This window comes from Xenopus laevis, chromosome 5S (genome assembly GCF_017654675.1).
Source record: "Xenopus laevis strain J_2021 chromosome 5S, Xenopus_laevis_v10.1, whole genome shotgun sequence".
In the NCBI taxonomy this organism is placed as follows: domain Eukaryota; kingdom Metazoa; phylum Chordata; class Amphibia; order Anura; family Pipidae; genus Xenopus; species Xenopus laevis.
Window position 1 is genome coordinate 28,469,237 of NC_054380.1, and position 240,443 is coordinate 28,709,679.

A 240,443-nucleotide genomic window follows, 5' to 3' on the forward strand; every position below is an offset into this window, starting at 1 on the left:
TTTCAATGACAGTGATTTCTAAATGCAAGAGAAAGCGGTGTGTCTGGTGGTTTACATTCACTGTGCTTCTGGTTCTTGCTCCTTAAAGGAGAACTCAACAAAAACATAACTTGAGCTTTTTGAAAAGTAAACATAATTTCAAACAACTTTGCAATATACATCATTTAAAAATGTGCAGACTTTTTATGATTTTTAATGGTTTCTGAGAGTTCCCTAAGCCTAGCCCCTGCTCTCCTGCTGATTTGTCTGACTACTTTGCTGAGCTGACTGACTACTTTTATTTTGTTTTAGCAGCCATCTGTAATCAGTCTGCATCCTCCAAACCCCACAATTCCCTGCACACATGATTTCAATAAGGAACAGAGCATCATAGTAAATGCATTGTGGGTTATGTAGTTCCTGCATGTTGTCTGTAAGCTGTGGAGAAGTTGTTACATTTGTAACATCAGTGTTTAGTCCCTCCTTCCCTGCCAGGATTTCAAATGATGCAGATAGAGAAGAACTGCTGGATTTCAGCATAGAAAATGGCATTTATTCATACTTTTTGAAAAAAAGCAGGTAAAATATAAATCAACTGAGGGAGTGCGTCCTCTCCATGGGGCACAGGGCACCCCATGTAATAGAAAAATGTTAACTATTTCACAAGAAATAGCACAAGAAAATACACAAGAAATAGAAAAATAGACAGTTGTGTTAAAGTCTTAGTAGATACCTCCCAATGGTCTTGTTTTTGCTGGAAAGTCCCATCTTGTATACCAGAAAAAAGGCTGGGGTTCATGGGAAAATGCTGGGGTTCAGCAGATCAGGTTGTGTCCAGGTCTAACTGGGTGTGGTTATGGATGAATAGGGGGGTGTGGTCTAGTTTGAATTTTAGACTTTGGTCTATTAGCCTTGTTTACAACATGTGTGCTTTTTGAAAAAAAGCAGGTAATTGTGATGGATATATTATGTTGGTTTGGAAGCTGGAGTTTCCCTTTAAACAATATAGCAGAGCCAACTGATTGCAAGACCTGGACGAAATCTGTCCTGCTACATTGTGTCAAGAGTCAGTGCCAAAGCTCAGTCAGGGGTTAGCAAATTATATTGTAAATTAAAGTTACAAATATATTTTTTTAAAAAATTTTATATATTTTATATATATATATATTTTTTTTTTTTTTTTTTTTAATATGAGATATAAGACTTCATTTTGCAACATGAGGTCTTACGACCTAGCAGGGTATATGAGTGGCATTCTGATTGTGGTTAAATGTTCCCTTATGGGTTAAAGCAATGGCAGCCCTCTCTGGCACTTCATGGAGAAGCTGTAAGTGTCCATGAGAGTCTACTGAGCACCCTTAGGCCTCTCACTACTGCACCCCCAGCACTGCCACTCCTCACAGACCAGCCTGATACTGGCACCTTCCACTATTCCTCAATAGAGACATCATCTTCCCCATGTCATTCTTTTAGCTGCCTATTAGTGATCTCAGGTCTCACACATGCAGGAGAATATCTTACATAGCCATAGTCTATAATTAAATACCTAACTGCACATTAATACACAGTAATAACCCACTGCAAGTTCTTCTCTACGCTGGTCGCTTAATTGCGTTATTGCGCTTCTCTGTCGCACGAATATTTACATAATTATACTACAGCTTTTATACATATATATATATATCATTACTGATTACTAACACAACCCCATTGATCCCCCAGAATAATGTTTCCTGCCAAAATAATGACTGTTGTATCCCCAAGAATAAACAGAATTAATAAAAAAAGTTCTCTCATGATCCCCAGACAATGATTGGTGCAGATAAAATAAAAAGTAGTATCGGTGGTACAACTGAGAGAAGCAGTTGAGGAGCTGATCATTGTTTATCGATCAGAGGGATTTATTCTCTCTGCTGCCATTATTACCTACAAGGCTGGATAGGCAATAAAAGAAAATACGATATGTTTGCCATAAATTGTCCGGTTCTTTACAATCTGTACTATATTGTCTTCATTTTATACACGTGTCTTTGTACCTGGGGTTATAGGGAAACCTTACAAATACAGACAAAGGTGCTGCAATGTTAATTGGAGCAGGAATATGTGAGGCGCTAGTCTTCTGTTCTTTTGCGCCAGTGAAATCGCAAGTATCGCAGTCCGGGGAGGCTCTTCTTTATGTGCAATGTGCCCTATGGAGAGAGAACTACACAGTCATGTCGGGCAGTGCAACAGAAAGACACACGGCTGAGCTCTACTTGCACTCAGAGCACAAACTGCACCGCAGAATTGCCTCTTGGATTTAATTTTTAAACATGAAAATAAGCCTTTCTTACATATTTTGTATTTGCTTACACTGTGTCTAACTCTCCCATAAGATAAACATGCGCAAAAGTTCCTTAAAAACCAACATATTAAAACTAATTCCAACCCTTGTGCCAGCCATATAATAACCACAAATATAATCACCAGAAACTCAACGTGTCCTTGTAATATATTTATTATAATGTCCCCTTGTGTGCATTTTATACAATTCTATGCTCTCAGATTCCTCAGCTGGGATATTCATTGTATAAAGCCTAACTGTAATAGTCTTTAAAAAGGTGTCAGGTCAGATTTCACATATAAATTGTATAATACATTAGTGGAACATTCCCTGCTGGAAAGAAAACGTTTCAGTCTTTATAAATTGAAATGTTTTACCATATAAAACATTTGTTTTTGGTGTTTGTTTTTTGCATCTATATATATATATATATATATATATATATATATATATATATATATATATATATATATATATATATATATATATATGTATATATATGTATATATATGTGTATATATGTATATATATGTGTATATGTATATATATGTATATATATGTGTATATATATATATATATATATATATATATATATATAGATATATAGATATAGATATATATATAAAACAAGTTGTATTTGTGGGAAAGTTGTATTTGTCTCTCTCTCTCTCTCTCTCTCTCTCTCTATATATGTAAACATTCTTATTCAACGTGAGATACACTGATTCTGAGCAATTTCTGGTGCACTTATATTTAGTATATATACATATATGTAGTAGGTATTCTTTATAAATGAATGTAAGCTTATATCTGATCTATATCTGTTACTAATATATATGTTATCCACTATAATCTTTACATCTTTATATGTGAGTTTCATGAATATATGAATTCTTGATTGCATGGGTTATTAATTAAAAAAAAGTGTCTATATATTAAAAAAAAGTTCTTAGACATTATCTATGTCTTGGAACAGTTTGATTTTATTTAATTAATTACAGATCATATTAATCATAATTATATAGATCATATTAATCAAATTAATGAATGTACTTACAGATCATATGGGATATAAATTAGAAATAGCCGGACGTTTAAATGAGAGAGCTGCACTGATTGTACTTTACTGTATAATGAGCCATGCTATTAGGTGTAAGTGCACTGTTTCTTATTATACAGGAGAGAGGTGCGTTATAACTAAACGGTAACGTAATTACATGTATATAGGCGATGCCCGCTAGAAATAAATGGTGTAGTTACAGATTACAGGGGAGAGAGAGAATTTACAGATTATTCAGGACATACAGTTTAATACACAGATTATTTAGACGAGACATAGGGTATAAATAAATATTATTATACGTACAAATGATATGAGAGAGAGATATAAACTATAAATACCAATATACTTGCAAAAAAAAATAACTCCGTATAAATAAAGGTCATTTTACTTACAGATTGTATTGGAGGAGACATGTACATCATAAAGAACTGTTAGAAAATTTACAGATTATATAGGAGAGAGGCCAGTTTACTTACACATTATATAGGACAGAGATACAGCACAAAGTCCCATGTTCTTACAAATTCTACCTGAGCGATGCATAAACTTTTTAAAAGCTGAATTGAAATGGATTTACGGATTTACATGAAATAGATCCTGTATAAAGCAATGCCAGTGTTCATAATGATTACACTTTAAGACAATGCAAGTCTGTTTAGAGTTGATATACCGCACAAGAGAGCTGATTCATATACATGCATACAGATGATTTAAGCATTAACAGATATGAAGTGTAGGTGTAGTGGCAGTAGCAGAGGTGCAGATGGAATGGCAGGAGAGAGAACAGAGAGGGAGCAGAGTATGTGAGTATGTGAGTGTATATCAGTAATTGAGTATGTGAGTGTATATCAGTATGTGAGTGTATAGCAGTATGTGAGTGTATATCAGTATGTGAGTGTATAGCAGTATGTGAGTATGTGAATATTTGAGTGTATAGCAGTATGTGAGTATGTGAGTGTATAGCAGTATGAGAGTGTATAGCAGTATGTGAGTATGTGAGTGTATAGCAGTATGTGAGTATGTGAGTGTATAGCAGTATGTGAGTGTATAGCAGTATGAGAGTGTATAGCAGTATGAGAGTGTATAGCAGTATGTGAGTATGTGAGTGTATAGCAGTATGTGAGTGTATAGCAGTATGTGAGTATGAGAGTGTATAGTAGTATGAGAGTGTATAGCAGTATGTGAGTGTATAGCAGTATGTGAGTATGTGAGTGTATAGCAGTATGTGAGTGTATAGCAGTATGTGAGTGTATAGCAGTATGTGAGTGTATAGCAGTATGTGAGTATGTGAGTGTATAGCAGTATGTGAGTATGCAGGTCCGGACTGAGAATTAAAATAGGCCCTGGCATTTCAGGTACACAGAGGCCCAATCAGCCCACATAGAGGCCCAAATAGCCCCCACCAGCCCACTAAATACTGACTTTCTATGGGAGCTTATAGCAGCCCCTCTGGCATTTGCCAGAACCCACAGATTGCCAGTCCGGGCCTGCGTATGTGAGTGTATAGCAGTATGAGAGTGTATAGCAGTATGTGAGTGTATAGCAGTATGTGAGTGTATAGCAGTATGAGAGTGTATAGCAGTATGAGAGTGTATAGCAGTATGTGAGTGTATAGCAGTATGTGAGTGTATAGCAGTATGTGAGTGTATAGCAGTATGTGAGTGTATAGCAGTATGTGAGTATGTGAGTGTATAGCAGTATGTGAGTATGTGAGTGTATAGCAGTATGTGAGTATGTGAGTGTATAGCAGTATGTGAGTATATGAATGTATTGCAGTGACAGTGGCAGACAAATAGAGACATACTTACTTCTGCTGCAGGGCCACTTTCCTCCTGAGGGGGACAAGCTGGGGCCCATTCCAGCCTACAGTGCAGATGACTCTTTGGGTGCAACCTATACCCAGCCTATCTATGTTCTATGCAATACTGGTCAATAATCAATTATCTAGTGCTTGCATTGATCTTTCTACTGTCTCCTTCCATGGATTCCAATGGGAAATTTCCACCTCATCTAGAAATGCCTCTGCTGATAGAAGTCGCAGGGGTTGCTGTTGGTAAAAGTCTGACCTTGCAGGAGTTGCACAAAGTGGTGCGTTTGGAAGGATTGTGGTTGCCATCAGGACACGGGGAATCTTGACTCAATTACCTTTGAAACAAGTGAATGGCCATTGTTTGCTGGATTCCTGTTGCTCCTCCCAGGTCTCCCCACTCCCTCCCACTTTGGGTGCCTGTTGTAAACCTGGCGACAGGCTAAATGAACCCGAGATAAGAGAGCTGAGGGCTCGCCTACTTCTCCAAGGCGATCAATCGCATCTCAGGCGTCCTCCAAGCGCTCTCTTACGTCTCCCTCCAGCAGGAGAGAGAACTGACACTACACTGGGGCTGATCAGTTCATCAGCTTTTTTTACCTGCCTTGGTCGCTGAACCATGTCGTTGAGCCCAAAGCATACTACACCCTTCTCAGTGACTGACATCTTGAGTCCCATTGAAGAGACCTACAAAAAATTTGGTGCCATGGAAAGCGCTGGAAACCTGAGCAGCCCCTTGGGAGGCTACAGACAGACACACGTCTCCCAGACTGGCATGCAACAGCACAGCATGGGCCACAATGTCACCACCACCACCTACCACATGCCACACACTGTCACCCAGTTCTCACATGGCACAATGAGTGGCTACTGCAATGGGGGCATTGGCAACATGGGAGACATCCCTTCCTATCAAGACTCCATGAGAAATAGCGCAGCAACAGGCTGGTATGGAGCCAACACAGATCCCAGATACTCAACAAGTAAGTTGACTTTGTGTTTTTATTTATATCATTGATTTGTCATATGAATAAACAAGTAGAGTTCATCTTGCCTCCCCTGCACTTGGTATGGCTCATGGGTCCATGTCCAGCAGTAATGTAGCTTCAATGAAATATTGAGGTTGAGTCTTCATGTGCCAACATGCTAATTGCATTTGTGTCAGTTTCTAGATTCATGGGACCGTCTACAGGGATGAACATGGCAGGCATGGGCACTTTGCAGGGCATAGCAGAAGCTGCCAAGTCTATGACTCCTCTCCATGCTGCTCCCAGAAGGAAAAGGAGAGTGCTCTTCTCTCAAGCGCAAGTTTATGAGTTGGAGAGGAGGTTCAAGCAGCAGAAGTATCTGTCAGCCCCCGAGAGAGAACACCTGGCCAGCATGATCCACCTCACTCCTACCCAGGTCAAGATCTGGTTCCAGAATCACAGGTACAAGATGAAGAGACAAGCCAAGGACAAGGTCACTCAACAGCTACAACAGGACAACAATTTGTGTCAACAGCAATCCCCCCGTAGAGTTGCTGTGCCAGTCTTGGTGAAAGATGGCAAGCCTTGTCAGAACAGTTCCAACACCTCAACAACCAACCAGCAACAGAGTGGAGCCACTGGTGGGTTGTCTTCTTCTAATGCCGTCCATCAGCACCAGAACCAACAGGTTAGCTCCTTAAGTCAAGCTTCAGAATTAGAAGAAATGTCACCTAGTCCACAGTCACTTCACAGTCAGGTTGCCAGTATGGCACAGATAGACACCTCAGCTGTAGACTACAGCAATGGGATGGTCAACCCTGGCATGCTTTACGGCAGAACGTGGTAAGGGGAGAATAAAACTCCATGTACAGGTGAGGGACAGCAGATATATACCCTATGGTCTTTTGTTTTCAGGCATTATTAGTAAGGGGATGGTGCACCCCCACTGGTTTACAAGACTGCCTATAATGACAGTGATGGATGGCTTGAAGCACCTACAATACACCTACAGAGAACTAATGGTGGAACTGCTGGTGAATGTTGGTGTTTTTGGGTGCCCACCTGCACTTGCCAGATTTTACTGTTTCGGCGGAGGACCCTCCTATCAAAGACACGTTTTTAGCGAAATCTGGGCAAGGAAATCCGTTTTCTATATTTTTGTTTGTTTGGGGATATGCCTAAAAATAACCTGGCAAAGTCCGGTTTAAGTGGATTGACCCCAATTTACCTTGTTGTCTGTGTTAAATGATTATTGGGTTTTTTTTAATGAAAAAATGAATTGTGTTTTCCATGCAGTTTTTTTTGTAGAATTTATTTTCTTCAGAATTCGATTTGGGTGAAGTGTAATAAAAAATATTCACAAAGAAAAAGCTTTAAATCAGCTCCTACAATCTGTGTTTCTCGATCATTTATAGAAATCAAAGAGACTATATTACCTGGATATCAAACTTCATTTTTTATATTTTTTATTAATTTTATTTTTTAGCTTGATTTTCTTTTCTTTATATTATTGTAACTAAATATAAAATATATTCCATAACTATTCGGGTTTGTGAGAGAAAGCCAGATGGATATTAGACCCTAATAAGGGCGTTTAGAAAATCATATTTTTAGTTTTTGCAAAAACAGACCCATGAGCAAACAACAAAAACAGATTTGGAAAACGACAGTTTTTTTTAAAGTATTTATTTCATTTTTTAATTTTTTCAATCAAATGTAAAGCTCAGTTTTGCGTGTTTCTGTATTAGAATGCTGCTGATAGCAAGTGTTTCAGGGCACAGGTTTTATTTGCCCTGGAAGATCATTTATTTATTTTAGATTTTCAAATATTAGATAAAGAGCCGGAAATAACGTGACAAACAGACTGATTGGGTGTTTACCTACAAACATACATTTTGCATTATATTTAAAAAAAAACTACCCTAATAGTTTATTTTGTTTTAACTTTTTATGCAAAGTTACTTTTATGTATTCTACAGCAAGATTTACAAGTCAACAGAAACGATTTTACATGAGAATTGAGTCGTTTTAGAATTATATGAAATATTTAGTGATGCCTTGGAGCGAGCCTCTGTTGTATTACATTAGAACTTGGATTCGATCAGTCATTTTATTAAGCGCAAATACAGGTCAATGTCGTTCATTAGATGCCCTGCTGTGTTTTCCCAGTGCAACATATCTTGAAATCCTATTTAAGCACCAGAAAAATGTATGTATGTATATATATATATATATATATATATATATATATATATATATATATATATTATAATTAAATATAAATTATAATTAAATATATATATATATAAATAAAAAAAATTATATATATATATATATATATATATATATATATATATATATATATATATATATATATATATATATATATATATATATATATATATAAAATAAAAAAACAACTCACTCTGGTGCACTCCAAACCAAGAGTGGCAACTACCTGGGTGCTGGTCCAAAATCAATGCATAGTACTACAAAAAAAACCGTACTCCTAGGATTTAATCAATGAAAAAATCAAAAAAAGTTTCGGCACCGATACTGGGGCCGTCATCAGGGACAGGAAGGTCCCAGTACCGGTGCCGAGTTAAGTCCCAGGAGTGCGGTTTTTTTTGTAGTACTATATATATATATATATATATATATATATCTCTATCTCTATCTCTATCTATATATATATATATATATATATATATATATATATATATATATATATATATATATATATATATATATATATAGTCACTTGTAGCTAGTGTTGTTAGGGAATACTTGCATTGGGCACAAGAAATATTGACCCCTTCCATGCCAGTGAGCAATAGAAAGGGATAATGAGTGGAAGAGCAGCTGACACAGTTGGGCTGTATGGGGTGCATATAGAACTATGGGATGTCTGTTGCTATAGAGCAAGGGACAGTGGAAATGTGCAATAAGCATACGAATGTGCAGACTGGGTGAAACTCATTAACTGAAGAGGCGGATAAGCGCTCCCAGAGAGCCAGGCACAAAATACTTGGCCTAAGAGGGACAAAGCCATCCCAGAGTTCACCAGGGTCCCAGAGACCCCGTTAATTCAGCCTAAAGACTAAAACAAAATATCACAGTGTCCAGGCGGCCACTTGTCACTTGTTTATCTCCCAATTCCAGCAAAATAGGGGAGGAATGGGGCCACAACTGGTGCTACTTCTTTAAAGGGGAACTATCAAAAAACTGAAAATTTGATATAAGCTTCAGCAATACTGAAATAAACTTTCTAAATACAATTAATTAAATATTCTGTACTTTTTCTTAAATACTCAAGTTTATCTTCACTATTCCTCATTCAGCATCTGTTTCGCTTCATTTTGTCTTCATTCAGCAGTTGGGTGTCAGATAGTCATTGACAGTTAGAGCCAATATCTCTTATAGGGGGGGGCTCCTTTTGGCTAGAAGATGTATTAGAGCTCACTCTATTAAAATCACCAGACATCATGTCTCTCTACATGCAGAATTTGTGCAAAAAGTAGTTATTTTGTTGGATTTTGTTTGTACGGTTATCAGTTGTTTGAGTGACCTACATCTGCTAGGAAAGGAAGCCCCCCCCCCCCCCATAAGATATATTGGATTTAACTGTCAATGAATATCTGACAGATGCTGAGAGAGGAATAGTGAATATTTCAGAAACAATGCAGAATATTTAATTAATTGTATTAGAAAGTTTCTCAATTTAGTATGCGAAGTCTTATATTAAATTTTCATTTTCGCAATAGTTCCTCTATGTTTTTTCTACTCCCCCCCCCCCCCTTTTAATGTCAATTTACACGTTTAACAGATACATTTTCTCTCGGTAGTTTTTGCTCCATGGCAGCTGTGTGCAAGTAGCAGGGATTCCCTCCCAATGGGTTTACTTGATACAAAAATAAGAAGCAGCTCCTCCAGTACAAGTCACTAATAGCTTTCAGTTACATTGGGATATACCTGTAGCTCTAGAGCGCTATATTAACGCTATAATAGAACACGGCGCTTTGCCTCCGCCTGTTCTAAGGTACTTACTGCAAAAGGGCAAGTAACAGAAGTGACTTGAGATATTTCTTTGAACTAGCGCAAATCTAATAAAATGTGTCCTGTCCAGACATTGAGTAAATGGGCCTGGTGCTGTGATAGATAGACAGACAGATGATAGACAGACAAATAGATAGATAGATAGATAGATAGATAGATAGATAGATAGATAGATAGATAGATAGATAGATAGATAGATAGATAGATAGATAGATAGATTAGATAGATAGATAGATACAGACAGACAGACAAATGATAGACAGATAGATGATAGACAGACATATAGATAGATAGATAGATAGATAGATAGATAGATAGATAGATAGATAGATGATAGACAGACAGATGATGACAGATAGACAGATTGAGAGACAGATAGAGAGACAGACAGACAGATAGATAGAGAGAAAGATAGATGGTAGATAGATATTGTAGAACATGGCAGAAACGTTGGCTTGGGTCCATTATTTATGGAGAAACAGCCTATATTGAGAAAGCATAATGTTTTAACGTATTTCTAATTTCATTAGATAATTTCCCCAGGAGCAGTAAAACGTGGGCTCAGAAGTGCTGCTCACCCTGAAAGTTTGAAAGAATGAGTAACTACAGATAAAGCACAGGGCAGCAGCGATATTGCGCGTTTAGCAAAAGAAGTGAATGAAAATAACGCCGCGCTTTTAAGTCAGCTGTGAATGTCCCGAAGATCGCGCGATTCCTACAAAGTGGATCCGTAGTCTAGGCGTCTGATCGTTTTTTAGGGGCTGTCATTACCTTGACCTCACTAAGCAACCATTGTTTCGAGCCCGCCTGCAACTCGGTTTTCCCCACTGAGACTGGCGCAACATCTTATTATCCCGCGCCGCGTGTCGATAGCGCTTAGATATCAACACAGAAATCATGCTCAGAGTTGCTTTAAAGCGGACACACTACAAAATATTGTTTTTCTATACCAAAATCCCATGAGTAAAATCGCCATCTATAATAATTTAAATAGGAATGCTAAAATCCAATGCAATTCCTAAAGTCCCAGACGAGCTGTTCTATTGGAACTGACAGTGGAGCTCTATAGACTTTTGGGGCCAATTTGCTGCTCACAATCTCAGCCACTTTCTCTGAAATAACTCAAAATGCACTAAAAAAAAAAAAATACTATTGTCCTTCTATTCACTACACCTAAACATATTAACACTAAAACAACAATGCAGGTTCAGAGTTTTCATTATAAAGGTGTAATGTATTATAATTAGGGATGTAGCGAACGTCGGAAAAAAAGTTCGCGAACATATTCGCGAACTTGCGCAAAAACGCGATTGGTTTTTTTTGACTCAACGTATATGGCAAAAAATGACTATTTTCAGCATTTATATGGCATATTTTTTCTGGCCTCTGTGCTTCAGTTGCTGCGGCCAAAAAAACTGGGCAAACAATGCCTACAAGGTCAACGTCGTTGACCTTGTAGGCATTGTTTGCCCAGTTTTTTTGGCCGCAGCCACTGAAGCACAGAGGCCAGAAAAAATATGCCATATAAATGCTGAAAATAGTCATTTTTTTGGTCGCAGCCACTGAAGCACAGTTGCCAGAAAAATTATGCCATATAAATGCTGAAAATATGCATTTTTTTGGTTGCAGCCACTGAAGCACAGAGGCCAGAAAAATTATGCCATATAAATGCTGAAAATATGCATTTTTTTTGGTTGCAGCCACTGAAGCACAGAGGCCAGAAAAATTATGCCATATAAATGCTGAAAATATGCATTTTTTTGGTTGCAGCCACTGAAGCACAGAGGCCAGAAAAATTATGCCATATAAATGCTGAAAATATAAATTTTTTTGGTTGCAGCCACTGAAGCACAGAGGCCAGAAAAATTATGCCATATAAATGCTGAAAATATGCATTTTTTTGGTTGCAGCCACTGAAGCACAGAGGCCAGAAAAATTATGCCATATAAATGCAGAAAATATGCATTTTTTTGGACGCAGCCACTGAAGCACAGTTGCCAGAAAAAAATATGCCATATAAATGCTGAAAATAGTCATTTTTTGCCATACGTTGACCTTGTAGACATTGTTTGCCCAGTTTTTTTGGTTGCAGCCACTGAAGCACAGAGGCCAGAAAAAATTAAACCAGTAGGGTTTGCACCCTAGTTTGTAACGGTGGCGGAGGGAGGAGGAGGACGCTAAAGGACAGCTGTGTGTGGAGTCATGAGGCTTGAAGAGAAGGACAGCTGCATAGAAGTCAGAACAAGTCTTCCGGCGTGCAGTAACCCTCCGAGATCCACCCCTCATTCATTTTAATAAAGGTCAGGTAATCGACACTTTTGTGACCTAGGCGAGTTCTCTTCTCAGTTACAATCCCTCCTGCTGCACTGAAGGTCCTTTCTGAGAGCACACTTGAGGCTGGGCAAGACAAGAGGTTCATGGCAAATTGTGACAGCTCTGGCCACAGATCAAGCCTGCGCACCCAGTAGTCCAGGGGTTCATCGCTCCTCAGAGTGTCGATATCTGCAGTTAATGCCAGGTAGTCCGCTACCTGCCGGTCGAGGCGTTCTTTGAGGGTGGATCCAGAAGGGTTGTGGCGCTGCCTTGGACAGAAAAACATTTGCATGTCTGACGTTACAGACTGGCCAAAGGGCTTTGTCCTTGCAGGTGTGCTCGTGGCAGGATTACTGGCACCTCTGCCCCTGGAATGTTGATGAGTTCCTGAAGTGACATCACCCTTAAAAGCATTGTACAACATGTTTTGCAGGCTGGTTTGTAAATGCCGCATCTTTTCGGACTTGTGGTATGTTGGTAACATTTCTGACACTTTATGCTTGTACCGAGGGTCTAGTAGCGTTGCGACCCAGTACAGGTCCTTCTCCTTAAGCCTCTTGATACGGGGGTCCTTCAACAGGCATGACAGCATGAAAGACCCCATTCTCACAAGGTTGGATGCAGAGCTATCCATCTCCGCTTCCTCATTATCAAGGACTGCATCATCCACGGTCTCCTCCCCCCAGCCACGTACAAGACCAGGGGTCCCCAAAAGGTCACCACTAGCCCCCTGGGAAGCCTGCTCCTGTTGGTCCTCCTCCTCCACAAAGCCACCTTCCTCCTCTGACTCCACTTCTGGAACCTCACCCTGCGTTGCAGCAGGTGCCTGGGTTCGTTCTGGTGATTCCGACCAGAAATCGTGCGCTTCCAGCTCCTCGTCACGCTGGTCTACAGCCTCATCTGTCACTCGTCGCACGGCACGCTCCAGGAATAAAGCGAAGGGTATTAGGTCGCTGATGGTGCCTTCGGTGCGACTGACCATATTTGTCACCTCTTCAAAAGGTCGCATGAGCCTGCAGGCATCGCGCATAAGCACCCAGTAACGGGGGAAAAAAATCCCCAGCTGTGCAGATCCAGTCCTACCACCCAGTTCAAAAAGGTACTCGTTGACGGCCCTTTGTTGTTGCAGCAGACGTTCCAACATAAGGAGCGTTGAATTCCAGCGAGTCTGGCTGTCAGAAATCAAACGCCTGACTGGCATGTTGTAGCGCTGCTGAATGTCAGCAAGGCGTGCCATGGCTGTGTAGGAACGTCTGAAATGGGCCGACACCTTTCTGGACTGGGTGAGAACGTCCTGGAATCCTGGGTACTTGGAGACAAAACGTTGGACTATTAAATTTAACACATGTGCCATGCAGGGCACATGTGTTAAATTGCCTAGTCTCAACGCTGCCAACAGATTGCTTCCATTGTCACACACCACTTTTCCGATCTGCAGTTGGTGTGGGGTCAGCCACCGATCGGCCTGTGACTGCAGAGATGACAGGAGTACAGATCCGGTATGGTTTTTGCTTTCCAGGCACGTCATCCCCAAGACAGCGTGACAACGGCGTACCTGGCACGTCGAATAGCCTAGGGGGAGCTGGGGGTGCACAGGTGTGGAGGAGGAGAAGGAGGACCCAGCAGCAGAGTAAGAAGAAGAAGAAGACGAGGTAGAGAGCGATGGAGGAGTAGAGGTGGTGGCAGAACCGCGTGCAATCCGTGGCGGTGACACCAACTCCACTGTTGTTGTTGAGCTACCCATTCCCTGCTTCCCAGCCATTACCAAGTTCACCCAGTGGGCAGTGTAGGTGACATACCTGCCCTGACCATGCTTGGAGGACCATGCGTCAGTAGTCATATGGACCTTTGGCCCAACACTAAGTGACAGAGATGCGGTAACTTGGCTCTGCACATGTTGGTACAGGTGTGGTATTCCCTTTTTAGAAAAAAAATTGCGGCTGGGTACCTTCCACTGCGGTGTCCCAATTGCTACAAATTTGCGGAAGGCCTCAGAGTCCACCAGCTGGTATGGTAAAAGCTGGCGGGCTAAGAGTGCAGACAAGCCAGCTGTCAGACGCCGGGCAAGGGGGTGACAGTCAGACATTGGCTTCTTACGCTCAAACATGGCCTTCACAGAAACTTGGCTGGTGGCAGATGACTGGGAATGGGAACAGGTGGTCAAGGTGGAAGGCGGAGTGGAGGGTGGTTCAGACGGGTCAAGGAGAGCAGAGGTAGAGCAGTAAGATGCTGGACCAGAAGGAGTGTGGCTTTTAGTTTGCCTGTTGCCTTTGAGGTGTTGCTCCCAAAGTGCTTTGTGCTTGCCGCTCATGTGCCTTCGCATAGAAGTTGTACCTATGTGGCTGTTGGGCTTACCAAGGCTCAGTTTCTGACTGCACTCATTGCAAATTACAATGCTTTTGTCAGAGGCACACACATTAAAAAAATCCCACACTGCTGACTTTTTGGAAGTGTGCGATCTGGCGGTAACAGTAGAAGTTGGCGGCATTGGCGGCAATGGCGGGTGCGTTGGCCGGCTGAACACAGGTGCCGATACATGTTGTTGCCCTACTGATCCCTGCGGGCTGTCCTCCCTGCTTCTTCTAAGTCTTATTCTCCTACTGCCTCTCTGACTCTCCGTCTCTCCATCTGAACTACCCTCCTCTTGCTCTCTTCTACTAGGCACCCACAAAACATCAATCTCCTCATCATCATTCTCCTCAGATGCATCAATTTCTTCTGACACATCACAGAAGGAAGCAGCAGCGGGGACCTCCTCCTCATCACTCATTATGTCCATCTCTGTCGTGTTCTCTGCCAGAATTAAATCTGGTGTAAGGTCCTCATCTCCTTCATCTTCTTCTGGCAATAATGGTTGCGCATTACTCAGTTCAAGAAACTCATGGGAAAATAACTCCTCTGACCCCAGTGAAGAAGGGGCACCGGTGGTGGAGGAAGTGTTACGTGGGGTGGCCATAGCAGTGGAGGATGAGGAGGATGTTGTGGTAAAGTTAGAAACGGTAGAGGATGGGGTGTGCTGTGTAAGCCAGTCAACTACCTCTTCAGCATTTTGGGAGTTCAGGGTCATTGGCTTTTTAAAACTGGGCAATTTGCTAGGGCCACAGGATTGCATAGCAGCACGGCCCCTAGCACGGCCTCTGCGTGGCGGCCTGCCTTTGCCTGGCATTATTTTTTAAAAAACAACAACAACAACAAAAACTCAGTTGGTTTTTCTGGAAACGATAATACACACAGCTAGATGGCGGGTTGAAGAAAACAGTGTGCAAATAATGCCTACAAGGTCAACGTATACACTACTACAGCGGTGGATACGGATTACGTAAAATATATTATGGCTGCTTGAAAAAAGTCACTCCGGTGTTTTTTCTGGAGACGGTAATATTATGGATATTTAGACAGAATGTGAACAAGGTCACACAGCTAGATGGCAGGTTGAAGAAAACAGTGTGCAAATAATGCCTACAAGGTCAACGTATACACTACTACAGCGGTGGATACGGATTACGTAAAATATATTATGGCTGCTTGAAAAAAGTCACTCCGGTGTTTTTTCTGGAGACGGTAATATTATGGATATTTAGACAGAATGTGAACAAGGTCACACAGCTAGATGGCGGGTTGAAGAAAACAGTGTGCAAATAATGCCTACAAGGTCAACGTATACACTACTACAGCGGTGGATACGGATTACGTAAAATATATTATGGCTGCTTGAAAAAAGTCACTCCGGTGTTTTTTCTGGAGACGGTAATATTATGGATATTTAGACAGAATGTGAACAAGGTCACACAGCTAGATGGCGGGTTGAAGAAAACACTGTGCAAATAATGCCTACAAGGTCAACGTATACACTACTACAGCGGTGGATACGGATTACGTAAAATATATTATGGCTGCTTGAAAAAAGTCACTCCGGTGTTTTTTCTGGAGACGGTAATATTATGGATATTTAGACAGAATGTGAACAAGGTCACACAGCTAGATGGCAGGTTGAAGAAAACAGTGTGCAAATAATGCCTACAAGGTCAACGTATACACTACTACAGCGGTGGATACGGATTACGTAAAATATATTATGGCTGCTTGAAAAAAGTCACTCCGGTGTTTTTTCTGGAGACGGTAATATTATGGATATTTAGACAGAATGTGAACAAGGTCACACAGCTAGATGGCGGGTTGAAGAAAACACTGTGCAAATAATGCCTACAAGGTCAACGTATACACTACTACAGCGGTGGATACGGATTACGTAAAATATATTATGGCTGCTTGAAAAAAGTCACTCCGGTGTTTTTTCTGGAGACGGTAATATTATGGATATTTAGACAGAATGTGAACAAGGTCACACAGCTAGATGGCGGGTTGAAGAAAACACTGTGCAAATAATGCCTACAAGGTCAACGTATACACTACTACAGCGGTGGATACGGATTACGTAAAATATATTATGGCTGCTTGAAAAAAGTCACTCCGGTGTTTTTTCTGGAGACGGTAATATTATGGATATTTAGACAGAATGTGAACAAGGTCACACAGCTAGATGGCGGGTTGAAGAAAACAGTGTGCAAATAATGCCTACAAGGTCAACGTATACACTACTACAGCGGTGGATACGGATTACGTAAAATATATTATGGCTGCTTGAAAAAAGTCACTCCGGTGTTTTTTCTGGAGACGGTAATATTATGGATATTTAGACAGAATGTGAACAAGGTCACACAGCTAGATGGCGGGTTGAAGAAAACACTGTGCAAATAATGCCTACAAGGTCAACGTATACACTACTACAGCGGTGGATACGGATTACGTAAAATATATTATGGCTGCTTGAAAAAAGTCACTCCGGTGTTTTTTCTGGAGACGGTAATATTATGGATATTTAGACAGAATGTGAACAAGGTCACACAGCTAGATGGCGGGTTGAAGAAAACACTGTGCAAATAATGCCTACAAGGTCAACGTATACACTACTACAGCGGTGGATACGGATTACGTAAAATATATTATGGCTGCTTGAAAAAAGTCACTCCGGTGTTTTTTCTGGAGACGGTAATATTATGGATATTTAGACAGAATGTGAACAAGGTCACACAGCTAGATGGCGGGTTGAAGAAAACACTGTGCAAATAATGCCTACAAGGTCAACGTATACACTACTACAGCGGTGGATACGGATTACGTAAAATATATTATGGCTGCTTGAAAAAAGTCACTCCGGTGTTTTTTCTGGAGACGGTAATATTATGGATATTTAGACAGAATGTGAACAAGGTCACACAGCTAGATGGCAGGTTGAAGAAAACAGTGTGCAAATAATACCTACAAGGTCAACGTATACACTACTACAGTGGTGGATACGGATTACGTAAAATATATTATGGCTGCTTGAAAAAAGTCACTCCGGTGTTTTTTCTGGAAACGGTAATATTATGGATATTTAGACAGAATGTGAACAAGGTCACACAGCTAGATGGCGGGTTGAAGAAAACAGTGTGCAAATAATGCCTACAGGGCAAATAATGCCTAAAAGGTCAACTTATACACTACTACAGCGGTAGTAAAATAAAAAAAAGTAAAATAAAAAAAAATGAATATTAAAAAAAAAAATTAAAGTTGGTGCTGCTGAACTACTAGGAGCAGCAGATTAGCACACCAGTCCCACTCCCCAACACTGCTAGACTAATAGCACTGGGCTCTTATAGTAGTAGTAGTAGTAGTAGTAAAACAACAAAAAAATAAATAAAAGCAGTCCTTACAAGGACTACTGTTATTGCAGCAGTCAGCAGATGAGATCAGAAGCAGGACAGCTGCCCACTGCAGCTACATACAGAGCACTGCAGTAGAAGGTAGATTACTAGCCAGCAAAGCTACCTAAGCTAAAATGTCCCTCAAACCCCTGCAGACTTCTGTCCCTCCAATAACAGAGCAGTATCAAAACGATTACTAGCCAGCAAACTTTCAACTGTCCCTGAAATCACTAACAGGCAGCAGCTCTCTCCCTACACTATCTCTTCAGCACACACAGGCAGAGTGAAAAAACGCTGCAGGGCTTCGGTTTTTATAGGGAAGGGGAGTGGTCCAGGGGAGAGCTTCCTGATTGGCTGCCATGTACCTGCTGGTCTGGGGTGAGAGGGCAAAAAAAAGCGCCAACAATGGCGAACCCAAAATGGCGAACGTCGCGCGACGTTCGCGAACTTCCGGCGAGCGCGAACACCCGATGTTCGCGCGAACAAGTTCGCCGGCGAACAGTTCGCGACATCTCTAATTATAATAAAGTGGCAGAGATCGGACTTCCCACTCACTTCTGTTTCCTCTGTCAGTGGTTAAGAGGAGAGATCAAGACTGTTACTGACCTCTAATAAAATAAGATTTTATATGTTTTATATATTTTATACAATACAATAGATTTAGGGAGTTGTCATTACAAATACTGGAGGAAAACATTAAAAAAGCTCATGATACCATAGTGAATTCATTTATATTTCTTCACTTGTAAGAGACATTAAAGAAGTAAGAAGTGTGGATTTATAGTGACTAGCTTTAAAGGGTGGTTCACCTTCAAACAACTAGTTGTTTTCTTATAGATCACCAGAAATAACAACTTTTTCCAATGACTTTCTATTTTCTATGTCTGACCGATTTTCTAATATTGAAGTGTAAAGTGTCATTTTCCACCTTCTGAAGCAGCTCTGGGAGGGGGTCACCGACCCTGTAAACTGTTCTAAATGGATACATTTAGTTGATACATTTCTTATCGTTGTCCCTGCTGAGCAGAATCTCTGGGTTTCATTAGAGGCAGCTGTTAGAATTGATACAATTGTTGCTAATACTCCAGAGATGCTGCTGAGAAATGTATCAACTCAATGTTGCAAAATTGTAACAGTTTAGAGTCTGCGCCTGAATTACTGAGCTTCCAGACAAACACCAGAGACAGGGAAATTAAACTTTAATCTTAGATTTTGAATATATGTTAAAAAATGGAAAGTAATTGAAAAAAGTCTATTTCTGGGGAACAATCTAAAAACATCTGAACTGAAAAAAAGTGTTTGGAAGGTGAACAACTCCTTTAAGGTACAAATCTGCTTATTAATAGGAGATGCAGGGTTTGACCATTATTTTCTGATAGTAATCCCATGTCTATAAAGGGATTGTGAGAGTTGGGGTAGAGTGCTAGCCCTTGCTGCCAGTGTCCCATGGCATGGAGCTTTTAGGTAGTGGGAGCTTTTAGGTAGTGAGAGCTTTTAGGTAGTGAGAGCTTGTATACCTTTACATTTCAAGAAAACACTGAGCCAAAAGTAAAAGACAAACTCTGATCCTGATTGTTGCAACAAGGTTGAGGACCACCAAGACTTGCATCCTATAACATACTAACAGTTAATGTAAAGGTGCATTTTAGCATCTCCCCAATATGATAAACAAGTGGTTCCCCATTGTATTAACTTTTACTGTGTTATAGAATGATCAGTGCTAAGCAATGTTTCAACTGTCTTCATTGTTTATTTTTTTTTTAGTTTTAGAATTATTTTCCTTCTTCTTTCCAGTTTTCAAATGTGGGTCACTGACCCCAATAAAATAAAAATGCTCTGTAAGGCTACAAGTGTCTACGGTCTCTTTAAAAATTCGACTTCGACCATTCGCCATCTAAAACCTGCCGAATTGCTGTTTTAGCCTATGGGGGACCTCCTAGAACCTATTTGGAGTCAAAGTTATTGCTGGTTTTATTACTCATCTTTCTATTCAGGCCTCTCCAATTCATATTCCAGTCTCTTATTCAAATCAATGTATGGTTGCTATGTTAATTTGGACCCTAGCAACCAGATTGCTGAAATGGCAAACTGGAGAGCTGCTGAATAAAAAGATAAATAACAAAAAACACAAATAAAACACAAATAATAAAAAAATGAAAACCAACTGCAAATTGTCACAGAATATCACTCTTTACATCATACTAAAAGTTAATTTGAAGGTGAACAACACCTGTAAGGGATTATTTAGAAAATGTTATAAATTTGATGCCCCCCAAAAAGTGCCAAAAAATAGCGAAAAAAAATAACTTTTCACTTCATGTTTATTCCATATGTGCACAGTGACCCCCATTTGAAAGCTGGAAAGTGTCGTATGAAGACAAATAATAAAAAAAAAAGCGAAAGATCAATTGAAAAGTTGCTTAGAATTAGCTATGCTGACTTACTAAAAGTTAATGTAAAAAGGAACCTTTAACTACAGATCTCAGCAGACCTCATTGAGCCCTGCAAAGGTCCCCTAATGTATGGTTTCCCTGCACTGGTAAACCTGCATTAGAAACACTACTATAGTTTATATAAACAAGCTGATGTGTAGCCATGGGGACAGCCATTCAAGCACAGGATACACAGGAGATAACAGATAAGTACTACTATAGTTTATATAAACAAGCTGCTGTGTAGCCATGGGGACAGTCACTCAAGGCTCAGGTTACATAGCTGATCTGTTATCTATCTGTAACTGCACATTTCTACTTTTTAAGATTTTCAGCTTAAATGGCCACCCCCATGGCTACAAAGCATATATACTATAGTATTCGTTCTAAAGCAAACACATATATTTTACTAATACAGGGCAACAGTGCATTCTATTTTAATTGTTTAAAAATGCTTTTATATTTTGGCATTACCTTTAAGTTTCTGTATAGAGAGCTTGTATGGGGCACTTGCATCACAAATAGAGCTGCAACTGTTCCTGTCCCAGCTGATCCTCACGTGTAGCAAATAGTGAATTCTGCATCCCAGCAAAAAAAACAACCTTAAAGGTCTCTACTTCTTACACAGAAAAGTGATGGCTTGAACGACCAACGGCTTATCCAAATGGATTGGAATAAGTGTCAAATTATTTTAAATAAGTCACTGTCTAAATGTTCCCCTGCACAAGCGCATTTTTATTTTCACAAAAAGAGCACTGATTTGGGGATTTTTTTTTTTTACTCAGATTTGGTGCAATGCAAGTCTCTCAAATTAAAATATGGATACAGGTCAGGATCTGGTCAAATTCATTTGTGGAGAATTTGGTACTTGGCCATCTGCACTAGTCCCTCCCTCTTCAGTGTTGCCCATAGGGAAGATCTTGATATTTAACTTGAGAGACCATGGGGCTAATTCACTAAAGGGCAATTTTTCACCAGCGAACGATCTACCACACTTTGTGCCCCTTCGCCAGATGAAAATTTGCTATCGCTACCAAGTTGCGTCTGTGTAGCCACACACTGATGAAGTTTTGCTAATGTTAATTCGTCAGTGGGAGCATTTCATCATGATCTTTCGCTAGCGTTCATTTCTGCCTAGCAAAAATTTGTTAGTAATCTTATGTTTAGGTCAATTTGAATAGGGCGGGTACATATAGGTCATGTATATGTCTTTATTAGTGATGTTGGTGCAAATGCTTGAAGTGGCCACTTCTGTCCAAATGTCGAAGGAAGCAAAATATAGACAAAAGAGATCATCTAATTCCCTAGACATGAGCCCACCCTAAAACAAATGTGGCATGGCATGGTTGGGGAAAAAAATGTTAACACAAAAATCTTTAATAGATAGGACTTTTGTAGGCAATCACGCTTTAAAAAATGAAAAAACGCCGGCGTTTAGAACTTTTATGACTTTCCGGCATCGGCGTAAGAACTCCAGGCCGGGCCCCCCCGCCAAAAATCTAGAAGGGGCCCGGCCCGACTGGAGGAACCAGTTTCCCGGCTGTCCCCTCCCGCACGCAACTACGGACCGCCCCTCCATCAACAAAAAAGCTTTGAAGGGGCCTGGCCCCAATGCAGGAAGCCAACATTTTTGAAGGGGCCCAGCACCTACTGCAGGAAGCAGTATCCTCGGCTCTGCTGTCTGCAACAACTCCGGGCTGCTCCTACCCTGGCGAAAAACCTTTTAAGGGGCCCACAACAACTGCAGAGAGCAGCTTCCTGGCTCTCCCCTCCCACCCGCTAACAACTCCGGGCAGCCCCAACCGTGAAAAATCTTTGCAGGGGCTGGCACCCACTGCAGACAACAGCTTCCCGACTACCCCCTCCCGCTCAAGTGCATGTGCACCTTCCATCACAGATAGAAGCTGACCCCAAAGTCTGGGCCCCCCTGCGATTGCGGGGTCTGTTTCCTCCATAGTTACGCCATTGCTTTCCGGCATACAGGATATGATGTCACTGACATAAGATTGAGGAGGATGTTGCTTCATCTTATCAGTTTGTCAGGTCTAAGGTGGCGAAGAAAACTTCTGTAAAATTCGCAATTTAGAGAATTTGCTGATTAACAACCGTTCGCCTGGGCGAAAATTCACCTGGCTATAGGGAGAGAAACTACGCTAGTGATGGTCTCTTTCTCTAGCGAATTGTCAATGCCTGCTATTAAATTGGCGATGTCCCTGCTGATGGGATTTCTGGAGAAATTTTCCCTAGCGACGGCCACTTCACCCTTTAGTAAATCTGCCCCATGTGTCTCTTGCTAGTGAGATAAAGCACAAGTGAACACCATGCCTTTCATACATGGCATATCTGCAGATACTTGTATATTAAAAGTGCCCATCTATAACACTTCAGTTGTTTTTCTTCATTTTCTTTGGAGCAAATATATACACAAGAATTACTGTATGTTGGCAATCCCCTAAAGCTGGCTATACACATTGAGATCTGCTGATCCAACAAAGTTTCCAAAGTAGTAAATAATTGCACCACATCATGACCATGGATCACACAGTGGGCTTAGAGAGATTGCAGGATAAACCAGCCAGATATTTGTCAGGCAGACACAATAAGCCGCTGACTAGTTCTGGAGGGACCAAGCAGAGAGCTTTTATAGTCCCATGTATAGTTGCTTTAATGCTGAGAGACAGAGTCCCAAATACATGAGGTCCAGTATTCATAGTGTGGCAGTAGAACCAGAACCAGCAACAGGATAAACTGACTTATGCTTGAGATCAGTTTAAAGGAATTGTTCAGTGTAAAAATAAAACCTGGGTAAATAAGATAGGCTGTACAAAATAAAAAATGTTTCTGCTATAGTTAGTGGCCCCCACTTAAGTCACTTATTGGTTTCTGCCTGATAACTAGTGATGGGCGAATAAATACGAATTTGCGGTGAATACACTTGTCGGAAAAGTCACTCACATCAAAACCGTTGTGCTTCAACATTATTCGGACGCCCATTGACTTTAATGCCGGCGTCAGAATTGAGGCGGTGGAGTCAAAATTCCCGTTTCGAGAATTTTTCACCGGAAATTCACAATTTTTTGGCAAAACGGGACAAATTCGCCCATCTCTACTGCTAACCAATCAGTGGAAACCAAGAGAGCTGCAAAGCAGGAAGTAGTGTTCTGGCTATTATGTTACACATCCAGTCACTCCAGCATTTATACATTACATTTTTGGCTAACTAACTCTATTGAAAACATTTTTTTTTTTTTTTATTTTGCACAGCCTATCCATTTACCTCATTTTTATTTTTACACTGAGTAATTCCTTTTAGGGAAAACTAAAGTTTAAAAATGCCATATTTTTTATGTACTGAACTTTAGGCATCAACCTAAAGTTTCAGCATCTCTAACTGTAATACTTCAGGCATACAAGCTTGCACATAGGAGCTAACCATCTTGGATTTTGTCAGAAGTCAGTGCAGTGCCATTGCACATGCTCAGTGGGTTCTGGGCAGGTGTTGAGAAGATATGTGTAGGGGTCGTTGCAATTAAAGTAGAAAAATAAGTTAGCCTAGTGATCGCCAACCAGTGGCTCGTGCTCAACATGTTGCTCAGCCAACTCATTTTATTTGAATGTGGCTTATAGGTGTAAAAAAATGAAAAATAATAAAAAAAAGATTGGACCCGTCATACAGCAAGGATGATTAAATTCTGATATGCGCTTAAGTAACTGAGAGCAGCACATAAAGATGACCGCAAAACATCTTCAGGGTCACTGCTAAAGGGATATGGTTTGCTTTGACCAGTAAAGAAGACCAAAACATATTTACAGTATTTCTTTCCTACTTCTTTTATGATCTTTGTTCTGTCTGGGTTGGACTTTATGGGAGATCTAGCATTAGTGACAGGACATTAGTTATTTCTTGTACAGTGCCAAATATAGGGCAAACATTTCCGTGGCTAAGGCAAAAGAACTAAATAATTTAGGAGTAAAATGCAAAAAATATTACACAGATCAATAAGCTAAAATATACTCAACTGTGAACCTAATCAGTTGTGTAGTTCCTGCAGTAAGGGGAATTAGTGTGAGCACAGCAGCCTGTTTATCATGGAATACACTCGTTTCTTTGCTTACTGAACTGTGCAAGAGATGCTGCAGCTGCTAAAAGGGGCAAAGTAATAGTTTATATCCTAAACGCAAGTCTATTTTTTTCTGTAAAGCAAGCAAACCATTAAAGGGATACGGTCATGAGAAAACATGTTTTTTTCCCAAAACACATCAGTTAATAGTGCTGCTCCAGCAGACTTCTGCACTGAAATCCATTTCTCAAAAGAGCAAACAGATTTTTTTTATATTCAATTTTGAAATCTGACATGGGGCTAGACATATTGTCAGTTTCCCAGCTGCCCCCAGTCATGTGACTTGTGCTCTGATAAACTTCTGATAAACTTCAGTCACTCTTTACTGCTGTGCTGTAAGTTGGAGTGATATCACACCCTTCCCCTCCCTTTCTCACTCAGCAGCCTAACAGAACAATGGGAAGGCAACCAGATAGCAGCTCCCTAACACAAGAACACAGTTCCCTGGTAGATCTAAGAACAACACTCAATAGTAAAAGCCAGAGAGACTGATTCAGTTAGATTAAGTAGGAGAAATAACAGCCTGCCAGAAAGTAGTTCCATCCTAAAGTGCTGGCACAAGTCACATGACTTGGGGCAGCTGTGAAAATGACTATGTCTAGCCCCATGTCAGATTTCAAAATTGAATATAAAAAAAAATCAGTTTGCTCTTTTGAGAAATGGATTTCAGTACAGAAGTCTACTGGAGCAGCACTATTAACTGATGTGTTTTGAAAAATACATGTTTTCCCATGACAGTATCCCTTTAACAATACATACTAATGTTATTTACCTTAAGACTAACCTCTGTGTAACTATAGAAGACGACGGGTACATTTTGCTCAGCAGTGACAACTCCACATTCTTTTCTAAATCATTACAATGGTTGCAATTTTTAAAAGCAGTTACTGCATAAAAGGCAACACAAATAATAAACACGCTGTGTATGCGGCTGGATTCTGCAAAACAGACAACAGAGCATGGTGGAATTTTAAGACCAATTTATAAAATGATTCCTAAAAATATTAAAAATCATAAAGATGCATTGTTTAAAAATATATACTGTCACATTATTTAGATCTTAAAAAGGCAAATCTTCTGTCCAAGTTGCCAGTCGCCAAACAGATTAAAAAAAATACAAATACAATGCTTGTATCACAAGATAAAATCCAGTTTCTAAAAAAGTCAAAATACTGTAGCCTATCACAATGACATCAGGAATGCAAAATAAGCACATACTGATATACAGAAGTATTATGGAGGGGAATTCTAAAAAAAAAAAAAAAAAGTCTCTATTCACAGGTCTTTTTGATTTTCCACGGAAAAAGGGAGCAAGGGCCCTGTTAAAAATCATTTAATTGCGGTGGTATCTTCCAGAAGGAGGTGGTGCCTGATAATTCCTTCCCTGGTTATATCCCTGAAAAAAAAAAAAAAGCACACAATTAGAAGTTTGTTTACGGAATTAAGTATGAACAACACACATGATGACATTCAGAGAAGCTGAAATGCTAACAATGCCCCTTATAACAAAGGATACCTAAATAATGTAGATTGGGAACATTGGTAAACACAACCCCGAAGAACAGCAGTAGTTTGTATGACATGCTTTAAATGCGTTCCTTCATTAACACACTGGCACTTAATATAGTGAATAGCTCTCCAAAACAGGTGCCGGAATGTACTTTAACTATTAGAGTTTTGTTACACAGATCCCAACGTCTTGATTACACAAAGCAACTACAGACGAACTACATGTTTGTGTCTGTTATTGGAATGAAGTTGTAATATTACACTATATTAAAGGGGTTGTTCACCTTAAAGTTAACTTTTAGAATGTTCTAAGCAACATTTCAATTGGCCTTCATTTTTTATAGTTTTTAAATTATTTGCATTTTTCTTCTCACTCAAGACCCCATCTAAAAAACAATTGCTCTGTAAGGCTACAAATTTGTTATTGCTACTTTTTTTTTTTTTATTACTCCCCTTTCTATTCAGGCCTCTCCTATTCATATTCCGGTCTCTTATTCTAATCAGTGTATGTTTGCTAGGGGAATTTGAACTTTAGCAACCAAAGTGCTGAAACTGGAGAGCTGCTGAATAAAAGGCTGAATAACTCAAAAACCACAAATAAAAAAAATGAAAACCAATTCATCACTCTCTACATCATACTAAAAGTTCATTTAATGGTGAACCACCCCTTTAGAGGGGTGGTTCACCTTTAAGGTAATGTTAGAACAGCCAATTCTAAGCAACTTTTCAATTGGTTTTCATTATTTTTTATAGTTTTATAGTGGTTTGCCTTTTTTTTCTGACTCTTTGCAGCTTTTAAATGGTAGTCGCGGACTCCCTTCTAAAATACAAATGCTCTATAAGGCTACAAATATATTGTTATTGTTACTTTTTATTACTAATCTTCTATTCAGGCCCCCTCCTATTCATATTCCAGTCTCGTATTCAAATTAATGCATGGTTGCTAGGGTAATTTGGACCCTAGTTACCAGATTGCTTAAGATGCAAATTGAAGAGCTGCTGAATAAAAAGCTAAATAACTGAAAAACCTTCAATAACAAAAAATGAAAACAATTGCAAATTGTCTCAGAATATCACTGTACATCATACTAAAAGTTCTCAAAGATGAACAACCCTTTAAGAAGCCATATTACAGTTACATAAAATGTATAATATACACTCCTGACCTCCTCCGAAGGCTATTCCTCACACATTAGAAACATTTTTTTTAACTTTTACAGAGTGGAAAATTGTTATTATTTACCTGCCGATTAGAGTCCCCACCATATCTCTGATAATAGTTACTTGGTCCTCTTTGCTGGTTCATAAAATCCGGATTTGGGTTCTGCATGGATCCAAAATTCCTGTTAAAAGTAGGATGAGACAATGAAGGCTTCTTTGGAATGTTGAGGTGCTTTAGAACATAATAAGGCAAGATGAAAGTGTGAAGGGGGCAAGAACATTACAAAGGACAGCTGTATGTGCACCAGATCTGAATTTGTTATATACAAAAACCAAGGGGAAGCAAAATTAAAAATCAAGCCACTAATTCTGCAGACAAAGTAACAATCGGCAGAGAAAAATAGATTGCAAATCTGCTGCAGCACACAGTAGGGTTTTCAGGAGAAAATACGTTATCCTAAGTGTAAACATATGCAACGGGGGAGAATGCTTTATTTTCTGTAAGTCCAGACTCTTTAGGCTCGCCATTCTTTCTAGTTAATTGCAGATTGCAAATGAATTCTTACAGCAAAGAATTTTGAATCTAGGGTAGGGGCCTTGTCTTGTTTTTTTTCCCATCCATTATTGTGTGCAATATGTAAGGGGGTCTGATCGGGAAGAAACCTTTTCAAGTTCTATTGATGCAGTTTTCAATTGACCGCGGTGACCTAGCAACATCAGCACTAATTGGCGTAGAGCGACATTGGATATACAGTTTATATGGGAACACAAATTCAACGACTATTATAATCTAGATTGCTGGCCCACATTACTAGCAGCAACAATTGTTTTAATTGACACAAAGCAGCAAATCAGTTTAAAGATCTAACCAAATACAGGCTTGCGGTAAATTACTTTCTAATTCAGGTGCAAGGATGTATGAAATGTGGATTTCTATGGTCAACCCACTTCTACATAATACAATGTGAGTATACAAGTGAATATATAACAATGCATTAGCCTAATAGATAGAACTAAACTATTATAAAATATTTCTACCTAAATGATACTAAATATAATAACCCTATAATTGTATTTTGTCTTAATGTGTGTGCATTGTGGAGATATATATTAATATAAAGATAGAGATTTTGATTGCAAGCCCTTGTGAGCATGGGCCTCTAATGCTACAGTTTAATTCTGTAAACCTTGGTTGTTAATTTAACATATTGTTAGGTACAGGTATAGGATCTGTTATCTGGAAACCCGTTATCCAGAAAGCTTCAATTAAGGAAAGGCCGTCTCCAATACACCCTATTTTATCTAAATAATGCAAATTCTAAAAAAAGATTTTCTTTTTCTGTGTAATCATAAAACAGTAGCTTGTATTTGATCCCAACTAAATAATATTTATTGGAAGCAGAACCAGCCTATTGGGTTTATTTAATGTTTACATGATTTTCTAGTAGACTTAGGGTAAGGGCAGATGCGAAGATTCGGGGGGAGATTAGTCGCCCGGTGACAAATCTCCTCTTCTTCGGGGCGACTAATCTCCCCGTACTGCCTTCCCGCCGGCTAGAATGTAAAAACTCGGAGCGCTTCGTTTTCTGAAGTCGTCTGAAGTTCGGGCGATTTTGGAACAAATCGCTCGGAGTTTACATGATTTTCTAGCAGACTTAGGGTAAGGGCAGACGTGAAGATTTGGGGAGATTAGTTGCCCAACGACTTCGGAAAAGGAAGCGCTCTGAGTTTAAACGATTTTCTAGTAGACTTAGGGAAAGGCCAGACGTGAAGATTCAGGGATATTAGTCGCCCGGCGACTTCGGAAAAAGAAGCTCTCCGTGTTTACATGATTTTCTACTCGGAGCGCTAAATTTTCCGAAGTCACCCGAACTTCAGGTGACTTCGGAAAATTTAGCGCTCCGAGTGCCATCCCGCAAGCGATGCCTTAAGGTATGAAGATCCAAATTACAGAAAGATTCGCTATGCAGAAAGAACTAGGTCCCGAGCATTTTGGAGAACAGGTCCTATACCTGTACTCTGTAATTTGCCAGGGCTACATAAATAATAATGGAAGTCCAGTAATGAAAACGATACCGAGATGCTGTCATAAGGTGCAGCTGATATTTTGTGGCAGTGTCTGTGCATTCCTTTTAATAAACAAGCTTAATTTATCAAACGAATGTCGAGTAACAATTCCACTTTAAATGAATAAAAAAAATACTATGGCAAAGGTAAAAGCCCTGAATGTTTTGCAGGATACACTTGCAATGTCACAGTTTGAATAAAAATATTAATTATAAACTTATTTATTTCTTAAAGGTTACATGTGAGCTAGGCAAACGGCTTGTGTTTTAGCCATGAACATATGTGTAGAACATCCCTCATTATCAAACCATGTCACATGCTTTCTATTGCATGGTACTTGCTGGTCTATGGATCCCATAATCCTACTCAAAGTCCCTTCTGCTTTTAATTCAGTCCAGTCTTAAGTAGTTAAAGAAACTGTTTTCAGTGGCAACTAATAACTACTGACCTACAGTGACACGGCCCTACAATAGCCTTGTCAGTCCTGAAAAACTTCTACCAAAGAAGCTGATTAGGACTTCAAGAGGTTTGTAGCAAGAATCAATGGCGTGTCTGTGCTATCGTGGCACAGAGCTGGTAGAAGTGAAACACAATTAGTGATGCCTCATTAAACCCTATAACACAACCAAAGAGACATTTGTCTAAAACAATCATAAAATGAATTTAATTGGCAGTACATATGTTGATGATATAGCCAGTACACGAGAAGGACTTTGCTACATCAGTTTACATTTGCACAACGTCCTAAGGGAATGTATGAAAAAGTAGAAAGTACACAAGCCTTAAAACGGACAGTGCCACTGAATAATTATCATTTAGAGATAGAGGTATACGATCAGTTATCAGGAAAAGCGTTATCCAGAAAGCTGGAGGAAAGGCTGTCTCCCGTACACTCCATTATAATCAAATAATTACATTTTTTTTAATTATTGTTTTTCTCTGTAATAATAATAATAATAATAATAATAATAATAATAATAATAATAATAATAATAATAATAAATGATTACTTTATACTTGATCCAAACTAAGATATAATTAATCCTTATTGGAAGCAAAACCAGCCTATTGGGTTTATTTCAGGGTTTACATAATTTTCTAGTAGAGCTAAAGAGATACTGATACCAGAAATTAAACTCTTTTTTACATCTATCATAATATTGCCTTTGAAAGCAACTTATTACTTTGCCATAAAGTATTTGCCCAATGCTTTTAACATTACCTGTCTGATGCCCCATGTTCCTGTATGAGGAGGCTGCCATATTTGTGCAGCAGGAGTCTGTTAGCATTAGAAACTAGCTAACTGACAGGCTGAGATGGAACAGTCAGGTTGGCAAAACAGTCAGGTTCAGTAACTTAAACTAACAATAACTTACAAAAACAAACATTGCAGCAAAAAATGATCAACGTCACCTATAGGTAACTTTTAGGGGGTTATTTATCAAAGCCCAAATTTATCTCAATATTTTCTGCTACAAACTCCAATCAAATCCGCTTGGGTTTTTTTATGCTTTATTATTGCATTTTTCTGAAAATTTGCTTTGCGGAAACAAATCTGATTTTATCGGATAATCATTGGGACTTTTCCCATTGACTAATATGCAACCTCGACAGGTCTGAGATGCCGGATTCTCAGATTCAGACTTTCCATCCTCTGGATTTAAAAAAATCAGAAAAATTCTTGATTTGTGCATTTGGAGTTGAATAAATAACCCCCTTAATGTACATTCATATTTTAAAGTAGTTTTTTTTGTGTCAGTATCACTTTAAGGTATGAAGATTCAAATTACGAAAAGATCCCATATCTGGAAACCTCCAGGTCCCGAGCCTTCTGGATAATAGGTCCCATACCTGTATCTGGTGTATACAAGCCTACATATTAGAACTGTATATTTTAAAATAGGTATGTGTCATTTGTGAATTTCTCATTTCAAAATGTCCCAACAGCATCGGGAAGATGAAGAATGTCAGGAGATGTCGTTTAGCAACAAATCGTGAACTAAAGATTGTCTATTTCTGATCAAAAGTGTAAGCCCTTACCAGTAGGGTCCTATGAATATTTGATTTGAACTCCTAATATTTGTAGTAATTGTAGATTAACTATACAGGGAGTCCTCGAGTTACATACAACTCACACTTACAGATGGGGGCTATTACAGTAACATACTATGGTTTACTTAGCCTTTATTAGCATTTAGCTTTATTAAACCACCTGCCCCAATCCCTTCTGGTGTGTGTTGTCTACTGCAGAGCACAGAAAGGTAAACATTTGTTAATAAGTAAATGTATAGGATTCAACTTGTGTAACCTGGGGACTGCCTGTAGTTTAATTATACTCTGGTTCCCACAATTATGGGTATAGTGACTTGAACTTGTCTGTATTATGTGATCTGCACCACATAAGCCCGTTGGGAATGAATACATTCAGCATCATGAGTTTACCAAGAAGTTCCACCATTCATCAAGAGCCAAATATGCCATTACAGTACTGTTCTTGTGACATCCCACCATGTGACACCATGTAAGAATATTGTTTTTTGAAAGGATACAATAGAATTTCAAATACCATAAATAATGCTACTTATAAGGTTCCCATAAGAGGTTCCCATAAGATTTGCAATCAAGTTAACACTGAAGCATATCTTACCTTTGTTGAGGGCGATTTGACCATGAATCTTGGGGTCTGTGATCTACAGGGGGATTAGAAAAAATTTATATATATATATATATATATATATATATATATATATATATATATATATATATATATATATATATATATATATATATATATATATATATATATATATATATATATATATATCTATATCTATATATCTCTCTCTATATTAGCTATCTCTATCTTATTTTATCTATCGCTATCTTACCTATTGCTAGTTTATCTGTCTCTCTCTATCGCTATCTCTATCATATCTATCACTATCTTATCCATCGCTATCTCTATCTTATATATTGCTATTACTATCTTATACATTGCTATCTCTATCTTATCTATCGCTATCTGTATCTTATCTATCGCTATCTGTATCTTATCTATCGATATCTGTATCTTATCTATCGCTATCTGTATCGCTATCTCTGTCTCGATCATATCAACCACTATCACTATCTCTATCCATCTATCACTATCTCTGTCTCTATCATATCAACCACTATCGCTATCTCTATCCATCTATCACTAACTCCTTATCTATTAATCTATCGCTATTAATCTATCGCTATCTCTATCTATCAATATCTATCTTATCTAACAATATCTCTATCTTATCTATCGCTATCTTTCTCGCAACTGTCTATCACAATCATATCTACCACTATCTCTCTTATCTATTGCCATCTCTATTCCATCTCTATCATATCTATCACTATCTTATCCATCGCTATCTCTATCTTATCTATTGCTATCTCTATCCATCTGTCGCTATCTCTATCTTATCTATCTCGATCTTATCTATACACACAGACTACTAAATCTGAATATGTTAATTTTATTAGAAGGCTAGGAAGCAATCATTTCCGTAAATTCATCAATACATTCTTAACTGGTTTAGCCTTTTCAATGCTGAAATAGCAGCCTCTGGGATCCATTAAACAAAAAAAAACAAACTGCAGATCTACACATTATTGGTTATGGAAATAAAATATGCCATTGGCTAATTTGTGGAGCACAGGAAGTAGTAATATCCATTACAGGAGCAGCCTCCCCCCAATGATAGAGATAAAGTGTATGCTGAAGGACCACCCACTCGCTCCTTTGTTTTCTACAATGCTACATTAGTGACACAGCCATAACAAAACAGGCAATTAGATGGATTCTCTTCTTCTAAACAAGACTGGCCAGTACCCAGCATGAAAGGCCTCTAATCAATAGATGCTCATTCAGTACACAACATAGACCCAACTGCATAGCGTGCAAATCCTTGGGCTTTTCAGGATCGTCATTGTTTAAGTTAAAACCTAATAGAAAAGCAAACCCATTTCTTTTCTTTAACGGATACTGTCGGTTGGACCGAGATCACAAAAACACCCGAAGGGACTTGGAGCAGCTGCGTCTCCAGAATAAGGGTGTTTTTTTCTGTAAAATGACAAAATATATGTTCGAGCAAGGCAACCTCTACTTGTAATCATTCAAAAACAACCCTGGACCCAACAGCACACACTTCCATTTAACCAGATATCTGAAACAGATGTCAACAGCCACTTTTGCAACATAGGGTTCCTGTGTAATTGAATGACTAATATGGGCAATGCTTTGAGATATTTCCCCCCCAAAAGAAATGTATAGTCATATTTTAAAACAGTGGCGTAAGTAGATGTTAATGGCCCCCATAGTATTTAGAGCTTCTTTCCTGCGTTTGGTCTGGAGAAAAATGCCCCCCCCCAGGGAAAAACATGAAACTATTTTCTCTCCGAAGTCCATATTTCTATTGCTAAAAAACCAAAACCGTTTCAATCAAAATATTTCTATAATTTTATATTTCTTACACTTTTACCGTAGCATATATCCTTAACACCAACACAGAGCCGATCATCAGTACGTTACAATAAATTCATTTTGAAACCTGTTTCAGTAAATAGTGAGACCCCATGTACACAAAAACTCATAGTATGGGATCGGTTATCCGGAAACCGGTTATCCATAAACGGCCGTCTCCCATAGACTCCATTTTACCCAAATAATCCAAAGTTCCGTAAAGTATTTCTTTTTTCTCTGTAATAATAAACAGCACATTGTACTTGATCCAAACTAAGATACAATTAATCCTTATTGGAAGCAAAACCAGCCAATTGGGTTTATTTAATGTTCACATGATTTTCTAGCAGACTTAAAGATATGAAGATCCAAGTTACGGAAAGATCCATTATCAGGAAAACCCAAGGCCCTGAGCATTCTGGTTAACAGGTCCCATACCAAAAAAAAGTTTTTTTATTTATTTTTTTTTAAAAAAAAGTTAAAAATATTCAGCCAACATTTAACTTGACTTTGGACTTGAACAGAAAAAATATCCAAACTTTCGGAAAGACAGTCGTTAATCAAAATGACTGCAAGAATGTTTCTTTTTAATAAATCTGGCCCATAGTGTAAGTTACTTCCATGCAATAAATGGCCTATCAAGTCGAGCAATTTAACATGGCGCTATTATCTGAACATTTAATTGGGCATGCCTAAACAGTCCCGCGTAGGAGCCTCTTACGCATTATAAAATCAGCAATATATTTCAAAAGTACCTTCTAGAGATGCACTTAAATAGTTTTCAAGGTTGATTTTGATATATAAATGCGCCCGCCAACATATACTGCTGGGGGCTAGTTTGATTTTAAAGCAGATAATGTAGTGTGCCATAAACCAAATGCTCAGACAGCTACTTCAGTGACTATTTACCTAATCAGCAAGGCAATCAAAGACAAGAACTTGTGTTTACTGATTGGCTTAAATCAAAATCACTTTCAGATTCAGCTAATTGACAAGTTTACAGACAGCGGCGAGAGAAAGTCAGAAATCAGATACTTGGCTTAGCATAAAGCACATCGGCTGTTCCCAGAGTGCCGGCACACTGTACTTGACGCCTTCAAGTTATCAGCATATCGCCCATTATTCATCAGCTGGAAATTGGTACACCAATGTCAAATCAAGGAAAAGCAGAAGGAAACGCCCACAGCAGACACTTGAAAGAGGTGGCAGTTTGATTGACCGTGCTGCCCTTCTCCATAGTAATGCTACTTTGTGCCTTTATTAGACAGTGCTCCCATAAATATACAAAATCCATTTTGTGTGCCTTCCGTTCAAGGCTCAGCTATTCTGCAATCCAACTGTCATCATCCTGGGCAGCAGCCACAACAATGTAATTTCCATTAATAGGTTTTAAAGAATATGCTGCCCTGTGAGATTAAAGCACTGTAGCTCCATAGTAGGCATAGGAGATAATGTACTATACTATATCACTTGCAAAAATACAGCTGCTCCATTGCTACGGTAACCAGTCATTAGCTTTACAATAAGAAGCAATCAGAATAAAAGATATGTACTTTAAGTGACAACACATACTGCTTAGATTCCGGACACAATTAGTGGTTTATCAAATGCTCACTCAATAGGACAGACAGGCAAACAGCAGAAACAAGTAATATATCCTTTTCGTAAACAGGGCAAATAGAGATAAACAAAAGTAGGAAAGGGAGAGGTGGTATTACATAGAATACACCAGAGGCAGAGGAATACTATGTTGGTATTAAGGATAAACTTTTTTTTTTTTTTTTTTTAAAAATCCATTGGAAATCCATTGTGTTAAGGATAGGCTCAACCGTCATTTATCCCTCAGCAGGGATTCTCAAACAATCTCTGCAGACCTTTAAATGGACAATTAAATGTTTTAAGAATGTATCTCCTTGCAGTTGATAAATCTGCCCCCTTAATATGAGACACATGACCAAGGGTCATGACCACATTAGCAAGGTTTTCGAATTTTCAAATTTTTTTATGGTCAAAACTGCCAAATTCGACTAGGGAGTTAATTAAATTCGATTCGAGTTTCTCAAAAAATCTAATTAGATTTTTGAGATTTATCATACTCTGGCCCTTTAAGAACTCAAATTCGACTATTCGCCACCGACAACCTGCCAATTGCTGTTCAAAGCGCACTTGTTGGGTAAAAAAATTGTATCCTCAACCAAAGGTGCGGGTTAATAGAGCCCGCATTCCGGTTTGGGATAACAGTAGTTAAAAAAAAAAAAAAAAAAAAAAAAAAAGCCCCTCGCCAGCGCTAGGCTACCCGCACCAGGAGGGAGCTCCCGGTGCGAGCAGCCATGTCCGGTCACTCGCATAATGAAAAGCTGACCAGCCGTGGCTGCTAACCCCGAGAACTCCCTCTGCGGGTAGCCTAGCGCTGGCAAGGGGCATTTAAAAAACAAAACTACTGTTATCCACAACTGGAATGCGGGCTCTATTAGCCTGCACCTTTGATGGGGGAGAACATTTTTACCCAAAAGGTACCCTTTAAGACAATGGGAGAGGTCCAGGGATCGAGAAAAAAAAAATAACTCGAATCAAGTTTTTTAAAGTGGACCCGTCACCCAGACACAAAAATCTGTATAATAAAAGTGCTTTACAAATGAAACATGAAATCAAACTTCTATTTTTTATTAAACCATTCATGGCTGTTGTAAGCTCATTTAAAAATCTTAGCTGTCAACCAAATATTGTCTGCCCCTCCTCTATGCCTTAGGCATAGATGCGGGACAGACAATTACTTTCACTTTCCATTCAGCACTTCCTAGATAACAGTGTCTACAAAATGGCTCCTGCCTGCTTGCAATAATTATGAATTCCCAAACTGAGGAAAACAAGATTCAAATAATTGATATAGTGTTATTAAGGTTCACTTTGCTTGACTGTGATAAAATAGGATTTTGAATAATTTTTTGGGTGACTGGTACCCTTTAAATTCGAATAGAATTCAATTCAGGTCAATTAAATTCACCCAAGTTTGAAAATTTAGATTTTTTAATAAATTTCGAATTTCAAATTTATGGGCGTTTATGGGAGTTTTTAAAAACTAACATAACTTATAAATCCGACCTTTGATAAATGTGCCTCTAAGAGTATAGGTAGCCATACACAGGTAGATTTAAACTGCTGACTCTTGCCCTAGAGCATGCCATCTGATCTCCAACAAGCCTACCCGACATTGGGCAGGTTTGATTTTCCTGTCAGATTGATGACGGCATTGCTTCATGGATACCGTTATCACTCACTCTGTCATTGTAATGTGACCATTTGGCCCTGGGGGTCCAATGCTGCCAAGTTTAGGTGCACGTATCGTGGGGGGGTGACCTTGTCAAATGGATGGATCCTATAGCGTATGACCAGCTTTAGACTGGATGTTTCATATACTATTTTCAGGATCTTTAGGCTCAACAGAATTTAAAGTAGGGAATCAAGGATTCCGGCTTTTTCAGCAGGATTCGGATTCGGCCGAATCCTTCTGCCCGGCCAAACCAAATCCTAATTTGCATATGCAAATCAGGGGCAGGGAGGGAAAAAACAAAAGTAAAAATGTTTTTCCCATCCCTAATTTGCATATGCAAATTAGGATTCGGCCCGTTATTCGACCGAATCTTTCCCGAAGGATTCAGGGGTTCGGCCTAATCCAAAAAAAAAAAAAAAAAAAAAAAAAAAAAAAAAAAAGAAAGTGGATTCGGTGCATCCCTAATTTAAAGTAGTGTGTGTGTACTCCTGGCAGGTGTATTAAATGCTTCTTAGCATTTATTAGATTTGGAATAATTAATTACAAAAGCTCACTGCACATGCAGCTTATTTTCTGCTTCAGTTTTTTAGCTGGTGAAGTGCTAAAGTGCTTGTGCTGCCTGTCATTTACCTGCCTGGAATTTGTGTACTTTCAAGTAAAGGACAGGCTGCAATGCACTACAATGCCATGCCTGGGGGCTTTTCTGTCCTTCTAAGAAAACTTGGCAAGAAATATACCTCTTATACCATGAGTCATACAAGGAAAAAGGATAGTGGGATGGGGAAGAAATAGTAACCCTATAACATACATAGGGAACCAGTGGATAAAATAGAATAGAACTGCAATTCACAGAGACTGCAAGGCAGCCACATGGGCCGGCAACATGTCTGAAATAAGTCAAATTACACAACCAAATCTATGTAAACAACTTTTCAATGCACAAATAAAGCTGTAGGTTTTCAGAATGTCAGGTAGATAATCGCTTATTATGCATGTGATCTACTTTATGAAAATCTGAACACTATTATATTATATTTTTTTGATACTAGATAAGGCAAGTGCGGAAAAGTTGGTTTGCAGACTTACTTGGAACAGGTGCGGATCTATTAGGCGTTCTGTAGGCATTTCCGGGATTGTAAGATCCAGGAGGAGGAGCACTGCTGTAGTGACCGCCACTTCTATAGGAACCTCTGCTCTGTGGCAAGGTATGGCTGGTAACAGAAATGAGACAACAATGAACGAGCATTATAATATTGCCCGGCCCACTTCCCTATAGGAAAGAACGTATACCAAACAGGAAATAAACAGAGCAAAGTAAAACTACATCCACATGGGCTTTATATTGCACTACTACAAAGGGTTCAAGGTGTGCTATGTTTGTACTTTAAATGGACATTTAAAGGAACAGTAACACTAAAAAAGTTTATATGACAAATCCACTCCAAACTGCTTCAATAACAGTGCTGTTGTGCATAAAGTTTATTATATTCAATGCTTTGCCCAAAAAACATATTCAATCTCTGCTTCCGGATGTACTGTAGAATGGCGATTCTGCAAAATCCAAAGGTGCGGCGCTCCACATCTCTGCCTAGACTGCTGAACCGGAAGCTAGTTCTTGCTGCTGTACTGAGGATTTTACAGACCACTGCAGGACTTACTCCTGTGCTGCAAGCAGGGAAGGAATGTCTGAAGCGTAATTTACTTCTGTGAGTGGAGAAGGAATTTCCGCAGTGGTTATTCCTAAGCTTGCTTTAGCTCGTTCAGTGCTGCGAACGGTAAAGGTAGCACGCAGATCTGCCAAAAATCACAGGACCCAGTAAATTGCTGCTGCGGACATTCCTTCTCCACTTGCAGCACTCACACAAGTAAATTACGCTGCGGACATTCCTTCCCTGCTTGAAGCACAGAAGTAAGTTAAACACAAGAATCTGAGTGCAGGTCCCTCTAGAAGAATTATACGATTACCATTGACCCAGCACCAACAAACAGATATTGGAGTGCGGGTATGTACTGGACTTCATTTCACATATAATGGGTGCTTGATCTAAATTGTATACAAACTTGTCAAGGAGATCCGCACACCAAAGGGCAGATTTACTAAAGGTAGAAGTGAATTTTTGAAGTTAAAAACTTCGAATTTCAAACTATTTTTTGGGTACTTCGACCATCGAATAGGCCCAAATTTGACTTTGATTCGAAGTAAAAAAAAAGTTTGACTTCGAAAATGGAAGTACTGTATCTTTAAAAAACTTCGACACTTCGCCACCTTAAACCTGCCGAATTGCTATGTTAGCCTATGGGGACCTCCTAGAACCTATAGCCAACATTTGGCTAAGTTTTTAGAAGTCGAAGTAAAATCGATCGATCGCTAAAATCGTTAGAATAGTTAGATTCAAAGGATTTAATCAAACGATTTTACTTCGACCGAATATGGCCAAATTCAATATTAAAAAAACGTTGACTTTGAATATCTAAGTATGCAATTCGATGGTCAAATTTCGAAGTTTTTTCCACTTCGAAACTCGACCCTTGATAAATCTGGCCCCAATTTTTCTTTAGTGAATATTTATTTCAATGTGCATTCCATTCCACAACTGCCTTCCCGCCAGCTAGAATTAGTTTTCCGAAGCCACCCAAAGTGAAAGCCGAAGCGATCAGACTGCCATCCTGCCAGCGATTTACATTCTATCCGGTGGGAAGGCAGTTCGGGAAGATTAGTCGCCCGAAGAAGCGATTTGTCGCTGGGCGACATATCTCCCAAAATAGTAACGTGTCCTGGCCCACTTTGTAAAGTCAGAAATCTCAGAGGAGCATGCGCAGTAAAAAATCTATGTCCAGAATCAGCTTCTACTGTCCATACTCCCACATTTATAGCAGGTCCACAGAAGGGAGACTTCTAAGAAGAATAAGTCTTACAGGCAAGGAGATTGGGGTAAGGGCAGTGAAGGGACCAGTGGAAGGGTCAAGGGTTTAGTTCTCATTTAACGCACAAGCCCAACTGCATGCACTTAATTCAACTCTCACATTTAAAAGAAAAGTTCAAGATAGAACTGATCATACTCCGTAGACTGGTCAGATACCCTGCCCAATGGTTATATGGCTAAGTAGAACTGATCTGTTCCTTTGAGGCAGTTGTAGAAAGGACTTGCATCAGCTATTCAATCTGGAAACTTCCTGAATGCAGCTGATTAACAAGCCTAAAAGAGACCTGGCTCCTGTTACAGTGTTTTAAGGGTCAGACCCAGCTGTAATAATAGAAATACAGGTATGGGATCAGTTATCCGGGAACCCATTATACAGAAAACTCTGAATTACAGGATGGCTCCCATAACCTCCATTTTAATAAAAAAAAATTTTTTAAATTATCTTTCTCTGTATTAATAAAACAGTAGCTAGTAATTGATCTAAACTAAGATAAAATTCATCTAATATTTAAATTAATTCTAAGTAGACAATATATGGAGAGCTAAATAACAGAAAGACCCCTTACCCGGAAAACTCCAGGTCCCTAGGAATCTGGATAATAGATCCCATAACTTTATTATAAAAAAAAAAAAAAGCCTTCACTTTACTAAACTAACCACAGCAGGCCAGTCATTAAGGACCATTTCCAAATATCAATAACAATACAGAAGAAATACAGCATACCCTAAAGTTCGGAAGGCTGAAGAATCTAGGTGAACTTGTTTTCTGTTCTGATTGAAGCCGAGCTGTGGTTTCCACGGCCTGCCATGATTTGACTTTTCCCAGTCACCTGGCTTTAATGTGGGAGCTGGCTTTCTATGGAAAGAAACAGTCAGTTGAGATATATTTTGCTTATCAAACCAGTTATCGAGTGAAAACAATCCATCCATGGCCTGTAGACACAAAGGGGTATACTTATCAAAGAGTGAAGTTAGAGCTCACCACAGTCCTCTAGAGTGAAATTCCACCACTCCATTTCTATGGGATTTTTGAAAGGCATATTTATCGAAGGATCAACTTTCACCCATTGATAAATATTTTTAAAAATCCCATAGATCTCTAACTTCACTCTTTGATAAATATACCCCATAGCCTTAAGGTAGCTACTTACTTTGCACCTTGTAAAACGACTGCCTTAAATATGTAACCGTCTTCAAACTGTGGATCTTTAAACTTGATGCTAGAAAAAAAAAAAAGAAAGAAAATGAACAGTCAGTAAAACTTGAAAGATCAGACTCTTATCCACCACCTGCCACAGGTTTTGAAAGAATGCACGGTCTAAAGCAGAAGCACATTTCCCACAGAACAATACTGAAGTGGTGACATTAAGGAAATTTTGGAAAACTCCAGTCAAAAGGCAGCATTAGCTGAAAAGTAGTATTTAAAGGGATCCTGTCATCAGAAAACATGTTTATTTCAAAACGCATCAGTTAATAGTGGTACTACAGCAGAATTCTGCACGGAAATCCATTTCTCAAAAGAGCAAACAGATTTTTTTATATTCAATTTTAAAATCTGACATGGGGCTAAACATTTTGTCAATTTCCCAGCTGCCCCAGGTCATGTGACTTGTGCCTGCACTTTCGGAGAGAGAGGAGTCGGTGAAAATGAATGGATCACTAATGAACTAAAGGTTGTGTCACATTGTATGTATATTATTGTTGAATGCACAGAATCCTGGATTCACTAATCGGAGCCTTTTCCAGCAGTATTTGGCCAAATCCAAAAAACTTGTCGAACGATCTGAATTATGTGACTTAAAGGAACAGTAACAACAAACAATTTAAGAGTTTTAAAGTAATAAAAACATCATGTAGGATTTCTTCAAAGAGTTTAAAAATGACAGACTAAGGGAACATTTATAGAACAGCATATGGGAAATATTAATTTTCTGGTGTTTGTGTATATTTAAATACTGATATGTGTCTATGTCTGTAGCTAAATAGAACATTCAGTCTTACCTGGGGTGCATACATATAAATCTATAATTGCATAAAGTCTGTTGTGAGGAGGTCTCTTATGTGTCATACATTTGTGTCCCAAGGATACATGCACGGCTAAAAATATTAATGGAGCTTAGTGCTTATTTAAAATTGTTAAAAACATCAGCAATATAAGCAAGGCAGAAAACAAAAATACACTTACCTTATCGCAAAATTCTGAGTCAGATCCCTTAACAAAGGGACCGGAGACTTAATAATCCTACAAAATGGCAGGAAAAAGGAAACATTTAGAATGTAGGATAGTAAAATAAGACATTACCAACTGCAGGGTTGAAGCTCCCAGCATTGTAATTTATGTTTGTATACAGTGGTGCTTGAAAGTTTGTGGACCCTTTAAAATGTTATATTTTATATGAATGCGACTTAAAACATCATCTGATTTTCAGAGCTATGATACATATCCACAAATGTGTTGTATGTATGATCAGGCGTTGCTGGATCCCCGTTCTTTAAATAAAAATGGGTCCCTTATTCACTCCTGATTGTCACCCCATTGACAGAAACTACGAGATTCCGATTTGACATTATTTGAAATTATTTGATAATCCTAATGATTCCCTTACTTTTGCCACATGCCAATGTTACTGGATCATGTTAATTCAATAAATAAAAATATTTTTCTTTCAACTTTGTTTAGCTAGTTTTTCTTTATCTACTTTTAGGACATTGATGTTTTAGGCGACAGTCATATAAAAAGATAGACACACAAACTTTACAAGTAAAATTATTCTAAACAAATGTGTTGGAAAGTAAAGACCCAGAGAGTGGTTGAGAGTGGTTCTTGCTCTCTGTACAGGGCAGTTGCATCACAGAGAAATAAAAAAAAAGACGACTTGGCTATCGGGCCAGAAAGAAGCAAAAATTAATATTTCAATTTGGTTGTTTAACTAGGCAAACAATACAATTGCCAAGCACCATGTGTTTCTGGATTGGTAGTGATTTTTGAGTTCAATTCTAATTTGAATCATCAACTGCATCTTAAGCCACTAGACTTCAGCTAATCTTTAATAAGACAGCAATGCTCAAGCCTCTTAGACAAGTATGAATAACCACAGCTTTGATGGCAATTATTTGTGAACAATTGTATCATTTTCTATACTCTATTACACAGCATATACTGATACTCAGTTTAACTTTTCCCTATAAAATCAGTATCTGCCATGCAAAGACACCAACTCCATTTCCTCATCTATATTTGAAGAGTTAATTTACTGAACATAGCTAATCTATTACTGGTTATGGGTTAACACCTAAAGGTAAATCTACCCATTGTTCTTAAATAAGCCCTAACCTTTTAAAGTCTTGTCACTTACTTGTTAGGGAGAATAGGGTCTTCATCTAATGAAATATTTCCTTGGATCCCATGGCACAATTTAGGTGGTACTTCAGTAGGCTGTAATAGCAGATTTGCGGTTAGCGAAACAAGGCTTCCTAAACTGAGAATTAAATCTACATGCAGCAAGCCAGAGCAAGTTTTAAAGCAAAATAGTGTTTTTGGGCAAAATGGAGTTAAAAATGCTCTGTAAATAAAATGACTTGTCTGTGGATGCTGGATGAGTGGCAAACATAATAGTATGTGGCTGCTGCACACTGGCAAAAAGAAATAAGGATTTGGTTTGAGATTGGCCTTTTTCAGCAGGATTCAGATTTGGCTGAATCCTTCTGCCCGGCCGAACTAGAATAGAATGAAAACTATTGTTTATATCAGAAAAAAACATGAATAGCTTTATAATGTAGGATGCAGAAGCCAACCTGCAGTTCCATCATCATATAACTGAGCATATACATATTTAAATGTTACATAGGGACAAGTGTGGGCACAGCCAAAAAACAGGCAAGATAGGTCTCATCAGTGAAATGTACAGAGATGAAAATAAATATGTTGGGTATATGAGTGCCAATGCAACTAAAAGTGAAAAAAAAAAAAAAAAAACAGTGTGACAGTCCCCTACGTTTTCATTAATGGTGTCAGAAACTAGTTTATTATGGACAGCTTTAGAGGAGAAATGACAGATGCTATAGGCCAATGGCTAACAAGGTACCATACCTCTGTAACATTTGTCTTGTAAAGTTCATGTATGAAGTCATTTAAGGGATGGTTTTCTCCGACAAATATATGATCCTCACCAAGGCTATTTCTTCTTACTAATAAAGAGGGCAGAAAAACATTTACATAGGCAGCTGAAAAGTGCTGCTTAACACAAGCTCATTAATGTATTGAACGCAACCAAGATCACCCAGGCATATATTATCTGCTTTTATAAAGCAATTTAACAACTTACACTACTAACATTCCCATTATTTGTAATTGTTTTGTCTTCCTGTTTTAATAAACTAGTAAAAAGGCTTTCCTGTGAAAACAAATCGTTCAAGTCACACAAGAAAACTGCAAATGAGAGTTTAACAAGTTTTTATGCAAGGTTGTTCTATTCTACTTTGCAGTTGCCAAAGCTCTATTTTGCATCAAGGATCATTCAGTTTACTTCAATTAAATCATCTCTGAAGCAAAAGGTTACAAAATTGTTTAAAGGCAATCAATAGCAGCCATCCATTATATGGTGTTCATTTGCAGCCAAGCAGAGCATGAACGACAAGTACACTAATGCTGAAAACCTAAGTGATTACAGAGACAACAAGGACAAATATCATCATTTTACTTTCATCAGGAGTGAGGTCAGGGTAAACCTCTTGCAAAGCAGATCTCAGACGGCGCTCATCAACAAATGGCAACAGAGCAACACCTGAAGGGGAAAGGAAACAATCAATTAACCAGACAAACGAAAAAAGAAAATGAGAGCAGAGCTTGGGAAACAAAAAAAACCCCAGCAAATTCAGAAGCTATGGTGAAATGATCCAATTGCAAAAATAGGAAAGACAAGTAATAAAAAGTAGCACTAACATTATATTTGCAGCCTTACAAAAGCATTTATTAGATGGGGTCAGTGACCCCCATTTATAAGATGGAAAGAGTCAGAAGAAAGACAATTAAAAAACGATAAAAAACAAGCAATGACAACCAATTGAAAAGTTGCTTAGAATGAGCCATTCTATAACATACTAAAAGTATGGCTTTCATATGGAAGTCACTAACCAACCAAACAACCAAAAAAAAGCAAGTGCTTTGTGAAGGTACAATTGTATTGTTATTTTATGCTACTTATCTGTCGGAAAGAGTAGAAGAGCACAGAAAAGAAAAGAAGGCAGAACCTCATACTAGGAAAGAGCGCAAAGAGCTGCAGCTGAAGGATTTGTGAAACTGAATGCAGGGAGAATGGTTATTCTGGGGGCTGTTCAGATTAATTTTAGGGGGATTTTAAAATAAAACGTTTACTTATCCCTTAAAGGTTAAAGTACTCTTACTAATGATATTGATCCTGTAGAATCCCAGCCATATATACTGGAAGTAGCACTCACTTAGCAATAATTTAAACAAAAATGTTTAAAGAAAATCACATTACTCTGAAACGAACCTAATTTACACAATAGCATATACTGTATGTTATAGTATATATTTAGAATATAGAACAGATTTTCTAGTATAGATTTTATAGAAGAATTATTATTGCTTATTTACCACATTAGAGTATTTATTTCCAATTTACTGTAAAGAAATTATAGCAATTATGCAGCTGGTGCTTTCTAAAGGCCAGTACCTGGAAGACCAAATTACACATACAACACATATAATGTAAATATACAGACATTTATTTAAGGCATTTTAGCTAGGCTGACATTCTATAAAGAGTGACCAAGAAATGTAAAATTATATTTTAATTACCTTGCCAAGCAAACTTCTTTCCATTTAAGTCAATAGCAAAATCATCTGGATAGAAATCAATTATTCTGGAAACCTGCATTCATAAATTAAATGGAAAGCAAATCAAAAAAATCTCCTTAAAGGGACGTACAAAATTTGATAAGCTTATTAGATATTTAAAAACATTTTTTTTAACATTAAAAGGTGCTGTATACTCCCCTTTTCAATACAGCATGTTCAGGACAAACCCTGTTCATTGAACTACACACACACACACACTTTTTTTTTTTTTTTTTTTTTAAACAAGAAATGTGTTTTTTGTTATTTCTTGCCCTAAACAATGCAACACCTGCAACTGAAAGACACATTTTACTTTCTTTTTTATAAAAGGTAAAAAGTTAGTACGGAGAAACCCTGTGTAACAATTAGCTCATTTTCTAAAAGTCTACCATAGGCTACAGCTGGGGGGAGAGGTTGTTTATACAGAGGGCTTCTCAGTGGACCATTTTAACAAGCTTGTAAAGGACAGGGACGTAGAATGTGCAAGAAATAAACATGTATATCCTAAATAATGGGGTAGAATGCAGATATTTTTTATCCTATACGTATGTAGAGATCCATGAATGTTATCTGATCCATACACCAACACTTAAAACATTGTACAGAGCTTATCTGCATGCTTCTAGAAAAAGTAGGTTACATTCCAACTGAAGCTCGGCTGGTAGCCCCCATGGCTTTACATAAGCCATCTGCAGTAAACGGATTTTAAGATTATTCTTTGATGAACGACTAATTTTAGTGCAATCCAACCAATCCGTCAAATTATCGTGAGGTTAGTGGGAAACTAAAAATCGCATTTAACGATATTTCGGTCAAGTTAGAAAATTTTCATCCGTCACAGTGAAATCTATCTTTTGTCCAATAGTTTGCAGGGCCAAGCAGGCAGCTATACTCAGTTTTCCTGGCTTCAACTAGACATCGCTTGAAATGGTCTTTTTAGTGGATGGACAAATCGTACATTTTAACTATAGTTTCAAGATAAGCTTGATCTAATGATGACGAAAAGACCTTTTAAAAATCTTTACATCTATGGCCAGCTTTAATTATGCAAGTGCAGGACACAGGAACGTTCTATTTCAACACATCAAATGCATACCACAGTTACTTCCATGAATTAATGTCCCTCCAAGCTTTATTGCCACTATCAAGCTCCAGTTTAGTATAAAGAATTATTGTGAACTATCCATCAATAGTAATGTGGTAAAAACATATTCTAACAATTGACACAAGAAAACAAAAGTTAACAGATGCCATGAGTACCAAATAAATGATCTAGTCGATAGCATATGATTGGAAACACAAGCCTAATGGGGTGATCCAGGCACAAGAAAGAGAAAATGCTCTGGCAGTTTGGATTGTGTTGATAGAACTCAATGTAACCTTAAAAGAAAATCTCTAACCATTTTTTTTTGTATATTGAAAACAATACAGATGTGGCATTTTTTATGAATGTATCTTGGGAAGTTTCCTACATTAATTTTAATTATGCAAAAGATTTTTGGTGGAGCTTTATTTTAAAGAGCAACACATGAAACATTTAGAGAGTCAAATTCTTACAGGTTCACTCATAAGTCTTCTCCATGACTCTGGTAGAAAGTTTCCACTCGCTGCTGGAAACACTCCCATGAGTTGCTCAAGTGGTTTAAACTGAAACGAATAAAAGTACATTTCGTGAATGCAGCAACATTTGAAACGTATTCATCACTTCTACAGAACTCAACACAATGTTAGCAGTGGAAACAATGATCTGAGGCCAATAAAAGCTTTATGACATGGTGCACTTAACAGTTTCAACCAGTATGGCTGCTATGAGGCAAATTTGATTCTTATTTGTCGTCTAACTGCTTTCAGTGTGTCATGTCCCCAGGGATACAAGGGCCAGTGAAATGATATTCCCCCTATAAAATGTTAAGATATCACTGGGGTATAGTTGTAAATGATTATTTATGTAAATCTTTAATTATATAGAGCAACTGAATGGGGAAAATTATGATTTATTGAAGTCAAAATTAGCAATTTAAGATTATAAGGGAGAATGGAGTACTTCACTTACCGGTTTTGTGCCCTTTTCAAACTCTGAGAAAAGGCATGAAATGTTTTCAAAGTCAGAGGCAAAAGGAGCATAATGGAATGGGAAGAACCACTTCCATGAAGCACAGCCCTGTTAACGAAAGATTAAAAATGGAAAAGGGACAAAAGAATTTATAAAAAAAAAGATTGAGACGTTTTGTCCAGCACAAAATGTATTACTTCATGTATTACTTCATGAGATAGTAAAAACAGCAGTTGTTTTCTACTCACTGAAGAGAATCACGGTTAAACAGGCCCATCATCACACTTAACATGAAATACATCCAAAGAAAACTGTAGCACACCGATCAAACTTGTCTTGTGAAGAAAAGTGTTTTTATTGGCTCACGGCAGACATAAAGTTTGGCAACGTTTCGGGCCACGCAGGGCCCTTTATCAAGCCTAAACTTACATTCAAAGTACTGTGTTAAATACCAAAGAAAAAGAGGGAGGAGTGGAGAAACAATGGTAGTGATCCTTCACGGATTGGTTAAGATTCAATGCTAATATACATAATTAATTGATAAATTTGAATAATGGAGTGACACATGTGAATAATTTAGTGAATCCTCAGAGATAGGTTAAAATTCAAACCCTGCATACATAATTAGTGCAATAATCACAGACCATTATGTTTGATTGGAAATTTTTTGTGCACCCATATAATAAAATATCCATAAATTCTTAACCAATCCGTGAAGGATCACTACCATTGTTTCTCCACTCCTCCCTCTTTTTCTTTGGTATTTAACACAGTACTTTGAATGTAAGTTTAGGCTTGATAAAGGGCCCTGCGTGGCCCGAAACGTTGCCAAACTTTATGTCTGCCGTGAGCCAATAAAAACACTTTTCTTCACAAGACAAGTTTGATCGGTGTGCTACAGTTTTCTTTGGATGTTCGAGTTATTTGGACCTTGAGCAGGAGGTCCTGTGGACTGTTTAGCACCCGGCACCCGAGAGGGTAATTACGTTCAGGTGAGCACTCTAATTCTGTGTGACTTAACATGAAATAGACCTGCCCATATGATCTTTTAAGGTCTACATAGATGTTTATGGTAATACAGCAATTGCAGAATCATATAGTAATTTTGCATAATATTTGATCTGCAGCATATATAACCTTTGTAAAAGCCTAAATTCTCCAAAAGCTGCATCAGTTAAATTATTTTCACCATCGAAATGAAAAAAAAAAAAAAGTCATGTGACTTGTGCTCTTATAAACTTCAATCACTCTTTACTGCAAGTTGGAGTGATATCACCCCCTCCCCAGCAGACTAACAACAGAACAATGGGAAGGTAACCAGATAGCAGCTCCCTAACACAAGAGAACAGCTCCCTGGTAGATCTAAGAACAGCACTCAATAGTAAAAACCCATGTCCCACTGAGACTTCAGTTACATTGAGAAGGAAAAACAGCAGCCTGCCAGAAAGCATTTCTCTCGTAAAGTGCAGGCACAAGTCACATGACCAGGGGCAGCTGGGAAATTGACAAAATGTCTAGCCCCATGTCAGATTTCAAAATTGAATATAAAAAAATCAGTTTGCTCTTTTGAGAAATGGCTATCAGTGCGGAAGTCTGCTGGAGAAGTACTATTAACTGGTGCATTTTGAAAAAAATAATATGTTTTCCGATGACAGTATCCCTTTAACTTTCCTTGTCCTTTAAGGAATGGTTTTTGCACTAGTGCTGTTTTACAATCAGTGAGGAAAAAGCAGGAGAACAACAACAACAACGAAGTACCTGGTAATAATATCTCAGAACCCAGCAAAGGCCTTCAACATACGACTGCACTACTTTGCGGCGAAACTTCTCATCATTTACATCAACATCAAACTTGTTTTTGTAGTAGCGCTGTTTCCAGCCTTCTTCCCATAATCTGAGAAAAAAACAAAAAACAAGCATTAATATCAGTTAAAATGACTGTATGAAATTATTGTAAGAATGACAAAACATTTGCAAAACAGTTAACCTACGTAGAAAGATTTGACATTGCAGCATATAATTAAAACATTTTACATATAATGCACTAAATGTTTTTAAAATAATTGGGAAAACACTAAACATACATCAAATATTTAAAATAATGAATGGTACCTTCAAGGAAAAGGAAAGTCTCTTAACAACATTCCCTAAAAATCTCGGCCTTAATATTAGTCTCTAACATATTCCCCCAGCTCAATGTCCTATTGCTTAGTTTGCCTTTGTAATGGCAAAGTCAGGTCCTGCTATTAAGTACTGGTTTCAATCCGGAGCCGCTTCCTTTCTCCTCCAACAGAGATTTCCCCAGGCAAATACATGCGCACCTCACTGCTGAGTTGCTGCAGCCATTTTTTTTCTTTCTGCATTAGCCTGTACGTGCTGAAATTCTTGCCCTTGTTAGCCCCGCCCATTTAATCCCATTGTCCAATCGGAACTCTCCTCTATTTTTTTTACAAGACAGTCCTGCACAGCCCCTCTCCCTAAAGCTGCAGTTTACAGTGTAGGAGACACGGGCGGAAGTGATGTCAGCAGCTTGAAAATGGCAACTGCAATCTATTTAGAGAAGGCTCACTTTCAAGACAGCAAGCTGGATAAATAATGCTCATCCAGAAGAACTGCTATAGCGGTTTGGGAGGCAGTATGGTAATTATTTTAAAGGGATCCATTCATTTAAATCCTTTCCTTCTCCTTTAAAAAAGGCCTTTGAATTAAAGAGATTAGAATAAAAGACAAGAAACAAATTTTAGTAATTTTAAATACCCCAGGGTTTATTATTGTAACCAATAAGGATTCATCAAATCTAAGATTTTCAGCCAAATGCCACAAATTTTTACAGCATTCAAGCCCTTAGGGCTTTGTCAAACTAAATCCACCCTATAACATTTCTTTGACAACTGAAGGTGAAGATTTTTCAGATTTTTTTTTATACGCAAGTTAGGATTTGGGAGGGTATTCAGCCAAATCTTTGGTGCAGGCTTAAAGGGGAAGGAAACCTCCTCGGCGCTAACCCCCCACCCCCCCTCCCGTGTATTGCCCCCCCTCCCGCTGGGCAAATGCCCCTAACTTGTTACTTACCCTTCTGCGCAGGTCCAGTCCAGGGAGTTCACAGGCGACATCTTCTTCCACGCGATCTTCTTCCTCCTTTGACTGGCGTTTTGGCGCATGCGCAGTAGGAGCATTTCGCCGGTACGGATCTACTGCGCATGCGCCAAAAGTCACGCGCATGCGCAGTAGATCGTACCGGCGAAACGATCCTACTGCGCATGCGCCGGTCAAAGCAGGAAGAAGATGTCGCCTGTGAACTCCCTGGACTGGACCTGCGCAGAAGGGTAAGTAACAAGTTAGGGGCATTTGCCCAGCGGGAGGGGTAGGCCAGGGGGGAGGAGGGCGGGGGGCAATACACGGGAGGGGGGGGGAGGGGGGTTAGCGCCGACGAGGTTTCCTTCCCCTTTAAGTATTTAGCCAATTCCAGAAATGGTGGAGCATTTAACTATGCTCATACAAGACAGCATAGAAGATCCTTACTACCCCATGCATCCAAGGCCTCCCTCATTTTACAACTTATTCCCAACTTGATAGTGGCTTTTGCGGTTACCACCAGCCATAATAAGTCAGATAGATGCCTCTTGCAAAGAGACCATCCACCCTCAGTAACCAATCCATTCCAGATGAAGCATGTTGGCAGAAACACAGCACAGCAAACAGCAGAGTGATATAATTACCACAAAAACAGAACAGTGGGAATTTAGTTTGGCTGAATAAAAGGTAATATATCCAATAAAGACAGTCCTATCTTGCTGCCTCACTTAGAGAAAGCCCAGGGTAACAACACAAACAAAGATAACAATAAACCCTTGCTCAAAAATGTTGCCATCAGTTAGTTCTCCATCATATCGTTGGGATCTGTGATCCAAAAAGACATGAAAGGATGAAATGAAATATCTTCTCATACCAACACCTCAAAATGCTGTCATGGGAAAACATGTTTTTTTTCAAAACACATTAGTTAATAGTGCTACTCCAGCAGAATTCTGCACTGAAATTCATTTCTCAAAAGAGCAAACAGGTTTTTTTATATTCAATTTTGAAATCTGACATATTGCCAATTTCCCAGCTGCCCCTGGTCATGTGACTTGTGCCTGCACTTTAGAAGAGAAATGCTTTCTGGCAGGCTGCTGTTTTGACTTCTCAATGTAACTGAACGTGTCTCAGTGGGACATGGGTTTTTACTATTGAGTGCTGCTCTTAGATCTACCGGGCAGCTGTTATCTGGTTATCTTCCCATTGTTCTTTTGTTTGGCTGCTGGGGGGGAAAAGGGAGGGGGGTTATATCACTCCAACTTGCAGTACAGCAGTAAAGAGTGACTGAAGTTTATAAGAGCACAAGTCACTTGACTTGGGCAGCTGGGAAACTGACAATATGTCTAGCCCCATGTCAGATTTCAAAATTGAATATAAAAAAAATCTGTTTGCTCTTTTGACAAATGGATTTCAGTGCAGAATTCTGCTGGAGCAGCACTATTAACTGATTAATTTTGAAAAAAAATTTTTTTTTCCCATGACAGTATCCCTTTAAGGTGGCAGCATTGGTGTAGTAAAAAAAATTGGAAGGAAGATTCCCATTTTTGTTGCCAGTCAAGTAATTACTAATGTTGTGGACATGGACATTTTATTATTGCCCAAATAATTAATTTGGAAATGGACAAAGCAAGCATCAAGCAGTTAAATGATAATGTGCTAATGCAGGCATATATTTCCTTTACTGTTTGTTTAAAATAAATCTAAAAAAAAAAAAAAAAAAAAACAGCAAACACAATTATTTCACAATTCCCATCTAAATAGGACACCTGCACATATTTATTTTTGAAGTATGATTCTGCAGCATCCAGATCAAAGAAGCAAAAATGCTAAACAGATGCCCCATTTAGATCAGATAATGTGGCACACTTACAGCAACTCGGGTTTGAGGGTTAAATATTCAGCACTAAAAAAACTGGCATTCACATCACATAATCAAATCAAAAACACAGAATGTCTAGCCAATGCAGCTCTTGGTCTCAAAGGGAAAAGTGGCTTGAAGAAAGAAAGCCGGCATGCATACTAATCTAGATACTTGGATTTAACAGCTTTAGCTTACTCATCTCACTGGAATTTACTGAATATTGTAACCTTCCACATTAATTACAGACGGATAAAAAGATCACAGAAAATTATCCAAAGGCACTGCCATCATAAGCTAAATGGCATTAATTAGACTCAACCTATCTCAGCAATTTGCTAACAAAATGTTGCAAAAAACGGATTCACCTGATATTATCTTCCGGCTCGGGTTCACTGTCGCTGCCTTCTGCTTTGCGTTTCGGTCCTGTATTAGGGGAGGCATTGTCTTCTGATTGCTACAAAATGGAAGAAAATTAATGCAACAGAAACAGTGTAGTAGTTTACAAACAATGTGAAAAACAAAAAACACACATGTAACATAAGCATTCATTTCATGTATTATAAAACAACACCTAGTAAACAGAAATAGTACTTCTCTTTTACTATAAATTGGTGTATGATTTAAACCAACAGGGAGATTCCTGCTTCAAGTGGTTATAGAACTACAACAGGCAAGTTGTGCCTGTAAACTTCAAATTTTTTTCCCACATTGCAAAGAAAAAAAAAAAAATGACATGATCCTTAAAGTAGACTTACAGCATTCTGCATTCTCATTCTGTAGGCTTCCTGCCGTGGATTGCTGATGGAATCGGCCACAGACCGACTTCCATGACCAAGGGCACGAGGGGCAAACTGGCCCGATGTAACGAAAGAAGGTCTTTGATGTTGTGCCTGGATAAGTAAGAGAGGGGAAATGTACTAATGGCTGAAAGATATCAGTCTCCTGGAGAAATTTGCATTTCCCTCATTACCGAGCCATGTGGATGTTTGATAACATTTTAATACCTTCATTCTTTTTTTCCTTTCTTTCTGTCGCCTTTTGAAGTGTTCCTGCAACACAGAAATAACTTAAAAATGTCTACATTTTATCGTAGACGGGCGACAGACATAAGAATTCATCTAGTACATACGTCATCTTCTTTCCTCTTTTTGAAAATGTTGTCTTCAACTTCCCCAACAGCCAACATGATCATTTGCACTCTTTCTAGGTTAACAAATCCACTCTCTGTAAGATAACCCTAAAACAAAAACAAGAATACAATTTCAAAAAAACATTGGTCAGTTTCATGTTATGTTAGTAAATTAACTTAACTTATATTCTCCCTTACTAAAGGTGGCCATTTTTAAACCCATCTCGATCGGATGGGTTTAAAAATCCCGTCGGATCGCGGCCGCATCTGTTCGTTGATGCGGTCCCGCGATCCGACCGCCCATTTGCCGAATGCTAGGATCCGATCGTTGGGCCCTAGGGCCCACGATTGGATCTGCCCGATATTGCCCACCTCAAGGTGGGCATATCGGAGGGAGATCCGCTCGTTTGGCGACATCGCCAAATGAGCGGATCTATCCATGTATGGCCACCTTTAAGAACTGCAAGCTCTTCACCCCTGTAAAGGGACAGAGCATGCAAAAATACCCACTTCCTCAGTCATTAAAACTTCATAAAAGTACTTTCACCTTCAACATGAGCCATTTCGATTTGTCATTAATAATTTCACCTCAATGGAGATATTAGTGAGCAAGCATATAAAGCCTACGTGTATTCATATAAAGTTGTAACATAAGAAAGATTCTTATTTGGCACATACAAATCTACTGTGACCATTTTCCATTGATTTTAATGGAAACCATCCGACAGAGTGAAGGTGGTATTTGGCCTGCAATAGTCAAAAAAAAAAAAAAAACAGCAAAAAAAATCCTACCTGCCCCTGCAGGGTTGATATAAAAATAAATGCAAACTTTCACCCAATGACTGCACCTAAAGGTAATAGCAAAAAGTTTGCTACAATGCACTGCTAAAAAGTGTAGTGGTTCCCCTCATATATAATAATGATCCTACATCATATATTCAGCCTTATCACAAGTGCAGAGCATTTTTAACGTATGTGAATAATGAAAAAGTGACTACCAAATAGAAGTGTATAATCAAAAGATCTCTTATAAAAATCAGTCAATACATAACCTACCCAAATAAAGAGCCCCCCCCCCAGTTCTTCAAGTTGGAATTTATGAACAGAAAAAAAATATAAACAGGAAACCAACGTCTTACCCCAGTTTTATGCACCACATTTTTGTAGATGTTCACAAGACGATCAATTGCACCTTCCCTGGGAAAACAAAGTAGAAAACATTTCATGACTTGCCTGCTAAAGATTCCACAGAGTAAATAACAACAATTACCTTTAGCCATACCTGATTTCTAAAGATGGCAGATGTGGTAAAAAATCATTACCCACAAAGAAACACATGAAGACCCAATCATCAACGCTTCTCTCAAAGTCAAACTCGAAGGGCAAGCTGGCCATGGTGAGCTCTTTCTCCAAATACTGAAACAAAACCCATACACGTTTTACTACTTAGATAGTCTTATTCATCCGGGGATCAAGAACTGTGACTGTGCATACCTCTCTTAATATATTGAGACGAATGAAAATGAACTCTTGTTCGCATCCTGGTGGAGCACCAGCAAATTCGTCATGCTACACAAAGAAAACACAAATGTATTCATCACTAACAATCAGAATGTTCAACTGACTTTTAACTTATAAAACAACATGATGGAAATCACATTTAGTAGGGATGCACCGAATACAGGATTTAGTTCGGGATTCGGGCTTTTTCAGCAGGATTCGACCGAATCCTTCTGCCCGGCCGAACTGAAACCTAATTTGCATATGCAAATTAGGGACGGAGAGGGAAATCACGTAACTTTTTGTCACAAAACAAGGAAGTAAAAAAATTTTTCCTTCCCACCCCTAATTTGTATATGCAAATTAGGATTCAGTTCGGTATTCGCCCGAATTTTTCGAGAAGGATTCGGGGGTTAGGCCGAATCCAAAATAGTGGATTCGGTGCATCCCTAACATCTAGTGAATTGGATCAGGCATCAAAATATACTGCACACTAAAGGACTTATCCTTAACCTATTCATATATATTCTACACTCCTTGATTTGACTCTTAAAAACAAAAACAAACAAGAGCCAGAAAATTAACATGACCTGGTGGGAAACTGACCTTTGCTACAGTGTTACACACATCAGAACAGTGAAAACAACAAAAAGACAAAATCATACTGGAAATTAAATATACGTTATTACATTTTTAAATGAAAAAAAAAAAAAAAACATGAAATTATAATCATTTTGGATGTTCACAAGACGATCAATTTCACCTTCCCTGGGAAAACAAAGTATTGGCCTGGTTATAAATTAGGTTTATGTAGCAACTAGGGATGCAGTGAATCCAGGATTTGGTTTGGGATTCGGCCTTTTTCAGCAGGATTCGGAATCCTTCTGCCCAGCCGAACCAAATCCTAATTGGCATATGCAATTAGGGACAGGGAGGGAAATTGCGTGACCTTTTGTCATAAAACAAGGAAGTAAAAATGTTTTCCCCTTCCCACTGCTAATTTGCATAAACAAATTAGGATTAGGTAGAATCTTTCGCAAAGGATTCGGGGGGGGGGGGGGGGGGGTCGGCAGAATCCAAAATAGTGGATTCGGTGCATCCCTAGTAGCAACATATATTTCTTTCAGTGCTGATGCATATAAACCTAACTGATGATTCTTATTGCCATATTATGGGGTATCAAATAATCCAGTTTTCCTCACAATTGAATTATAGTAGTCACTATATGTTTGGCCTAAAAGTCAGTCATTATAACATGGACATACAATGATGCCTGAACACAATAAGGTGACTTTTTATCATGCTGTGTAAAACAGTAGAGAAAACATCAGGGGATGTTGCCCATAGCAACCAATGAGATCTGTGCTTTTGTTTCCTAACTAGTAGGTGACTATTCAAATCATTGATGATTGTTTGTTATGGGCACCAGCACCATTGAGGTTTTTCTCCAATGTTTTACACAGCATGATAAATAGGCCCCTAAGCTTGAATAAAGATCCAATATTGTAATGTTACATAAAGCTCACCTCTCCTTTTTTCTCCCTTGGCATTCCCTGACACTCCTTAATCTCATGGCCAAACTGGCCACACAGACCACAAGGTTTAGGTTGGTTTGGTTTGAATTCTTCACGGATGATTGTAAAATAAGGTTCATGAGTTGCAAGTCCTAACATAATAAGATCAGCTGGGAACAAAACACATAATGATTGTAACAGAAGTTAAAAGAGAGACAGCTCAAGAAGTTAAAGGGATACTGGCATGGGTGAGACATCAGTTAATAACGCTGCTCCAACAGAATTCTGCACTGAAATCCATTTTTCAAAAGAGCAAACTTTTTTTAATTTTATTTATTTAATTTTGAAATCTGACATGGGGCTAGACAGTCAGTTTCCCTGGAGCCCCCAGTCATGTGACCTGTGCTCTGTTAAACTCCAGCCACTCTTTACTGCTGTACTAGGGCCTACGATCGGATCAGCCGATATTGCCCACTTCAATGTGGGCATATCTGGGAGAGATTCAGTTACACCGAGTAGAAGAAACAACAGCCTGTCAGAAAGCAGTTCCATAGTGCAGCACTGATTTTTACTGAAAGCACATGACCAGGCAAAATGACCTGAGATGGCTGCCTACACACCAATATTACAACTAAAAAAAACACACGGATTATAAATGAAATTTTACACGGAAGAGTGAATTATTTGCAGTGTAATTTAGAAATAAAAACCACCATAAAAATTGACAGATCCCTTTAAATTATTTCCCACATAAAGCTTTTAAAATCACACGGAGAAAACCATGCCACTAAATATAGAACACTCATTTCAGAGCTGCGTACTGTATATAAGCCAGAGGGCTAATGCAATTTATTCCAGGGCGTATATAAACCAGAGGGCTAATGCAATTTATTCCAGTGGGAAAGAATCTGTGTGTTTAAACAGATATTCAAAACTGCAGCAGTGCATGTTATTTATAATAGATTTTGTGCTTTCCCTTTTATGCTTTTTCCAGGGTAATGATGTGTCAGCATTGGGTCAACGTCAGACCACTGACAAAACATTCAAGCAAATTGGGAACCTATGACGTTGGCCTGCACAGAACATGATATCTGGTTTTAAGACATATTGGACTAAGCACTCATCTATAACAAAATAGTTTCATTCAAAGAAAGCAATCAAACTATTGGTTTCACAATAATAAAACTGAAAAACAATTATAAAAATAATCTCCAATTACAAGGATTTATGTTAATCTCTAAATGAAACAAAAAGTTACAATCCAGTGCTTACCATCTGCACCACATAAGCAATGATGAGTGTTTGGGTCATGATGGGGCTGAGCTGTTGAAGAAAAGAAACATGTCAACTTTCAAAATCTTTATTTAAGATTTTAAATTTACAACAATTGGGAGAATCTATATACAAGGTTCTTAACCCACACCCACCACTGATCTACTTTTTGGCTCTTTATACTGCACAAAAATCAAGATTGCCCATATAAATTCTCTTACCAATTTGTCATTAAAGTGCTAAAATGAAGTAATCCTGGTGGAGGACTATTTGGGCCTGTGTGTAGTTGGAATGGCAGGGCCTATTTTGACTTTTTGTGACCTTGATTAACAGTAATTATGTACTGAACAAAATATGATATAATGCTCACAATGCATAAATCTTTGATAAAGAATTTAAAATTTCAGTACCACCTGCCTATTTTGTGCTTTGTTAGTGTGCAAGATCTTTCTATGCTTATCTATAGTACACACTATAGGACATACAGGATATACAGAATTTTTACATCAAAACACATCTAAATTACCGAAACGCCTAAATGTTTATGTAACTGGTTGGCTTGCTTTACTGTGACAAATCATAGAATAATAAGTTTATACCTCTTTGCCTTCTGATGTAATCCATAATTTTATGTTCACCTTCCCCAGGAACACTAGCGTCTGATAAAATTACCTTAAAAAAAATACGAAGCATTAAAGAGAACCTGTACAAACATGTACGTTGTATGCAGAATAGCACAGAACTAAAAACAAGAAGAGCATTTGACACCATTCTACAGTAGACTCGTACTTAAATGTTTATAACCTTTAATTTTGATCATGGCTGCAGTAAGGGTAACGTTGCTTATAATAAAAGTAGCTGACGCAGTTTGCCTTTTCTGCTAACAGGTTTAATCCTGTTGCCACAGCTCCTGTATTATATTAAAAAAAAAAAAAAAAAAAAAAAAAGTTACACCACCATACTATTTATGGCTCGACAAATGCATTTTTCCAATACATGATTTGGGCTTGTTCAGAAATCAGCCAAGTGAAAAAATATATAGAGGGCTGTGGAAAACCACCAAAGTTAACTGAGGTGATAATGTTGGTGTGCAAGATGAAAATCTTGAACAGCATCTGGTCCACCATTGGACGGCCAAATCAACCAAAGAGCTAGTTCTCCTTCTCTGCCTTTTTCTAGTGATGCAATTTTTAACAAGTCTTCAAAAAAAGTCACTTAGCTGATGGAAATTGGATGAGGGGGTCACACATGGTATCACTTCTCTATTGTTTTGGTCTTTCATGCAAAGTGCAGAAATCTGGCTGGCCAATCAAATTTCAACTCAGATATGAAAATTGTACTCGGCAGTTATGAATTATACCAAGACTGGCTATTCTGTTGAATACAATAGGACTCTTACGACTGCCTTTGTTTAAAACTCGCTGCTCAATGAATAATGAAATGACTGTGGTGATTGTTAAATAAAAGTCAGAATTCAGCCCCATAACTGCAGTCTAATAGGACTTGATTACTTTATGTATAGTTAGCCTGTGACTGTCTGAATTTAAAGTGAAAGGGAGGTAGAACAGAAAACACTGTTCTAACAGGTTCTGCACACATTGTATCCAAAGCAAACTTCACAGAGTGTTAACCGGTTAATATCCACGATCCCTAGTATAAAGGTTTAACATGTTTTATAAGAAAGTTTTCCATTTTTCTTAAAGCCTTGCTTGGCTTTACTTCACTACGAGGCACCTACCAATCAAATGTTTGTTTTCTTGCCAAGAACAGTTATATAAATTAGAATTTTTCTTCTCAAAATTCGCACTTCTTCAGTCAGTAAAGCCATTATAAAACAATCAAAAAATGCTTGGCTTGCTTAGCATCCATCCTTTTAGTACAGGTTAATGGTACTAAATAAGCCACCAACACAGGGCTGAAACTTCTTGTCGGCCCAGGTGGCAGATTTTGGTGGCAAAATGCAAAAGTCTGCTTTTTGGTGCCGAGATCTGCCTGCACCCGGGTCGACTCACTGGGTCTGAATGCAGGCAAGGGGCCGATTCCACTACCAGGGCAGAAAAACGCACGCTGAGTTTAAGTGTTTTGTGAGCTTAGCCTTACTAATGCCCATCCCTGTCGAGAAAAAAATCAAATAAGCACTCCCTGATGGGTAGGGCACCTTTAATAAAATACATGTATGAAAAAGTTGTAGGAACTTACTGTGAGGTTTTTCCAACCAGGATCATTATTTAAACGGTCAGCAATATAATATCGAAGACATTTTGCCAAGTTGTCCATAAACTCTGTTCCCTACAAATAAACTTGTGTTAAAATAATTTGGCCAACTTTGGGTTATACAGAGCACAAAGTAGGAATGTATCTTTTACTACTTACAGGAGTAATGCAGTTACTATCAAATCGTTCCTTCATTTCTTCTTTGGGGAGATACCCACCTAAAATAAAAGCAATATTTAAGACGAATACATTAAAACATACATAGGTGGTTATTGATTTAATTTAAAATTTGGGGGCTTTAATATTGTATACTGGAGTTTGACGCAAGCAAATGCTGGAGATTCAACAATACATATGTTTGCCTACTTAAGAATGTATTCTATTACTATTATATTTATTAAATTATATTTCTATATATTATGAAAGTGTCTAAAAAGCCACCCCAGTAAATACCCCCTAAGTGGAAAATTCAAAAAATGTTTACAGCAAATTCGTTAAACTAAAGCAAATGTAGTTTTCCAATGTTGCCCTTTCCCCCTTAAAAGAACCTGTAAATGTAGTTGTCCTCTGTAGTGGTAAACACGGTGTATTTGCTTTCAGGCAGGCTATTGTTTCTCCAAATCAATGTAATTGAAGAAGTCGCAGTGGGACATGGATTTTTGAGTGCTATTCTCATATGTACCAAGGAGCTTTTATATGGTGTCAGGGAGCAGTTACCTGGTTACTTTCTCATTGTTCTATTATTAGGCTGCTGTGGGGTGGGGGGAGATCACTCCAACTTGCAGTGCAGCAGTAAAGAGTGACTGAAGTTTATCAGAGCAAAAGTCACAACTAAAAGGTCGAACTTCATGGACGTGTGTCTTTTTTCAACCTTACTAACTTATGTCACTATGACTGGGGGCACCTGGGAAACGGATATATCTTGCCCCATGTCAAGTTTCAAAATTAAATATATATACATATAAAAAAAAAAAAAAATCTGTTTGCTCTTTTGAAAAAACGTATTTCAGTGCAGAAGTCTGCTGGAGCAGCACTATCAACTGATGTGTTTTGGAGAAGAAAAAAAAATCATGTTTTCCTGTGACAGTAATGTGAAAATTTTTTAGTATACTTATGGTTGTAATCCAAATTACACAAAGATCCCTTAACATTCTGTATAATAGGTCCCATACCTGTACAAGACCAAAGACATCTATATATATGTACAATGTATTTTTATACCTTTGGATAGGACCTCTTCCCGTATACGATTTTTCTCTTCTACAGATTCAACACCTTCTTTGGATGCTCTAAATCTACGAGAACGTTGCTGATTCATTTTAGCACGTGGAGCCTAAAAAAAAAAAAAATTATTTCGATCTTGAATCAATGAATTTAACATATAGGGTCAGCAAACTATATATTGTGAACGAATGCTCACAATATACTTGAAAAAGGGCCCCAAGTGGGACCAAAACGTCGGATAAGATACTGTGTTTATAAAAAGAGCGTTCGTTCACAGTAAACAGAGTGTGCAGATCCTTCATTCATATATAATACAACCATTGATTGTGCACATTTAAAGTTTGAGTGTGGGCACCTTCAGATATTTCTATATAGACTTTTACTTTCATGGGTTGCCTTTGATGTATGCAAGAGTAAAAGTACTGGCAATCAAGTGGAACTTGCTATATTGTTAGCATATACAAGACACTGCAATTCAACCGTTAACCTTGTTTTTCCATTACATGGGCAAAAAGAAATGGTTTTGTAACCCCCTCTTTAACTACAGAACTAGACGCCAGCAACATATGGCCTTAACCACAGTCTATCAGATGGAGGTGGTGTGGTCTATAGTGGTGAGTGAGTCGTGAGATCCTCGACCCCCACCAGACCCCAACTCCCGGCCCACCGTTCCCCCTTTATTTAAAGACCCGCCCTGCAGTGACGTCACAAAAGGGGTGGACAAGAGTCTATAAATGTAGGCGCCGGAAGCTGGTAGGGCAAGCAGGAGAAGAAGCGCTCAAAGCGGACTCGCCCCGGATTTTATGTGCAGGAGCCGTAGCAAACCCGCAGACCCACGTGTTGCAGGCCGGTGCGCACATCACTAGTGGCCCAGCCTGTAAAACTGAAGTCTCTTGTTATCTCCTGAATATTAGCCATGTACTAAACCCTTCACATTGCAAGGGTATTTATTAATATATTCACTAACAAAATTTGGTGTGTGCAGTTTTCAAGAGGAAGAATGAGCAAACCCACTTGTATAGTACTTCAGTATGTTATAGATGGATCTAGCCTAAGCTTTCCAATAGTTTTTGGTGGTCACAAACATTTGCAAATAACTGTGGCAGTTATATCGTCATACTGATTATTAATGTTTATTTATCTTTTCAGGCCCTCTACTATACATCTTTTTTTTTCTTTTAGACTTACCACTCCATCAATGGCCATGTAAAGAAGTCTCCTGGGCCTCACAATGTTAAAGAGCCTATCAATGTATTCAAAAATAGCAACCATCATTTCATCTTCATTTTTTGGAGCTGGCCTGGAATTTAAGCAGAAGTTTTGTTAATTGAATGCATTAAAAGCTATACCTTGAAAAACATGAACAACTAACAGGTACTGACTTGTCCTCTGGGTGGGTACATGGATGGATAATGCCATTCATATCCAAATAAAGGTTATCGAACTCCACTTCATTTGGATTTGGTTTTGTGGTGTCCACGGGAATTTTAATGTTATTGTATTCTTTGGGCTGGTAAAAGCAAAAAAAACAAAAACAAATGTTATTACACATACACATTATATTTTTGGAGCTACTGAGCTAGTCATATTATTCAGTTTTCTATAAACCAGGTTTAAAGGAGAAGTAAAGGCTAAATAAAGAAGTATGCTATGCTTGGGCTTCTGTACCAGCCACAGGCAACCACAGCCCTTTAGCAGGGAAGATGTGCCTCCAAAGATTCCCCAGTAGGTCCCCCATGATATTTTCTGCTGATTCACTGCACATGCTCTGTGCTGCTGTCACTTACTGAGTTTAGGGACCCACTCTCAATATACAGTACACATAGAATATAAAAGTTTAGCTTCTCAACAGCTGCTCAGAGTCCACTGAGCATGTTAGTGTCACATACCCTTTCCAAGATGGTGACCCCCTGTGACAAGTTTGAAGTCCTGGATCATTGCTGCTATTGACAAGCTGAAACTTTAGGTTGGTGCAATAAGTACTGTATATAAAATATGGCATTTTTATCCATTCATTTTTAAGGTTTAGTTCTCCTTTAAAGTGAGGAAAACAAAGTACAGGTATGGGATCAGTTATCCAGAAACCAGTTATTCAGAAATCTTAATTATGGGAAGGCCATCTCCAAAAGACTATTCTCATAAAAAAAAGAAAATTCAACAATTTAAAAATGATTTCCCTTTTCTCTGTAAAAATAGAACATTTCCTTGTACTTGATCCTAACCAAGATATGATTAATCCTTACTGGAGGTAAAACACTATAGGGGTTATTTAATGTTTGAATTATATTTTTTTAATAGGGTTTATGTATGGTGATTCAAATAACGTAAATATCCCTTATCCAGAAAAACCCAGGTCCAGATCGTTCTGGATAATAGACCAAAGACCCTAATGCCATAGCCAATGGTCAAAAACGTAGACACCAAACTCTCCAAAAGAAACAATGTTAAAGCACAAAATGTAGAGTTCTATTTGGGTCTTGATCCCATAGGCAGCAGTGCGTGATCTAACATTATTAAGGTGCACAGCACAAGTCACACAAACCTTTGCAAATTATTAAAAAGACTTGAGGACATCTGGACTATTGTAAAACTTAAAAAAAACCTGGTAAAATCAGGGCCTTATATTTTTTTACTTCACATACAGGTTACAAGTTCATTTTAAAGCTTCCCTAAAATCAATAATTTATTCTGTTTAATAGTAAATCTATAAAGGAACAGTCTGTCCCAAATTTAAAGTAAAATCAAAATGACCATAAAATACAGATGGGCTGACATATTTGATGTGATCTGAGGATACTTGTGATCACAATTAACATACCTACCTATATTATATAACAGATTTTGGCACTATTATTTATTTATTTATTTTTAAACCTGCAAATAACTTTAAGTGAAAAAGTCAAGTTTATTCACGAAGCAGATTTTTTTATACAATATAAAGTTAACATTGAAAACATTAAAAAGTAATATCAGAAATATCATTATTATGAGTTACAATGCCTCGGACACAGGACAATCACGCATAAATAGAGAAAAAGTAAACAACATACATATGAAATAAGGTTCCATTAAAGGGGCAATACAGCCATCTTGTTCAACTGGAGGGAAATAGGGCTGAACATAGATTTTTTTTGAGATTAAACAATTGGGTTCTATTGTTGATCTAAACACTGTAAAAAAATAAAAATTTAAGATGGCATATTTATTTATTTTGTGAGGAAGAAAATTAGATTACCAGTAAACAACTATCTTTTCTATAGTGGCTGTGATCGTAAGCAAAGGCTTATCGTTTAACCGGTAATGCAATTATCGTACAAACAGCAAACATTATGGGCCTTCAACCTCCCCTTCTAGAACCCATTTTAAAACAATGAACAGTGAAATCTCTATACAGGTATGGGACCGGTAATCCAGAATGCTTGGGACCTTACAGATCTTTCTGTAATTTGGATCTTCATAACGTAGTCTACTAGAAAATCATGTAAACAAATAAACCCAAAAGGCTGGTTTTGCCTCCAATAAGGATTAATTATATCTTGGTTTGGATAAAGCACAATGTGCAGTTTTATTTTTACAGAGAAAAAGGAAATCATTTTTAAAGATTTGGATTATTTGATTATAATTATACGAGTCTATGGGAGACCGCCTTTCCGTAATTTGAAGCTTTCTGGATACCAGATAACCAATCCCATACCTGTATCTGCATTTCTAGCACGAAATGAGAAAATGAAACCAGTTTCACTTTAGCTGTTCCTGTCACTCCCTGGTTTTGAAGAGCAGAGAAAAAGCTGGTCAAACTATTCGTTTTCTGAGCAGCACTTGGATTACGACATGTTCAAAGGCTGTATTTTACGAAAATGAGGGCTTGGTTTGTTCATAAAAAGCTCTTATCAAATTATACTTTGTGTAAGAGGGGTAGAATGTTTAGTAAAAAAAAAAATCCCAATTTTCAATTAGAGTTTAATAAAGGCAAAACACTTCTGGGATTCGTTTTTTCAATATAAAGTTACATATTTTGGGTCCTTATACTATTATGTCCTTACTATGTCTTTATACAAATTTTTTTGTTAAGTGGTTGCCCTTAATTTATATTCATCCAATCCTTAAAAAAAATAATAAAAAAAATAGAAAAGCAGCCTGGAAAAAAAAAAAAAAAAAACCTTACAGTACTTGAAAGCAAATACCCGTATCTGTTAATATTACGGTTATTAAAAATTGGTTAATAAGGAGTGATTTCATTGGACAACGACTCAAGTCTGAAAGCGAAAGTGAGCTGTATGGATGAAGATTTTGCCCGCTGCATTTGTCCAAGTCATACTCAACATAGGGAAATAATTCCACTTTGCTTAATATTTTGACATGTAAAAGACCAAAACTTTATAGCTAGCAACATACCAAAAAACACAGTATGTGATGTTAGAGGGGTGGCGAAGACTTAATTGAATTGCCGACACACTAATTTACGCCAATACCTTAGCCCCTGTCTAAACTGCAGCTTGCAAATTCCTCATGTGATGAATAGCCAATAATAGAATACGTTATCACAATTCAACAGAAGAGCATCTGAAGGATTCGAAGCATGAAAAAATCCAGCACTTAATAATAAACTGTATTCATAACCTGAAATGATTTAATTTTAACACCTGACACAATAATAAGAACAATGAAGCATGTGTCCCTGAAATTAGTATATGTCAGACAAAGTACTTCAACAAAGTATTCAAACCCTAGCAGCTTTGCTCAGGTGATCAGAATGTACAGTGCAGTTGCGGCTTTGTCCAGCCATTTAGGGTAAGTCCACACAGGGCGTTTTGGTTGCCTGGCGACTAATCGCCTCGCTTTTGAGGCGACCAATCTCCCCAAACGCCTTTCCTGTTCCTGCGCCGGCTAAAATGAAAAAAAAACGCCGACGCTAATCACACGTGGCGGTTTGTTTTCCGAAGTCACCCGAAGTTGCCTCACGAGGAAACTTCGGAAAACAAATTGGCGCATGTGATTAACGCCGGCGTATTTTCTTTTTAGCCGGCGCATATTCAGGGAAGGCGTTTGGGGAGATTGGTCGCAGCAAAAACTAGCCAATTAATCGCCAGGCGACCAAATCTCCCCAAAACACCCTGTGTGGCCTGACCCTTAGAGTGTACATATACAAGTGCAGCTATGGAGCTTCTATAACTGCTTTGCGTTGCTGAATAGAATCTTCAGTGCAGCTGCGGCTGAGTCCAGAAATAGCATGGTGATCTAGTGCACTATTTCAGATATTTATATTTGTGCCTGTCTCCAGTTCATCAAAGATGACATGAGGGAATAGGTGAACAAAACAAGATTCAGACTGGAAGTCATTTTTCCATATGAAGAATTTAATCATTTAAGATTGCCGTCTGGCTGCTCAGATGCCATCAACAATACACAGAATATTGTTTCTGTATAGACAGAAGGGTCCACTTCACAATTCTATTGAAAGAAAATGTATGTTTTTTTAACAAGCAATCTACAGTACAGTTAGACAGCAAAAAGAGATATGGTGCATCCAACCTATGTAAGCACTATACAATTTCAGAAATAGAATTTGAGTTAGGAGGACATACTCACAGTTCAGCCCAGTCCAAGGGAGCATATACATAAGATCCAAAACCAAAAATGTGAGTTCCTCCAAAAAAGAGTGTTCAGGCAGCAAGTAAAAAAATATAAAAGTTTATTAGAACATATCAGTACATGGCCTGACTCATTTCTTGCCTGTTGGGGCATATTCAGCCTATTAGTAAGTGCCTCAACAGGCTCGAAACGCGTCAGGCCATGTTTGAATATGTTCTAATAAACTTTTGTATTTTTTTATGTTGCCTGAACACTTTTTTGGAGAAACTCACATTATTGGTTTTGGTTCTAATATACAGTACAGTTCTTCCTCCATTGTCATAAACCTCTAAGAGTAGTTTTATCATGCTGGCACAAAGGGCATTTTGATTCTTGACTCCTTTTAGAAGCCTTGGAATTGTTAGGACAGCCAGACAATGAAAAGATATTAAGATAATACAGATTTGGGTTTAGTCAAAACAAATATAAAGAAAATAATGGGGACATATTAGGCACACTAATACACAAATTGCAAACAAGGCCATGTGTCAATTCATAAGAAATTTAGAATAACTCAATTAAGGGATAGTCCCCTCAAGGATACAGTCTCTCAAGAAGATGAAGAACAGTACAATGATGCAATTCATTGAATACCGACTATGAATTGGCTAAATGCATCTCCTATATACTGCCCACTGTATAGTAGATAGATACCCAAAATAAAAATATAAAACCTAGTGCATCGGATGAACCTATTGTGCAGTAACAGTTCATTGAACAATCCTGTAAGTCAGCTTCATATTTCTGTAAGTTATTTCAGCCATATGTACATCTCCCAAGTAATTATGGAGACCTAAAGATGACCAGATGTTCATTAATTCTTCCTTCAGGTAATAAAACAAATACATATTTTGGCATAAAAGAGTAGTGTGGCAACTGTGCAAAGTCCACTTGCATTTTTCAGTTACATAACCACATAACCAATAAGATCTCAGCAAAACATCATTAAAAATATGCAATATGCATTTTTTCACTGATGCTTTTGTATGTACACTCAATGAATTGACACGAGTATTTAGGTGCCCATTATGTGAAGCAAGCTAAATTGCTTCACTGCAGCTTCACCAAAGCATTTCCTTGTATTTCAGAATAAGGACTTCCCTATGCCTTGCACCTAAGATTTTCTACTACTTTTATACACTTTCAGTTCGGAGGAATCAAAAAAATTAATGCAGAAACTCCACAGCCCTGCTCTCTATAGTATGTTCAAACACGACATGGACCTTAAATTATAATTCTGGACTTTACAGAGATTTTATACTTGAAAATGTTAAGCTACCTTTTCCATTTAAAGGACCAGTAACATCAAAAGAATGTTTTATAAAAATGAGTTAGTATACATTGAAAAAAAACACCAAGACAAATTAACTTTAAAATTGCAAAGCCTTTATTAAGAAATAACTTACCGAAACTCTGCTTGCACTGCTCTTCTGAAAGCGTTCGGGCTATCCATTGTGCAGCACTCTATTTCTCCTGCCTGCCTTCCTTATAGGAGATAGCCAGGGAATAGAAATCAAGTCCGCACGATGGATTGCAACCGTGTCGCCTTTTCTGAAGAGAAGCGTAAGCGGAGTTTCGGTAAGTTATTTTTAATTACAGCCTTTGCGATTTTTAAGTTTGATTTGCCTTGGTGTTTTTTTTTTTGTATACTAACGAATTTAAAAAAAAAATTATTTGATGTTACTGGCCCTTTAAAAATAATATGGTCAATTATATCTGGAGCCAATTAATCCGCCTGGAGTCCGGAGGGAACCCCAGGGGCATTTCGGGGAGCATCCCTACTGTAGAGCGTGCAATCACACACTCTGCACTAGCAGAATCGAACATTTTGATTTAAAAATAGAAATTTCCTATTTTAATGGCACCCCTTGTAATATCAATATATTCTATTGTCAGCCCGAGTATTTTTGCAGGCGAAGAGAAGCAGATCTGCTTTATATAATAACATTTTACTCAGAGATTGACACAATAGCAAAAATTTATTCAAACCGGAAGCTGAGATGTTACAATATAAATGTGGTAAAGATTGCTACTATGTGTCTTGTTTATTATATGTATGTATAACAAGTAAGAATAGTATCAATATATCATTTTATTAATTGATATGTATTTATAACTTTTTTAGCTATATGTAGGTCTAGTGATGTTTAAAATGATAGTCCCTTTGGTATGACGGGGTTAACACGTCAGGGGCAATGCTGTTGTTTTCCCGCTACATTGTAGAAATAAGGCACTTTCAGTGTTTATTTGGCACCAAGTGAGGGTCAGTCCTATTGCTCTACAATAAAGTGACGTTTTTTTTAAGTCCTGCGAGTGCGGATCTTTCTCTGGAGGTATGGATAAGTTATGATGATTTTGCACCCCGGCTAGGGTTGCCACCTTTTAATAAAAGTTCCATCGGCCGGTGAAGGGGGCGGGAACAAAAGGGTGGGCCGTGATGTCAGAGGAGCGGGTCGTGATGTCAATGGGGCGGAGCCATGGTGCGTGATTGGCTGGGATGGATCGTGAAATCAGAGGGGGCAGAGACTCGGCACGCAATTGGCAAGAAGTCAGCAAAAAAGCAAGTTTGGGGGCAGGTCACGAGCTTTTGTTATGTGTATTACTAATTTACCGGCAGCTACAATGCCGGTAAATTTGTAATACCAGCCCCGACCTTGGCAGGTGTTTTACTGGCTAGGCCGGTAAAATACTGGCCAGGTGGTAACCCTAAAGGTGGCCATAAACACAAAGCTCCTATCGTACAAATCGAGGATTCGTATGATTTTCGGATCGTGTGTGGAGAGTCCTGACATTTTTCGTCCTGCGGAGATCGGTCGTTTGGTCGATCGGACAGGTTTGATTTTGTCCTGACCGATCCCGACGGAGCCCATTGGGCTCTCATCATAATCAGATTGTTCGGCCAAAGGGCCAAACATTCAAATCACCCCCGATATAGCCACGCCCGTTAGTGGCATATCGGAGAAAGATCGGCTTGTATGGCAATATCGCCAAATGAGCGGATCTTTTCGTCTATGGCCACCTTAACCCCGGCACACCAATGAACTTTATCGAGAGTGCTGGAATATATATATTTGAAAGCAGCTAGTAAGTTGCAGGTAAAACGTATAATGAAGCAATAGAATTCTTAATGAAAATTGAGCGTAGGACTGGCCAGATATGGGATGACTTTGACGTAGTTGGCCAGCTTAAATATATTGCAATATATGGACAAACAATCCCTGTTTTGTTTAAAGGGTAAGGCATTTTTCAGTAGCAGTATGCACAAAATGTCTCTGTCTTAAATATATTGATAATGGGTTGTGACGTGTGTGTGTATATATATATATATATATATATATATATATATATATATATATATATATATATATATATATGAAAAACATGGAGGAGCACACCCTAAAGTTGTTTAGCAACTTGCCCAGGTGCTGGTAAATAAAGTAACATAATGCTGCACGCAACGGGAATACTTGTGAAAAAAATCAAGATTTATTGAAAAGAGAAAGAGCACAGTTGGTGTTTGACACATCGGATTTTTTTCAATAAATCTTGATTTTTTCACAAGTATTCCCGTTGCGTGCGGCATTATCTCACTTTAATATATCTATCTATAGATAGATAGATAGGTATAGTGAGAGAGAGAGAGCGCGCAAGAATGAGTGTAAAGTCCACTGCAACAGGGCCTGATGTGAATGATATATAATCTCTGTAAAAAGATACAAAATATGTAACAGAAACATAAACAGAGGATACGAATAATAGGTTTTACCACTGTAGAACTATTTTACATTTACTTAGGCAAACTCACTACTGTTCCAAGGGCAAGGGTTTTCCAAATATCATCTTTCCCCTCATTGCCCATTGTCCATGAGTGGTGAGGGAAATAGTCAGCTTTCGGGCAGCCTAACACAACTCTGCAGCTGATATAATATTCTTTAGCTCTCTCTTACCTTCTGCTCCACACAGTGTACGATTATCGATGGATACTTTCGGCTCAGCCAGCGGAAGAACGCCGGGACTCCCATGCTGCAGTTACAGGAAACTAAACTTTCACGGTCGCTGCTATTTCCCACTGGCAATTGTTTCTCTCGCGATGTTACGCGCACGTAATGACGGCGAGTTCGTCGTCACGTGGTATCTTTTAAAACAAAAAGCGGAAGCGCTTGCAGTTCTGATGCCCAATCAGTGTATTACTGCTCAATGCTCTCCTCGCGGTAACTGCTGAGAGTTTTATAGGGAATGCCAATTGCTGCATAGGATTGCGGAGAGCTTTACGAGGGAATGTCGACTGCTGCTTTGGTGCGGGTTGCGGAGGGCTGTAAAGGAGTTGTTGGGAGCTCTTATTGGGGATTGCAGAGGGCTCTTGTCATGTCATGACTTATATGGGGTACGTGTGTTGCGGTATCATAGCTCCTAACATGTTGGAAACAGAAAGAGGGACATAAAGATGTTTGACCACGAACATTTGTGACCACGCCCCCTAATTACCATGTCCATTTTACAAAATTTCGCAGGTTGTGAAGTTTCAACACATTTCTGTGTTTTTTTGTGTGTTATTATAGTTTTGCTAATGAAGGTGAATTGCCCTTTAAGTTAAGATCTTATCTAAAATCATTAAAAAAGTATGTTAAGTATGTATTCTGGGCTCTCTGCCAAGAGCCAATTAAGTTAGAAACTTTGTATCTTTTTCTGTCTGTTCAGTGCATGAGATCAAAGAGAATCTTGGGACATATACGTATAGGGTCGCCACCTTTGCCGTGGCTAAACCCGAACAACGTGGGCGGGGCAATGATCTTGGGGTGGGCATGATGACATCAGAGGCAGGCACAATGATGTCGTGGAGCTATGATGCTGGGTCAGGGTTTTACATCACTTATATGCAAATAGATGGATTTCTGTCCAGTTTTCACAATGTTTTAAATGGGACAGGCCTTTAACAAACTGAGATGTCCAGCTGGAAACCCTACCTCTAACTATTCTGCCCGACAAGTAAGACCAATTCTTTAACTACAGGTATGGGATCTATAATACAGAAATCAGTTATCCAGAAAGCTTTGAAATACAGCAATGCTCATTTATAAAAACTATTTCTTATTTTTGATTGATTTCCTTATTTCAGTTTCTTTAATAACAAGAAATTAACTGCACTTCATCATAAGTAAGCCATGCCAAGGGGAGTATCTTGATATTTAATTGGTTTTCATTTGGCCAGATTAATGTTCGGGTTTCACAAGGCTGAAAACCGAACAGAAAGTTGAGACCTGAAAAGGCCTTAGAAAAACCGAACAGGTGGCAACCCTATATCAGTACATATCTGGGACTGCGGGTTGAGCTGTCAAAAGCGGGACTGTCCTGCTCAAACCGGCTCAGTTGGGAGGTATGCGGCACTGTGCTTGACTGGCAGGTTGGAGCAGTGTGTTGTGACATTAGGTATGTCTGTAAGCTGTGGAGGGTGGTTGGGGCAGTGTTTGTGACCCCATGTTGCTTTATGGCTGTAATGGCATTTGGGTTAGTGTGCAGCATCCTTAGGTGCGTCTTGTGACTTTGGTGGGATGTAGTGTGTCACGGCCAGACTGGAACTAGAAGCAGGAGAGTGCGCAGCCATTAATTAAATAGCTAAAAAGCAGCCCTGTCAATAAAAATCAAAGCAGCTCACATATCCATGTGCAACACTGGAGGCCAGACCCACCAGACCACTTAAAAAAAACATTGGTGGTCATGGATTCCCCCCCAAGAGTAAAAAGAAAAATCATTGTTGGCCAGAGATATAAAAAAGTGTTCAGAGGAGACTTACCTTAAATAATTGCCAGGCAGTCTTCTTACTCCTTGGCGACAGGAGCTTCTTTGTTGTCTTCAGTGGCTTCCCTGGCCCACTTTACAATAAATAGACCGGCCAATCGGGCATATTGCCAGTCCGAGGCTGTAGCATGTGCTCAACTTGTAAAGGATAATGACCATGGGGGGAGGGAGTTGGGGCAGTATGCAGGACCTCTAGGTATGTGGATCACATTGGGGTTGGTTGGGCAGCATATAGTGCCCCAGATATGTCTATAGCTTTTGGAGGGGTGAATGTACAGTATGTAGAACCCCAAAGTATTTGCCCGTCTGGCAAAATGATGAGGCTTTGTGCATGGCCCCTAGATTTGTGTATGGTCCCTAGGTTTGTGTATGGCCTAGGGGCCGTGTTGGGGTCCCTAGGTATAAGTATAGCCTTGGGGAAGTGAAGCAGTTTGTGGGGCCTACACATTCAGCTCAATATATTGCCCTTATGAGAAGAGCTACTTAGCTTGCCTGCAGTAGAGTTCTCCTGTTCCAGTATTCCAAATTTGAGTAATAAAATATTGTCAAGTCCATAGACTAAATCAAACCTCTTTATCTTCATAGAAAAGTGTGGTCTGAGGGCAAGTGCATACGCACATCCAGTTCTCCAAGCCCTTTGCATATGCAAATCAGTATAGCGGTTTCCCCAGACATCGATAGCGTTCAGGTCACATGCGAACGTCATCACTGACCTCTCCCGCTCATAGAAGCAATCATGTTTGGTTGCCACAGCAACACAATGATCTGCGCTGTGATGCATGCTGCCTCTCACGCTCCCTGTGTTTACAACTGTAAGCATAGCAGCAAGGTGTAGGGGGTGGATAGTTTGGCATATGTGCACCGGAGAAGAGAAGTAGGCAAAGTGACACAAGCGTTCACAAGATGGCCACTGTAGGAAACTGAGCATTAGAAATGAACTGTGGCTTAGTGCGAGGAAACTTGAGTGAGTAAATTAATCTTTGCAGCGGTTTAGGAGAGGAACTAGTGGCAATTCTTTTGAGAGAGTTTGTAAAAGTTGCATCTCATTCTATAATGAGCTGATTTAGATGTTACTGAGGCAAAAGATAAAGGTTGTGCTCATTATATTGTGACATGGTCCTGTAAATAGACAAAGAAGTGCATAGACAAAGTCACCGCCACTCTGAACACTGAATACATTGAAACCAATTTACATTTTTGGGTTTTGATTCCCTTTAAAGGGGTCGGTCCCCTTTGAGTTAACTGTTAGAATGATGTAGAGAGTTGAAGCTTGAAACATGTTTCAGTTTATACATTGAATCTTTGAGTTTGTAAAGAAGAATGCGGACACTATTTTTTTTTGGAACAGCCTAATATTCCCCTTTCTTCACTTTCTATAAAGGAATAACATACATTTGATACATTTATTCATGTTTTGATTTGCAATAAAATGTGCAGATTCCCTATTGCATTTGTGTGCATGGAAATAAAAGTTATTATAAGGATTTTGAGCTTTATTCACTTTTTAAAACACAGCTGTAGATGTGCTATATAGGTTTATGGCTACATCAGGTTAAGGGACAGTTTATAGGGCCCATAGATGTCTATGAAATAGGGAAAAGAGTGGTCCAGTGTGTATTGGGGGGCCATTGGCTATATGTATGGCCTGGAGGGATAAGAATCCAGCAGTCACATAGCCAGGGCCTAATACTGTGATATATATACACCTAGAGGACCCACAGTCAGGCAAATGCCCAGGGGCACCACTCACTGCACAGCGGGCTGCCCCACCCTAAAGTTTATGTCACTGTGGGTCAGATTTTGTAGACCCTATAGGAGTTATAGGATAGTGGTAATGTGTAGAGGCAGGGCTACCATCAGAAATCATAGGGCAAAGGGATCTGTGCTGCAGGGTTGCTGGGATATGACGGTGCTACACTGGCCATTTTGGTACCACAAAAATGGCTGCAGCTCCGACCACTTACTTGCCACAGGCCACTTATCACGCAAAGATGGTCTACAGACCAGAAACTGGTATTTAAATTTGTTACACCCTCCAACCCACCGCCTCGAACACATGTATAACTTTTAGTTTCCAATCCTTCACAAATGATTTCGCCAAATAACATAAATCTTGGCGTTATATAATAGTGATATTCTGAGACAATTTGCAATAGTTTTTTATTACAATTTCAGCAAATAACAGATAAATACAATGCAGTAATTACAGTATATATTAAAATTTGCATGCATGTGTAGTAATACTGCAGACAAGTCAGTTTTTATTAAATTATGATACAGTACCTTCTTTTCATTGCTGTTTTGTCTGACAAACCAAGAGCACATCAGTTTAAAAAGCATAACCAATACGCAAGAAATTGCATTCTAGTCAAAGAAGTCATCAAAATCATCCACACTTTCTGTTTTTGGTCTTAACATTGCTTCTATTTCTGAACTGCTGTCTTCTGATTCACCCCAAAAAGCTGAAAAACAAGAATTGTTACAGAAGCTTATGAAAAATGCACTTGAGTATATTATCAGTAGGGATGCACCGAATCCACTATTTTGATTCAGCCGAACCCTTCGTGAAAAATTCGGATGAATACCGAACCAAATCCGAATCCTAGTTTGCATATGCAAATTAAGGGTAGGAAGGGGAAACCATTTTTTACTTCCTTATTTTGTGACAAAAAGTTACACGATTTCCCTCACCGTTCCTAATTTGCATATGCAAAGTAGGATTCAGTTCAGCCTGGCAGAAGGATTTGGCCGAATCGGAATCCTGCTGAAAAAGTCCGAATCCTGGATTTGGTGCATCCCTAATTATCAGGCAACAACAGAGCTAATTCAGGACATTTGTTCCAGGCAATGAATTCACTTTAGGAAATATTTTTGTCGGTTTATACTACATTTATATATAGTCAGTTCAAATGAAGAGGAGACTGAAAATAAACTGTTGTGTTAGCACAACAACTTGGGGTGATGGCACATGGGGAGATGCTTTACCACTGGAAATAATGTGAATCACTGGTGGGAAAACAGCTTTCCAAATTTCCAAAAAGGAACTTTGAGAAACAAAGCTACGCTTATGGTTTTTCCACCAGCAATTTACATTTGCGGCTGGGAAAGCGTTTTTTGGAGATTTGTCACATGTGATAGCACATTTTTACCACTTCAGGTACATAGATGGCTAGACTTCCCCCAAAGGCCCAATAAACAGTGACTGTCTATGAATTACAGCAGCCACTCTGGTAATTGCCAGAATCCACAGACTGCCAGTCCAGATCTGCTTGCAGCCAAAACTGCGAGAGCTTTTTCAATCAGCCAAGCTTCATTCATTCAGGGATTATTTTCCACAGAGAATCAAAAGTTGCCTGAATCCTGCAGTAAATAACATGTAACCGGAAAGCATAAAATCTATGGCAGCCTTTAACTTGAGCGCCAACACTGATTTCTAAAACCTACAGTAAGTAAAAGGTTCATAAAACCTGTTGTGCTCAGCCAAACTGCCATATTTCCTGCATTATATTTAGCTTGGATCCAGACTGCTGTGTCTACCCAACATTACCAAAGAGTAACCAATTATGGTTTCCTTGACTTTTGTTGTAGTCTAAGGGGAAAATAGAGGAGGTACAAATCTTCCTTTAGACCAGCCGACATGGATAAAATAGGAAGGAGTTGAGCAGTTTCAGCACCAAGAATGTTTTACATGTAGCTTTAAAGCAATTTAATTTTCTTGTATAGAAATTTTATCTTTCTTCGATAAAACCTCCTCACCACTTGAACTGTCTGACAGGGATTCTTCAAATCTCTGTCCTTGGACCGCTGCTCTTCCCACAATACAATGCAACCCTGGGTCAAATCATCAGATGATTTGGCTACCAGTACAATGTTTGTGCTGATGACACTAAAATCTCTTGTCCTAATCTTCCCTCATATCCAAAGCATCAAACTGCCTCTCTGCTATATTCTCTTAGCCATCCTTTACTTTTATTATATCAATTTGGACAAAACAAAACAGATTGTGTTTCCAAAACACATATGCCTTACCCCAACACTGTGTCTTACTGTAAACTACATAATCATTTATGCTTGATGATCCCTTGCAAAATATAGTTGACTACACTTGAAAAAAATATTGCAGGAATAAATTCCATTCTCAGGAAACAACAAAAATACTTGCCTACTTAATCATCTCCCACTTAGACCAATGCAATCTCTGTTATGATTAACTTGCTTATACTTTCTGAAGTTCATCTAGAAAACAGCTGCAGAATTCATCCTCCTCTCTCCTTTCTCCTGCATCTCTCTGCAAATCCCTGATATGGCTTTCCAATCTGAAACTCCTAACCCTCACCTGCAAATCTCTCAGTAACAATGCTCCAACCTACATTTCAAGCATCAACTCTAGGTACTCACCCAGTCTCACATGCCCATAGGACTTTGCCACAGTAGCTCCCTACCTGTGGAATAAATTGCTCCACAGCATCAGGCACCCCCTCTAACCCTGAAGAGAGAATATTCCCTTAAAACTCAATTCTTTTGTGAAGCTTAACTAATAACCCCTAGAAGTTTCTGTGAGTGCTCATCACATCTCCAAAGCACATTAACTGCTGCATATCACATTTTGATGAGCCATTATCTCTTCATTAACATTAATAACATTGGCTGTTTCTCCAACATATACTCCCCCCCCTACATTATTTTTAGGGATGCACCGAATCCAGGATTCAGTTCGGGATCTGGCCAGGATTCGGTCTTTTTCAGCAGGATTCAGGTTTGGACTAATCCTTCTGCCAGGCTGAACTGAATCCTAATTTGCATATGCAAATTAGGGACGGGGAGGGAAATCGCATGACCTTTTGTCACAAAACAAGGAAGTAAATGTTTTCTCCTTCCCACCCCTATTTTGCATATAAAATAGTGGATTCGGTGTAACCCTAATTATTTTATACCTTGTGTATTAGTTATTCCCACCCTATAGATTATAGGCCATTGCGGGTAGGGCCCTCATTACCCAATATAGTGATTGTAAACTAAAATGTATCATTATCTACAGTGCAGGCAGACACATCCGTGAATGCAAATTTTGAGATGATCATTTATTTGCTTATCGTATCCTTATAATCCTACATTTTTCGTTTACACAGAATTTATGGGCACATGCATATATGTACACAAGGTAGATTTATTAACGGTTGACATATCTTCTTTAGCTTGACTCCAAACAAAGAATGAGTTCCCTCGTACATCAATATTTTTCTATACTTTATAAATTATAATTTATATAATTAATATCAGCTTATTAAAGAAATCTCGAGTTTGGTAAGAAAATGCATTTCAGTCAAGCCTTGAGAACTCAAAGCTGTAAGTAAGATCTGACTTGTCAGTTTTGTATGTTTTATTTTATATTTGTCTTATACATGTCTCTGACATTGTATACCATCATGGATCATTCAGACAATGAATGCACAAGAAAGCTATTATTTCTATTCAGATATCATTCTTTTATTAATATCTATTGAATATTCAGCATTTGTGTGTGGCTGCTCATGAGTCACCACAGCCATTGAAAAGCAGTATATACAGCAATAGGATCTTGGCTCACACCATTTACACTAACAGCCAACAACAAGCTTACCTTTAGACTTTACAGTTGTTACCACCTTGCTAAACTTGTTGCCTGTAGACATATTATTTGACTTCATATAATTTGGTTGAATGTTTTTATCTTCTTTTCTGCAGAATAGAAAATATAGATACAAATGTTGTGTACAATGATTCATTCTGTCGTATCAGGACCGGTGCAATGTATTTTATCAATACCCTTAAAAACATCTTTTGCAGTTTTAGCTAGCATTGGGCACATGCAATTAAGTTGTTCCCTTCTTTTCCACTTTATTTTATAATCACTGTGGAATTAGGGCACAAAAGGTTAGTTCTCCATCAAGTTAACGCTTTGCATGTTAGAGAATGTAATTTTCTTAGCAACTCTTCAATTGGTCTATCTTTTTTGTTGTAGTTTTTCAATGATTTGCCTACCTATTCTGCCTCTTCCCAGCTTTCAAATGGTGGTCACCAGCCAAAAAAACTATTGCTTTTTGAAACTAGAATTGAAATGTTCCTTTTTTTATTACAGATCTTTCTATTTAGGCTCTCCTATTGATCTCCCAGCCTCTCATTCAAAGAGAATTATACTGTAGCATAATTCTCTTTGGCATATACTGTGCCCCTGGCAATGAGATTTGCAGCTTGCACCCAACGCTTCACATGGCTTTTGGTATAAATTGAGCAATCTATTCCTTGTGGCCAGTCTTTCATTCAACGCACTGCCTGGTTGATAGGGTAAATATCTCTGAAATTTAAAACTGGAGCACTGCTGAACAAAAATCTAAATAATTAAAAAAACTAAAAATATGAAATGAAGACCAACTGCATATTGTCTTAGAGTAGCACTGCCTACATCATACTAATAGATAATGTAAAGGCATTCCATTCCCATCCTACATTACTTTCAAGTACTTGTGGAAATCTGGTGTATGCCACAGCCTTTGATCTCCCTCTATGCATACAAGGCAATTTAGCGTCTTTATTATCATGCTTTGTTTTTTGCTTTTTTCAATTTGTCCAATGAAAGAAAATCAGTCTGATCTACAGGAATTTTGTGCAATGTGCATTTTATGTTGCTAAATGTGCAGACAGATGCAATTAAAGGAACAGTAACACCAAAAAATGTAAGTGTTTTAAAGTAATGAAAATACCATGTAGTGTTGCCCTGCACTGGTAAAACTGATCTGTTTGCTTCAGAAACACTACTATAGTTCATATAAACAAGCTGCTGTGGAGCAATGGCGGAAATGGAAAAACGGCTATATGGCACAGGTTTACGAATGGATAACAGATAACACCATTAGACAGACAGAGCTTATTTGCTATCTGCTGTGTAACCTGAGCCTTTTCTCCTTTGAATGGCTGCCCCCATTGCTACACAGCAGCTTATATATATTAACAATAGTTGTGTTTCTTAAGCAAACCCAGCAGTTTTACCAGTGCAGGGCAACACTGTATTATATTTTCATTACTTTAAAACACTTTTATTTTTTGACGTTACTGTTCCTTTAAGAAGCCAATACAATAACAAGAGAAATTGTTAGTATGGAACAATATGCTTTTTCTAAAACAATGTAATCATAAGGGCTTATCTAATTACATGTAAGGAGATACACCTGTCTGGTTCAATCTACCAAACTGCAAAACTTTGCTAAAGTTAGCTCAATACGCTTCCCACAGGTTCTTGGGTACGAAGCTAACTTTGAATGCATTAAAATGACAGAACCCCTTTAACCAATTTGATACCCAATATGCATAAGCTTACCAAAATATTTGCCATGCAGACCCCAAAATGAAAATACAAATTTACATGGTTGACACTTTACTTACTGCAAAAACTACACACATTTTATAGTGCAATTTTGGGTGTTAAGTTGCCATGCAGAATTTTTTTTACAATGTTCCAGCATTATTTCAGCTGTGAGATGGCGATGCGCCTACCACAATTGTGACTAAAATGAGCACAGTTGAGCCAGCACACCTATGCAAGTTGGGCGATTGCGCTGGAAATCTTCACTATTGGATGTCATTATTTGTGCTACCGAATTTTTTAGTGCACATTCATTACATCTACTGGCTCAGGCTGCTATGGGAACCCTGGTGAAGTGTCTGCAGCAAACACAGTTCAACCACAAATGTGACAGCACTTTGCAAATTACACGAATGTGTGCTAAAAGGTACAGTCTAACAGTAAGCTGACCATAGAAAAGCACATTCTAAACCTTAAAGTTTCCTTGTGTGTACAGTTATCCTGGGCCCCTGCTGCATGTAGTAGAACATATATCTTACATATACTGTAACTTAATGTTAAATGCTCTTCTTATGCAATTTACATTATATTTTTAGATTTAATTATATTAGCAGTTTTTACACTGCTAATGATATGAATGTGGAACCTAAGCATCTCCTGACACTTCCTTTGCTCAGTTCTATTGCTTCTTTAACATTTTATTTTTTCCTGAGAAGTGCTTCCGTTTGACCCCTGTAAAAAAAAAAAAAAAGTGAAAACACCAAAGAGTGCAAGTGCAAAGGGTGCATGACTTCGGGTCACCTGGCCAAAAGGCACAAACAGATCCAGAATCTTACTGAGGCTAGGGGGCACCTCTTTATCCCTGGCCAAAAGGCCTGCAGGAAGCAAGGGTCTTGTAACAACCTGTCTGGAGTTGAACCAGGGGCCCGATGTTCCTGTGCTGTCTGCATTACTGCTGCTCTATGTGGCAGCTAAAGCCCTGGGTCACTCCTTTGACTATGCTTGTAACTGTTAGTAAGCATGGCTTGTTTCACCTGTCTGGCCACAGGTGATCTGTGTAAGCCATTAGTCTATAATAGGCTATAAAACCCCTACGCTGCATTGCCCAACGTAGGTCTATTTCTTCCTGGGTGTGATTCTTGTCTGATTTTCTGTTTCTGACCTTTGCCTGTTTTAACCTTTGCTGTTGTGACGGAAAGCAAGGAACTTACCCCACGGGACGTCCAAGATGGCGACCTCCTGCTCCACCATGCGGTTCTTCCTGGTCGCAATATGGCCGCGTCAGAAACGTGTCGCCCCAGGATTGGTCACCGGCGACGGAATGGACGCCGGCGTCAGAATGTGCGTCAGCGTCAGGACGTCAACGTGAGGACGCCGGCGTCAGCGTCATGACGTCACGGCGTCAAGTTTTGGCGCCAACTTTGGACTATTTAGTCTCATTTTCCCTTTGTGTCCTTGCCCAATTATAGGTCTATTTCGTATAGTTCCTGGGTGTGATTCTGCTATTACTGATTATCTGTGTACCGACTTCTTGCCTTCTTGTTTAAACGATTCTGATCCTTGCCGCCTGTATTGACCATTTGCCTGCTTACGACTATTCTTCTGATAAATCCTTTTGTACCGCGAACTTGGTGTTGTGTCTCCTCCTTGGTCCTCACTACCACTGAGCCTTCGGGCCGTGACAGTATAATTGGGCCATGGACCCCTCTGAGGAGCCTCAAGTTCCAACTGATGTCGGCAGAGCCGTTCGTGGATTGGCGTCCCGCATGCAGTCCTATGAAGCCCAGCAATCCCACTTCGGCCAGGCACTGGAAGCAATCCTGGAGAAATTGTCTGCCTTATCTCCTGCGGCCCCAGTCCCTATGCCGGTTCCTGTAACTCCGCTCCAAGTTTCCGAGCCTCGCATTCCTGCACCTCCTTTGTACAGTGGTGATCCGGAGTCATGCCGTGGTTTCATCAACCAGTGTGAAATCCAATTCACCCTGCTTCCAGGTCAGTTTGTCTCGGAGCGAGCAAAAGTGGGCTATATTATTACCCGCCTGCAAGGGAAAGCTCTGGAGTGGGCTTCTCCTCTCTGGGAGAAGGAGGATCCGGTAATCGATGATGCCAGGGCCTTCATCCGGGACCTACGCACAGTCTTTGATGCTCCCGGCCGGGCTACTTCTGCCTCGGCTCGTTTATTCCAGCTGCAGCAAGGGACTCGTTCTGTTCCTGAATACGCTATCGAGTTCCGAACTCTTGTGGCAGAAACTTCATGGAATAATGACGGATATCATGCCGCCTTCTATAATGGCCTGGCGATGCGCATCAAGAACGATCTCGTATCCCGTGAGATTCCTCCACCATGGGAGGACCTTGTTGCGTTGGCTGTGAAGGTTGACACCCGACAGAGGGAGTTCCAAGTCGAACTTGACAGGGAACGTACTAGGAAGTTTTCCAGGTTCCAACCCACCCTGGCTCCACGCTTCCAAAGACCTCTACTTCCCAGTCCGACTTCCAACCTTTTCCCTCCTCCTCCTACGGCACCTGCTACTTCTCCTTTACCACCTGAAGAGCCGATGCAGATCGGGCGGGCATGCCTTTCCGAGCAGGAGAAGCTCCGGAGAAGGGCTGCTGGGTTATGCCTTTACTGTGGGGGAAGAGCCCATTTCGCCCAGGAATGCCCAGTGAAGCCGGGAAACTCCAAAGCCTAGGTAAGCTTGGGGAGACTTACCTGGGTGGAATTTGTCCTCCTCCCCATTCCTCTGCTCAACGGTTTCTTCTTCCTGTTCAAATCCAGTTCGGCTTCAGGAAGATCTCGTCTCAGGCCTTCCTCGATTCTGGTGCTGCGGGCAACTTCATGGATCGAGCCTTTGCTGATAACCATGCCATTCCGCTCCAACCCTTGGCAACTCCTCTCCGAGTCCTGGCGATTGATGACCGTCCTCTTTCCTCTGCCATCATCTCGCAGTCTACTCAGGAACTTTCATTCAAGGTGAGCACTATGCATTTGGAAAGACTGTCTTTTCTCCTCATTGACTGCCCCTCTACTCCTGTTGTCCTGGGATTGCCATGGCTGTGTATTCATAACCCGGTCATCGACTGGGCAAGCTCTCAAGTTTCCCGTTGGAGTCCATTTTGTGCACACAACTGTTTACCTGCTGTTCCTGTTATCAAAGTTTCTTCAGTGTCTTCAAGTTCTTCTCTTCCTCCCGTGTACCAAGCCTTTTCCGATGTCTTTGATAAAAAGTCCGCTGAGACTCTCCCACCTCATCGTCCCTATGATTGTCCCATCGAACTGTTACCCGGCTCAATGCCTCCCCGAGGTCGCACTTATCCACTTTCCCCCTCCGAAACTTCGGCTATGAAGTCTTACATCCAGGAAAATCTTCAAAGAGGTTTTATTCGTCCTTCTACTTCCCCTGCTGGAGCAGAGTTCTTCTTTGTTGAGAAGAAAGACGGTAGTTTGCGGCCATGCATCGATTACAGGGGGTTAAATAAGATCACCGTAAAGAACAGATACCCTCTTCCTCTCATCTCTGAACTTTTTGATCAACTCAAGGGGGCTAGTGTCTTTTCTAAGCTGGATTTGCGTGGGGCCTACAACCTTATTCGGATCCGTGAGGGAGATGAATGGAAGACCGCTTTCAATACTCGTGATGGCCATTACGAGTATCTCGTCATGCCTTTTGGTCTTTGCAATGCTCCTGCGGTCTTCCAGGAATTAGTCAACAACGTTTTTCGTGACCTTTTGGGACAGTGTGTGGTCGTGTACTTAGACGACATTCTTATTTTTTCCAAAAACCTTTCTGATCATCGTTGCCATGTGCGGGAGGTTCTTTCCAGGTTGAGGAAAAACAATCTCTTTGCCAAGATGGAAAAATGTACCTTCGAAGTTTCTTCCATTCCTTTTCTTGGCTACATCATTTCTCCTCAAGGTTTCAAGATGGATCCCGCCAAAGTTTCTGCAATTTTGGATTGGCCTCTTCCTACCAGCATCAAGGCAGTTCAGAGGTTTATTGGCTTCGCCAATTATTATAGACAATTTATCAAAAACTTTTCTTCCAAGTTTCATCCAATTCTTGCCCTGATCCGTAAAGGGAATAAACCTCAACTCTGGCCCCCTCTAGCTCTCGAAGCCTTCAAGATCCTCAAGGAAGCCTTTTCTTCTGCTCCAATTCTCAGACACCCTGAACCCCTACAACCCTTCTTCATTGAAGTCGATGCCTCGGATGTAGGAGCTGGAGCAGTTCTGTCTCAAAGATCTTCTTCCGACGGTAAACTCCACCCTTGTGCCTTTTTCTCCAAAAAATTTTCTTCTCCTGAGCAGAACTACGACGTTGGCAATCGGGAGCTACTTGCCGTTAAGCTGGCCTTGGAGGAATGGAGACATTTGCTTGAAGGTTCATCTATTCCGGTGACAATCTTTACCGACCACAAGAACCTTGAATTTATTCAATCCCTCAAGCGCCTCAATCCCCGACAAGCCAGGTGGGCACTTTTCTTTTCTCGTTTTAATTTTATTATCACCTTTCGTCCTGGCTCCAGAAACAAGAAGGCTGATGCTCTGTCCAGAAGCTTTGCTCCTGAAGATTCCTGCCCCGAAGACCCTGTACCCATTGTGCCCTCTACCAAGATTATTGCTGCCCTGTTTCCCTCCTGTGCCTCCCAGTTACTTTCTGCTCAATCTTCTGCTCCTGTGGAGACTCCTCTGGGCGTTGCCTTTGTGCCTCCAGAATTTCGTCATGCCATCCTTTCCCAGTCTCACAGTTCAAACAGGCCGGTCATCCTGGGATTGAGAAGACAACAGAGCTCTTGTCTCGTTTGGTCTGGTGGCCGACCCTAAGGAAAGATGTCAAAGACTTTGTTTCATCCTGCTCCATTTGTGCTGTTTCCAAGTCCGGTCATTCCTCCCCCAAGGGGTTACTCTTGCCACTTCCCATTCCATCTCGACCTTGGACTCACTTGGCGATGGATTTTATTGTCGATCTTCCTGTTTCATCTGGTCACACTGTCATTTGGGTGGTGATCGACAGATTCAGCAAGATGGCTCATTTCACGCCTCTGCGAAAACTGCCTTCTGCCCCTGAACTTTCTGAACTTTTCATCAAACATATTTTTCGTCTCCATGGCTTTCCTGCTGAGATTGTGTCTGACCGGGGTTCCCAGTTTGTTTCCAAGTTCTGGAGATCCCTTTGCAAAGCTCTTAACATTTCCCTTCAATTTTCTTCTGCCTACCACCCACAGTCTAATGGAGCCGCAGAAACAATCAGGCCTTGGAACAGTTTCTTCGTTGTCATGTGTCCCTGTGCCAGGATGACTGGTCGGATCTTCTTCCCTGGGCTGAATTTGCTCACAACAACGCTCTGCATTCTTCTTCTCAGAAGTCTCCCTTCTTCTGTGTTTATGGTCTCAATCCTTTGGCGTTCTCCCAGGATCTTCTTCTTACCAATGTCCCTGCAGCCAATGACCAAGTGGCTCACATGTTGGCTATTTGGCATGCTACCGCGGCTAACTTAGAGAAAAGTTCCCTGGTGCAGAAAAGGTTTGCTGATAAAAGAAGGATTTCTTCCCCTCCATATACCCCTGGTGATAAAGTTTTTCTTTCCACTCGCAACATTCGTCTCAAGATTCCTACACCCAAGCTTGGTCCTAAATTCATCGGTCCCTTCCCTATCATCGAAATCATCAACCCTGTGGCTGTTCGTCTTCAACTTCCTCCTGAGCTACGGATACCCAATGTTTTTCATGTTTCCCTGCTTAAACCTGCTATGTCTTGTCCCTCTTCTTCTTCCTCTCCAGCTCCTATTTTGGTTGACGATCATCAAGAATTCGAAGTCAAGAGAATCTTGGACTCTCGTATTTCTAGGGGCATCCTTCAATATCTTATTGAGTGGAAGGGGTTCGGTCCAGAGGAGTGTTCTTGGGTGAGGAGTTCAGACGTACACGCACCTGTCTTGATTCGTAAGTTCCACAGACTCTTTCCTTCTTCCCCTAGCCTCTCGGTGGTCCTGAGGCCCCCCCTAAGGAGGGGGGTACTGTAACGGAAAGCAAGGAACTTACCCCACGGGACGTCCAAGATGGCGACCTCCTGCTCCACCATGCGGTTCTTCCTGGTCGCAATATGGCCGCGTCAGAAACGTGTCGCCCCAGGATTGGTCGCCGGCGACGGAATGGACGCCGGCGTCAGAATGTGCGTCAGCGTCAGGACGTCAACGTGAGGACGCCGGCGTCTATTTAGTCTCATTTTCCCTTTGTGTCCTTGCCCAATTATAGGTCTATTTCGTATAGTTCCTGGGTGTGATTCTGCTATTACTGATTATCTGTGTACCGACTTCTTGCCTGTTTAAACGATTCTGATCCTTGCCGCCTGTATTGACCATTTGCCTGCTTACGACTATTCTTCTGATAAATCCTTTTGTACCGCGAACTTGGTGTTGTGTCTCCTCCTTGGTCCTCACTACCACTGAGCCTTCGGGCCGTGACAGCTGTATCTCTGCCTGAATGACCCTTGCCTGTTTGACCACTCTTCTGGATCCTGACTTTGTACCGTGTTACTGATTGGTTTTGACTTCAGCCTGTTTACCTGACTACACTCCTGGCTCCTGATTCTGCACTGTGTTGTCTGACTGGTACTGATCCGCCCTCTTTATCTTGACTACGCTCCTGATTCTGTACTGCACTGTCTGACTGGTACTGATCTTGACTACGTTCCTGGTTCTGTACTGCACTGTCTGACTGGTACTGATCTTGACTACGCTCCTGGTTCCTGATTCTGCACTGCACTGTCTGATTGGTACTGTCCCGGCCTGTTTATCTTGTCTAAGCTCCTGATTATGTACTACACTGTCTGACTGGTACTGATCCGGCCTGTTCCATGAGTTCATTCCTTGGTCCCCGTTCCCCTGTATACATTACGGTTCCTTGCCTGCTGGTACTTTCCCGGCCTGTTTATCTTGACTACGCTGCTGGTTCCTGATTCTGTACTACACTGTCTGACTAGTACTGATCCGGCCTGTTCCATGAGTTCATTCTCTGGTCCCCGTTCCTCCTGTATACATTACAGTTCCTTGCCTGCCCAGAACATTCTCCCTGGTCCTCTCACTTTAAGATTTGGTGGCATCTGAGTAGCTCCTCCCGAAGCCAAAGACGGCTGCTATAGGCAGAAGCGTGAGCTCAGGCCAGGACCTTGTGGTTTGTTCTGGGTTTGGGATACCATATGTGACAGGTCTTCAGACCCGCTTTGCTGCAAGTCTAGGGGGGTAACTTTTTCCTTCCCCCTCTAAGGCTTACAAGTGGTCATCCGAAGAAGTCCCAACAATGTATGCACCCTTAGGGGGAAAGGAGCATAATGGCCACATGTGCCTGATAAGTGCATTTAAACCAGAGGCTATTGCATCAGATCCAAAGGTGAAAAAAGTGCCATGGTGACTCCGTATGGCGTTTGGAACTAACCAGGGAAGCATCATTGATAAAAATGTTTTCGGCACACTGGGCCAGCACCACCTGCTGTGCTTGGTAAGCTTACACCTGCCAGTAATAGGTAACAAAGTGCCAGGAAACAGAACTCCTATCAATTTATAAATATGGTGTTCTTTCAGTTACAACTGCTATACACAATGTTCATATTTAAATAGATTCAGGATGAAAAGGGAATAATTGAACTAAAAAATGTTTTTATTCTGTTCAATATTTAGTCAGACATAAGTAATAAATAAATGCTGGATAATCTTGGCATAAAACTGTTGGCACAACAGGCATTTAGCATAAAGATTACATTTAATTGTGCTTCACATTTTGCAGATAATGATAAAATGCTGCATCGCAAGAGTTTGAGAAAATATTACTGCCATCTCATGGCCATCTTGGTACACTGCATGCACAATCTAACATCCAGCTCCTGATTAATGCTCTTTTGCTTTAAGCTACTGAACACTGCTAAATGATATCTATAAAAGCCAGGGAACAAAAGCCATCAGCTCAGTGGCAACATATTTATTTGTGTCCGTCTCACATATATATCTTTACAGAATTTCAGTCTCCCTCTACCACTTTCTTTAGCAACCTCATTGAAACAGCTATGAATAGCTTCTTAATAGGAGAATATTTTCTTGCAACAGGAACTATGTAAAATTAAGAAAATAAGAGATTTTCAATTTAGTGAAAATGCTCTTAGCTCTTAGATCATTGCCTGTAAGACACAACATTGACCTGTAAGCTTTTTTTTAATTTATAGCATCTACTGTTTATATAAAAAGAATACAGAGGGGCCTTGAACAAATAAATAAATAAATGAATAAAACAAGGGGCTGAGTAGCTAGTAAGACTGACCTCTTCTGGTTTAAACAGTTACTACAGGGTAAGAAACCACTCGAGTTGCTTTAAGGAAATCAAGCTTAATCCCTGGAAGTGCTACAGTATAAATCCAATTTAGCAATAAACAGAAGTGTCCAAAAATTTTCTATGCGTTTTCAATAATTTCTCATCCGCAGGAACGCATTGCTTTTCATTCTCAGCCCTCCTAGTATGCCCATCAAACTAATGCCAACTGTTTTACTGCTTAGTTCATAAAGATGGATAGAAATGAAATATGGGGGAAATAAACCCAGTTTTAATGGTGGGAGGCAAAGCAGCGCCATGTGCAGTGAAGAAAAGGAAACAAGCGGCACGGTGGGACAAAAGGGAACAAGTGGTCTTTACTCGGAAAGCAGCGTCCTATTTGGAATTACTCCTTTGCACATTATGCCTTTTATCTCTATTCAGTCACAAAATTATTTTGCTATAGGAAATAGAAGAGCGGAAAAAAAGATCTACATTGAATGAATCTTTAATAATAAACTGTTGCAGATCTGCCTATTCCTCTTGATTTAAAATACAATAAACATGGGATTCTATTAAGTCTCATGCTCTAAAGACACTGCATTGGAGAGCAAAAAAAAAAAACATACTAAATATGAAAAGGCTCAGTTCTTTCAGTCTCCAGTACCATAATAGTGAAATGAGCATGTATAAAATGTGCTAAGAGTATCTCTTTGCATCTTTTATAGCTTGTGTGTATTAATCTGTAAAGCTTATTAAGGGAGAGTCATTGCTATGCAAAGCAGCACCCAATCCCTTTCTCTTGCTTTTCAACAGAGCACAGTGTTTAGCCAATAGGACTGGCCCCCTGCCCCTCATTCGGCATTCATAACATGCAACATTTGCACAATGTATCTCTCAAAGGCTGCTGAATAGGAGGCCTTAATACTCATGTAAACAACTGCAAACCAATTACTTAATGAATCAGACCCACACATAATGAGGTGCCAGACAAAGAGCTATAAATGCATTTTTTTTTGCGCCCAATCCTCTGCTTTAAAGTAAAATCCCTCAGCTGTAGTTGGGACTTAACTGGCGCATCATAATTATAGTCTCTAGGACATCAGAGGAGGCCATTTTTTTTAATTTAGGTCCAGCGGGGTCTTCTTTGATGTCACTCATCAGCTCGCTAACAAAACAGAGCAAAGAAGACTTTTTAAAAAGTACCACAGCAGCACTGCACTGTTATGTTTATTTTCAAGTACTGGGTTTTTGAGACCACTTGTAAAAGCAATAAAGCACAAGAAGTGACTGCCATAAGTGGAATCTTTAAATGTAAGCCTTTACGAAATTGCATTGAATGCCAGTCACAAATAAGCAACCACCTGAGTTCCATGTTTTCCATCCTCCCCTTGCCTTTTCTTTTTTTTGCTGTTTCACTTGCTTAATCTCTCCCTTGCCAGGCTGATGTCAAGTATGTCTAACCATGTGGCACTACAAAACGTAAAGCAAAAACAGGCTATTATGCTTCAGCTGCTAGGCAAATAAATTATAATGGCAACAAAAACAGCATTGCATCGCCTGGATGCATAGTATGTGCAGCCTTCCCACTGGAAAAATATGTAGCTTGTGTGCTTCATCCGCTTTCGTTTTGTTAGAGCGAGTCACACCAAAGCGAGTCATAAAAAAACAGATAGATATGAAACCCTTTATCCAGAAAGCATAGAAATACTGCAGTGTTTTCCATATTCCTATTTTCTCCATGTTTCATATTTTCCTATTTAAGTCCTATTCTGACTAATTTCCTTTATCACTGCAATAATAAAACAGTACCTTGTACTTGATGGGAACTAAGTCGAATAAATCCACATTGGTGGCACTGGGCTTTTTCGATGTTTAAATGCACTTTATTACCTTAAGGTGCCCCCAAATACATGAATTCTAAATGAACGCTTGTTCAGACTCTGTGGAATAATGATAGGTAAGTGACAAGTCAAAAACAGAAAATTTGACACAAACACTGAATTGTATAGCTCTAAATGTCCTTGTTTTTACAGTAGAGAAAATACAGTCTACATATGTATTTGGATTCAATAAACATGAATATTTATATTCATTCTCTACCAGCAGTTTATTTCCTTCTATTCTCAACTGATGCTTGTAGTTTGTATTGCATAGCAATAGATCCCACAATATACACATTTCCCCACAAGATAAAATATATTGATAAATACTGGATAATATATATGTGTATGAAATGGCTGGCAAATTATGAATGTGTTTTAAGGAGAAAACAGCGTTACAGAGAATTTCACATTTTCTTTTTATGGTGATTATGGTTCTTACATATAGAAAGAAAATCAGGAAATAAATACATTTACACACAACTTGCAAGGCAAAGTGAAAAAAAAAATCAGTTAATGTTTTTAAGCTCAAAGTCCCAGTTCAAACGAAAGCCTTGACCGACACATAAAACAGTCTCGGCTTCTGGCAATTACATTTCTCTCTATCATGGATTTCATTGTCTAGAGATGTGTTCGGTTTTGATCTGTCTCATACATGAGACCCATTGAATCTTCCTAAGTGGGTTCTTACTAATGGCCACTCACTTTATGAGCACACATGATTTATGCAGATCAGGGGAAAAAAAAAGCTTAAAATAAAGGGAGCTCTATAGTCTACATTGCTCTATAGTCTACAGAGCTGACGGATAATTGGAGGACACAGATAAATATATCACTGTGTTCAGTGGAGGGGTTGCTATGTCCATAGATCAAAATTTTAGTCTTGTACAAGTGTTTATGAGTTGTACACTGTACAGCTGCTGTTGCCATTCATCTGGAATGCCCTTCAAGGAATGGAAGTAATTAAGGCTTTGCCACATAGGGGAAAAGTCTGTTTGATATACAGCAATTTCACATTAAATAACTGGACATAAAGAGTAGGACTCAAATATATGATGTCATTCATTATGATGTAAGCATTAATATAAATATCTCATTGTACAGTATTAATGGCTTATATTCAACGGTCCTTTTTAATTATCATGCATTATGTGGGGAAAATTATTACAAATTACAAGGACAAAATTATTTAGATCCCAATTTCAACTTTTATTCAGCGACACTTGTTCTTTGACATATATTGTATTATTTAAAAAAAAAAATCTCAAAATATATATAAATCATAAATTGAAAATTATGGGCAAATGGTAAAGATTAATATCCCAAGATGAACATGTTTTTAGGTTAATATCTAAATTCAGGGTTATTCTTTTATGCTCTGATTTTGATTCTGATGCGTTCTTTCATTATTTCTATAAAGACCTGCTTAAGATTCATAATTGTAACATTCACTTATTAAAATCCAAATTTTTCAGATTTTATTTAAAAAAATCCGACAAAACTAGAATCCACGTTCTGACCATAGTTATTATTAAAAAAAGCTTGATTTTATCGGATCAGGGAAAAACTCAATAAAATTGAACGAACATCTGAATTGTGTGCTTTTTTTCCCGAATCACTCTATTTTTTTAGGCTTTTTTCCCCGAAAAGCCAGAATTTTTCGGATTTTTGCCTGAAAGGGTTAGATTTTCAGCTAAATCCAACACAGACCACAGAAACTTCTAAATAAGATAGGGACCTCTCCCATTGACTTATATTCAACCTCGGCAGTTTGAGATGGCGTATTTCGGATTCTGAGTTTTTGCAGCCTCTGGGTATAGTAAATCTTGAAAAATTCGGATTTTATAGTAAAAAAAAAACAAAAAAACATTAATAATGGAAATGATTAAAAAATGGAACCTCAGCTGCCCTTAAATTGTTTCCAGCATTGGAGTATTTTCAGATTCTGAGTTTTTGCCACCTCCTGGCATAGTAAATCTTGAAAAATTCTAAAATGTTCCCATTCGGATTTAGTAATAAAAAAAAACCCTTAATAATGTAAATAATTAAAATATTGAAATTTTTTTGCATGCAAACGCCTCAGCTGCCCTTAAATAGTTTCAAGCATTTGTCAATCTGGTGAAGATTGTGGTAAACAATATGTCAGTGGATGTCGCTATAATTTAATGGATTTTAAAATGGACATCAATAAATGGGCTGTTAATTGGGGAATCACATAACAAGCAAAAATAATAGAACAATGGTGTTAATATATTTGCTGAAATAGGTACTGAGCAGAGGTTAGTTTACATCCCTTCAGCAACAACGAGAAGAAATGCAGCGCTTTATTTCTTCAAGACTCCTTCTGTATTATGCCTGCTCTTAGCCTGACAACTTCCATTGTCTGCTCTATAAGTAGTCCTAAGGAGAGCAGCTGTACACACTAATTTGAGGTTCACCGAGATGTCAATTGAGTATTAAAATGGGAAAACAACAGCTGCAAAACAATACCTGAGTCTGATGTGTGATTTTGGCACTGCCCACAAAAGTTACATCTGATTTTTTATTATGTTATCACAACCGGAAAGAATGGTAATAAATACAATCAATGAAAGGTTTGCACTTCTATAGCATGCCATTAACAAATTTAAGAAAAAACAAAAAAGAGAAAGTATATATGTAGCAGCTGACTTGTAGTAGCACACAATTGCTTTACCTGGATATGGGACTTTTTTCACTGGATGAAAAACTTGTTTCTGAGATCTGTTTCTTGCTTGCTTTTGTCGTGGCATTACCTTCTTCAACTGTCAGCCCTTAAATAAGAATGATGAGAAAAAGAAAATCAGCTGCACTAAGGTAAACGCTGCAATAAAAGCAGTGGTTTTATAGAAGGTTTCTCTGAAGATCAATCCATAAAAGTACATTGATTTTCCCATGTTTAATAAAACACATTATTATATTGTGAATAAAGTACCCCCTCTTGTAAAATATAAGGATATTATAAGTTACTGAGGAGTTTCATGACCATATAAAAATACGAGGCTGAAGGCCGAGTGTTTTTATACAGGTCAAGGAACTCCGAGCAACAGGGGGTACTTTATTTATTATAATACACAAGTTTTAGTGAGTCATGTGACAGAAACACATCAGAACTCACCGTTTATAACTGATGACATCAGAACTCCCCGTTTATAAGGATATAATTTACAAGATATTCATGACTCTTGTGTATTATATAGTGAATAAAGTACCCCCTCTTGTAAACTATAAGGATATTATAAGTTACTGAGGAGTTTCATGACCATATAAAAACACGAGGCCGAAGGCCGAGTGCTTTTATACAGGTCATGGAACTCCGAGGTAACTTCTAATATCCTCATATTTTACAACTGGGGGTACTTTATTTATTATAATACACAAGTTTCAGTGAGTCATGTGACAGAAATAACATCAGAACTCACCGTTTATAACTGATGACATCAGAACTCACCGTTTATAAGGATATAATTTACAAGATATTCATGGCTTTTGTGTATTATACAGTGAATAAAGTACCCCCTCTTGTAAAATATATGGATATTATAAGTTACAGAGGAGTTTCATGACCATATAAAAACACGAGGCCGAAGGCCGAGTGTTTTTATACAGGTCATGGAACTCCGAGTTAACTTATAATATCCTCATATTTTACAACTGGGGGTACTTTATTAATTATAATACACAAATTTTAGTGAGTCATGTGACAGAAATTACATCACTACTCACCGTTTATAACTGATGACATCACTACTCACCGTTTATAAGGATATAATTTACAAGATATTCATGGCTTTTGTGTATTATAGATATATATTATGTAGTTATATATAAATGTGTGCTGCCGTACTTTCTCATTGCTACCAGAAACTAAATATATTTTTCTACATATTTTTTTATATTAAATATCACAATAACAGCTCTGGTCTTCAATACAAAATTGTTCAATATAATCTCATTTCAAGAAAAAAAAAAAGATTACACTGGGTAAAATAAACTGTTAGTTTTCCCGTTTAGGCTTCACACAAAAGGCTAACATTTTGAATGATGACCAATTTATATTGAATAATAAATATTAAGAATTTCATAATAATACTATTTAAGCTTTATGAAGAAAGACACTTGTTTTACAAAAAATTAGGGTATTCCGTTATCTAAAGGTGATCATTGCATAATATATTGTATAATACAAGACTAACAAGGTTTTAGATAATTTTACCTCAGAAGATTATATATGAATGTATAGCAACATAAAGTGAAACTAAACCATAATTACTGCTATTTCATTACATTGTTTTAAAGTGATACTGAACTTAAATTAAAATGCATAGGATCATGTCAGCTTTACTAGCAAACAGTGGTGTAACTATCAAGGAAGCAGGCCCTTCGGGGGGGGGGGGGTCTGCTTCCTCCACAATCATCCAATTTTCAATGATATTTAGTGCATGTATGTGGGATACGAGTAGACATCGGCAGAAGAATTGGATATTGGTTGGCTCGTCGATCAGGCTGGCCGAATTTGATTTGGCGCCTTTGAAGGCACCCGAACATCGGCCATTGTTAGTGCTGAATCGTCAGATACAGGTAGATATTGTTTCTATCTGTATATCTGATGATTCAGCTCTACACGTGTGTATTGAAACAAACGATCTTTCTTGGAAAGATCTTTTCCAGGAAAGATCGTAATTGTAATGTCTATGGCGGCCACCTTAATCAACAATTTTGCAGAGCGGGCAAGGCATTTCTCAGCCCATAAGTCTCCCCAAGCCTCACTCTGATGTGGCTTAGATGGGTGCAATCCTTCAATAGACTGCAGTACTGCTTATATTTGGAATCCATCCTATAGAAGGTGTGACTGAAGGAAACAGCACCGCCTCTTTAGCTCTCAGTCCCCTTACTGAAGAGCAGGTACCACTTGGCTGGCCAGAAAGATTTAAATTCCTCCACTCCTTTAGTATTACTAATACATTCCTACAATTCCTATCATGTGCAAGTATCACTTTAATGTTAAAGGACCAGTAACAGTGGCGTAACTAGATATTACTGGGCCCCACAGCAAATTATTTTTCAGGCCCCCAAAATGTTTAGAGGTTGACTTGTTTCTCCAATATTTATTAAAATTGTATATGAATTAGGGCCTCATGGGGCCCCTATACCTCCTGGGCCCCCTGCAGCCGCAGGGTCTGCTTCCTCTATAGTTACGCCCCTGACCAGTGACATAAAAAAAGTTTTTAAAAAAACTTGTTTCTACTTAACGAAAAAAAAATATTATTTTATTTATTTTTTTATGTTACTGGTCCTTTAACTAAGCATTAAAATGAATGTTGGTGGCAAAATGTACTTACTGAGTTTATCAATGTTTTAATGTTTTTTAGTAGCCCTAAGGCAGGGGTCCCCAACCTTTATTTACACATGAGCCACATTCAAATGTTAAGAGTTGAGCAGCAACACCAGCATGAAAAAGCATCTGGGGTGGCAAATAAGGGCTGTGATTGGCTATTTGGTAGTGGACTTACATCCTGCAGGAAGCTATGTTTGGCAGTACACCTGGTGTTTATACAACAAAAACTTGCCTCCAAGCCTGGAATTAAAAAATAAGCACCTGCTTTGAGACAACTGGGAGCAACATCCAAAGGGTTGGTGAGCAACATGTTGCTCACAAGTCACTGGTTGGGGATCACTGCCCTAAGGCATGGTGCTCCAAATTCCACAAAGACCCCATATATGGAAAAACCACATTGCAAGCATTCTGGACACCAGATCCCATACCAGAATACAGGTGTCTCTTAGGGCTAAGGCGCAAGTGGTGACCCAACATGGATGCAAAGTTTGCACATAAGCACCAACTGACCTCTGTAGGAGTCATTGTGAAGAAGGGGGTGCAAGTGAAATTTGCTTTTCGAAGTTGTCATAATTAATCCATAGAAATGTGCATGATTAAGGGGCAGATTTATCAAGGGTGAATTTTCAAGTAAAAAACTTTGAATTTCGAAGTAATTTGTGGGTACTTCGACCATCGAATAGGCCATAATTTGATTCAAATTGAAAAACCTTCGAAAATTCGACCACTTGAAAATCGAAGTACTGTCTCTTTGAAAAACTTCGACACTTCGCCACCTTAAACCTGCCGAATTGCTGTTCAGCCTATGGGGGACCTCCTAGAACCTATCCAAGGCTTTTGGGCAAGTTTTGAGAAGTCAACATTTTTTTTGTAAAATCCTTCGAATTGTTTGATTCGAAGGATTAAATCGGTCGATTGTACGATTTTACTTCGATCGAATATGGCCGTTTTCACTGGAAAAAATACTTTGAAACTCGATCCGTGATAAATATGCCCCTAAGAGTTCCCATGCAAAGGCTGCTTGCAGCACTTTTTGTCATGGTAGCCTGTTTGAATCAGGCTGCTGACAGGTTTAAAGCAACTTAAAGCAAACAAATCATCTGAAAAGGATAAGTATTTAACTGCTTTTTTATATTAAGGTTTATATTTAACTACTGTGGTTTAATTTTTTTTTAAAAGGTTTTTTTTTTTTTTTTTTTTTCTGTCTTGGGTGCTAAACAGCAAAGTTTGGTGTGCTAGTGTGCTTACAGCAAGTTTGTCACAACCTGCTTTACTTTGCAGTTTTCCCTCCGTTTGAGGGGGTGGGGTTTGATTAGTTGCACCTGAACAGACTGTATAAATAGAACCCCTGGGACTCCAGTGAGTCTGTTTGAATCAGGCTGCTGACAGGTTTAAAGCAACTTAAAGCAAACAAATCATCTGAAAAGGATAAGTATTTAACTGCTTTTTTATATTAAGGTTTATATTTAACTACTGTGGTTTAATTTTTTTTTTTTTTTTTTTTTTTTTTTTTTCTGTCTTGGGTGCTAAACAGCAAAGTTTGGTGTGCTAGTGTGCTTACAGCAAGTTTGTCACAACCTGCTTTACTTTGCAGTTTTCCCTCCGTTTGAGGGGGTGGGGTTTGATTAGTTGCACCTGAACAGACTGTATAAATAGAACTCCTGGGACTCCAGTGAGTCTGTTTGAATCAGGCTGCTGACAGGTTTAAAGCAACTTAAAGCAAACAAATCATCTGAAAAGGATAAGTATTTAACTGCTTTTTTATATTAAGGTTTATATTTAACTACTGTGGTTTAATTTTTTTTTAAAAGGTTTTTTTTTTTTTTTTTTTTCTGTCTTGGGTGCTAAACAGCAAAGTTTGGTGTGCTAGTGTGCTTACAGCAAGTTTGTCACAACCTGCTTTACTTTGCAGTTTTCCCTCCGTTTGAGGGGGTGGGGTTTGATTAGTTGCACCTGAACAGACTGTATAAATAGAACCCCTGGGACTCCAGTGAGTCTGTTTGAATCAGGCTGCTGACAGGTTTAAAGCAACTTAAAGCAAACAAATCATCTGAAAAGGATAAGTATTTAACTGCTTTTTTATATTAAGGTTTATATTTAACTACTGTGGTTTAATTTTTTTTTAAAAGGTTTTTTTTTTTTTTTTTTTTCTGTCTTGGGTGCTAAACAGCAAAGTTTGGTGTGCTAGTGTGCTTACAGCAAGTTTGTCACAACCTGCTTTACTTTGCAGTTTTCCCTCCGTTTGAGGGGGTGGGGTTTGATTAGTTGCACCTGAACAGACTGTATAAATAGAACCCCTGGGACTCCAGTGAGTCTGTTTGAATCAGGCTGCTGACAGGTTTAAAGCAACTTAAAGCAAACAAATCATCTGAAAAGGATAAGTATTTAACTGCTTTTTTATATTAAGGTTTATATTTAACTACTGTGGTTTAATTTTTTTTTAAAAGGTTTTTTTTTTTTTTTTTTTTCTGTCTTGGGTGCTAAACAGCAAAGTTTGGTGTGCTAGTGTGCTTACAGCAAGTTTGTCACAACCTGCTTTACTTTGCAGTTTTCCCTCCGTTTGAGGGGGTGGGGTTTGATTAGTTGCACCTGAACAGACTGTATAAATAGAACCCCTGGGACTCCAGTGAGTCTGTTTGAATCAGGCTGCTGACAGGTTTAAAGCAACTTAAAGCAAACAAATCATCTGAAAAGGATAAGTATTTAACTGCTTTTTTATATTAAGGTTTATATTTAACTACTGTGGTTTAATTTTTTTTTAAAAGGTTTTTTTTTTTTTTTTTTTCTGTCTTGGGTGCTAAACAGCAAAGTTTGGTGTGCTAGTGTGCTTACAGCAAGTTTGTCACAACCTGCTTTACTTTGCAGTTTTCCCTCCGTTTGAGGGGGTGGGGTTTGATTAGTTGCACCTGAACAGACTGTATAAATAGAACCCCTGGGACTCCAGTGAGTCTGTTTGAATCAGGCTGCTGACAGGTTTAAAGCAACTTAAAGCAAACAAATCATCTGAAAAGGATAAGTATTTAACTGCTTTTTTATATTAAGGTTTATATTTAACCCTTTAAGTGCCACAGAACGTAGAATCTACGTTCTGTGGATCAAAGGACCAAAGTGCCACAGATCGTAGATTCTACGTTCTGCAGCACTTCCGGGTTTGCGAGCGGAGGAGCGGCTGTTAGAGCCGCTCGCTCCGCTCCTTCACGATCCCCTGCCCCTAGACAACGAGCAGAGCAGGGGATCGTGTGGCCCCTGGGGCGCGATCGCCCAGGGGCCCCAAAGCAGCAGCAGGGACGCGTTTCCTATGCGTCCTGCTGCTGCCTGCGCCGCACTTCCGCCCAGCTCCGCCCCCACATGGCTGATGATCGTTGGAGCTGGAGATCTGCTGCGTGGGACCCTTTCTGATCGATCTGCAGCATCTACCCCAGGTAAGTGTAACATTTACACACACAAAAACACACAAACACACCAACACACACTTATTACAGTAATATACACTTACATTCACACTTACACACACTCACACATAGATTTTTGGGGATTGGGGGGGTCACACACACTCACAGCACCCATGTACACTTGCACACGCGCACATGCGCAAATAACATGCAATTTACCCGTTGTGCACACGCATATGTACATATATGGCTTTGTGGCTTTTTTTTTTTTTTTTCTTATCGCATCGTCTCTTTTTGGGCTAAAAAAAATGTTTTATTGCCGTTCCGAATAGCGTATTCGCTAACCGTACTGTGCAATAGCTTTTGTATGTTATTTTGGTGGTTATATTGCAATTTTGGGTATTTTGGTGCATTTTTAGCCATTTTATTGAATTTTTAGCCATTTTATTGCATTTTCAGCTCTGCATTTGTGTTGTTCACTTGTTTCTGCCCGTATAATCGATTTGGCCCAGCTAAAATATTCAAACGGTAATTCTGGTGGCCGATTACACTAGTGTGAAAAAAAAAAGCATTGATTTTTGTGGTTTTATTAGTTTTTGGTGATTTATTTGCATTTCACACTGTTCTGTGTTATTTTGTTTTGCCTATGTAAATTTTATCTACTATATATCCATTTGGGGGTCTCTGTGCGCCACATAGTTTGGTATATCTATGCATATTGGGCATCAAAGTGTTCAGTAGACCCCTGTCATTCATATTTAGGATGTTTTATGCTGATACGTTACGAAATGTGGGGCACATAATGGGGTAAAATTCAAGCTTTGTGACGATTTTCAGAAATTTGATAAAAACCGTTATGTTCAGCATTGCTTTGCAGTTTGGCAGTTTGCTGTAGAAACACTTATTTACCCATTTTGGATTCGTCAGAATGTGTACTTTCTGAAAATATATGGTTTTCTGGGGTCTCTGTACTGTTAGGGGGGTCTAATGTCGCATAATACACACACCAGGTGCTTATATTGCAGCAGCCAGCGCGTCAGCTGTGAAAATGTCTATACATATTGTCATTTGGGGGTCTCTGTGCGCAACATAGTTTGGTATATCTATGCATATTGGGCATCAAAGTGTTCAGTAGACCCCTGGCGCTCATATTTAGGATGTTTTATGCTGATAAGCTACGAAATGTGGGGCATATAATGGGGTAGAATTCAAGCTTTGTGACGATTTTCAGAAATTTGATAAAAACCGTTATGTTCAGCATTGCTTTGCAGTTTGGCAGTTTGCAGTAGAAACACTTATTTACCCATATTGGATTCGTCAAAATGTGTACTTTCTGAAAATATATGGTTTTCTGGGGTCTCTGTGCTGTTAGGTGGTCTAATGTCGCATAATACACACACTGGGTGGTTATATTGCAGCAGCCAGCGCGTCAGCCGTGAAAATGTCTATACATATTGTCATTTGGGGGTCTCTGTGCGCCACATAGTTTGGTATATCTATGCATATTGGGCATCAAAGTGTTCAGTAGACCCCATGCGCTCATATTTAGGATGTTTTATGCTGATAAGTTACGAAATGTGGGGCATATAATGGGGTAAAATTCAAGCTTTGTGACGATGTTCAGAAATTTGATAAAAACCGTTACGTTCAGCATTGCTTTGCAGTTTGACAGTTTGCAGTAGGAACACATATTTACCCATATTGGATTCGTCAAAATGTGTACTTTCTGAAAATATATGGTTTTCTGGGGTCTCTGTACTGTTAGGGGGGTCTAATGTCGCATATTACACACACCAGGTGCTTGTATTGCAGCAGCCAGCGCGCATCAGCCGTGAAAATGTATACACTATTGTCATTTGGGGGTCTCTGTGCGCCACATAGTTTGGTATATCTATGCATATTGGGCATCAAAGTGTTTAGTAGACCCCTGGCGTTCATATTCAGGATGTTTTATGCTGATAAGTTACGAAATGTGGGGCATATAATGGGGTAAAATTCAAGCTTTGTGACGATTTTCAGAAATTTGATAAAAACCGTTACGTTCAGCATTGCTTTGCAGTTTGACAGTATGCAGTAGGAACACATATTTACCCATATTGGATTCGTCAGAATGTGTACTTTCCGAAAATATATGGTTTTCTGGGGTCTCTGTACTGTTAGGGGGGTCTAATGTCGCATATTAGACACACCGGGTGCTTATATTGCAGCAGCCAGCGCGCGTCAGCCGTGAAAATGTATACACTATTGTCATTTGGGGGTCTCTGTGCGCCACATAGTTTGGTATATCTATGCATATTGGGCATCAAAGTGTTCAGTAGACCCCTGGCGTTCATATTCAGGATGTTTTATGCTGATAAGTTACGAAATGTGGGGCATATAATGGGGTAAAATTCAAGCTTTGTGACGATTTTCAGAAATTTGATAAAAACCGTTATGTTCAGCATTGCTTTGCAGTTTGGCAGTTTGCAGTAGAAACACTTATTTACCCATATTGGATTCGTCAGAATGTGTACTTTCTGAAAATATATGGTTTTCTGGGGTCTCTGTACTGTTAGGTGGTCTAATGTCGCATAATACACACACACCGGGTGGTTATATTGCTGCAGCCAGCGTGTCAGCCGTGAAAATGTCTATACATATTGTCATTTGTGGGTCTCTGTGCGCCACATAGTTTGGTATATCTATGCATTTTGGGCATCAAAGTGTTCAGTAGACCCCTGGCGCTCATATTTAGGATGTTTTATGCTGATAAGTTACGAAATGTGGGGCATATAATGGGATAAATTTCAAGCTTTGTGACGATTTTCAGAAATTTGATAAAAACTGTTACGTTCAGCATTGCTTTGCAGTTTGACAGTTTGCAGTAGGAACACATATTTACCCATTTTGGATTCGTCAGAATGTGTACTTTCTGAAAATATATGGTTTTCTGGGGTCTCTGTACTGTTAGGGGGGTCTAATGTCGCATATTACACACACCGGGTGCTTATATTGCAGCAGCCAGCGTGCGTCAGCCGTGAAAATGTATATACACTATTGTCATTTGGGGGTCTCTGTGCGCCACATAGTTTGGTATATCTATGCATATTGGGCATCAAAGTGTTCAGTAGACCCCTGGCGTTCATATTCAGGATGTTTTATGCTGATAAGTTACGAAATGTGGGGCATATAATGGGGTAAAATTCAAGCTTTGTGACGATTTTCAGAAATTTGATAAAAACCGTTACGTTCAGCATTGCTTTGCAGTTTGACAGTTTGCAGTAGGAACACATATTTACCCATATTGGATTCGTCAGAATGTGTACTTTCTGAAAATATATGGTTTTCTGGGGTCTCTGTACTGTTAGGTGGTCTAATGTCGCATAATACACACACCGGGTGGTTATATTGCAGCAGCCAGCGCGTCAGCCGTGAAAATGTCTATACATATTGTCATTTGGGGGTCTCTGTGCCCCACATAGTTTGGTATATCTATGCACATTGGGCATCAAACTGTTTAGTAGACCCCTATGTTTATATTTAGGATGCTTTATGCTGGTAATGATACATGGACAATACGATGCTGGAAAGTTGAAGCTTTGAGGCAATTTTCAGAATATTTTACCAAAACCGCCAAATTTGGCAAAGCCTTGCGACTCAGTAGTTTGGGGCAGAAAGGCATGGGTACCCATTTTAGATTCTGTATAATGTGTACTTTCCAAAAATATATGGGTTTGGGGGGTAAACATATATTTCTGTGTTTTTACCCCACAAAAATGCAGTCAATGTGTTGATTTTTCATTAGCTGAAGTTACCCACAGGACTATTTGTATGCGCTAACTTCATTTTGGGGCCTCTAACTGCCATATACTTTGGTAAACCTATGCACAGTGGGCACCAAACTGTTTGGAAGACCCCTGGCAATCATATTTAGGGTGTTTTTTTTTGGTGCGTAACGATACGTGGGTGATATGGTGCTGAGAAGTTGAAGCTTTGAGGCAATTTTCAGATATTTCACCAAAACCGACAATTGTGGGAAAGCCTTGCGACTCAGTAGTTTGGAGCAGAAAGGCATGGGTACCCATTTTAGATTCGGTAGAATGTGTACTTTCCAAAAATATATGGGTTTGGGGGGTAAACATATATTTCTGTGTTTTACCCCACAAAAATGCAGTCAATGTGTTGATTTTTCATTAGCTGAAGTTACCCACAGGACTATTTGTATGCGCTAACTTCATTTTGGGGCCTCTAACTGCCATATACTTTGGTAAACCTATGCACAGTGGGCACCAAACTGTTTGGAGGACCCCTGGCAATCATATTTAGGGTGTTTTTTTTTGGTGCGTAACGATACATGGGTGATATGGTGCTGAGAAGTTGAAGCTTTGAGGCAATTTTCAGATATTTCACCAAAACCGACAATTGTGGGAAAGCCTTGCGACTCAGTAGTTTGGAGCAGAAAGGCATGGGTACCCATTTTAGATTCGGTAGAATGTGTACTTTCCAAAAATATATGGGTTTGGGGGGTAAACATATATTTCTGTGTTTTTACCCCACAAAAATGCAGTCAATGTGTTGATTTTTCATTAGCTGAAGTTACCCACAGGACTATTTGTATGCGCTAACTTCATTTTGGGGCCTCTAACTGCCATATACTTTGGTAAACCTATGCACAGTGGGCACCAAACTGTTTGGAGGACCCCTGGCAATCATATTTAGGGTGTTTTTTTTTTGGTGCGTAACGATACATGGGTGATATGGTGCTGAGAAGTTGAAGCTTTGAGGCAATTTTCAGATATTTCACCAAAACCGACAATTGTGGGAAAGCCTTGCGACTCAGTAGTTTGGAGCAGAAAGGCATGGGTACCCATTTTAGATTCGGTAGAATGTGTACTTTCCAAAAATATATGGGTTTGGGGGGTAAACATATATTTCTGTGTTTTTACCCCACAAAAATGCAGTCAATGTGTTGATTTTTCATTAGCTGAAGTTACCCACAGGACTATTTGTATGCGCTAACTTCATTTTGGGGCCTCTAACTGCCATATACTTTGGTAAACCTATGCACAGTGGGCACCAAACTGTTTGGAGGACCCCTGGCAATCATATTTAGGGTGTTTTTTTTTGGTGCGTAACGATACATGGGTGATATGGTGCTGAGAAGTTGAAGCTTTGAGGAAATTTTCAGATATTTCACCAAAACCGACAATTGTGGGAAAGCCTTGCGACTCAGTAGTTTGGAGCAGAAAGGCATGGGTACCCATTTTAGATTCGGTAGAATGTGTACTTTCCAAAAATATATGGGTTTGGGGGGTAAACATATATTTCTGTGTTTTTACCCCACAAAAATGCAGTCAATGTGTTGATTTTTCATTAGATGAAGTTACCCACAGGACTATTTGTATGCGCTAACTTCATTTTGAGGCCTCTAACTGCCAGATACTTTGGTAAACCTATGAACAATGGCCACCAAACTGTTTGGAGGAACCCTGGCAATCATATTTAGGGTGTTTTTTCTTGGTGCGTAACGATACATGGGTGATATGGTGCTGAGAAGTTGAAGCTTTGAGGCAATTTTCAGATATTTCACCAAAACCGACAATTGTGGGAAAGCCTTGCGACTCAGTAGTTTGGAACAGAAAGGCATGGGTACCCATTTTAGATTCTGTAGAATGTGAACTTTCCAAAAATATATGGGTTTTGGGGGGTAAACATATATTTCTGTGTTTTTACCCCACAAAAATGCAGTCAATGTGTTGATTTCTCATTAGATGAAGTTACTCACGGGACTGTTTGTATGCGCTAACTTCATTTTGGGGCCTCTAAATGCCAGATACTTTGGTAAACTTATGAACAATGGCCACCAAAATGTTCAGAGGAACCCTGGCAATCATATTTAGGGTGCTTTTTCTTAGTACGTAATGATACATGGGTGATATGGTGCTGGGAAGTTGAAGTTTTGAGGCAATTTTCAGATATTTCACCAAAACCGACAATTTTGGGAAAGCCTTGCGACTCAGTAGTTTGGAGCAGAAAGGCATGGGTACCCATTTTAGATTCTGTAGAATGTGTTCTTTCCAAAAATATATGGGTTTGGGGGGTAAACATATATTTCTGTGTTTTTACCCCACAAAAAATGCAGTCAATGTGTTGATTTCTCAGTAGCTGAAGTAAAGTCCTGAACAATTTGGATGCGCTAACTTCATATTTGTGTCTCTAAATGCCAGATACTTTGGTAAACCTATGCATAATGGATATCAAACTGTTCAGTGGACCCCTGGCAATCATATTTCAGGTGCTTTTTCTTGGTACGTAATATAGTTTGGGATATGCGGAGCAGCAAAATAAAACCTTTGAAATGATTTTTCAAAATTTTGAATTTTATTTTGAAAAACCGCTATGTTCAGACAAGCTTTTCTGTTTGGTAGTTGGGAGTAGAGAGACATAGTTACCCATTTTGTAATCGGCAGAATGTGTACTTTTCAAAAATGTATGGTTTTCTGGGGTAAACCTATGGTTTCAGGATTTTTTGCCTTGGAATCTAAAGCATGCCGTTTTCTGCCTTAGTGCTTTCAAAATTCAGTAATATACTGCCGGGAGTTTTTGCTGTACAGAAATCCTAAATCTCCCTAAAACTATACATATCTGGTATTGGCACGTTCGAGAGACATAAGGCTTTCCAAATCAGTTGGATTTTCATCTGTAAAATGAAATATTTTTCTGGTATAAATTGATATACAATGAAAAATGGTAATTTTTCATTTTTTTTTGTTATTTAGCACTATAAATTTTTTTGCACAGGTGGAAATACATGAAAACTCAGGCAGATTTAGAAAGCTCAGTTTCTACCGAAAAAAACAATGTATAGTTTTCCTAGGTAAACTATAGGTTTCCCCTCAGAAAATGCCCCTAAAGTGAGAGAGCACAAAATGCTTAAAAACGGCTGGCATTTCGCGTAACCAAAATGTGAAATTCTGCTGGCACTTAAAGGGTTAACTACTGTGGTTTAATTTTTTTTTAAAAGGTTTTTTTTTTTTTTTTTTTTTTTCTGTCTTGGGTGCTAAACAGCAAAGTTTGGTGTGCTAGTGTGCTTACAGCAAGTTTGTCACAACCTGCTTTACTTTGCAGTTTTCCCTCCGTTTGAGGGGGTGGGGTTTGATTAGTTGCACCTGAACAGACTGTATAAATAGAACCCCTGGGACTCCAGTGAGTCTGTTTGAATCAGGCTGCTGACAGGTTTAAAGCAACTTAAAGCAAACAAATCATCTGAAAAGGATAAGTATTTAACTGCTTTTTTATATTAAGGTTTATATTTAACTACTGTGGTTTAATTTTTTTTAAAAGGTTTTTTTTTTTTTTTTTTTTTTTCTGTCTTGGGTGCTAAACAGCAAAGTTTGGTGTGCTAGTGTGCTTACAGCAAGTTTGTCACAACCTGCTTTACTTTGCAGTTTTCCCTCCGTTTGAGGGGGTGGGGTTTGATTAGTTGCACCTGAACAGACTGTATAAATAGAACCCCTGGGACTCCAGTGAGTCTGTTTGAATCAGGCTGCTGACAGGTTTAAAGCAACTTAAAGCAAACAAATCATCTGAAAAGGATAAGTATTTAACTGCTTTTTTATATTAAGGTTTATATTTAACTACTGTGGTTTAATTTTTTTTTAAAAGGTTTTTTTTTTTTTTTTTTTTCTGTCTTGGGTGCTAAACAGCAAAGTTTGGTGTGCTAGTGTGCTTACAGCAAGTTTGTCACAACCTGCTTTACTTTGCAGTTTTCCCTCCGTTTGAGGGGGTGGGGTTTGATTAGTTGCACCTGAACAGACTGTATAAATAGAACCCCTGGGACTCCAGTGGAGCTTGCTCTAGTGTTAGCTTCTCTTAAGTGTTTGCTCGTTAAGTGGGGGATCTGTAAGTGGAGTTACAAACACCGGAGTTGAAAACTAAAGGAGGTTCAAACTACTGTAGGTCAAAAGTTTGTTCTAAACCCTCATTTTTTTCTATATATTTATTTATATTTTTTCCTGTTTTGATCTGTAACTGGGATAATGAGTGCTAGCAAGATTGAAGGTCTGACTCAGTGCACAGTCTGTCATATGTATGCAGATTTGGAACAAGAGATCCAAAATGCTTACCTCTGTGGTGGATGTGAGCAAATTGCCACTTTGGAGGCTCAAGTTAGAGCACTAGAGCAACAAATTGCAACACTGCGGTCGATTGACAATCTTGAAAGGAGTCTTTTGCTCACTGAGCAGGACCTAGCGGGGTCAGATAGTTTGGGGGGAACAGAACAGCAGCAGGATGTTGAGGCAGCTAGCTGGGTGACAGTTAGAAAATCTAAGGTGGGCAAAAGGAAAATGGAGGCTGATCCGGAGATTATACATCGCAACAAATTTGCCAGATTGTGTGAAGATGATGGGAGTATGAACTCTGGATTGGCAATTCTAGATGGGGCTGATCTCTCTAACAGCCGGGAGACCAGTTTCTCTAGTAGTGGTGGGGGGGAGAGTAGAGTCAGGCCTAAGCAGATTGTGGTTGTAGGGGACTCAATTATTAGGAAAGTGGATAGGGTAATTTGTCGTCCGGATCGCTACAACCGAACAGTTTGCTGTCTACCTGGTGCCAGGGTTCGGCATGTGGTTGATCGGATAGACAAATTATTGGGTGGGGCTGGGCACGACCCAGCTGTCTTAGTGCATATCGGTACTAATGACAAAATAAATGGTAGATGGAAGACCTTAAAGAATGATTTCAGGGATCTAGGCTCTAAGATCAAGGAAAGGTCTTCCAATGTAATCTTTTCTGAAATTTTGCCTGTGCCACGTGCAAGTTTAGGAAAACAGCGGGAGATTAGGGAGCTTAATGCGTGGCTCAAGTCTTGGTGCAGGAAGGAAGGGTTTGGGTTCCTAGAGCACTGGGCTGACTTTTCGTTGGGGTACAACCTATATAGCCGTGACGGTTTGCACCTCAATGGAAGGGGGTCCGCGGTGCTAGGGGAAAGAATGGCTAAGAGGTTGGAGGAGTGTTTAAACTAGGCAAGAGGGGGGTGGGTGAGATAAAGGATTATGGGGAAGCTAGTGTAGACGGGGTAGTGGGGTTAGTAAGGGGTCATGGGGGAGGAGTGAGGGGGGCATACAGTTTACCAGCTAAGGAGGTCCCTCTGTTACAAGGAAAACAGAATAATACTAACTTAACGTATAATTCTTCACTAAGTAATGCACATTTCAAAAGTAAAAGTAGTAACCTCCGCTGTATGCTGGCAAATGCACGGAGTTTGTCAGGTAAAATGGGAGACCTAGAATTAATTGCATGCTCTAAAAATTATGATATAATTGGTATCACTGAGACCTGGTGGGATGAAACATGTGACTGGATTGTGAATTTAAATGGTTACACCCTTTTTAGGAGGGACAGAGGGATTAAAAAGGGTGGAGGAGTGGGTTTGTATGTAAAGCCTGAATTAAAGCCATGCGCTAAAGAAATAAAAATAGCTGGCACTGGTGAGGGTGTAGAATCACTCTGGGTAGAGATTTCGACTGGGCAAAAGGTATCAAAAAGAATTATCATTGGTGTATGCTATAAACCACCTCGTATAAGTGTCGAGTATGAAGCCCAGCTACTCTTGCAGATACAAGCGGCTTCACAGCTGGGTCAAGTTGTTGCTATGGGTGACTTCAATTATCCAGACATTGACTGGGGTAATGGGGTTGCTAAGACAGAAAAAGCTAGTAGGTTTGTAAATATGCTGAATGACAACTTTTTATTCCAGCTCGTTCAAGAACCTACTAGGAATAACTCTCTTTTGGACCTTGTAATAACTAACAATACTGAACTCATCTCTAACATTTGTGTGGGTGAGCATTTAGGGAATAGTGATCATAACATGGTCTCCTTTGAGATTCTGTTGCAGAAGCAATTCTATAAGGGAGTAACTAAAACACTAAATTTCAGACGTGCAAACTTTGACAGTATAAGGGCATCTCTGCAACATATTAAGTGGGAAATGCTTTTCACAGGGTTAAACACAGAACAAAAATGGGAAGTCTTTAAAATGCTGCTTAATAAATATACTTGTCAGTATATTCCACTTGTAAGCAAGGAACGTCGTTGCAAAGCAAAACCTTTTTGGTTCAATAGAAGCGTTGGTGTTGAGGTGGGTAAGAAAAGACGTGCTTTTAAGGCTTTCAAGTTAGCTGGTACAGCCGAAACATTTATAAGGTACAAGGAGGCCAATAAATCATGCAAAGAAGCTATAAGGCAAGCTAAAATTGCTATAGAAAAGGATATTGCAGCAAGCAGTAAAAAAAATCCCAAATTATTTTTTAAATATGTCAATAGTAAAAAAATGAAGCAGGAAGGGGTGGGACCCTTACTATCAGAGGGGGATCAGCTGGTTGATGAAAACAAAATAAAAGCGCAGATTCTGAACTCGTATTTTTCATCTGTTTACACAAATGAAGAACCAGTAAGTGAAGGTTTCCTTCTTAACACTCCCAATTCTAGTAATACAACTAATGATGCATGGTTCACACAAGAAGAAATTCAAAAGAGACTTGAACAGGTTAAGATTAACAAAGGTCCAGGGCCAGATGGTATTCATCCCAGGGTAATTAGCGAGCTTAGCTCTGTGATTGCCAAACCTCTTTACTTAATTTTTCAGGATTCATTGAGATCTGGTATTGTACCAAGAGACTGGCGAATTGCTAATGTGGTGCCTCTATTCAAAAAAGGATCCCGTTCTCAGCCTCAAAACTATAGGCCAGTTAGTCTGACGTCAGTATTAGGAAAGCTTTTCGAAGGGTTAATAAAGGATAAGATACTGGACTTCATAGCAAATCATAATACTATGAGTTTGTGCCAGCATGGTTTTATGCGTAATAGATCTTGCCAGACTAACTTAATTTCTTTTTACGAGAATGTAAGTAGAGACCTCGATTCTGGGATGGCAGTGGATGTGATTTACTTAGACTTTGCTAAAGCATTTGATACAGTGCCACACAAAAGGTTACTGGTTAAATTAAGGAATGTTGGCCTGGAACATAGTATTTGTACCTGGATAGCGAACTGGCTAAAAGATAGACTACAAAGAGTGGTGGTAAATGGAACATTTTCTAATTGGACCAGTGTTGTTAGTGGAGTACCGCAGGGCTCTGTACTAGGTCCCTTGCTTTTCAACTTGTTTATTAATGACCTGGAGGTGGGCATTGAAAGTACTGTTTCTATTTTTGCAGATGATACTAAATTGTGCAGAACTATAGGTTCCATGCAGGATGCTGCCACTTTGCAAAGTGATCTGTCTAAACTGGAAAACTGGGCAGCAAACTGGAAAATGAGGTTCAATGTTGATAAATGCAAGGTTATGCACTTTGGCAAAAATAATATAAATGCAAGTTATACACTAAATGGCAATGTGTTGGGAGTTTCCTTAAATGAAAAGGATCTAGGGGTCTTTGTAGATAACACGTTGTCTAATTCTGGGCAGTGTCATTCTGTGGCTACTAAAGCAAATAAAGTTCTGTCTTGCATAAAAAAGGGCATTAACTCAAGGGATGAAAACATAATTATGCCTCTTTATAGGTCCCTGGTAAGGCCTCATCTGGAGTATGCAGTTCAGTTTTGGACTCCAGTCCTTAAGAGGGATATAAATGAGCTGGAGAGAGTGCAGAGACGTGCAACTAAATTGGTTAGAGGGACGGAAGACTTAAATTATGAGGGTAGACTGTCAAGGTTGGGGTTGTTTTCTCTGGAAAAAAGGCGCTTGCGAGGGGACATGATTACACTTTACAAGTACATTAGAGGACATTATAGACAAATGGCAGGGGACCTTTTTACCCATAAAGTGGATCACCGTACCAGAGGCCACCCCTTTAGACTAGAAGAAAAGAACTTTCATTTGAAGCAACGTAGAGGGTTCTTCACAGTCAGGACAGTGAGGTTGTGGAATGCACTGCCGGGTGATGTTGTGATGGCTGATTCAGTTAATGCCTTTAAGAATGGCTTGGATGATTTTTTGGACAGACATAATATTAAAGGCTATTGTGATACTAAACTCTATAGTTAATATAGGTATGGGTATATAGAATTTTAATTAAAAGTAGGGAGGGGTGTGTGTAGGGATGCTGGGTTTTCATTTGGAGGGGTTGAACTTGATGGACTTTGTCTTTTTTCAACCCAATTTAACTATGTAACTATGTAACTATGTAACTATGGAAGCAACATGTGGAGATTCCCAGCTTCGGACAAAGCAGCAATTCTCAATATGCCCTCAGTTCCACTGCCATTATACCTTTCTGGTCCAAGCAAATACTGAATATGGGTGCGAATAAATTTTCCCTGTTCTATGTGTTGTATATGTGTACATTTACACTTAAAGGAAAACTATACCCCCCAAACAATGTAGGTCTCTATTAAAAGATACTGAGTAAAACAGCTCATGTGTAAAACCCTGCTTCATGTAAATGAACCATTATCATAATAATATACTTTTCTAGTAGTATGTGCCATTGGGTAATCATAAATAGAAAATTGCCATTTTAAAAAATAAGGGCCGCCCCCTGAGATCGTACGATTCACTGTGCACACATACAAACCACATGTAAGGTCACATGAGCCAATTAACAGACAGAGTTCTGCCTTTTGCTTCCACACTTCTTCCTGTTACAGTTAGTGTTGTAGTATTTCTGGTCAGGTGATCTCTGAGGCAGCACAGATAGAGTCACGAAATGGTGGTTCAAGGCAAGAGATGTAAAAGGGCAATATTTATGTAAATATATATTCCAGTTTGGTAAGATTCTTTAATATGTCATTAAATTTGATATAAACTATCTGTTGCTTAAGTATTCATTTTGGGGGTATAGTTTTCCTTTAAGACATCTGGGCACTATAAGGTTGTCTGGAAAATTATTTTTCAATTAAAATGTATGATTTTTATAAATATAGTAAATCCCAAACACAAAACTAAACTATATGTGATAAAACTTTGTTCATACACTGAAAGGAAAATAGGGCAGCAAATCTGTCAAATACAAGTATGGGTATGGAACTGGTTATCCAGAATACTTGGGTCATGGGGTTTCTGGATAAATGGTCTTTATGTAGTTTGGATCTCCATACCTTAAGAGAGAGAACAGATCCCATACCTGTTGTTAAATAAAATAATTAAAAGAAACAACTTCCCTAGAAATCAAGGAAAAAAGTTCATAACATCATAAAAAAAATATAGGTTTCTGCAAACAGCAATCAAAGCAGTAGTAGCACTATAAGTGCAAGTCTATGTGCATACATGTTTACATATTATTGCAGCTTTAATAAAAACTGTTTCATATGAGAATTCAGAAAGTTTTATTTATTTTTTATTTAAAGAATAACAGCATTGAAGTCTTCAGAAATACATGAAAGGTACTCTCCTGCTGTTCTGGTGGGATTGCTTATTAATGTAAGCTGCCATTGATGATCCCTCAAAAAAGATAGTAGCTGCCAGTGTAAATTTAAATTAATTGATATAAACATACTCAGAGTGACCCACATTAACTATAATTTTCTTTATAGCGGTTTCTGTGATATTTATGTTTTTAGACTCTTAATACCAGGCTTATCAAAGTCACCAAAAAATGAAAAAAAATTAATTGTACCGAAATTACCTACCAGGAATGTAAATCTCTGATAGATCACTGATTTCATCCTCATCATTTTCCTCCTCAGCTTGTGTGTTGCTTTCAACACTGATATTTGCACTCTGTAGCACAACTCCTGGATGGACTGAAACAAATAGCAGGTGAATTATTCAGAGATATAGTATAGGGCAACATTTTCTATAGAGCTATTTTGGCACCCATTGGTAAGTCCTTATACTTGGGGGGGGGGGGTGAGATTTTGTAGAAGTCAATGGGAGTTGTCCTAAGCAAAATTCAAGCGAGTTTTAATTTGAGTTTTAATTCAAGTTTTTGAGTTTGTAAACTCACAAATTCGACATTTTAAGCCTATAAACGAAAAAAATTGTGAGTTTATTCGAAGTAGAAAAAACCGCAAACCTCACAAATGAGATTTTTGATAAATAAACCCATTAATGTTTAAAACCCATGATGTTGTTAATAGTCTCCATATATATATATATATATATATATATATATATATATATATATATATATATATATATATATATATATATATATATATATATATATATATATATATATAAAAGTAATTTAAAAAAGTATCATGTGTAAAATAATACAGTGTATGAAATAAAAAAGCCTTCTACAGATTAAAATAAAAAAGTAAAAATTAAGTGAAAGGAATAATCTGATAACCTTTTCATACTGTGTTAACTGCTCAGAAATATTTACAATGCTAGTTTCCACACTGTAATAATTTATTACAGAACTGAAAAGTTTTTCACCATCATTTAGCTCACAGTAGGGGTACAATCCATATTAACACAATGCTATTCAGATTTTACAAAATCTAAAATCAAAATGTATTAAATATAATAAAATTAAATATGAATATAAAATGTACAAATGAAAAAATGCTCTCAACAATCTGAAAAAAATACAAATACATGTAAAACCTCTAAAAATTTGAGTTTTTAGGACAATTCATAACAAAAAAAAACACCAAAAAATGTCTAACATTCCGGTTTAAAAATGGTCCAATAGGCGCTCCTCCCTGTGACTTCTATAGCAATAGACTTCTTAGCAAAGTTTGGCATGAAAGGCTTTGTACATCTTGAATTGATAGAGCTTTTTTGAAAAATAGGAAAACCACACATTTTTCGTGATTCATGGAAAAAAAATTTGCAAATTATATTGTTAGTAAATGGGCCCGTTAATGATTTGGGGGCCGATTCATCAATAGTCGAATATCGAGGGTTAATTAACCCTCGATATTCGACTGGGAACTAAAATCGTTCGACTTCGAATATCGAAGTCGAACGATTTTGCGCAAATCCTGCGATCGATCGATCGAAGGATTTTAATCCAACGATCGAAGGAAAATCCTTCGATCAAAAAATCACAGGCAAGCCTATGGGGACCTTCCCCATAGGCTAACATTGACTTCGGTAGGTTTTATCTACCGAAGTAGGTGGTCGAAGTATTTTTTAAAGAGACAGTACTTCGATTATCGAATGGTCGAATAGTCTAACGATTTTTACTTCGAATCGTTCGAATCGTTCGAATTCGATCGAATTTAACCAATTCGATGGTCGAAGTACCCAAAAAATACTTCGAAATTCGAATTTTTTTACATTCGAATTCTTCACTCGAATTTTGTAAATCTGCCCCTAAGTGTTAGATCTCAATGCTGCAGCTGAGCTCTAACAACCCGTGGCACAGGACGCGTTTATAACACATAGGCAAAGTGTTTTGCTGATGTGTGACATTTGTTATTTCCGCTGCTCTTATGGTAAGCCAGGGTACAAATGATGGCATTGTTAAGGCTGTTGTTTTTGGCAGAGTGCTTGTGTAATGAAAACTAATCTCCAAGACGGCTAATGGCACGAGATGTAGTCTACTCAGCGAACTGCATCAGTCAAAACACCCTTCCTTGCCTGCAGCCACTTCCCATTCCTTTTAATGCATTGTGTGACATTAGCCTTGCACAATTTAGGGATATATTTGGGGCCATGTACCTTTGCAGACCATAGACAATAACGAACTCTGATCAATTTATTATCTAGAAATCAGCAATGGCATTACCCATTGGATTAGTAGAAGGACTATCAGAGTGTTACTATATAACAAGCAAGTCACCACTAAAATTAGGATATGTATATTTCTTTATAAAATACATAAATCTGCAAAAAAATACATAAATAAATAAAATACTATTTTTGGGATGATTGTTAAAATTATGAGAAAATACCATGCTTGACAAAGTGTGGTCGTTTCAGTTTTCTAAACATTAACTGGCAATGCTTTGGTTTTGCTGCTCAGTGATTTGCACCCTGCTGTGCTTTTGCTTTGGTTTCCTATACACAACTACAAAACAGTGAGGGCTGACACATGGAAATAACAGCTTTTTCAAAATTCATTATTTTACAGCAAAGCAACAGAGATGTTTACATAAAGCTGCAATTCCTAAATAGACACATATCTATGTGAGTTGTTGTTTGTGAGTGTATGTGCTGGTTTTTTTTTAGTAGTTGTGGCTTAATTGTATTATTTATTCTTTTTATCACTTATTATTCAAAATATTTAGAATGTTTAAAATCAGATACATTTTTGAAGTGCTGTGCTTGACATAACTGCCCCATTCCCAATGGCCATGGTTCTAAAGGATGTATAAAGTTTTTGGTACTTAAATGCTTTTTTATAGGCTTGTTTATCAAAAATCTAATTTGTGAGGTTTTTTTCTACTTCGAAAAACGAATGTAAAAAACTTGATAAAATATAATCGTAAAAAAACTCTTATTTTTTGAATTTATAAGCTTAAAAACTCAAATATCTCAAATGCTTCAAATTTATTCGCTTTAAAACTCAATTTGACAGTTTAACACTCAAATTAAAACTCAAAAACTCAAATTAAAACTATGGCTTGAATTTTGCCTAGGACAACTCCCATTGACTTCTACATGAACTCGCCAGCTCTTAGATGCTGATTTTACATATGTGAAATTTGTGAGTTTTTGTGCAAAAAAAAAAATTTGAATTGTATAAAAAATTCAAACTTTGATAAATTACCCACTAAGGGGTGATAATGTATTGTATGAATCCAAAAGAGACCATATCAGAATTACATAAATGAACTGAACCTCTCCTGCCCAAGGCAAGGAATCTCCATAAGGCTTTACTCCTGAAGGGAGAATAAGGGGGTTATTTACTAAACTGCGAATGTAAAAATCACGAAAAATTTGACTTTTAAAACAAATCACAAATTTTTCGGAAAAGTCTGAAAATCTGGCATCTCAGACCTGTCGATGTTAGCGGATTTGATCGGAGTTTGTAGCAGAAAATATCGAGATAAATTCAGACTTTGATAAATAACCCCGTAAGTGTGGGGTTATTATCTAAAGCCTGCTGCTTGCTAAATATGAGATTTCTTTGATATGAAAAAATCTGTGCAAGAAAAGGTTGCAACAAAATCGTGCAACAACTTGAATTGTGTGCCCGATTATTGAACTAATATCAGCGCAAACTTTCTTGGATCCTGAAGGTAACAAACATGTTCCAACTGTTAAAGAGACCATCTGCCATTGACTTGTACAAGATTTCTCCAGGTTTTAGCTGTTGTATTTTCGGATTCGTATTTTTTAGATTCGTATTTTTTAGCAGCTTCGGAGCATAACAAATCTCAAAAAAATTTAGTTTATTTTTTCCCTCTAAAAATTCAAGTTTTTCCCCTTTAAAAACGACCATAAAATAGGTCCCCATGTGTTTCAAAACTAAAAGCCCTAGCACCTCTTACCTTAGCGTTTAGATTCCATACATAAACCTATACTGGTATGTGGTATTTCAGCCTTATACTCTACCTGATCATGGTACAGTTAATCCTATTTACAAATACCTCTGGGTAGCTACAGTAGTGCTTAAACGTTTGTGAACCCTTTCAAATTTTCTACATTTTAATATGAATGTGACCTAAAACATAATCTGATTTTCAAACAAGTGTCAAAAGTAGATGGAGAAAACCTAGCTAAACAAATGAAACAAAAATTATGATATTTGGTCATGCATTTAATGAAAAAAAAATCCAATAACATTTCCGTGTGTGGCAAAAGTAAGTAAATCAGTATTTACTTACTTTTGCTCAGTATGTGGTGTGACCCCCTTGTGCAGCAATAACTGCAGCTAAATGTTTGCGGTAACTGTTACTCAATCCTGCACATCGACTTGGAGGAATTTCAGCCATTACATACAGAACAGCTTCAGCTCTTTGATATTGGTACGTTTCCTCACATGAACCACTCGCTTTATGTCTTTCCACAACATTTCAATTGGATTAAGGTCATGACTTTGACTTTGCTATTCCAGAACATTCACTTTTTTCTTCTTTAAAGGGATACTGTCACATACCTCCCAACATTTTGGAAGTAAAGAGAGGGACAAAAAAAATTTTCCCGCACGTAGCACAGCAATTTCTGACCACACCCCCTTCTGTGGCCACACCCCCTAATTACCATGTTTGTTTTACAAAATGTGGCAGGTTATGAAAGTTTGAAAATATTTCTCCTTATCTAAACTGTGTTTTTGTGTCTCAAAATTGTTACAAAGTATCTTATTTGCACCTGTTAGCTGTTCTGGGCTCTCTGCTAAAAGCCAATTAAGTGAGAAACTTTGTTTCTTTTTCTGGCTGTTCAGTGCAGAGAAAAGAGGGACTTTCCAGTACAAATGAGGGACTGCGGGTTGAGCTGTCAAAAGAGGGACTGTCCCTCCGAAAAAGGGACAGTTGGGAGGTATGCTGTCATGGGAAAAAAATTTTTTTTCAAAATTAATCAGTTAATAGTTAACAGAATTCTGCACTGAAATCCATTTCTCAAAAGAGCAAACAGATTATGTTATATTCAATTTTGAAATCTGACATGGGGCTAGACATATTGTCAATTTCCCAACTGCCCCAAGTCATGTGACTTGTGCTCTGATAAACTTCAATCAATTTTACTGCTGTACTGCAAGTTGGAGTGATATCACCTCCCTCCCTTTCCTCCCAGCAGCCAAACAAAATCAGCCATCTAGTGAAAGCATGGCACTCAACACACAGACAAGTGCAAAGCACAATGACATTTGACATACACTGTCATAAAGATGCTGATTACTGTTTATATAGAGAATTAAGCAAATATCCTTGAACATCACACTGTACAATGAGCCTGGACACACACACACGGCTCTCCTGTGAACTTTTTTTTTAATAAATATATTCCTTCTAGGTTTGTTTCAGCTGCCATAAAAATGATTGTGCAAGCTGGGCTTCTAAAATTATTTTTACTCTAACTAGATGAAATAAAAACTGCTATATAAATACCAGCACTGTCTCTCTTAATAGCACATCTAGCGAAAGCCAGCAAACTTAATTAGCCAGAAGCAAAGTTGCTTTTTGCACAGTGAATAAAACAAGCATGCACTCAAACGACCAAAATCAATGTGCCCATCTTAAACGGTGTTTCATCTTAATTGCCCGGCTCTTTAGATTTTGATGAGATGGATACTGAGGAAGATAACCCAGAGGTGGTGACTACTACTACTGTTGTTATTTGGAAACATTGCCAAACTATTGTGGGAAGGATGCTGGTTTTGTTTGATGTGAAATAATATCAATGTTTTCATAATTGTTAAAACAGACAGACTACCCTATCTTCTTGTAAGGCATAATCCCTGCTAACGACTTGCAGTGGATTGGAAACACCACAGTGTCAGGGCCACGCCTTCAGAGAAACTACAAGAGCTTGCATTTTAGCAGATACTGTAAATTATCAGATTTGTAAAGGGAATATATACAAATATAAAGTAAAAGGTATTAGTAACTTATTTTTCTATAGAGATTGTAAATAAATAGCTTGTTTTGTACACAGAATATTACATATCAGGAAACTTTTTACATTTGCTTATAATACCTACTAAAGACACCCCTTCTCCGTAACACAGAGCAGAACAATCTGCTATATGGACGATCCCACTTTTCTGTATACAGTATATGTGAATATGAAGGTATTCAGAAAATGTCTCCACCTATATCTAATAAGTAAATCATATAAGAATAAGGGATCAGCACACTCCTTTTTTCCAACAGTGAACGAATGCTTTTATTTTTGCATTTTATCCAAGGATAAGGATAAAATGCAAAAATAATAGCATTCATTCACTTTTGGAAAATTATCCCTTATTCTCACAAATTTTTATATATATATATATATATATATATATATATATATATATATATATATATATATATATATATATATATATATATATATTATTCAAAAAGACCAGCAACACTGGTACTTTTGGTGAAACAAGTCAAAAGTTTGTATTTTTAAAGTGCATTTACAGTCAACATTACATTTCGGTCCCCTTTCTCAACAGTTAAAGCCGTGTGCCACTCTGCACAAAATAAAAAAAAAAATATATATATATATATATATATATATATATATATATATATATATATATATATATATATATATATATAATTTTTTTTTTTTTTTTTTTTTATAAAAAGGCATAATCTCTCTCTGGACATCTTTTCTTAAAATGAGTAAAAATAATTTTTAACTTTGGTGGTCCTTATAGGCTAGGTTGAGCTACAAGCTTCCTTATGATATACAAATACAAATGGTATTTAACAAAACATCAGTAGCAGACCCTTTTTCTATACCTTTTTGGAGAACTCTGTTAAAGTGTTCAATCTAAAATCAATAAAGTGACTATATGTAAGCACATGTAACCAGATGGTTGTTTCGGCATACTGCTGTATACTGTTTTTTTAGGCCTGAACAATCTTCAGAATGTGCAGTTATGAATAACTGTATACCCCATAAGGCCTGGGTTGGCTGATGACTCCCTTACATAAGCCAGCGGTGATGTAATCAGCCATCTTGATTTTCTGTTTTTGGCACTCAACTGTGGTGTGTTCACTTATTAGCCTGCTTACACAAACTAGGGGTGGGATGGTAACCAGGGCATATAGACAGACTGATGATTGTGCAATTAAGGGGAAAAACATTATTATATTGGAATATCAGCCTTTCTTTTTTCTGAAATGTGTGTGAAAATACATAATGCAAAACTGTCCAACTGCTGCCCGTGGTTCGATATGGCCTTGCTTGTGATTTTTATTACCCCACGTCTGCTCAAGGGTTGTACAGACTTTATAATTTATCATCTGGTCCTTGACCATGCATTATAAGAATATAAGACAATACTTGGGAAGCCCCATCATTCTCAGTTGCCAGCAAAGTACCCAAACTTTTCATAGTTCCACCCCAAACATCTTTATTTTTTGCAATTTTGGATACAGATATGGTGTAAAAAGTTTATGTTTATGTAGGAAAATCTGATTGTTTCAGCACTAATTTCCCTTATATAATTGATAAACAAATTGGTAAATATAACAATTCACATTGTGCTGGGCACTCATACGTATATGTAAATTAGTACAGTTATAACCGCTAAAATGTACCTTGTGTTTCAAATTCTTGGTGCGACGATCCAGTCGTTTTATAAAGCTCCTGTACAATTTGTCTAGGCTTTATAGTTAAGGGATCATCTTTCATAGTGCTGCTAACTTGAGGTACATTTCCATCTTCTGTAGAATTTTCCACATTCTCCACACTCTACAAAGAAAAAGAAATTGTCACTTTGGGATATGAGTAAACTTCTTCTATAGTATTCTACCTAAACTAGATGATTACCTGAGATTAATCAAAGGGATAATATAGACTACAAATATATTAATATTGCAATGTATTTCTAGAGGTAGAAGTTGAATTATTATTTGCTTCTGCTATAGCTCCTAAGATAACAACAGCTACAGTGCTATCAATTATAAGCTCTAAGTCCAGCGTTGTTATTTGTGCATGTGATCACTGAGGCAAACAATATGACAGCTCCAAATTAGATGGCAGCTCCAAATCAGATGCATAAATGCCAATATTCTCTAAATGTATTGCTGCAAACAGTAAACATCACCTTAAAACTTTTTTGTATTTCTATGCATATTTAATTACATCTTTCATTCACTTTTACCACTTATTTCTGATTTTATTCTAAGAGATTGATAAACAGGCATATTGAATGCAGCTATAAAGCTGCAAAACGACTTCTGGCTTCCAGCACTGGGGTCAAAAGTTCTATGTCGACCTAGGCAATATCAGCAAAGCATTTGTATGTTCTTCCCGTGTCTGCATTGGTCACTGGTTTTCTTCCCAGACTGCAAAAATATCCGGGGAGCATACGTGACTTCTAATGAAACGAAACCTAGTATGTGTGAATGTGATGGACTGTAAGCTCCACTTGGTTAGGCAGTGATGTAAATGATGAACAATCTCTAAAGCATTTTTCAGCACCATATAAATACCAGATGATAAATAAATACAAAGCACTTTGTAATGATGTCTATCTTTTCTTCCTAATAGATCGTAACCTCTTCAGGACAGGGACATTCCAACTGTGTATTGAAACATCCTAGTACTCAAATATTTATTCTCGATGTATTTTTAAAGGGATACTGTCATGGGAAAACATGTTTTTTTTTTCCAAAAATCATAAGTTAATAGTGCTGCTCCAGCAGAATTCGGCACTGAAATCCATTTTTCAAAAGAAAAAAAAGATTTTTTTATATTCAATTTTGAAATCTGACATGGGGCTAGACATATTGTCAGTTTCCCAGCAACCCCCAGTCATGTGACTTGTGCTCTGATAAACTCTAGTCACTCTTTACTGCTGTACTGTCACCGCCCCCCCCCAGCAGCCTAACAAAAGAACAATGGGAAGGTAACACAAGATAACAGCTTCCTAGTAGATCTAAAAACAACACTCAATAGTAAAAGCCAAGTCCCACTGAGACTGATTCAGTTACATTAAATAGGAGAAATAACAGTATAAAAGTAAAAATAAAGTAGTTCCATCCTAAAGTGCAGGCACAAGTCACATGACTAGGGCAGCTGGGAAACTGACAATAAGTCTAGCCCCATGTCAGATTTCGAAATTGAATATAAAAAAAATTGAAAGCTCTTTTGAAAATTGTATTTCAGTGCAGAATTCTGCTGGAGCAGCACCTTTAACTGATGCGTTTTGAAAAAAACATGTTTTCCCATGACAGTATCCCTTTAATAATAATCTTACCTTTTGTACACCTTGCAAAGAATTAAATATATTTGTGGTGCTATATAAATAAACAAATACGATATCCTCTTGGAGCTGGTTAAAGAGGGTCCACTTTGCAGCGGAGGGTTGGTATGATGATTATTTATTGGTATTCACAATATACTAATATTTTTATAATTAGTTTATAAAGGATCACTATCTTCCTCAGCACTGTGCAACGTATATTGAAAAATACATTTTCCACATATTTTACCGACAGAAATAAAGAAGGACAAGCAGCCCAGGCAACCTGAGTGTGGGAGTTTACAGACTCACATAACCCGCAACTCTAAAGGGGAAAGCGGATTCTGCCACAACAAAAAGTAACCAGATATGTATTTGAGAAATGAACAAAGTACCCACTTTGCACAAAGCTCATTCATTTCATTCAAGGTTAGATAGGGACCTCATCCCTATTGTAACAGAGCTAACTACATTACTTTATACAAAAGCTAGCTCGATGAGGATTTCCAATAATGGAAGGAATTATAATTGCTTAAATCTTCATGGCAAATTCCACTGCTACTACCTAGCTTACACACGGCACCAATGTAAGGTTAATTTGTTTCGCTCCTAAGGGCATATTCCAAGGCCACTCTCCTAGGAAGGAAAAAGGACTCCAAGGCTACTCTATTACTAAATGAATAACACTTTAATAAGCTATTAGAGGACAATGTAAATCTCAGAAATACAAATGAAAGTGAAACTACGGAATAACATCAGCTGCATAACTGTGCGGTCATGTAGCCAGGATTTTCCTAACTTTCCCATTGATCTGAAACCAAAGGTATTTTTTTCTTGACTAGTTTTTTCTTTAGTGAAAGATGTTTGGACATTATTATTACAAATGAAAGGTACTGGTGAATCCTACAACAGCAATGAATACAAATGTGCCTTTGTTGTCATTCAACAAAAAAAACAAATATAAATCTATATAATATAATTCAGACCATTGTGAAAAAATATCGTTATGTTTACAGTAAAAATCGTGAAATTATGTATGAACACCAGTAAGTTTAAAAATGCAACCAACACAGTAATTCATCTTGATCAGTCTGTTAACAAAACATTTATGCAGAAGGGATACACTAAGGGGCAGATTTATCAAGAGTCGAATTTCGAACTGCTAAAACTTCGAAATGCGACCATCGAATTGAAAAATTCAATAGTCAAAAATTTAGCTGTTTGCGATAGAATTACAATCGTTCGATCGATCGAACGATTTTCAAAAAAAAACCCTACGACTTGTAAAAACTTAGCCAAACGTTGGCTATAGGTTCTAGGAGGTCCCCATAGGCTAACATAGCAATTTGGCAGGTTTAAGGTGGCGAAGTGTCAAAGTTTTTTTAAAGAGACAGTTCTTCGATTTTCAAATGGTTGAATATTCAAAGTATTTTCAATTCGAATCGAAGTCGAATTTGGCCTATTCGATGGTCGAAGTACCCAAAAATTACTTCGAAATTCAAAGTTTTTTCATTCGAATATTCACTTCGACCTTTGATAAATCTGCCCCTAAATCAAAAAAATTATTTCCCAGTCCTATTCGATATATTTACATTTGAAACAAAAAAATATTAAAATTGTTGTCTTCCGTTAATGTAAGTCACAAGACATTTAGGGGCTGATTTATAAAGCTTTGCTAATCTATGTTTGAGCAACAACTGCAGAAACCACAAGTTCAGAAACTCACCTGTGGTTTCTGCTGCCCAAACCCAGATGGTGATGGTTGATAAATCAGCCTCTAAATCGATTTTGCAAACGAGCAATTGATGGTTTTGGCTTAGTACTGAATGTTTTTTTTTGTTTTTTTAAAAAGGTTTTTTTTCCCATAAGCTAGTTCTGGTTTGGGAACCAGATCAATCACAGCACTATTTCCAGCATTGGGAAATCCTTAATATTCTGCCACACCAAATCCAAATTATTTGTAAAACTAACTGCTATTTAAAGCAGTATCAGTCTGGTCGTTCCTTCTTTGTGCTCTCCTGAAACTATGTAGCTGACCTAGAGAAGAACTGACTTCTACTACAGTGTTTACATTAACTACATTTATAAATAACTTTAAATCCACTGAAAATGGTAATGAATATATACTTGAAAATGGCAAGTCATATATTCTTTCATTGCAAAAAAAGCAGTTTTTGTGTGGTTTTCCCCTTTAAAGCCATGTGATTTTAAAGTGATGAAAACTGAATTCACACATTTTTGTTCAGAGATTAACACATTTTAAAAATGCAAATTAAGGTTTGGATTTGTTTCAGTATTTGCCCCAAATCTTTTGTGGAGGAGACAGTATTTGGCCCCATCACAAAATCATGGATATAATAAGGTAAAATAAATACAATAACAAATCTATATATTTTTAACCCTAGGTGACTTTAGAGGATTTTTTACATTACCTGTAAGTAAGCGGTCAGTTATTCAATTACTTTATTTATTATGTCTATTAAACGTAAAAAGTAGTGGCCCAGTGCGGTGTTAGGAGTAATTAGCCCTTACATGTTTAATGAGCCATGATTCCAATGGGAAACAAAATGTCTATAAAGTTTGCAGACTTGAGGGCACATTTACTAACATTGGAGATAAATATCTGGAGAGATTACTGGAGATGTTGCCCATGGCAACCAATCAGCAATAAGATATAAACAGCCACCTATAAGCTAGAAAACAAAAGCAAAGATCTGATTGGTTGCTATGGGCGACATCTCTCCAGATATTTATCTCCAATGTTAGTAAACATGCCCCTTAGTCCAATGCATCTGATTTGCTTGGTGTAGACCAGTGATCCCCAACCAGTAGCTCGTGAGCAACATGTTGCTCTCCAACCCCTTGGATGTTGCTCCCAGTTGCCTCAAAATGTATTAGCTTCAGGAGCTTATTTTTGAATTCCAGGTTTGGAGGCAAGTTTTGGTTCTATAAAACTAGGTGTACTGTCAAACAGACACACATTAATCGGGGTTAATAGGGAAGTTAAACGACCTGTAGCCTGCAAGCTGGTAACAACGAAACATATACCTAGAAACACAAATTACTGCACACAAGCTCTGAATTGAATGTTAGACATCCATCCAGCAACTATGTAGCAAACCAGCCAGTTCAGGTTATGATCGCAACAGTATATTAAAACTTAACCTTTAATAGTAACTATGCTTAATAAAAACCAAATAGGCTCAAACCGACATAAACACACGCAGCATGTTCCAATCACAGCTGTGCAGGACAATGTCCTTAAAAATAACACATATGAAAAACTGAATGTGTAGGCGGATTAGGTAGGCTAGTGGTAACCAAATGTTTAAATGCACTTCACTGTTCACACAGCGTTAATGCCAGTAGCGCTCTTAAATGTATTCCACACCTTCCAATGAGCCACCTTTGAGCCCCCCACCATTCCCTCCCAATGCTATAGTTTCTGCCTAGCTACGTTGGGAAGCGTGGGAACTAGCCTCACCACCTTCCACCTACACCACCCAACGCGTTTCACTGCTTGGCAGCTTCGTCAGGGGCATAAGTGTCGGACCCGCTCCTTTCCATCCTTTAAATAGTCACTGTCTGAAAAACTCACACTAGTTGCGCGATGTCACTTCCTGTTTAGGGCGGAAGTGCCCATACTATTGCTTCACCTAATAGGGAATCATTGATGCTTTGCCAGTAATTTATCATCGCCGATACTCACTATGTCAGTAAAAATTTGCAGTATGTTGGGTCCCAATATACGTCACTAACATTTAGGGGACCTTATAGTCTTTGGGTAAGTGAAGTATTGCGCTTAGTTATACGATACACAAGTCGCCAACTTCAAAAAACGGATGGAGCGGAAGCATCAACTGCCTATTCAATCTAAAATGAAGTCATGCATAAATTCACACTATAATTAAATTAAGTAAGTTGCCTTAGTTTCCAATACTACTACTGTCATAATGACAGATATAATCCCTGAATAAATGTTTATTAGACAGCTGTGATTGGAACATGCTGCGTGTGTTTATGTCGGTTTGAGCCTATTTGGTTTTTATTAAGCATAGTTACTATTAAAGGTTAAGTTTTAATATACTGTTGCGATCATAACCTGAACTGGCTGGCTTGCTACATAGTTGCTGGATGGATGTCTAACATTCAATTCAGAGCTTGTGTGCAGTAATTTGTGTTTCTAGGTACTGTCAAACAGAGTCTCAATGGAGGTGGACAATCCACATTGAGGCTATCAAATGGCCAATCACAGCACTTATTTGGCAGCCCAAGAACATTTTTCATGTAAGTGTTGCTCCCCAACTCCTTTTACTTCTGAATGTTGCTCACGGATTCAAAAGGTTGGGGATCCCTGGTGTAGACCATAAGGCCATCTATGACCTAACTCACCCCTCCATTGGCTGCTATATAATGGTTGTTGTAGAAGACATATAGCAAACTTTCTATTACATAACCCCAGCAATGTAACCAATGGTCCAAATCCAAAAATGTGAAAAGTCTGCTTGTGATTAGAACGATGAGTGTCAATATTTAGTGCACCATTCGATGACATAATATATGCCCATTCAAACTTTACACACACACACATAGATGAGTGAGGAATATATGTCACACATGCTTTTATTTTAAGGTATCCCTGGCCCTTTCTATACAAACAAAACAAAAGAACAAATAATATATGTAAATAATTATACACAGATTATAATTTAGAGAACAAATGATGAGTAAGATAGAAAATACATATTATTTATAAAGTAGGAACAAATATATAAAACTATATTACAAAGTCTACGATCCACAAAGCAAGGAGAGGTCAAATCAAAACATATCACATTAGTGGGTACCTGTCATAGAGAAACAATTAAAGATACAGAAAAGCATACTGAAACATGGGGCACGGGAGAATCATTGAACGGGTATGGGAAACATAGAACTCGCAACATCTGACAGTGAAGGACAAATGATGAACAATGCTAACTGTGGAAGTATTGAAGGGTATAGATGGAGCTAAGATAAGCAGGAATCTGAAGTGGCGTTGTCTACTAGTTCTTAACACCTACTTAAGGAAAATGTAATGTAATGCTGATAACAACAATCACTTAAGAAAAATGCTAACCTTGCAACTATTCTGTCCATCACTCAACATCATCACGGAGGTAAAACATTCAGGAAGTACTTTTTCATTCAAAATATGATGCTTATTTAGGAATGCAATGTGACCAAGCAGACGTTCCTGACGTTTTCTTGACAAGAACCTGTTTAAGAAAAATGGGACATGTCCAGTATTTAATACAACTATAAATTCATATTTCTAGAGAGAGAAAGGAGGTAAAATAGGTTGCAGTATAAAACCTTATTCAACTGTCTGAGGACAGTATTTAGGCATTAAGCACCCCGAATACTCTGTATCTGACAAGGTACACTATGTGTAGCATTACTAAAAAAGCAACCCCATCAGAGGGAACATGAAAAGTAAGGAACCAGGATACTGGTGCATCAGAGTGTTATTTAGTAGGGCCAGAGAAAAGCCAATATATTTCTATAATTTTGTCCAGCTCTCAGAGCTGCAGAATCTAAAAGAAGATCCTAAGTTGCTAGTAAAATGTACTACAGACTAGAAGTGAGTTGTGGGTGTGGTTTGCTGGTCGAAAGCTTGTGTTGCAAAAATTGTATTGCAAAGAAGCCTACAGTATCTTGCACTCTAGTAGCAAAATAAACAAACTTTGCAGGTGAAGATGCTTTAATAAATAAGTGCCAAGTTTGGCAAATTTCATAAAAATTTTCTAGGATGATGGTTATTAAAGGGAAGTCGGCTGTGTAGCAGGAAAAAGAAGCAAGAAAAAGCCCTGAAAATCTTGTAAAATGTATAAATGGTGTGAAGTGATGTCATCAGTTATAATTGGTGCTTACTGATAAAATTTGTGTCACATTTATAAAAAAGAAGCATCCCTTGATGTAAAGTATGAGAAAAGTAGAAGTCAGGATCTGTATAAAGAGCACTTGAACTGTGGCCTCTTTCCTTTATAAAGTCATGACTTTGAATATCCACATAGGATATTTTACAATAGGGGATACATTATTCTGTATATATTTAATATAAACCACGAAATAGATCCTTAACAATGTCCAAATTATTTTTAATCAAGTTCATTAATAGCCCTCAGTTTTTGGCACAGAGTTTCGGAAGACTGATATTTTTGAAAGGAAGCATAAGAATGCGTTGCATGAACAAGTTTGTAGCTTCCCATGAGTCAAAGCAAAGCACCTCAACTACAGCTAAAAGCCCTGATTGCAGCAGCTGGAATATTGATCTGACTAATCTCCATGCAACGGTCTAAATCCAGGAAAATATGTCAGCAAAAATAAGAAAATCCAGGAAAAAAATTAAGCATCTGCTGCATCATCAATTAGGAAATGTGAAAGATGCACACACACAATAAAAAACGCAATTCAGTTAATAATGCATAGAGCTATGTAACCTTGTTAGGTTATGGGCACACAGGCTGTTGGTTCCGGCTATTGTCAGCCTTAGTATTTTTGCAGGCTGAGAGAAGCAGATCTGCTCAGTGCCCCTGCTCCATTTATCTGAATCTAATCAACCTGTGTGTGTTCACACACATCGGAGTTCAGCTTGGAGACACCTCCTTTTGCGTATTTGGACTGACCTCAGCTTTAGCTCTGCTGTGTGTGCTCGTACACATGCTGATCGGATTCAAATCAATGGAGCAGGGGCATGGAGCAGATCTGCTTCTCTCAGCCTGTAAAAATACACAGGCTGACAACAGCCAGAACCAACAGCCTGTGTGCCCATAGCTTAAGAGCAACAGAGAAATGAAGAAAACAAATTGTTGTTGTGGGCCTAATCATAGCTCTCTACTTGCAATATAGCAGCAATGAAATGGGTGAAGATACCTCTCTTTACTTTCATCTGTATTGTGAATGCCAGCAGTTGCTTCATGCGAGTATCCAACAAATGTACTCTTCAGCAGTTCCTGAGTCTTGCAGAGTACAAGGGCACAGCAGGCCTCAAGGTCTTCAACCCTCAGTGCTCCCATCCGATTACAAACACTGAAATACACATTCATCACCAATAAAAATGGAACCACACACTTGTGTAGGCAGAGGAACTTAAAGGGGCGTATACCCCTTGTCAACATGTGTGCAATGAATAGCGCTTGCGCTGAACATACATTTTGTCTATTGTTGGAACAAAATTTATGGTTCTTGTTATTTCTTGGCCTAATCATGGCAAACTCCATGTTCAGTCCTTGCAAGGTACATACAATTTGATTAACATAGTTCAGATAATCACCCTGCATAATGGATTTCTGCTTATTTGTGCACTCTACTTCACAAGGACCAGACATTGGGAAGCTTCAGTCTCCCTGTTTGCCTTATTTTGCACAAATAACAATTTGCATGTAAATTAAAATAATGGGAAAATATGTTCACCACAAGCCCTATACATGATTACACTCATGTTGTAAAGGGGGATAAAGTGCCCGATTAAATTTGAAAATAAATTAAACTACCTAATCATTAAGCAAAAGTAAACTATTCGTTCTTCCCACAAGTGAAACAAAGTGATGCAAATGTACTTCTCACTGAAGATTGTCATATGTTTAATTGCCAGCATATATTAAAATGTTTTGGAACCTGCCATGCTGCCATAAGTAAATTACATGCCAGGTTCAAAAACATTTTAATATACTGTATACTGGAAAAGTTCTATGTAAAAAAATAAACATCTTTTAACAATGGAAGTATACTACCAGCTATGCAAATGAATTTGCTGGTCCTATCCTACAGTCACAAATACTCATAAAAGGCTGTAAATGGTGTGAATAGAGCTGGTTATGACTCAGCTATAATCACCGTGTGCAATGACGTTTCGTAGTGGTGTGATATCACAAAGAGAGGCGAGCGTTATAATAATTTTTATATGTACTTGATGTATTAACAATAAATAGTGCATTAAAACACTGTAGCCTGTACTTAAAGTAAAACGAAAACGTAATAAGTGCCATCAATTCTGCCGAACAACAATGAACTAATTAAAAGAACTAATTCAATTCAAAACAATGTCTTGCCTTATGAGACGCAGAAGTTGTTTCTGGTTTATACCTGCCCTTTGGTAAAGTTCCATACCGCCCTGTTCCCTTAGCAACACCATTCTTTCTATTGACTGAAGCAAATGGAAAAATCCTTCATCAGACAAGTTACTCCTACAGAAAAGTAAGGGGAAAACAAATACTTTAGCAAAACAAGAATACAATTTTGTTTTGAGTGATATTTTTAATTTCACCTTTTCCCAGTATATTATCTAGGTTAAAGTAAGAAAAAAAAAGTTAAAGTTCAAAAGAAAACAGAAAAACACTCAAAATGTTTGAACATTACTGTATTATTGAATGAGGTTCCTCTGAATGTGGCCTCTGTAAGGGTAAATTTAGCTACGGTCATATACCCTATACAAAGAAAGGAACACATTTAAAAAAGAGTAATCTTAAAGGGCACCTGTTGCCAAAATACAGAATATAATCCCCAACCAAAGGTGTGAGCTAATAGAGCCAGCAAGACTTCAAGAGGATAGGACCCTTGCAGGGACTAACCAACAGTCAGAACTTTTAAGAGTACACATGTGCCAAAAATAAATATGGTTCACCTTTATGTATGTTATTGAATGGCTAATTCAAAGCAACATTTCAGCTGGGCCTTATTTTTTCTTTTTGATAGATTTTCAATTATTTGGCTCCTATTTCAGTCTTATTCCAGTGTTAAAATGGGCGTCACTGACCTGACATATAAAAACAAACTCTGTATGGCTACAGTTTTATTGTTATTGCTTTTTATTACAAATCTTTTTATTCAGACCCTATTCATATTCATTGAAATCCACACCTAGTTGCTAGGATATTTTGAACCCTAAAAACCATATAGCTGCTGAAATTCCGAACCAGACAGCTGCAGAATAATAAAGCTAAATAACACGAGCCACAAAAAATAAAAACCAATAGCATGCTGTCTCAGAATACCACTCTCTACATCATGCAAAAAGTTAATTTAGATGTGAACAACCCCTTTAAATATATAATTTGACAAAAAAAACAGCAATATTAGTTCCTGAATAATGTAAAAAAAAATTGGCTATTGCCTCTGAGGGGACAGAAGGGAAAGTAGGCATGACAAACTATCTCGGTGAAATACCACATAAATTTGCTTTTAAAAAAAATGTCCAATTCTGACTGCATAAGCCACAAAAAGGCTACCACATTGAGCTCCATACATGGGGGGGGGGCACTATGCTTGATCTCTGGTAGGAATGTGTGACCACCTGGATCACCTTTATCCTGTGGGAAAAAATATTAACAATAGGGAAGCATCAAATCCACTATTTTGGATTCGGCCGAACCTCCGAATCCTTTGCAAAAGATTTGGACGAATACTGAACTGAATCCTAATTTGCATACGCAAATTAGGGTTGGGAAGAGGAAAACATTTCTTGCTTCCTTGTTCTCGATTTCCCTCCCGCCCCTAATTTGCATACGCAAATTAGGATTCGGATTCAGTTCGGCAAGGCAGAATCCTGATCCGAATCCTGGATACGATGCATCCCACAGAAATATTACATCCACTTCTAACCAGGTACCATATCCCTGTACCTGGCTTAAACTGCCCTCAAGGGCAGAGACACACGCAAAGATTCGGGGAGATTAGTCACCTGGCGACAAATTGCCTCTTCTTCTGGCGACTAATCTCCCAGAACTGCCTTCCCGCCGGCTAGAATCCAAATTGCCGGCAGGGTGGCACTCGGAGTGCTTCATTTTCCAAAGTCGCCCGAAGTTGCCTCACAAGGAAACTTGGGCAATTTCGGAAAACAAAGTGCTCTGAGTGCCACCCCGGCTGTGATTTAGATTCTAGCCGGCGGGAAGGCGTTTCGGGGAGATCAGTCGACCGAAAAAGAGGCGATTTGTCACCGGACTACTAAATCTCCCCGAATCTTCACATGTGTCTCTGCCCTAACTCAACAGACAGTTATCTGTGATTTGTATTTTCAGGACCAAGTCAGTGATATACAACATGGCGTTTCTCCACCAGCTTACATGGAGGCAGACAAAATGGTAAATGTGCCATGGGTGTAAAAGATTGCAAGCTAGTGATAATTTGTAAGAACGATTAAGTAATTATAGTGATATCTAGCAAGGTCCTGAGACAAAAGAACAATTGGTTAGTGTAGCGTCGCAGCACTGCAAGGTTATCTCTTTGGTGTGGGATCAGATCTTGAGACCACCTGCAGGCACATACATCTACTTGTTGTGGTGGACAAATGAGGATTTTGTGGAGGCTTCAGTTGTTAAATAATGCAAATTAAGATTTAAACATCACGACAATGGAAATCTGTTAATCCTTTTTACCGCGTTGTAAATAGCCATTCAGGCTTCACTTCCAGACTGCCAGCTTTGTATGGGGTTTAAAGTAAGCACTACAAGAATCAGATATCCTTCCAGCCACAAAAAAAAAAAATCTTGGAGGTTTTGAAGCTGTCTACAACAACTATTTTTTAAAGTGGAATTTTTCTCTTTTCAAACAATTATATATCTAACTAAAAAAAGAAAAAATGAAAGAGCTGCCACTAATGAAGTCGTTTTTAAGACAAAAGAACAAGTGCAAAGTTTCCAAACAGCTGTGCGTGTATCAACAGTGTGTCTGTGCTGTAGACTTGGTCAATGGACAAAGCTATGCTAAAGACCATAACCTATCTGCTGCTAAGCACAGCTTTTCTTCGCTTTCTTAACTAGTTTCACTAAACCTTTATTTGGCTGGATAGCTCATTTTCCATTGTGATCATGTCTGGGTGGTCTTTCAGGGTGCCACTTGAAGGGAAAGCAAGGATAAATAGATGGGAAGGCTAGGGACACTAGCAGGAGAGAGAAAATACAGAATTTATGACAATCTGCAGCAGGCATAGGATCAGAGGTCAGCAAACAAGAGGTTCTTCTCTTATACGGGTTGCTTCCTGGAAACAGTCTGATTAAGCTGGCAGCTTGAATTATATCTGTTACATTCTATAGTGCACAATACATCTGTGTTGGTCCTCTTCAAACCAAGTGAAGGAGCACAGGCAAAGAAAGAAAATCTGTATTTTCCACTTTCAGCACAGGCCTTGAGATAACCATGATTCCTTGTTCTCTGAGCTTTTATTCAAAAATAAGAAAAAAGAAATGTAATAAAGAAGCCATATTTCTTAATCTGAGGTTATTTGTGATCTTTGTTAAAAAATGATAGAATCTGCCTTTATTTCATTTAAAATGAACATTAATACATCTTCTGGTCCTTGACACCAAATCTCTTCAGAGCATTAAAAGATGTTGGATAAAACGAATAGTTCTTTTATGTTAATAGAGCTATTTTTTCATTTGTGGCCTTTTGGCCTTATGTGTGTGATATAAAATCCAGACAGTTATTAAGTCTCCATAACATACGATTCAGGCAGTGAAGGGGTACAATAGTTAAAGGGAGACTGTCATGGGAAAACATGTTTTTTTCAAAACTAATCAGTTAAAAGTGCTGTTCCAGCAGAATTCTGCATTGAAATCCATTTTTCAAAAGAGCAAACAAATTTTTTTATATTCAATTTTGAAATCTGACATGGGGCTAGACATATTGTCAGTTTCCCAGCTGCCTCCAGTGATGTGACTTGTGCTCTGATAAACTTCAGTCACTCTTTACTGCTGTACCGCAAGTTGGAGTGATATCACCCCCCCCCAGCAGCCTAACAAAAGAACAATGGGAAGGTAACTACATAGCAGCTCCCTAAAACAAGATAACAGCTCCCTGGTAGATCTAAAAACAACACTCAATAGTAAAAGCCAAGTCCCACTGAGATTGATTCAGTTACATTAAATAGGAGAAATAACAGTCTGCCAGAAAGTAGTTCCATCCTAAAGTGCAGGCACAAGTCACATGACTGGGGCGGCTGGGAAACTGACAATATGTCTAGCCCCATGTCAGATTTCAAAATTGAATATAAAAAAATCTGTTTGCTCTTTTGAGAATTGGATTTCAGTGCAGAAGTCTGCTGGAGTAGCACTATTACTGATGCATTTTGAAAAAAACGTATTCCGATTTAACAACAAAATCTGTAACAAATTCTCAATGTGTGTGAACTATGCAAACACTGGAATACTGCATAATGTAAAATGTTTTTAAATGATTTTCAAATCATTATTATTTCTCATTTGAATTAGTTATTTTCTTGTTGCTCAATAATAACAATAATAATAGTCTCACAATTTATCTTTTGTTTGTTTGTTGTTGCCTACAAGAGCCAAACTATAAAGGCTAATCACTCAAAAACCATAAAAAATAAATAATGGACATTCCATTCAGGAAGGACATTTTTCCCCTCTGAGGCAAATTGGAGAGGCTTCAAACTGGGTTTTTTGCCTTCCTCTGGATCAGCTAAGCAGTTAGGTTATATATAGACTTAAAAGGTTGAACTTAATGGATGTGTGTGTTTTTTCAACCTAACCTTCTATGTTATGTTAACTGAAACGATTCATAGTTTGTTCCATCTATAACAGACTAAAAGATATCGCATGTTTGGATATTTATGAAAAAAATAAAATGTCAAAAACTAGAATGTAAAACGATGGGGAAATAACTGGAGTGATTTAGTTCATGTCCCAAAAGAAACTTGAATCGATCAAATTTATATCCCGAAACCTCGAATTGATAGCTTTTTTGGAGAAAACCCCTCAAATCAACCAAAAACTTGAGCTTTGCTTAGAACAACTCCCTTCTCTACATGACCTCGCCAGCTTTTAGATGGCAAATATTTACATTAGAATTTTTGAGTTTATTTAAATACCAGACATTGACGTTTTCAAAAATATAAGTCAAATGTGTGAGTTTGGGTGCGAAAAAATACGAATCGTGGAAAAAAATCTAATTTTTTTTGTGATGTAAACCTTTGGTAATAAAAGTATTTTCCTAACTGTTTCTGGAAGCCACCTACCCTTAAAGGGGATCTTGAACCAAAAAAATGCATTGACTTACTGACTGATTGTAGAGGCGGATGAAGACTCATCACATGAATTTACTTCTGATGTTTGAAGGGGCTGTATGACTGACGATTGTTCATAATTCTTTAGAATAACAGTCTCTTGTTTGGGTAGGGCTGTATACAGGTTCTTTTCATCATTCTGATTGACTTCTATCCTATTGACTTCACAAGGTGGGTAGGAGTCATCCTCTGATTCACTAATGGAAACTGTAAGGTCACTGCTGCTGTCAAGACATTGTTTGTCTTCTTCTTCAGGGATAAGGTGGCTTTCAATTGTTTCTGTAAAACATAACGCATGTCACTTTCATTTCATTCACATAAAGACATTGCAAGTATCCGAAAGCCAAAAAGACCCAAACTAGACCAAACTACAGAATTATTGGTCATGGGCTTAAGGACAACAGAACAGCATACTAGTATGCCTGGTGGACCAGTGTCAACTGGTTCACTGTATCTACACAAGCAATAGTCATCTGACCAGAAAAGGGAACCAAAGTCTGTAGTGTGGTGAAGCTTCAAGGGACACTTTTAGCTCAATTATGGATTTTGGGCTATGGCTTGATAAATCTGATCAAGCATTGTTAGGGCAATGTGGCCACCTAAGGTAACAATGGAAAAAATAACTTTATGTCAATTTATAGGTTGATACCATATTTAGACAAGTACAGTGAAGATTATCAATCCCGCAAATCATATTTACAAATGGCACTCGACAGTTGCAATGAGAAACATCAAGTGCTTTAAGCACTGCATTCCCATAGACAATAGAAACTAAGGTGCTGGCTCTCAGGTAGCCGACTGCCAGCGCCATAAATTCTACATTTAAAAGTTGATTTTGGCTGACTCAGTGGTAGACAACTTGCGGTCCTGCTTGCAGCATACGGGCCATTACGGTTAAAGGTACACTTTTGAAAATGTAAAGTCCCAAAGGCATAAAATGAAACCTTATTGAGAAATTTAAAAAAAATTTCACCAGGTTTCGCTGGACACCCCATAGACGCCAATGAATTGTTACAACAAAAAAATGTGTTTCTTGAAATTCTGTTGTTTCCCGAATTTTCGGCAAAGCAAAATGAGACAGATTCGCCCATCACTATTAGAAACCAATTTATTAAAGGGATACTGTCATGATTTTTATGATGCAGTTTTTATATCTAAATTACACTGTGCAAATAATTTAAGGTACAATATACAATTTAATTCCTGAACCAGCAAGTGTATTTATTTTTAGTTGTAATATTGGTGTGTAGGCAGCCATCTCCAGTCATTTTGTCTGGTCATGTGCTTTCAGAAAGAACCAGCACTTTAGGATGGAACTGCTTTCTGGCAGGCTGTTGTTTCTCCTACTCAATGTAACTGAATGAGTCGCAGTGGGACCCGTATTTTACTATTGAGTGCTGTTCTTAGATCTACCAGGCAGCTATTATCTTGTGTTAAGGAGCCGCTATCTGGTTACCTTCCCATTGTTCTGTCGTTAGGCTGCTGGGAGGGGGGGTGATATCACTCCAAATTGCAGTACAGCAGTAAAGAGTGAATGAAGTTTATCAGAGCACAAGTCACATTACTGGGGGCAGCTGGGAAACTGACAAAATGTCTAGCCCCATGTCAGATTTCAAAATTAAATATAAAAAAATCTGTTATCTCTTTTGAGAAATGGATTTCAGTGCAGAATTCTGCTGGAGCAGCACTATTAATGATCTGTTTTGAAAAAAACTTTTTTCTCCCACGACAGTATCCCTTTAAAGACCCTAATTTGCACTCTTCAGCATCTCAAAAAAAGACAGTTAAAAAAAAAAGTTTAAATACATTACTGGGTTCTGGTTAACAGAAAAACATTTCAAAGTAAGAAAATAAAATCAGTTTGTTGACATCCCAAGAATAAAAAAAGAAAGCTTGTCGTACCTGACAGATTTTCCCTGGCGCTATGTTTATCTGATGTTTGGTTATTTATGTAATCACAGGCATCAGGTGAAGCTCCAGAGGGGTTTGCGTGTGTAAAGCTCTCTTCATTAGGAACTAGCCTTTCATACATCAATGATTTTTCCACCATGTTGCCCGGGCTGTCATTCTGTAAATCCCTTGCTCTGTTCTCAGGACTTAATCTTTCCAAAATCTGTGTGCTAAGTTGTGCAGATTGCTTGCTTTCAACTAAATGTTTCCTACCACTTTGACTCTTGTCGATCTGTGCACGGTGTGTTCTTCCATCCTCGGAAGATGCAACGGATGTGACCGGCATTTTCTGACTAAGCTGGAAGGATGTGTTCCCATCTATTTTGTCAGGCTTATTTAAGCACTGAATATCACTATTAGCTGGTACTACACAGCTGTCTGTCACATTTCTGTTCATTGCTGCCTGTCTGACTGAATGTGGGTCAGAAATTGAAAAGCTCTTTGTGGGCTGGGGAGATTTCCTCTGTGTAAGGCAATGTTCAATGCTTGAGCTGGCTGACATTTGGCGGCCCATGAAGATTGTTGCTGGATGATACGTGCTTCTTGACATATTTGGGCCTTTGTTCATTTCTGGCGGATGTGACTTCAGTTGCATCTGGAAAATAGAGGTGGGACAGGTGTAATTAAATTTTCATACTGGAAAACAACCTTTTTACTTAAAGGGGAACTCCACAAAAACGTGAGCTTTTTAAAGAGTATGCATAGCTTCAAGCAACTTTGCAATATACCTCAATTAAAAAAATATGCAGACTTTTCATTATTTTTTAATGGTTTCTGACATTTCCCTATGCCTAGCCCACTGCTCTTTTGCTGATCTTTCTGACTACTTTACTGAGCTGGCTGACTACTTTTACTTTGTAGCAGCAGCCAGCTGCCCTTAGACTGCATCCTCCAAACCCCACAATTCCCTGCACATGTGATTTTAATAAGGAAAGGAACATCACAGTGCAAGGCATTGTGGGTTATGTAGTTCCTGCATGCTGTCTGTAAGATATGGAGAAGTTGTTACAATTTTATAACATCAGTGGTTTAGTCCCTCCTTCCCTGCCAGGATTTCAAATGATGCAGAAAGAGAAGAACTGGTAAACAGCTGGATTTCAGCATAGAAAATGGCATTTATTCATAATTTTTGAAGAAACAGGTAACTGTGATGGGTATATTAGGGGTTTCTGTGTTATGTGGGCCTCTTTATCAAATTTTGGGTCAGAAGCTGGAGTTCCCCTTTAATCAAACAAATTAGATATTAAAATGTTTGAGGCAAATTTTTTAGAATGGAAGATTTTGCCATATTTTAATGCCCATTGGTATGGTTCAATATCACATTGTTCTGAATGAGTATGCTGTTGGCTCTATGATGCGAATGTTAATGATCATTATTAATAACATGTATTTTTAAAATGCCAACATATTCCGCAGTGTTGTACACAAAAAAAGTGTATACATAAAACAATAGAAGAAAACATAAAAACCACCAATAACCAATATAAGATATAAAGAGGGCCCTGTTGTAAATAAGCACAGATCACAATACAGGATGGGAATGGATTTGCACTTGACAAGGATCACAGATCTGGTCCACTTTCCCTAATGCACACCTTTTTTTTTTTTTGTTAGTAACCTATGTTTTATGTAACTCTGTAAATCTTATTAGCAATATTTCACTGGACAGCTAATACAGAGCCAACAAAGCAAATAATGGTTATATGTCAGCAAATCAATTCATCACTGACTTATGATGTCATCACCAAGAGAGCTAAAGCAAAAAAACAAACAAAAAACAACTAGATCAATTTAATCAATGCTAAGGGGCCGATTCACTAAGGGTCGAATTTCGAAGTTAAAAATACTTCGAAATTCGACCCTCGGATTGAAATCCTTCGACTTCGAATATCGAAGTCGAAGGATTTAGCGCTAATCCTGCGATCGATCGATCGAAGGATTTTCCGTTCCAACGATCGAAGGAAAATCCTTCGATCAAAAAATCACAGGCAAGCCTATGGGGACCTTCCCCATAGGCTAACATTGACTTCGGTAGCTTTTAGCTGCCGAAGTAGGGGGTCGAAGTTTTTTTTAAAGGGGAAGTACTTCGACTATCAAATGGTCGAATAGTCGAACGATTTTTCGTTCGATTCGTTCGATTTCGTTCGAATTCGAACGAATTTAACCAATTCGATGGTCGAAGTACCCAAAAAATACTTCGAAATTCGAAGTATTTTTCATTCTAATCCTTCACTCGAGCTTAGTGAATCAGCCCCCTAAGTGTATAAAGCAACATGCCTACAGACATAATGTTAAATTGAACTATTATTTGTGTGGCCTTTTGGTCCATTTTCCTTAATGTTGCACTGACAACATTTCAATAACACATTATACCTGTGACACTTTTTCAAAGGAAGCATTATATAGATATATATTTTTTTATTTATTTATTTTTTAGTAAATATATTAATCTCTCCAATAGTGCTTATACTTTGAAGAGACTACATGCTAATATTGATCTAGCACCCACTGAATGGCTGCAGTTTTACTGGGAACACCATTAACAAAATGATACAGGTATGGGACTGGTTATCCAGAAGTTGGGACATTTCAGTAACAATCCCAGACTGCGGCCGCTCTGTCAAAATGAGGATTGCCCTGCGAAAAATGGCACAGTTGGGAGGTAGAGCTTAGTATTTAAAATTGTAGGTTTTTTTATGTGGAATTACTGAATGGCACATATTACTTTAAAAGTATATTTTTCATGAAACAGTGTCTTACACATGGTCTGTGTCATGTATTTATTTATTTTTTAGAACTGCAATATAGTTTCCCTTTTACAGGAATATGGTACTTCTATTTATGAATTGTTTGAACAATAACTTTGTTAGGAACTTATCTCTAAGCCCGGGATTCTTTACCTAAGGATTTGGACCCAAAAATGGACCCCATGGTTGTTGGAGGGTGAACCTTTATAACCCTATTAACAGTACAGTTCTTCCAATAATATATAGTTAAATGAAAGTGAATTACATATTTTCCTCAAAAACAATTCCTAAATCAAAATCGGTGTAACATTCTGTATGCACAGGGGTAGAAACATGAGTGGACATCTGAGGCAAAGTCCATTCAGTTTAGTTGAGAACTAACAAACTGCTTGCCCAAATCTGCATATTTTCTCCTCCAAACTACTGCAGAGGATACAAAAAGGCTTGATTAACTATTACTGACGCTGGATGAAACAGAAAAGACAAGGTGCAAATCCCCCCCCCTTACAAATTTAGGGATGCACCGGAATCCACTATTTGGTATTCGGCCGAATCCCCGAATCCTTGGTGAAAGATTTGGCCAAATATCGAACCGAATTTGCATATGCAAATTAGGGGCAAGAAAGGAAAAAGTGGAAAAAATTCTTCTTTTGTGATGGAAAATCACATGATTTCCCTACCCGCCCCTAATTTACATATGCAAATTAGGATTCGGATTCGGTTCGGCCAGGCACAAGGATTTGGCCGAATCCGAATCCTGCTGAAAAGGGCCGAATCCCGAAACGAATCCTGGATTTGGTGCATCCATCCCTATAAAAATTACGAGTTATTACAGTGCAAATATCTGTGCGTTTCTACTTTGTGCTTTAGCAATAGGGATGCCACCTAACTGGCCTTTCTAGCTCTATCATTATTCTTACTAATTTATAATGTTTAGAGAACCGACCCTTTACAACAGGAGCACAGAAAGCAAAGGATTATATTTTTTACTTTAAACTCAGCATCAGGGCAGGGGCAGAATAAGGAATAAAAAGTCTGGAAGCAACTTCCGGATTTATTCTGGCCAATATGCCAAAGAAAGCTAGACTAAAAGCTTACCCCTGCTCTAAAAAAACTGTGTGGCCTCTGTTTCTTTTCTGATAAGAGTCTTAAATACCAAACATTTAACTGCACAATAACATTCACTGGCAGCTTGACTGCCTGCTTGGCAGATATATAAAGCAGGTAGAAGAAGGAAAAGGTAATTTCTTGGCTGAATGATTTCATCGGTAGCTATAGGGCAAACTAGAAAGTCTCTCAGTAAAGTAGCAGTTGATTCTTCTATCAATCTGCAGCACACATACTCTTCCAAGGGATGCATTAAATATGAAAATCATATCCCGTTATCATCTGTTTCCAGCTTTCAGCCCAGTAAGCTTTTCTTAATGAATGCTGCAGCCTAAGGGACAAGCACGCTGTTGGCTTCTCTGAATAATGGAGTGATGTTACCAGTTCTGCCTATTACAATATTGACTTGCTGAGGGGGATTCACACACAGTCACAAGTGACTACTCTTGCCAGCATGCTCCATGTTATTACTCAATGTTTTTAGACATTTCATCTGAAAGGGCTTTACTGCTTTTAGTGAAGAAAGAAACCATGGTCTTGAACTGCATCATTTATATGGAGATAGTGGGAGGGATTAGAAGCCTGCATTACTACAGATACATAATGGAATACATTTCACTATTCTCTGACAAGTCTTTTCCCACAATTCAGAAGATATGTAATCTGCCACCTTTCCCTTTGTATATGGAAAACAAGCAAAATTGGCTTTTTATGGTGCTTTATTTGTTGTAATTTGGTAAGGCCATATTTAATGCAGCAGGTCCCTCGCAGGATTAAAAGCACAAATGAAAAATTGTGCCAATGGGACTCAATAAAATTAATTAACGAGTAAAACCTTATCCATAGGTCATATTGTAGTCTGTCATTGAAATAAGGTGTTAGCAATAATCCACCAGAAATTATGTACAAACATATATTACTTTTGGTATTAGAGCAGGGGGTGTCCAAAAGGAAGATTGGGGTGCAGAAACGTAACTAGAGGGGGGCGGGCCCTGGCGCAGGACGCGCAGACGGGCCCCCCTCCGTACACCCGGAACTGGCCGGGAATATGCGCCGCAGGACTGCCGGGGGGCCCTGAGGGGGTGCGGGCCATTGCCCGCTCGCACCCCCTGCTCCCCCGGTAGTTCCGCCACAGTTGGGGTCTACCAGTAGACCTTTAGCTTGTGATCAGTAGATCTAAAGACACTGTCAACAAACAACTTGTCTAGGTCACCCTCCTGTTTCATGCTTTTCATTTAGATATTTATTATGTTAAGGTTACATAAGAAATAGTTGTTTGTTAAATATAGCAATATACATTTTCTCATACATCAATATTTAAGTAATATTTTCAATGGAACAAAATGCTAACGATGCTCTTATGGATGTAAATCATAATGGGACATCACTAAAAGTAGACCTTGTATTAGTAAAATATGGGCACTCCTGTTTAGAGCATAGTAAATTGGGTGGTCAGATCGAGCCTTATAATGTGCATACAGAAATGAGCACCAGCCCAAGCAAACAAAGGCACTCTAACACTTTCACTTTCAAATAGGGGTACACCAGATTTGGTTCCAGATTTGAGCGAATCTGTGCCTTTTTAAGCAGAATTGCACTGAATCCAAGAGCCTGGATGAACCGAATCCTAACCCTATGTAAAGCAAACAATTTGCAAAAATGTTCCTGCAATTTCTGGAAGCACCACGGTTCGGATTAGGCTAGATATTCAGCCTAAAAATACAGGGGGGTTGTGGGAGCACTCCAAGGCTAAGTAAAAATGTGTTTAAAGGTCATGTAAAGGCAAAAAAATAAAATCCCATTTTTACTTTCTTTAATGAAAAAAGAAACCTATCTCCAATATACTTTAATTAAAAAATGTGTACAGTTTTATAAAAAAAACCTGCCTGTATGCAATAAAAATATTCCTTCATTTACTGCTGGGGATAGGAATTGTCAGATGGTCCCTAACTGCACTGCGGGAGCCCCCCGCCTTCCCAGCCATGCAGAACTCAAGCAGCGCAGATCAAAAAATCTTTTTGACTTCTCCCATTGACTTATATGCAACTTCGGCAGGTCTGAGATGGCAGATTTTTGGATTCTGACTTTTTCCATCCTCAGGTTATAATAAATTCCGAAAAAATCTTGGTTTTTTTTCATAAAAAAATTGGATTTTATACTAAAAAAACATGAATTTTTCAGGTTTTTGGCATTCGAAATTTAGTAAATAACCTCCTAAGTCTACTACAAAATCATGTAAACATTAAATGCATTGATTAAGGATGGAGAGAATATAACTGAAATAGGTACTGCACAATGCAAAGGCAGAGAGATTTAAATGGTAATATTACCTTCTTTTTTTGTAGAGCATTGGCATTGGATATCAACCCAAAGAGTCGTGCTTCAATGAGGTCAAATTCCTGCAGAAATGCCTGGTTTCTAAGATGAGCTTTCTTCCCACGCTCACATACTTCTTTCAATGAGTTTTTCAGTTTCATGTACTTGAGATGGCATCTTAAAATATGTAAAAAATTTTACATTAATGTCTCTTTATAAAAAGAATCTTACCAAGGCACAATTTACAGTGAAAGCATGTTGTCTAAATTTTGCTCTAAAGTGCCAGTCAACCATTGTTTTTACTGTGCATCACTACGGTACTCTACTACAACAGTAAGGGGCAGATTTATCAAGGGTCGGATTTCGAAGTTAAAGATACTTCGAAATTCGACCATCGAATTGAAATACTTTGACTTCTAAATTTTTTTCATCCAATTTGGGTATCCTGCGGTTGAAGTAAAATCGTTCGAATCGAATGATTCAAAGGATTTCAGTGATCGATAGAACGATTTTACTTTGACTTCCAAAAACTTAGAAAAATGCTCTAGAAGGTCCCAATAGGCTAACATAGCACTTCGGCAGGTTTAATTTGGCGAAGTATTGAAGTCGAAGATTTTTTAAAGAAACAGTACTTCTATTATTGAATGGTTGAATATTCGAATGATTTTACTTTGAATCAAATTCGAAGTCGTAGTATCCTATTCGATGGTCAAGGTATCCAAAAAATTACTTCGAATTTCGAATTTTTTTACTTTGAAAATTCCCTCGAATTCACTTCGACCCTTCATAAATCTGCCCCTAAAAGTACCCCTACCCTCCAGATTTGTATTCCTGTATTTGTTATAAAATGTGTCATCATCATGATTACTTACATGTGTGCATCAGATGAGCTGTGCTGGAAAAGCTCTCTTTCCAACTCTAACCTCTTCCCTTCACTGGAAGAAAAATGTTTAAAATTAGACAAGCTAGAGACTATATGCAAGGTGACAAATCCAGTACAGTATTACTATAAAGTTCTTATAAGCACTATTAACTGTTACCTTAGTCATTGAATTAATTGGAGTTGGGGTACCTAACACATATTGGCATGCCTCTGAACTTACCTTGTGCTTTAATACCAATTATTTAAATGAATAGTACATTATCATCATATAATGACTTTTAAACCTCAACATATAATTTTTTTTAAGCCAGTCATATACATTTTCATTTATGCAGTAGCTCCCCCATAAGGCTTACTTTCCTCAGTAACAAGGCAGTTGTGGCAGGGCAAAATGGAAGATGATTAAAAGAGAGCCTTAATAGCAAGATATAAAGTCAGATAAATAATGAAAATGTAGCCTCAGAGGGCAACAATTTTCTGGTTGTTAGGGTCAGTGGGAGATTGTATTATATATATCAAAAAGGCAAATAAGTAAAAAACCATAAGAAAAAAATTAATCCTAATGTTAAAGACAAACTTTCCCTTTAAAGAGCTCCAAATGGTATTACTGCATTAAATACTTAATGATACTTATTTCATATGTATTTCTTTTAGCAAGTTAAAGTGATACTGACACTAAAAATATTATTATTATTATTATTCAAAATATTACTGTCATCAAAAATGAATACAAAAAAAATCAGTTTTCTCTTTTGAGAAATAGATTTCAGTGCAGAATTCTGCTGGAGCAGCACTATTAACTGATGTGTTTTGGAAAAAAACATGTTTTTCCATGGCAGTATCCCTTTAAGAGCACAATGTACTCAGAACTTGCTTTTTTTTTTTTTGCCATGATTGGCTGAATAAAAACAGCTTGTACAGTCCTCAATTGGCTGCCATTTATCAGCCCGCCCCTTGAGTAGCGACGATTGGCTGGCACGAATGGAACTATGCAAGGATTGGCTGGTACGGTTTAGTGGGCGGAAAAAACGAGGAAAGGTTTGATTTGTGTTGTGAGGCGAAGGGAAGACGCCTATTTAGAGTTGAGCTTATAAAAGATGGAGGGGGTGGGGGGTCACGGCGCACGCAAGACAGAGGACTTAGGCGGCTTTTGCACTGACTCTTGACGGGACAGGGGAATAGAGGAGGAAGCTTGTTTTAGTTTAGGGCATTGCAAAATGTGAGGAGAACGGATCAGTGACGTGGGAAGACACATGGAGAATCCCAGTATCTGTGTGACCCTGATCGCTGGGAAGATGGAATATATTAATGTTAATTTTGTATAAGGATGTCCTAAAATGCACTCACCAGTGTCTGAGATTCCGCTGCAATTTCATGGCCCGATGGTCGTAGTCAGAGTTCCCTTCCGCCATTCTAGCCTCTCTATCCGGCATCTGTGCATGCGAGCTTCCGTAGCTTAGCGACCGCATTGTTCCCGTCATGCAACGAGAGGCGCCGCGGCAGCCTGTTCCCATAGAGACCGCAGAATCAGGAAGTGCGCACCGATTGCGTTATCGCCTCTGAAACGCGCGAAAGGTGGGGATGGGCAGTGTACAAGTAATCTTTAGTATAGCGCGGGCCTAGCAAACTGCAATTGTTGCTGAACTGCAATTTAGAAGAACCCACGCCTGGTGGGGCATGTTGGGAGTTGTAGTTTAGCAAATGCTGAAGGATGGATCTGATCTATATAGTAGAGAATATGATGAGCTGCCTCAAATATGGACACAAACCGGGATCCTGTCATCGGAACACATTTTTTTTTTCAAAACACACCAGTTAATAGTGCTACTCCAGCAGACTTCTGCACTGAAATCCATTTCTCAAAAGAGCAAACAGATTTTTTGATATTCAATTTTGAAATCTGACATGGGGCTAGACATATTGTCAATTTCCCAGCTGCCCCTGGTCATGTGACTTGTGCCTGCACTTTAGGAGAGAAATGCTTTCTGGCAGGCTGCTGTTTTTCCTTCTCAATTTATCTGAATGTGTCTCAGTGGGACATGAGTTTTTACTATTGAGTGTTGTTCTTAGATCTACCAGGCAGCTGTTATTTTGTGTTAGGGAGCTGTTATCTGGTTATCTTCCCATTGTTCTGTTGTTTGGCTGCTGGGGGTCACTCCAATTTGCAGTACAGCAGTAAAGAGTGATTGAAGTTTATCAGAGCACAAGTCACATGACTTGGGGCAGCTGGGAAACTGGCAATATGTCTAGCCCCATGTCAGATTTCAAAAATTGAATATAAAAAAAATCTGTTTGCTCTTTTGAGAAATGGATTTCAGTGCAGAATTTTGCTGGATCAGAACTATTAACTGATTCATTCTGGAAATTTTTTTTTTCCCATGACAGTATCCCTTTAATTGTTGGGGGCCATAGGCACAGGACCAACAAACAAAATATAGGGCAATATTGTTTCAAATAACACCACTTTGTGCTCAGAAGAAGGGCTTTGCTATATCACCGCTAAATGTGAACCCTTGTAAGTCTTGCCACCACCTTGATTGTAAAAAATGGAGAAAGGCTTTTGAACTTTCCTTAACCGATTTCAAGGTGGGTACTCCCAAACATTAATTTATTTATAGCTCACTCTCCTTCTTGTGCACCTGTTAAAAGATATGTGGCAGCGAATAGTGTAAAACCTTTTTATTCTAAAACAATTATTAAAAAATGTACTCACATGGCATCTCGTATAAAAAGCATAACTATGCTCCGTCCTGGTAGAGAACTGTCCCCTTATGGAGTCCTCACAGTAAAAACCAGTCTGCAGCGTTTTCCTCGTGTCCTCCGATCAGGTCGCCCTCCAGTGACGTCACCAGCCTTACGCGTTTCATCAGCGACTTACTTCCTCAGAGGCTTTTCTGAGGAAGTCGCTGACGAAACGCTTAAGGCTGGTTTTTACTGTGCGGACAGTATAAGGGGACGGTTCCCTACCAGGACGGAGCATAGTTATGCTTTTTATACGAGATGCTATGTGAGTGCATTTTTTAATAATTGTTTTCGAATAAAAAGGTTTTACACTATTCGCTGCCGCATATCTTTTAACAGTTGCACAAGAAGGAGAGTGAGCTAGACGCTGGAAAGTCTCTGTACATGCCAAGAAATAAATTTATGTTTGTGAGTACCCACCTTGAAATCTGTTAAGGAAAGTTCAAAAGCCTTTCTCCATTTTTTACAATCAAGGTGTTGGCAAGACTTACAGGGGTTCACATTTAGCGGTGATATAGCTACTTCTGAGCACAAAGTGGTGTTATTTGAAACAATATTACCCTATATTTTATTTGTTGGCCCTATGCCTATGGCGTTCAATCTTTTTTTCTAGATACTGTGTTTCGGGCTTGAGGAGATACAAGTGTGAGCCGGATAAGGATTGTGAACACAATTGACTTTGGGACTCAAATTTGATTTGGACTTATTTAATTGTTGGGGGGCCTTTTATCAGTGACTCCTGACTTGCAAGTTGTGACTTGTATGTAGGCATAGAACTTCTTTTCCCACCTTACCCAGGTCTGGACTGCGAACCAAAATAGGCCGTGGCATTTCATGTACACAGAGGCCCAAACAGCCCCCACCAGCCCAATAAATACAGACTTTCTATGGCACCTTACAGCAGCCCCTCTGGCATTTGCCAGAACCCACAGATTTCCAGTCCGGGCTTGCCCTTACCTAATAAACTCATGTCTCTGTTTTGCAGGATTACACTGTCCACACTGGAATATTAATGTGTGTTTAAACAACATTTACTGGATCATTCTGGCAGAATTGGGCTGCTTCATGTTACAAAGTTCTATATGATTGGCAGACCTCAAGGTGCTTAGCATAATGCTGGCACAGATAACAATGTCTATGTTGATGGCCAGTTTTGGGCATTTTGACATCATGTCTTTAACAAGGAAATAAGTAGCTGGCAAAAATGCCTGCGATTGCCCCATGTGACATTGCAGTTTGGGAAAATATTACCTTGTATTAGAGTGTACTAAGCACCCAAGGAAACTGAATACGCAGCCAGTGTTGTGTATGCTAAAAAAAAAAAATAACCAGTATACTGTATGTGTTAATACAGAAAAATATAGTCAATCCAGTGCCCTCCTTTATTGCACTCAAGGGTGTACAGCTCACTAAAGTTCAATTGCAACATGGTACTTTCACTGGTAAACAAAAGTGATGCATGCATCTGTATACTACATTCTGTACACGTGTTGGTTATGATAAACAGATATCAAATTGCAAGTTCAAATCTCCGGAGCGTTGTATTCCCAGTCCAGCGATCACTAGCGCTCTCAAAAAAAAAAGCCAATATCAAAATCTTGGATATTGTTTTTTATGATAAACAAAGCAGAGCCCTTTTGTCTGATTGCAGCCGCTGCAAGTGAGGGAGACAAAAAGAAACACCAAGAGCCCCAATAGTGTAATATGTTTTTACAGGGAGTAATGGTAGAGTAAACAAGTTAATACTCACAAACCAGGGTTACCGATAGGCAACCACTGTATAGGCAGGTGGGGAGATTATCCTGACCCCACTCAGGAATAAAACGTCGCTCTCTGTAGAAAAAGAAAAAGGGGATGATACCCCTCCACTCGTGGTGGACTCGATATAGTAGTAAGACAAAACAGAGGCGCCAAAAGGATAAAAATAGCTAAAAGCACTTAAAAACCCAATGGGTAATTCAGAGGAGGTAGTAATGAACTTACCTCCTCCAAGCAGACACCAACGAAAGTGGTAATTTTCAATAATAGTTTATTCACAAAACAGTGAGGGATTAGTTTAACGGAGATACAAGTGTCTGGATTAGTTCACTGGAATAGCCACTGCGATTTAGGTTGGAATGCAATTCACAACTCTGCTACGCAATGTATCTTGAGGCAAAGCGGCACAATGCAGCTTTCATGCCATTCTACACTCTTACAACTGTCCCTTCGTATTTTTTATGAGATGAAGTTCAACAATCCTCACCAACCACAGCTAACAAAAAGGGGAATGCGCATACTGCAATAGTTTTCCAGTGTTGCCATCATTCATGCTAAGATTGTACTAAAGACAGGTATTTGGGGGGTTGTACCTTTTCATTTTCAGTGGGCTGCTTTGCCTTATTTAAAACTGGGTTAAGGAAATAATGTAGTTTCCCCTGAAAACCAAGACTTGAGTGTGTGCTGATTCCTGTGTCTTGGTGTCCTTGATGGTGTTCTAGAAATGAATTCATCAGTACATGTGTGCTTGTATCTTTAGAAATACATTCATGCCTTTATCTTAAGAAGTGCAGTGGTGTATGGATGCAGGTTTATGTATTTTCTTTCTTTCTACTTTATTCATGCAAGTCAAAGACACGCGTTCACGGCATATTCATCAACACTAAGATTTCCTTCGTTATGTCCATTACAATACTCCTGGTAGAAATGAAATGAATACAATATTACAGACAGACAATGGCCACATTTTGCTGCTGCAAAGCTTCTTCACCACGTTTGTATACCTAGGGCCGGTAGAACAACAACCAGAAAAGCATAATAAACTGTTATCCGCACTGGTAAAAATATTTGTTTTCATAAGAAACTGTAATATAGTATATTTAATCAGAATACTATGTAGCCATGGTACTGCCATTCAACTTAAATAGGGCTATAGGCATGGGCCTAACTACAGAGGAAGCAGACCCTGCGGCTGCAGGGTGGCCCAGGAAGGATCGGGGCCACATAAGGCCCTAAATCATATACAATTTCAATAAATATTGGTATTAAAGTTCAACCTCTAGACATTTTGGGGGCCTGAAAATAATTTGCTGTGGGGCCCAGTAATATCTAGTTACACCATTGGCTGTAGGGACAATATTTGCATTGTAAGATGTTTAGAATTTCAAGCTATTCTTTGTGTACTTCGACTAGGGAATAGTCATACTTCTATTCGAATTTGAAAAAAAATGTGAAATTCGAAGGTCGAATTTTTTTGAAGTAATGTCTCTTTAAAACTTCGAACATTCGCCACCTAAAAGCTGCTGAAGTGCTGTTTTAGCCTATGGGGGACCTCCTACAACCTGTATGGAGGCAATTGGGGGAGTTTGGAAGATCGAAGGTCGAAGTTAAAAAGACTTTGAATCGAAGTACGATCGTACAATTCGAAGTAGGCCGAATTCAGCCCATTTCGACCTCCATTCGATTGGTCTTTTTGAATTTGAAGTTTGTTTAACTTCGACCTTTCATAAATATGCCTCCTAGTATTTGATCCAAACTAAAATATAATCCTTATTGGAGTCAAAACAATTCTTTTGGGTGTAATATTTAAATGTTTATATTAAGTACAGGTATAGGATATGTTATCTAGAAAGCTCTGAATTACAGAAAGGCAGACTCCCATAGACTCCAAATCCAATGATTTCCTTTTTCCTTGTAATAATAACATTGTACCTTATACTTGGTCCAAACTAAGATTTAGTTAATTATTAGAAACAGAACCAGTCTATTGGTTTTATTTTATGTTTAAATGATTTCTAGTAGACTTAAGACATGAAGATCCAAATTATGGAAAGATCCACTATCCAGAAAACTCCAGGTCCCAAGCATTCTGGATAACAGGTCCCATACATGTAGATCCACATTAAGGGGCTCATTTACTAAGGGTCGAAGTGAATTTTCAAATTAAAAAACTTCGAATTTAAAAGTAATTTTTGGATACTTCGACCATGGAATAGGCCAAATTCGACTTCGAAAATCGAAGTACTGTCTCTTTAAAAAAGTTTGACTTCGACACTTCGCCATCTTAATCCTGCCGAATTGCTGTTTAGCCTATGGGGGACCTCCTATAACCTATCTTGAGTGTTTGGGCAAGTTTTGAGAAATCGAAGGATATTTGGTAAAATGGTACAATTAAATAGTTCAAATTAAAGGATTTCATCGTACGATCGTACAATTTTAAAAATCCTTCGACTTTGAATGTCGACCTACCCTATTCGATGGTCGAATTTCGAAGTTTTTTGCACTTCGAAATTCAACCCTTGATAAATCTGCCCCTAAGTAAAGATCCCTTATCTGGAAAAACCCAGGTCCCAAGAATTCTTTATAACAGGTCCAATATATGTATACTTTAAAGCCATAATTGTTACACATAACAACAGTTTTTACATATTGTCCTAAACAGAATAGATTACATTAATTAATGAAGCGGATAGGTCTTGGTTACAGAATATATCTCTACTGTATATACTGTAATTCTTACATAAACATCCCCCATGCCATGTAATAGGAAACCCCTTGTATAACTTATACCCACTGTTGTTACCTAAGTCTTGTTTTTTTTAATGTATACAGTATATATGTGTGTATGTATATAATGCCGCAAGAAAAGGGGCATATTCAAATATCTGGTTAAAAGTTTATTAAGTTTTAAAGAAGTGAAATTATTTATGAAGATGCTTGATTCATTTTTATACATATATATATTTATATATATATATTTGTTAATATTCTTCCCAACCTAACGGCTGATTGATATATTTGAATAAACAAATAGAAAAATAAACAAATGTTAAGTAGGCTGCCATGCATTAGCCTTGTCATCGAAACGAGCTTCCATTCTCAGTCCTCTGAGTCAGACAACGGCATCCTTCATGTTTGCTTATAAGTTTCGTATGTCAGTACTGACCCCAACGACTGTAGAAGACAGGACATTCATTTTATTGTGAATAAAACAAACTGCAGTTCAATGACTTGCAATATACAATGTGTTGTGTTTTAACTTCAGTTAGTTCATTTCTAATAGTATTCCTTTTCTATCATAGAAATATGGAATAAATTATCCAGAAACCCCTTATTCAGAAAGCTTAAAAGGCTATCTCTCATGAACTCCATTTTAATAATGGAGTTAATCATTTTTAAAAATTGTTTTCTTTTTTTTTCTCTGAAAAATTATAGTGCTTTGTACTTGATCCCAACTAAAATATAATGAATCCTTAGTGGAGGCAAAACAATCCTCTTGGGTTTATTTTATGTTTAAATATTTTTTTTTAGTAAACTTAAGGTATGGAGATCCAAATTACAGAAATCCAAATTACATAATCCACAAAAGACTATGCCGCAAGCAATCTGGATAACAGGTCCCATATTTGTATTTTACTTAAGTTTACTTTTGCTTACATTTTCTTACAAACATATATATTTTTAAATAATGCCTATCCTTTTTACACAGTTACAAATAGATTCAACAAAAAAGAGAGGCTTTAAAAAAACAACATATTCAGGCTTTTTTTTCAGTCTAGCCCAGTGCGCCAATTCCTGTGTGTATACAATACGGCACACATAAATGAGTTTAAAGGCTAAAGGGAACTGCATGCAGGGAGACTGATCCATCCAATAATTAGGATCCCCTAAGCATATGCTGTGACACCAACCTCTTCATGAAGGTACCTTTTCGCTTTCCTTCCAGAAAAAATCCCCTCTGTGCTAGTCAGATCACATCAGCCTGGTATGGGATGCTACTTGCTTGCTGGTTCAACATCTCTCCCCTTTGTTACTTAGCATCTTTATCATCTGTTTTGTCTTCTGTTGTGCGTCACTTGAATTATTGACAGATGGACAGGGAGAGCTAAAGAGCTAAACAAAGAGTATGAAAAAACAAAGTTCTGAATTAATATGTCCTACCCAATTGTTATGTGATTCTTCCCTGCAAGGTCAAGTTTGCTTGTAATTTGTTGAATAAAACACATAACAAACCGAGGATCAGATCCCCTAACATTAAAGGACAAGGGCAGATAAGATGTCGGTCGATAGACTGCTTTAGAATAGAAGTTGCCAAGCAGATTGCCTCAATCCTGCAGCTCTTGTGCTATCCTCAAATTTAAGATGAGACACTTACACATCGGAAAATCTCCAAACATTTGGCATTCCTACGTCGCACGAGAGGAGAAACTCTCATTTGCTTATAGTAAGAACACAATCGTGACTATACTGGGACACATGGATCTGCTCGTATCTGCATATGTCTGCACATGTCTTGTTTTGCTGGAGAAGTTGAAGGTCTAAATCAGAATCTTAATGGTTTCTAAAGGTCCCTCTTACTTATTCATATGGAACAGTAGAATTTTAAGTATTGTTTCCAAAACCACACACAAGCTAAGATTAAATATTCACATTTACGCTTTGTATATTACACTGAACAACAATATCACAGACGCATATTATTACATTATATCCATAGCTGTGTCAATATATAGATATTGTTATGTGTTTATATATATATATATATATATATATATATATATAAATATATATATATATATTTAATCCCCAACTTACCATTTATTTTATTTATGTGCTGAAGTACATCTGAGCTAAGACACAAATTGTAATATATATAAAATTAGACATATTATGGGGTTCTCAAAAATATAATATAATTTACATAGAGAGGTACAAATTTTAAATCCAACAACCTTTCTGTTAAAAATTACCCTGCAAAATATGTTGGAACTACATAAATACATGTTAATAATAATAATACCCTCAATACAGAGAAGGGACTTACCAAATGCAGCCTAATTCTTTACAATTATACTGGGGAAGATTTTGTCTGTGATCTCTCTGGGGGTCTCCGTAAAGCTTTTCTGTGCAGTGCAACTGGTAAAACAAGGGTTAAACAAGGACCCCATCTCTCCTTTGCCTCTGGCAGAAGAGAGATTTGTAATGTCCTCCACTTTATAACCCACAATGAAAAGGTCTTTGGGACAGAGATTCTGGAGCTGAAATTAACTGGTTAAATGCTGGGTTGGAGGTAGTCTTGCCTTATTTTCAGGGAAGCTAGTGAATGTCATTATAACCTAAAATTTAGTCTAATGGAAATATCATCAGGAGACTATTACTGTTACAGACTATTCACTTTCCCTTACAGACACTGTCATTTGAGAAATAGGATCATTTAATTTCATATGAGACTAAATAACACCCAACAGCTTTAAATTGGCAGTTTCTTAAAAACCACCCATTGGAATAAATTGCCACGCTTCTCTCTTCCCTATTCACAGGAATGTTAGGCTTTATGGAAACTATCAAGAAACCAATATTACCGACAAGGCGCACCATGAGAGCTGACTGAGTCTTGGGCTATCATAATAACAACTTGATCTTGGATTTCTGTATTTTGTACAAACACATATATTTTTGGTCAAAATCTGTTATGTTTGTATAATTTTCCTGCTCTGAATGCAATGAAATTCCCTTATCATAGACTTCTGAGATATGTCTCTATCAAACAGATGATTTTTTCCCGGTTAGTACTAGGGGATATCTATTCACCTTGCACATTGTCTGGCTGGTTGAATGTGGAATACTGCAGCCAGTATTGTGCAGTGAAATGCCTGGGTCCTGCTGCATAGAAAACATTTCAGCAACAAGGTCCATCAGTTAATTTTACAGGTATAAATGAAAGTACATTGTCTTCTATTAAAGCACCCCTTTGGAGTTACTGCAATATCAAGTATGTGCAAGGTAAGGTTAGATTTATTTAAAAGAGCGAAGAATAAAAGAGAGAACTAAACTGATCCATCCCGAGAAAAAGAAAATATTATAATAATACAAAAGACAGACAGAAGGCACTAATAACAGAGACCAATATAGGATTGATAGGGTGGGTAGTAATAAAAGAGAAAATATGAATTTGAAATGGAATATGGAAGCGAGGATTCAATGAACAGTCGTACAAGGCAGCATATCCTTCTACAGACACACAAAAAACATTTATATTTTTCAATACCAACCTCAAAGTGAGCACTGGAAGCGAAGATACTGTAGATAAAGGAACCACCAAGCTTCTTATACAGCTTTACCAATAGTTGATGGGCAGTAAATGCACTAAGTTGCACAGAAGTGAGAGAGAGCATGTGAGAATAAAATAGGAAGAAAGGAAGAGGATGAATATAGTGATAGACTGGGGGTGCTAGGGAAGAATCAAGGAGATGAGAGACTGAGAGAGAAGGAGAGGGAGAGAATGTGACAATAATACATAAACACAGAATATAGGTAATGATAAACTCAAGAGGCAGGAAGCTAATCTGATAAATGGGAAGAATTCTTCACAGTTTTAAGGTAAATGCTCGTTATAGTGTGGTACATGAAAAGTATAGATGGAACCATAAGGTACATCTCAATCCAATGTCAAAAGGCTATTCACTATTCATACAAGGTTTGGCTACTTCATATCCAAGACAGTCTGCTATACAGTATGTTGAGTCAGAGTTCTCTGGATCAGAACATGAGTCAGTGATTCATTAAGCTGTATTTGCCCTTATGATAGACAATGTATCAGATATACTGCCATATGGTTTATATTTATTTGAAAAAATATCTAAAAATTAAAACATTAATAGGTTCAAAGTAATTATACCTTGATGGCCCAGTCCACCCTTACAAAGCTGGGTCTTGTTATCAAGGCTGTCTCACTACGCTCTCCGGTGGCAAATTCTGACCTCAAAAGGATTTTTATGGCCCCTGCCTGCTCAAGAGCTCTAGAGACGTTAGTATTGATTTCACATTTGGGTCAGTTAGATTGTAGATTGAGACAGGCTTGTTCATTATTTTGTGTATGCTAACCTGCGTAATTATATATACATTTTAAAATATTTATATAGTTACACTCTTGTTCCCTTTGTTTATACTATGAATGTATTAGACATGTGAAGTGCTGAATATACAAGTAGCTAAATAATTATAACAAATAAGAGAAAGTTGTGCTCACTATTAATTTTTAAAATCATTAGGCGGGGGTGCAATGAGGCTGTGACCACAAAATACATATAGACAAATACAAGACTCCTCTGCACTCAACCCATTATCAATATATTTAAGACAGAGACATTTTGTGCATACTGCTACTGAAAAATACCTTACCCTTTAAGCAAAACAGGGATTGTTTGTCCATATATTGCAATATATTTAAGTTGGCCAACTACGTCAAAGTCATCCCATATCTGGCCAGTCCTACGCTCAGCTGATTTATTAAGAATTCTATTGCTTCATTATACATTTTACAAAGGGACTAAGTTTTACCTGCAATTTACTAGCTGCTTTCATATATATATATATATATATATATATATATATATATATATATATATATATATATATATATATATATATATATATATATATATATATATATATATATATATATATATAGTAATATAAAGATAATTTCCAGTGCTCATTCACCCTGTGTCAATGTGAACATTTTATATGATAGAATTCGATTTTGGTACCATACGTTGGCCAAAATATGGATGAATTACCAACCCATGCTTATTGGTTAGACATGGCATTTTTGATGTCTTTGAAAGTTATTTCATAGATTAAATACATTTCATCAATACAATCTGGAAAAGAAATGATGTGGTTTTTCCAATCAACAAAACCCAATATATATATAAAAAGTTGTTGGGACTGGGATAAGGTTAATTTAAGGTTTTGGCACACCAGAAGCTGTCAATCAACATGCAATCAATTGCTATGGTCACAATGTTTATTTCCATACAATTTGTGAGCATATTACCATTGTTTGCAAGCCACCTGGGCAATTGCATTTGATCACCACTTCTAGGAGCAGAAATTACATGGGTCAGCTAGGTTTGCATAAGTAGCTTTCTACACTGTCAGTTTAAGTATGACAGTTTTCCAGCAGTGGCAAATGCCATAAAGTGAGAATGCCGAAATAATCACTGCTGACAACTCTAGAGACACACAGCCAAGGCTATATAATTGAAGAATTGCATTACTTTTATTGCTCATATGGTTCTGTATGCATTGCTGCCAATAGCCTGCAGTAGAGGAAATTCAGCAAGCAGAAATGCAGTCTCCAGAGTGTCTCTGGTGAAAGCAATATGGCTGAAAACAAAGGAGCCTAAAAGGAAAAGCAATTCTCTACTTTCATGCAGTATTTTAATGCTATGTGGCAATTGGTTCTTTTGCCCCAACATTAAAGAGTTTGAAAACATTCAATGACATAACAGTGTTGATACACTAGGGGGCACATTTACTAAGGGTCAAATATTGAGGGTTAATAAACCCTCGAAGTAAAATCCTTCAAATATCGAATTCGAAGAATTTAGCGCAAATGCTACTATCGAAGTAAAAATCGTTCGATCGAACGATAAAATCCTTCGAATAGAACGATTCAAAGGATTTTAATCGATCGATCAAAGGATTTTTCTTCGATCAAAAAAAGCTTAGAAAAGTGGTGGGGAAGGTCCCCATAGGCTAACATTGTACCCTAGTAGGTTTAAATTGCCGAAGTATGAAGTCAAAGTTTTTTTTAAAGAGACAGTACTTTGACTATCGAATAGTCAAACGATTTTTAGTTCGAATCGTTCGAGTCGAAGGTCGTAGTAGCCTATTCGATGGTCGAAGTACCCAAAAATAAACGTTTTTTTCATTCAAATCCTTCACTCGAGCTTAGTAAATGTGCCCCTATGTATTGATGTTGATGGAATACAACTCACAAAATATTTTATTGCATATAAAGTAGAAGAGGACAAAAGAGAAGTGGTGAATATGAGGAGAGGGATAATAGGATGTCAACACGGACTTGGGAGCAAATATCAAATGTTGAGGACCAATGTTAAAAAGTGACACTATCACCTTTAAAAAAAACCTGACAGCATCACTAAACTTGAAAAGACAAAGCCAGACCAGCAATCAGGCAACACGATGGATAGAACGCATACAAGGGCTAGAGAATCAATTTACGGTGCAAATTCTGTACAGTGTTATACCTATTAGTTTATTGGTTAGACCTGTGGAGTATCTGGCCAGAGATGGGAAAGTTAAAATTAATCCATGTGATCATGCTACACTGCTTGAATAAATATCTAATAATCATTGCTTTGTAAGTAAAGCATATAGTGGTAAGTGTTTTACAGTTGCTAATGATGCATTTCAATGACCATCAAGTTGGACATTATAAATAACTAAGAAAGCCTATTCAAACTTGCAGTTGTTTTTATGTTTGAAAAATGTATAATACTTTTCTATTCTGTTTTTCTTCAGGCTGGAATCCCAACTGTGTGCTGTTTTATAGGGTCAGTGACTTTAAGGAGTTCAAAATGGAATGACCATAAGGCATTCTGACTAATTTAGAAAATGGTAAGCTCTTGTAGATCTTGGTTTGTTTACTTCATTGTTTGGAGGTTTATATATTAAAAGGTGCAACGCCCAGCACTACAAACCCATGTCAAACAATGTAGCATTTAATAAGCTGTTGACTGTGCTTTAGTGAAATAACATTTATAACATACTAGACAAGTGACATCCCTTGTCAATGGCTACTCCGGTTGAAGAATTACACTTTGGTTGTGAACAGTTCTACTACAGAGCTAATCTGCTATTGGCTGGAGTAAATTAGAATTCACAACATACGTATGTTCATCGCATTCATTCAAGGGTGTCGGAACTATTATATAAGAGACCTTTTGTAGTTACAATGTATGACAGAAAACTACTGTTCACAAAAATCTTGGTATGGGATTTGTGATAAGGAAACCTATTATCTGAATTATGGATAGGCCATCTCCCATATAGGGGCAAATTCAAAAAAATGCGATAGCAACGCCTTCGTCGCACTTTGCCAGGGCGCCACAAATTCACTAAAATCATAAGTTGCGCTCAGGGAGGCGAAAGGTAGCGAAGTTGCGCTACTGTTAATTCGTCAAGCGAAGTTACGCTAGCAATGCCTAATTTGCATACGGCGCCAAGTTAAAGTAGAATGGACATATATGTAGCAGCAAATACATTACACTATACAAGCTTGGGAAAGCTTCATTAAATAAAATTGAGTTGTTATATTGCCCTATACATGTGGCCACTGTATAGTTTAGGTGCCATATGATAGGAAATGTAGGGGGAAGGAGGGTACCCCAATAATTTACGATCTTTTTCAGCCTATCACCCTTAAAAAAGTAAAAGACGACAGCGTTTTTTGGGACTTACAAAAATATTTCAACTTTTTTTTTGAAGCAAGCCCTATCTACTCTATTGCACTTCACCTGGTCTGAGGTGGTGAAGGCAAGTCTGGCGTAAGAGGTAACATTCAGTAAAATCCAGAAGTTAGTGAATTAGCGTAGTTAAGTCCATTCGCCATAGTGCAACTTCACCTGGCGTAAGGGTGCGAAGTAGCACTAGAGTGGGTCCACTTTGCTAGTGAATTTACGCCAGCACCCGTTAGTAAATCGGCGAAGTAACGAAATTACGTCACGCTGTGAATTTTTGCTAGCATTAGCCACTTCACCCTTTAGTAAATTAGCCCCATAGACTCTATTTTATTCAAATAATCCAATTTTTTTAAAAATAATTAAAAAAATATATTTATCTTATAATGAAACAAAACCATGTTCATTATCCAAACTAAGATATAATTAATCATTATTGGAAGCAGAACCAGTATATTAGGTGTATTTCATATTTACATGATTTTTTAGTAATTAAGGTATGAAAATCCAAATTAAAGAAAGATTGGGTCCTGAGCATTTTGGATAACAGGTCCCATACCTGTACTGGGCATTCTTGTATTTCCATAACCTGTATAAAATAACTTGGTCTGTAATCCTGTGTATGATATAGTTCCATCCCATACCCATTGGTAATCTTTTATACCTTAGTAGCAGCAACATGTACAAGTTATATTGTACTTTTCACAGACCATGCTGAGGTACATATAATACATTTTACATAAATATGCATATATATAGATTGTGTTTATATAGTAATAGTACATGTATGTAATTTTTACAAAAAAAAACGGACTGGTATATTATTTATGTGGGTATATTGTAGATTTATGTCAATAAATGCGCATATACTGATACAATATATGTGTGTGTGTGTGTGTGTTCATGTGTATGTAAAGAAGCGCAGAGGGTCTTATAGTGAAAAACTTATTTTGTTAAATAGTATGTATTACCAACGCTTCGGTCCCTTTTTCAAGGTACTAATACATACAGAGTTTCACATGAAATAACCACCCATATCACGTTACAATGCCTGTGACATCATTTGCATATTTAACCCTTTGTATAGCTCCAAAACTGTATTTGTGCATACATATGCTACTGCATATCACATATCTATAAACTTCCCAATAAATCTTATGAATTGATATAATACTCCATAAAGTGCTTCATGCTTATGCAAGTGTTCATGTTGAAAAGTTTTAAAAACAACTTAGCCATACATAATGTATCCCCTTACGGATCTCATAAACCCATAGTACACCTAACATTTTGTTTCATTCAAAAAAACTGCAAATGGCTTCAAATTGTTTTACAAAGTTAGGAGTCCATTAGAGCAAGTTATATAGTTTCAGTAACAAGACTTGTATGTTCACAGACCCTGAATTGATGTATTTACATCCCATAGGCATTTTGTACTATTGTAAATGTCCTACTGTTAACAGGTTATACGTTTATAATGGATGTGACCTTGCATTTATACATTATTTAGCACACATTACATCCCATATATTGTTTAGACATTTTAGTATAGATGCTGGCTTAACACATGAGCCATGGTTTGACTCATGGCCTCTTTGTGGAAGGTTATATTGTTGATCTGTAATGCCAACAGTTTCTATGTATGACCACCCTTCGCAGTATCCTTAAGAGATTATTGTGCCATTACAGTCTCTGTGTCCCTCAAAACCATGGGTTATTTTTCCAGACTCAGGATTTATGACTATGATGCTATAATTGTGATCTCTACTACAGACACTAATCAAGTAATTTCCCCATCCCAGCCCCATCAAATTGCTCTTTAGCTGTTGAACTGTGGAGTTTTGCTTCTCTTTTCACATGTTAATCACACCCATTCAGCTTCTTCCTGTGAGGCTATTTGTAGTGGAATAAATCTCCTTGTTTGCCTGCTGCATGATTAATTGATATTGTTGTATATGGCTTTTGTTCAGGCCGCAGGGAACTGAAAGGCAGAGCATATTGGATAAGCGAACAGGAGCACAGAACATCATTTCACTACTGAGGTCTTTCAAAGTTCGACAAATAGACTGATCACAGTATTCATTCCACTTTTTTTTACTCATTACGAAATATGATGGGAGAATAAGTTGAACCACTAAATTGCCTGAACAGACAGCCTGCAAGGAAAGGCTACGAATGAAAGAAACCAAAAGATCTTAATATAACCAAACCATTTCTGTGGGTCTAAATCATTATTCCTGTTATGTCTGATCATGTATTTGCTGTATATTATAATTTACAGTATTCAAGATTCAAACCATATTATTACAAAACACTTGTATTATTTACAAGGTACAATGTTAGGACCTTTTTAATATGGCAGAACTGCCCCTTCCCTAAATAGAAACAAAGGAGCTCGATGTTGCATCTCAGGCAACGCATTTGACAAATTAGCACTAGGAAAATAAAGTACAAGAACATCTATTATCATATATCTTCAGTGTAATTAATTGACAGATATAGATAAACAGGCAGAGAGAAAGTATGAGAGCGATAAGGAGATAGATGGATGTCAAACGTTATTATAAATGTTGTTAATGATCTCAAAAGATGTGTTGTACTTCACTCTTCCACCCTTAAAAACATTGTTTTTTGAAAAGACCACCAGATATAAATATTACACACCTGTAGAGGTCTCCTGCTTCTCCATATCAGGAAACATGATCAATGTAATTCATCCCTTACGTTCAATCCTAGCTGTTTATGAGTAAGAGAAGCATGTGTTTTTTACTGGGATCTCTTCTCAACAGTCACAGATGTAGGACCTGTTAAACCAAACATCTTACTTCTTTCTTTATTCATTCAGTGAATGCCGTTTTTATTCTCTTGAGGCATTATTCCGAGTTTAGGGATTCAATTAAACAACTCCACAAGGTTCAGCTTCTAAACAAGCTCACTGCTTATTTCAAATATTTCTCTATTCTACGTTCTTAAACAAAAAAAAGGGGGGGGGAGAAACTGTCTCATTTCTTTTTCATTCTGTGCAGGGTAATTGATAGTCTCTATCAGAGGTCAGGCTTTGCATAGGAATTAAGAGCCACAAATTAACTTAATATTCCATGCACAGCTCCAATTATTTCTCCAGACCTTTGTCTGTGTCTCTGGCAGCGAGAAGGATCAGCTGCTCTTCAGGCAGAACATCTGTGCAGTTAATAATCTGATAAACAGCTAATACAAATAGTTTCTGAATGATCTGCCAAGCTTAGGATGGATTTAACCATTTGTCAAGCTTTATATGGTGTTGAAAAGAAACTAGGAACTACCACCACCTTCAGTCGCTAACAATGTCTGAATATATGCAGTAGGTGGGGTTCGTAGCAACATGCTCCCCAAACAAATAAATATATTCAAGTTTGTGTTTTAATAACTTAGTAACATAGTAAGTAAGGTTGAAAAAAGACACACGTCCATTAAGTTCAACCTTTTAGTTTTTTTTTATCTGTCTAACTGCTAGTTTTAACATCTAAAAATGGTCAAATAGAAGTCTCATAGATCTATCTTGAAGTGTCACATAATTGTTCTTGTTCAACAGACCTGAAAAATGGCTTCACTGTTGAGCACGCAGTTGGGGTTATGGAGATTGCGATATCTTTGGTATCAGTTGTCAAAATAGTGTTACATGGTTTATATTTATTGCAAAACACAAACACCTATAACAAGGGATTCCAATGCACCCAAATATCAAATATATCAAGGAGCACACACACTGTTCCCTACAACTCACCTTAACCCTTCTATACTCGGGCTAGAAAGTTCTGTTTAATGCATGAATGCTGAAGGCCCCATTTATAAAATGAAAATAACATCTAGTTATGCAATTAACTGCATATCCTGGTCAGAGTAAATCCTAGTAGAAATAAAGGATGGAAAAGGACCAGGACGGGTATTTCCCTGAGATAAAAGCAGAGGGAAAGCATAGCACTAATAATGTCAGATCCCTTTCCAGATAGTTAAGGCGCTGCCTTTATTTTATAGTATTCTACTTGTTCTGTTGTTAATACTAAAGTGATACTGATATATTATCTGTCTTTCTTGGTTATAAAGGAATTCAGTTACTGTTTCTTTCAGAACTAACAGTGCCCAAGTGTACAGTAAAACACTACATAACATCTTATAACTTATAAGCATCCTCTCCCACTGAGTGTAAAAGTAGACAAAAGAGTAAACATGTTAGTGAACACAACGGTGTATAAATTAAGAGTATTACCCACTGGCTCCTGAAACCCCAAGTATAAGAAGGCAGTAGTTTTGCTGTCTTCAAGCAACATAGGGGCAGGTTTACTAAAGGGGCGAATTGTCACCAGCGACCGCTTCACACACATCGCACCACTTTTCCAGGCGCAAATGCGCTACGAATACGATAATTCACTAAAATTCGAAGTTTCGTCCCGGGCGCTGGCGACTTTTTGCTAGCGTTACGTCGGCAGTGTGAGGTTTCATAACGAAGATGCGATAGCATACAGCGGGTAATTTAAAGTTGTATGGATGTCTTTATTATAAATGTTGGTACAAATGATTGAAGTTACCACTTTTTCTTATACATGTCCAGGGAACCTTAATAAAGACAAGAGAGTTCATATAATGCCCTACACATGAGTCCACTGTAAAATGAATGTTCCATATGTTATGAAATGTGTGTAGAAAACCGGTTACCCAAAAAAAGTTCAAGTCAGAACTTTAGCTGGCAATTCCGCTTCAAAAAAGGAAAGTCGCCAGCTTTTTTTGAACTTTGATGCATTTTCGGCACAAAGGATATGATGTAAGTGACATAAGATTGAGGAAGATCTAGCTGCTTTATAACACTTCGGTTTAAGGTGGTGAAGGTAACTCTGTCGAAAGAGGTAACGTTTAGTAAAATCCGCACATTAATGAATTTGCGGAGTAACGTCCATTCACCAAAGCAAAAAGTGGCCTGGCGATAGTCCCACTCGCTAGGGAATTGGCGCCTGCAATTGGCGATATCCCTACAGGTGGTAACGCTGGCAAAAAGTTGCTATCGTTAGCCACTTAGCTTTTAGTAAATCTACCCCATAATGTTGTCAAAGAGGTGCTGATGTTCTTCTGCACCTCATAATGTGAGTCCATGTGTGCCTTTATCTATGCATTTAGTTTTGGCTCCCTCTCAGGTTGCTGTCTCTCTTGACTTTTTAAATGCAGTTGAGTTAAATTAGTTAACATTAAAAAGTATTCCCCTCCACCTGGGTTTATTCCATTTCAGAATGAGCTTTGAGGGCCACAGTACCGTCTCCAAATATTTTTCTGGGGTTTTCTTCTTCCTCCTCATGATTCTCTAAGACAGTGATCCCCAACCAGTAGCCCGTGAGCAACATGTTGCTCTCCAACCCCTTGGATGTTGATCTCAGGATCCTCAAAGCAGCTGCTTATTTTTGAATTCCAGGCTTGGAAGCAAGTTTTAGTTGCATAAAAACTAAGTGTAGTGCCAAGTAGAGCCTCTTGTAGGCTGCCAGTCCACATAGGGGCTACCAAATAGCCAATAACAGCCCTTATTTGGCACCCCAAGAGACTTTTTCATGCTCGTATTGCTCCCCAACTCTTTTTACATTTGAATGTGGCTCACAGGTGAAAAAAGTTTGGGGACCCCTGTTCTAAGAAACTGGCCTTAAATAATTAAATCCTTCATTATCTCTAAATTTGCTTCTTAATGTGAATTGACTACATTGTTATTCATTATATGGTAAGTAGCATCTTGCTCTCCTTGTTGTTAATCTAGGTATTTTTAGCTTTGCTAACCAGTAAAGGTGCAGGTTAAGTGTCTATGTAGTTACCAGTAATGCACCCCAACCTTGTGTGCAAGTTTAGTGATGATAATTTCCCCAACATTACATTGACCTCTAGTTGCACCCATTGCATTAGTAGGAGATTCTTTTTGAAGTAGCATCTGACATCACAGCAAAAAAAGGGAAAGTTGTTATCACCACTAAATTTTAAACCATTATTTGGGCATGCAATGAGGTTGTGACCACAAAATACCTGCATAGACAATGGGCCCTTTACACTCCACCCATTATCAATATGTTAAGGATATTAAGACATTTAAGGGGGAATGTACTTAAAAATGCAAGCGATGTTTAAAATGGCGTTTTTGCAAACGTTTAGCACTGCTTGCACTGTAAATTTATTCACTGGTGAATATTACATTGCTAAGCAAAGGTTAGCGTTAACACCTGCTCTGGAGTTTATTAAATATTTTGTTGTAAAATATGCTTTGCGATTTTATATGCTGATGATTGATTACTTAATCTTTCGAGGCCAATGGTTTTCTTAACGAACCTCTTGAATGTTTTAGATTAATTGAATTTAAATTTAATAAAATTAATACATAAAACCAAATCAGAGGCTTTGAGGCAAATTTACTAAAGGGCAAAGTAACTAACACTGCCAAAAATTTGCCAGCGTAACGTCATTTCGGGACTTCACCGATTTACTAATGGGCGCTGGAGTAAATTCGCTTGCGAAGAAGATAGACTGTAGCAATACTTTGCACTCTAACGCCAGGCGAATTTACCTTTTGTGCCAGACTTGCCTTCGCCACCTCAGACCAGGTGAAGTGCAATAAAGTAGATAGGAGTTCCTCAAAAAAATTTGCCATTTTTTTACGTCCCAAAAAACACTGGCAAGGGTGATAGGCTGCAAAAGATTGTAATTTTTTTTTTAGGGTACTTAGGGTACCCAGCTTCCCTCCTACATTTCCTAACATATGGCACATAAACTGTACACTGGGCTCATGTGTGGGGCAATATAACAACTCTATTTTATTTTATTAAGGTTCCCTGGGCTTGTGTAGTGTAATGTATTGGCTCCAAAATATACGTCCATTGAAATTTAACTTCCTGCCGTATGCAAATTAGCCAACGCTAGTGCAACTTCGCTTTTGCTTGCTGAATTAACGCTAGCGAAATTTCGCCATTGTCTGGATGCATTTAAGTGAATTAGCGTTGTCTATTTTCTCAAAAATCTACGTTTAATAAAGCATTTACAGTTTTAAACGCTGGTTCCCTGAGTGTCTACTGTTCCGGTGGAGTCCGTCTCTGAATTTTTTGCAAGCTATTTTCTCAAATCCTATGCATCCCTCTACTAATGTACTAGCACAGGAAACATCATACAAGGTCTTGAGCAGATGGTTCTTGGTCCCTAGCTGTAAACCTAAATGGAGTCCTAGACCTAATACTAACTGCTTCAGGGGCTGCGCCACATTAGGAACAATGTTACATATATTTTGGCATTGTACTAAAGCACAACGCTTATGGATTAGGGTTTATCAACTAATTCACACAGTATTACAGGTAAATATACCTAAACATCCAGTGGAGGCCCTACTAACCAAAACCATTGATACACTTTCTAGAGCACAACAAATTTTTATTACACATTTTTTTTAACCACCACTAAACAAGTTATTGTAAAAGCTTGTTTAACCCCTAACCTGGCCTTCCCAGAGGTTAAAGCAAGAATAGATACGGTATTCAGTATGGAGAAACTAACCAGCATAACTCCTTGGGACCCGTGAATCCAACATCGATATCCGAACGGATTTGATCACTCCAATCTAATTTTCTGAAAGGACTAGAACAAGATTGATCCCCATATTTATACTATCGTGGAATATGTGATAGATCTTACTATGCTCGGTGCAGCAACTTGACTGTTTTCCTTCCCTCTTTTTTTATGATCTTTGATGCTTAACAGTCCAATGGCTATATAAGGATGTATAGCACATTTATAATATTTGATATTTAAAAATGCTATATGTTGACTTGTACAAATCTCTTTTATCACTGTGGATATTTGTAACATTATAAGAGAAAAACTAAAAATACCTTCAATAAAAAATATTGGAAAAAAAATATATGCTTTGCGACTGGAATTTTAATACATACGCTGGTTGAAAACTTTGCAAGGAAATCGTTGAGGTATGTAATTAGTCAAAAAGGACACAAACATGGTCGCTAACATTCAGGGCCGGATTTTGTGAGGTGGCGCCCCAAGGCCGCAGTGCCAGCCGCTTCTTTTGCGCCCGCTGCTGCCGATTGGTCCTAGTGCCGCCCCCGCCCGGACCCTCCCCGCATGAGCATGCATTCAAGCATCCGAGCACTGGGGAACTTTGAGTCCCCAGTGCTCCTTAGGGAAACAGCTGGGCGGCATGCCACCCACAAAATTTTGCCGCCTTTTGGCCTTGCCACAAATCCGGACGTGCTAACATTAGCAATGGTCTTTGCAAACATTTTTTGCGCTAAAGAAACATATTACATTCCCCATTTGTACATTAAGTTACTAAAAGGGATTGTTTGCCCATATATTGCACTATATTTAAGCTGGCCAACAATGTCAAAGTCATCCCTGGTCGGGCCAGTCCTATACTCACTTTCATCTGATTCATTAAGAATTCTACTGCTTCATTATACATTTTACAAAGGGACTAAGTTTTACTTGCAACTTGCTTTCCAAAGTTAAAACTCCTAAACGATTGCCCTTTTTATTGGCCACCACTTGGGTCATTCAATTGTAGTTGGGAAAGATGGGCACTACAACTTATTTGCTGCTTTCAAGCTTAAAACTCCCAAACATGGTTGCCCTTTTATTGGCCACCAGTGGAATCACCTGACTATAGCTGGGAAGGGTGGGAGCTACAAGGAGCTGGCCACTGCTCCTGTATACACTATAACAAAAAAGTGAATATTGTGCTCACCACTAAATTCGAAACCATTATCCGGGGTGCAATGAAGCTGCGTCCACAAAATTCTTACAGAAAAAGACAAGAGGTCTTCCCCTCACATCTAGGCTGTCTTTAGTGGGGTCCAAGCAATCAGTTGTTGGTAGGGAGATTGTGGCATATATACATGACCAGGGGCAGCTGGGAAATTGACAAAATGTCTAGCCCCATGTGAGATTTCAAAATTGAATATAAAAAAATCTGTTTGCTCTTTTGAGAAATGGATTTCAGTGCATAATTCTGCTGGAGCAGCACTAATAACGGGTTCATTTTGAAAAATAATTTTTTTCCCATGACAGTATCCCTTTAAGTAATATATTCCAGAGATGTCAAGAGTATAACACTTCAATTATCCCTCTTGCAGCCTCAGTTACGCTAGAATATTGGGGATACGTATTGTATTGTGGTTAAACATGTTTACCATAATGTAGACCATTTTATTAGGCCATAAGTTAAACTGTCTACTTTATCAGTAATAGGATGCTCCAAAGTGTTTGCTCCTTGTGCTCTGCAACCTCTAATGGCAACACTAATGTCATCATTACCCTTTGGCCCTCACTTGCAGGCTGTAGCTTCTCTGCATGTATGTTCTCTGCCAGCCCCACTGCTCCACTCGGGATATTACCATGAGGTATGGAGATGCAGGGCTGTATAGGGGCAGTGGTGTCAGGCTGAAATTGGGCTAATGGGTTCCTCTATTAAATTAGCAAAACAGGAATACATCAATGTAGATCTCCAGCCCTGTGTTTTACTTTTAAAAAAGGAAGTATAGTTAGATATTTATTTCCATAAATTGCTCAGCAACTATACCACAAGAAGCCAAACAGAATATGTCCATGGTAGTCCTAACTATTCATATAATTTTATATGGTCATCTGACCAACGTATTGATCCCATTGGCTGATCCTTACCTCTAAGACTAACAACAGTTTTTACAAACATAAGACCAGGTTTGTTTTACACATTAAGGGGTTATTTACTAAAACTCAAACGTTTCTAATTATTTTATTTTAAAAAATTTGACAAAACTCCCATTCACAATTTTACCTTATCAATAAAATAACTAAAAAAAATTGGTGTGGGAAAAGACTAGTAAAAAAGGACTCGTAAAAATTTTTGGTTTTATACCCGAAAACTCAAAATTTTTCGCATTATTGCCTGAAAACCACAAATTATTGGGATTATTGTATGAAATCCAGCACAGATCATGTTATCTTCCAGTTGTAAAAGGGACATCTGCCATTGACTTCTACATGACTCAGCAGGTTTGGGATGGAGTATTTTTTTACTCTGTATAATAAATCTTGAAAAATTTAAGGTTTTTTTTTCCATGAAAAATGTGTGCTTTCCCCTTTAAAACCACAACCAGAAAAATGTAGGTTTTAGTATATAACCTCCTAACTTTGCTTACTCTACTGCAGAAGGAAGGAACCAAACAAGTGGTACCATGACTTTTTTGTGTGTCTCCCAACCATGCTGAACATACCAGCTGGCAAGCCACAAAACAGAATCAGGACTATGGGGACTTTACTGATGCAGACCCTGTTTCCATAATCATTATCTGTTTTTAGTTTTGTAATGAATCAAAAAGGACTCAGTTAAGGAAATAAAATGGTCTTCTGTTTGCTTGTTATTGTTCACCTGCTAGAATGTTTACACCAAGGAAATGAAGGCATTATACATGTATCCAAATCCAGAACGAACTCAATTTTTCTGACAATAAATGACAGCTCACTCAGCCTCGATTATCTCTTCATAGGCAATTCTCTTTTTGCCTCTGGGGTTTAAATTCATTTCTACTTATTTACACAGAATGGCTGAGCAAATATAGCAGGACTTTGTGAAAATGAAAATTGTACACACAACCTGTTTAATGAGCCCATTAAATAGGAGTCATTGTTGCCACAGGATATCTGACTCATTTATCTCTTTGCCCATTTACCATGCAGGCCAGGGATGTCAAAGCCCACAGGGCTGTAGGCCTATAGTTATTATGAACTGCAAATCCCACAATGCTAGGTGTTCCAATGCAATGTTACTAGATGGTAGAATGTCATCTCTGAGGCAGACAATTTCACACTAACCATTCTCAGAAACATATACTGTAGGGACTGGCTATTATTTTTTAATCAGTACATTAATTTTCTATAAACTGATTGGAGTCCAGCAATTGTAAGCCTTAGTCTGTCAAGTTAACCCTCCATAAAGAATATTTTTTGCTTAAACCCACACAGGGCAGACATATGTCAAAACAATTTGTACCTATGTAGCTACCTGTGTGTGTTTGGTTGTAAATTCATGATCATAAAGTTGCTCAGCCACAATAACACATCAAGGTGAACTGAATATGCTTTTCTGGTGGTCCTAACTAATATATAATTTTTATATTCTTGTGCCTACCTTACTTTTTGCACCATCTTGCAGTGTCATCTGACCAAAGCACTGATCTCACTGGCTGATCCTCCTCTTTTCATAGCTCTGATAAGATACACGTGTTTGGCGAAGTCACCAAACAAGCGGATCTTTATCCCAATATGCCACCGAGGTTGCCAAATGAGTGTATCTTTACTCAGATATGGCCACCAAAGATGGACGATATCAAATTAATCTGATCTTTTGGCTCTAAATGCCAAATTGATTAAAATGATGGAAATACAAGCCATGGAGCGAGGGCTGCATCAGCTTATTGATATGGTCTTCGATCCAAAAGGAAAATCAAACCTGCCCAATTGATATATTCCCAATTTTAAGCCAGATATCAGTCAGGTGGGCATGTTGTAGGGTCTCATACACTGCAGATAAGTTTGAAGGGCCTGAATCAGAGGCTTCAATCTGACTATGTATGGCTACCTTACCTCAACACCCATTTTAAAGGCATAAGACCCAGTTTGTTCTACATAGTTTTGGCTACCTTCCTGCAGAATAAATACTTAATCATAGAATAGTCACCGCACAAGGTAATCTACATACAAGGTGCATCTGCTGCATTGACAACTTGTACTGTTTTTCAGTGTTGGGTAATATCTTAGAATTGACACCAGTGGAGGCATCTTTGGGATTATAGGGGAGCACCCTGTCATACTACCACAATTATCCTGGAGCTGACTGCAGACTTTCAGTAATTTTGGTCCCTGCCAAGAGCACATATATTGGGGTATATTTATCAAAGAGTGAAGTTAATAGTGAAGTTCCGCCATTAGAGTGAAATTCTGCCACTCTCCATTCATTTCTATGGGATTTTTATAGGCGTATTTATCAAAGGGTGAACTTTCACTTTCACCCATTGATAAATACGCCTTTCAAAATCCCATAGAAATGAATTGAGAGCTGCGGAATTTCACTCTAGTGGCGGAACTTCACTCTTTGATCAATTTACCCCATTGTCTCTAACTTATCTCTAATGCGTTATATATAGCACCTTCTGCACTCACAAACTCTCTATGCAAAATATAATGTATTTTTAAGAACCCCATAATATGTTTTAGTTCAGAAGTACTGTAGCACATAAATAAAATAAATGGTAAGTTGGGGATGGTGATATATACTTGTATGAATGTGTATATACTGTATGTATATATATATATATATATATATATATATATATATATATATATATATATATATACTTGTATCTCTTACTATCTACATCAATGGCAAGCAATTTTGCACCTACCCTTCCTCTTATTTTTTTACTAAAAAATATATATATACTGTATTTAACATTACATTTCTCCCTTACATATCTACTATATTTCATTTTGGGAGAGAGCCCAATTTTAAATATAGTTATTCACATTTAGGGGCAGATTCATTAAGGGTCGAATTTCGAAGTTAAAAATACTTCGAAATTCGACCCTCGAATTGAAATCCTTCGACTTCGAATATCGAAGTCGAAGGATTTAGCGCTAAACGTTTGTTCGATCGATTGAAGGATTTTTCGTTCTATCGAATGATTAAATCCTTCGAAACGAACGATTCGAAGGATTTTAATCCAACGATCGAAGGAAAATCCTTCGATCAAAAAAAGGTTAGCAAACCTATGGGGACCTTCCCCATAGGCTAACATTGACTTCGGTAGGTTTTATCTGCCGAAGTAGGGGGTCGAAGTTTTTTTTAAAGGGAAAGTACTTCGACTATCGAATGGTCGAATAGTCGAACGATTTTTCGTTCGAAACGTTCGAATCGAAGTCGAAGGTCGTAGTCGAAGGTCGAAGTAGCCCATTCGATGGTCGAAGTACCCAAAAAATACTTCGAAATTCGAAGTATTTTTCATTCGAATCCTTCACTCGAGCTTAGCGAATGGGCCCCTTAGAGTTAAAAATCCTTTGGTATTAATTTAATCCTATGATAATACATTTTACACAGTGGGGAAAGGATTACACACATGCAGGCATGCAGGCACACACACCCAGACTGTCATATTTAGTTAAAAAATAATGGACTGACAGATCCAATTATCTGCACATAAGCAAAATGTGTAAGAAGTCATTGTACCCTGTTGCCATACATACTGATTGTCACTTATGGGGCTATCATAAAAAGGATACTAGAAAAAAATAATTAGGTCCCCTCTCAGCAATTCCCACTCTTACAAAACAAGCGATGGACCTCATGCATTGCAGATGACAGAACAATACTGTGCAGATTTTTCCTACTCAGAAAAAAGAAAAGAGAGCAAGACAATAAATGCTATTTTGATTCTGTCAGGTCAATGGATACTTCCAGAAAGAAAGGTTAAAAAAGATGTAGTAAATAGGACTGAGCTGATGTGAGAGCAAGAGACATGGTCAGGGATCAAGCCACCCTGCAACATATCGGATAACATCTAATTGGAAGGTCACTTGGAAATGAATATAGTCATGCCCCATTTGGTGGGATATTGCTGGTGATAAAGACACTTGTAAACAATCCAGTCTGTGAACATGGCAATAATATGTTGATCCAGCATGTAATGAGGTGTTCCAAGAATCAATATAACTAGTCCTGTATAGCAGAGATCAAGGTCAGCTCCTGCCTTTTGTGATGACCTTTTCCTTTCCAGTTAGGACATCATATACTCTGAAGAGGACATTTCTCATATTGCAGAAAGCTCTGAGTGTCACAACTCTCATTCTCAGCAAGCAAATGAACAACCAGGCTCTGCATGCTAATGAATTCCAGGCTATTTTCCACCTTTTCATCTGCACATTATGCTCTTGACTTTGGAGAAGGTGGGAATTAGGTTGGACCCTGGTGTCAGACTGCCTGATGGCTTGGCTCCGGAAAACCGGTAATTGAAGCTGATGACTGATGCGGAGGAGGCCTGAATTTGGAAATAAACAGTTTCAAGCACTGCATGTCATTTCTAGAGAGACTGCCGAGTGAATGGAAATAAGCTCCATTTCTTGAATCTAATGCAGTTTCTCAGCAGGAAAAACACTGTCTTTTAGACAACAATGCCAGTCATTAAGATTTAAATGTTCTCCTGATAATATAAGGAATAGCTTCTGCTTTTCACAGACAGCTATAATGTAAATTTTCTTTGAGCCACTGCTCTATATTTAGTCCACGCCCCCCCACCAAAAAAAAAAAGATAACAGTTTTTGAAAGGTGTAACTCAACACAATCAACATTCTAAAATATTCATAGGAAGATAGAAGAAGCTGTCCTATTATTATTCATGCAGGATCTGTGAAAGCTGCCAGTCTGTATATCAAACTAAATCGAGAATCCAATTGTGGCTCTACAGAAATATATTGTCATGGCATACATACCTCTTTTCAGCCTTTCTGCCCTGCACAGAAATTAGAGAAAAATAGATTTACAGAATACTAGTGTTTGGGGTCTATAGCTCATTTAAAACAGGACTAGTAGAGAAAACAGTACATTTTATATTAAATGTAAAGATCATAAAGACCACATTAGGTTGGCAGATCACTGATTGATGTGTTTTTATTATTTTGACACCAAAATAGTTTGAATTTCCTCTTATGTTTAGTGTGCATTTTTGAAAATTCAGAATGGTTTCTGGAAAGCATGATACTTAATGAAATCTTTTACTTAGGATTTGTTTGTTTTCTTCCTTGGGTTATAAATATGTATTATTCAACCTTCATTGGATGAAATGGACAGAGTGAGGGTTTTGCCTATTGAAAGATAAAGGACGTTTGCAGACACCAGGAATGAGTACAAAAATAAGACTATAAGACGTATGATTTCTGCCTTAGAATAACTTGTTTTACATGTACGTGATAGAAACAACTAGTATAGAACATCATTATCTGCACCATACTGAAAGTTAGCTTTATAGAAGTATTGCAATTATAGAAAAGACTTTCAAAATGACATTATTTGTTACTACTATGAATCAAACTTTTACTGCATGTGGAATCATATGTTTATTACACACAGTTAACATTTTATAGTGATCACTCTTGTACACTATACCATACACCCCAATGGTCCCAGTTAGACGGGTGGTGTTTAACTGAAAATTGATTGTGTGTGGGTGGATCATGGGGGTATATGGTCATAAGCACAACCATGGTAGGTCAAGGTGGCCTTTATATTTTGAGAATTTTTGATTTTTCCTATGCTGGGGGAGGGGAGTGTTTCCATATACTCCCTATCTGGCCAGCTTACGAGATGAAAAAGTCATTATTGAAATACTTTTTACCTTTTGCATGCTTGCAGTAGTTACTTATTCCTTGAACTAGTCGAACAGGAGAACATAGTTAAAATTGAAGTTGCGGACTAGAATGTGGTTTTGCACTCGCTACTTTACTCACTTCTTATACTTCCAGTCCCTTAGTGTAACTATTCCATCCAGTATTCACTTTCCCTTTTTCCTGTTTTTCTGTTTACAGTTTAAATGTCTCTCCCATTCAAGCAATCCTTTCGGATGATCTATATCTTCCTGTGACTTTACAAAACGGTGTCCTAGTGCAAGGTGTGGCATAAAGCAGACTTGATGAGCAGGTGTTGGAGCCAGATGGATTATTTATTTACAGAATCATATACTGTTATCACTTATCAATGATCATTTTATTATCATCTAATATTTAATAACCAGTGCAAGAGATGATTTCTTAAATAGGTGTAACATTTTATCGTCTGTATTGCCTAAATCCAACTTCTCCCAGGCAGAACACCATTACATTTACATCTGTCTCAGATGAGCCTTCGCAATAGGTGGAAGAAGAGGTCAGATTTGGCTGAACTGTAACACTCACTGGGGTTCAATTATCCACACCGGGCAAATTTGCCCATGGGCAGTTACCCATAGCAATTAACTTTCTAAAGCCAGCTGCAAGTAGAAAATGAATGCAGCAATTTGATTGGTTGCCCTGGGTTAATGCCCATGGGCAAATTTGCCAAATGTTGATAAATGACCCCCACAGTGTTTGAAACAATGAAGGGCACCATCGATTCTAGAACCAAATAAATTGATTTATTAACAGGTAGCAGAAGATACATCTAATTATATGCAATGCTTTAGGTACAGTGGCACAACACACTTTCTCTTGGGGGTTGATCCACACAAGTGTCTCAGGCTACCTCAAGGGTGCTCCAAAACATTACATGCAGAATTCTCTGAGTCTCTACACTTAGGGGGTTATTTATCAAAGGTCAAATTTAACAGTAATGTGAATTTTTTTAAACTCGAATTGTATGTTATTTCTGAAAAAAATTTGAACGTCTACAATTTGATCGAATAGTACCGACCCAAATACTCAAATCGGATTTGGATCAAATTCAAATTGAGTTTTCCTCCACAAAAAAACCTTGACTTTTGCATGTCAATGGGGCGTAATTTTCAAAGCAAAACTTCGCAAAAATTTGGCTCATCATTACTATTAACATCTTCAAATAGTTCAAAGGATCTCTGCCATTGTTTCCAGAGTCGAGATGTGATAAATCTCACATCCCAATTCAAATGCGAGTTGGTAGTTTTAAATTCTAGTTTTGACCAAAAGAAAGTTTTGAAAATTCAAATTTAACATTCGAACCATAGTAAATCTGCCCCTTGATGAGGAGTACCACTTGGAGACCTACACTGCTCTAAATCTGCTCAGTGGAGCACAAACTGCACTTTATAGCTACCCTGTGAATTGGATGCTATTAGAGGATCTGCTATCCACTGTCCCCACCTCATTCACAGGGGCCCTTTCCCAAGGGATTTAATTTCCCATAGGGCACTGATCTTCCACTAATCAGCACCAAGAAGAATCCAAAGAGGAACTGCCTTGTGTTGTCTATATTTATTTTACCAGCAGTTCTGGATGCATAGTTGGCCAAAGAGACATAAAGGAGTGATTTGCATGTCTTCGCCCATAATGCCTCATGTGAGCATTAAACTCTCATTTGTGGTATTAAGGCAGTGCTATGTATATGGCATAAGGCAAGTTAATACCTTCTGTTTTCAGAAGGTTGTATGTTGCATATCTTGCACGTGAAGGGCTTTTTGGCTACTTTTAGCCGGTCTCTGCGTCGCTACTCCACAAGTCCTACCCAATCAGAAGTCATGTTCCAGTATCTTGCACTGATGAGATCTAACAAGATTGAAACAGGCTGTCTGTAAGTTTGGATATGTGGCTCTATTAGGCTGTATCTGTGCTATAAAACCAGCGGTTCTGGATGCATAGTTGGCCAAAGGGACATAAAGGAGTGATTTGCATGTCTCCACCCAAAATGCCTCATGTAAGTGTTAAACTCTCATTTGTGGTATTAAGGCAGTGCTATGAACAGTATATGGCACGAGGCAAGTAAATACCTTCTGTTTTCAGAAGCCTTTATGTTGCAAAACAGACTTCCATTTCTTTTACAATGATATCTTGCTATTCTACTGTCACTGGGTATGTTCATAGAGGCACTATATATGTTGTTTCTTGATAAAGTGCAAATAATTTGGCCACTAACTCTATGTTTAGGGGTTCAAACTAGATCCTTCTCATAAATCACAGGGTGCAGCATGGGTGAGTAACCCCCTAGCATTATTATTAACACATTTTATAAAAAAACCAACTTATTTCACAACACTGTACAAAAAAAATGGGTGTATACATTGACCATGCAGATTTACATTCAAAGCATCCAATTACAAAACTTAATGCCATTATATGGGGAGCTCCAATACAATACATGCAGACTGTTCATAGACTTGCCATCTACAGAGAAGGCGTTTCCCTTTCAAAGTACACTAGTTTAATGTGATTGTGACAGGTAGACGTTGATGGGTTGACATATATATATTGAGTAAATAGATAAAACTAGATATAGCATTGATGAGCCAGTTAGGAATCCTTATCTAACCTTTATCTCCTTTCTGAGTTTGAGTGACATGAGCTGATTTATGATAGCTTCAACTGAAGATTCCAGAAGGATTCCAGCAGTTTGATCTGTATTATAAATTATCAAACCATTTTTGACTGTAAGGAACTTTTGTAACATATAAGCACATTTTTTAAATCTGATGGTGTTGATTTACCTGGATTTTTTTAAGAATAAAACCAGAACATCATGCAAAACTGAACAGGGCTTCATCTACTGGTAGGGCCAGGTGGAATCTATAAGCCACCACTAGTGAGAGACCCACCATGGTGTAACCCTCTAACTACCTAACTGTTAGTAGTATAGGCACCTACTGCCCACACTAGTAACTTGATGTCTTTCTGACTCTCAAATGATTAATTTTATGATTAATAAATAACGGCTACTTTGTTCACAGGTAAAGGCCATATAAATTGGACTTTGAGAAGGTGGGATCAGTTAACCCATATTTAAAAGGCAGGCAAGAAGCAAGAAAGATAAACAAATAAATGAGCAAGGGCTATGAAGTATAGGTAGTGCATAAAGTCAAAGACCCATAGGTGATATGCTTGGGTCAGGACCACTCTTTAAGGTTCGGTCTTTGTTTAGCGCAACGCTTACATCATGAAATAAATACAGATATAGGGAAATATGGGTTGCCATGCCTTGCTTGTGATCATTGGTTTATCTTTTCCTTGCTCGTGTCCTAAATTGTCCTGTTCCTTTCTACTACCTCTTGTTTCAGCACAGCCCAGATCTACTGCCTGACTTATTCCATCCCTGTAGACGTATTTGTAGAAAAACCAAAAAATTAGCGGCACGCTAGTTGTTGCAAAAAGTGAAAAAAATGTATTCAGCCCTCCAGAATGTAAGGCAGGCAAAGTTTCGGACCCCACTGGGCCCTTTTTCAAGGTTTGCCTGGCTTACATTCTGGAGGGCTAAATACATTTTTTCACTTTTTGCAACTACTAGTGTGCCACTAATTTTTTGGTTTGTCTGCATGTGCAAATGCTGGGCGAAATCCACCTGGTGTGTGCAGGGATAGGCAAATCCCATTCACATCTGTTACTACATACACGGACAATAGTAGCCTGTACGATGTCAGTAAAAGCTCAGTATATGGGAAAGCCATCTATCTATCTGGATATATATATATATATATATACAGTTCGTATGGACGCACACCTTCAGCCAAAAACTTAACCTGGGTGCTGGTCGAAAAAATCAAAATATAGTCCTGCAGTGTGACAGCACTCCAAGGAATTACAAACAAAAAGAAGTTAATGCAAAGGAGGTTTTATTAAATCCGACGTTTCAGCTCCATCTTGGAGCTTTCATCAGGGAAAGAAACAGTTTCTTTCCCTGATGAAAGCTCCAAGATGGAGCTGAAACGTCGGATTTAATAAAACCTCCTTTGCATTAACTTCTTTTTGTTTGTAATTCCTTGGAGTGCTGTCACACTGCAGGACTATATATATATATATATATATATATATATATATATATATATATATATATATATATATATATATATATATATATATATATATATATATATATATATATCACTATCCAATGAGTATCCGCACTCCAAGGCACACTAATGTAGCTTATCCAGCTGGGGTGCACGGTTAAAATATATGTATTTAAATTTTCAGAAGAAGACTGATTGGAGAATTTGAATTTGTAAGGCTATTTAAGATTGGCTAAATGTTTTTGTATTATCCTTGACAAAGGTCCCAACAGGGACCAAAACGTTGGAATGCAACAGAAATAAAAACAGATATTTTTTATATATGGGAGTGCTGGTTCTTCTGAAAATTTAAATATATATATATATATATATATATATATATATATATATGTAGAAGGGCCGTGGCACACACTTACTGAAGCAAAGACCCAGATGCTAATCAGAGAAAATTGTATATTCATGTAGAAAGCTGCAGCACAATGGGATTTATCAAAATAAAACTTATTTTATTGGATCGACGTTCAGCTTTCTACATGTGTATATATATATATATATATATATATATATATATATATATATATATATATATATATATATATATATATATATATATATATATAATGGTGGAGCACTCACCAAACAACAACACAGCATGCCTGGGTGCAGGTAAAATGTGTACAAAGTACCTGCACACAAAAGAAATTCCAACATTTCGAAGAGTATGATGTGATTGAAACATTGGCATTTCTTTTGTTTGTTTATTAAAATCAGTTACTCTGAGCCTGTTGAGTGCGGTACTTTTTTTTTTGTTATATATATATATATATATATTTATTTATATTTACTAGAAAAAGAATCATTAGTAAGAAAATGACAGCTTTGTGTTTGGCCAAATTTGTAATGTCTTTCAAGAAATAATAGACAGAAAATGAGAATGTAAAACTGTGATTTCAAGAGGGGGATATATCTATAATAGTGACGGATATTTAAATTTTGTAATCTCTGCCTATTTATTAGGTGCACATCCAAGCTATAAAGATTATAATGGAGTAGTTATATGTATGAAGGTGACACCTATGTGACACTGATTTGTACTCTTGTCTGTTACATGCATCGTGCCACTTCATAGCTCAGACCTGATGAATAAAGCCCTACTTTACAGTAATGTGATCAGGAAATTATTCAGACTGATATATTTCTGTACAGACAGAACATGCTGATGGCACAAATCAGCCATTAGCGATTCACATTGATGAAGCCATGCTAATTGGGCAGAATGTAATTAGTACTTATGTAATACCTTGGCTCTTGTAACTGTCATTATTGGCCACAATTTTGCGCTCTGTGTGAATTAGAGAATGATTACTCTGTAGCAAATGAATGTTGTGCTAAATGTGCTAATTAACACTGAAGACATTGTTGAAAAGCATCAGTAACCTTTAAAAAAGAGCATGGTGCTGACTGCACTTGCAGTGTTTTCTCCTTTAAAAGGTGCGCTTAATTATATTGTGTAGGATGCTAAAGGCAAAGCTGGTCCACTTTTAGTGTAATTGATACTGTACAGTAATGAATTGCCCTATTTAGTCCTTATGTGAATTCTCAGCACAAAGAATTCATCCTATTCATGTCCAACTGGCATTCCTGCACAAACAATCCCTTGTTTTGTTGCTGTAAATGGCAGGAGCATTAATAAGGAGACACACTTGTTACCGAACATGAAAATCCAAAGAATACTTTAGAAAAGAGGTGCTCAGCTCAGTGTGCTGGTAGCAACCAAAGGAAGCAATGGATCTAAAAACAGCACTGGGTATTTAATTTACTTCTTTATTTCAGTTCGTTCACATCTAAAACCTTAGAGTCGGGGCACACGGGCAGATTCGGGAAGATTAGTCGCCAGGCTAAAAAGAAAATCACCTGGGGGAAGGCACTCAGAGCACTTTGTTTTCCAAGGTCGCCCGAAGTTTCCTCGGGAGGCAATTACGGACGAAATTTGGAAAACAAAGCGCTCCGAGTGCCTGCCCCAGGCAATTTTCAGGGGAAGGGGAAGGCAGATCAGGGAGATTAGTCGCCCTGAAGAAGAGCAGATTTGTCGTCTGGCGACTAATCTCCCCGAATCTGCCCGTGTGCCCCAGTCCTTAAAGTGATACTGTCATGGGGAAAAAAATTTTTTTCAAAATGAATCAGTTAATAGTGCTGCTCCAGTAGAATTCTGCACTGAAATCCATTTCTCAAAAGAGCAAACACATTTTTTTATATTCAATTTTGAAATATGACATGGGGCTAAACATATTGCCAATTTCCCAGCTGCCCCAAGTCATGTGACTTGTGCTCTGATAAACTTCAATCACTCTTTACTGCTGTACTGCAAGTTGGAGTGATATCACCCCCTCCCTTTCCCCCCAGCAGCCAAACAAAAGAACAATGGGAAGGTAACCAGATAACAGCTCCCTAACACAAGAGAACAGCTGACTGGTAGATCTAAGAACAACACTCAATAGTAAAAACCCATGTCCCACTGAGACACATTGTTACATTGAGAAGCAAAAACAGCAGCCTGCCAGAAGGCATTTCTCTCCTAAAGTGCAGGCACAAGTCACATGACCAAGGGCAGCTGGGAAATTGACAAAATGTCTAGCCCCATGTCAGATTTCAAAATTGAATATAAAAAAATCGGTTTGCTCTTTTGAGAAATGGATTTCAGTGCAGAATTCTGCTGGAGCAGCACTATTAACTGATTCATTTTGAAAAATTTTTTTTTTCCCATGACTGTATCCCTTTAAGGGATACTGTCATGGGAAAATTTTTTTTTCAAAATAGCGATTATCTGTGCACTGGGAATATAACTAGTAACCTTGCAAGGATCAAACATGGAGTCGCTTCAGGGGGATTTCCTGCTCACTGGAAATAAATTGCTCCCTTACTAGGACCAAACAATTTCTCTATTTGCCCCGTTAAATTCAAGAAATAACACAAACTATTGATTTTTTTGAATAGGAAAAAAGAACAATAAGGCAGAAGTCCTATTCATACTGAAACATGGGTACATGTGGTAATGGAATTTTATTTGCATGTATGCTTAAAACAAGTACGTTTTCTTCCAGAAAGCTAATAAAAAAAAAGTCTGTCATAAAGTCTGTACCGTTAAATAAAGAATGTACAAAAAACTGATTATCTCATTACCATGAAACCTCCCCTAATTTTAAGTTTTCCCTCAATTGCTGTAAAGCGCATTGGGATTGTGTTGGCGCTATTTAAATAAAAATATTGGTGATAGTGCATTGATTTTCACTCATTAATTAAGATCAGAAAAGCATGTTCTATATTATTGCTCACTAGTGTCTGTGCTGGGAATCTGCCGAATGGCGTTTGCCAGGCACAATGATTCTTGCTTTGTCGGATCATGCCCCCAGCTGGCTGATGGGCTGAAATAAATAAATTCAGTGAAAAATATACAGGACAATGCTGCATCCCCTCAATGGCGAAAATATGCCCCACACACAGTCACCTTTACTGCACATCCTCATTGTCATAAACCATGTACCTTTCTTAGAAGTTTGAACTATAAATGTTATTATGGAAAAAAGCTTTCCGATTTTTTTGTATGTAAACTGTGTATATTATATATTTTCACAAAGACATATTTTAACTATTTATTTAGAAGAAAATAATCAAGACATTGTGTATAGGCTAAAGAGAAAGGTCTACATACAGACACTACTTTGGCCCCCAAAATTTGTATATAAAAGCGTAAAATTCATAAACTGTATAAATATAATAAATGTGGTGCTGTGTCACATCCAGGAGCTAGCATTATAAAAAAAAAAACAGGGCCATGCGATAAAAGGTGCTCCCTCATTAGTAACCCATAGCAGTCTGTACGGCACTATAGTGGGTAATGTATGTTATTGTGAATGAATAGTACTGTGTGCTCTAAAGCCTGGTACCCATCTTAAGGTGGCCATAGACGTAGAGATCCACTCGTTTGGCGATGTCACCAAACAAGCGTATCCCTCCCTGATATGCCCACATTAAAGTGGGCGATTTCGGGCTGATCCAATTGTGGGCCCCAGGGCCCAATAATTGGATCATAATGGATACGATATGGGCGGTCGGATCGCGGGACTGCATGCATGCATTGATGCGGCTGAGATCGGGATTTTTTAATCTGGCCGATTTTGGCCAGATATCAATCGGGGAAGCCCGTCGGATGGCCCCGCACATGGGCCAATAAGCTGCCGACTAGGCCTGTCAGTGGCTTTTCTTGGCTCGTGTATGGGGCTGTTTGTCAGCTGTTTGAAAGCAATAATATGACTGGCTGAGATTGAGGACTGGATTAAATGAAAACTTTTCACCTTTTATTACTTTACCTTGGTGTATTTGGATTTATTTTTAAAAACAAATTTTTTTCCCAAGCCATGACAAATATGAACATATTTTGCATTCTACCACTAGGTGGAGTTAAAACTAATAGAGAAAACTCGGCACTGATCTTTGGAAAATAGAATTGTTGCAAACCAGAAGTCTCAGGCCATCCATCTAGATAAACTAGAACTCCTTAAAGCAGAATTCCACTATAAACTTCTTAGGCTAATGCCAGGTGGGGTCTGATCTTGGCCTGCAAAATAGACTTACACTGGCCCAGGTACAGGCAAATGCGGCAGATTTCAGTGCTATGATGCAAAATCCCACTGAAAAATGCATACCTCCCAACTGTCCCTTTTTCGGAGGGACAGTCCCTCTTTTGACAGCTCAACCTGCAGTCCCTCATTTGTACTGGAAAGTCCCTGTTTTCTCTGCACTGAACAGCCAGAAAAAGAAACCAAGTTTCTAACTTAATTGGCTTTTAGCAGAGAGCCCAGAACAGCTAACAGGTGCAAATAAGATACTTTTTAACAATTTTGAGACACAAAAAAAACAGTTTAGATAAGAATTATTTTCAAACTTTCATAACCTGCCAAATGTTGTAAAATTTTGTAAAATGTGGCCACAGAAAGGGGCGTAATCGTGCTTGCACCTGGGCTGAAGCAATGGTTCTAGGTACAGGAAAAGAAGGAAGCAGGTGGCATAGTAGAAGCTGATTCTCAGCCGAAGGGTTGTGTGGCGTAAGCCTTAAGCATACCTCCCAACTGTCCTGTTTTTCGCGGGACAGTCCCATTTTTGACAGCTCAAAATAAGAATAGGAGTGGGCTTGAATAGCAAGAGGAGTAATAAAAAGTAACAATAAATGTGTAGCCTCAGAGAGCATATGTTTGTAGATGTTTTTCCCCTAGCTGGAAAGAGTCAGAAGAAGGCAAATAATTAATTAAATCTATAAAAACGAAATAATGAAAAGCAATTGAAAAGTGCTTAGAATTGCCTATTCTATAACACACTGAATGTGAACGTATAGGTGAACAACCCCTTTAAGCACTCCTTTTGGACAGGGTTATCATGATTCTCATGTCAATATACTCCAATGGTGCTCTCAGTGGCCATATCTCAAACCAGATCCTGCATCAAAGGCTGGTCACTTAATATCTAGGCCAAATTCTCCTTCTACATCGTCTACATCAAAGTATTGTTGGTGTAAATTTCACCTGGGAGGACTAGTAAGCAGCATGTTGCTCTCTGACCCCTTGGATGTTTCTCCCAGTGGCATCAAAGCAGGTTCTTCTTGTTTAATTCCTGGCTGAAAGGCTTTAGTTGCATAATAAAATGCCAAAATATCGTGGATCCCCATGAACCCTTAGAAAGTTGAGAGGGGACTGAACCACGGAAGAGGAGAATCACCCCTGCACCCATATGGTTTTGTTATTGACTTCTCAGTTTTTAAAAGGGCTGTTCATTCAAAACTTTATATCCAGTTTAAAACATTGAGAAAACAGGACATAAATCCAGCCAGTTGCATCTGTGATGCAATAACTCCTCCCCAGCATCATAACTCCACAGACATCATTGTGCCTGTTGCATCATCCCCAATTTAACATCACAGCCCCACCCCCAGTGCTATCTGCCCCGCCCCCTTTGTTTGGGTTTAGCTGCTGGCAAAGGTGGCGACCCTATAATATAATCGTGTGCCTTTATGTGGTCATGGAACTCTGTATTGACTTTCCAGATATGCTACTGTTTTAACTAATGGGACTTTTCATAAAATAAACAGCCCTCTTTATGTTTTCAATCCTCTCAACATCTCATATTTAGGAATAGGTGCTATTTTCCCTCTTAAAGGTCGTCGACATTGAATCTTAAACTTTCAGATGAGGAAACGAGGGAATTATACACACAATAACATCCCTAATTTCCTTTTAGGCAGTAACATATAGGCATCATTAGCAAGATTCCAAACCTCCAGCTGAGTAATAAAAAAAAAAAACTCCTGTGTCATAAGATAACAAGGACAGGAATAGGTTATTTGCTTCTTTGAAAGGTATGAAAGCCCCAATTTGCTGATGCATTGGCCCAGTAAATTATTTCCTATCATCTCAGTTAATTGCATTTTGTCCAGTCCTCCGTATTGGATTAGGTTACAAAGTTCAAATCAGACACATTTTGAACCGTGCGTCTCTTCTCCAGTCTAAAACGACTTTATCAGCTTGGAATGGCCTAGTTTATATATTCAAAGAAGAATGAATGCTTTATTGATGCTGCTATATTTAGAAATTACCATATATACCACTGGTGATTTTATTGTAAAATGACCAACAGTTTCCACATGAAATAAGGGACATGTGGCAGCTGTAAGAAAGGATTTTGGACTGTTATTTGAGTTCCGTTGGGAACTGCAGTAGCTGAAGGAGGAAGACTTCATCCAGGTTTAGGGTTATTTCTAGATAATCTAAATAAGAAAAATATATCAATAATAATATGAAGTAGTTTAGGAGTGAGGGAAGTTCAAAGCCTGTCTCCTACAGCGCCTTTTGTGAATTGCCACAGCACTGCTGTGCTAAACAAAATAGGGTGTTCATATTATTCAAATGATGCTAGCTGAAATTTTCAGTACAGTTGTGTCTGCTTCATGTCCAGGGGCGATCCTGGCCCCTCCGCCGCCTGAGGCAGCAGCAGTTGCTGCTGCCCCCCTCCCCCGGAAATTCGCTCTTAAAGAACCAGGAGCAGCAATTTTGCTGCCCCTGGTACCTAGTGGGGTGCTGCTGCCTGAGGCGACAGCCTCAACTCGCCTCATTGGCGAAGCACCCCTGTTCATGTCAAACTGCATCAAATTTTGACAACTGTACACTTTGTGGGTTAATTTGAGCTGTATTTGACTATTGGGAGCTGACCCTCTCACCCTCCCTTCCCCCTTTACCTCCCTCCCTCCTTCCCTCCCTCCTTCCTTCCTTCCTTCCTTCCTTCCTTCCTTCCTTCCTGTTCTTTGTTCTGTTCTTTCCTATGATAGGTATGATTGTTATGTGCTTAAAGCAGTTGTTCATCTTTAGATTAACTTTTAGCATGATGTAGACATTGTTATTGAGAGAAACATTTTTTGTGGGTTTTTGATGATATACTGTAGCTTTTTGTTCACCTCCCCAGTTTGTTATTTCAGCAGCTATCTATTTGCTAGTCTTATTTTCCCTAGCAACCAGACAGTGGTTTGGACAAGAGACGGGAATATGAAAAGGTGATGGCCTGCACTGTAATTAATAAAATTTAACTATCACAATAAAATTGTAGCCTCACAGAGCAATCATTTTTTGCTGCCAGGGTCACCGACCCCCATTTGAAAACTGGAAAGAGGCAGAAGAGAAAGGCAAATAATTCAAAAGTATAAAAAAACAAATAGTAAAAAAAAAAACATTGCAAAGTTGCTAGGAATCAGGCACCCCTTTAAATTTATTTTTCAAAATCAAAAAACTTTTTTATTGAATAATCTTCTATTATGGGGGAATGTAATAAAAGTCAGTAACAGAAACATTTTTTAAAATGCGAAAAGTTATGCCTTTGCGCAAATTTAATATAACTTTTGCGAACCCGGAAACTGTTTAGCGACCACATCTGACAGGGCAAGAAGGTTTGTGAATTTTATAGTTTGCGCCAATGCGCAGGGAATGTAATAAAACTTCATACTGAAAAAGTTGTTATGTTTGTTCCAAAAGATTATAACACCTTCAATCACTTCTTAAAAGTGGGCAATGCGCAATTCAAATTCACAATTAAAATTTGCAATTCACAATTAAAATTCATAATGCAATAACATTTTAGGTAAGAGTATTACATTGCGAAATGCAAATTCTTGTTCTTATTTGTGCAAATTGTTTTGCTCTTTGCGACTTTTATTACATTCCCCCATTTGTCTTCTATCTTTTCTTCTTTTTATACAGTATCTACTTTTCAGATTCAAGACCATTGTGCAGATAATATACTGTAAAAACTTGTGCAAAAAAAAAGGTTTTAATAACGTTTACTATTTTCCATTTCATGTTTTTTTTCCCATGTGTTGATTCTGTAAAGTACCTATTTTCCCACCATAAAAAAAAACTGGGTTAAAAATTCAAGACATTTTCCCAAATGAGTATTTATTTTTTTTGCAATACACAGACAAGATGATTAAATATTAACTTGATTTCCTCGATTTCCTCGATTCACACTGAAAAATCCACATGTCAAAATTTTTTTGGTGTGCATCAGAATAGTGGCGTGCATAAAAATTGTTGAGTGTCAAAATTATTCGGACGCTCATTGACTTCAATACGTTTTGCAAATTTTCAACGTTTTGCGAATTTTGCAGTAAATTCACAAATTATTTGGCGATGCAAAAAGGGACAAATTCGCCTATCACTAGTCTTGACACTCAGGGGCCTATTTATGAAGCCTCAAATTTTTCTGGTCGAGTTAAAAGGGGAATAAATCAGGATTTTTAGATAAAAAAAACTAGACTAATCTGTCGAAGTCATATAAAGGTCTGTGGCAGATGATCCTTTTAACTATTGGAAGATTTTTTGCCTTCATGATTCTCGATAGTTTTGGCCTGGTATGTTGGTTTTAATTTGATAATCCGATAAAATCAAGTATTTTCGGGCGCCAATTCAATAAAGTCGAGGTTTCCAGGTGACAATGCAAAAAAGTTGCACCATTTTGCCTAGACTTTTCCTGCAAGGACAATTTTTGATCTGAATTGTTAGTAAAGTAAGCCAGAAAAATATGCATGTCTCCTTCTAAAAATCAGAATTAGTTAAACTTACATCGTTCTAATCCAACAAAACATGCATCAAAACCTTCTTATTCTAAGAATCTTAGCGTAGACCTTAAGCTTCTCTTTTCAGATGACAGACAGACATGGATCTCTGTCCAACTCACTTCATATCTAGCTTCACACTATTATGGTAAAAAACATCAAGAAGAATTTGAAAAATTATTTGCATAACCACTGGATTTGACGTTAACACAAGAAACTAGGGAATATAAAACTAAATTTTCAAAGGATGTTTGCAGCTATGCTCAGAATGGCAGAATTCACTGAATTGCTGCTTAGCCTTGCTTTTATATTGCCTTTGCAAATGCAGATGAACTTCATTCGGAGTGGCCATTTATACTTTTTAATAAAAGACACCGTCGTGCAGGGTCATCCACTAACCAGTACTACCTATGGTAAGCACTAAGCCTGAAAAAGTGACATATTTTCAATTATTTTCAACATTTCACCAATGTTTTTAACACTCTCCCATTATTTCTATTCAGAGAAAAGTAATGGATTGCTTTCTGTTCTGTTTCCCTCTTCCCCATTCACTCAAAACTCTTTGAACACCTTATCTATAATCGAATCTCTGAATTTCTTTCAAGCCATAACATATTGAACATGGAGCTATCAAGATTCAATAATTCCTCCCTACACAGAGGGCTCTTATCAAACTCACCAATGACCAATTAACTCAGTTAAATACAACAACCTTCTACCATTCAACTTGCCCCACACATCTTTGGGGATTTTGAAACTGTTGACCATCCACTCCTTATTGTACATCCCCAGGCTCTTGTCCTCTGAAACACTCTCTATCTTAATGTCCATGACATGTTGAATTTTGTATTATCTATTTGCCAACACCTTCACCGTCTCTTATATTAATTCATCAACTTCCCATCATAAGCCTTTACATTATCTATCACGATTCTTGCAATAACTCTTAAGTTACTCTTAAATTAAGATTTAAAATACCTGTGCTATTTTCCTTTTCTTCTGTCAATCGACAGACAATTTCTCCACCTACTTTATAGAAAAAAGGGCCAGCCTAAATATAACATTTACAAGTACATAATGATATGTTATTTGTTATTGTCAGATGGCCAAACATGCAAACATTACCATTCACTGAGATGATAGGGATCCATAAAATATGCATTGCTTAATAGTCATATTTTTATCTAAATATACATTTATATCATATTTTCAGCCCATAATCTGGTTTATATGTCTGTACAGTATATATGTATATTTTTATTTGTATAGCGCTCCTTGAGGGCAAAACACTGTACAGCAGAACAATACATTAGTAGAAGAAACAGGGGGTCATTGCAATAATAAATACAAAAATGCAATACACATAAATACAACATATAGTTACAATAGATATCAAGTGCTTATTGTCAAGGAGACAAAAGGATGGCGGCCCCTGTCCCATAGAGCTTGCAGTCTAAATGAGAGGGTAATGTACATATTTAAGTGCTGTAGGTTACAGTGGGTGACACTGCCAGTTTCTGTGTTCTACAGATGATAATTAAAGCCAAATATTGGATGTAGATCTTCCAAAGACAGAGCATACAGGGAGAACAACAACTGGCCAAGTACAGAGCCTTGCAGCACCTCTACATTAAGTGGAACTGAAGATGAAGTTTCATTAGCATAAGAGACAGTGAATGAACGGTTAGAGAGGCAACACGAGAGCCAAGATGAAGCCTGGTTATGAATACCAAGATAATACAGAATTTGCATCAGGAGAGAATGGACAACCATATCAAATGCAGATGATAGGTCAAGGAGGATAAAGATAGAGAAGTTACCTTTGGCTTTGGCAAATATATGTAAGACTGGATATCTTAGGTCCATGACCCCAATGTAATCCTTATATGATAAAAATTCCCAACAAGCTATCCCTATCCTATGAAACAGGGACGTTATGTTATGGCCATCCCTGAAACTTACAACTTAGACACGATGGGAAGGTTGACCAGATGCTATTAGTTAATATACATCAACACACAAACACTAATAAAGTCCTGTATGATTTTCAGTACATGGAAGGGAGGATCTCAAATAGGGAGCAGCTAGCTCTCAATTTGCTGGCTAATGCATGGAATATCAACATCTTATATTCTGAGGAGGAAATGAAATAGTAATATGGGCGTATTGTGTATGGCAACTCGTAAGCTGTCTGTTCATCCTATAGGCCAATTTGCCGCACACTGCCCAGGACCACCAATTTTTAGTGCATACAGAATGAAAGCACTGGATTTCCTTGTAACTTATAATTTAGTTCCAACCACAAAGGAAGGCTATGGTAAAGCACTGTCTGTTGTTAAATATTTTTACATTTAAAAGCAGAACAAAAAATAAATGAGATCATATGTAAAAACACATTTATATTTGTAATAAAATACAACTGAGCCACCCTGCACACTAAAAGTAAATTCTAAAAAGTAAACAAATTATTATATCATTGCATATTGTGTGGAGATAACATACTAATCTGTTTTTAAAGATTTACTTAGCAAAGAAGGTTCATGAATCACATTGGGTCCAGTGCAAAGAGCAGGCTCTGAAAATACCCTTGTGCCAGTTTTAGTCAATAAAGCCAATGCCTGAAGGCTGACAGATTAGTTCCCCTTATCTGCTGGAATCAGCTTATACGGCAGACTGAATTGAAGGTCAGTATCATGTGATTCTCCAGAGGTAAGCAGGTGTCTGAAGAGTATGGATTTTCTGCTATGTAAGCTGCACTATCCATCATTGTGGGCCCACACAGGGCCAATTTCAAAACCATCAAACCATAATACAGAAAACCTCCTTTTAACAAAACACTGCACACAGTTCTTTTTCCTATTCCTTTTCTCTTTCAGTCTCTCCAGCACTTTTCCTTTTGGAAGATGCTTTCACTGCTGCCAAGCAAGATATAAGCATTGTATGAAAGGTTAGCACTTCTTAGCTCCAGCAGTCCCCAAGCAGGATGCAAGCTTCAAATATTTAGAAGATCCTACCACATTTAGTATTAGCTTTACGTTTCAGCTCTTATGGACCAATATATTGGTTAATGCCTTATGGCCATCACTGGCAACTAGGAATAATAATAATCATATTAATAACCACTGGGGGTCCAGGAGACTCCCTGTTATTCAGCCTTACAGAAGGCAATAGTCCTATATCCTATATATGATAGTGATTTACCCACATTGCTAGGCCTAACCATACTAGAGCTCTACCTATATGTTATTGCAGAAGGACTACTAATGCATGAGATACTCGCTCAGATATTTTTGGACTGATTTTGCTGACATTAGTCTAATTAGTTCATCAGGACAAAGGTTTCAGTATGTGATCAAATAATTGAAAATAAAGTCTTGCTGGCGCTTCTATAGAACTGGTATGGTCTAATAACAGTAATCTCACATTCATAAAGGAAGATAACATTTTTGGGTAGTGAGGAGCAAGTGAAAGTGAATGGTTCCTGGCCTAGCATAGAGCATAGACCATAAGAAATTGGTGGGGTTCTCTGGGTTTTGTCACATATGCCTAAAACATAATCTGTAAGAAAGTACTGTGGTATACAGTAACTGTGTGTATGCTACCCATACTGTATCTACTTCCTAGTCTAGTCTTAATGGGTATGTAAAATAATCTAGAACAGAAAGCTTGCTTTTTGTGCTCTGCATATTCTGGTGATACCCGGGTCAAATGAATATGCAGTAACAGTTTTCAAGGAGGCACCTTTCTGCACACAATTTTTAATGTTCCGTTAGGATTTGTGACAAGAGCAGGAGGGCAATTGCTGCTTCCCTGAACCCACCGATAGCTTTTAGTGTGTCTGATATGAAACAGATCTGATGTGTTTACTCAGCTACCTTGGGATTGGTCCTTTTTTTTTTTAAGCCTTTCTTCTAATGAAAGCAACAATACCCCATATGTCAAGGATGTTCACATCCACATAGCTGAACTTGGCAGTTCTTTATAGGCAGGATCACAACAGTACCCAAATGAAAGTGTGTATGCTAAAACTATTAATAAAGAATTCATCAGGTAGACAAACTGTATGGCCCCTTGCAAGGGCATAATGCTCATACAGTACTAAAGGACTCTAAGGTAGAAACTGATAATAATGATCAGTGCCAATAATGTTCTAAAACAAATTAATAATAAAAAAAATACAATACAATAATAATATTTGTTAAAACATAAAAAGTTAATGGGTCAAATTTAGTAAGGGTGAATGGAAAAAAGCAGCCTAAGGACTCTCAGTGATCACCATGACCGTGATGGAAAACACATTTATTAACTTGAAAACGTTTGTTTATACAGAAATCAGTTTAAGAAAAAAATACCTTTTTTTCAGGCTATACAGTGGGGTGTAAACATTTATACACAGTAATATGGAGGCACCACTGTGTGTATTTTAGCAACCCGTAGAGCTCAGGTTTACAGACATTCTGTGTTTAAGGATAAAAACAGATAGGCGGCACTCTGGCTAAAATTTATTCCAACAATGGATGGATCCACATGGCCTTACGCGTTTCGGAAACAAGGTCCCTTAATCATAGCCTATGATTAAGGGATCTTGTTCCTCCCAATTGCAGACTAGTTTTACCCATAGTCAATCAGCATATGTCAAGTCAAAGGCGTGGGTCCATTAAAAAATCATTTTGGTTGAGAAGATATTATCCTACGTATGCAAAGCAGAAAGCCCAGGATTGCTATTAATGTTTCCATGTAAGTGAAAGAGGAATGTCTTTCCTCAACCAAAATGCAATTTTTAGTGGATCCACTCCCTTGTCTCTACATATGCTGATTGGAAAACTCTGCCATGCATTTGGGAATCCACTATACTGCCCTGGCTGTGCTTGAAAAGCCAATGGTTAAGGCTTAGACCAGATGTGTCACCAATAGTCCAGTTGAGAAAGTGCATTGTAACTGTAGGAAACTCTGTTGCTGATGAATTATTGTGATACTGTATTGCCCTATTCTATTAAAGAAAAACTTTTTATCACATGGCCTTTATCACATGGCCTTCAAATAAATATCTAACTAAAGTCCAACTTTACATTTAAAGGGATTCTGTCATGATTTTTATGGTGTAGTTTTTTATTTATAAATTAAATTGTTTACACTGCAAATAATTCACCAGCAAGTGTAGTTTTTTTTAATTTATAATATTGGTGTGTAGGCAGCCATCTCAGGTCATTTTGCCTGGTCATCTGCTTTCAGAAAAAGCCTGCACTTTAGGATGGAACTGCTTTCTGGCAGGCTGTTGTTTTTCCTACTCAATGTAACTGAATGTGTCACAGTGGGACATGGATTTTACTATTGAGTACTCTTCTTAGATCTACCAGACAGCTGTTATCTGTTAGGGAGCTGCTATCTGGTTACCTTCCCATTGTTCTGTTGTTAGGCTACTGGGGGGAGGGAGGGGTGATATCACTCCAACTTTCAGTACAGCAGTAAAGAGTGACTGAAGTTTATCAGAGCACAAGTCACATGACTGGGGGCAGCTGGGAAACTGACAATATGTCTAGCCCCATGTCAGATATCAAAATTAAATATAAAAAATGTGTTTGTGCTTTTGAGAAATGCATTTCAGTTCATAATTCTGCTGGAGCAGCACTATTAACTGAAAAAAACATGTTTTCCCATGACAGTATCCCTTTAAGTGGGTTTGATAGTAAGCCAAGTTTTTCAAGAGTGAACCACAAAGGTCATTTGTGCATTTGTCAAAATTGTCAATGAAAAGAATCCTCCACAATCGCTTTTGAGACATGAGATAATTTACTTATACCTATAAACACCAGACCACTATTTAGTTTGAAATACAGAAATACATGTATGTACTATTTTATACTATTAGACAGAAACTTTGGTGATCATGAGCAATGAGTGGTGGTCCTTACAGAGGTGCTTTGGGGTATGGCAACTTTATGGGCCACTGAGCTCTAAATATGGAAATATTCATTTAATTTTCTTTATCTGCCACTGTTAAGAATTGTGAGTTATAAATCATTTATTGCTGTTGATTTTTGAGTTGTGCTTTACCGCAATCTTCTAAAAATTAGCCATCTAATAAACAGGATTCCGACTGTGTATGTATTATAATATTTGCTGAGTAGATGGTATTGTTGTGAATATATAAGCAGATGGCACTTCTGTTGTGTCATTATTAGTGCATTATAAGAAACATAGCATCTGTACACATGTGATAGATCATAATCAAAGACTTGGTCTTAAGCCAGTTCGACTTTCTTATTGTTGGGATCCCTCTGATATGGCCTTGCAATGTAATAAGTGGCAGAAACAGGGAGCGAGCCATAGATAGACAGGAGGGATTACAGACACATCGATTAACTTAACCTGAGGACTAATAGCTCTGTTCCTGCCTATTAGAGAGTGGAGTAAATGATGTGGTCTATTACAGGGTGGCTGAGGGTATTGATCAATAAAGCACACCCTGTTACAGAGATAATTGTGGACTGAACAAACAGAAGTATAACATGATTATATGCTATATCAAGTATCACATTCCAAAAATAATCACCTTTCTTCTACACTGTGATGTCTGGGGAACAAATAGCTAAAATTTCACTTTCAACCATGTTAACTGGCTAACCTATTTATGGGTTCATCTCTTCTCATCAGGAAATAGACTGTGACTTTGTTTGCATTCCATGTGACCTGAACTATAACCCTTCACATTAAACAGGGGTTAATAGTCTCACTCAAGCTCAGCTGTGAAACATAATGATGTTTGGGGTTACAATATGTAACAATAAATACATCCATCATTTTAACACAATTTTATTCATTTTCTATAGAATGCAAATAGACAGATAATTGACAGATGGTCACATACACATTGAAAAACATGCCAACAGATAACATACAGTACTTATGCATACATAAGATACAAATAGATAGATTTAAATAGATAGATACTGTATTTACAGATAGCAAGACCTACATACAGGTAGATAATTGATTGATACAGTTGATTGTCAGGCACCTCTAGATGTTAGATACACACAATTTGCAGTTTTTCTATGGGATGTTACTTTATTTCTGTATATATACATTTATACACAGGGTCGGACTGAAGAATTGGGGGCCCACCGGGTTCCAAACTTCGGGGGACCCCCTGTGTGCATGAGTGAATGCTGACGTCCGACCCATATCGGTTTTCTTTTGGGGGACGGCAGATCAGGGGAGCGGGTCTGGGATGGCGGGGGCACATGAGGGCCAGGGACCACCGGGTTTTTTCCCACACCAACCCTGTTTATACATATGTGCATGTATACAGCAATGGGACCTGTTAACCAGAATGCTCAGGACATGGGGTTTTCTGGAAAAGGGATCTTTCGTTGGCGTGACGTCATTTCGTTACTTCGCCAATTTACTAACGGGTGCTGGCGTAAATCAACTAGCGAAGTGGACCTACTCTAGCGCTACTTCGCACCCTTACGCCAAGCAAAGTTGCGCTATGGCGAAGGGACGTAAGTACGCTAATTCACTTTACTTACGCAGATTTTACTGAATGTTACCTCTTGTGCCAGACTTGCCTTCACCACCTCAGACCAGACGAAGTGCAATAGATTAGATAGAGCTTGAGTCCCAAAAAACGCTGGCGTCTTTTACTTTTTTAAGGGTGATAGGCTGAAAAAGATCGTAAATGTTTTTTGGGGTACCCTCCTTCCCCCCTACATTTTCTAACATTTTCTAACATTTCCTAACATATGGCACCTAAACTATACAGTGGGCACATGTATAGGGCAAAATAACAACTCTATTTTATTTTATGAAGCTTTCCCAGCCTTGTGCGGTGTAATGTATTTGCTGCTATTTGCCGTATGCAAATTAGGCATCGCTAGCGTAACTTTGCTTTGCTTGACGAATAATGCTAGCGCAACTTTGCTACCTTTCGTCTCCCTGAGCGCAACTTCGGATTTTAGTGAATTACTGGCGCAGTGGCGAAACTGCGGTAAAGTGCGACGAAGCCAACACTGGTGCAACTTCGAAGGTAAGTAAATTTGCCCCTATGGGAGATGGTTGTCCTGTAATTCAGAGCTTTCTGGAATAACACATCCCATACTTGAAATACTCTTGTTTATAGAATATTTTCTATTTTTCCTTATGTGTTTTAAAAAAAGAGAGAAAAAGCAAAAAGGGCTCAGTCTTATTTTTATTTGTAAACCCAACAGAAAACCATTTTCGCTTCTATGAAAAAAAACCTAATTGACTGAATATTATACAAAGGCAGATATAATCTGTCCTTAGCGGAACATTTTCCTTATGGAATCAAAATGTCGATTATGAAAACTGATTTCATCAGACCACCACCGATTACCCTAAATAACTAGTTGGAGGCTTCAGAGACGTTTGATTTGAATCACTTTAAAAAGGCCAGTAGTATTTTCTGCTTTAGGGAATGCCAATTCCGCTTGCAGCATGTCTAAACTGGAAAACTGGGCAGCAAACTGGAAAATGAGGTTCAATGTTGATAAATGCAAGGTTATGCACTTTGGCAAAAATAATATAAATGCAAGTTATACACTAAATGGCAGTGTGTTGGGAGTTTCCTTAAATGTGAAGGATCTAGGGGTCTTTGTAGATAACAAGTTGTCTAATTCTGGGCAGTGTCATTCTGTGGCTACTAAAGCAAATAAAGTTCTGTCTTGCATAAAAAAGGGCATTAACTCAAGGGATGAAAACATAATTATGCCTCTTTATAGGTCCCTGGTAAGGCCTCATCTGGAGTATGCAGTTCAGTTTTGGACTCCAGTCCTTAAGAGGGATATAAATGAGCTGGAGAGAGTGCAGAGACTAAGTGCAACTTAACTGGTTAGAGGGAGGGAAGACTTCAATTATGAGGGTAGACTGTCAAGGTTGGGGTTGTTTTCTCTGGAAAAAAGGCGCTTGCGAGGGGACATGATTACACTTTACAAGTACATTAGAGGACATTATAGACAAATAGCAGGGGACCTTTTTACCCATAAAGTGGATCACTGTACCAGAGGCCTCCCCTTCAGACTAGAAGAAAAGAACTTTCATTTGAAGCAACGTAGAGGGTTCTTCACAGTCAGGACAGTGAGGTTGTGGAATGCACTGCCGGGTGATGTTGTGATGCTGATTCTGTTAATGCCTTTAAGAATGGCTTGGATGATTTTTTGGACAGACATAATATTAAAGGCTATTGTGATACTAAACTCTATAGTTAATATAGGTATGGGTATATAGAATTTTAATTAAAAGTAGGGAGGGGTGTGTGTATGGATGCTGGGTTTTCATTTGGAGGGGTTGAACTTGATGGACTTTGTCTTTTTTTCAACCCAATTTAACTATGTAACTATGTAACTATGTGATAAATAATCAACTCATCTTTTGCTACATTGTTAAGTTCCCAGCTATTACAACGCAATCCCCTCTTACTGTATATCTCCGTGTGCCCATCCAGATGGAATGATCAAAGCAAGTTATATGTGTTGGAAAAGATCTCAGCCTTTCTCATCTGGAATTTCTTTCTCAGTACATTGGACACACATCGCACGTTGAATGTCATTTCTAGATATTGTAAGTGGCTTATTATTATCGTACCCATAGATTTGGGAGGAATGACTTTTTATGTTATATGTTTTGTTTGTACTTTATATTTTTTATTGGACATTTATACACTTAAATGAAAAAAATATTCTAATAGCTATCAAATATTTATTTAAATAGTTTTTTGTGGTCACATAATCCTAAATAAAATGTCCCTAAACGTTCTCTTTAAATAGTACAGTATAAGAGTGTAACAATATCTGTGCGGCGGGGTTGCCCGCCCGGGGGGATGCCCGCCGCATGGTCAGTCTTCCCCGCAGCCACCTTAGGCCGCGCCAGCATGTTCTCTAGGGCGCGCGCGGCGCGCCTCATTCCTATTTAAAGACGCAGGCGCGCTGGTGTCACTGGCGCGAGTTTCAAACTGTTTAAATAGCTGCCCAGCATAGCTAATGGTTGCCCGTGATAGAATCTTGATTCTAGTGGTTCCTGAAGCCTTGTGCTGTCTGTTCCTGAAAGCTTTTATCTGTTATTCCGGTTTTGATCCCTGCCTGTTCCTGATAATTCTGACATCCGAATCCTGACCTTTGCCTGCATCTCGACTACTCTTTCTGCCTGATCCCATCTGTTTTATTACCCGGTTTTGACCCTTGCCTGCCTGACGATTCTTGATATCTGCCTGCCTCGACCCAGTCTGTCTGACGATTCTCTTGCCTGCTCCATTTGTACCGTGACCTTCGGCCCAAAAGACTTTGCTAACAGCCGTGCCCCTTTTCCAGCCAGAACATCTTGCCTTGTACCCCTCGTTAAGTCCAGGTGGCACCCAAGTAAGCTGAGGGCTCCTCCCGAAGCCCAACGGTGGTCACACTACTGGTGAAGCCGAGCCGAGACCAGGGTACTTGGCACTTGTTCTGGTATTGGGTGCCGGCCGTGACAAAGAGAATTTGCAGTATATTCTCTGGGGGTTATTTATCAAGTTCCGAATTTATTTCAATATCGGCTGCTACAAACTCCAATCTAACTTGCTCAGGTTTTTAATGCTTATTTATTATTACATTGTCCCGAAAATTCCTTTTGCGGGAAAAGCTCGGATTTTCAAGATTTTTTCGTGAATTTTCCCCGAAAACTCACCTGAAAACTCCGAAAACATTGTGAAATTGCCCGAAACCCCCGACACAACCAAAAATCAATGGGACTGTTCCCATTGACTTTTATGATACCTCGACAGGTTTGAGATGCCGTGTATTTATATTCTGGCTTTCTAGCCCTTGGGGTTTAATACATTTTTTTAAGCCTATTATAACACAAAAAAATCACAAATTTTTCGGATTTCGGGGAATTTCGGGTATTCGGAGCTTAGTAAATAACCCCTTAGAATATTATAATTATATTATAATGTATTATAAAATAGCTGTGCAAAGAGATGACCTTAGTAATGTGAGCTACATGTAAGCTTTCAAACGCAATGATCTTTTGTGCTTGCCATGGTATATGTTGCTATATGTTGTAAACACATGAAGCACCCAGAATCAATAGGGAACCTGCAAACGAAGAATCTTCAGCCCCTATGTTTGCTGATTCCTAAAGAGTTAATGTAAGGGAAAATAGCACAAATGTCAACAAGTAAAAGTTGTAGCCAATATTAATTGTATTACTTATTCCATTTTTTATTTACTGAAAATGTTGTTTTTTTAAATCAAAATCCTACAGAATATACATTGCACCTCCCTTTTATAAAACGCTGTATGTTTAGGCAAAATATAGTTTTAATGTTTGCAATCCCCGCAACTCTTATTTTTTTCACTAGGTGTCAAGAACTAATTCCTCATACAAGAACCGGTCGAGAGCAAACACAAGTCTTTAGCATCCAGCAAGCCATCACGCTGCTGTAATGTGAGCAGCCATTGAAAAGCTTGTATAGGATAATTGTGAAAGGAAATAGAAGAGAAGATGAGAGACCAAATCAGAGAGAAACAATCTGAAACGCTCTTCTGTCTCCCATCACTGGTAAAATAGTCACCAGAAGACTGCAGCTGGTGATGGACAGATCCTTATTTGTAAGTATTTAGTGTTTCTTAGGAAGCACTTCTAAAAGAAATTGGTATGTAATGACAGCACTCACTGAAAGACAGGCCGATTATAAAATGCACCAACTTATCTGGCATTCAATTGAAAAGTAAATGGATGCAAGTAAGGTGAGAGTTCGCTACCAATTCAAATATTTTCCTTTAACAGGCGGGGGCACTTCTACTTTAATTCAAGCAGAAACACAAGTATGAATAATCAAACTGGATGATGCTCATCAAAAACCTTTGTGCCTTGCACCATTACAAATGGTCATTGAAGCTTAATGGCAAAAAAATTTACATTATCGCTTTAATTTGTATTCTGTTCCTTCCTTCTGAGTGATGTGATTGTGATTTTCTGAAGCCCTGCTGTATTATTTTGATGCAAATGCCGTGTTATGTGCGTTCTTGGTCTAATTTCCTGTGGTTTTTTTTTTCATTTCTCAATTTTTTTCCTCCCTTAAGCAGAAAAAAATGAAGCCTCCTGAAATAGTTACAAAATCAAGGTAGCCCTTTGTTGTTGATTCCAATTAAAGTCAACTGTAGTTTTGCAAAAGTAACACGAATCACCAGCATTCATGAGTATTACATTAATGGCTGTCAATCACAAGTCAACTTTCCATCTCTCAAGCCTTCCTGGATCCGTGTCATTCTCCTTATTGTCATTTTGTTCTGTATTTCATACTTCATTTTATCTTCAGCCTGTCCCTCAAAAAAGGATTTAACACATACTGTAGGAGCATATATCTTAAGTTGTATTAAATATTTCACACTGAAGACATTGTGTTAAAAGGGTGTAATGTAAATGGTGTGTTTAGTAAGCTGAGGTTTTCTTCTTGATGTCATGCTTTGCTGAATTAATTCATAGGTGTGTATTTTAAATTTTACACAGCATAGTGTTTTTGCATGCCATTAAATATGTCCCATTTGCTTATGTGTTATATACATGTTATGTTTTGGTAGCCGAGGATGAGTAGAGTATAAAGCTCCCCATAGACGTGACGATTCTTCTTGCCGAACGACCGATTTTAGGGAAGCCCGACCAATCCTTCGAAATTATTGTGCGGTTAGTGGGATTCGAACAACCGTACATCTTACGATTTTTCGCCCGACATCTGTCAGGAAATTGATCGGCCAGGTCAAAAAATCTTTGTCGGTCCCAGTGCAATCTATCTATGTTTGCAGGGCCAAGCAGGCAGCTCCCCTTTGTTTTCCTGGCAAATTGGTCTTTTTAGTTGATGGTAAATTCGTACGATCGTTCTGAGAAGATCCTGGTCTCACGATAAGGATCTAATCTTTTAAAAATCTCAACATCTATGGCCAGCTTAACAGTGCTTTATTTGCAGGTTCATGCAGCCATTACACTTCAACTCTAATACTTTAAAACAGTCTAGAAAGTACTATGTACACAGTATAACTTTTTTGCACAGTGACACCTATAGGCCCTTTGTATAAACACCACAATACATATATATACACACATCAGGCACCTGCAAGTGCAAGTACACACAAATGCTTACAAAGCATAAATACATAAAATATTATATACATATAACTATCTCTATATTTTCAGACATTGCATAGACTTTGAAAAGAAATGTAATTTATAAACAATGCACACAAAGCAATTGTCATCTCACTAAAATCTAGCCTACTACTGAAGCTGGGGAAGCGTAGAGCTTTGATCACCCTGAACATGGTGCTAATCCTAAAAGTGAGCTGTGCCAACAACTGCAACAGACTAGAGCCAGAAAGAATCACACACTGATGGCGTTTTAACACTGCTCAATGGAAGTGACATGATTCCAATTCTAAAACGGTTAGCTGCAAAGTGCAACCATGCACAATTACATTCATTTTGATGCATCTGATGCCATAGCTCATTGCTGGAATTCTGGGGGGGGGGAAACTGCTTTCGTAAATTGCACTTTTCAAGAAGCATTCATAAATTACCCTTTATAGCTTTTCACTATCACTTTTTAATGCGCGTTTCCCTTAGGCGCTGGCAACTATATATTTATGCTCTGTGGATCACAGAAATGGTTAGAAACAACCTACATCCAAAGAGAAATTTTTTTATACATAGGTAAACTTAGTTATTTTCTCACCTCCCTTAGTGCTTCTTCCCTGTTCTTTGCCATGTGCCCTTTCTTCTCTGTTTTTTTCCACTGTCCCTCCTCCATCGCAATGTCTATCCATTTAATATCTACCGGTCTCATACCATATCCCATTCTCAGTCCCCTTCTCTCCCTCATCCATCTCTGCTTTTTTTATTACATTGCCCTCAGTTGTGCTTGCCCCATTTATTTCCCATGCATTATCCATCAGCTCCGCCATTCTGAAAGTCCCCAACTTCTCAGCTGCCCCTTCGTAGCTTCCATCAACATTGCTGCCTACTGCATCCAATTGGAGCTGCACAGAGGTGGAGCAACACCAAATTGGCAGTCAGTAGGATTATTTCCAAGATCTTGGCATAACATTTGGACAGCGGCATAGCTAAACGAATTATTCATTTAGATACACAACTGTATACATTAAAACACATATGCAGGGGTACAGATATGTATACAATCTTGGTATGGATGGCAAGTTCCACTAGTCTACCCATGGCACAGAAAAAAAATCAAAGCTTTTTTAATTAATTGCATTATATTATTTTTAACTTGACATCACCCTACTGTTATAGAAAGACTCATAAGTTTATCAATAAACAAATAGCTGTTTCTGACTGCTGTCCCTAAGGACAATTTGTTTATCTCTTCATCTGTCTAGCCACATACACACAAAAATACATAATGTATCCTCATACTTTGACACACAAACAAACATTAAGTTGAAGTAAGCACAGTTATACACACACAAAGGCACCCATAGGCACATATAATGCACATTTTTAAGAGAAAAGCAGAAACGATAACTTACAGTGACATGGTAGATGTGGATAAGAACCATGGCCACTAGATTGTATATACATGCACAGCCTCAAAGAAAAAAAACCCCCCCAGATTTAATAACAAGAATAAAAATGCAAACAGAAAAAGCCCTTTTCTTGGCTGCAAGCTAATCATAGAGGGATGAATGGTTTATTGAGATACATGAGGTTGCAATCCAAAGATGGCAAATATAAGGCCCCAAGGGTGTTTGTTGCATGTAATATATGCACAAGCTAATTTGTTATACTGTGACTAATTTCCATTTCTTGTGCTTAGAGTTGCCTTGCTAATTACAGAGATGTTTTCTTAAGTTTGGTAATTATGTTCTATGCTTTATACAGGCAACAGAGCAAATGAGTGAGGGCGAATAGCTAAGCACTCGGAGGCAGATGCACCCAAGTGAGATGAAATGTATGTGAGACCCTACCGGGAGCAGCATCCTAATCACAATCCTCAGAATCTTTGATCAATCCAACAGGGCTGCAATGGGATACATTTAGAGAAATATTTGATATAACTGCACATAATTAGATTGGCTGGCTTAATTAGGGGAGAGAAAGAATAAAGTTTGTCTTTAAATGGAAGCTGTCTCTTCTGTGGTGGGCTCTGATGGTTAGGCATAGTGATCCCAGGAGGTCCTCATACAAAGCTTCCCTCCTGCTGAGCCAATGCACTTCCATGTATTTTTTAACATCTAAATCGGGCCACCAAGGGTATTTAAGATCCAAGGCATGGTAACAGAGGCTAGGCCTGAGCAGTACAAACAGATCCTACAAAAATTACAGAGATAACATATCTTATTTCTTCTTTGTAAATATAACAAGGCTGAAGCTGGTTAAATCAGGTCTCCGTTGGGAATGCATGGGGGATGGAGCAGGGATTTACTTTATAATCCATGAAGATGTTTTTATTTTTTTCTGCAGTGTTCTGCTGGTCATTCAGGCAGTGCAAGGGTTAAGCCTAGAATAAGTTTAACTCTCGCTGCCTGAGAATATGCCATAAATGCTGAAACCATTATTTAAGCAATAACCTAACTGATTGCCTACATTATTTGGGTAAATAAACTATTATTTCCTTTATGAAATAAAAATGTTTGCAAGTTCAGAATGGAGACATAATAATTCCAAACATATACTTCAGAGAAATTATGCACGTTTGTATAGATCTACTTTACATATTTAGCCGACATAAAATAAGGAGACAGTAAATACAAGTGCAGTAGATAACATTGTTATTTGGTAAACAATGGTCTCGGCATGCATAATAAAGTTAGTGCTGATCAGGAACATTTTAAAGGACAAGGAAAACTTTCATCACAAGTCTGTGAGCAAAATTCTCACTGCATGGCTACCATGGAGACGTGAGCCAAAGGGAGGGCAGGCATTCTGAGAGTCAATTTGTGGCTGCTCTGCTGTTCATGGAGGCAAATAATCGCTCCTGGTCATGGGTATTGCACACTTGCCAGTTTCTTACAGGAACTACTGCATAATCGCTGGGTCTTGTTCTTGGTGCAGGAGACATGTACTATGGGTACTATTTAAAATTTAGTTGCCATTTTTTTCTAAACTACTGGATTTTAGCAGCCAAAAGGTAACAGATACAAGAGATTGTACAGCGCTGTAAAGCACACTACAGGTATGCCTGTAGAAATACTTAAAGAACAACTAGGGGCACATTTACTAAGCTCGAGTGAAGGATTCGAAGTAAGAAAACTTAGAATTTCGAATTTTTTTTTGGGTACTTCGATCATCGAATAGGCTACTTTGACCTTCGACTAAAAATCGTTCGACTATTCGGCCATTCGATAGTCAATGTACTGTCTCTTTAAGAAAAACTTTGACTACCTACTTTGCCACTTTAAACCTACCGAGCACCAATGTTAGCCTATGGGGACCTTCCCCATAAGCTTTCTAAGCAATTTCTGATCGAAGGAAAATCGTTCGATCGATGGATTAAAAGTCAAAGTCATCCCATATCTGGCCAGTCCAATGCTCAATTTTCATCTGATTCATTAAGAATTCTATTGCTTCATTATACATTTAACAAAGGGACTTGGTTTTACCTGCAACTTACTTGCTGCTTTCAAAGTAAAACTCCCAAACTTGGCTGCCCTTTTATTAGACACCAGTGGGATCACCTGACTATAGCTGGGAAGGGTGGGAGCTACAACTTGTTTCTTATGTGCACATGCTCAGTGTGGTCTGGGCTGCTTAGGGATCGTCATAAATTATCAAAACAGTACACATCGAATAATATCTGCCAGGAGCTGATACTTCAAATGAAGACCAGCAAGATCGAGATGACTCAAAGTGTATTCAAAATTGAATGAACAGCCAACCTGACGTTTCGGTCCTCACTGGGACCTTTCTCAAGGTATGGGACCTGTTATCCAGAACATTGGGACCTGGGACTTTCCAGATGAGCAAATGTGGTTTATTATTTTGGATATTTCATTAAGATGCCGTCTCAAGGAAACAGCCTTCCCATTATGTTGTGCTTTCTGAATAATGGAATTCTTGATAATGGATTATATATATATAGTATTTGTTATAAACTGCTTTTTGTTGATTTCTCTAAAAAAAAACACTGACACAGTATAAAGAAATTATAGGAAATTGTAGAAAAAGTACATAAATACAAAATAAACCAGTGTTCATTTTAATTGTAGTAATATGGCATGGAATTTATATATCTGTAAATATTAGAAAAGTACATGTCATTTATGTAGTTCCATCAGCATTCTAGAACGATTCAGAGACAAGTAACATTCTTACATTTAACAAGGTTGGGGCATATTGCACCTTTCATTATATTTACTGTATAGACCTATTGGAAATTTGCCGCCTTTCACTGCTTTTTAATAGCTTTCCTTACATTAATGTCTCTTCAAACATTTATTTATACAGTGCATACTGCATAGACACACAGACACACACCGATGACTGATAGGGAATGAAGGTTTTTGCAATATATACTTCCTTATGGTAATGTTCACTTAATACATCATTGCTTCAAAACAGCCAGAGCAAGCCACACAGGGAACATGAACCTGGTTTGCTTGCCAAAACAGAGCAAAGAGAAACCTTCACATAATCATTTCCAAACATTAAAATTACTCCATTGTCATTATAGCTGAGAGATTGAATTCGCCTCATCAAAGCGGAGTATGACAGGTGACTCAATAGGATGGTGCCAAGCGGAGAGGCAAGAAGATTAGCAGGGCACTGATATCATTATTTCCGCCTATCACAGATTCGGCAGGGAGGCAATTGTAATTTCTGGGCTTATTAGTCTGCAATCGGAGGAAAAAACCTAGCGATAAACCTCATTCTGACAGCCGGGCATTTGTGCAGCAAGTGCTGTCATAGTGACACTTACAAAATGCCACTGTGGATATGTCCTTATAATCCTCACTAATAGAGGTTAAAGCGTAGTACAAAAGCATGCTTATCAACAATCAGACCACTAATAGCATTTGCATTTTCACAGTAAAACATAGTAATTAGAAGGAGTTTGTTGTTGAAACAATATTGCATTGAACACATTCCACTCTTATTTTCTCTTATATTTTTTTGGCAAAGAATTTGGATTCATAGAAGGTACTTTTGTTTTGTTTTTAACACAGGCTTTTTCTTAGTCAGTTGAGGCCAGTCTGAACCTACTGCGAGATAATAAGCAATTTTTTTAAGGGGAATTAACCAAGTACAGGAATATAGAAATATGGCAGGAGAAATCAGTTGTGCAATCTAAAATAATCATATAGTTATTATTATTTATGAATATAGGGCCAGCAAGTTGTGCAGTATTTTACCGTAATGTATAGAGAGGTCAATCAAATAATTACATGATGAATTACATAATGAAATTGGATTCTCGGGTATTCCAACTATTTATTGAAGCGTATTCCAAGTATAGATAACTTTTTTTTTCCAAACGGTACTCCTGAGCTCTGAGCTTATGCACAGGGTATATGGCGGGGGTCTAGTTTAGCCTATGATTAAGTGTCCCTGTGTGACACGAAACGCGTCAGGCAACATTCTTTTAGATGTAATGTAAAATAAAGTTATATATTTTTATATTTAATTTTTTTGGCTCTTGGATTCTATTTTTCGTTGGATGTTTCCGGATTGGTGCCAGCCTATTTGCTATTTTTGTCATGTATATGGTGGGGGTCCCCAACCTTTTTTTTACCCGTGAGCAATATTCAGATGTAAAAAGTGTTGGGGAGCAACACAAGCATGAAAAACATTACTAGATGGTCAAAATAAGGGCTGTGATTGGCCATTTGGTAGCCCTTATTTGGACTGGCAGCCTACAGGAGGCTCTGCTTGGCAGTACATCTGCCTTTTATGCAACTAAAACTTGCCTCCAAGCCTGACATTAAATAATAAGCACCTGCTTTGAGGCCACTGAGCAACATCCAATGGGCTGGTGAGTAACATGTTGCTCATGAGCCACTGGTTGGGAATCACTGGTGTATGGTATGGTCAACATATTGTATTGCTCTTCCCTCCCTAAACTCACCTCCTGAACTTTACTGGGTACCTTGTTGTCATAAGCCAAGTAGGTCAACAAATATTAACACAGGTGAATATTTAAGGGCATATTTATTAAAAATCAAGTTTTTGAGTTTAAAAAAATGCAGCTAATACCCCTCTTTGAAACTACCCAGAAAAAAATTAAGAAAATATGGGAGCTCAGGGGCCCACTTACAAATAATCAAATTGCATTTTTTTTCACAAATCCCCAAAAAATTGTGTTTTCTAAAAAAAACATAATAACCTTTAATACCAAACTTTGCTTAGTAAAAGTTGGCAAAGTGCTACAGAAGTCCATGGGAGCTGTGCTGATTTTATTGGACTGCTTTAAAGGAACAGTAACATCAAAAAAATAAAATCTTTTAAAGTAATGAAAACTGAATGTACTTTTGTAGTGCATTGGTAAAACTGACTACAATAGTAGCTGTGCTGTGTAGCCATGGGGGCAGCCATTCAAAGCTGAAAAAGGAGAAAAGGCACAGGATAAACAGCAGATACCAGATAAGCTCTGTAGTATACAATGGGATTCTTCTGAATTTATCTGTTATCTACTGTATATCCTGTGCTTAAATGGCTGTCCCCATGGCTACACAGCTGATTGTTTATATAAACTATAGTTGTATTTTTGAAGCAAAAACACCAGTTATACCAGTGTAGGGCAACACTACATTATATTGTCATTCCTTGAAAACACTTTCATTTTTTGGTGTTACTTTTTCTTTAAATGAAATCTGCCTTTTGGAGGTATTTTGAGGTATTTGTATTTTTAGTGCACGGTTCATGCCTTTTTTTTTACTTTTTATATTCAGATCTTTTAATAAATTCACTGACAATCATGATTTTAGAGAATATGAGTTTTGTTGCAATTTCGAAAACACTGATGTCCACTATGTTATTTATGTATGTAAACCATTAGACTTGCATGTTCAATTGCACATGTTTTGTATTGTGCTTTTGTTTTTGTCTTGATGAGTGACACTGTACAATACACTGTTCCTTTATTTTTTTTCTTTATTGATTTCAGTCCATAATTACAAAAAAAATGTGGTTAATTGCGACAAAACTTATTTTTGTCATGATTTTCGTGGTGCCAAAATGCAGTTGTGGGGGGAAAATGTGATTGCAAATAAAACAAAAACCTAAACTTCAACTTGTTTAAGTACTAAAAAATAAACGTCCTTTGAAGCTATGGCATCTCAACAAGTTTTGTTTGAAAATTGTTTTTTTTTTTTTAATATTGTTACGATTGTGATCTGACAATCTCAAAAACAAAATAATATTTTTTTGCAACAACTTTCCAACAAAAGTGGTAGTTAGCCTGTGGTTTAAAAGTGACAGATATCAGTACAAGGCAGATCTGGGCAGTAAAATTCTCTGGCGCACTTACCTCCCGGCACGTCTCTTCCTGGCTGAGGGGGCAGGCGTCCATCGTTGACGTCACGCGTCTTGAAGTGCAGCTGCCGTCTGTTCGCCTGATGCTTGACGCCGGGCCTCGTGATGCTCACGTTTTGACGCCGAGCTTCATGACGTCATCTTTCGCTGCAGAATTTCAATTTTTGGCACCAAATCCCTTTTAAAAGTCCTATCCACCATTTTGACAGTGCCCAAGCTGCCTTCTGTTTACAGATCCTGTCGAATCGTTACTAATGTTTGGAATATCCTGTTTTTTTGACTCCTGCCTGTTTTTGACGCCGATTCTTGCCACCTGCCTCGACCCTTATTGCCTGTTTTTTGAATACGTCTTGCCTAATCCTTGCCGGTACCTCGTTTACTGACTTTATACTCACTATGCACTTACTCCTTGTTGGTTCTGCAGCAGAAGGGCATTGGTGAACACCGGAATCCACAGGGGTCTCCTGTGCATCTGAGTGTACCAACTGCTTCCAAGGTTCCTGGAATTGTGGGGGGAAAGGGGGCACGCCCCAAAACGTTACATCGATCGACTAATAAACGTGCAGGGGATCTCCCTGCTACACCTGCCTTCAGTGTTTGGTATTTTTCTGGTTGCAATAGTTTGGGAGAGGTGCCGACCCCTCCAACCAACACAGGGCATTCGCTTTTTGGAGAGGCTTGGGGAACAAAGAAAGACTACTTGCAACAGATTATTTTATGTCTGTACCATTTTCCTTCTTTTGTTTTTCTTATTCATTTGAGACATGAAAAATAAAGAATATATTTAAAGAAATGCTGTATTCTTAGTACATACAGTATATGTGCTGGACTAAGACAGCATCAAAGAACAGGCCAATTCAGCGATGGTCAGAGAGGTCAAATGTCTGAGCAGGGGCAGACAGCAAATACCAGGAACAGGCTGAAGGTTATATAAATAGAAAAACAAAAATCTGTACAAAGTCCTGCAGGTGTTACACTAAACAGAAGCTAGCTCCTGCTTCCAGGACACACTTGTGAGATGTGTGTATACAAAGGCTGCAATATGACTGCTTACACTACATTGAAACACTGATCCCTACCTGGGGGCACTGCTACTGTAGTAGGGTTAGACATCGGGTCTTGTGGGAGAAACAATTATGTGGCATTGTGACCTTTAATATAGATAAGATGTTACTGGGATGGGGTGGAGGTGCAACAGGGGACTTGATGCAGCCCTTATAAAACATCCTTTTCCTCTTTTCCAATGATTTCTCTTTTACTTTCTCTTATTACAATAACGATTCCTCTTTTGTCTGTTCACTTTTTCTCTTCCATTTTGTATTTTATTTCTCAGTCCCTCTTGTATCCACCATTTTGTTGCATTTATATACTTCTCCAGGCGTTTACAGTCACTCATTTAATTATCTTGCATGGTGTTGCAATAATATAGGTTAAAATGACCAGTGCTTATTCTCAACACAGACCACTTATTTTCCAATATACTGATACATTTAGGGCACATTAGCCAAAACAAGTTCAGAACTTTATGCACAGATAATTATATAGTAAAATGTGTAAGTGTCAGATAAAGTCCGTAAGTAACTGCAGCTGAATTTTATTTCTTTCAGGTCAATGGCTATTATGTAAAGTTATTAAACATAAAGGTCAGCGGGGTCCCATGGAAAATGCAAACACAGGCCATGCAGCCAGGAATTAGTGATAAATAAATCCCAAGTAATTATGACATATTCTAGTCAAACTCATGGCTGCGTTAAATGTTAATAGAAAAAAAATATTTTAAAAAAAGAAGACCCATTGTCTTTGAGCAATCATTCCCTGGTTTATGTTAACTTGGTTTTACACAACATGTGTAAGAAAATTACCTGAGTCGCGGCGGCGTGGACGGCCGCCACGCCGCCGCGCTCCTTCTCCGTCGGCTTCCGGGTCCTAGTGCGCGCGCGGCGCGCATGCGCATTATTTAAAGGCGCAGGCGCGCTGACGTCATACAAAGGCGCGAATTTCAAATGTATTTAAAGGTACAGTTTTACTTTATGCATTGCCCGTGATAGGATATTGTTTCCTGGTGCTTCTGAGCCTTGTGCTATATTCTGAACCTGTTTGAATCCGGTTTTTGACCTCTGCCTGTTTCCTGACGACGCTCCCATCTGAATCCTGACCTGTGCCTGTTAACCGACTACTCTATTGCCTGAACCCCTTCTGCTTGATACCCGGTTTTGACCCTTTCCTGCCTGACGATCCTTGCTATCTGCCTGCCTCGACCCAGCCTGTCTGACTATCCTCTCTGCCTCATCCTTGCCTGTAACTGTGATCCTCGGCCCAAAAGACTCTAGATACCTGCCGTGCCCCATTGCTTGCCAGAACTCTAGCCTTGCCCACTCATAAGTCCAGGTGGCACCCCAGTAGGCGGAGGGCCTTCCCGAAGCCCAAAAGTGGTCACACATACTGGTGAAGAGAGCTCTGACCACGGTGCTTGGCTCTAGTTCTGGTATTGGGTGCCGGCCGTGACAACATGCTAATTTTCAGAATAGATCAGTGTATGTCAGGACAAATGGTATCTATTGTCCATTGTCTGTCAGTGGGATTTCACAGCAATTTCCCACACAATTTACATCCGATTACTACAGTGACACCCTGGAGCAAGATGTCAGAATTATAATATTTATGCAGTACTTTGTTATCGTAGTTAATTGGCAGATAAGACATAAGTTTCCATTTATCAAAGGTGTACAGCCATCTAGGACTGCAGCAATGGCAAATGCCATGTACCTGATGGCTGTTCAAGACATCTTCATATATTAAGTGCCTATAATTTTATTTTCATCATCCAGTCGCTGTAAGTAGAGTAGAAGAAAAAAAACTCCAGCAAGTTGAATTGGGGCTATTCAAATTAATTCATTTTATATAATAGCAGCAAAACACAATATTATTTTGATTACAAGCTGAGAAACACTTGTATATACCTGTATATATACAGTATATATATATATATATATATATATATATAATACATATGGCAGCTCCAAATATGCAGTGAAGAATGCTTTACTCTTCCTTCTCACAACCAACCCTACTGAGAAAACAAACACTAAATACCTCAACTCCATGGACACCTCAGTCATTAGTGTGTATAACATATGCATTGATAATAACTATGACAATAATAAAACTGAGTGCCATATTAAATGGGCCAATACTACTGGTCTTTAATTACATATAATAGATCATAAACTAATTCAGAGGAATATGTATTGCCCCTGATATGGAAGTTAGAGTATACAGTACTCGCCAGAAATAAAACTGAGATAGTGATGAAGCCTCTCACTCCTCTATCCCCCTCTGACAAATCATACAAACTCCGCCTACATTTAAAGGATAAATAAAGCCTAACTAAAGAAGTAGGGTATAAATGTTGTACATTAAGTTTTAGGCTTCTGTACCAGCCCAAGGCAACCACAGCCCTTTAGCAGGGAAGATCTGTTTTTCCAACGATACCCCAGTAGTCCCACATCATCTTTTCTGCTGAGTCAATTACTGAGCTTAGGGACCAATGCACAAGATACTAAATATATATATATATATATATATATATATATATATATATATATATATATATATATATATATATATATATATATCATAGACAAGGATGCTGAACCTTTGGGCTATTTCAATATATACAATAGGACATTTTTAGCCAAATAAATTTTGGGTATAGTTCTATTTAAGCGCATACATAAACATAAAGAATCCACATACAGTGGGTGTGTGTAGTTAAAGTGTTTGATCAGCAATATGTGCTCTCCTAGTAGTGTTCTATTTTAGAGAAACAGAACATAAAGGTAATTTTGGGCATACTGGCAAACAGTCCCTACTGTAGGCTGCCAGTCTGTAAGAGGGTCTACCAAATAGCCAATCACAGCCCTTATTTGGCACCCCCAGGCACCTTTTCTCATGCTTGTGCTGCTCCCCAACTCTTTTTACATTTGATTGTGGCTCATGGGTAAAATAAATTCAGTGCCACTGCTCTATAGTATATTCAATATTTGACAATGTTTAAACCTGTATTTTTTGTTAATATTGCCTGTTGTCTGTTGTTTTTAAGAGCCCATGGAATGTTTATGTCCTTTGTAGCAGTTCCCATGTGATCCAGTGATGACTGCATTTCTTCATAATACAAACCTGTTTTATGAAAAAGTATTTAATCATAGTTAAGGGGGTTATATACTAAACTCTGAATGCAAAAATCCCAATTTTTTTTTGATTTTTTAGTATGAAATCAGACTTTTAAAAAATCACTAATTGTTCTTAATTTATTATACCCCGAGGATGAAAAAGTCAGAATCAGAAAATCCGGCATATCAGACCTGTATAGGTTGCATATAAATCTATGGGAGAAGTCCCAATGATTTTTTTGATGTGCGCTGGGTTTCGTGCAATACCCTGAAGTTTTTGGAGTTATTTGGGCAAAAGGCATCATTTTTTCAAAAGAGAAAAAAAGCAATATACAAAGTTAATCAGAACACCTGTTCTAATCCAAAGTTTTATCTAATAATATTCTATTTTTATGTGGTACATGTATGGGATCCGTTATCCAGAAAGCTTTGAATTATGGAAAGGCCACCTCCCATAGACTCCATTTTATCCAAATAATCAAATTTTAAACAATGATTTCCATTTCTCTATAATAATAAAACAGTAGATTGTACTTGATCCAAACTAAGATTAATTAATTAATCCTTATTGGAGGCAAAATATGCCTATTGGGTTTATTTTTATATTGGGTTTACATGATTGTCTAGTAGCTTTAATGTATGAAAACCCAAATTACGGAAAGATCAGGTCCCGAGCATTCTGGATAACAGACAAATGTCTTTTTCTGAGGTTTTAATAAAATTAAAAGTGGCACAGCACTGCTTAAAGAGATTGGTTAGATTTGTTAAGTGTAAAAACCATGAAAATCTTTTATACAAAACTATTTTTAATCATTTTGGACTTTTCTGGAAGTTTCTGGATTTTTTTTTTCGCTAGTAATTGAAGAACTAAAATTTTTAGAGGTTTTTCGTATCATTAGAGCATCGACTAGTGCTTTGGGGGTTTTTTTTTTCATTTTCACTTTTTATAATCGGATCTTTTAATAACCTTAATGGCAATCATGATTTTAGAGAAATATGGGGGAATATAATAAAAGTCGGAAAAATATTCGCAATGAGAAAAGTTATGCCTATGCGTTAGGGATGCACCAAATCCATTATTTTGGATTCGGCCGAACCCCCGAATCCTTTGTGAAAGATTTTAATTCCTTGTTTTGTCACAAAAAGTCACACAATTTCCCTCCCCACCCCTGATTTGCATATGCAAATTAGGATTTGGTTCGGCCGGGCAGAAGGATTTGACCGAATCCGAATCCTGCTGAAAAAGGCAGAATCCTGGCCGAATCCCGAACCGAATCCTGGATTTGGCGCATCCCTACTTTGCATGAACAAATTTTCCTTTGTGCAAATTTAATATCATTTTTGCGAACAGGGGTGTAGCTACAGAGGAAGCAGTTTAATCGTGGTTTCAAAAAAACATTAAAATTCAACCTGTAATACCTGGGCCTCTCTGTATCTCTGGAATAAAGAAAATAATGATTACCTTTATAAGGGTACCTGAATAAATCTTTAGCATGTTACAAATTAAGTACCCTAAGCAACTTTCTGTTAATTGGTCTTTATGCTTTTTATTTTGGGTGCTTTTTGATTTATTATCAATAATACTTTGCTTCTTTCCAGTCATCTTGTTCCTGGGTTACTGACCGCAGAACAAAAAGCAGATCAGTATGGAGGCTTCATTTCTTCTTATTTTCTGCTGATTATCCTCTACTATTCATCTTCTATTATGAGGTCAAAGTTGCTGCATGGTTCCTTGGTCAATTAAGCCTTAGTAACCAGATAGCTGCCTTAAATTCAAGCCTGAGCTAGAAAGCAAAAATAATAAATAATTAAAAGATGATTAAATGCAGACTGAATTAGAATACTATTGTCTTCTTACTTAATTTTAAGGTTAACTATGCCCTTAAGTAATAGTTTTATTTTTCTTGCACAGGCAAATTTTAATTTCCACCTTACAACACAAAATCCACTACTGCACAGAATGTTCAGTTGGAGCTCATTGACTTTGTTCTTTGTAGACATATCAGACTTACAAGTATAATTTGTATCTGCCAGGCTACCAAAGAGAAAGTTGCAGTATCCTGGGATAATTGACATGTTATAACAAGTCTAGGTTAGGAAGCCATTGTATCCAGCATGAGATTAGTCATGCTCTTAATCTGTATAAAATAGCCCGAGCATTGGTTTGTCAGTTTAACAACACGGCTCTGCAAATACTCAGCAGGAGGACTTCCGATATCTCTATGTGCTACACATTGAATAGGAAACTGTTTACTAAAGGGGGATGTTGGCTGATTTACCAGATTGTTAAATAACAATAAAATACATTCATAGTTATACTAAAGAGCTTTTGCATTTTCTGGAACAATTTTCCACTAGTTGCAAAACTTATCCAACAATGTACAACTGCACAGGACTCAGAGAAAAACAGACAAGTCTGGCCTTGCGTCAATAGTGCCTTCATGTTCAGTCCATCAGAACTTCACAAAAAGGGAAACTGTGTTGGAGATGGTTATTCATAATCACGGGCAAGTTGTCTGATCTGTTAGTGAAAGCCGAACCTTGGTCATCCCTTTTATCTCAAATATCAGTTCACATGTTGGAGCTCACTTTCCACAGGAAGACTGTCCTGTGGAAAAGTAATTAGTCATAGTTAAGGGGGTTGTTTACTAAACTCAGAATGCAAAAATCATCCAAAAAATCTTGATTTTTTTAGTATAAAATCAGACTTTTAAAAAAATCACAGATTTTTCAGAATTTATTATACCCCGAGGATGGAAAAGTCAGAATCAGAAAATCTGGCATATCAGACCTGTCGAGGTTGCATATAAACCAATGGGTGAAGTCCCAATGATTTTTTGACGTGCGCTGGGTTTCATGAAATACCCCAACGTTCTGGCAAAAGGCATCTGAGAAATCTGAGTTTTTTTGGTGAAAAATCCCCAAAAAATGTGAAAATCTGATTTTTTTCCACAAAGCAAATTTCAGGAAAATCGAATAATAAATATGTCGAAAAAACCTGTGCGAATTAGATCGGAGTTTGTGGCTGGATGGACATGTTGAGATTAATTCGGACTTTGATACCCCTAAGTGGTAGGAAGGTCTTTCAGAGCAGGGCAAATAAAGGAAGGTTATCTGTTTGTGTTAGTAACTCCTAGAGGGGCTGGGGTGCTGCCTGCAACTGCAAAGAGAAGAGGAAGAGATGAACAGGTGATTGAGATTCAGTCTAAAGTGATTGAAGTGCTGCCAGAAGGTGATCCAGGCCAGAAGTTGGTGAGCTGATATCCCAGGAGGGGAGAGACAGAAGGGCTTAGTGAGAGGCACAGAATATTCCAGAGTGTGGAAGCCACTCTGTATGGTGAGAACCCCATTGTGGGGAAAAGTTGTGAATGCGTGCTCTTAAAATGTAGTGACTTTATGTTGGGTAAAGTTTGCCTGAATAAACATGTGTCCAGGTCCGGACTGAGAATTAAAATAGGCCCTGGCATTTCAGATACACAGAGGCCCAATGAACCCTAAAAGAGGCCCAAACAGCCCCCATCAGCCCACTAAATAGTGACTTTCTATGGCACCTTATAGCAGCCCCTCTGGCATTTGCCAGGACCCACAGATTGCCAGTCCAGGCCTGCATGTGTCCCTGTCTTTATGTTACTCCCCGTGCTCTACCCTGCCTGCTCTATGAGTATGTCCATATAACGATTTTACTGGAACATTTAATACATTTGGATTTTACTATACACACTCGTTCAATCCTGCAATATGGTGAGCTTTTGGGTGCGCATTTATGTTACTGATCCTCAGCTTACCTGCCCACCATAGCTAATTTCCCCCAAAATTACATGTATGGGCAGCCAACTTGTCACACACCCCGTTATAAACCTGTTTCTGTATCCTTTATTGGTGCCTGTTTTTTTTCAATCATATGTATTTGGTTATTGCATGAAACCAGAAACATATTCTTTACAAAAGACATTAACAAGTTCTTGTAAAGTTTAATATATCAATGGTTTTAGACAGAAGCTGAAGTTGCAACCATTGTAGTCAATCTCTGATGGCCAGGTTTATGACAATTTTTTCTTTTATCAACTGGGTGAATGGATAGATAGGTATTCATGCATAGGGAAAAAATGTATCTCCTTATGCAACTGTTATGTATTACACCATTGTAGCATATCAAGGCTAGTTCAGGGACAAATGTACAATGAAATACAATCTGTGTCTGGTGTACATCTGGATAAGGGAGCAATCAATATGGAGATCCCCCAGCCACATGTCTTGTAAATATGGAAAGTTATAAATTAGGACTCAGTAGTAAAATGAATTAACATCAGTAGTTTCAGTAGTTTAAGGTAGGCATTGAAATGTCAACTCTTAGATGAGAGTTGAAACATTTTAATGATTACACAGCAAGCCCAGATCATGTTGACTTATTATTATTAATGTTATTTATACAGGTAAATGACCTGTTATTTAGAATACTCAGGACACAGGGGTTTCTGGATAAGAAATATTTCTGTAATTTGGATCTTCATACTTTGTCTACAAAAATATCATTTAAATATTAAGAAATAGATCCAATAGAATTGTTTTGCATCCAGTATGGATTTATTATACCTTAGTTGGAATCAAATATAAGGTACTTTTTTGCTACTAAAGGAGAAGGAAAGGAATTTCCTACTTGGGGGACACTTGTCAGGGCAAATTGTTGAACCCCTAGATTAGATGGAACCCTCACAAATCATCAAAAAATATTAGATTTATTTATTTTCAACCTTCTAAAACAGCAGGCCGATAAGCCAAGAGATGAGGTCACTGTCAAAGTCCCCTTTTATTATTGCGAGAAATCTTACTATGTCTTTAAAGGGATACTGTCATGGGAAAAAAAAATTTTTTTCAAAGTGAATCAGTTAATAGTGCTGCTCCAGCAGAATTCTGCACTGAAATCCATTTCTCAAAAGAGCAAACACATTTTTATATATTCAATTTTGAAATCTGACATGGAGCTAGACATTTTGTCAATTTCACAGCTGCCCCTGGTCATGTGACTTGTGCCTGGATTTTAGGAGAGAAATGCTTTCTGGCAGGCTGCTGTATTTCCTTCTCAATGTAACTGAATTTTTCTCAGTGGGACATGGGTTTTTACTATTGAGTGCTGTACTTAGATCTACCAGGCAGCTGTTATCTTGTGTTAGGGAGCTGTTATCTGGTTACCTTCCCATTGTTCTTTTGTTTGGCTGCTGGGGGGGGAAGGGAGGGGGTGATATCACTCCAACTTGCAGTACAGCAGTAAAGAGTGATTGAAGTTTATCAGAGCACAAGTCACATGACTTGGGGCAGCTGGGAAATTGACAATATGTCTAGCCCCATGTCAGATTTCAAAATTGAATATAAAAAAATCTGTTTGCTCTTTTGAGAAATGGATTTCAGCAGCACAATTAACTGATTCATTTTGAAAAAAATGTTTTTCCCATGATAGTATCCCTTTAACAATTAAAAAACAAAGTCGGTATCTGAAGGCATGTTTCAGGGCTCTGGAACAATTGAGCTATTTAGAAATGTTTTCCATTGAGTAATATTTAGAGGATTGTGTGAAAGCATTGTAGTGTAAGGCAAGCAGCTAGAAAGCCCAGCCAATGAGAGGATTCAAATGAAACAGATTTGCAGTGAGAAGAGGAAATGAATAGGACAATCCGTTGTATTGTGAATTAAGCAGAGCATTGTTTGTTGTGTTATATGCCACTTGAAATGCAAGATGAACATTTGAAGAGAGAAAAAACTTTGGTTTTAAATATAATAAAATAAGTTCAACACAAGTGTAAATTTCATTTGGGGTATATGCAACAAGTTTAGCTGCTGTAGTGCCATGAAATTGCATGTGACCTGTAAGAAGATATTTTTGGTTGCTTTTCCTCCCATGTTGCAGTTACAGTGTGTTCAGCTCTTCGCAGTCCCACTAGGATGTTTCTTTTGTGTATCCTGTTCTCTAGTGCTTAACCGTTATGTCTTCAGCGACTATAACTGCACAAAAGAGTGAATCAAGAGCTCTTTCGATAAACCAAATAGTGCAAACTTTGCACACTTAACAAGCTCTCCTTCCATAACAATTAAGGCCAGAGATAAATATTGACACACTAGATTATTTTCAAAATTTGTTTTCTGTAGTGCCCAAGAAATCAGATGGTGCAGAATTCCACTTTCCTGGTATCTTCAATGCTCAACTAATAGAAACAAATAATGTAAAGACTTCTGTCCACAATGGGTTAGCCACATTCATTGTTAGGAGGCTCTAATCGGATTAAATTGGTTGCTAGCTCTACAGCTCCAAGCTTAAACCCATTCCGAAAATGTTCACATCTCAAGGGGATGTGCTATTGTTGCTTTCCTCGACTTCCCTGTTTAAATCGCAGAGATAGAAAAAAGCACGTATAGACATGAGATTATAGCAATGCGCTCGTACAATGAAGGCAAAGCCTCAGGATGAGCACCGGTGCAGCAATACAACATTCCAGCTAAACATCTTTGAGCAGCATAATATGGGCACTGTTTAGCAGGGTTTATTGTCGTATGCAAAATAGAATTTATTGTAGATGAGATCTCGAGTAAAAAGCCGTGTTTGGAAAACAAATGCTCCAAAAAACTCAATTGCTTCTTCTAAAAATCCATTGAATTATTTGCATAAAAATGAACCATACATTTAAAAGACTTAGCATGGAAAACACACTTTAAAAAAATGTTCCCATCATTGTTAGCATACATAAATAAACGAGTGCTTGGAGTTTTGCTTGTTAATCAGGATGTCTTAGGAAAATATTAAACCTATATCCTTTTAACTCCTTTATTTCCAGCACAAGCCATGGCCGGCCCATTAGTAGATAAAACTATAAAATTATTACAATATGACTGAATACTAGAAAGAACATAATGGAATATACTAAGATAAAAAAATGGTAGGAGGCAGTAGAAGCCATAAATATTATCACTGTAGACCGCACAGACGGCTATGAGGTTCACAGTACATTTGTAGACTACAGTCTGATCATTTTCAAAGCTATTGGCAACTTGGGAATTTGTCTTCCTTATCACAGTGGCTCAGCTAAATTCACTAAAACTAATCAGCGCTGGAATCATTCATTCAAGGATTGCATGATCATGTTTTCTCTCGCGGTGACAGCTGCCTGAGCTGCATTAGCAATGCAGATGAGTCAGCCTAATAGGTTAATGCAGAACACACGAAAATTAGGTTAAATCCCCAGTGAAATAATCTAACATTTTCACATTTCTTGATGTTGGGATAGAGACATTGCTGGTGACTCAATTAGGTATAATGTAGATCAAAGCAAATTTACCTTCTGGCTGAACCTTTTCTGTGGCTTCGATAGGAGAATAGAAAGCTGCCTGATTAAATGTGAAAAGCTCCTGCTAGAATGGCAGGAAATGCATGTGTGTATTTTAGAGAGCAAACAGAGAGCAGGACACTAATGCTTGATTATTTGTCATTTAATATAGCATTTTTATAGACTGAATTCGATAATGGCAAAATATTAAGACAAAAAAAAAAAATATATATATATATATATATATATATACGGATCCAAAGTTCCACGCACACCGTTTCAAGGAGTAAAAATACTTATTTATTTAGCATACTTGATGCACAAACATCAACGTTTAGGTTCCTGGACTTGAACCTTTCTCAAGATGTCTTTCCATCTTGAGAAAGGTTCAAGTCCAGGAACCGAAACGTTGATGTTTGTGCATCAAGTATGCTAAATAAATTTTTACTCCTTGAAACGGTGTGCGTGGAACTTTGGATCCGTATACAAGACAATCTACACACTGCACCCGCATGAGTTATTTATCGACGTGTGCGAGCTTATTGGGAGGCTATATATATATATATATATATATATATATATATATATATATATATATATATATATATATATATATATATATATCAATGTATAAAATATATATATTCTTAGACACATGCTGACCTATAAAAAATTTATACCAATAGGAGAAACATAATATAGTATTACATAGTATTACAGTGGAATAGAGTATATATCCCATAGTCCTCATGAGATAAGATTTGGGGAACATATTTAAATGCAGAATTGAAGAAAAGGGGCATGGAGTAAATAAGGAAAGAAAAGCCAGAATATAAAATACATGTGTTAGATAAAAACCATTTCATAGGTTCAGATTATCACTATCCGATATATACTTTAAGCTCTTTTGTATATCTCTCCCCTATCTATCTATCTATCTATCTATCTATCTATCTATCTATCTATCTATCTATTAATAATATATGTACACACATTAACAAAAGCTCTGTATTTACTAACATATTTTTTTCATTAATTCATTTAAATGGTACCACAAATGTACACAATGCTTTACCAGGTGCAAACACAATCAGGGTTCAGTGAATATTAATTAAACAGCTCTGCATCTACAGTTAGAATGAGGTCCTTGTTCAAAGAGCTTTCAATCTCTGAATCTTACAATATGATTATATTTAACCATTTTTAAATGTTTTGTTCAATTCAGCTTTCATGCTACCTACCAACTCTCTCCCTCCAGCTAAATATTCTGGTCTATGGGAGAGTATTTATAGATACAGGTATAATTTATCTCTATGAGCTTTACATGATCAAAACAGTAATGTCTGTTGAATGGACTGCCGGTTTCTGGCTATAAAGGCATTCATATTATGCACATAAAAGCTACTGAGACTATGTCAAGGCACTGCATGAATTTAATGCATACGGTATATAAGATTCAAATCCAGCCATAAAGCAATCTGATGACAAGCCCTCAGTTCCTAGATTTCTTTTTCCGCGCTGACATCTTAATTCCTAATCCCTTTCTCTGGTCAAATCAGTTTGCTATAGACAACCAATCAAACAATTATTTCTTAATGATATTTGCCTAGCTCACATTGATTGGTTATTCTTTTCGGATTGGGTAAGCTCATTAATTCTGGGCAGCTTGCTTATTATGCCTTTCGCATCATGTTTTTCCAGAGCCTATCTACTCGCAACAGCCTGCTGATTTTTAAAGATGTCATCCAGAAAAAAGGGGGCCCAGTGATCTATTGCATTGTCTTCGCCAGCAATTACAATTCACATCGCTGATTAAGTTTGATGTGGAAACTAATGAGATAAGGCGTGTTATCAAGGCAGACCTGGTCGTCATCTCATTTATACAAAATTTGCCATCATCGAATGACAAAAATAATGAAGATATGTCTGACAGCTGGATGAGCCAAGAGCAAATTTTAGTTTCTGTCTGTGAATTCCTTCCTTCCAACTCATCATTCTGTTTGTAAGATGGTAAAAACTAGCTTAATAATGAAAACACTTCACGCGAATAAACAAGTCTACATTAAAGCAACTACAAAGATAGATGGCCACAAAAATACATTCTGCCTCATTGAGTCCGAACAGTGTCTTAAAGGGATACTGTCATGGGAAAAAATGTTTTTTCAAAATGAATCAGTTAATAGTGCTGCTCCAGCAGAATTCTGCACTGAAATCCATTTCTCAAAAGAGCAAACAGATTTTTTTATATTCAATTTTGAAATCTGACATGGGGCTAGACATTTTGTCAATTTCCCAGCTGCCCCAAGTCATCTCTTCCCAGCTGCCCCAAGCTGTCTTCAATCACTCTTTACTGCTGTACTGCAAGTTGGAGTGATATCACCCCCTCCCTTTTTCCCCCCAGCAGCCAAACAAAAGAACAATGGGAAGGTAACCAGATAACAGCTCCCTAACACAAGATAACAGCTGCCTGGTAGATCTAAGAACAACACTCAATAGTAAAAACCCATGTCCCACTGAGACACATTCAGTTACATTGAGAAGGAAGAACAGCAGCCTGCCAGAAATCATTTCTCTCCTAAAGTGCAAGCACAAGTCACATGACCAGGGGCAGCTGGGAAATTGACAAGATGTCTAGCCCCATGTCAGATTTTAAAATTTAATATAAAAAAATCTGTTTGCTCTTTAGAGAAATGAATTTCAGTGCAGAAGTCTGCTGTAGCAGCACTATTAACTGATGCGTTTTGAAAAAAACATGTTTGCCGATGACCGGATCCCTTTAATAACATTTTCTTAAAATCCCCTATGCGAGCTGTAGGATCTGCACTTTTGATAGAGATTGGGATAACACAAAAGATATTGGGATTGGGATAATATCATGAAGCGGCTACATGCCAAATGACCTCTGGGATACCAAATAGAAAAGTTAATAAACCTGTTTAGACTTTTGGAATAGAAAACAGAACATCCCCTCTCGTTATGGAAAACATGTAAGGACACTGTAAAACCAAAGCAGCGAGTGCCGTGGATAAAGTGCAAGAGAGACAGTATACAAGCAGTAGAGAGACTAGAACAAATACAGTTAATGCATTGTATAAGGGAGAGATGTAAAATAATATACGCTACTATAAATGAACAACATCTTTATGATTGCAACAAGCAAGCTTTAGGAAAAGTAGCAGTAAATCTCCCCCTTTTTAAATTAAATAGGGCATGAGCTTTAAAGGGATACTGACACCAATAATTTAACTTGTTTTACACCTAGCATAATATTGTCTTTGTGTGTTATTTATACTTTTGCCATAACAGTATGATAGATGCTTTTATATTACACATTTGATCCCCCATATTCCTCTATGTGGAGGCTGCCATATTTGTGCAGAAGTGTTTGTCTGCTAGTATTAGAAACTCTGACAGGTTTAAGTGTCAGTATCACTATCACTTTAAAAGATAAAAAAATGCCCACACACACACACACTTTTTTGACATGAACTTGAGCTCAGTAGGGATTATGTAAAAACAGACACATAAATAATATTCATAAATAAATGTATTTTTTACACAGACACCCCTGATTCCACAGATTGAATCGAAACCTTGAAAACCTGTGTGCTTGTTGAGCCAGAGTCTCCTGTTTACTGTAGACACTTGTCAGATCTCAATATATTCAGAACAAGTGCTAAGCTCCCTAGTCACGGCTCAATCTTCCGCCTGTAGCAGTCATCTTTGGCCTCAGGAGGAGCCCTCAGCTAAACAGATGCCACTAGGTCTTCCCTTGAGAGGGGCAAACAGTTCAGGGAATAGATGAAAAGCGTAGTCAGGCAGGCAGTGGTAGGTAAGGGCATAGTTCAAGAAAGGTCAATCAGGCCAGGGTCGGTACAGGCAGCGCTCATCGAGTAGTCAGGCAGGCAAGGGTCAATACCAGTAGAGTTCAGAATTGTCAGGCAGGCAAGGGTCAGGATTAGCAGAGTTCAGAATAGTCAGGCAGGCAAGGATCAAAACTGGAATCAGACAGAAATCATACCCAGGATACTAACAAGTTAGACCTAAAAACGTGCAATGAGTTTGAACTCAAAGCCCCTTTAAATATTTGATTTTCACGCCAGGGGCGGATTTTCATTAAGGCTTGGGGAGGCTAAGCCTCCCCAAACCTATTGGTTAAAAAAATAATAATAAAAGGATTTAAAAAGAAAAAGAAATCCTCAGCTAACGAGTGAATGCAGTGACGTCTCTGCAAGATTTCGCACTGAAAATCTCACGAGATTTCAGATGAGGAGCTCAGGAGCAGGTTTTACATGCCAAGCACTGTATGCAGGAGTAGGTGAGAGTGAGCATTATCTAGGCTAGTTGTTTGTGCTGATGATTAGGGCTAAAAGACACAGAAGCTGCTGATCCAACTTGTTTGGTATGTGGAGTTTGATTTTTACATTACATCTTCTGACACAGTAGTATCTGAACTTCTGGATAGGTGGTTTGGGCTGTTTAGTTTCAAGGAATTATTGGCAAAAAAACAAATATGGGGGCTCCTAATGTAAAATAGTGCAGCAGCCAACAGTGTATTTGGGAGTTTTGCGGGTTTTATTATTAAAAGTAGCAGCAAAAAAAATCAGGTTGAAAGGGATATAGCAACAGGCAGTATGTGTGAAGCCCTTGTTAAACTTGCCATCAAAGGTGCAAATAGGTCATAATACTGCATATAGCAGTCCCTGCAGTAATGTAGATGGGATGAAAAAACTAAAATTATAATGGGATGAAAATAGCAGGCAGTTTGTGTGGGATTGCCTATTTTAAATGGAATGCACTAGCCGCCAGTGTCTGCAGGTCCCTTATTTTGGTAGCATCAGGCAGTATGTGGCAGCATAAAACAAAAAGCAAAAACAGAATGTGTATATGTGTGTAGGGACCTATAGGATATCCTATCCCTATAGAGTTAATCCCCTACCTTTTGTATGTAGTTCTCTTTTCCCTTGTTATTGGGCCTTGCCCTTGTAACTGGTAAAGTGTAACATCCACACCTATTGGACAAAGAGTGTAATGACACTCCCCTGCCACACTGCTATATAGTGTTGTGTAGGGAGTGGCCTCTTCCTCTTTGGCTCCTGGTGTCTGTGCTGCTAGGTGTTTCCCATTGAGCCTGGGATCACCAAGGCCCCAGTAAAGCCATTTACCCCAAAGGGACCTGTACCTTTGGTGCTGAAGTCGGGAACCAGGCAATCCCGTGAATGAGGATTAGCTATCATTAGGGCAGATTTGTAATAGTCTCTCTAGGAGAGAGAGATAGCTAGATTTAGGTAGCATGAGCAGTTCTGTGCTCCAACGAGGAGAATAGCAGGGAGTAGCCTCCCAAAGGCTTTTAAGGTGCCTTTAGTGTAAGGAACTCAGTGATAGGGAATTCAGTTTAGCAGAGCACTGCCTGACCCCTACTTGATCGATCCTGTTTCACTTTGGTCGCTGGTCTTTGGGAGTGAGATATTCTTCCTACTGTTTAACTTGAGGAGTGACATCTGTACATGCTGCATCATCATCAATGCTATCCTTTCTCCTCTGTGATGTGCTAACTCCTACTGCAACTCCTGCGTGAGTAAACCTGTGGTCAATTGCTTTTGCATATCTGTTGAGCTAAATAAACCATCTCACTTGTTTTCACTATCTAAGAACCCCCTGGCGTCCATTATTCTATCTTTCACACTAATTAGCCTGTGGGTTGTAGTTTTACACCATCTTAAAGGGGAAGCTTCCATTTAGCGAAGGCTCCGCCCTGAGTGTAGTTTCACAGTGTAACCCATGCTCATACACTAGCTGGACACCCTTAACCCCTAATTGGCGGGATAGGCCAGAAAAGCGTTACATTTTGGCGCCCAACGTGGGGCTCCGCCCCCAATCCAGGCTATATTTGTGTTTTTACAATTTTTGTGAAATTGTGCACTGTATCTTTAAATTTTGCTGACAGGCTGCCGGACCCATTAGGCAAAGGGCAGTCCTGCACGCACTTGCTATTTTTGGTGTGCGCATAGTAAGGCCGTGGGTTCGGGCTTGGTGGTTCTTCCCGTGTCCCATTATTCGCCTGCGCCACTAGTGCTTTCGCCAGGCGCATATTCGCTGGCGTTTTTGTTTTTGTGCGCTGTGAATTTTCGCTGGCGCCATTGGTGTCATCGCGAGATTTCGCAGGCGCCATTTTGTCCCTGCGCATACCCTTTGGCGCGCTTGGACTAGGCGGTTCCCTGACGTCACGTCACCGCCGCCATTTTGTGGAGGATTTCCTAGAGGACGGACGCATCTCTGTGAGCTCCAAACTCTGCACAGGCCTACACCCTTAGCGGCTGCTAAGGGAACTTGCCTTTTGCCTCCACTACAAAGCGATAACTGCTAAAGGCATACCGCTTCTTGCTGTGGATCTCTGGAATCAAAATCATCCATTTTCTCCAGGGTCCCAGCATATCATATTTGTCCTGCGGCTGCAGGTACACGCTGTTCACGAAACTCTCCAGCCCCTCACGTGTCCTAAACAAGGATGGCGGATCAAGGCTGGGATGGATGGCCTGACCCAGAGGCCCGAGAAGGACATATCACCTTTTCATTCCGCCCAAGCGTACCAGCCCCTTCACCTAACAGGTATGTCTGGAGGGGCACTTTTGGTGAAGATTTCCTCAGCCCTGGCTGTAATATTATGGTGCCATATTGCGGGGAGTGTGGGGCAGAATGTGGTGCTGCATTTAAGAGACTGACTCCCTCATGCAAGATGTGTGGGCGAAGCTGCTGGATGGGGCCCTTCATGAAAATGGAGGAATCCTCAGGGCCCATTATACTGGCTCCACCATTTCCTGCTGTATTGCCCGCTTCACCATTTTCTACTATACAGCCTATGGGGGCTACCATTACTTCCAAATCACCATCTTCTTCTCCTATCTCGGCCGAGCCTAAAGGGGAGGAATTGAAGGAAGTTACAGATTCCATGGGGGGTCTGAGTGTGGAACTTTCTACCAAGAAGACCTCTACAAAGGGAAGGGGTCGCGGACGCGCCCCTCCCAAAGTGTTTGGAGAAAAACCACCTACCATGCTGACTGGTGTGGTTACCTCCGCCTCCTGCTCCTCTGAAGGGAACAGCTTTGAGTCCTTGCATTCTTCTCCTGACCCAGATTGGGGAGAAATGGATTTTGGACCGCTGCCTTCATCTTCTGCGTCCTCTAAAGAGGAATTGGTCACTTTCTTCGACAAACCCATGCCGCCTGCAGGGGACCCTGCTACTGATATTTCCTTTTGGGTTTCTCCTGGCCGTGCTGATCCCCAAAAGCAGCGTACGGTGTCGAGAATCCAGAGGATAATAAATATTCGGGTGTTTGATCAATGGGGCTACTACATGCCATATGCCCCTGAGTTCGTTTATGACGAAGTGGAGAAACACCTTGACGAATGGGTTTATGGAGAGTTAATCCGGAGGGAGAAGATTGGATCAGGAGGGCTGTTTCAGAAAAATGCTTCCAAGGGGGAGCGTGACTTTTCCTTTTTGAGCAATGTGGTCCATGAATGGTGGTATGGCCGCACTGTGCTGAAGCATTTTGTGAAAAGTTGTGGAAAATTCCAAGAAGATAAGCAGTTTAGCTTAATGGAGAGAGTTTCCAATGGGGGTCGTGTGGAGAAGCCCCACCCCAATTATTACCTGTCCTACAAGGATACCGTGGCAAAGTCCTGCCTTGGAAGGGAGCACCACCAGCCATCCCCTAGGGGGGTGTGAGGTTTCCTTCCTATACATATGGTTTCCTGCAGGTTGTTACAGGTCAAGGGACTCCTGTTTGAGAGCCTGATTTGTCTGCTGTTCGTCTAGATTGATGCCCGATTATTGGGGCCTTCTTCAAAGAAGTCGTCTAGATTGATGCCCCTGTTTGGGCCTTTTTCATTTGTTTGTTCACCATTTTCAGTTGCTGGACTTATGGACATTGTCCAGGACCACTTGTAAATAGTTGGGTTCATGAGACAAAGACTGCTGAGCCCCCACCAAAACTCTTCTACCTCTAACTACTCGCTGAGTAGCACCTTTATTCTTTGCCTTACTACTCCCCAAGTGGCTCTCAGTAACTTTGTACACTTGGGTAGGGGGGGGGGTGTGATATGGAATAAAGCTTTTGGTTATGGTGGGGTCATGTAACTCAACTGCACTGAAAATGTGTGTTCAAATGTGAAAAGAAATATATGCTAATTTTTCTTTTCAGCCAAGCTTGTGCCTGGACCTCCTGATACACTATGGATGGTTCACGTATCGTAAGTTAAGTGCCTGAGTGTCCTTAGGGGTTCTCATGAAATGTAATAAAGTTATGTAACTGATGTTATTTGCACTGAAACTTACTCCATACAGTATTTGCATTTTTGCTCTTTACTGTTCTTTTCTCCACAGTACCCATTGTTACCAGGTATTCCTCAGGAGGGGATACCAGAAGATTGATGTTCAATGGTATTGTTGGTTTGCACTTATATATTCACTTTGTTACTATTGTGTCTATATCATTTCACCATTGTCGGGACGAAATGGATTTTTCCCCCGGGTGTATGTAGGGACCTATAGGATATCCTATCCCTATAGAGTTAATCCCCTACCTTTTGTATGTAGTTCTCTTTTCCCTTGTTATTGGGCCTTGCCCTTGTAACTGGTAAAGTGTAACATCCACACCTATTGGACAAAGAGTGTAATGACACTCCCCTGCCACACTGCTATATAGTGTTGTGTAGGGAGTGGCCTCTTCCTCTTTGGCTCCTGGTGTCTGTGCTGCTAGGTGTTTCCCATTGAGCCTGGGATCACCAAGGCCCCAGTAAAGCCATTTACCCCAAAGGGACCTGTACCTTTGGTGCTGAAGTCGGGAACCAGGCAATCCCGTGAATGAGGATTAGCTATCATTAGGGCAGATTTGTAATAGTCTCTCTAGGAGAGAGAGATAGCCAGATTTAGGTAGCATGAGCAGTTCTGTGCTCCAACGAGGAGAATAGCAGGGAGTAGCCTCCCAAAGGCTTTTAAGGTGCCTTTAGTGTAAGGAACTCAGTGATAGGGAATTCAGTTTAGCAGAGCACTGCCTGACCCCTACTTGATCGATCCTGTTTCACTTTGGTCGCTGGTCTTTGGGAGTGAGATATTCTTCCTACTGTTTAACTTGAGGAGTGACATCTGTACATGCTGCATCATCATCAATGCTATCCTTTCTCCTCTGTGATGTGCTAACTCCTACTGCAACTCCTGCGTGAGTAAACCTGTGGTCAATTGCTTTTGCATATCTGTTGAGCTAAATAAACCATCTCACTTGTTTTCACTATCTAAGAACCCCCTGGCGTCCATTATTCTATCTTTCACACTAATTAGCCTGTGGGTTGTAGTTTTACACCATCTTAAAGGGGAAGCTTCCATTTAGCGAAGGCTCCGCCCTGAGTGTAGTTTCACAGTGTAACCCATGCTCATACACTAGCTGGACACCCTTAACCCCTAATTGGCGGGATAGGCCAGAAAAGCGTTACATGTGTCCTACAGTGTCAGACAAACTGAATACTTTAAAATAACTATATATCAAGATTTTCATTCATCCAGGTCATGATTTAAAGTTTCTAGTAGAAATAAGTCTGAATGAGAATTCTTACAAATGTTTCACCGTTCATGCGAGACTTCTTCAGTTTAACTAAGTGTTAGGTATTAGCTGAAAAAGGAGAAACTTACACTCGCACACCCTGGCCGTCCAGAATCAAACGAATCCCAGGTGCTCGATGATAGAGGAATTGGGCAACCTCAAAAGCAACGTAGACACAGAATACACATGCTTGAGAAAGGGGTCACGCCCCGAAACGTTGCATCTGCAATAAACGAGCAAGGTTAAACCTGCTAGTAGTACCCACGTTGTGCCGGTGTATTCTGTGTCTAGGTATTATCTGAAACTCAGAGGTGTGAAAGTGTGACCAAGTCACATTGTTACCTTAGTGAATGGATCACACCTTTGACCTCTGTGAGTTTCAGCTAAAACCTACCAATAAGTTCAATGTAACCATTGTGCTTGAACGTTTGTAACTGTAATACCCTTAAAGGTTTAAAGGCATTGTATTATTGGCATCCCGCTAAATAAATATGCAGTTTATTCTTATTGGACTGCTTGCTTTAATTAGTATGTTTGTATTCCCTAACGCTGAGTTGGTTAAACTGAAGAAGCCACAAGATGAGGATGGCACCCTTGCACAGTTTTCAGTGTGCACCCAGGGCTGCAAAGAACCTTTTTCCACTTTGCAGCACATTACATTCAGTTATAACTGTATCAGACACTACATTTGTGAAGCAACTTTTATATTTTGTGAGTACCCCACAGCAACTTCAAAAATCTTAAGCATGGCCACAAAGCGACAGCTTAGCTTGCAGCATATGTGTACTTTGATTCAGGAATTGTTGTAATTACTCTCTTGGAGTCAGGAAGGGATTTTTCGCTATATAGGGCTACAGTTTATTTTACCTTCCTGGTTAAATTAGCAGAGCAGGGCAGATTTACTAAGCTCGAGTAAATAATTCAAATGCAAAAATATTTGAATTTCGAAGGTTTTTTTTTGGGTACTTCGACCATCGAATTGGTCAAATTCAATCGAATCGAATGATTCGAACGATTCATTCTGAAGGGCTTATAAAGAAACCGACTCATGTGCCATTAGCCATATGCTAAGGTGATAATGATTGATCAGGTTATACTTTGATTTAGTTTTACATTTCTTTTACTTCAGGTAAGGCATTTCTGTATAATAATGCACTCAGCTGTGGGGTCTTTACCAGATATTGTTGAGTTTTATCGGCAATCTTCAGGTATGGCAAAGACAGTTCTTTTCCTTATACTTTCTGGGACTATTGGCACTAATATAGTGACCACAATCTGAAACTGTGAGAATCCATATGGGCCGTAGTTGATGGTTCCCTTTTGTTTTCTCCTGAGCTCTTTTCTTTCCAAATCTCACCCTGATGGACCATTCAGCTAGGCTTTCATGTGTATCATTCTAAGAGAGCAAATAGTAATTATTTTAAAATGTAACCCTGACATACAGTCTATACCTCACCTGCTACTGCTCCAAGCCCACCACTGCCACAGTTTGGGAATCACTGGTATATGGAAACAGTTGTCAAACTGCAGGCCAGAAATAAGATTAGGGCTTGTAATAAACACGAGACATGAACATAAACATGAACATAATTGTTTCCCAGGAACAAGCATAGTTTTTCACACCTTGGGCAGTGCTCAAAACTAATTCTGCTGTTTGGATACAGCATTGGTACAGAGTAACATAGCCTGAACCAGTCATTCCTGACAGTGTGGGTGAAAGTATTGTTCTATATTTGGGAAAAACTAATTTTGACAGAGCCCTAGGCATTGTTATGCTGGGTGTAGAAACAGGCAACAACAAGAGCAGGAAAGGAAACAATGAGGAACATGGTGTATAATAAATTGTATCGTTCTTTGCAGTGGTTGATCCAGAGAAGATCTTGATCAGTTTCAGCTTAGCTTTATATCTGCCATCTATGCATATAAAACAAAAATGCGGAACCAGGCGCAGTCGGGACCCACCGGGTTGTGAACCTTGGGTGCCCCGTGTGCAAAAAGCTTGTGCGTGTGTGAATGACAGATGCACTGCGCGCATGCGCAAATGACAGGCCCAACATGCGCATGCGCGTACGTCTGGCCCACCGTGCGCATGCGGCGAACAAACAGTGCCGCACAACTTTTCTTTCCGTTCGGGGGGCCAATCTAGTACCGGATCTGGGCTGGCGGGGGACCAAGAGGGCCGGGCCCACTGGGTATTTTCCCGGTTTCCCACCGGCCCAGTCCGACACTGTGCGGAACCACCTTCCAGCAAAGGGACCAGGTGCAAAAAAAAAAATAAGTAAACATATGTCTCAGGAGCAGAATATTCCATACACAATAATTACATTACCTTTTGATTTAGAGTTTAGAGTAAATAATATTTAGACATCTAAAACATACTCGAGACAAATGAGAAGCCTCTAGATGCTTTTGTATGCGATGCTTAAGAGCTCTACAAACTTGAAAGCGCCACCTCAATTAGGCCCATCTTCATCTGGGAAAAGAAACAGCAACTGTAAGCTGAATATATTAGATAGTGTGCTCTCACAGAAGAGCATTCTCTTACTGAAAGTAAAATTCCAGATAAGAAACCTAAAGCTGGCCTTTAAGTTTCTTGCTGCTAATTTTATTTGAAAATGTTTAACTAACTGTGAATAGATATCCATATTTAACAAAGGCATAATTAACACCATCCCTTTTTTTTCCCCTTCTCGGAAGACTTCATAATGAGCAGCACAAGTACTGGAAGGTTTATTTTTAGAGGAACTAATTTAAGGACAAAGGGTTGACCTATATCTTTTCATTAAATAAACCAGCTGCATAAAAAGCCGCCTGACAGCAGTCGTCCCAGTGCGATTCAATAAGCCAATTTCGAAATGCAAATTAAAATCTGCAGATGCTGGAGCTGATATTTTAAATATATATGTGTATCTTTTTTTAGTCTCAGAACATCACACATTTTGAAATTTCAATTGAGAAAACAAATCAAACGCGTTGGTAGACTTCCTATTTAAACAGATGCTGAAAGGAACATCTAAATGGAAGGGTCCACTGCAAAATGATTTCTCCTCTTTAAGTGTTTCAAAAAGATTATTTTCTGTTCTCTCATCAGTGTTACACACTAATTATAAAACCTTTCAAAAGAACATTCATCCATTAAGATAATATGATAAAATAAACAGTCCAAGAAAGAGTTCCAGTGAAATTCCTCCCAGCGTGCATAAAGAGAAGAGATGAAGATACTTTTTACTGCTCCATGCAGTTCTCAAGTTTTGATGTTTTTATGGACAAATCCTGTTTGACCCAAATGGTTTCTTTTAAAAGACCAATGAAGACAGCATACTATAGAAAATTTAGTAGTTTATAAAATGTAAAAAGTTTAAGACTGTTTTAGATGTTTGGTGTGGTGGTCTTTTTGGTATCTACGACGCATCTCTGTTGTCCTCTGGGGTGACTGTCTTTGAATATTAAAATATTGAAAATGTTTTGTAAGGAGGAGTACAGTGGGAATCTAGGAAGACCCCCCTTGACTGCTGGGTGGTAATGTCCAGTGACATCATTTCTGTGGCTTCTTACTGACACCTCACACTTTTCGTGTTATTGTAAACCCCACAGCATGATGAGAACCGTATTCTGATCAAAAGAAGCTGCTTTACAACAGCCACACGTGATCATGAGAACAGTACTGTTTGCATTAAAAGGGCAACTTTCTACAACTGTAAACTTTCCTTTAAACTCTTTGAGAGACAAAAGCAACAGTTCGCAAAAGGACATAAAATTGCTTCCGCTGCAACAATTTGTAGGCCTTTATTTAAACCTTCCAGCAATAGTGCACATGACTGCACCCAGGGTATTGTGTACATGGTAGAAATGCTTTCTGTGGACTAAAGGAAATACAGAATGATTCCTTGTTGTAATGCTTAGCCTTTGTTGCAGACCTGTACTCTAGGGCTAAGGATTCCTAAGGAATCCTTCTAATAAAAAGCTGATATCTTTAGCACAGATGTTTATTTTCTGGTGGTGGCCCATGTAGAGGTAATGTAGGTTATGAAGTTCTTTTTCTTTGCTTTTCAGCACTGAGCACAAGATGATGAGTTCACTGGTTTGCTTTACCTTATTGTTGTAGGAGAAACAGTTGACCGTTGAGTCAAATATCAAGGAGTACATTTTCTGGCTCTTTGAATGGGTCATCATATAGATAGGTCTATACGTGTAGATAGAAGTGTGGTTAGAAACAACATTTCAAAATTTAACCTTAAATGTTTTGTGCCTAAAAGGACACTTAAAGGGCCTGTAAAGGCAAAAAAAATAAAATCCCATTTTTACTTTCTTTAATGAAAAAGAAACCTATCTCCAATATACTTTAATTAAAAAATGTCTACTGTTTTTATAAGAAACAGTTTTTATAAGAGCAGGGAAACAACCATACTTATAAACAGCAGGGGGAGCCCCCGCCTTATTTCCCAGCCATGCAGAACTCAAGCAGCTTTGTTTATGATGATCCCTAAGCAGCCCAGACCACACTGAGCATGTGCACAGTCTTAGTCTTGCAACGATGTTTAACAAAGGTACAAGATGGTGACCCCCTGTAGCCAACTTTGAAAGCATAAATTATTTGTTTGATTAGGCTTGTGGTACAATAAGTTCATGTTTATATTTACTATACAAAATACAGCATTTCTAGCCTTATTCTATTTTAGACTTTACATGCCCTTTAAGGCACAATCGAATAAACCTTTACAACAGTACTTTACAAGATGGTCCACTTTGAATAGCAGCTGATTTGATGTTTATGAACTCTCACTTCATTTGAGGCATGTGCACGTGGATCCCATGAAAAAATGGTACGTTTTTCTTTGCACTGGTTGTATATTATATATATATATATATATATATATATATATATATATATATATATATATATATATATATATAGTGGGGATTTGCTCAATTGGTGGCTGCAGTGCTTGCATAAATCTAGGGGGGACGGTGGAAGCACTCTTAAGGCCAATTTAAGTATAATGGAAGTGCCACTTACAATGCACTTCCCTGGGCCCCTGTCTCATAAGTAATTCAATAGAAATGCAAATGCATATGTTTACAAAACAGGGGTTTTTAGTTACAAAGTTATGATCATAAAGTTGAAAAGCCACCATACCACGTCAAGGTAAACCCCATATGGCGGTCCCTAACTTACTTAACTCAGGTCACAATATAAAAAGATACTTCTCTGCATTGTGAAACCAATGCACAACACACATTGTGTACAGGTAATGCTATTATGCAGAGAAGTATCTTTTTATATTGTGACCTGAGTTAAGTAAGTTAGGGACCGCCATATGGGGTTTACCTTGACGTGGTATGGTGGCTTCTCAACTTTATGATCATAACTTTGTAACTAAAAACCCCTGTTTTGTAAGCATATGCACTTGCATTTATATTGAATTACTTATGAGACAGGGGCCCAGGGAAGTGCATTGTAAGTAGCACTTCCCTTATACTTAAATTATATTTTGTATTAGCCTTAAGAGTGCTTCCACCGCCCCCCCTAGATTTTTGTATGTTCGCCTGAAGCTGTGGCTCAGCTCAGTGTGGTTTTTTAATAGCACCCCATACCCACCCCTTTATACTAATGGTGGTCCTATGCTTTTAAATATGGGCGTTGGTTTGAGCAATCTCTCTCTCTTAAAAGCCCTTGCTGGCGGGGGAGGATTTAGCTTCCAGATTGAAACCAATGCACAACACACATTGTGTACAGGTAATGCTATTATGCAGAGAAGTATCTTTTTATATTGTGACCTGAGTTAAGTAAGTTAGGGACCGCCATATGGGGTTTACCTTGACGTGGTATGGTGGCTTCTCAACTTTATGATCATAACTTTGTAACTAAAAACTCCTGTTTTGTAAGCATATGCACTTGCATTTATATTGAATTACTTATGAGACAGGGGCCCAGGGAAGTGCATTGTAAGTAGCACTTCCCTTATACTTAAATTATATTTTGTATTAGCCTTAAGAGTGCTTCCACCGCCCCCCCTAGATTTTTGCAGTGCTTGCATAACATGAAGTGAACAGCAAGTGGAGTTTGTAAACAGGACTGGGCCTGCTCGTTTATTCAGCAAAATAACACAGTTCAAGTGTAAAATGAAAACGGCTTACTTCAGCATGGCATAAATCCAAACAGTCAGGAACTTACAAGCCCCAGTACCTCTCCCAATGAGTGTGGCAGGCTTGGTTTTAGGGAGCCTGATCTCTCCTCTCAGTGCTTCCCCCTTCTCACTGTTCTGAATTGTAACACTCCTTTTACCATTCAGTCAGCTGAACATGCTCCTGGCCCAAAATCCGTAATGGACCTAGGAATGGAAGCTTCATCCCACCCAATGCTCTACAAAGCCTCCGGACTCCAGGACCCAGACCAGAAATTCAAAACAACTCAGAGTAAACCCATAAGCTGGTTTTCTCCCTATATCTATTCCCTGGAGCCCCTCACCATGTACAGGTAAGAAACCTAGGTGAAATATAGACACCATTTATAACTTTTCCAGCTGGTGTCTCACAATATATATATATATATATATATATATATATATATATATATATATATATATATACACGTTGGTAAAACTGGAGCACCCACTTTCAAGACTGTCTGGGTGCTGGTTAAATATCAATACAAACAAACAGAAAATGAACCGCACTCACAGGACTTATATTAGTGTAAAAAATGGTGGTTTTGGCTCCTGCACTCGAGCCATCTTCAAGAAGTGAGTTCAACGCATTTTACACCCTTAATTTAAACACACTGTGGTGCCAAAATTAGAATGTGACGTCATTAGACCGTGTATACGTAGATAATGATAGTGTATAAAAACATATAAACTATCAGCCCATATACATATAAATAGCTACATTTCAGTTTGGCAGAGTTTATCTCCATATATTTAAATAAATAAATTAAATTGAGCATGCTATCTCTTTAGTAGTCTTGTAGTGTGGTATAGTGATGTGCGGGTCAGAAAAAAGTCTAACCTGCAAAACCAGTGAGTGAATTCTTTGCGCTTGGATTTCAGTTACCTTGAAGTGGACCTGACCCTCTTGCTGGTTACATTAATTCCACAACAGCTCGAGGACAGCATTTTAGAGAGCCCTGTTTAATGGCAGCTACAAGTCAATTTAGTTAATACAACGCATAATAAGGTGCCATTTCAGCTGGTGTGAAACTACAATTGCCAGACAACCAGCACCATTTTCCCTTAGTGTGGGAAGTCATTTACAATGGTAAATTAGCTGTCATTTTGTGGGCGGGGGGGAGGAGCACAGATTATATTATTCATTATTTACAAAAAAATACTATTTGTATCAACATCTTATTAATGTAAATTTTTTGAGGTCTTAAGTTTCTTGTTTTGAGAATGCAACTAAAGCAAGGCATGTAAGTGGCTATTTATAATGTCTATTAACTTGCTCTAAATTATGTTGCAAAATTAAAACTGCATGTTACATGGACATGCATACTAAGCAATCCTAGTGGCTGGTGTGGGATAATAAATCCTAAATTAATTCATCATGTTAAGTGGACACTTAGGCAAACACTAAAAAGAATTGTATTATTTTAGAGATGGAGTGGAGCGTTAATGTAAAAAGATGGAAAGGGCTCCCTACACGCTTCTCTGTATGGGAGATGGTACTTGTGCATGGGAGACTGAGACAGCAATTTAGGGAACTTGTAGCAGGCTGTGTAAAGTAGCCAGAAAGTCAGAGCAATGCTGCAGTTTAACTGTTTAAAGACTGGTCACTGGCTGCTTTGTACCCTACTGACCATTTCTAAAGCACCACAGAATGTTAGTGTTTTTATTACAGTAACTCTGCTTATCTATTGCACAAAGTGCCAGTGTTAGTGTTTTCCAAACAATGCATGCCAGTATTAATAACAAACGTGCCTTACAGCATTCTGAGCCAAATCAAGTGCCCTGAAAGCACCATGAACAAACAGGCCTGCAGATGTCTATAGGACAAAATAAATGATTTCCGGACGTTTGGAAAAGAACAGAATGCATTCAGGCAAAAGTGAAGGGGCCATTGTCCCCCCCCCCCATGCTGCACCATTTCTAAAAAGCTACCAGGGTACAACTAACCCATTTTACCCTGACACTGAAAAGAGAGAAAGAAGAGGGACACAAATCATTGTCCCATTTCCATATCTCACAGGACAACAACTGCATCATTAAGTACTCATTGTGCAGCACACTCTAAATATCTATTTGTGGGATACAAGAAGATATTATCTATCTATCTATCTATCTATCTATCTATCTATTTATCTATCTATCTATTGTCCCATTTCAATATCTCACAGGACAACAACTGCATCATTAAGTACTCATTGTGCAGCACACTCTGAATATCATCTATCTATCTATCTATCTGTCTATCTATCTATCTATCATCTATCTATCTATCTGTCTATCTATCTATTTATCTATCATCTATCTATCTATCTGTCTGTATGTCTATTATCATCTATCTATCTATCTATCTATCTATCTATCTCTCTCTCTCTCTCTCTCTCTCTCTCTCTCTCTCTCTCTCTCTCTCTCTCTCTCTCTCTCTCTATCTCTCTATCTCTCTATCTCTCTATCTCTCTATCTCTCTATCTATCTAAGTTAAATTTTAGTATGTTATAGAATGGCCTATTCCTAGCAACTTTGCATTTGTTTTTCATTATTTAAATAGTTTTTGAATTATATGCCTTTCTCTTCTGCCTCTCTTCTGCCTCTTTTCAACTTTCAAATGGGGCTCAAAATCTATTGCTCAGTGTGGCTACAATTTTATTGCTATTGTATTTTTTTTTACTTAACTTTCTATTCAGGCCCTCTCCTGTTCATATTTTAGTCTCTTGTTCAATCCACTGTCTGGTTACTAGGGTAAATAAGGCCCTAGCAAGCAGATAACTACTAATACCAAACTGGAGGCCTGCTAAACACAAAGCTAAATAACTGCAAAACCATTAAAATGAAGAGCAATTACAAATTTTCTTAGAATATCAATGTCTACATCATACTAAAAGTTAAGCTAAAGGTGAACAATCCCTTAAGAGACAGTGCTCTCTGGTTACCATAGCATCATTAAATATGGCAGACTACTCTTTTGTTTTGTCCAAGGAATACCTTTTAAATCTAGCATATCACAGATATGGGAGTACATTCGTTTTACTCAAGATAATTCATAGAATGCATTTATAGCTTTCTATACCCATAATTGGTCAATATAATGTCTAATCTAATAAAGTATTTCTTGTAAGTCTAGTCACTTGCGAGGGGACATGATTACACTTTACAAGTACATTAGAGGACATTATAGACAAATGGCAGGGGACCTTTTTACCCATAAAGTGGATCACTGTACCAGAGGCCTCCCCTTCAGACTAGAAGAAAAGAACTTTAATTTAAAGAAACAGAGTAGGGGGTTCTTCACAGTCAGGACAGGGAGGTTGTGGAATGCACTGCCGGGTGATGTTGTGATGCTGATTCTGTTAATGCCTTTAAGAATGACTTGGATGATTTATTGGACAGACATAATATCAAGGGCTATTGTGATACTAAGCTCTATAGTTAATATAGATATGGGTATATATAACATATAATTTAAGTATGGAGGGGTGTGTGTATGGATGCTAGGTTTTCATTTGGAGGGGTAGAACTTGATGGACTTTGTCTTTTTTAAACCTAATTTAATTATGTATGTAACCAGGGGGCAAATTCACTAAAGGACGAAGCGCCTAACGCTAGCGTTAATTCGCTAGTGTAGCGCTTTTTTGTTAATTCGCCGATTCACTAACGGACACTGGCGTAAATTCGCTAGTGTTACTTCGCACCCTTACGCCTGGCGAATTTGCACAATGGACGTAACTACGCAAATTCACTGACGCGCGCATTTTTCTGAACGCTACCTTTTACGCTAGACTTCCTTTGCCACCTCAGACCAGGCGAAGTGCAATAGAGTAGATAGGGATTGCTTCAAAAAAGTTGGCTGGCGTTTTTTCTTTTTTTATGGGTGATAGGCTGAGAAAGATCAAAACAATTTTTGGGGCTCCCCTCCTTCCCCCCTACATTTCCTAACTCATGGCACCTTAACTATACAGTGGGCACATGTGTAGGGCAAAATAAATTTTTTATTTGATGTTTTGAAGGTTTCCCAGGCTTGTGTAGTGCTGCTACATATACTTCCATTGTAAATTCAATTTGGTGCCGTATGCAAATTAAGCATCGCTAGCGTAACTTCACTTTGTCTGGCGAATTAACGCTAGTGCAACTTCGCAACCTTTCGTTTCCCCTGAGCGCAACTTTGGATTTTAGTGAATTTGCATAGAGCTGGCGAAAATTCGCCTGACAAAGTGCGTCAAATCGGATGCTGGCGCAACTACAAATCTTAGTGAATTTGCCTCTATGTATCTATGTAAAAAATTGTTGCAATAACAAATTTTTTGTTGCTTATTCACTTCAATGCGTTTCGCAAACTATTTGTCGTTTCACAAATTTTTTACGTTTTGCACCGTTTCCAGCAAAGTGACAGATTTGCTTATCACTAAAGGTCATATAAGGGACAAATGTGTAAAGGTACATATTGTCATGTCACATGAATAAAACCCTGAAGAACAGTTGCAGATGAAATAAACTTGATATTAAAGTGACTGTTCGCAAAAAAATTTACTTTTAGTAAAATATAGAGAGTGACATTCTGAGACAATTTGCTATTATATATCTTCATTTTGTATTATTTGCAGTTTCTGCAATA

General features: G+C 38.3%; 3 protein-coding genes and 1 long non-coding RNA gene across 7 annotated transcripts; 1 reads left to right on the forward strand and 3 right to left on the reverse strand.

Moving 5' to 3' along the window:
- The first annotated feature begins 5,670 nt into the window (after nt 1-5,670).
- On the forward strand, nt 5,671-7,510 carry nkx2-4.S (NK2 homeobox 4 S homeolog). The gene is given in 2 exon segments (NM_001096385.1): nt 5,671-6,155; nt 6,338-7,510. Coding segments are annotated over 2 exon segments (1,014 nt in total). The 5' UTR covers nt 5,671-5,791; the 3' UTR covers nt 6,988-7,510.
- Nucleotides 7,511-25,774: 18,264 nt separating this feature from the next.
- On the reverse strand, nt 25,775-71,743 carry xrn2.S (5'-3' exoribonuclease 2 S homeolog). 2 transcript variants are annotated; one of them, NM_001097942.1, is given in 31 exon segments: nt 25,775-26,205; nt 27,562-27,661; nt 32,194-32,236; nt 38,399-38,523; nt 40,961-41,092; nt 41,388-41,456; nt 42,422-42,478; nt 43,593-43,672; nt 44,327-44,424; nt 44,937-45,020; nt 46,058-46,130; nt 47,654-47,743; nt 48,150-48,257; nt 49,908-50,043; nt 53,454-53,542; nt 53,844-53,978; nt 54,093-54,100; nt 54,103-54,137; nt 54,218-54,325; nt 55,357-55,414; nt 55,500-55,633; nt 55,712-55,786; nt 57,244-57,401; nt 58,504-58,554; nt 59,103-59,175; nt 60,703-60,792; nt 60,877-60,935; nt 61,939-62,050; nt 63,130-63,241; nt 63,324-63,451; nt 71,520-71,662. In NM_001097942.1, coding segments are annotated over 16 exon segments (1,371 nt in total). In that variant the 5' UTR covers nt 71,595-71,662; the 3' UTR covers nt 25,775-26,205; nt 27,562-27,661; nt 32,194-32,236; nt 38,399-38,523; nt 40,961-41,092; nt 41,388-41,456; nt 42,422-42,478; nt 43,593-43,672; nt 44,327-44,424; nt 44,937-45,020; nt 46,058-46,130; nt 47,654-47,743; nt 48,150-48,257; nt 49,908-50,043; nt 53,454-53,542; nt 53,844-53,883.
- A 3,771-nt stretch (nt 71,744-75,514) lies between these two features.
- Nucleotides 75,515-145,991, reverse strand: kiz.S (kizuna centrosomal protein S homeolog). Of its 2 annotated transcripts, XM_018265096.2 has the most exons (13): nt 145,789-145,990; nt 144,431-144,493; nt 143,573-143,735; nt 137,341-137,983; nt 135,432-135,717; nt 130,466-130,600; nt 129,288-129,443; nt 127,492-127,630; nt 120,724-120,877; nt 113,251-113,364; nt 93,584-93,680; nt 78,989-79,086; nt 75,515-75,830 (listed from the first exon to the last, which is right to left on the reverse strand). In XM_018265096.2, exons 1-13 carry the CDS (start codon nt 145,953-145,955, stop codon nt 75,733-75,735), a joined length of 2,313 nt encoding a protein of 770 aa, XP_018120585.1. In that variant the 5' UTR covers nt 145,956-145,990; the 3' UTR covers nt 75,515-75,732. The 2 variants fall into 2 exon arrangements, with proteins under 2 accessions (XP_018120585.1, XP_018120586.1); XM_018265097.2 differs by lacking the exons at nt 75,515-75,830; nt 78,989-79,086 and adding an exon at nt 90,818-90,948 and having other exon boundaries at nt 145,789-145,991.
- Nucleotides 145,992-151,957: 5,966 nt separating this feature from the next.
- Nucleotides 151,958-162,392, reverse strand: LOC121394170. Of its 2 annotated transcripts, none has more exons than XR_005961529.1 (3): nt 162,096-162,392; nt 152,853-153,054; nt 151,958-152,115 (listed from the first exon to the last, which is right to left on the reverse strand). It is a non-coding gene; the product is annotated as an uncharacterized LOC121394170 (long non-coding RNA). The 2 variants fall into 2 exon arrangements; XR_005961530.1 differs by lacking the exon at nt 162,096-162,392 and adding an exon at nt 155,214-155,304.
- Nucleotides 162,393-240,443: the final 78,051 nt, after the last annotated feature.

Excerpts from the sequence above, each read along its gene's own strand:
- xrn2.S (XM_041563852.1), bottom strand. The coding sequence starts at position 71,594 with ATGGGAGTCCCGGCGTTCTTCCGCTGGCTGAGCCGAAAGTATCCATCG. Across the intron at positions 43,673-44,326 it reads ACAAGACAAATGTTACAGAG|CCTACTGAAGTACCACCTAA; the intron begins GTATGGTACCTT and ends CTGCTATTACAG. Across the intron at positions 41,093-41,387 it reads GTCGTTTTACAAGGTGCAAA|AAAGCCAGCTCCCACATTAA; the intron begins GTAAGTAGCTAC and ends TTCTTTCCATAG.
- kiz.S (XM_018265096.2), bottom strand. The coding sequence starts at position 145,955 with ATGGGAACAGGCTGCCGCGGCGCCTCTCGTTGCATGACGGGAACAATG. Across the intron at positions 135,718-137,340 it reads CGCCAGGGAAAATCTGTCAG|AAACAATTGAAAGCCACCTT; the intron begins GTACGACAAGCT and ends TATGTTTTACAG. Across the intron at positions 130,601-135,431 it reads TCCGCCTCTACAATCAGTCA|GAGTAACTTGTCTGATGAAG; the intron begins GTAAGTCAATGC and ends ACTTTTCTGTAG.